Source organism: Coenobita brevimanus, chromosome 101 (genome assembly GCF_032717465.1).
Source record: "Coenobita brevimanus isolate Jiangsu-jjx chromosome 101, ASM3271746v2, whole genome shotgun sequence".
Taxonomy (NCBI): domain Eukaryota; kingdom Metazoa; phylum Arthropoda; class Malacostraca; order Decapoda; family Coenobitidae; genus Coenobita; species Coenobita brevimanus.
This window is the reverse complement of record NC_137054.1, coordinates 62,862,808-63,151,165: the sequence shown is the minus strand read 5'-3', so window position 1 is coordinate 63,151,165 and position 288,358 is coordinate 62,862,808. Positions and strand designations below refer to the sequence as shown.

At 42.5% G+C, this 288,358-nt stretch overlaps 1 protein-coding gene and 1 pseudogene across 1 annotated transcript; both read left to right on the top strand.

Moving 5' to 3' along the window:
- Positions 1 to 53,868: 53,868 nt before the first annotated feature.
- LOC145414877 (beta-sarcoglycan-like) lies at positions 53,869 to 198,383 on the top strand. The gene is made up of 6 exons (XM_080284295.1): positions 53,869 to 53,966; positions 55,312 to 55,494; positions 96,575 to 96,683; positions 134,547 to 134,636; positions 170,513 to 170,668; positions 197,844 to 198,383. The coding sequence occupies exons 1-6, from the start codon at positions 53,869 to 53,871 to the stop codon at positions 198,156 to 198,158; spliced, it is 951 nt and encodes a 316-aa protein (XP_080140421.1). The 3' UTR covers positions 198,159 to 198,383.
- LOC145415206 (5S ribosomal RNA) lies at positions 84,583 to 84,701 on the top strand (annotated as a pseudogene).
- Positions 198,384 to 288,358: the final 89,975 nt, after the last annotated feature.

Below are 288,358 nucleotides of genomic sequence, written 5' to 3'. Positions count from 1 at the left end.
TGTCCATAAGCTGGGGCCCAATATCCGGACAAAAACCAATAACCGGACCTACCTATGGCTCTATTACGTCGGATATTGGAGTGATTACTTAAATATATATATATATATATATATATATATATATATATATATATATACTATACATATAAATATATATATATATATATATATATATATATATATATATATATATATATAGCACCCTCGCGTCCAACACGGTAATATTGTCATGCATGGGTCACGTGTTGGACAAACAATAGAGCTTATGGGGAAAAATGAATTATGTCAGCAACCCTAGGAAAAGTCACCCTAAATACCTACCATATACCTATACATATATTGGTATTATTGTAATTATAATAAATGGTACTGTGCTATGAATGATAACTAACCTTTTAGGATAGTGTTGGTGGGCTTGCTGGGAATGGAAGGTGGTATCCAAGGCTGTAGATAGTCCTACTGGGTCCCCGGAGGATGGCTGCTGGCGTCACTAGCGGGTAATGGCTGCTGCTCCTCCTCAACCTCCCTCATAAATCCTTTGAAATCACACTCAGAATCACTATCTTCGTCCACAGCCATGGAAGGTCCTGCTTCTGCCTGTCCTAGCACTCTGTAAGGTATCACACGGTACCTCGTATCAGGAACGGCCAAGGAAGATTTAAGTGGAACAAAACTTGGACGTTATCACACACGTTCCTCATATCCTCGGCAAAGGGCATGCTTCTCACACTGTTGCCAGAGCCCCGTCTCGTGACTGTGGAAAGTGATCGCTGTCGCTGACTCGGTAGAGAATGAGGAGAAGCAACTTTGTTTATAAACTGGTACACATGCCGATGAGAAGGGTTTCAAAACGACTGATATTGATTCTAAAATATTAATATGTATTCAGTGTCAGGCTAAATGTTCAGTGCTGTAGTACGATACATTCTCTGTCGAGTCGCCTGGGTTTTGGTCACACTGTTTTGCCCGTCGTATCTTCGGCAGGAATCCATCCAGATGAATTCCAAATGCCCGTGGTATCGTCGGCAATTTTACCACGTTACCGTTCCGATTTACCATCGTATCCTCGGCAAACCTGGTATGAAGTGCCGTGTGATAGCCTTCGGCTGCCGGGATCTTGTCTTGGTTTTTTATTATGGTCCTCACGTTGGCTTCATTCATGTCGTGGGCCTTGGCAATGTCAATTTTCCTCTCCCCTTTCTTCTTCCTCTCAATGCTTTCTAGCTTGGTGGCCTGAGGGAGGTGCCGATGCTTGTTGGGGTTCTCGGAAGGCTTCCTAGGCATCGTGAGCAGGGTAAAATGCAGTAACAAGGGCAGAAAATGCAGCAAGAAAAAAGCACCTTCCAATGTGAATTATGCAACTGAGTGGCGCTATGGCGGGAGAAATTTAAACAAAACATCACGTGACAGCAGAAGCGTTTTTAATTGGGCAGCATCACGATCACGTCACAATAGCGGGCGGGGAAGGCTACTTGATCAGAAGTTTTCATTGGCTATCATCATCATGGGAATGTCCAGTATGACCATTTTGGACCGGGGGTGATCGTGCTAGAGGTGAACTCTGCGGATTTTGCCCACTTCTCGGAGCTCTGTGCATGTTACGCTAACACACGTGTTGCAGTAATTAAATCATATTAAATAATATTAATTATTTGCTCTCCGTGCTGGACGTGAATCGTGCTGGACTAATGCGTGTTGGACGCGAGGGTACTGTATATAAATTAGTGAACATATACAAGTGTAATGACACAGTAGGCCTACAAGTCAGATAACACTTCCTAGATGGCCGAAATGATACGGAATATTACCTCCCAGCTCAGTACATCACTTGTATTGGTGAACACCATCAACACTACTTATATTATTACAATTATGTTTGGAATGAGTACTATATACAATTTCCAAACACAAAATTAAATAAGTGGAAAATTACATAAAGTGGAGGAATATGAATTGGTAAGGACTTTCTGATGAAAGTTAAACGTACATTTAGCACTCATTCTTTTGTTCGTTTTTTTGTTTACACATGAAAAGGAGAGTATTGATATAAACAGTAATGTACAGTACTGTAATTCATTAACCCCTTAATAACCTCCGGCATTGAATAACCCTTTACAGTATCGATGTCAGTGATGTCGAATTAGTGTGAGCTATGAAAAACTGTGAACAATTATGGGAGGGGGACGAAGGTCACTGGTACGTTTACATGACTCTGCGCTACAATTCCAAGCAGTCAGGCGGTCGGTTAGTCTCAGATGTTTTCGTCCATTTGGCAAATGCACCGTAACTTTATAATTTCTCCCGTGAATCATAGCGAATCATAGTATGGGTTTAGAAAGCTAAATAACACATTTCTAAGTGCGCCAGACGATTATCTTCACATCTTTAAGAAAATGGAAGAAAATTAATCCCTCTCTGAGTACGCAGAGTAAGTGTCTTCCATTCTTCTGAAATCAATTTATTTTTCTTAAAGACATGAAGATAATCATCTGGTGCACCTAGCAATGTGTTATTTATCTTCCTAAACCCATGCTATGATTTGCTATGAGTCACGGAAGAATTGTTAAAGTTACGGTGCATTTACCAAATGGGTGAAAACAACTGAGATTAACCGACCGCCTGACTCCTTGGAATCATAGTGTAGAGTCGTGTAAACATACCAGTGACCTTCGTTCCCTCCTCATAATTGTTCAGTTTTCTGTATAGCTCACACTAACCTGACATCACTGTCATCAGTACTGTAAAGGGTTGTTCAATGCCGGAGGTCATTAAAGGGTTAATGGGATATATTATTGTTTGCATCAATACTCTCTTTTACATATAAACACGAAAACGAACAGAAGAATGAGCCACTAAATGTACGTTTAACTTTCATCAGGAAGACCTTAGCAAGTCATATTCCTCCAGTTTATGTATTTTTCCAACTTCAGGTTAGGTTAGGTTTGGTTAAATTATTAGATACAGTTAAACTCGGTTAGGTTAGGTTTAGTTAAACACTTAAGACAGTCCCTTCCACCATTATGCTGAGGAATCAAAATGGAAGAGCTGTCACAGCCGTACAGCTAAAAACAACGGGGAAATTGATTTAACAGGCAACATTTATTTATGGGTAATGCATTGCAGTATCAGTGGTTCATGGGCTACGGAATTACCAGTAAATGTCATTTTCAGGAAGGCGTCAAGAATGAACGAATTTCAAGAATTAGCGAGGGAGCCTGGAACGTAACCCTCGCTAATTTGGTAGGGGTGGTTACTGTACTGTATGATAATGTGCAATATTGTAATCAATACAGTACTATACCTGAATCTGAAAAATATAAACAAGTGAACATACAGAAGTGTAATGAAACACTAGGCCAACAAGTCACAGATAACACTTCCTGGACTGCCGAGATGACTCCGGACATCTGCCGAACAATCAAAGATTTTCGTAAATGGGACTACCGTATTTCTCAAAACTGCCAAAACGTTGGATCTACCGAATAATCAGCTGCCGAATAATAGGTCTTTTACTGTACATTGACACACAACGGCAAAATAGTTTACCTAGGCAGGGTGTAAACACAGAAACATAGTTCTTAAGGACAACAGGAGGAAACCCATCAGGTCCATGTTCCACTTTATTACAAACGCAGTAAACTCCCAATTATCTGTCATCGCAACATCCGGGCCAATGCAATATCCAATGCTGCTGGCTCAGCTCTGTTAAAGTAATATCCAGTGAAATTATGCAATATCCGGCACCAAAATGGGACATAACCAACAGTTTTATGCAATACCTGGCACTGACATGTGTCAACTGGCACGTAGTTGGTAGCCAACTGGCACTGTATTATTGTACTGTCTTTCTGTACTGTATCATTATTTCATTGTATTCTATGGTTAGCTTTCATCTTTTACTCATGGGAAAGTTTTTAGGATAGAGGGTTGAGATGGTCAGTAACACAAAATCCGGCTTGACAACAAATGTTGAGCCAATGGGGGGTATAATGCAATATCCAGTATCACATTATTCGGTGCAGGGCTTGGATGAATTACATCAAATAACTGAGAGTTTACCGTAATACTGTACTTTAAATATGATTACGTCATGCTCTAGTGGAATATTTATTCACAGTTAGATACAGATGTAATAATCAGGGCACTGGAGCGCTCGGTAATCCTTATGGAGACAGGACAACTTTATTTTGCAGTTTTCTTCTCTTTTTCCTTACATTGGCTCCTCACAAGATTCATCATATACTGTATTTTCTTATTTCATTTTCAAGTTTCAATGTTTTTTTATTTCTTTTAAAGAAATCTGTGCAGCATGCAAGGTGGTGTGTGGGGTAAAGAGAAGATGAAAGGGAGTGCAAGGAACAGCATGGTAGAATGAAGAGGTGAGACAGGCTGTGGTGCAAAAGAAGAAAGCATATACGGTAGTGAGTGGATGAGAAACAGACATGCGGAGGAAGTTTAGAGACAGAAGAGAGTTACAGTATATGCAGAGAGGAACAGAGAGGTGAAAAGATTAGTATGAGAGAGTAGGAAGAGAGTGGATGAGGAATTTGGAAAGAATCTGAGTGTAAAGTTGAGAAAATGTATGGAAATGTTCTGGAAAGAGGTAGAGAGAGTTGGACAGGGTGATAAAGAAGTATGCTGGGGGGTGAAAGATAAAAATGGTATACTACTTGCAGAGAAGGGAGAACACTTTAAGGAATTGTTGAACACAGAGAATCAATGTAATGCGAGTATAAATGGCTGGGGAATGGCTGGGATGAGGGAGGTGAAAAAAGACAAAGAAATCAGTAGGATGGAAGTACTGGAAGCAATGAGGAAAGTCAAAATGGGGAAAGCCCCAGGAATTGATGGAGTGTGTGGTGAAATGCTGAAGCATGGGGGAGAGATAATAGTAGAATAGATATGGAAGATGTGCAGATTGACCTGGGAGGAGGGTAGAGTCCCGGAGGATTAGAAGTCAGGTACTGTATAATTATTCCTCTGTACAAAGGAAAAGGTGAAAAAGATAGGTGTGGTAATCGTGGAAGCATTTGTCTTCTTAGTGTAATAGGAAAAGTATATGGTAGGATACTTACTGACACAGTTAAGGAAATAACAGACATTTGATGGAGATGAACGGAGAGGGTTTAGGAAGGGAAGAGGTTGTGCAGAACAAATATTCTTCTTAGGTCTTTAGTGGAAAAATTTCTAGAGCAGGAAAAAAAGTTGTATGCAGCCTTCATGGATCTGGAGAAAGCACATGACAAGGTGGATAAACAAGGAATGTGGAACGTATTAAGAATACATGGAGTAAATGGGAAGTAGTTAAATGCCGTGAAGGGTATGTACAAGGAGGTTAAGGCTGCAGTGTGTGTGGATAATGACCTGAGTGAATTTTTCTATTTGAATGCTGGATTGAAACAGGGATGTGTCATGTCCCCATGGCTGTTCAGTCTGTATATGGATGCGGTTATAAATGAGATATATACAAGGTAGGGTAGTGGATGTTGAAGCAACCCTAAAGAGAGAGGGCAGTATTTGGAAACTCCCCGTACTGTTGTCTGCAGATGATACTGTATTGTTAAGCGAAGACAAAGGAGAACTGCAAGACTTGGTGAATGAATTAGGTACTGCAGTGTGTGTAAGAAATGGAATCTAACAGTGAATGTAGGGAAGAGTAAAGTTATGGTCTCTGAGAGAAATAAGTCACTGAATGTGGCTACAGTGAGGCTGGATGAGGAGGAAATGGAAAATGAGAGTGTGTTTAAGTACTTTGGTAGTGTGATGAGTAAGGATGAAAGTTTGGATGGTGAAGTGCTAAAAAGGGTACAACAAGGAAGAAAGGTTGCTGGTTCTTTGAAAGAAGTGATAAGGAACAAGTGAGTATGGAAGTAAAAGTCGCTCCATGACAGTATTGTGATACCAACTCTAACGTATGGAAGTGAAGCCTGGGCCTTGTTGGAAAGACACAAGTCAAGAGTGAGAGCAGTGGAAATGAGTTATTTGAGAGGACCATGTGGAGTTACGTGGAAAAACGCTGTGACAAGATGAGGAAGTAAAAGAGCGTTGTGGTGCGGAGGTGGATGTGATACAGATCGTTAGAAGAAATACACTGAGGTGGTTTGGCCATGTGGAGAGGATGGAGAGGGAGAGAGAGACTAAAGTGGAGAGTGTATGCGAGTGAGGTGGAGGGGAGCAAAGGGAGGGGGAGGCTGAGGATGAGATGGAGGGATGGAGTGGAGAGGTATACGAGAGAGGGTGAGTGAGCTGGGAGCAAGACAGTGAAATGGTGTTGGACAGGGTGACATGGAGGCAATTTGTTTGTGGCCACCACTCATGGGATTGAGGTGTCTGGCAATAGAGAGATAGAAAAGCATTTTAAACAGCAGTGTTTGTTTACTGACATATGCCAGCTTGTGCTGCATGAAGAAAGATAGACACCATCTTGGAACGACATTTTTGAATGAAATTACCCTTATCAATGCCTATTTATCTAAACCTAACCTAAATTTTCAAAACTTAACCCAACCTACTTTATCCTAGCCTTACCTAACCTATTTTATGCTAACCTAACCAATTTTTATAGTACTGTAAGTAAAGTTTGAGAGGAACGAGAGAGTGCTGTTGATTGGAGACATGAATGGTAAAGTTGGGAATGTACAAGTGGATGGAGTGGTTAGTCAGTGGGGTGTGCCAGCTGATGTAGATGGGAATGGTAGTGCTTTCGTGGACATCTGTGTTTTTAAGGGGTTGGCAATAGCCAACACCTACTTTCGTCATAAGACGATCCACCAGTATACATGGAGAGTAATGAGCAGGATGGATGGTGAACCTGTTGAACAAAAGGCAATGCTAGACTACGTGTGTGTGGATGAACGAATGAGAAGACAAGTGTTGGATGCAAGAGTGTGGAGAGGGTGGGGGAATGGAGTCTCGGACCATCACTTAGTGATGGCCAAGGTAGAGCTGCAAAGAAAGTGGCTGAGGAGACGAAGGGGAAGACAGGAGGAAGCAGCTCCTGTGAGAAAGTGGAGAAATTGCAAGATAGTGAGAAAATGACAGAGTATAAGAGTATAGTGGAAGAAAGATTGGGAAGGTATGAGCTAGAGCAGATGGAAGGGGTGGAAGACGTATGTAAGATATTCTCGGAAGAGATAGGCGCAGCGTGTGAGGCAGTTTGTGGAGTGAGGAGGAGATGCAAGGGTGTGCAAGGGATAGCATGGTGGAATGATGAGGTGAAACGAGCTGTGGAACAAAAGAAGAAGGCATATAGTGAATGGTTAGCGAGTAGAGGTAGGGGAGAAGATGAGAGAGAGAAGAGAGAGGTATATGTGAGCAGGAGAAGGGAGGTTAAGAGACTGGTGAAAGAGAGTAAGACGAAAGTGGATGAAGAGTTTGGGAGGAATCTGAGTGTGAAATGGAGGGAGAGTAAAAAACTGTTTTGGAAGGAGGTAAAGAAAGTAAGGCAGTGTGAAAGGGGAAATAGTAGGGGAGTGAAAGACAGGAATAATAGATTGTTGGTGGAAAAGAGAGAGAAATTGAGGAGATGGAAGGAGCACTTTGAGGATTTGTTGAATGTTAGAGAGTGAAAGCAGTGCAAGTATTAGTGGTTGGGGAATGGCTGGGAGAAGAAGAGATGAGAGGAGGGAGGAAGAGATCAGTAGGGCAGAAGTAGTGGAAGCGATGAAGAAGATTAAGTTGGGAAAGGCCCCAGGAATTGATGGAGTGTGTGGTGAAATGCTTAGGTATGGGGGCGAGATTGTTGTGGAGTGGATATGGAAGTTGTGTAGATTGGCTTGGGAAGAGGGAAGGGTTCCAGAGGACTGGAAATCAGGTATAATTGTTCCTTTATACAAAGGAAGAGGGGAGAGAGAAGTATGTGGTAACCATAGGGGTATTTGCCTTCTTAGTGTGACTGGTAAAATATATGGTAGAATATTCATTGATAGGGTTAGGCATATGACAGAGGAGTTAGTTGGAGAAGAACAAGGGGGATTTAGGAAGGGAAAACAGTGTGTAGATCAGATATTTGTTCTAAGATGTTTAGTGGAGAAGTATCTAGAGAAGGGAAAGAAAGTGTATGCTGCCTTCATGGACTTGGAGAAAGCTTATGACAGAATAGATAGGCAAGGTATGTGGAAGGTACTAAGAATATATGGAGCGGAGGGAAAATTGTTGAGAGCTGTGAAGAGTATGTACGAGGGAGCTAGGGCTATGGTGCAAGTGGATGGTGAGCTGAGTGAGTTCTTTGATCTCAGTGTGGGACTGAAACAGGGATATGTGATGTCTCCATGGCTGTTTAATGTATACATGAATGGGGTTGTAAAGGAGGTGCAAGGTAGGGCAGTGGATGTGGGGGTGGCTCTAATGAATGAGGGTGAGATTTGGAATATTCCGGTGTTGCTGTTTGCTGATGATACAGTATTGTTGAGTGAAGGTGAATGGGAGTTGCAAGGTTTGGTGAATGAATTTGGGACAGTGTGTGGGAGGAGGAATCTGAAAGTTAATGTAAACAAAAGTAAAGTTATGGTGTTTGAGAGGAATGAAGTCACAGAGTGTGCAGTGAGCTTGGATGGTGAGGGTATGGAGAAAGTGAGTGCATTCAAGTACTTGAGTAGTGTGATGAGTAAGGATGGAACTTTGGGGGATGAAGTGCGTGAAAGGGTACAGCAGGGAAGGAAGGTTGTTGGTACACTGAAAGCAGTGATGAGAAATAGGGATTACACAGGATTACACAGGATTACACAGGAAAGCAAACAGCAACAGACCTTATGGTCCTTTCGAGGCTGCTTGTTAGAGAAAACTATGACTACAAGATCTAACTCTACATGTTGAAGGATAAGGATAGGAAAGCAAGAAGGCTCCCCCCACCAACAAACCCTCCAGGAAAAAGTGAGAAAAACCACCATGCAGCATGGAAAAACTGACATGGAAATTTTATAGGAAACACTGGAAAGGAAAAGTCACATTCTATAATACTTTATCTATAAGCTACCCGATAGAGTAACCTGAAAGAGAAAGTAAACTAATAAAATAATAGTTACGGCATGACATTATAAACCAGTTACATTGAGTTAATGGGAAGTCTGTGGACATAACGTGGAAGCTACACACTGCACAGTGTGGATGTTTAGGGGTGGTGCAGCAGCCTTGCCTGGCGCTTTTAAGGTAGGCAGCAGTCAATCAGGCCCTAGCTCCATTTGCTCCACTGGGACAAGGAACTCTCCCATGTGGGACAAGTACACAAGTTTCATCCTGAAGCATTGACCCCTGGTACATTAAAAAAATCCCGATGGTGGTCACTTGACTAACAGGGACCCTCAGTGATCCACAGCCCATCACAGGTCGAAAGTAAGAGTAGTGACCGTTAACTCAGGGTTATCTGTGCAGCTCCTAATCTGTGCTTATATTGCTTTCTTTGCGCTGGGGAGACTGAAAAGTATATAGGACGGGTGTCTTAGATAAAAGGGGACTGCACAGTGCACAGTGTGGATGTGCAATGCACAGAGTGGATGTTTAGGGGTGGTGCGGCAACCTTCCCTGGCGCTTTTTAGGTAGGCAGCAGTCAATCAGGCAATAGCTCCATTCACTCCACTGAGACAAGGAACTCTCCAATGTGGGACAGTACACAAGTTTCATCCTGAAGCAGTGACCCCTGGTACATTAAAAAAATCCCGATGGTGGTCACTTGACTAACAGGGACCCTCAGTGATCCACAGCCCATCACAGGTCGAAAGTAAGAGTAGTGACCGTTAACTCAGGGTTATCTGTGCAGCTCCTAATCTGTGCTTATATTGCTTTCTTTGCGCTGGGGAGACTGAAAAGTATATAGGACGGGTGTCTTAGATAAAAGGGGACTGCACAGTGCACAGTGTGGATGTGCAATGCACAGAGTGGATGTTTAGGGGTGGTGCAGCAACCTTCCCTGGCGCTTTTTAGGTAGGCAGCAGTCAATCAGGCAATAGCTCCGTTCACTCCACTGAGACAAGGAACTCTCCCATGTGGGACAGTACACAAGTTTCATCCTGAAGCAGTGACCCCTGGTACATTAAAAAAATCCCGATGGTGGTCACTTGACTAACAGGGACCCTCAGTGATCCACAGCCCATCACAGGTCGAAAGTAAGAGTAGTGACCGTTAACTCAGGGAAGTCACTGCATGATAGTATTGTGATCCCTACCCTGACGTATGGAGGCGTGGACCTTGCAAGAAGGGAACAAGTCAAGAGTGAGAGCAGTGGAAATGAGTTACTTGAGAGAAGCATGTGGAGTGACGTGGAGGGACAAGTTGACGAATGAAGAAATGAAGGAATGTTGTGGGGTGGATGTGGTTGAGAAGATTAGGAGAAATATACTGAGGTGGTTTGGACATGTGAAGAGAATGGAGAATGAAAGACTGACTAAGAGGGTGAATGTACGTGAGGTGGAGGGAGGGAGAGGGAGGGGTAGACCGAGGATGAGGTTGAGGGATGGAGTTGAGAGGTATATGAGGGAGTGGGGGGTGAGTCGGGGGGAGGGTAGTCAAATGGTGGGTGACAGAGCAACTTGGAGGCATTTTGTCTGTGGCCACCCTTTGTGGGATTAGGGCGTCGGGCTATAGATAGATAGACAGACAGAAGTAAACTTATCTTAACCAACCCCTTATATAACCACAATTTCTTTTTTTATTGATGGATCCTCTTCATACTCTAAAATGCTCTTCTGTATACGTTTGCAAAGTCACTGAATCATCTGAAGTTATGTTAAAAAAATTTAATTTTTAAAATGTGGTCCTACATCTTACAGATTACCATAACGAGATAACAGCGATGCCAAGTCAACTGTAAACATCATTTACGCCCATAATATTATAAAAAATAGTAAAATGATGCAGAAAAAGAGAATAAAAGTGATTCTTTGCCAAACAGGCACAGTCTTTCCAGAGGTTCTATTGAAGTGAATCTTTCACAGGTTACTTATTATTCCTGGATTACCACAGCTACTGTACTGGACATTTTTATAAACTTAACTCTTAAAGCTATAAATGAGGATTTAGAATGCATAAATATTCTGCCAACATCTACCAGTTGCTCGCCATATTTAATGTTCCTAATGCCCATTTCTTAAAATTTGAAATCTGGCTGTGAAATGCAAGTTAGGTTTGGTTGGTTTAGGTTTGGTTAAATCATTAAGTTTCCCAGAGCTTTGAAACGGGATACACTGACTCGTCAAGTCAGAACGATGATTTGTAAATAATGCGGCCAGTTGGAGAGATCACTGGTAAACACTGCTGCGGGCAATCTGGCCGCTTTCTTAAATAACCAAAAATATATATATATTTTTTTTCCCAATCACTTCTTGCAGTCATAATTCAGCAATTACCCATATGTAGTGCATATGTACCAAAATTATTTACCCTGAGATGGTGAGTTTGTTAAAATACAGAAATTACTGTGCCCATTTGGTAAAGAATTAGCTACCTAAAAAACTAATGAATCTGGGAATATTTAAGTAAGTCTTCCACTATGCCTAAGCCGAACAAATGTTGGTGATGCGTCTGAAACATGATAACACAGGGAAAAAGATCAACAGCAAACAACTGTTTACCACCATGAAAATAGAAAATACAGAAAACAAAGTGGAGGAACAGAAATGGAATTGGTAAGTTCTGCTGCTTTAGGTAAAGTCATACATTTATCAAATATCAAGCCATATTGGATATTCCTCAATCATTTGCACAAGCATTCAATTACACCCATAGGAAATGACTATGCCTGTGTAATTACCATGCTTACATAATCATGACTGACCATATATGGGGCCTTTAAGACTAGAGAAAAATAAAAAATAAATTTTAGCTCAGACTGTCAAGTTATTTGTTCTCATCTTTTTTATAAACTTAGCCTGATATTTCAGTTTTAAAGTTTTCTTCACTCATTCACTTGTCATCTACCGTAGCTATCGTACCTGAAGTTTTCATCTTTTAAAGACATCACACTTTTGGTGAAATTTTGAGGATTTGAAGTCCTGTTGTCTTTCTCCCACCTTGAAGATAAACATCAATAACTAGTCACCATTAACAATCTGAAAGGAATTCAAATATAGGGTGCCAACCTCATCTATGAATTACCAATGGCCTATGCGAAACATAATGGACCTGCAAGAAAAAATGGCTGTCATCTCTAACTCTTCTCTGTATCTCAGTAAACAAAATATCTACAAATTTTAGTAAATGTTACCTAGAGTCAGGGGCCAGTAGAAAGTGATGATTTACGTCACATGCCCTTGACTTGTTCACAAACGCATTAAAGACAATGAATATTTGGCAGTCATCACTTCAGGAAGTTTGGAGAGAAAACATCAACAGTGTGAACAGCCGAGTGGATTTCGGCAGAAATAATACAATTTCAATCATGTACAATCAGTAACTTGTTAAAAAGCGCCAAAAAAAAAAAAAATTTGTGTGTAAATGTGTTTCCTATAGGTATTTCTTTTGCATTAGCGGAAACAATTATACCAAATATATTTAGAAACTATTGTTCATTGCAAGCAACGTATAAAAAAGAAATCAGTAACTGAAGAAATCAGTAATGAAAAAAATTATAAATATAATTTTAAATTTGGAATTGCAATCATTGCACCATTACTTTGATAATGGAATTGTTGTCGCAGACATCTAGCAGACGACAAAGTTTCGTCCCCATGCATTGTTGAGTGTTTAATAATAGTTACACTAACCTTTGATATAGAAGTTAAAAACTTTCATTGTTCGATTTCTTTATCAAAGGTGTTTTAAAATAATTTAAAATAGTACTTCTGAGAATAATTATATCATATAAAAACATATTACCTTGCAAATAAACCTATCACAAGGAGAATCGGACAAATATCCCCGACTTTAACTTACAATACAACGACTAAAGCTGCTTCAAACATATCTGAGTGACATTCAGCTAATCTCGGCCGTGTTTCTTTGTACTCTGCAGAAGACAGCCAGTGGAGGGATATAGAGGTGTGATTGGTTGTCACTGAATGTGCAAAAACTTGGTTAGAAAAACAAATTTTTGTGAGGCAATTTCTATGTTCTGGGGCTTTAATACTTTAATGTAAGTTAATGTGTAAAGGGGCGTCTTGTCTTCCTTTAAAGCAGCTCGCGGTGATGCCTAGGCTTTTTTTTTTTTTTTTTTTTTTTCGGCTGCAATGCGGCCTTTAATTAACTCTACGGAAATGCAACCCTATGTTCAGGGTTGGAAGGAGGCATATACTGTACTGTGAATAAAACGCATTGTAAATCTGTTTGTTCATATATATATATATATATATATATATATATATATATATATATATATAGCCAGACACCTTAACCCTCCTTAGGTACGGGCAATTTTTTGATGGTATAGTTCAGTAACGTAGAGATGCTTCCAACCTTGTCCTTGTCAATAGCTTCCTAACTTTTTGTGCCCATGCAGGGTGTAGGGGGATTACTTTTGTGTGCATGTTTTTGCAATATATCACTCAGAATTGCATGTCGGGTATATAACACCCAGGTGTAGCCTACCTGAGGAGTGGGGAGAATTTTTCACTATGAATTTGGAAGTTAATTTGATGTTGTGTGGGATCCATTATGCCCATAATGAAGGTCCTCCATCCCTCAAGTTGTGACATAGATGCTTGGTTCATAGTGTTCTTTGTTTTCGTGTATGGTGAAAAAAAAAAAAAAATTAATTTGGCATTTTTTTCATAATTTTTAAAAAAATATGTGGAGTTCAATCAATAAAAACTTATTTACATAATTTTGTAACTGATAAGACCTAATACATTGTAGGATATTCAGGAATTCATTATATAAAATATGTGTGACACTACAGCATTTTTTAAAAGCTGGGTCTGACAGACCCAGATGTACCTAAGTTGTAAGCAGAACTCTAGGTCTACCTGAGAAGGGTCAGTCCCATAAGAGGTGGCCATAGTCAAAATGGCATGTCGCCCTGCCCTCACCATTTCACTACCCTACCTCCAGCTCAGCCCCCCCTCTCTCTTATACCCCTCCGCTCCATCCCCCCATCTCATCCTTGGCCTTCCCCCCCCTCTCCCCCCTCCACCTCACTCACAAACACTCTCCTCATTGGTTTCTTGCTCTCCAACCTCTCCACATGGCCAAACCACTTCAGTGTATTTCTCCTAAAGCTTTCTATCACATCCACATCCGCACCACTATGCTCCTTCACTTCCTCAATTGTCAATCTGTCTCTCCACATTCTTCTCTCAGATAACTAATTTCCACTGCTCTCATTCTTCTGTAGTTCGAACAAGGTCCAGACTTTACATCCATACATTAGGGTAGGTATCACAGTACAATCATGCAGCAACTTTTTTGCTTCTGTGCTCACTTCCTTGTTTCTTATCACTGCTTTTAAAGAGTCAGCTGCCTTTCTTCTTTACTGTACACTTTCAAGCACTTCATCCTCCAAGCTTCCACCCTTACTCATCACACTACCCGAGTACTTAAATGCACTTACATTTTTGAATTCCTCATCATCGTACATCACTGTACATCCGGTGACTTCATTTCTCTCAAAGACAGTAACTTTACTCTTCCCTACATTCACCTTTAGGTTCTGTTTCTTACACACTCTTCCAGACTCATTCACCAAGCCCTGCAGTTCCCCTTCGTCTTCACATAATGCAGTATCATGTGCAAACAACGGTACTGGGAGTTTCCAACCATTGCTCTCTCTCTTTAAAGCTGTTCCAACATCCACTGCCCTTCCTTGTACAGTATGGTATCTCTTTTATAACCCCATCCATATACAGATTTTACAACCATGGAGGCATGACACATTCCAGTTTCAATCCAACATTCAGATAGAAAAATTTACTCAAATCACTATCCACACGCACTTCAGTCTTAGCACCCTCATACATCCTCTTCACAGCATTCAACAACTTCCCATTTACTTTATATAGCCATTCTTGATACTTGCCACATTCCTTGTCTATTCTTCCTGTCATATCTATCTATCTATCTATAGCCCGACGCCCTAGTCCCGCAAAGGGTGGCCGCAGACAAAACGCCTCCAAGTCACTCTGTCACCCACCATTCGACTACCCTCCCCCCAACTCACCCCCCCCCTCCCTCATATACCTCTCAACTCCATCCCTCCACCTCATCCTCCATCTACCCCTCCCTCTCCCTCCCTCCACCTCACCTACATACACCCTCTTAGTCAGTCTTTCATTCTCCATTCTCTTCACATGTCCAAACCACCTCAGTGTATTTCTCCTAATCTTTACAACCACATCCACATCTACCCCACAACGTTCCTTTACTTCTTCATTCGTCAACCTGTCCCTCCACGTCACTCCACATGCTCCTCTCAAGTAACTCATTTCCACTGCTCTCACTCTTGACTTGTTCCCCTCTTGCAAGGTCCACGCCTCGCTTCCATACGTCAGGGTAGGGATCACAATACCATCATGCAGTGACTTCTTAACTTCCATACTCACCTCCCTATTTCTCATCACTGCTTTCAGTGTACCAACAACCTTTCTTCCCTGCTGTACCCTTTCACGTACATCATCCCCCAAAGTTCCATCCTTACTCATCACACTACCCAAGTACTTGAATGCACTCACATTCTCCATATCCTCACCATCCAACCTCACTGCACACTCTGTGACTTCATTCCTCTCAAACACCATAACTTTACTTTTGTTTACATTAACTTTCAGCTTCCTCCTCCTATACACTGTCCCAAATTCATTCACCAAACCTTGCAACTCCCATTCATCTTCACTCAACAATACTGTATCATCGGCAAACAGCAACACCGGAAGCTTCCAAATCTCACCCTCATTCATTAGGGCCACCCCCACATCCACTGCCCTACCTTGCACCTCCTTTACAACCCCATCCATATATATATTAAACAGCCATGGAGACATCACACACCCCTGTTTCAGTCCCACATTGAGATCAAAGAACTCACTCAGCTCACCATCCACTTGCACCGTAGCCCTAGCTCCCTCGTACTTACTCTTCACAGCACTCAAAAATTTCCCCTCCACTCCATATATTCTTAATACCTTCCACATACCTTGCCTATCTATTCTGTCATAAGCTTTCTCCAAGTCCATGAAGGCAGCATACACTTTCCTTCCCTTCTCTAGATACTTCTACACTAAACATCTTAGAACAAATATCTGATCTACACATCCTTTTCCCTTCCTAACTCCCCCTTGTTCTTCTCCAACTAGCTCCTCTGTCATATGCCTAACCCTATCAATGAGTATTCTACCATATATTTTACCAGTCACACTAAGAAGGCAAATACCCCTATGGTTACCACATACTTCTCTCTTCTCTTTTCCTTTGTACAGAGGAACAATTATACCTGATTTCCAGTCCTCTGGGACCCCTCTTCCCAAGCCAATCTACACAACTTCCATAACCACTCCACAACAATCTCACCCCCATACCTAAGCATTTCACCACACACTCCATCAATTCCTGGGGCCTTTCCCAACTTAATCTTCTTCATCGCTTCCACTACTTCCGACCTACTGATCTCTTCCTCCCTCCTCTCATCTCTTCTTCTCCCAGCCATTCCCCAACCACTTATACTCACACTGCTCTCACTCTCTACATTCAACAAATCCTCAAAGTGCTCCTTCCATCTCCTCAATTTCTCTCTGTTCTCCACCAACAATCTATTATTCCTATCTTTCACTCCCCCACTATTTCCCCTTTCACACTGCCTTACTTTCTTTACCTCCTTCCAAAACAATTTCTTACTCTCCCTCCATTTCACACTCAGATTCCTCCCAAACTCTTCATCCACTTTCTTCTTACTCTCCTTCACCAGTCTCTTAACCTCCCTTCTCCTGCTCACATATACCTCTCTCTTCTCTCTCTCATCTTCTCCCCTACCTCTACTCGCCAACCATTCACCATATGCCTTCTTCTTTTGTTCCACAGCTCGTTTCACCTCATCATTCCACCATGCTGTCCCTTGCACACCCTTGCATCTCCTCCTCACTCCACAAACCGCCTCACACGCTGCGCTTATCTCTTCCGTGAATATCTTACATATGTCTTCCACCCCTTCCATCTGCTCTAGCTCATACCTTCCCAATCTTTCTTCCACTATGCTCTTATACTCTGTCATTTTCTCACTATCTTGCAATTTCTCCACTCTTCTCACAGGAGCTGCTTCCTCTTGTCTTCCCCTTCGTCTCCTCAACCATTTTCTTTGCAGCTCTACCTTGGCCATCACCAAGTGATGGTCCGAGACTTCATTCCCCCACCCTCTCCACACTCTTGCATCCAACACTTGTCTTCTCATTCGCTCATCCACACACACGTAGTCTATCATTGCCTTTCATTCAACAAGTTCACCATCCATCCTCCTCATTACTCTCCATGTATACTGGTGGATCATCTTATGACGAAAGTAGGTGTTGGCTATTGCCAACCCCTTACCAGCACAGATGTCCACCAAAGCACTACCATTCCCATCTACTTCAGCTGGCACACCCCACTGACCAACCACTCCATCCACTCGTACATTCCCAACTTTGCCATTCATGTCTCCAATCAACAGCACTCTCTCGCTCCTCTCAAACTTGTCCATACATGCTTCTACTCTCGCCCAAAACTCATCTTTCACTCTTGCCACTCGATCCTCTGTTGGAGCATACACACATACAATCGCCCATGCTTGTATACCTACTTTCATCCTCACCCATACAATCCTTGCACCCACTGTTCCATACTCTCTTATATTCTCCTTCCACTTCTTGCTTATCATCAGACATACTCCCTCTCTTGCCCTCTCATTCTCACTGACTCCCGCACATATACCTACACCATATTCCCATTCTCTCATCCTTTCATCTTACCATTTAGTTTCAGTCAATCCACATATATCCACTTTTGCATCCTCAAGCACATGGACAATCTCTCTCTCTTTCACTTCATCATTCACTCCTCTCACATTCCATGTTCCCATCCTCAGAATGTCCTTTGTCCGTTTCTTAGTCGTCAACGTATGGTCCGTCCGGGTCCGAGGCGCTTTATTCGCTTTTTTTAGTTAGTTCTTTTTACGGGGTGGGGCACTAACCCACCACCAACCCTTTTAGTCGCCTCGTACGACAAGCAGGGATACTGGGGGAGTATTCTTGAAACCCCCCTACCCCCAGGGGTTCCCTTCCTAAAACCCTGCCCTGTTCTTCACCAACTAATTCTTCTGATATTTCCCTAACTGTCAATAAGTATCCAACCATACACTTATCCTATTACACCTGTGACTACCACACACTTCATTTTCCTCTTTTTCTTTGTATAGGGGAATAGTTATACAGGTATACCCTGGTTTAACAATGCAATTAGTTAAGTAAAAACCTATCATTAGGTGGCGTATCGTATCTCGGGGTGGATTTTACTTGTAGTGTATAGGGATCCATTTTTGAGCCTTGGGTTTTCCCACCAGCCAAGTCCTAAACCCACTGAAATGAGTCCGAAAACAAGTTTAAAGTCAATCTAAATGGCTTAATAGCTGTAAGAGAAGCTAACTTATGCCTAACTTCAGTAAATAATTCATGAAAACTAACAAATAAAATCTTCAAATCGTCAAATATAAGTCTGGAAAAAATCAAGCTTCGTAAACTGTACCCCAAAATTTACAAAGTTCACCTCACCTATGGCTCAAACACATTAATCTAAGTCTAAAAACAGTTTATAAATCAACCTAAACAAACAGTTTTAGTCTAAAATATCATCAAAATAAATCAACCTAAACAGTTTTAGTCTAAAATATCAAAATCAGTAAAAAAAAGTTGAAACCTATCATTAAACTGGGGTTTGGCCATCGTTAGGCAGGTTATGGTGGTATTCCTACCCCCATTGTTAAGCCGGGGTATTGCATCTGAGGGTATCATATATCGAGGTATACTGTTACCTGACTTCCAATCCTCCGGGATTCTACCTTCCTCCCAAGCCAATCTGCATATCTTCCACATCCATTCTACTACTGTCTCTCCCCCATGCTTCAGCATTTCACTGCTCACTCCATCAATTCCTGTGGCTTTCTCCATTTTGACTTTCTTCATTGCTTCCACAATGTCCATTCTACTGATTTCTTCCTGTTGTCTCCATCTCCCAGCCATCCCCCTGCCACTTAAACTCGCATTACTTTCATTCTTTATGTTTAACAATTCCTTAAAGTATTCTCTCCATCTGTTCACTTTTTCTCCCTTCTGCACAGGTAATCTACCATTTTAAGCTTTCACTCCCCATTTAACTTCTTTGGCACCCTGTCTAACTCTCTTTACCTCTTTCCAGAACATTTTCTTACATTCTTTCCTTTTTACACTCAAATTCCTTCCAAATTCTTCATCCACTCTCTTCTTACTCTCTCTTACTAATCTCTTCATCTCTCTCCATCTCTGCATATAACTCTCTCTTCCATCCCTCCACTTCTTTCACGCCCCTGTTTCTCATCCACTCACTGTATGCTTTCTTCTTTTTTTTCCACAGCCTCTCTCACTTCTTCATTCCACCATGGTGTTCCTTGCACTCCCGTTTGTCTTCTCTTCACTGCTTATGCCACCTCACATGCTGCACGGATTTCTTCTGTGAATATCTTGCACACCTTCCACGTTCCCCTGTGCTTCAGTCCATATTTTCCCAATCGCTCCTCCATTCCCTCTTATGTTCTGTCTTTTTTCCACCCTCTTGTAACCTTTCCACTCTCCTTGTATGAACTGCTTCCTCCTGTCCTTCTGTTCTTCTATTTCTCCCTTTCATTTGGACCTTGATTCTGACCACCACCAGAAAGTTAACTCCTCCAACCTCTATATACTCTTGCATCCAATACACACGTTCTCATCCTGTCATCCACACACACATAATCAATCATTGCATTCCTTTCTTTCAGTTCACCACCCACCCTTCTCATCACTCGTCATGTACTGTATACCTATGGATCATTTTGTGCCTGAAGGGGGTATTGGCTATCACCAACCCCCTCCCGGCAGAAATGTCCACTAAATCTCTGCCATTGTCAGCCATTATTTAGGATAATCATATGTATGTTTTGATGTCAAAACATAGCTGAATGACTGGAAAACGCTGCTACAATAAGGAGCAGTACTGTACATACAGTAGTGTTTAGGTACGGTGTTTTTTGGTTTTCATTGCTTTTTTTGCATGGTTTTCTTGGTGTTCCAAATTATTTTGGATAATCCTATGTATGTTTTGATGTCAAAATATGGCAGAATGACCAAGAAAGACTGACAATATGGAGGGGTACTGCACATATGGTAGTGTATAGGTACGATGTTTTTTTATATTCAGTGGTATTCTGCATGGTTTTCTTGGTGTTTAGCATTACTTTGGATATTCCTATGTGTGTTTTGATGTCTAAAAATGGCTGAATGACAGGAAAACTCTTCCATATTAAGTATAGGTACTGTACAAATAGGTTAGGTATAGATTGGAGGTGGGTATAAGTGGGGTCTGGGTATGGAGGGGAATAGTTTTCATTTTCCGGATGTTGCCACTACCCAGACATGCCTTTGACTGTATTATGTCTGGATAAGTGAGGAATTACTGTAGATATAATTGTCTTAATTAGAAGCAGAGGATTTAACTGAAAATGGTGGTTCTAAAAGGTTGTTAAAGTCAAGAGTTGGTTGCTTTGCTGGATAATATTCCCTTATGAATACTGTACCATAATTAACCCCTAGGCGATGGGCATGAGTTTACCTATCGACTTCCCAGAACCGGGTTATTTTCATGATAATCGATTTTCCCAAAAATATTTTTTTTCATTACAAATCAATCACAAATGACAAAAAACACATAAAAAGCACGTGCTTATTCTCTGTTGGCAATTTGGAGGTGGTGGTGTGGTGTGAGGGAGCTGGTGTGTGGCAGCTGGGCTAAGCATGTTCAAGGTGGTGTGTTGGCGGTATTAGTGGAGGAAAGAGGGATGGATTACCTCATGCCAAAATAAGTGTTGAGTGTGTACAGTACCAGTATTTGTTTCTCTCACTAATTCACAATGCCATATGAGCACTATTACAACTAAACTAGCAAAAAAAAAAACCACAAGAAAGTAACTAATAAAGATTGGCATATATTATGTTTTCCATGATACAGTACTTATTTTCTAACAGATTTATGTCTTCATTTATTCACTATTATTTACACACTATTTATACATTATTTCACTCTGTTTAGTAACTCTTGACAGTATGATACTCTCCATACACTCTCCCCCACACCTGTCAGGACCCCCTAGTAGCCCTCCCCACCACCCCACCCCACCCCATCCCTCCCGACCCCTACCCCAACCCTGAACCAGTATCAGCTGGTTCCAAGGGCACATTCTTCTTACACCGGCCTCCCACCACTCTCCACCACCCTCCACCACAGCCCTCCTCACTTCTAGGCTGCCCTCCCACCCCCCAGCCAGCCAGCATTACCCCACGCACCAGCCATGCCGGGACGATATTCTGAGTCCATATGGCGCGCTACTGAGTTCAAACATGCCTGTGAAAAATTAAAACATCATATGACGTGGTCCAGCGCCTAGGGGTTAAATGGTACTGCACCTAATGTCATTGGTACTGCATCTAACGTCATTGACAGTTGTATTGCAAATAAAATGTATACAGTATACAGTAATCCCTCCACTATCTGACGTAATAGAGCCATAGGCATGTCCGGAAAGTGGTCCTGTCCGGATAGTGGGCACCAGCCTCCTGGACTTGTACTTATGGACCCTAACTCAGAAAAACACCTATACAACTCCCTCTGGACATGCATAGCACCTATTTAAGACCCAAATCACACCAATAAGGGGCATAAAAGACTGAAATAAATGCAAAAGAAGCATAAAATGAGGTTTTTGAGGTAGGTTCATACAATATTAAACATTCTGGGTACTTACAAGTCCCTGGCTCCTGGACTGGTAGTTATGGACTCTAACCTAGCCTAACTCAGAAAAACACCTCCCTACTGCACATGCATAGCACCTAAGACACTGCATATTCACACCAATAAGGGACATAAATGAGTGAAATAAGGTGTTTGAGGTAAGTATACTATGGAAAATACAGTACAGTACAGTATGAAACATTCTGCCTACTTACAGCAAGTCCATGGCCATCTCGATGAATAACCGCCTCCTCTCAGACTCTGACAGTATGAAGGATTTCCTGAAGCACGTGCAGTACACTGTTCATGAAGTCTTGCACTTAGTCATTCGCACTCAGAAGTCCATTCTCTTCACACTGCGCACTCTTGTCTTACTTATGCTCTATTGTAACTTAATAAGTGTTGCACTCTGCACTTTAAGTCTTTCCACTCATAAAACCAGTTTCAACAAATCACAAGTTCATTTACGTTAAATTTAGTCCAAAAATTTTGTCTTTTCACTCAAATTTCTACTTTCTTTACAATACTGTATGCACTGTTTTTCTTTCACTGCACAACACTAAATTCCCGTGTGGTCTGGTGGTGAAGTTCTTGCCGTTTAATCACTGTTAGAGTCTGAGAGTATCGCTGGCAGGTGACATAGGGGTGTGTCGCTTGGTCGTGGTGATGGCGTACCCACTGCAGATGACTCGAAAGATAGACGCAAACTCACGTCGAGTGGTGACTCCACCGTGGCTGATATGCTGGGCTGTGGGTTGGAGTATGAGGGCCTGTCTTGGGGAGGCAACGGAGTGGAGCCAGGGCTGGACACAGCGGGGTCACGGGCCTGAAAAAGCTGTCAGTCGTTGACTGACACAAGGAACGATGATTCTGATGATTTATGATACGCTGCCTGAAAGCATGCACTTCCTTCACAAGTCCCAAGGGCCCCATCTCCCTGTCGCAGTCCGGGTGTTCCAGGTAGTCCAGAACGAACTCTAGGTGTTCCCGGAGTGCGCTCAGCTTGGGGATGGCTGGAATTGTGTCATGCTGAGAGGAGTCCGTATCATCGTCGCCGTCCTCGTCAGAATCTTCAAGCTGGGTGCAACTGAAGACGTGATCTCGATATCAGACAGAGTCTGATACCCAGGATCACCCTCATCGTCATCCAACCACTCACGCACTTCGTCCACATCAACATCGTCGCCGTGCGCATGTAGACGTGCATGGAAGTCATCCTTGTCGAAACCTAGGAAATCGTACTCTGCATCCATTCCGAGAAGCAGATGAGACCAACCATTGTCTAGAGTCTTGACAGGGATTTCCTTCCATGCACTGGCCCAGTTGTAGGTGGCACACTTGATGTTGTAGCGGCGAAGGTTTTCCAAAGTCCACTGGCCTCACGTGTCCCGTCCCTCCCTGCGCTTGTCCTCGTCCTCGAGAACAACCATCACCTCGTCCAGGAACTTCCGTCGGTATAGTCGCTTCGTTGCCACGATCACTCCTTGGTCCATTGGTTGGATGAGAGCAGTAGTATTAGGTGGCAGAAACATTCACCTAATGCGCCCATTCTCAGCCACCAAGTCCTTGTCGCACGGGTGGGCAGGTGCATTGTCGAGGAGAAGGAGGGCCTTTACCTGGTCGTGTGGGATTCCCAGTTTCTCCGTCAGGTAATGTATGACCTCCTTGACGAAATGGCGGTGGAACCAGTCTTTGAAGATGTGGGCTGTGAACCATGCCTTCAAGGAATGGTACCAGACAACAGGAAGGACGTCCATCACCCCATGAAGAGACTGAGGCTACTTTGCATGGCCAACAATAATGGGCTGAAGCCGGTGCATGCCATTAGCATTGGCACAACACAAAGCAGATAGCCGTTGCTTGGAGAGCTTGCGGCCAAGTACACGCTTCTCCGTCTCCTCGGCTAGAGTGTTAGTAGGCAAAGAGCTATAGAATAAACCAGTTTCGTCAGTGTTGTAGACTTGACCGAAAGTGAGGCCCTCCCTGTCGATGAAGCCCTTCACCTTGTGCCGAAACTCCTCTACTCCATCCTCGTTAGCGTCCAAAGCTTCGCCATGAGACTTACGGTTGGTAAGGCCATGTCGTAACTTAAACGGAAAAGAGCTAACCCTCGGATGCCTTGAAGTCTAGGGCGTTGTGCAGCCTTGCGAACTTCTCAGCAGCAGCCTTCAGCTCCGTACCATGTACCATCACACCAGGAGCATGTTGCTGTCGATACCAAATCAACGTGGAGTGGTCGACTTCAGCAAACTTGGGAGTAAACATCATCTTCCTCTCCATATTGCGTTTGCTTTTCGACGAGAAGTCAGCCGTGTACTGCATGAGTTTGTCTCGGGATCTCTTAATATCAAACAAAGTAGATTGGGCCAGGTTGAACTCATGGAGGATGCATGAAGAAGACCATCCTGCATCTGCTTTCTCCAATATCTCCCGCTTCTTCTCCAGAGTCAATACCACTCTCTTCCTCTTCTCAGGCGGCGGGGCCATCATCACACACACGAAGGAGAGGCACGAGAGCAGCAGGAGTGCCTGCAGCAGGTAAGGCACCACCACAAAAGCGAGCACGTGGGCAGCCATGACGACGAGTGTTCACTCACAACGAGACAGGCAGAAAGTGGGGAGGATGCAGGGCACTCTAGCAGACGTCGGAGGAATGACGTGCCACAACAAAGCTGTCCCGTGCCACGTGCGCCAAGTTCAAATTACGGGCGGGATTTTTTTTTTTTTTTTTTTTTTTTTTTTTTTTTGGAATATTGGATCCCGGGACGATTGTGTCTGGTAAGTGAAGATGTCCGGAAAGTGGGCGTCCAGAAAGTAGAGGGATTACTGTGTATATATATATACCATCCTCTCCAGATGTCCAAACCATCTCAATCTACCTCTCCTCATCACAACACCAATACACTCCAGTCCCATCCTACCTCTCAACTCTTTCATCGTGAACCCAGCCCCCCCAGACCTTGGACGCAGGGACGCACTACTCATCCACCTAATCATTGTCATTTCTGTACGTCTGAGCCGGCGATTATCTTCCTTCTTCACTGCCCAGGTCTCACTACCATACAGCATTACACTCCTAACACATGCTGCATACAAAGACCCCTTAGCACGTAGGGAGAGTCCTCTCAATGTCAGGAGAGGCAAGAGCTGCCTGAACTTCTTCCAACCACTTCTCACCCAGCCTCACCTCCAGCACACATGTCTCCCAAATAACAAAACTCTTCCACACACTCAAGAGATTCACCAGCAAGTTCAATTCTTTCACGTCTGACAATCTCCACCTGCTCTCCCCGACATGCCGTACACATAAACTCAGCATTATTTCGCAGTCTACCTCTGATACCACTACATCTCTTATGCACCCATTTATCACAAACACCGCACAAGATGGAATTACTTCTCACGCCCTTGTGGCAAACTGCACATGGCCACTCTCCCTCTTCTTTGACAGTACCGCCACCAACCCTAGATATCATCACTTTTGTTTTATCTGCATTTACCCTTAAGCCCTTGTGCCCCATACCATCTCTCCACTACCTAAACCTTTCCACTGCCTCCCTTTCGTTCTCTGCAATCAACTTCAAATCATCAGCATACAACAACTCCCACAGGAGTCCGTTTCTAAAGACATGTGAAAGGGCTTCAAGTACCATGATAAACAACATGGGACTCAAAACTGACCTTTGATGCACACCAACATTCACGGAAAACCCATCACTCAAATCTCCATTCACTCTTACCTGGGTGTGAGCACCCACATACAGAGCCATAACCACCCTAACCAGCCACTCCTCCAAGCTAAGCTTTCTCATTGCCCACTTCACCACTTCTCTAGGGACTATCAAAGGCCTTTTCCAAATCAACAAAAACAAAATAAAGATCCCTTCTCCTACCAATATATTTTTCCTGAAGCTGTTGAACAATGAATATGGCATCAGTGGTCCCCCTACCTGGCATAAACCCAAACTGCATCTCATCAATATTCATTTTTTCTCTAATCATACCTTCTAAAACTCTCTCCATTACCTTCATTATCTCATCTAAAAGCTTTATACCTCTATAATTTACTCTTTCAAGGGCATCACCCTTCCCTTTATACGCATTTACAGTTACACTCTTCAGCCAATCATCTGGGACAACACACTCATAAATGATCCTATTTATCAGGTCAGTGACTAACTTCACCCCTATATCGCCTGAGGCCTTCAACATTTCGTCAGTCAACCCAGACACACCTGCTGCCTTCTCCACCTTCATCCTGCCTATTGTCTCACTCACAGTAGCAGCATCAATCAAAGGCCAAGGGCCAGACACTGGATCTGCTGGCTCCAAACCTTCTCTGTCCCAGTCAAACTCCTCATTCAAGAACCGGTTATAATGCTCTATCCATGCATCTTTAATATCATCACTGTTCACCACTACCCTTCCTTCATCATTCTTCACACACTGCTCACCTATAATATCCCGATTATCCCTCTTCATCTGACCTTCCACCCTAAATATCATATTTTTCCTTTCCCCATGATTTAGGTTATCAAGTAAAAGTCTCTGTGACTCAGACCTTGCCCTGTATACCTCTCTTCTAGCCCTAGCTTGGCAGCCAAATATTCCTCTTTGCTACCACCCTTCTTCCATTCCCGGAAAAGAATTCTTTTCTCCTTAACTGCAGCTTCTACACCCTCATCCCAGCACCAAGTTACTTTATGTCTTGGTGGTCCTCTTGTCCAACCACATGTTACATCAGTAACTCTCAAGAGCTTGTTGTTGAGGGCTTTGTACTGTTCATTAACACCTCTGTCTACAGCTCCCTGTTCAGCCACCACTCTCCTCGACTCACTATAGAAGGCATCTCTTACTACTTGGTTTTTCAGCTTCCATATTTTCCTCCTAGGTACATAAGTCCTCATTTTCATCACTCGTTCTTTATGCACCCCATCACAAATCAGTAGTTTGTGCTGCTGCACACACTCCTCACTTCCTATAACTTTAACATCCCTCACTAACCTCTTATCGGCCTTCCTAACCAGAAAATAATCTATCTGACTGCTAATTCCCCCAGACACATACGTAATTAACCTACTGTCTCTTTTCCTAAAATATGTGTTGCATACAATCATGTCCGTTGCCTCCCCAAACTTGAGTATCCTTTCCCCTTCTGCATTCCTTATACCATACGCACATCCCCCATGCACTCCTTCATAACCTTTGCTGCTTCTCCTACATGACCATTTAAGTTCCCGCCCAAAATCACTATCTCATCATCCCGCATACCACCCACTATATGTATTAAATCATCCCAAAATCTATCTTTCTCTGCTTCATCCAATCCTGCCTGTGGAGCATATGCCAATATAATCACAGCTATCCTTCTGCCTAACAGAATTTTCACTACCAATATCCTGTCGCTTACGCTCATAACATTCATAACATATTCCACCCATTTCTCCGCAACCATCACACCAACACCTCCATATCCGTCTGCCCCCCCTTGCCAAAACAACTTATAGCAACAGTCCTTCCCAACAATCTTTCTGGCTGATCCACCACTGTACCGGACTTCCTGCAAACACGCCACATCCACCCACCTCCTGCTGAATGCCTCAGCGACTTCCCCCGCTCTTCCCCTCAAACTTCCCACATTCCATGAACCCACCCTAATCCCCCTGGGTGATTTACTGTCCTCATGCTTGCTTTGAAACTTCTTCTTGTGTTTTGTCATATTTGGTATTAATAAAGGAGGGACACGTACCACAGGCCCCACTCACTGCACAGTCCCAGGTCCAGGCAATGGATCTGGGACCCCTAGCCCACCAGCTTACCAGTGGCTGTGGTAGTGGCCTTGGGGCACCCTGCCAGGACAGCTGCAGGGACACCCTCCAAGCACACCTTGGCACTGCAACTATCCTGCCATTATACACCCACTGATAGGGTAGCCTCCTGGGGCGCTACTCCCAGGTTCGGGCCCCTCTCTATTGGGCGGAAGCGGCAGCCTGGGAACCGCAATGTCCTGTACCCTCTAGCACAGGCCTGAGCCCCATCTCGCCCTGGACCCACGATCTATGCCGAGCGGAATCCCCGTCACGCCTCCCCCGAGAAGTCCGCCACTAGGTAACGGGAGTAAAGTTTTCTGGCCGCATGCCCTTGCTGGCGCCAACCCCTGTAACATAGTGGGATACGTTGTGTGAAATGTAAAGTGCATGTGGTGTAGTTCACAGGATAGTGAGAGGAAATGTTTGGGAGAGTATGCTGGTCTACTCTCCATGTTACTGTCACACTGAAAAGGTCAGCATAGGGGGATGGTTAGATAGCTAGTGAAACAGGAGCTCCAGCTCTCCCTGTCACCAGCATTCCCATTCCCCTCGGGAGTAATCTTATAAAATGTGGTGAAATGGTGATTATAATGTGTGGAAGTGAAATTTTTCTGTCTGTCTGTAGCCAGACTCCATAAACGTGAAAGGGGTGGCAGTTTGACTTTGAGTGTAGTTGTTATATGAGGAGGGACACTAACCCTCTGCCATCCCACTTGCAGACATGTATGGAACACAATTGGGTTGGTTATATGGTTACCACCCAGCATTGTAGCCAAATGATTTCCTAGCTTACAGGAAACCATTAGGCTTGGCACTCGATGTAAAGTCACCTGAAAAGGAAAGCACAGTACTAAAAAGTGACAGGAAAGATGGGAGAAATAGGAAGGGAGGAGGGCAGACACAGAAAAGAATGATAAAGGTGAAGGAAGAAGTAGGCAGCACTACATCAAGGAGTGGATAATGGTCGCCACCACGTAAGCCATGCATTAAAATTCATGTATGAGCATGTGTGAACTTGGAACTTTTCAATAAGAAAATGGGAAGAGCTCGAATGACCAGTATCATTAATATTGAAATGGCTAGTTGTTTTTATATAAAAGTAGAGTACGTTCATGAAGTTATGTTTATACTCTTCATTTCATGAAGTAATAAAGTGTAGTTTTGAACTGGTAAATGATTAAAGTACTAAGTGGCAACTGCGACAACTCAGATCTGTTGCCATTTATTTCATTCTGCACTGTTTGTACAGAGAGCAAGCAGAACACAACCCTGGACACTTAACCCATGCGATTCCACAAGCCACAAGTGCTCCCTCAGGTCATCCGTCATTGTCTAGGGATCAACTCCACTAAGCACTACTCTGTTCTAGAGCTGAATCATTTCTTGATTTATTGGCCAATAAATAGGAGAGAATTAAAAGAGGTAGGATTTTTGCCAACTAAAGGTTATAACAGATTTTTGGTGACATGGATTGAGGGAAGGTTACCAGTATTAAATTTTGGTGCCTCTCAGAGTTAGGAAAAAGTTATTACAGTAGGCCTCTCACTGTAGTTCGATAGGTAGACAGTAAAACCAAATTTGTTACTAAGCAAAATTGTTTAATGTTTCCTTTTGGTTTTGCTTATTTTTTTATACAATGCTAATTATGTGATTTTTCCAGGTGGGAAGGCATGATGGGAGACTCTGCAGCAGCTTCCCTCCTGGCAGAGTCCACATCCCTGGCCCCCAGCACACTAGAACGTGCCACCCTTACAGGGCGCTCCACCACTCATACCACTAGGTACATTCCTTGCAAAAGAATATACTGAACATTATTTCCCACAGGATGAGTGGAGTAGTACCATACCAGTGCGTTGAAAGAAGGCCGTGACTGTGCCTTTCTATAGAAGTAAAATGTCATAGTGAGTGCAAGCATTATCATGGTATAAGTCTGTTTAGTGTTGTAAGAAAGATATATGGATGAATAATTATCAGGGAGGTGGAGAATACAGTATATCAGAATGTCTGGTGAGTAATGAACAGGATGATTTTAGAAGTGGTAAGGGATGTGTTAATCAGATAGCTATTTGCTGCAGGGCAGATAAATTAGTGGTGAAAGCTTGTAAGATTTACTGTAAGATATTTACACGATACATGGATCTGGAAAAAGTGCGACACAGCGAATAGGGATGGAATGTGGAAGGTATTATTGTACAGTTGCCACAGCTTCTAAGTACTACAGGGGGTGGTGTGTTAGGGTTCTTATGTGGCACCAGTATGTTTACTTATGTGTTGCCACAACTTCCAAGTACTACAAGGGGTGGTGTGTTGGGGATCTAATGTGGCACCAGTGTGTTTACTTATGTCTTACTTCTGCTGTGGTCTGAGTACTATAACTGTTTTGTTCCAACACTGTAAACATCTCATTCACTCATCATCTAATCCAGTGTTGTCCCATGAGGAGTGTAGCAGCCTGGGGCTAGGCAAGTTGGTCCTGACATTTATGATGAGAGTAACCAGCCTCACTTATCCCTGAGTGGCATTGCATGAGCAGTAAACCCCAACCACCCCATGGATATAAATCTGCTCCGGCTCAATCCAATTGGAGTTCCTTAATTGCCCGCCAAACCAGCAGGTGCCGTAATTTGGTTATATGGTTACCACCCAGCGTAGTAAATGGTTTCCTGTCACAGGAAACCATTTGGCTTGTCACTTAGTGTAGAGTCACCTGTAGACAGAAGGAAGAGGAAAGAATGAAGGAAAGAAAGACAGAAGAGGAAGGAAGGAAAGAAGGAAGAGAGGAAAAGGCAGCACTATATCGAGTGAGTGGATTGTGATCATAGTAAACAAGAGATGTAAACAAATACAGTACACTGGTCTCACAAATGACCTCTGATGTACCACCCCTTTTAGTACTATACAGTACTTTGAAGTAGAGGTGGTTGTACATATGTATGATGTAGATGTGAAGTTGGTGAATGTGGCAAAAAAAAATTTACAGGGGTAGTGAAGCATGTGTAAGAGTAGTTAGATGTTATAATGAGTGGTTCAGTATCAGTGTTAAAGTAAGACAAGGGTTTGTGATGTCCCAGTCTGATGTAGTTCACCTGCCCAGAGTGCACAAATTGCCTAGTGCATGAAGGGGAGGGGGATCAACAATCTGTTCCTGATAATACTTCATACTCCTTATGTTGCAAAATGGGGGGCAAAGGTGGGCCAAATCCAGTGTTATCGCCATGCCACAAACCCCACTCATACACAGTGCTGTTACAATATCCATTCTCATTACCTCCCTTCGAGTATATTCATTATATACCAAGTGAATCCTGCATGCCCTTATTTTACAGTGAGGGTGTGTTAGAATATAAAATCCATTGCATAATGATTTAATGCATATCAAGTCACTAATAACATGGGTTCAGTGAGGATACATTTTTGGCCAAAGGTCACCGACCCAGCAGTCTAAAAGCAAGTTTCCAGCTCACTTAAACTGGTAGTTATTTCATTCATGGCACTTAATTTGCTGCTTGCTGCCAAACTTTAGTCTGAAAATTAGTTTCTAACTAATTACAAGTGATATTTATTGCACTTTGCTGCACTTCCCTTGCAACTTGAACTGCAGCACCACACTATTATTCCATCACAGACACTAACACACCCAATAGTGACTAAGTTCAAAGACCATCTTGGAACAAACATATGACTGTAATCTTCCATGTCAGTTATTGTATAAGTGAAACTAGCAAACAGACATTGACCTTTGATGCTTCATATGGGATTGTGATGATCATCTATCGGTCTAACTTGTGCCAGATACCTTAATCCCATAAGGAGTGTCCACAAACAAATCACTCCCATGTTACTCTGTCCCCTTCCATTTTGCTGCCTTCCTCCCAGCTCACAACGCCCCCTCTCTCATATACCTCTCCACTCCATCCCTTCACCTCATTCTCGGTCTCCCCCTCCCTCTCTTCCCCTCTGCCTCACTCACATATGCTCTCCTCATTAGTCTCTCATTCTTCATCGCATCCACATGCCCAAACCACCTCAGTGTATTTCACCTAATGCTTTCTATCACATCCAACTCCACAACACTCCTTCACTTCCTCATTTTTCAGTCTGTCTCTCCATGTACGAGTAACTCCACGTGCTCCTCTCAGATAGCTCATTTCCATTGCACTCACTCCTGACTTGTGTCCTTCCAACAAGGTCCAAGCTTCGCATCCACACGTTTGAGTTGGTATGACAGTACTGTCATGCAGTGGCCTTCTTACTTCCATGCTCACTTCCCTATTTCATGTTACTCCATTCACAGAGCCAGCAGTCTTTCTTCCCTGTTGTACCTCTTCATGCCTTTCATCCTCCAAACTTCCATCCTTACTCATCACACTATCCAAGTACTTAAATGCTCTCACATTTTCCATTTCCTCATCATCCTACCTCACTGTGCATTCATTGACTTCATTTCTCTCAAAGACCATAATTTTACTCTTCCCTATATTTACTTTTAGACTCCATTTTTTACACACTCTCCCAAACTCATTCACCAAACCTTACAGGCCCCTCTTTGTCTTCACTTAATAATACAACATCACGTGCAAAGAACAATACAGGAAGTTTCCAAATGCAGCCCTCTCTCATTAGGATTGCTCCAACATCCACTGCCCTACCTTGTGTCTCTTTTATAGCCCCATCCATATACAGATTGAACATGCTTGGAGACATGACACATCCCTGTTTCAGTCCAACATTCCAATGGACAAGTTCACTCAGTTCAGCATCCACACACACTACAGCCTTCGCCCCCTTATACATACTCATCACGGCATTCAGTAGCATCCCATATACTACATGTATTCTTAATGCTTTCCACATTCCTTGTCTATCCACTCTGTCATATGCTTTTTCCAAATCCATGAAGGCTGCATCTAGAAACTTTTCCACTAAAGACCTAAGGGTGAAATATCTGATCTACAGAACCTCTTCCCTTCTTAAAATTTCCTTGTTCTTCTCTAACCAATTCCATTGTTATTTTTCTTTGTCAGTGAGTATCCTACCATATACTTTTCGTATTACACTAAGATGACAAATGCCTCTGTGATTACCACACACTGCTTTTTCCCCATTTCCTTTGAACATAGGAATAATTATACCTGACTTCCTCTCTTCCAGGAGTCTACCTTTCTTCCAGGCCAATCTGCACATCTTTTATATCCATTCTACTACCATTTCTCCCCCATCCCTAAGCATTTCTTCACACACTTCAGCAATTCCTGGGGCTTTCACCATTTTGACTTTCTTCATTGCTTCTATTACTTCCACCCTACTGATCTTTTCTCCCCTTCTCACCTCCCTCCTCCTAGCTGTTTCCTAGCCACTTATTCTCTCATTACATTCATTCTTCATGTTCAGCAATTCCTTAAAGTGTTCTTTCCATCTGCTCACTTTTTCTCCCTTCTCCACTAGTAATCTGCCATTTTTATCTTTCACTTCCCAGTTAACTTCTTTGGTACCCTGTCTAGCTCTCTTCACCTCTTTCCAGAACATTTTCTTACATTCCCTCCATTATCAGTCCACCATTTTCATCTTTCACTCCCCTACTAACTTCTTTATCATCCTGTCTAACTCTTTTTACCCCCTTCCACAACATTTTCATACATTCCCACCACCTTACACTCTCATTCCTTCCAAGTTCCTCGTGCACTCTCTTCTTACTTTCTAATGCTAATCTTTTCACCTCTCATCCTCCATGCATATAACTCTCTTTTTTGTCACTCAGCTTCCTCTGTGTCTCTTCTTCCCATCCACTCACTATATGCTTTCTTTTGCGCCACAGCTTGTCACACCTCTTCATTCCACCATGCTATTCCTTGCTCCTCCTTTTGGCTTCTCTTCATCCCACATATCACCTCACATGCTGCCAGATTTCTTTTGTGAATATCATGCACACATTTTCCACCTCTCCCATCTGCTCCAAATCATATATACCCAGTCCCTCTTCCACTTCTGTCTTATATTCTGCCTTTTTTTTCATCCTCTTGCAACCTTTCTACCCTCCTTGCATGGACTACATCCTCTTGTCCTTCTCTCCCGCTATTCATCCATCGCATTTGTACAGTTGCCCCAAGAATTGATGGAGGAGTTTCAAATTGCTTTGGTCATTCTGCACTGCCATATGTTCAATGAAAACATAGCGAATATGAAGTAAAAATGCTGTGCCTTCATCACGTTATATCAAATAAAATATATAACATGCTAAGAATCATGTAAAATTAATAACATGGGGCAATGATATATTAGAAGTTAACACTATGATACGTTTCCCGATTTGAATGAATGAGTATTGTATTACTCCACATGTGGTGTGAAGTACAGTATAGCTCAGTGTTCCTAATGTATTTGCTCCCCAGGATTTCAAATACAGATGTTCTCGTTTTGAAGACCAGTTATGGAAAATTTTGTGGCTGCAATATAGTACCCTATTTTCAGATGCTATTGTGATGATATAACAACATGGATGCCACAACAGCTAAATTATTCATAGTAATGATACCCATATACTATCCTATTTTCAGATGCTATTGTGATGATATAGCAACATGGATGCCACAACAACTAAATTATTCATAGTAATGATACCCTACCTGCAGTAGCAACAAGACCATTCTGCCTTTTATTCCCTGTCTTCCTCTTGCTTATAATAATTACACAGCTACCTTATCCCCAACTAATACTAAATTATTTTCAGTTGTAAGAAGGTATGACAGATTTTACCCTTTTCTCTTACACTAAGCAATAAATAGGATCAAAACATGAGTTTATAAACTCTTCCCATGCAAAAGGACGTATTTTTGCTTTATCTTTTAAACTGTGATATCTTTCTTTTCAAATAAACTGCTGTCCTGCTTAATTGAAAATTCCGATTCGGAAGTTTTGAACTCAGTGAATTGTTTATGAGCCTCTGCATTTTTTTTTTTTTTTAAATCTTGCCCATTGTTTAAGCTCTGAGGATATTAGGCTGTGACAAGTCAGCATTCTCCAAGTAGCTACGACTCTCGTCGAATTTTCGAGGTTCTCTCTTTATATTTCATTCGCTGATAGTCCTTTGGCTTATGTTAAATCTTCCTAAGATTTTTCTTAAAGGAAAACTGGCCAAATACAGTGTAATAACTGCATGTCTAAGTAAAATTTGTCTCCTTTCGTGCTTCTTGATTGGACCATTTAAAATAGCCTACTAACCTACTCCGCTTTCCTGCTTTCTGTCGTCATCCATGGAGAAAACAGAAACGGAAATAAATGACTTCAAAAAGATCCCCTGGTGTTGTAACGGAAATTATACAGTATATACAGTCAGCTCTCACTTAATGCGCAATCAGAGTACGAGAACCTCACATAACACGGAAGGCTTTTTGAAGCTAGGAAATGGTCAAAACTCGAAATGACAGATGTAATGAGGGTGAAAAAAAATCTGACCATTGTTTCAAAAACTGTACTACGCTGCAATGATAGGGATTACATGGCTTGAGGCCACAAATTATGGTTTAAATAGTCATTATGCGAAAAAATTGGTCATAACACAGTGGGAACAGACATAACGCGGGAGGTGATAGTCATAGCGCGGGTTACATCAGCCAATGACTGTCACATGTCTGCGCGGGATGTTGTCACAGTCCACTGAGCATTCCTGCCCCACGTGAGCTCACCCTCTTCCTGTGCTTTGGCTCCACACATGCTCTGTGTTATATTTGCTCTTATTTTTTTTGGCCGCCTGGGGACCAATAGGAGTCCTGCCCTGCCTCAGAACCCCACTCCCCCGTCTCCCAGCAAACCCACTACCTCTTCAATTCAAGATGAGGAATCCTCCAGTGTTTATATGTAATGAAGTCATTACTGTATTAGGTAGGTAAATGCCCTGGGAAATATCCCAGAAAATTGCCCCAAAACGTGAACTTGGGGCTGGCTTTGGTACCATGAAACCCTTTACCATGTAAACATATGACCCTATAATGTGAAAATCTCATAAAGTGGGGTCTTCCGGGGACAATATTCGCATGTTATGTGAGATCTCACCATATTATAAATGTTAATGACATTCGCCGGCTCAGACGTACAGAAATGACAATGATTAGGTGGATGTGCAGTGCATCCCTGCGTCCAAGGCCTGGAGGGGCTGGGTTTACAATGGAAGAGTTGAGAGGTAGGATGGGACTGGAGTGTATTGGTGTTGTGATGAGGAGAGGTAGATTGAGGTGGTTTGGACATGTGGAGAGGATGGGGGATGATAATTGGGTGAGGAAGGTGAGAAGTGTTAATATTGGGGGTGGGGTTGTGAGGGGTAGACCGAGAAAGACATGGGACGAGGTCATTAAGTGTGACCTTAGGGTTAAGGGACTGAACAGGGAGGCTGCAATGGATCGTGCAGCGTGGAGAGCCGCCATTAGGTGACCAAGGCCGACACATGCAAGCATGTTGGAGCCTTTAAAAACGAAACGAATAATCGTTAAAAACGAAACGATTATTAAAGCTCTTCTTTTTAGTCTTACACTATTAAAAAATTACTGCTTGTTACCATACTATATTTAAACTCCGCAAATTAATCCTGACTGTCCCAGAGCGATATTCCTGAAATTTCAGTTAGTTTCATTTTGGAGTTCCTATTATCTTAACTAAGGAACTCCTTTCTTCAATTTTGAAATATACCATGACTCTAGCATTTACTCATTGTTTTCTGTAACAATTTTACATAATAGGTTTCAGCTTGTAGAGACATAAGAAAGAGAGTGTGCATTATCTCTTACTGAAATCATCTGGATATTCTGCCATCACTTCTTTGGCCGATTGTACCTTGACTTTCACCACAACCAAGTGGTGGTTAGAAAATCCACTCCCCCAACCTCTGTATGCTCTTGCATCCATTACATACTTCTCAGTCTCTCATCCACACACACATAATCAATCATTGCCTTCCGTTCATTTGGTTCACCAGCCACCCTTGTCGTCACTTGAAAGAGGATATTGGCTTTCACCAACCCTTTCCGTACAGAAATGTCTACTAGAGCACTGCCATCCTCATCCACACGTGCAGGCACACCCCACTCACCAACTACCCCATCCAAGTACCACATCTCACAACACAACACACACAACAACACTGTTTTTTCTGCACCGAGAAATGACTCTCCGGTGGTCATTTCTCGAAGACTTCTTTCTAGCCAGTGACATTGAGAGCAATCCAGGATCCATCAACAAATATGTATGTCCAACAAGCTCAGAACACATCACTTCAAGTGGACATACAAAAGGTTCAATTCAGTGCAATTTTTGCATGAACTGGACCCATTTTACCTGCACAGCACTTGCATCCAGAGAACATACACAGACACCTGGACCTGCTTCTTATGTTCCTTCCCCCACCCTCAAACTCCCCCACCAGCCCATCTCCTACTTCCTCCACACCTCCTCAGTCTAACCTACCAATCCTTCCAGCACCATCCAATCCCCCAACCTCTCCCATTCTTCCCCAGTCAATCCACGCCAGCCCTTATCCCTATCACAACCTTCTCCTACCCCTTCTCCTCACCCACACCCCCACCTCCCCCCCGTGCTGCGACACTCAACACACATCTTACACACAACATAAACATTCGTTAAATAAACATAGATGGCATAAACACCAAAAAACAAGAACTCACACAATTCATCAAACAACAAAACATACACATTGCCATCTTACAAGAAACAAAACTACACAGAACACAAAACACACCTACTCTTCATAATTGCACCACCATCAGACAAGACCGGGCTGACAGCGGTGGCGGTGGACTCATCACCCTGGTACACCAATCCATCAACGTTTCAGATACTAGTGCACACACAAAATCAATTCTCCCCCCACACAACACCACAACAGAAATACTGTACAGTCAGTTAAAATACACACTGGCAGCAAATCACACATAACAATTGCCAATACATACATCCCCACCCCCCCCCGGTCATCCCCGCAGTACTCTTCTCAAATGCAACACTTCACTAACATACCCGACATCATTCTTGCTGAATACAAGGACTCCTTATCACAGAGGGAGAAGCCTCTTAGTGTCAGGAGTGGCAACAGGTCCCTGAACTTCTTCCAACCACTCCTTATCCTAGCCACAGAGCTAGCTCCACCCCTACCTCCATCACATAACATGTCTCCCAGATAACAAAACTCTTTCACACACTCAAGTGACTCACCAGCAAGATCAATCCATTCATGCCTGACAATCCCTACATGCTCTCCCTTTCACACCATATACACAAAATCAGCAGTATCATGCAGTTTAGCTCTAATACCATTGCACATCTGATGCATCCACTTATCACAAATACTGCACAAGATGAAGTTATTTCCCACACCTTTGTGACAAACCGCACATGGCCACTCTCCCTCTGCTTTAACAGTACAGGCACTGCCACCAGCTTTCGATATCATCACTTTCGTTTTATCCACATTTACTGTCAAACCCTAGTGCTCCATTCTGTCTCCCCACTTTCTAAATCATTCCTCCACCTCCCTTATATTCCCTGCAGTCACTGCCAAGTCATCAGCCTGCAACCTCTCCCGTGGGATCCATTTCTGAAGCCATGTGAGAGAGTTTCTATGTCTGACAGATTGTCTGGGTGCCTTTGTAGCGTCTGTTTAATCTGATATCTGGTCTATTGAGGTCCATTAAAGTGATGATCTGCTGTACTAACAAGGCCTCATGGGGTCCCTCCTGTTGTCTTCAGGAACTGTGCTTCTGTGCTTAAACCTAACCCAGGTAAACTCTTTTGTCTTTGTTAGCTTTTATCTTTCCTTCTTGCTGGAGGTTTGGTCTCATTCAGCCTGTTCCAGAGAAGGGTGACCATACCTAACTTTCTAACTATCATCCAATTGCTTTAATCTTCTGTAACTCTAAAGTTTTTGAATCTGTCCTGAACAAAAATAATTAAGAAGCACCTATCGTATGACAACTTTCTTTCCACTTCACAGGTGATGTCACTTTCCTTTCAGACTCCTGGTCATCCTCTTTCCAGGACTTTCATGAAAGCTTTACCATTGCACTTGATATCTCAAAGGCTCTCAGTCAAATCTGGCATAAATTTTTAATTTCCAAACTGCCCTCTTACAGTGTTTATCCCAGTATCTGTACCTTCATCTCCAGCTTCCTTTCTGGTCATTCGCTACCTGCTAGTGTAGATGGCCGCCGTTCTTCTCCTAGAGTTATCAGTGGTGATGTTCCTCTGGGTCCTGTCCTATCGCCAACTCTTTTCCTTCTATTCACCAGTGACCTTCTAAACTGTACATCTAACTCTGTCCACTCATATGCAGATGACCCCACCCTCCCCATTTCCCTCTCGCAATGTCCATATCAGTCATTACTTCAACAATCAGGGGACGAGGGTATGGCACACCTAATGTAGGAGGAGGCTGTATCACGGGCCGAACAGGGTGGTACTCCCGAGGGGAGTGGAAATGCTGGTGATAGGGAGAGCTGGAGCTCCTGTTTCACTAGCTATGTAACCATCCCCCTTTGCTGACCTTTTCAGTGTGACAGTAACATGGGGAGTAGACCAGCATACTCTACCAAACATTTCCTTTAACTATCTTATGCACTACACCACATGCACTTTACATTTCACACAACATATCCCACTATGTTACAGGGGCTGGTGCCAGCAAGGGCATGCGGCCAGAAAACTTTGCCCTCGCTACCTAGCGGCAGACGTCTGTGGGAAAGCGTGACAGGGGTTCCGCCGGCATAGACCATGGGTCCAGGGCGAGATGGGGCTCGAGCCTATGCTAGAGGGTATAGGGCATTGCGGTTCCCAGGCTGCCACTTCCGCCTGATAGAGAGGGGCCCAAACCTGGGAGTAGCGCCCCAGGAGGCTGCCCTATTTGTGGATGTATAATGGCGGGACAGTTGCAGTGCCAAGGCGCGCTTGGAGGGTGTCCCTGCAGCTGTCCTGGCAGGGTGCCCCGAGGCCACTACCACAGCCGCTGGTAAGCAGGTGGGCTAGGGGTCCCAGATCCATTGCTTAGACCTGGGACTGTGAAGTGAGTGGGGCCTGTGGTATGTCTATCCCCCTTTATTAATACTGACTATGACAAAATACAAGAATAAGTTTCAAAGCAAGCCTGAGGACAGTAAATCACCCAGGGGGATGAGGGTGGGTTAATGGAATGTGGGAAGTTTGAGGGGAAGAGCAGGGGAAGTCATTGAGGCATTTAGTGGGAGGTGGGTGGATGTGGCGTGTTTGCAGGAAGTCCAGTACAGGGGTGGATCAGCCAGAAAGATTGTTGGGAAGGACTGTTGCTATAAGTTGTTTTGGCAGGGGGGGACAGATGTATATGGGGGTGTTGGTGTGATGGTTGCGGAGAAATGGGTGGAATATGTTATGAATGTTATGAGAGTAAGCGATAGGATATTGGTAGTGAAAATTCTGTTCGGTAGAAAGATAACTGCAATTATATCGGCATATGCTCCAATGGCAGGATTGGATGAAGTAGAGAAAGATAGATTTTGGGATGATTTAATACGTGTAGTAGGTGGTGTGTGGGTTGATGAGATAGTGGTTTTGAGAGGGGACTTAAATGGTCATGTAGGTGATGCAGCACAAGGGTATGAAGGAGTACATGGGGGATGTGCATCTGGTATAAGGAATGCAGAAGGGGAAAGGATACTCAAGTTTAGGGAGGCAATGGACATGATTGTGTGTAACACATATTTTAGGAAAAGAGAGAGTAGGTTAATTACGTATGATTCTGGGGGAAATAGTAGTCAGATAGATTATTTTCTGGTTAGGAGGGCTGATAGGAGGTTAGTGAGGGATGTTAAAGTTATAGGAAGTGAGGAATGTGTGCAGCAGCACAAACTATTGATTTGTGATATGGTGCTTAAAGAACGAGTGGTGAAAAAGAGGACTTATGTACCTAGGAGGAAAATATGGAAGCTGGAAAACCAAGTAGTAAGGGATGCCTTCTATAGCGAGATGAGGAGAGTGGTGACTGAACAGGGAGCTGTAGACAGAGGCATTACTGAACAGTACAGAGCCCTCAAGAACAATCACTTGAGAGTTACTGATGTAATATGCGATTGGACAAAAGGACCACCAAGACATAAAGTAAGTTGGTGATGGGATGAGGGTGTAGAAGCTGCAGTTAAGGAGAAAAGAATTCTTTTCCGGGAATGGAAGAAGGGTGGTAGCAAGGAAGAATACTTGGCTGCTAAGCGTACGGCTAGAAGAAAGGTATACAGGGCGAAGTCTGAGTCACAGAGACTTACTTGATAACCTAAATCATGGAGAAAGGAAAAATATGATATTTAAGGTGGCAAATCAGATGAAGAGGGATAATCAAAATATTATAGGTGAGCAGTGTGTGAAGAATGATGAAGGAAGGGTAGTGGTGAACAGTGAGGATATTAAAGATGCATGGAGAGAGCATTATAGCCGGTTGTTGAATGAGGAGTTTGACTGGGACAGAGAAGGTTTGGAGCCAGCGGATCCAGTGTTTGGCCCTTGGTCTTTGATTGATGCTGCTACAGTGAGTGAGGCAATAGGCAGAATGAAGGTGGGGAAGGCAGCAGGTATGTCAGGGTTGACTGCCAAAATGTTGAAGGCCTCAGGAGATATAGGGGTGAAGTTAGTCACTGAACTGATAAATATGATTATTTATGAGTGTGTTGTCCCAGATAATTGGCTGAAGAGTGTTATTGTAAATGTGTATAAAGGGAAGGGTGATTCCCCGGAAAGAGGAAATTATAGAGGTATAAAGCTTTTAGATGAGATAATAAAGGTAATGGAGAGAGTTTTAGAAGGTATGATTAGAGAAAGAATGAATATTGATGAGATGCAGTTTGGGTTTATGCCAGGTAAGGGACCACCGATGCCATATTCATTGTTCGACAGCTTCAGGGAAAATATATTGGTAAGAAAAGGGATCTGTATTTTGTTTTTGTTGATTTGGAAAAGGCCTTTGACTGAGTCCCTAGAGAGGTGGTGAAGTGGGCAATGAGAAAGCTTAGTTTGGAGGAGTGGCTGGTTAGAGTGGTTATGGCTATGTATGTGGGTGCACGCACCCAGGTAAGAGTGAATGGAGATTTGAGTGATGAATTTTCCATGAACGTTGTTGTGCATCAAGGGTCAGTTTTGAGTCCCATGTTGTTTATCATGGTACTTGAAGCCCTCTCACGTGACTTCAGAAATGGACTCCCGTGGGAGATGTTGTATGCTGATGATTTGGTGTTGATTGCAGAGAATGAAAGGGAGGTGGAGGAAAGGTTTAGGAAGTGGAGAGATGGTATGGGGCACAAGGGCTTAAGGGTAAATGCAGATAAAACAAAAGTGATGATATCTAGGGTTGATGGTGGTACTGTCAAAGAAGAGGGAGAGTGGCCATGTGCAGTTTGCCACAAGGGCATGGGAAGTAGTTCCATCTTGTGCGGTGTTTGTGATAAATGGGTGCATAAGAGATGTAGTGGTATCAGAGGTAGACTGCGAGATAATGCTGATATTATGTGACAGCGTGTCAGGGAGGGAAGGTGGAGATTGTCAGGCGTGAAAGGATTGAACTTGCTGGTGAATCTCTTGAGTGTGTGGAAGAGTTTTGTTATATGGGAGACATGTTGTGTGCTGGAGGTGGGGCTGGAGCTAGCTCTGTGGCTAGGGTGAGGAGTGGTTGGAAGAAGTTCAGGCAGCTCTTGGCTCTCCTGACGTTGAGAGGACTCTTCCTACGTGCTATGGGGTCTTTGTATGCAGCATGTATTATGAGTGTAATGCTGTATGGTAGTGAGACCTGGGCAGTAAAGGAGGAGGATATTTGCTGTCTCAGATGTACAGAAATGACAATGATTTGGTGGATGTGTAGTGCGTCCCTGCAGGCAAGGTCTGGGGGGGCTGGGTTTACGATGGAAGAGTTGAGAGGTAGGATGGGACTGGAATGTATTGGTGTTGTGATGAGGAGAGGTAGATTGAGATGGTTTGGGCATGTGGAGAGGATGGGGGATGATAACTGGGTGCGGAAGGTGAGAAGTGTTAATATTGGTGGTGGGGTAGTGAGGGGTAGACCGAGAAAGATATGAGACGAGGTCTTTAAGTGTGACCTCAGAGTTAAGGGACTGAACAGGGAGGCTGCAACAGATCGTGCAGCATGGAAAGTTGGCATTAGGTGACCAAGACTAACGCATGCAAGCATGTTGGAGCCTTTAAAAACGAAACAAAACAAATGTCTGATGCTCATGTTTCTGATTGAGGTAAAAGTAATCATATTGTTTATAATGCATCAAAAACTCAGTTCTTACATCTTTCAACTCATCAGAATCTTCTGCAGGAGTGTCCTTTAATTTTTAACAATAGCCAGCTCTATCTGGCATCATCTTTGAACATGCTAGGGGTTTTGTTCTCTTGGGATTTATCTTGGGAAACATTGTATTGCCTTTCTCGTAAAATCTGCTTCCAATAGATTAGGTTTACTAAGCAAATGCTGTGTGTCCTTTACCTCCACACTTTTGTTGGCTTTATACAGGGGTTTTATTCACCTCTGTGTAGAATACAACTCTCATATGTGGGGAGGCTCCCCACATCCAGCTCTTTTCAACAAGATGAAGTCAGATGCTTTTTGCCTCATTAACCCTAGAATGCTTACGTCGGGTTAATTTCCCTGTTCGGTGATTTATTTATTTGCTATTTTGTTATGATAAGAGCTTTGGAGCTGTCCTTCCCTATACCTTCAATCCACCCTACCCCCTACCTACATAGGTAGTGGTGTGGTTTCATCTCGCATTTATCACCAGGATATTTGGGTTTAAAGTGTTTTTTACCCGACAAAAGCATTTGTGTTACATTTTTTTTATTTTTGTGTTTGCCTTTTTTTCCAGGTGTATAATTAGTTTCTGATTAAATCAAAGAGACTAAAGGGTGAAAACAATCTAAAAGAGTCTAAATTGATAAAAAAGGTTATTTCACAGGTATAATGTGGATTAAGTGTTTTTTACCTGACAAAAGCATTTGTGTTACATTTTTTTTTTTTTTCCAGGTCTATAATTAGTGTATGATTATATCAAAGAGACTAAAGTGTACAGAGACTAAAATAGACTAAACTGAAAGAAAATGTAAAAAAAAAAAAAATTTCTCCCGTCAAAAGCAGTACTGTGAGGATAATAACGTAAGCATTCTAGGGTTAATTCTCCTCCTTTTATTGGCTTTCCTCAATCTCTGTCTCTTCAGTACATAGTTGCTTCTTAGCTCTTTACTATTGTTACTTCTATGGCCGCTGCTTCAGTGAACTGTGTTCGTACATCCTTCCACCACTACAGTGGGGATGTAGCACCTGTCTAGAAGCAAACTCTCATCCTTTTTCTGTTCAGCTTTCTAATGCAAGAGTTAATTGTTACTCCCAGTCCTTCATGTATGAAGCGATCAACTCTGGAACTGTCTTCCTCTATCTGTTTTTCCTACTTCCTATGACCTTCAGTCTTTTAACCCTTAGGCTGATGAGGCATTGTTGTAACACACATTGTGGTGCATCAGATATGGGAAAAATAGGATGGTTTCACCAGCAGTTTTGACCCACTTATATCTAAACAACTCTATTAAAATTTTAATCACACAAAGTTGAATCTTTCCACTAATCTTTGGAATAACCTGGAGGTTTGTGGGTGGTCCAGGGACAGTGGGAGAGTAGTTTAAAAGATGTTTTTTGTGGTTCGCGATTGCAAGGCACCCCGGTGGGCTTGAGGCAGTGTTGCATGTGACTACTACACCATCTGAGGGAAAGAAATTTGAGAGATAGCATCTGTGCATGTTAACACTGAAAATCAAGTTATTCACTAATTTTCAGTGAAAAAGAAACTTGATGCACTGCACCGTGGCTATGGATGTAACCTACAAAAGGCAATATCACAAGTGCTACATTTACCGCTAAACATGCCACACAAGTGTAATGATCAAGTTGACAGCACATCTATCTATCTATCTATCTATTGCCAGACGCCTCAATCCCGTTTGGGGTGGCCACAAACAAATTGCCTCCAAGTCGCCCTGTCCCCCGCCATTTCACTGCCCTGCTCCCAACTCACACCTCCCTCTCTCATATACCTCTCCACCCCATCCCTCCATCTCATCCTCGGCCTCCCCCTCCCTCTTCCCCCTTCCACCTCACTCACATACACTCTCTTCGTCAATCTTTCACCCTCCATCCTCTCCACATGGCCAAACCACCTCGGTGTGTTCCTCATAACGCTTCCTATCACATCCACATTCACACCACAACGCTCCTTTATATACTCATTCATCAGCCTGTCTCTCCATGTGACTCCACAGGCTTCTCTTAAATAACTCATTTCCACTGCTCTCACTCTTGACTTGTGTCCTTCCAACAACGTCCAAGCTTCACTTCCGTACGTTAGAGTTGGTATCACAATACTGTCATGTAGTAACTTTTTCACTTCCATGCTCACTTCCCTGTTTCTTATCACTGCTTTCAAAGAACCAGCAACCTTTCTTCCCTGCTGTACCCTTTCAAGCACTTCACCCTCCAAACCTCCATCCTTACTCATCACACTACCCAAGTACAGTACTTAAATGTACTCACATTTCCAATTCCTCACCATCCAACCTCGCTGTACATTCACTGATTTCACCTCTCTCAAAGACCATCACTTTACTCTTCCTTACATTCACCTTTAGATTCCGTTTCTTACACATTCTTCCAAACTCATACACCAAGCCTTGCAGCTCTCCTTCGTCTTCACTCAACAACACAGTATCATCTGCAAACAACAGTACAGGGAGTTTCCAAACACTATCCTCTCTCACCAAGGTCACTCCAACATCCACAACCCTACCTTGTACCTCTTTTATTACCCCATCCATGTACAGATCGAACAACCATGGAGACATGACACATCCCTGTTTCAACCCAACTTTCAAAGAGAAAAATTCACTTAGTTCACCATCCACACGCACTGCAGCCTTCACACCATCGTACATACTCTTCACAGCTTTCAACAACTTCCCATCTACTCCATATATTCTTAACACTTTCCACAATCTTGTCTATCCACCCTGTCATATGCTTTCTCCAAATCCATGAAAGCCACATACAACTTCTTTCCCTTCTCTAGAAACTTTTCCACTAAAGATCTAAGAATGAATATCTGATCTACACAACCTCTTCCCTTCCTAAAGCCTCCCTGTTTTTCTCCAACTAATTTCTCTGTTCTTTCTCTAACTCTGTCAATAAGTATCCTACCATACACTTTTCCTATTATACTACGAAGACAAATGCCCCTATGATTACCACACACTTCTTTTTCCCCTTTTCCTTGATTACCACACACTTCTTTTTCCCCTTTTCCTTGATTACCACACACTTCTTTTTCCCCTTTTCCTTGATTACCACACACTTCTTTTTCCCCTTTTCCTTGATTACCACACACTTCTTTTTCCCCTTTTCCTTGACTACCACACACTTCTTTTTCCCCTTTTCCTTTGTACAAGGGATTAATTATACCTGACTTCCAATCCTCCGGGACTCTACCTTCCTCCCAGGCCAATCTGCACATCTTCCACATCCATTCTACTACTATCTCTCCCCGATGCTTCAGCATTTCACCACACACTCCATCAATTCCTGGGGCTTTCCCCGATTTAACTTTCATCATTGCTTCCACAACTTCAATCCTACTGATTTCTTCCTGTCTTCTCACCTCCCTCCTTCTCCCAGCCATTCCCCAGCCACTTATACCCACATTACTTCCATCCTTTATGTTCAGCAATTCCTTAAAGTGTTCTCTCCATCTGCTCACTTTTTCTCCCTTCTCCACTAGTAATCTACCATTTTTATCTTTCACTCCCCTGCTAACTTCACTTCCACCCTGTCTTACTCTTTTCACCTCTTTCCAGAACATTTTCTTACAGTCCCTCCACTTTACACTCAAATTCCTTCCAAATTCCTCATCCACTCTCTTCTTACTCTCTCTTACTAATCTTTTTACCTCTCTCTTTCTTTCTACATATAACTCTCTCTTCCGCCTCTCAACTTCTTCCACGCCCCTATTTCTCATCTATTCAATGTATGCATTCTTCTTTTGTGCCACAGCCTGTTTCACCTCTTCAGTCCACCACGCTGTTCCTTGCACCCCCCTCCGTCTTCTCATCCTTCCACACACCACATCACATGCTGCACATATTTCTTCTGTAAATATCCTACACACACCTTCCACATCTCCCATCTGCTCCAATTCATATTTGCCCAATCGTTCCTCCACTTCTCTCTTATACTCTGCCTTTTTCTCATCCTCTTGTAACCTTTCCACTCTCCTTGCAACTACTCCTTCCTCTCGTCTTTCCCTTCTTCTATTCCTCCATCTTACTTGAATTCTAATTCTGGCCACCACCAAGTAGTGGTCAGAAAGTCTACTCCCCCAACCTCTATAATCTCTTGCATCCATTACACATCTTCGCATCCTTTCATCCACACACACATAACCAGTCATTGCCTTCCTTTCATTCAGTTCACCACCCACCCTTCTCATCACTCGCCATGTATACCTGTGGATCATTTTATGCCTGAAGAGGGTATTGGCTATCACCAACCCCCTCCCAGCACAAATGTCCACTAACGCAGTCCCATTCTCATCTATCTCAGCAGGCACACCCCACTCACCAACTATTCCATCCACCTTCACATTCCCAACTTTACCATTCATATCACCAATCAAAAACACTCTCTCATTCCTTCCAAACTTTTCCATGCACACTTCTACATTTGTCCAGAACTCTTCTCTCACTCTTCTAGCATGATCTTGCGTTGGTGCATACACACACACAATCGCCCACATTCGTATTCCATCTTTCAACTTTACCCACACAATCCTTGACCTAACTGATCCATACTGTCTTATGCTCCTCTTCCATCTTTTACTCACAACTATACATACTCCTTCCTTTGCCCTCTCATTCTCACCTACTCCTGCACATATACCCCATCCATACTCCCATTCTCTCACAGTTTCTCCTCTCCATTTTGTTTCAGTTATTCCACATACATCCACTTTCGCACCCTGAAGCACATGGACTATCTCTCTCTCTTTCACCTCATCATTCGCTCCCCTTACATTCCACGTTCCATTACCATGTCCTTTGTCCGGTCCTTGGTCGTCATCGTTTGGTCAGTCCTTGTCCGAGGCTTATTGTTTGTTTTTTTAGTTAGTTGTTTTCCGGGGAGGGGCAGTAACCCTCCGCCAACCCTTTTAGTCGCCTTTTACGACAAGCACATCATATGTGCTTATTTTTCTAACTTTTATTTGTAGTTCAGCACCCCTGACGTTGTTATGGGTAGGGTAGGACAGGGATAGGCAAAGTATGGTAGGGGAAGGCAGGGTATGGTAAGAGGCAAAGAATGGTAGCACTGTACTTACTGCTAAACACGTCACATGGACGTAATTGTAATTGAGGTGATAACACGTAGTATGTGCTTATTTTTATAACATTCATTACAAGTTTGGCACCCTAAGGTTATAATTGGTAGGGAAAGGCAAAGCCTGGCAGGGGAAGGCAGGGTAGGGTAAAAGGCAAGGAATGGCAGCACTACACCTGCTGCTAAACATGACATATGAGCAAATTGTAATCAAGGTGACAGTACATTGTATGTGCATATTTTTATAACATTCATTACTAGCTTGGCACCCCATGGTTATTATTGGTAGGGAAAGGCAAAGCATTGCAGGGGAAGGCAGATTAGGGTAAGATGCAAGGAATGGCAGCATACACCTTCCGCTAAACATGCTGTGTGAGTGATTGTAATCGAGGTGACAACACACCATTTCCTTTTTTTTTTTTTTTTTTTTTCTCCCACTACAGTACATTTCTTTGGTCATATAATTAGCTAGCCAGAATAGCAATGTGGTGAGCATAATTTTCACTTTTGCTAGTGTGCAGCACACTGCTAAGTCACTCGCCGTTGTCTCCAACAGAGTCGTTACACATATTTGCATAACCTCACAAAGCATTCACGTTTCCACTGTGCAAGGAAAGGCAGGGTAGGGTGGGGAAATTCAAGACATGGCATGGAAGGGCATGTTAGGGTAGGGAAAGACAAAGCTAGGCAGGGAAAGGCAGGGTAGGGTAGGGAATGGCAGGTTAGAGGAGGGAGATGCAGGGTAGGGTAGGGAAAGGCAGGGTTGAATAGGGAGATGGAGGGTTGGGTAAGGAGATCCAGGTAGGGAAAGGTAAAGCATGGCAGGGAATGGCAAGATAAGTTAAGGAAAGGTAGGGTAGGGTAGGGTAGGGAGATGAATGGTAGAGTAGGGAGCTGCAGGATTGGGGAGGAAAAACCAAAGTATGGCAGGGAAAGCAAAAGCAGGGTAGGGCAGGGAAAGGCAGGGTAGAGTATGGACATACAGGGAAGGCCAGGAAGAGGTGGGGTTGGGTAGAGAAAAGCGAGACAGGGTACAAAGAGGTTGGGTTATGTGCTCCAGTTATGGCAATTTTCTCCTCACTTTCACCTTCTCCCATTTGGCAGGGCTGTCATAGTTGTGACTACAGTAGGTTCCCAAATTGTGGATGATAAAATTCAGACAACTTGAATTTTGACGGCACATCAAATATCTACGTTACCTATCTATCTGTCTATTGCCAGACATCTCAGTCCCTTATGGGATGGTCATAAACAAATTGCCTCCATGTAGCCCTGTCCCCTGCCATTTCACTGCCCTGCTTCTGGCTCACACACCCCTCTCTCATATACCTCTCCATCCCGTCATCTCATCCTTGCATTACCAAGTCGCAATTTTCAACCACAAACTTGTGATTTTTGATGGGTCAGGGCTAGAGTTTGGGATTCAAAATGCTTCTAAGGCTGCTTAGTTTTTGTTTGCAAACAGTATGACTATGTAGAACTAAAAAAATTACTGCCACCAATCAGAACATAAACACAGGTCGTAATAAGAGGTTACTGGTATCTGATGAAAAGATAGTCATTATTTGTGCTGAACTGGCTATATAAAGTAAACCCTCAAGGTTTGCTGGCTCATTTTGTTAAGAACTGATTCAAATTACTGTACAGTCTGATGGTATTTGTGTTTACGTCAGTATTTCACAATTCAAAATTATTTAAGTAAAGATAAAAATAGAACATGAGCTGTATCATTCTGTCTACAGTGGGGTCTCCCAGTATGCAGGATCTCGGTACGAGAAACACCTAATATGCAAACTCGACTCAGGAAAAAAATTAAAAAAATTTAATATGTGAAGTGTATTCTGAAATCGAGTTTGTCACCTGAAAGCAAGGGAAAAATGGTGTTCCCACTCAAAGTGATAGTGTCTGAAGCCACTACCAGAAGGCTGATCAGTTTCCTGCCCTTTCCCTCCCTCACGGCATCTCTCAAATCAAGTCTCAAGACTCTCAGTCTGTGTCTGCCCTCGCCATGGTCTCATATTGTGGTGTTTTTAGCATTGCACAAGATCTGCTCTTGCACAGCTGTTACATCATGGTCCCACTGCTTCATTCAAGGAATAAGAGGATCACTTTGGAGCTGAAAATGAAGGTTATAGAGTTGAATATACCAGGTAAAAGGAACTCAGACATTGGATGTGAACAAGGCTTAGGTGAATCTTAGGTAAACCAACAGTGGGGAGCATTCTCAAGAACAAGGAGCCGATTTTATGGACCGTCAAGACTAATCTAAATGATAGTCAGTAATGGGGAGGTAATGTAAATGACAAAGGTAGTAGGAGGTGTTGCCCATATTCATTTATTTCGATTGATTCAGTGATTTCCAATATGCAAAATTACCAATATGTGGCACAGTTTGTCGACTATATTCTCACATATTGGGAAACCCCACTGTACTGTATCTGTCTGTCTATAGCCAGACAGCTTAACCTGTTAACTGCTCTATACAGCCTGGGCTGTTCCGAGTGCGACTGCTCAATACAGCCCTGGCTGCGCAGGTGAATTTCGAATATAATGCCATAGTGACCAAGGCTGATCCATGCAAGCATGTTTGAGCCTTCAAAACCGAAACCGAAAAAGAAAACGAAAACCATACATTCCAATAGGGAATCAGACACTTTGATGTTCATCCATGGCGTTACCAAGGTAAATATTGAGCTAATATTTTGTTACCATATACTTTGGCATGTGTTCTCTCAATTCCTAAGACAAAATTTGGCCTTTGGGAAATTTCATTTTTACCCCCTATGTCTGCGCACCACTGATACCTCCAAAAAAACGCCATGCACTGTTAATAGGTTAATCCCATAAGGGGTGGCTATAAACAAATCATCTCCATGTCTCCCTGTCCCCAGCCATTGCACTGCCCCCTTCTCCTCTTAAACTCACATCCCCCCACTGTCATATACCTCTCCACTCTATCCCTCCATCTCATCCTTAGCCTCCACCTCATTCACATACACTCCCCTCATTAGTCTCTCACTCTCCATACTCTCCACGTGGCCAAATCACCTGATTATATTTCTCCTAATGCTTTCTGTCACATCCACAGTCACACCACAGTGCTCCTTCTTTTCCTCATTTGTCAGTCTGTCTTTCCCTGTAACACCACATGCTCCTCTCAAATAACTCATTTCCACTGCTCTCATTCTTGACTTGTGTCCTTACAAGAAGGTCCAGTCTTTGCTTCCATACATTAGAGTTGGTATCATAATAATATCATGCAGCAACTTTTTTACTTCTATGCGCTCTTCCCTATTTCTTATCACTGCTTCCAGAGAACCAGCAACCTTTCCTCCTTGTTGCACCCTTTCAGGCACTTCATCCTCTAAACTTCCATCCTTACTCATCACACTACCCAAGTATGTAACTGCGCTCACATTTTCCATTTCCTCACCATCCAGCCTTACTGTGCATTCAGCAACTTTATTTTTTTCGAAGACCACAACTTTACTCTCTCTATATCCACCCCTATATTCCGTTTCATACACACTCTCCCAAACTCATTCACCAAGTCTTGCAGTTCCCCTTTGTCTTCACTTAACAATACAATATCATCTGCAAACAACAGCCACTCCAATATCCACTGCCCTACCTTGTATCTCTTTTATAACTCTGTTCACATACAGATTGAACAACCAAGGAGACAAGACACATCCTTGTTTCAGTCCAGCATTCAGACAGAAAAATTCACTCAATTTACCTTCCATATGCACCGCAGCCCTAGTGCCCTCATTCACACTCTTCATGGCATTCAACTCCTTCCTATTTACACTTTATATACTTAATGTCTTCTACATCCCTTATCTATCCACTGTGTCAGATGCTTTCTCCAAATCACAAAGGCTGCATATGAATTCTTTCCCTTCTTTAGAAACTTTTCCACTAAACACTTACGATTAATATCTAATCCACACAACGTCTTCCTTTCTTAAAACCTCCCTGTTCTTCTCCATTATTAAATGGCCTGTATTGTGCCAGCTGTTCATATGGTCAAGGTAGCGGTCTCCCTTGGTCAAGGATGCAAGGTGTGACACTCTAGCTCTGCCGAAACACATGAATAGCAGCATTGTATGTCACATATTGTACAGTATACAGAAACATTACAAATAAGTGAAAGTAAGACATTGAATGAATAGTTGTGTAGGTACCAGCGTGTACATTCTGTGTATCCATTCAGTTAGAAATTAAGATGCCTCAGTCCTATCTAGTCCTTTGCCAAAACAACACACAAATAGGAACAACATATATCGGACGTTGCATTATTTGTGAGCAAAATAACATTGAAAATGAGTGTAATAAAGACACTGAGTGAAAAGTTGTGTTGGTACCAGCTATGTGCATTCATACTTTTACGACAGAATTTATCTATGTTCCATCAGACACAAACCAGGACAGACGATCCTAACCTAGTGGATAATGACTGCATTCGAGAGGGGATGAATAAAAAAAGTAACTGAATTACGTAGCTCATGTTTTGCTGAAAAAACTATGCATGGTGACAAGAGCCGAAATAGAAGATACAGCATGATAATTAAAATTTATGAGAGGCAAAGATGAGGCCTCATGAATCGTTGATCAGACATTGATGAAAGCGTCATCTGTGAGATGCCTGCATGCTTCAGCTGATGAACTCATTTCAGCTATAATATTTTATATTTGTTAACATTTCCTCACCAGGATTTCTTGATTATGTTGTTGTTAAGAATCCAGTGGCAAGTAATAATTCATTTGGCCTTGCTTTTATATTAAAAGGGAGGTAGTGGAAATGGTAAACTATAATTTTGTTCATATTGTTTTCATGTTCAAGGGATGGAGTAAAACGAGAAAATTGAAAGAAAAAGCCATTATTTTATTTGTATTGTCACCAATTACCCATAGTACCAACTTTTGCCCTTGAAGAAGACCATTTAAATTTGGATGACTTAAATTTTGCAAAGTTTTTACGGTACCAAATGGAGTCTAAGTTTAAAAATCTACTGTAGGTGATATGTGGTGCCACTCAGGTGGCTGGGGTAGCTTTCTGCCCAGTTAGGCACTGGTGGATATTTTTTTTTTTTTTTTTTTTTTTTAAATAAAGAAGTAGGGCAGTATCCTCACTCTGTGAAGGCTATTGGCAAACTGACAGATGGAATACCTCCTGCAACCTGGGTGGAATCTATGTGATCCACTCAGCAGGCATAATCTACAGTGAGGCGAGAATAGTAGAGCACGAAAAATGAGAAAATTCCAGCCATCTTAAGCAAGTTCCATTGCAGCCCTACACACAGACCTTCTGGGATGTCCATTGCAGTCTTAGAGTTAAACATAATATGTTGAGGCACCTTAAAATTAGTAGATCTTGAATTTGGCTCTATATTAATTAGTTTTTCTTGAAGGAAATAACTTTGCAAGCTTCTAGCCTGTGGTTCCTTCTTCCTTGCTTAAAAAGAAAATACTACATACAATTATAAATACATAATGAACTGTACATAACAATATAAGATATTAAAGAAAGCTAATCATAACATTAAATTCCATGTAAAAATATGAAGGACACACCATAAACTTTGTATGAAACAACTAAAGTTAACAGTTAAGCAAAAAACAACTTGAGTTGACTGAGGAAGCAGGCTTCCTCAGCAAACGAGAAGATGGCTCCTCCCATCATATGTGCCCCCTCTCCAAGGACTGAGGAAAGAAGGTGAGACCAGTCTTATGCCCAAGATCTGGGAAGGTATTGACAGTGAGCATCTCCTAGACTGGGACACAAGCAAGAAGTGCTGGACAATCATTGTGACCAGAAAGTCATCTCAGTAAGGAGGGGGTCTTCCCTCAGGCATTTACAACCAATCTATGGCCCGGTCATGGCAACTACCTAGTGATGGGGCATAACTGTATAGGCTCATGGGCTAATAGCTGCCATCATCTCCCAGAATCTGTTGGTAACGGGATGTCTATCCTAAGCACACTTTCAAGAGCAGCCTTTATCACAGGAAAGTATTCCCTTTAGAGAAGAATTCTTATTCTGGCAGCTAAGGAAGCTGCTATCCTTGCTGCATTGCCTTGCAGCTCAACATAGGCTGGCACCCACCAGAACAAAATCCTCTGGCCATGATGGCCCAGGAGGAGGAGCTTTTGTACAGTTTTCCATATCAATGGATGGGGAGAGTTAAATTGTATAAGGGCAAACAAGGCTGCCCTGGTGTTGCCAAAAATAGTAAAACTAATGACCTCTTGGGTAAGGATAAGTTAGAAGACATCAGAATTGTTGACAGCCCAGCAGTAATGATTGAGACAGAGGACAGACAGCTGCCACCCTGACTAAAATCGGAACTAAATCTGATTCTGCTGTCAGACTTTGAGTCAACAATAAAAACAGAGATAGACCTAGCATAGTGGGCAGCATTTGCTGAAAACTGGTTGCAAATCACCACATCTAATGCCACAGCCATAGAGGCTATGACCTGACAGTAAAATCTGAGCTCAGGTAACATCCAGGATGGAATAACAGATGTCCCTGTGCATAGGACTGGAGTATGCAGAAGACTGAGGTCAGACATGAATTCCTTTGTCCTGTAACTGAGGAGGTAGGGAAACTGTGGATGGAGGTCATGAAGTGGGCGATGAGCAAAACTAAAATGACAGTCAAGTATTGAAGTCTCAGTAAGCCTTTGGACTCTACTCCATCACCTCACTATGTGGAACTGACATCATGGTTCTGGCCTCATTGCCTTTACATTGCATCCTCAAGCAAGCATGGGACAGAAGAAGCGCAAAATACTCCAGTAGCCAAACAAAGGCCTGTGTGATGTACAGATTTCAAGGTGCATGGGCACAACCATACTCAGCAACTTAAGTTGTGTATTAGCTTGCTTGTTTATTCTCCATGGTCATACATGTAAAACATTGCACAACTATACTTAAGTAATAATATATTGAGGTGAAAAGTGTAACACAAAATTATTTTTGATAATAGTTTACTGCTATAGAGACTTTTTTTCATCCTAGAAATTGATGAAGATCCTTGTTTAATACAGACCCAGATTCCATTTCATGCATAGTGTTTTTGAAAATGTTCGTAATATCTTTGCACACAGTTAGTCGTGAACCTTTTTCTAAGCATAAAAAGCTTGTACTAATACTAACATTTTCTTGCAGTGTTGAGCGAGAGAGCCCTGGAAAGCATGTGGAAAGCCAGGCTGGGGAGAGCACTTTCTTTTGGGGACTGGTGATTGTGCTACTTCTGCTTGCACTTGGCAACCTCCTCCTAACCTTCTTTGCCATGGGAGTCTTGCGTCTCGGCTATGGCATGGAGAGCATCGAACTTATACCTGGAAAACAGTGAGCGTAAACTGTGATTTTTGGGAAGTGGGAGGTGCATGCAGTTAAAATGAAGTTCCTGCATGGTAGCAGTACTACTGGGTACACAGTTAGCTAGTAAAGATGCACTGAGTATAAAAAAATGCTAGATAATATAAGTATTGTACTTGGATGCCTGGTCTTTATGGGAAATCTTTAATTGTCTGAGCACTGCCTTGCCTAAAACCAATATTGTATTTCCGGTAGGTTGTTATCGTTGCTTAACCCCGGTTCGCTTGATCGAGCAGACCTGTTAACCTCAGATAAACAACTTCCGGTATAGGGATGTCCCATAGGTTCCTTATACCATTGGTGTTGTGTCTGTATTTCAGTGCAGCATTTGCTGTGCAGTTCTCCATTATGTGTGTTATGTTGTGTGGGCCCTTTCCACATTTTTTTTTTTTTTTTTTTTTTCACAGAAGATGAATGGAGGAAAAAAATTAAATAAAAAATTCCATACACCAGATTACAGGTGTGTAACAATTGGACTTGAACTCCTGTAGGTTTAAGTCTGAGGAACTGAGTTCCAAAGAGAAGCAGGTCAGGGAATAAAGGAATTCTGATTGGCAGATGCTCATGTTGCAGGGGGAAGGCATGGAGAGGTGGCACAATAGATTCAGCCTCATCTGAGCATTTGCCATATAAGTATCTGTAAAATAATGCAAGGGGGGTAACATTTTGCCTTATTTGTAGGGGAGGCAGTTCAGATGTAATTGCTATTGAAATTTTCCACTTGTTTTAGTGCAACCTCTCTGTATCCACTCTACAAGGGTGAGCAGTATTCAAGCTGAGAGCACACATGACTCTTGTAAATCACAGGTAGCTGCTCGTCAGTGAAGAAGTTATGGATTCTGTGCAATAATCCACGTTTCTTTGGGGCAGTTTTAGTAAGTGATCTATCATGAGAAGTCCAACTGAGAGTATTGTTAAGCGAAACACCAAGAATTTCAGTACATTTAGAGATAGGAATATTGGTTGCATTGAAGGAATTGGGCAGACTCTGTCTGTTAGTAAACTGGATATACAGTAATCCCTCCAATATCCGACGTAATAGAGCCATAGGCAGGTCCGGATAGTGGTCCTGTCCGGATATTGGGCCCCAGATAATGGTCTTGTACTTATGGACCCTAACTCAGAGAAACACTTATACAACTCCCTCTGGACATGCATTGCACCTATTTAAGACCCAAATCACACCAATAAGGGACATAAAAGACTGAAATAAATGCAAAAGAACCATAAAATGAGGTTTTAGAGGTGAGTTTATACAATATTAAACATTCTGGGTACTTACAAGTCCCTGGCTTCTGGACTGGTTTGAACTGCCAGTTTGCAGTCCACAGTTAATCCTCTGCACTCTAAATTCTAATTTCTTAACACTGCACAACACTGTAAATTCCTGTGTGTTCTAGTGGTGAGATATTGCAGTTTATTCACTGTTTATTCACAGAAAACAAGCACCTGTGGCTTGCACTGCTATGAGCATCTGCTCTCGATCAGAGTTAGGCTGTGTCTGTTGATGATGGCGGGGTAACAGAGTTGCCAGATCGCAACAACCATATTACCAATCTCCTCAACTTTCATTACCAAATTTAACTTTCATTACCAAATTCATAAAGCTAGCATTTATTCTTCACTAATTATATATACAAGTGGAAATACATGTAATCACTCTCCTTGTAATTAACACCATGTTGATTATTTTCACGCCATGTAGGGTAGCAGATTAATCAGAGAGAGCAAACAATCCACCATCTCCATCCTGTGTATCCTCATACATGTGAAAAATCCATTTGGTAATGGACCAGACAAAGGACTTGGTAATGAGTACATGGAATGTAAGAGGAGCGAATGATGAGGTGAAAGAGAGAGAGATTGTCCAGGTGCTTGAGGGTGCGAAAGTGGATGTATGTGGAATAACTGAAAGAAAATGGAGAGGAGAAAGTGTGAGAGAATGGGAGTATGAATGGGGTATATGTGCAGGAGTAGGTGAGAATGAGAGGGCAAAGGAAGGAGTATGTATAGTTGTGAGTAAAAGATGGATGAGGAGCATAAGACAGTATGGATCAGTTGGGTCAAGGATTGTGTGGGTAAAGTTGAAAGTTGGAATACAAATGTGGGTGATTGTGTGTGTGTATGCTCCAACGCAAGATCGTGCTAGAAGAGTGAGAGAAGAGTTCTGGACAAATGTGGAAGTGTGCATGGAAAAGTTTGGAAGGAATGAGAGAGTGTTTTTGATTGGTGATATGAATGGTAAAGTAGGGAATGTGAAGGTGGATGGAATAGTTGGTGAGTGGGGTGTGCCTGCTGAGATAGATGAGAATGGGAGTGCGTTAGTGGACATTTGTGCTGGGAGGGGGTTGGTGATAGCCAATACCCTCTTCAGGCATAAAATGATCCACAGGTATACATGGCGAGTGATGAGAAGGGTGGGTGGTGAACTGAATGAAAGGAAGGCAATGATTGATTATGTGTGTGTGGATGAAAGGATGCGAAGATATGTAAAGGATGCAAGAGTGTATAGAGGTTGGGGGAGTGGACTTTCTGACCACTACTTGGTGGTGGCCAGAATTAGAATGCAAGTAAGATGGAAGAATAGAAGAAGGAAAAGACGAGAGGAAGGAGTAGTTGCAAGGAGAGTGGAAAGGTTACAAGAGGATGAGAAAAAGGCAGAGTATAAGAGAGAAGTGGAGGAACGATTGGGCAAATATGAATTGGAGCAGATGGGAGACGTGGAAGGTGTGTGTAAGATATTTACAGAAGAAATATGTGCAGCATGTGATGTGGTGTGTGGAAGGATGAGAAGACGGAGGGGGGTGCAAGGAATAGTGTGGTGGACTGAAGAGGTGAAACAGGCTGTGGCACAAAAGAAGAAAGCATACAATGAATGGATGAGAAATAGGGGCGTGGAAGAAGTTGAGAGGCGGAAGAGAGAGTTATATGTGGAAAGAAAGAGAGAGGTGAAAAGATTAGTAAAAGAGAGTAAGAAGAGAGTGGATGAGGAATTTGGAAGGAATTTGAGTGTAAAGTGGAGGGACTGTAAGAAAATGTTCTGGAGAGAAGTGAAAAGAGTAAGACAGGGTGGAAGTGAAGTTAGCAGGGGAGTGAAAGATAAAAATGGTAGATTACTCGTGGAGAAGGGAGAAAAAGTGAGCAGATGGAGAGAACACTTTAAGGAATTGTTGAACATAGAGGATGGAAGTAATGCGAGTATAAGTGGCTGGGGAATGGCTGGGAGAAGGAGGGAGGTGAGAAGACAGGAAGAAATCAGTAGGATAGAAGTTGTGGAAGCAATGAAGAGAGTTAAATTGGGGAAAGCCCCAGGAATTGATGGAGTGTGTGGTGAAATGCTGAAGCATGGGGGAGAGATAGTAGTAGAATGGATGTGGAAGATGTGCAGATTGGCCTGGGAGGAAGGTAGAGTCCCTGAGGATTGGAAGTCAGGTATAATTATTCCCTTGTACAAAGGAAAAGGGGAAAAAGAAGTGTGTGGTAATCATAGGGGCATTTGTCTTCTTAGTATAATAGGAAAAGTGTATGGTAGGATACTTATAGACAGAGTTAGAGAAAGAACAGAGAAATTAGTTGGGGAAGAACAGGGAGGCTTTAGGAAGGGAAGAGGTTGTGTAGATCAGATATTCATTCTTAGATCTTTAGTGGAAAAGTTTCTAGAGAAGGGAAAGAAGTTGTATGCGGCTTTCATGGATTTGGAGAAAGCATATGACAGGGTGGATAGACAAGGATTGTGGAAAGTGTTAAGAATATATGGAGTAGATGGGAAGTTGTTGAATGCTGTGAAGAGTATGTACGCTGGTGCGAAGGCTGAAGTGCGTGTGGATGGTGAACTAAGTGAATTTTTCTCTTTGAAAGTTGGTTTGAAACAGGGATGTGTCATGTCTCCATGGTTGTTCAATCTGTACATGGATGGGGTAATAAAAGAGGTACAAGGTAGGGTAGTGGATGTTGGAGTGGCGCTGGTGAGAGAGGATGGTGTTTGGAAACTCCCTGTACTGTTGTTTGCAGATGATACTGTGTTGTTGAGTGAAGACGAAGGGGAGCTGCAAGGCTTGGTGGATGAGTTTGAGAGAGTGTGTAGGAAACGGAATCTAAGGTGAATGTAGGGAAGAGTAAAGTGATGGTCTTTGAGAGAGGTGAAGTTAGTGAATATGCAGCGAGGTTGGATGGTGAGGAATTGGAAAATGTGAATACGTTTAAGTACTTCGGTAGTGTGATGAGTAAGGATGGAGGTTTGGAGGGTGAAGTGCTTGAAAGGGTACAGCAGGGAAGAAAGGTTGCTGGTTCTTTGAAAGCAGTGATAAGAAACAGGGAAGTGAGCATGGAAGTGAAAAAGTTACTACATGACAGTATTGTGATACCAACTCTAACGTACAGAAGTGAAGCTTGGACATTGTTGGAAGGACACAAGTCAAGAGTGAGAGCAGTGGAAATGAGTTATTTAAGAGGAGCCTATGGAGTCACGTGGAGAAACAGGCTGACGAATGATGATATAAAAGAGCGTTGTGGTGTGGATGTGGATGTGATAGGAAGCGTTATGAGGAACACACTGAGGTGGTTTGGCCATGTGGAGAGGATGGAGGGTGAGAGACTGACGAAGAGAGTGTATGGGAGTGAGGTGGAGGGGGGAAGAGGGAGGGGGAGGCCAAGGATGAGATGGAGGGATGGGGTGGAGAGGTATATGAGAGAGGGGGGTGTGAGTTGGGAGCAGGGCAGTGAAATGGCGGGGGACAGGGCGACTTGGAGGCGATTTGTTTGTGGCCACCCCAAATGGGATTGAGGCGTCTGGCAATAGATAGATAGATAGATTATTCTGATTCATTACCAAACGAATTTTTCATTACCAAATTGGCCCACACTTGGTAATGAAAAATACCAAATGGCAACCCTGACAGGGGAGGGGGGGAGGGGAGAGGAAGGAAGGGGTGAAGGGACCATGGTGTAACAGCTGTTCGGTGCCAGGTGGCAATTTCAAATTACGGGTGGGAAAAAAGTCAGATTTTTTTCGATTTTTTTGCGGTTTTTGGCCCATTTTGGGAATATTGGATCCCAGGACAATTATGTCCGGTTAGTGGGGATGTTCGGATATTGGGCGTTCGGATATTGGATGGATTACTGTATTTGGTTTTCCTAGCATTGAAATAATGTTATTTTGTCTCCATTCAGTGATCTTTGAAAAGTCTTAATTTATGGAGATTGCTGTGCTAAGTTGTAAGTTGGAGATATCAGACATAGTGAATGAGTGTTTATGTGTAAAGAAAGTGTGAAGCATTGAGTCATCCACATATGAGTGAATGGAATTGTGGGTGACAGACAAAAGGTCAGTAGTATGAATGAGGTACAGGGTTGGAGCCAGGACTGATCCTTGTGGCACACCAGTATTAATGGAGTGGAATTTGGAACATACATCATCTGCCTTTTCTCATATCTTTCTGTTGCTGAGATATGAGGAAATGAGGGGGACAAAAGATGATAGGCCGTAGCAAGGGAGTTTGGATAACAGGGAACTGTGCCGTACTCTGTCAAAAGCATTAGAAATATCAAGGGCTACTGCGTGGGTTTCTATATGTTGGTCAGGTGAGTGATAGATGATATGAGTAATGAGGTTGAGTATATCAACAGTGGATCTTCTGTGGCAAAAATCATCCTGTCCATCACCAATTAAGTTGTTGGATTCAAGATGTTTAACAATGTGCTTATTATTACTGGGGCACATGTCATCTGTGATTACACCTAACCCAAATCTAAGCAGATAACTTAGGAGGGCTGAGTGATATTGCGATCTAAGCTTAGATAGGTGAATTCAGCTTTGTTTAAGAATGCCTCTGATGAAGGGACATCAGGAAGAGGGGCTCGTAGTGTAGTGATCTGGTTGAGGTGTTGTATTGCCTTGCCTATGAAGTGGGTATGTAGGCATTTCTTCATTTTTAGTGTAGGAATGTCTGAAGGTGGGATGTTGTTGAAGAGGGTCTAATCATTTGTTTAGTGATGGTTTTATTTGATTGCTTATGTTGTGCAACTCTGTCATATAGTGATGGGTGTTGTGTGCTAGCACAGGCTGCCACACAAACTTGTATGCCTATCTTATTGAGATATTCTCTAACAGGGATGACTTTAATTTCAGAGTGTAAGTGAGCTTTGAGAGTACAATTGATGCAGCAAGTGATGACACATACAGCATTGTCCGATGTGGTCTGCAAGGTGTTAAAGTATGTGAATAGAAGGGTGGGAGCCCATTCCAGGAAAGCATAGTACAGTGCACCCCCATACAGTGCAAACTCACACAGTGCAAATCACCTACAATGCGAGGTCAACCCAGAGAATGCTTATTTTTATTGTATGTGAAATCTGGTAATCGAACTTCCCAACATGCGAATTGGCTGTATGATTCCAAGGCAAAAATGAACTCCAGCCATTACTATGAGTGTCGGGCTGGACAATGTGAATCAGTCACATGAGGCAGGTGGCTGGCAACAAGCCAGGTTCAAAATGGCGGGCAGCTGGCCAGCTATCTGCAGGCCAGCTACCGACTTTCCTGGGTAAACAGACACTTCTCTTCCATATTGCCGCAAGAGCACATGTTGTACCTCGCATCCTGTGGTCTATTTTAACATCCTAACAGTTCACCATGGTCTGTTGACTTTGAAGGCTTTATGGCACCTCCAGGAGACCTCAGTAGTGGCAGTGAGTGACAACGGGGTGCCCCACCCCACGGGGCAAGAGTAGATGCCCCGAGATACCCACCCACCTCCCTTCTTAACAAGCCCAGAAGTCACTTAAATAATGGTACATGGTGTTCTGTTTGTTGTTTTATTTGTTGGTCCAATTAGAAGTACTATTAGACAAAGTATTAGCAGGGTAGAGTAGGCTGGAAGGGGACCCGAAGACCAAGCCCTGGGTGGGCTGTCCACTACATACAATTTTTCCCATAAATTCTTTGGTTCACGCAATGCGAAATCAGAATGGGAGGGTTTCTGCCACCCATAAACTCGCATTACGTGAGGGTGCACTGTACTGATCTGACAGTTATATTGCTTGTACAGTAGGGAGAGTGTTTCTTCTTGTTGCCCAGAGTCTGTCCCTGTAAATACCCTAATTAAGTGCATTTAGTCTCAGTGTACTTAGTGGTAGGTGGGGGTGCTCACCATCCACTCACTCGATGTAGTGCTGCTTTGGGTGTCTGCCCTTTCCTCTCGTTTTTCCTTTCTCTACTGTCTTTCTTTCCTTCATTCTTTCCTCTTTCTTCTGCCCGCTGGTGACTACACTCCCTCTTCTGTCTTTCTTTCTTTCTTTCTTTTCTCTTCCTTCTGCCTGTGGGTAACTCTACACTGAGTGACATGCTAAATGGTTTCCTATACACCAGGAAACCATTTTCTACACTGGGTGGTAACCATACAATCAGATTGTGGTGCCTGGTGGGTTAGTGGGTAATTAAGGTGCTCCAATCAAATTGAGCCTGTGTAGGTTTATATCCAAGGGATGGTTGGGGTTTATTGCTCACATAATGCCACTCAGGGATGAATGAGGGTGGTCACTCTCATCTTAAATGCCAGGACCAACTTGCCTAGCCCCAGGTTCCTTTGGTCCTCTTAGGGTGACATAAGGTTGGATGATGGATGGATGGTAAATATGGTGTTAAATTTCTTAATGTTTTTGTCATTGTTGGTGATAGGTGTTTTTTTTAGTGCGTTAAGGTGGTGTGCAGTGTCTTCAGTGAATGTTGTCCAGTCTGATTTCTTGTATTTTGTGTAAGTAATGTGTGATCACTTTGGTTTAGAACACATTCTTGTGGTGGTAATGAGTGGGAGGTGATCTGAAGAGTTTGGTACCATTCACCTGGTGTTGGTAAGTGAAAGTGCAGGCAAACAAAGTGATGTCAAGGGATGAGGGAAGGTTGTATGCTTGGAATGGGATGTTGGTGCATTGTGATGTGTCATTGAGAATATACATGTTGAACTGTGATGCCATGTCAAGACCTTATACGATGTATATTTTGTACCAGTTCATGGCTTTATCATTTCATTCCCGTACTATGATCGACTTCGGCATCTTTGTTTGGAAAAGAAGCTGATGTTTCTACAGTTCTGCACTGCTATGGCATGGGAGGTGTTGGAGGGAATGTAAATGTTAAAAATGTTGTTTTATGACTGGATTTGGCACCAGATACTGTATCTAATGTAGTGTCATTCTAAAAACGATTGTGTTGTCTGTGATGTGTCTTCGTAGAGGACAAACAAATGTCCTAAAATAGGTGACAGGACCTCCTCCATGTTGATCTGTTCTGTCTATGCGAATATGTGAGTAGTTATCGGTGTTTGGAGTCATCAGTTTGCATGTGAGCTTTCTTTCTTGTAGGAGTACAATGTCTATTTTGTGGCAGGTGAGAAAGTTTTTAAATTATTTTTTTGAAATTGAGGCCACTGACATTTAGTTTAATATCTTTAAGCTGCAGGTTTAAGGCAATGTATGTCCAGTGCAGGTCTGTGTTATAGGTGTTGTTTTTGGGCTTGGCTTGAGTTGTGATAGTGGTTGTGTGAGTAGGGGGTGTTGGGAGGAGAGGTATCTTTGGTGTGATAGAAGCAAATGTGGATGTGTTGCATTTATCACATACCCATGTGCTGAGGTGTTGTTTGGCATTTGTAAGTATTGAATTGAATAACAAAACTCTAGCACTGGGCAGCAGAGTCCATATGATGCTAATTCAAATTTAGGGACAGGCAAAGAAAAGAAATGTAACTATTAAGAATAAAGAAAGGAAAAAGCATAGAGAAAAGTGGAAGGAGTCAGCTCTCAGAAAGAATACGTAGGCAGGTAAAAGACATAAGATGGTCACAAGGCAAAACTGAGGGGGTTCACACAGATTATTGCTAAGGGAAGGTGGACAACTGAGTTGAGACAAAAAAGAAGGACAAGTTGATGCAGAATGATACAGGGTAGTCAGCCAGGTTAAATATGAAACGACAAATGAGACTGACAGTGAAAACGGAGAAGGGAAGACCCCCCCAAGCATAAAAAAGGAATTGGTAAGCCTACAATGGCCAGTCTGAAGATTAGCCAGTGCAATTTCCCACCATCAGTTACAATGACCTGGAGTGGACCATAGAGCAACAAAAGGTTTGATGGACTTCAGTTTATTGGCACCAGTCAGAGATAACAAGATTGCCAATGATCCCTTAGAAAAGATAACAGGGAAGTCAGATGAAGGTAACGAAGCAGTGGAAACAGGCAGTGAACCAACAGACTGAGCTAGGTCATCCACTCATCCATTACCAAAAATACTGAAGTGGTTTGGAATCCAACAGAGCCGTACTGTTTTCTTTCAGATGAACATGTGAAACAACCACTCTAAAATCCAAAGAATGATGGGATGCTAATTGGAGACAGAACAGAGCATAGAAGGGAACTGAGAGAATCTGTAAAAACAACAAAGGAAAGAGAGGTATAAGATTATATACAGTACAGCAGACAATATAATAGGCCATATAACTATGCCCTTAAGATACTGGCATACCTATATCAAGGAAGACAGTACCAATTAAAGCAATCAGGAGGCACTACACCAAACCCAGTAACACCTTCTGACTTCAAGCCATCTATATTGCAACAGTTGACAGTGCTTGAGGAAGTACTCAGCTATTGGGGGTGAAGAAGATATGGGAGGGAGGTGCATGACTTAGAACATGGCAGGATTGAGGAACGGACTGAGGATCGCAGAAGATGCCAAAGATGATAGAGACAAGTGCAGACGGAGAACATGAGAAAGAGATAAGCCAGAACAGGCAAGAAGGGGTGGAACTCAAAGAGAAAAGGGGAAGGGGGGATTCGAGAGTAAGAAGATATCTCGAAAAAGAGCTGGGTTAGGGGAAAAGAAGCAGAAGGAATAGAGTAAAATCAAGAATAAGTACTGTATTGTCGTATTGTTTATAAAGGTTCCAGCATGCATGTATGCATCACCCTTGGTCATCTAATGGCGGCTCTCCACGCTGCTCGATCTCTGGCAGCCTCCCCATTTAGTCTCTTATTTGTGAGGTCACACTTTATGACCTCTTTGTGACCTTGTACCAGGTCTTTTGGGGGGCTGGATACTCAAAATGAGCCTCTAGCCAAGGCACCAGTTGATGAAAGGTGTCTTTTTGTACAGCAGGTCAAAGGTGCCTTTGATGGCGCTCCCGATTCCCTACTAAAACAACTTTAAAGGCGCCTTTGGTGTGCCTTTCTATGGAAAGGCAACTTTCCCTCAGAAGGCACCCTATGATACCCCTGCCAGTCACAGCAGCTTTATGAAAATACACCTTGGAACTGTTTGCCAATCACAAAGCAGCATTTCGTATCAACTGACAGAAATAAACAAAACATGAGGTGAGGGTGCACCACAGAATTCCTGACATATTTCCATTTTTGTAGTGATATTTTGTGGGAATGGAGAAAAAACCTAAGCTGATTCAATCCCACTGTCTTCAAAGCTATATGTGGGACCTATAACTCTATCTATCAATCTATTGCCAGATGCCTCAATCCCGTTTGGGGTGGCCACAAACAAATCGCCTCCACGTCACCCTGTCCCCCGCCATTTCACTGCCCTGCTCCCAACTCACACCCCCCTCTCTCATATACCTCTCCACCCCATCCCTCTGTCTCATCCTCGGCCTCCCCCTTCCTCTTCCCCTCTCCACCTCACTCACATACACTCTCTTCGTCAGTCTTTCACCCTCCATCCTCTCCACATGACCAAACCACCTCAGTGTATTCCTCCTAATGCTTCCTATCACATCCACATCCACACCACAACACTCCTTTATATCATCATTTGTCAGCCTGTCTCTCCATGTGACTCCACAGGCTCCTCTTAAATAACTCATTTCCACTGCTCTCACTCTTGACTTGTGTCCTTCCAGCAACATCCAAGCTTCACTTCCATTGTCACGAGTTGGCTCGTGACATTAAATTTATTGGGAAACCGTGAACTCTAGTAGAATCCCAGTGTTTATCGTTCAGTTAACCGTTTACCCGGTCGGGAGTGTTTTCAGAACAATTCTTCACTGTCATAAGTGATCGTCTCTGTGCGAGACATTAGCGCTTCCGCTGAGCGATTTGTTGTGGGTGTGTTTCGCTCATTCTAGCCATTGGTAATGAGGCCACAACACTTCCCTCTTTCCCACGATTTAGTCAGTCAAGGTTTGAGCGCCGTGAAAGCAGGTTGGGCCCAGAGCATATTCCTGTTGTCCAGTTCCTGAATTCTACCTAGACGGTGAATCGGCGAGAGACAGTGAGTGCAGTGTCCTTCCAGTAACGACGCCCAGTCATCCGCTTTGTCCACTTTTCTGACCAGTATTTTCTTTTCGTATTTTTCCTAGGTTTAAGAGTTTAGCTTTTGAGTGAGCGAATGAGTGTGATCTCCTTATTTGAATTCACTTTGATGTGTAACGTAAATTTATTCCTTTGTAATAAATGAATTTAACAGATCTTTTTCTCGAGTTTAATGTAATGTAAACTCGTGTTTTATTTTCCATAATTAAGCTTATTTCCCTTACAGCTCCTAGCTTGCATAAACACTTTGCTATTCATAACTGGTACTTAGGCCAGTCTTGTTGTATTAAGCTTAAAATCCGTTGTGCCATCTAGGAGTTAATGCATCAGCAAGAACCTGATATCAATAATAGCATTAGTTATTGATTGTCAGGGGTGAAGTCACTTTCTCCAGAGGCTAACAGTACTAATAAACAGCAATTGTGAGGAATTAGTTTTTGCTGTGTACTGTTGAGAAAGTTTATAAATTCTCATTCTTAGAGAATCGGCGAAGCAAGCCAGAATAAAGTAATCATTGCTTGATTTTTAGCAAGACAATTCATTGTTCCTGCTACCAGTATTATTGAAAATTATCCTTTAATATTGAATATCCTTAAAAACCCCGTGACATCCATATGTTAGAGTTGGTGTCACAATACTGTCATGTAGTAACTTTTTCAATTCCATGCTCACTTCCCTGCTTCTTATCACTGCTTTCAAAGAACCAGCAACCTTTCTTCTGTGCTATATCCTTTCAAGCACTTCACCCTCCAAACCTCCATCCTTACTCATCACACTACCCAAGTACTTAAACGTACTCACATTTTCCAATTCCTCACCATCCAACCTCGCTGTACATTCACTGACTTCACCTCTCTCAAAGACCATCACTTTACTCTTCCCTACATTCACCTTTAGATTCCGTTTCATACACACTCTCCCAAACTCATCCTCCAAGCCTTGCAGCTCTCCTTCGTCTTCACTCAACAACACAGTATCATCTGCAAACAACAGTACAGGAAGTTTCCCAACACTACCCTCTCTCGCCAGGGCCACTCCAACATCCACTACCCTGCCTTGTACCTCTTTTATTACCCCATCCATGTACAGGTTGAACAACCATGGAGACATGACACATCCCTGTTTCAACCCAACCTTCAAAGAGAAAAATTCACTCAGTTCACCACTCACACGCACTGCAGCCTTAGCACCATCATACATACTCTTCACAGCATTCAACAACTTCCCATCTACTCCATATATTCTTAATACTTTCCACAATCCTTGTCTATCCACCCTGTCATATGCTTTCTTCACATCCATGAAAGCCGCATACAACTTCTTTTCCTCCTTTAGAAACTTTTCCACTAAAGATCTAAGAATGAATATCTGATCTACATGACCTCTTCCCTTCCTAACGCCTTCCTGTTCTTCACCAAGTAATTCCTCTGTTCTTTCTCCAACTCTGTCAATAAGTATCCTACCATACACTTTTCCTATTATACTAAGAAGACAAATGCCCCTATGATTACCACACACTTCTTTTTCCCCTTTTTCCTTTGTACAAGGGAATAATTATACCTGACTTCCAATCCTCAGGGACTCTACCATCCTCCCAGGCCAATCTGCACATTTTCCACATCCATTCTACTACTATCTCTCCCCCATGCTTCAGCATTTCACCACACACTCCATCAATTCCTGGGGTTTTCCCCAATTTAACTTTCTTCATTGCTTCCACAACTTCTATCCTACTGATTTCTTCCTGTCTTCTCACCTCCCTCCTTCTCCCAGTCATTCCCCAGCCACTTATACTCGCATTACTTCCATCCTCTATGTTCAACAATTCCTTAAAGTGTTCTCTCCATCTGCTCACTTTTTCTCCCTTCTCCACTAGTAATCTACCATTTTTATCTTTCACTCCCCTGCTAACTTCACTTCCACCCTGTCTTACTCTTTTCACCTCTTTCCAGAACATTTTCTTAGTCCCTCCACTTTACACTCAAATTCCTTCCAAATTCCTCATCCACTCTCTTCTTACTCTCTTTTACTAATCTTTTCACCTCTGTTTCCTTCTACATATAACTCTCTCTGTTCCGCCTCTCAACTTCTTCCACACCCCTACTTCTCATCCATTCATTGTATGCTTTCTGCTTTTGTGCCACAGCCTGTTTCACCTCTTCATTCCACCATGCTGTTCCATGCACCCCCCTCCATCTTCTCTTCATCCCACACACCACATCACATGCAGCATATATTTCTTCTGTGAATATCCTGCACATACCCTCCACGTCCCCCATCTGCTCCAATTCATATTTGCCCAATCGTTCCTCCACTTCTCTCTTATACTCTGCCTTTTTCTCATCCTCTTGTAACCTTTCCACTCTCCTTACAAATATTCCTTCTTCCCGTCCTTCCCTTCTTCTATTTCTCCATCTTATTTGGATCTTGATTCTGGCCACCACCAAGTAGTGGTCAGAAAGTCCACTCCCCCAACCTCTATAAGCTCTTGCATCCATTACACATTTTTGCATCCTTTCATCCACACACACATAATCAGTCATTGCCTTCCTTTCATTCAGTTCACCACCCACCCTTCTTATCACTCGCCATGTATACCTGTGGATCATTTTGTGCCTGGAGAGGGTATTGGCTATCACCAATCCCCTCCCAGCACAAATGTCCACTAATGCACTGCCATTCTCATCTATCTCAGCAGGCACACCCCACTCACCAACTATTCCATCCACCTTCACATTCCCTACTTTACCATTTATATCACTGATCAAAAACACCCTCTCATTCCTTCCAAACTTTTCCATGCACACTTCCACATTTGTCCAGAACTCTTCAATCACTCAGCTTGCACGATCTTGCATTGGTGCATACATGCAACACAATCGCCCACGTTTGTATTCCAACTTTCAATCTTACCCACACAATCCTTGACCCAAGTGATCCATACTCTCTTATGCTCTTCTTCCATCTTTTACTCACAACTATGCATACTCCTTCTTTTGCCCTCTCATTCTCACCTACTCCTGCACATATACCCCATCCATACTCCCATTCTCTCACACTCTCACCTCTCCATTTAGTTTCAGTTATTCTGCATACATCAACTTTCGCACCCTCAAGCACCTCGACAATCTCTCTCTCTTTCACCTCATCATTCACTCCCATTACATTCCATGATCCTATAACTCACTGCTTAAAAATATGATATCTTCATGTGTGTACCTTCCTTAAATATAATTTTAATACAGACAGGCAAACACATTGATCTCTCTCTCTCTCTCTATCTCTCTATGTATATATACTGTCTATCTATCTATTGCCAGACGCCTCAATCCCGTTTGGGGTGGCCACAAACAAATCGCCTCCACGTCACCCTGTCCCCCGCCATTTCACTGCCCTGCTCCCAAATCACACCCCCCTCTCTCATATATCTCTCCACCCCATCCCTCCATCTCATCCTCGGCCTCCCCCTCCCTCTTCCCCCCTCCACCTCACTCACATACACTCCCTTCGTCAGTTTGTCACCCTCGATCCTCTCCACATGGCCAAACCACCTCAGTGTGTTCCTCATAACGCTTCCTATCACATCCACATCCACACCACAACGCTCCTTTATATCCTCATTTGTCAGCCTGTCTCTCCATATGACTCCACAGGCTCCTCTTAAATAACTCATTTCCACTGCTCTCACTCTTGACTTGTGTCCTTCCAACAACGTCCAAGCTTCACTTCCATATGTTAAAGTTGGTATCACAATACTGTCATGTAGAATGTTTTCATTTCCATGCTCACTCCCCTGTTTCTTATCACTGCCTTCAAGGAACCAGCAACCTTTCTTCCCTGCTGTACCCTTTCAAGCACTTCACCCTCCAAACCTCCATCCTTACTCATCACACTACCCAAGTACAGTACTTAAACGTACTCACATTTTCCAATTCCTCACCATCCAACCTCGTTGTACATTCACTAACTTCACCTCTCTCAAAGACCATCACTTTACTCTTCCCTACATTCACCTTTAGATTCCGTTTCTTACACACTCTCCCAAACTCATCCACCAAGCCTTGCAGCTCCCCTTCGTCTTCACTCAACAACACAGTATCATCTGCAAACAAGAGTACAGGGAGTTTCCCAACACTATCCTCTCTCACCAGGGCCACTCCAACATCCACTACCCTACCTTGTACCTCTTTTATTACCCCATCCATGTACAGATTGAACAACCATGGAGACATGACACATCCCTGTTTCAACCCAACCTTCAAAGAGAAAAATTCACTCAGTTCACCAACCACACGCACTGTAGCCTTAGCACCATCATACATACTCTTCACAGCATTCAACAACTTCCCATCTACTCCATATATTCTTAATACTTTCCACAATCCTTGTCTATCCATCCTGTCATATGCTTTCTCCAAATCCATGAAAGGCGCATACAACTTCTTTCCCTTCTCTAGAAACTTTTCCACTAAAGATCTAAGAATGAATATCTGATCTACACAACCTCTTCCCTTCCTAAAGCCTCCCTGTTCTTCTCCAACTAATTCCTCTGTTCTTTCTCTGACTCTGTCAATAAGTATCCTACCATACACTTCTCCTATTATACTAAGGAGACAAATGCCCCTATGATTACCACACACTTCTTTTTCCCCTTTTCCTTTGTACAAGGGAATAATTATACCTGACTTCCAATTCTCCGGGACTCTACCTTCCTCCCAGGCCAATCTGCACATCTTCCACATCCATTCTACTATTATCTGTTCCCCATGCTTCAGCATTTCACCACACACTCCATCAATTCCTGGGGCTTTCCCCAATTTAACTTTCTTCATTGCTTCCACAACTTCTATCCTACTGATTTCTTCCTGTCTTCTCACCTCCCTCCTTCTCCTAGCCATTCCCTAGCCACTTATACTCGCATTACTTCCATCCTCTATGTTCAACAATTCCTTAAAGTGTTGTCTCCATCTGCTCACTTTTTCTCCCTTCTCCACGAGTAATCTACCATTTTTATCTTTCATTCCCCTGCTAACCTCACTTCCACCCTGTCTTACTCTCTTCACCTCTTGCCAGAACAATTTCTTACAGTCCCTCCACCTTACACTCAAATTCCTTCCAAATTCCTCATCCACTCTCTTCTTACTCTCTCTTACTAATCTTTTCACCTCTCTGTTTCTTTCTACATATAACTCTCGCTTCCACCTCTCAACTTCTTCCACGCCCCTATTTCTCATCCATTCATTATATGCTTTCTTCTTTTGTGCCACAGCCTGTCTCACCTCTTCATTCCACCACGCTGTTCCTTGCACCCCCTTCCGTCTTCTCTTTCTCCCACACACCACATCACATGCTTCACATATTTCTTCTGAAAATATCCTGCACACACCTTCCACGTCCCCTATCTGCTCCAGTTCATGTTTGCCCAATCGTTCCTCCACTTCTCTCTTATACTCTGCCTTTTTCTCATCCTCTTTTAACCTTTCCACGTTCCTTGCAACTACTCCTTCCTCTCGTGTTTCCCTTCTTCTATTTCTCCATCTAACTTGGATCCTAATTCTGGCCACCACCAGGTAGTGGTCAGAAAGTCCACTCCCCCAACCTCTATAAGCTCTTGCATCCATTACACATCTTTGCATCCTTTCATCCACACACACATAATCAATCAGCAGGCTCACCCCACTCACCAACTATTCCATCCACCTTCACATTCCCTACTTTACCATTCATATCACCGATCAAAAACACTCTCTCATTCCTTCCAAACTTTTCCATGCACACTTCCACATTTGTCCAGAACTCTTCTCTCACTCTGCTAGCATGATCTTGCGTTGGCACATACTCACACACTATCACCCACATTTGTATTCCAACTTTCAACCTTACACACACAATCCTTGACCCAAGTGATCCATACTGTCTTATGCTCTTCTTCCATCTTTTACTCACAACTATACATACTCCCTCTGCCCTCTCATTCTCACCTACTCCTGCACATGTACCCCATCCATTCTCCCATTCTCTCACACTTTCTCCTCTCCATTTTGTTTCAGTTATTCCACATACATCCACTTTCGCACCCTCAGGCACCTGGACAATCTCTCTCTCTCTTTCACCTCATCATTCGCTCCTCTTACATTCCATTACCAAGTCCTTTGTCCGGTCCTGGGTCGTCATCGTTTGGTCAGTCCTTGTTCGAGGCTTCTTGTCTGTCTTTTTAGTTGTTTTCCGGGGAGGGGCACTAACCCTCCGCCAACCCTTTTAGTCGCCTTTTGCGACAAGCTAGGATACTGGGGGAGTATTCTTGAAAAAAAACCCTACCCCCAGGGGGGTTATATACAGTATATATGTATATATATATATATATATGTACACTCAAACCACGAGTACCGCGGGCAATAAGGACTGGACAAGGACCTTGGTACCCAAATCCGCGTCACTCAGACAATATGTTTATGTGTATAATGGTACAGTGTGTTCTGGCGACTTTTCATAACTCTCACTTCTAACCCTTTTACAACCTAACCCTATGTAAATTACCCCCACTTGCACCCACCATCAGAAAAAACAATGAGATATCCATCCATCTATCATCCAATCCTACATTGCCCCATGAGGAGCGTAGGAGCCCGGGGCTAAGCCATTGGTCCTGACATTTAAGATGAGAGTGAAAACTATTGTAATTTTAAAAATCAGTGGTATTAAAAATAGCATTAACAAAAACAGAAGTTGGGCTGGGTACCCTTTTGTTGATACGTAGCTCCATGGTATTTTCCTCCCGCCTCACAACCCCAATGTTGTTGTCAAAGTTTCGCCATCTCTCGCATCATGTGGCCTTCAGGAGAGACCTTAGGCCATATGGTTAGACGAAAATTTATGGGTTTGACGGTTTTAGGGGACGAAACAGAACGAAAATTTGTGCCAACCAGAAAAAATTACATTCATCCTGATGTTCCCGTGAGTTATCGTTCCGTTTCACATTCTTCATTTGATATCACGCTTCCCCCACACATTTCAGACAGACTAAGCATATAGCTAAACTGCTCAGTCAGTCCGAAATGTGTTGGGAAAAGTGATATCGAACGAATAATGTGAAACGGAGTGCTAACTCACAAGAACACATGGATGAAAGAATACTGTACTTTTTTTTGGTTTGCAAACATTTTCGTTCCATTTCATCCCTTAAAACTGCCAGACCCATAAATTTTAGTCTAACCATACGGCCTAACGTCTCTCCCGAAGGCCACATGATACGAGAAGGTGAAACTTTGACAACATTATCAGTGGGGGGTGGGAGATGAGTGCCGGGAAGCTACGTATCAACACAAAGGTATCTAGCCCGACTTTTTTGTTAATGTTATTTCTAATACCACTGATGCTCTTAATTACAATAATTATATCTCACTGTTTTACCTGATGGTGCGTATAAGTGGGGGTAAGTTACACGGGGTAAGGTGGTAAGGAGGAATAAAAATGAGAATTTCTCTGACACTCCACATAACACCCTATAGGCCTAAGCTTCTCAGTCAGCTTCAGGACAAAATTTATAAACTTTCAGAGCTACAAGGTTCGCATCACTTCTGTCGCACGATCTTTATCTTCTCCTGGTCCTTCCAAATCGTTATGATGGTGCTTTCATGTACGCCACACTCTTTTGCCATTTTGGTAAACGTACGCTTTACTTAAAGCAGTAGAAGGACCTTACCAATTCAATTCGTATTCCTCCAGTTTGTTTTCAGTGTTTTTCTGACTATTTTAAGGGTGATGAATAAAAAACTTCCAACTTTTTATCATCACGTTCCTTAAACTGTACCTATGATTGTCTTGACGTACTCAAAGGTGATTGTCTTGACGTACTCAAAGGTGATTTTCGTCTCCTAATTTCCCAACTGGTTGCTAAGTTAGAATAGGTTAAATTATTAGGTATAGTTAAGCTAGGTTAGGTCGTGTAGTTAAACACTTATGACAGACCCTTTCACTGTAACCCTGATGAGTCAAACGAATTGACACAGTGGAACACAGCTAAAAACAACGGGGAAACAGATTTAGCGTGAAACGTTTATTTACTTCCCATATGTAATCTGAAAAATATAAGACTATCAAGAAGAAGAGTGAAGAATGTGGAATTGAACGCTAACTTATGAGAGAACATGGATGGAAGTAATTTTTTTTTTTTTTCTGGTTAGCAAACATTTTCGTTCAGTTTCGTCCCCTAAAACTGTGAAACCCATATGACTGTGAAGTAAATAGATGCTAGAAAGGACTTTATGGCCGTATGCTCAGTCAGTCCGAAACGTGTTGGGAAGCACGAATTCGAACGAAAATGTGGAACTGAACACTAACTTACGAGAACACATGGATGAAAGTATTTTTTTTTTTTAAATTAGGAAACATTTTTGTTTCATTTCATCCCTTAAAACTGTGAAACCCATTTTGAGTGTGGGGTAGAATTAGGCGAGGTGCGAGAAAGGACTGATAACCGTATGCTCAGTTAGTTGGAAATGTGTTGGGAAGCACTAAATCGAACGAAGAATGTAGAACTGAACGCTAACTTACGAGAAAACATGGATAAGAGTAACTTTTTGTCTAATTAGCAAACATTTTCATTCCATTTTGTCCCTTAAAACTGCAAAACCCATTATGAGTGGGTAAGAACTAGATGAGGCATGAGAAAGGACCGATAACCATATGCCCAGTTGGTCCAAAATGTGTTGGGAAGCATGAAATCGAATGAAGAATGTGGAACTGAACTCTGACTTATGAGAACACATGTTTTTTTTTTTTTTTCTGATTAGCATACATTTTCGTTCCATTTCACCCCTTGAAATTCCGAAACCCATAAATTTCATCAAATCATTTGGCCTTGAGTGTGCCCATGAAGCATATTTCCATTCTGTATGTGTTTTCATCTCACCACCGGGAACCCTCAGCCAGGAACGATGCTCCCCCAGTCGTTTCAAAACTAACCATAGGTTTTTCTCGAAAATATGCTCAGTGTGTTTCCCAGGCAAAATTCTCTCAATCTTAATACCTAACCTATCCCACTAGGGCTGCTTGGCTGAGGTGGCTGGGTGTGGTATTGAGATATATACCCATACAGAATGGAAATATGTGCCCAGGAAAGGTACCCGGAGTTTAGAAGGTGACGTCATCGCGCGCGACTTTCAAATTTAGTCGCCAGGCCAGCTGACTTCCTGCGTGAGCTCGAGTTTTTCCGCGTGTTGACATGACATGTCTCATTATGCTGACCGCGTTAAAACAAAAACGTGTTACTCAACCACGTGTTACTCATGGATTGAGTGTGTGTATATATATATATATATATATATATATATATATATATATATATAGTATATATATGTACAGTATATATATACTGTATATATTTCTGGTAGGTGGGGGCACTCACCATGCACTCACTCAATGTAGTGCTGCTCTCGGGTGTCTGCCCTGTCCCCTCCTCCATCCTTCTTTCCTTCCATCTTCTTCTATCTTTCTTTCCTTCATTCTTTCCTCGTCCTTCTGCCTACAGGTGACTTTACACTCCCTCTTCTGTCTTTCATTCCTTCATTCTTTCCTCTTCCTTCTGCCTGTGGGTGACTACACTGAGTGACAAGCCAAATGGTTTCCTGCACACCAGGAAACCATTTACTACGCTGGGCGGTATTCATATAACCATATTTTGGCACCTGGTGGTTTAGTGGGTAATTATTGCACTCCAGTTGGATTGAGCCGAAAGGTTTATATCCAAGGGATGGTTGGGGTTTATTGCTCACGTAATGCCACTCAGGGATGAGTGAGGTTGGTCACTCTCATCTTAAATGTCAGGTCCAACTGCCTAGCCCCGGGCTTCTATGCTCCTCATTGGGCAACGTAGGATTGGATGATGGATGGATGAATATATATATATATATATATATATATATTCTCCCTACGTGTCAAGTGGGGTTGGTGGAGGATTAGTGCCCCTCCCTGTAAAACAATTAACTCTAAGCCCTTGGCCACCCCGTTTGGGATACATGGCGTCTGGCAATGAATGAATGAATGAATATATATATATATATATATATATATATATATATATATATATATATATATGTGTGTGCAGTAATCCCTGTACTTTCCGGACGCCCACTTTCTGGACACCCCACTTACCGGACATTGTGGGCCCGTATCTTCGGAACCCAAAAGTGGCCAAAAAAAGAAAAAAATCCTCCCAAAATCCAATTTTTTTCCCACCCATGATTTGAAATTCCTGCGTGGCACCAAATGGCTGTTACACCATGGACCCTTCACCCCTTTCTTCCTCTCCCCTCCTCCCCTCCCCTGTCAGGGTGGCCATTTGGTATTTTTCATTACCAAATGTGGGGCAATTTGGTAATGAAAAATTCGTTTGGTAATGAATCAGAATAATGCAATACCAAATGGATTTTTCACGTGTGATGATACACAGGATGGAGATGGTGGATTGTTTGCTCTCTCTGATTAATCTGCTAGCCTATATAGCATGAAAATAATCAACTTGCTGTTAATTATAAGAAGAGTGATTACATGAATTTCCACTTGTATATATAATTCGTGAAGAATAAATGCTAGCTTTACGAATTTGGTAATGAAAAGTTAAATTTGGTAATGAAAGTTGAGGAGTTTGGTAATGTGGCCGTTGTGATCTGGCAACTCCGTTACCCCATCATCAACAGTCACAGCCTAACTCCGATCGAGAGCAGATGCTAATCGTAATGGAAGCCACATGTGCTCGTTTTTTGTGAATAAACTGCAATATCTCGTCACTAGACCACACGGGAATTTACTGTGTTTTGCAGTGTTAAGAAATTAGAATTTAGAGTGCAAAGGATTAACTGTGGTGTGCAAACTGGTAGTTGAAACCAGTCCAGGAGCCAGGGACTTGTTGTAAGTATCCAGAATGATTAATATTGTGTAAACTCACCTCTAAAACCTCATTCTCTAGTTCTTTTGCATTTATTTCAGTCTTTTATGTCCCTTATTGGTTTGATTTGGGTCTTACATAGGTGCTATGCATGTCCAGTAGGGAGTTGTATAGGTGTTTTTCTGAGTAAGGGTAGGTTAGGGTCCATAAGTACAAGTCCAGGAGGCTGGGGCCCACTTTCCAGACAGGACCACTTTCCAGACATGCTTTTGGCTCTGTTACATCAGAAAGTGGAGGGATTACTGTATATATATATAGTGTATGATATGTGTGAGTGCTTACCATCCACTCACTTGATGTAGTGCTGCTTTGGGTGTCTGCCCTTTCCTCTCTTCTTTCTTTCCTCTTCTGTCGTTCTTTCCTTCATTCTTTCCACTTTCTTCTGCGTATGGGTGAGTTTACACTCCCTTTTCTGTCTTTCTTTCCTTCATTCTTTCCTCTTCCTTCTGCCTATGGGTGACTCTACATTGAGTGACAAGCCAAATGGTTTCCTGGACACCAGGAAACCATTTACTACTCTGGGTGATAACCGTATAACCAAATTATGGCGCCTGGTGGTTTAGAGGGTAATTAAGGTGCTCCAATCGGATTGAGCTGGTGCAGGTTTATATTGAGGGTGGTTGGGGTTTATTGCTCATATAATGCCACTCAGGGATTAGTGAGGCCACTCACATTTTAAATGTCAGGACCAATTTGCCTAGACCGGGGTTCCTACACTGCTCATTGGGCTACATAGGATTGGATGATGGATATATATATACAGTATATAGATAGATAGATAGTTAGATTGGGGGGCAGAGGACGTCGCATACTAGGAATTTGCGTATTCTGAATACATAAACTTATGGGAAAAATTACATATGGGCAGCACCCCCCTTCATCGGTAACCCTTGAATCTCCTTTCAGATCTAAGTATTGTACTGTACAGGGAAACTATCTAAGACATATTACCTAAGATAAAGTAAGCCAACGAGATATGGCTTTACTAAGTGAACAAGGATATGGCATAACTAAAACATATAAAATATGGCTGCTTATCGTAACCCAAGAGGACAACAGGCTTAATAATGAGGGTTTCGTGCGAATTTGCCGTCAAGTCAATTTGCCATCACAACAATAACAAGACAATTTGCTGTCATTAATGAAAACAGCAATGGGTGGCGCTAGAATATGTATTCAAAGGCGACTACAGCGAGGAAGAAACAAGTTAATTATTGTCTTGTTGGCAAATTTTCTCGGAACCCTATCGTGCCCCTCCTGCACCACCTGCCACACCACCCGACACACTACTCTCGTCAACAGCACTTTTGACACTTTCACTAGCTAATGCACTCTTTTCGTTCTTAAACCCTTCAAAGTGAAGTCATCACTTCCTCCACTCACAACTGACAGTGTTTGATTTTCTTGAATTCTTCCTTGAATTTATCTACGGCACACAGTACCCGGATGAGCTCCCTCATCGACAGGTCTCCACTCTCCATCACTGGTGGTTTGCGCTTCTTGGGGTGGCAGTGTCGCATGCTTGGGGTAAATCCCGGATTTGGGCCACTCTTTGCTGCCGTCTCGCCCACAACAAGTTCAGTTCGTGTACTATTAAAAAATACTCTAAAATTTGGAAAAAAATAGATCCTCGCGTACAATGAGGATCAGGTACTGTACTCTGAACTGGCGTACTGTGGGTACCACTCTCCATCACTGGTGGTTGGCGCTCCTTGGGGTGGCAGTGTTGCATGCTTAGGGTAAACTCCGGATTTGGGTCACACTTTGCTGTCGTCTTGCTTACAACGATTTCAGTTTGTGTACTATTAAAAAATACACTAAAATTCGGAAAAAATAGGTCCTCACGTACAATGAGGATCGCGTACCCTGAACTCACGTACTGTGGGTACCTACTATATAAATACTGTATATATATATAGGTTGATAGATGGGTAAATAGACAGATATAGATATAAAGATATATATATACATGTAGATATAGATATACAGTATACAGTATATATATATATATATATATATATATATATATAATCCCTCTAATATCCGAACGCCCAATATCCGAACATCCCCACTAACCGGACATAATCATCCTGGGATCCAGTATTCCCAAAATGGGCCAAAAACCACAAAAAATTAAAAAAAAAATCTGACTTTTTTCCCACCCATAATTTGAAATTGCCGCCTGGCGCCGAACAGCTGTTACACCATGGTCCCTTCACCCTTTCCCTCCTCCCCCCTCCCCTGTCAGGGTTGCCATTTGGTATTTTTCATTACCAAGTGTGGGCCAATTTGGTAATGAAAAATTCGTTTGGTAATGAATCAGAATAATGCATTACCAAATGGATTTTTCACATGTATGAGGATACACAGGCTGGAGATGGTGGATTGTTTGCTCTCTCTGATTAATCTGCTACCCTACATAGCGTGAAAATAATCAACATGGTGTTAATTATAAGGAGAGTGATTACATGTATTTCCACTTATATATATACAGTAATTAGTGAAGAATAAATGCTAGCTTTATGAATTTGGTAATGAAAAGTTAAATTTGGTAATGAAAGTTGAGGAGATTGGTAATGTGGCCGTTGCGATCAGGCAACTCTGTTACCCAGCCATCATCAACAGTCACAGCTTAACTCTGATCGAGAGCAGATGCTCATAGCAGTGCAAGCCACAGGTGCTTGTTTTTGTGAATAAACAGTGAATAAACTGCAATACCTCGCCACTAGAACACACAGGAATTTACAGTGTTGTGCAGTGTTAAGAAATTAGAATTTAGAGTGCAGAGGATTAACTGTGGACTGCAAACTGGCGGTTCAAACCAGTCCAGGAGCCAGGGACTTGTAAGTACCCAGAATGTTTAATATTGTATAAACTCACCTCTAAAACCATATTTTATGATTCTTTTGCATTTATTTCAGTCTTTGATGTCCCTTATTGGTGTGATTTGGGTCTGAAATAGGTGCTATGCATGTCCAGAGGGAGTTGTATAGGTGTTTCTCTGAGTTAGGGTCCATAAGTACAAGTCCATAAGCTGGGGCCCAATATCCGGACAGGACCACTATCCGGACCTGCCTATGGCCCTATTACGTCGGATATTGGAGGGATTACTTATATATATATATATATATATATATATATATATATATATATATATTTAGGAAAAGAGACAGTAGGTTAATTACGTATGAGTCTGGGGGAAATAGCAGTCAGATAGATTATTTTCTGGTTAGGAGGGCCGATAGGAGGTTAGTGAGGGATGTTAAAGTTATAGGAAGTGAGGAGTGTGTGCAGCAGCACAAACTATTGATATGTGATATGGTGCTTAAAGAACAAGTGATGAAAAAGAGGACTTATGTACCTAGGAGGAAAATATGGAAGCTGAAAAACCAAGTAGTAAAGGATGCCTTTCTATAGCGAGTTGAGGAGAGTGGTGGCTGAACAGGGAGCTGTAGACAGAGGCGTTAATGAACAGTACAGAGCCCTCAAGAACAATTTCTTGAGGGTTACTGATGTAACATGCGGCTGGACAAGAGGACCACCAAGACATAAAGTAACTTGGTGGTGGGATGAGGGTGTAGAAGCTGCAATTAAGGAGAAAAGAAGGCTTTGCCGGGAATGGAAGAAGGGTGGTAGCAAAGAGGAATATTTGGCTGCTAAGCGTAGGGCTAGAAGAGAGGTATGCAGGGTAGTCTGAGTCACAGAGACAATTACTTGATAACCTAAATCATGGGGAAGGGCAAAATATATTTAGGGTGACAGGTCAGGTGAAGAGGGATAATCGGGATATCATAGGTAAGCAGTGTGTGAAGAATGATGAAGGAAGGGTAGTGGTGAACAGTGAGGATATTAAAGATGCATGGAGAGAGCATTATAACCGGTTGTTGAATGAGGAGTTTGACTGGGACAGGGAAGGTTTGGAGCCAGCAAATCCAGTGTCTGGCCCTTGGCCTTTGATTGAAACTGCTACTGTGAGTGAGGCAATAGGCAGGATGAGGGTGGGGCAGGCAGCAGGTGTGTCTGGGTTGACTGCCGAAATGTTGAAGGCCTCAGGCGATATAGGGGTGAGTTTAGTCACTGACCTGATAAATAGGATTATTTATGAGTGTGCTGTCCCAGATGATTGGCTGAAGAGTGTAATTGTAAATGTGTATAAAGGGAAGGGTGATGCCCTGGAAAGAGGAAATTATAGAGGTATAAAGCTTTTAGATCAGATAATGAAGGTAATGGAGAGAGTTTTAGAAGGTATGATTAGAGAAAGAGTGGATATTGATGAGATGCAATTTGGGTTTATGCCAGGTAGGGGGACCTCTGATGCCATATTCATTGTTCGACAGCTTCAGGAAAAATATATTGGCAGGAGAAGGGATCTTTATTTTGTTTTTGTTGATTTGGAAAAGGCCTTTGACAGAGTCCTTAGAGAGGTGATGAAGTGGGCAATGAGAAAGCTTGGGATGGAGGAGTGGCTGGTTAGGGTGGTTATGGCCATGTATGTGGGTGCTCACACCCAGGTGAGAGTGAATGGAGATTTGAGTGATGAGTTTTCCGTGAATGTTGGTGTGCATCAGGGGTCAGTCTTCAGTCCCATGTTGTTTATCATGGTACTTGAAGCCCTTTCACGTGACTTTAGAAACGGACTTCCGTGGGAGTTGTTGTATGCTGATGATTTGGTGTTGATTGCAGAGAATGAAAGGGAGGCGGAGGAAAGGTTTAGGAAGTGGAGAGATGGTATGGGGCAAAAGGGTTTAAGGGTAAATGCAGATAAAACAAAAGTGATGATATCTAGGGTTGGTGGCGGTACTGTCAAAGACGAGGGAGAGTGGCCATGTGCTGTTTGCCACAAGGGCATGGGAAGTAATTCCATCTTGTGCAGTGTGTGTGATAAATGGGTGCATAAGAGATGTAGTGTTATCAGAGGTAGACTGCGAGATAATGCTGATTTTATGTGTACGGCGTGCCGGGGTGAGCAGGTGGAGATTGTCAGGCGTGAAAGGATTGAACTTGCTGGTGAATCTCTTGAGTGTGTGGAAGAGTTTTGTTATCTGGGAGACATGTTGTGTGCTGGAGGTGGGGCTGGAGCTAGCTCTGTGGCTAGGGTGAGAAGTGGTTGGAAGAAGTTCAGGGAGCTCTTGCCTCGCCTGGCATTGAGAGGGCTCTCCCTACGTGCTAAGGGGTCTTTGTATGTAGCATGTGTTAGGAGTGTAATGCTGTATGGCAGTGAGACTTGGGCAGTGAAGGAGGAAGATATTCGCCAGCTCAGACGTACAGAAATGACAATGATTAGGTGGATGTGCAGTGCGTCCCTGCGTCCAAGGCCTAGAGGGGCTGGGTTTACAATGGAAGAGTTGAGAGGTAGGATGGGACTGGAGTGTATTGGTGTTGTGATGAGGAGAGGTAGATTGAGGTGGTTTGGACATGTGGAGAGTATGGGGGATGATAATTGGGTGAGGAAGGTGAGAAGTGTTAATATTGGGGGTGGGGTTATGAGGGGTAGACCGAGCAAGACATGGGATGAGGTCATTAACTGTGACCTTAGGGTTAAGGAACTGAACAGGGAGGCTGCAATGGATCGTGCAGCGTGGAGAGCCGCCATTAGGTGACCAAGGCCGACACATGCAAGCATGTTGGAGCCTTTAAAAACGAAAACGAAAACGAAAACGATATATGTATATATATATTTATATATATATATATATATATATACTGTACATATACAGTATAAATATATAATATATATATATATATATATATATATATATATATATATATATATACACAGTAAGCTCGCCCCGAACACATTCTCGCTGAATGTGCTCGCAATTACACGTGGTTAGTGCTGGGATACATATAAGACAACGTAAAATTAAAGAACCATTACGAAAACTATAAATTTACACAAGAGAGGCGGCCTTTGAAAGGCCAAATCCTCGAACCTCAGCACAGCATCACGCACGGTTTGTTTTGATCACGTGATCATGTCCTGCTTTTCCACAGTACTGTATTTGTAAGTTCAGTATTTACATTTCTCTTCTGGTAAGTTTATGTACAAGTTAAAGTACTTTTTAATAACGTTCAAGCAAGAAATAAAGTCTTATAATTAGTTTACCTGATAGGCGTCGGAATATTGCCTTTTCTATTTGTTCGTTAAATATTTGTTGCACTGATTTTCCACGGTACTGTATTTGTAAGTTAAATATTTACTGTTCTGGTATGTAAGTTAAAGCACTTAAATAAAGTTAAAGCATTCAATAAAGCCTTGTAACTAGTTAACCTGATTTATATGATTACCCATGATTAGCGGGTTCCGAGTCAATTCTCTGTCAAGTCAATTTGCCGTCAGACAGTTCCCTGCCAAAACATGGACGATTCCCTGTCAGGACAATTAGCACCCTGAACGATTCCCCGTCATTATATAAGTATACTTATTTCGCCTTTGAATTATATTTTAGCATCACCCACAGCTGTCTTCATTAATGACAGCGAATTGTCTTGTTATTGTTGTGATGGCGAACTGACTTGATGACGAATTGTCCCGAAACCAATCGGCATCTGAATGTTGCCTTGTGTTTATGTATTTGTATGTTGAAGTTTAGCTGTGCAGTACTGTATTTGTAAGTTATAACATTAAATAAAACCTTCTAACCACTTAAAGTCCTTCATATTGATTACCAATGGTAGATAACAGCAAAATACCACATTTGGGGGGTCTAGGGAGCCAAATAGGGAGTAGTTAAAACTTAAGCGGTTTCGCGCCGAACGCACTCTGGTTAGAACCAAACCCTCGCATTAGGGACGAGCTTGCTGTATATATATATACCACGTTGAGTACACCGCTTCCCGTTCGATCAGCGAAGTTAAGCAACGTTGGGTCTGGTTAGTACTTGGATGGGTGACCGCCTAGGAACACCAGATGCTGTTGGCATCCCTACGTCAAGTGGGGTTGGTGGAGGATTAGTGCCCCTCCCTGTAAAACAATGAACTCTAAGCCCTTGGCCACCCCGTCTGGGATACATGGTGTCTGGCAATGAATGAATGAAATATATATATATATATATATAATTTACATATATATATATATATATATATATATATATTCATTCATTCATTGCCAGACGCCATGTATCCCAGACGGGATGGCCAATGGCTTAGAGTTCATTGTTTTACAGGGAGGGGCACTAATCCTCCACCAACCCCACTTGACACGTACATATATATATATATATATATATATATATATTGCCATATACAGTATATATATTTATACATATATATATGTCTATATATACAATCTATCTATCTGTCTATTGCCAGACGCCATAATTCCATAAGGGGTGGCCACTTGACTTTGAGTTAGTTGTTTTACAGGGAGGGGCACTAACCCTCCACCAACCCACTTATTGACATGTAGGGAGCACGTATGGTTTGGTTATATGGTTACCACCCAGCGCTGTAAAGGTTATCTCTAGCTACAGGTAGAAATTAAAGCTAGTCAATCTGAAAACGCTACACAAGATTGATATATACGATCTGAAGGAAAAATTTATGGCACTACTCCTGGTACACTTCGTGTATAGTAGTACAGTTTTAGGATGTCCATCTGAAAAGAATAATTTGTACTAATATTTGTACAACTCTCATAATATACATGAACAGCATTTGTCTGTGTTGCACTCAACAATACCTATATTGCACATACAGTGCTCCCTTAACATTCACGGGGGTTAGGTAGCAGAGACACCCACTAATGTTAAAAATCCGCGGATATCTGCTGCCCCCCTGAACCCTTTGGCCGCAGCGGCTGTGACAATAACGTACTGACTGTACTCATTGCGGAGAAATAGGAAAAAAATTGTGTATTTTCAATTTGTGTTTTAACGCACTTGAGAGCTAAAATTTTTGTCAGACAAACATCAATCTTTCTACTATCATTGACACCAAACTGCATGTCCGTAGGCACTCCAAGCACAGAGAACGATTTGAGAGAATACAAGGTGTGTTTTGACTGATGCAAGAAATAGCCCAGGAAGGCGGAAATTTCCACCAAACCACAAGATTTTTTCCATACAAAATAGGGTTACAGCCACATTACCTCATTACAGTAATTGCAGTAATAATAAAACTAAAACATTTCTAGCCAGTTTCCTATGATTCTGTTACGATATTCCAGTGTTTACGTCAGACTTTAGTAAAACAGTAACGATGTGAGGAAAATCATTACAAACTTTATCAAACTTCATGAATGACTTTTATTACCACTTATTTTTATAAAGCTTATTGATATAATGTCATGAGTCATTTCATAGCACTGCTGTACAGTTTGCCACTGCAAAAATGTTTGTTAGCTAATGCGCTTAGCAACATGACTTCTCTGATTATCGCAAAAATATCACTAAATCACTTATATTTTATCACAGCAATTCACAATATAATATAAAATAACTATCAGCCACTCTTGTATGATTTCAATGCGATTTGAGTGCGCATTGCTTCGTATTACTTACAAGAGAGAGAGAGAGAGAGGGGGGAGGGCAGCAAACCGGTTTAGACCAGCTCATCGAGGGGTATGAGAGAGAGAGAGAGAGAGAGAGAGAGAGAGAGAGGGCAGCAAACCGGTTCTGTCCAGCTCATCGAGGGTACATGGATGAAAAGAAATACTCCCACCCTGTCCTAACTTTTCCCCCGATGAAGTAATGGCATAAATAAATGAAGTGGCCAAAAGGAAGAGTTATATTTGATTCACTGAATAATGCCATCACTAAAATAGCTATGAACTGTTCCTGGGATAATATTATATTTGCAGTGAACAGTGTCAGCAGAGTTCAACGAGATAAATATATACAGTGAGTCCTCGAAATACGAAAACTCAGTGTACGAATTTCAGATGGTACGAAAGCGATGAATGTAGGACAAATTCCACAATACGAAAGTATCTGTCTCAATGGTACGAAAATGATACAAGAGGAAATACAAAAAATTCAAAATGGGCGCGCTGCACAGTGCCGCACTTGCTTGCGGCAAGAAAACAAACTAACCCCTCTCTGGTAAACACATTTTCGTGCGCTTCTCAGTCAAGTCATGTCCATCTTCTCTCAGCTTTGCTGTACGTTACGCTGTTTTTCACTGTTCTTCCTCGTTTTGTATTTTCGCCATGCCTCCCAAGTGCCCTGCATCATCTCCAGCATCCGGGGAACCAGCTGCCAAGAAGAAACAGCACCATACTCTGACTCTGGAGAGGAAATTGGACCATCAACAGCTTCAGAAACACCTGCACCAGTCGAGGAAGTACCAGAGGAGCAATAGGGTCCCACCATGTGACTTAGCATCATATCAACGACACGAATCTCCAGCCGCAGCACAGGTCTATATTTAACTGAACAATGTACTAGTACTTTGTGGTAGGTGGGGGCGCTCACCATCCACTCACTCGATGTATTGCTGCTTTCGGGTGTCTGCCCTTTCCTCTCCATCCTTCTTTCCTTCCATTCTCTTCTGTCTTTCTTTCCTTCATTCTTTCCTTGTCCTTCTGCCTATGAGTGACTTTACACTCCCTCTTCTGTCTTTCTTTCCTTCATTCTTTCCACTTCCTTCAGCCTGTGGGTGACTCTACACTGAATGACAAATCAAATGGTTTCCTGTGCACCAGGAAACCATTTACTACGCTGGGTGGTAACCATATAACCAAATTTTGGCGCCTGGTGGTTTAGTGGGTAATTATTGTGCTCCAATTGGATTGAGCTGGTGAAGGTTTATATCCAAGGGGTGGTTGGGGTTGATTCCTCATGTAATGCCACTCAGGGATGAGTGAGGCTGATCACTCTCATCTTAAATGTCGGGACCAACTGCCTAGCCCCGGGCTCCTAGGCTCCTCATGGGGCAATGCAGGATTGGATGTTGGATGGATGGATGTACTAGTACTACAGTAATTAGTTCTATGTTTTATTTTTTTATGTCAGTACAATAGTATAATACAGTATACGTGTATTGCATACTTCTAAATAGGAGGGGTGAAGTTTAAGTGGGGGGTCCAATGGGGTCCTGGAATGCATCTCCCCTTTTATATGTATATTTCAATGGGGAAAATTGTTCCGATATACGAAATTTCCGATTACGAAAGTTTTTTTTGGTCCCTATCCCATTCGTATTTTGAGGACTCACTGTATATACTGTATATATATATATATATATATATATATACAGAAAAATCTCAAATTTCGATGGACACACATACCGAAAAACTGCATCTAAATTCAAAACATCGAAATTTAAACTGAACTTCTTATGGGAAAAATCAGTTTGGGTCCAGGGCTTCCCAACTTCACTATGTAAAATCATGATTTTTTTGCCCATACTCCCTGTAAACTTTATGAACTATAAATGTGGTTAAGTAACTGTAGTTCTGCACTATATTGCCATACCCCCCCTGGGGGTAGGGAGGTTTTTCAAGAATACTCCCCCAGTATCCCTGCTTGTCGTAAAAGGCGACCAGAAGGGTTGGCGGAGGGTTAGTGCCCCTCCCTGGAAAACAACTAACTAAAAAAACAAACAATAAGCCTCGGACAAGGACTGACCAAACGATGACGACCAAGGACCGGACAAAGGACATGGTTATCGGAACGTGGAATGTAAGGGGAGAGAATGATGAGGTCAAAGAGAGAGAGATTGTCCAGGTGCTTGAGAGTGCGAAAGTGGATGTATGTGGAATAACTGAAACTAAATGGAGAGGTGAGAGTGTGAGAGAATGGGAGTATGGATGGGGTATATGTGCAGGAGTAGGAGAGAATGAGAGGGCAAAGGAAGGAGTATGTATAGTTGTGAGTAAAAGATGGAAGAGGAGCATAAGACTGTATGGATCAGTTGGGTCAAGGTTTCTGTGGGTAAAGTTGAAAGTTGGAATACAAATGTGGGCGATTGTGTGTTTGTATGCGCCAACGCAAGATCGTGCTAGAAGAGTGAGAGAAGAGTTCTGGACAAATGTAGAAGTGTGCATGGAAAAGTTTGGAAGGAATGAGAGAGTGTTTTTGATTGGTGATATGAATGGTAAAGTTGGGAATGTGAAGGTGGATGGAATAGTTGGTGAGTGGGGTGTGCCTGCTGAGATGGATGAGAATGGCAGTGCGTTAGTGGACATTTGTGCTGGGAGGGGGTTGGTGATAGCCAATACCCTCTTCAGACACAAAATGATCCACAGGTATACATGGCGAGTGATGAGAAGGGTGGGTGGTGAACTGAATGAAAGGAAGGCAGTGATTGATTATGTGTGTGTGGATGAAAGGATATGAAGATGTGTAATGGATGCAAGAGCCTATAGAGGTTTGAGGAGTGGACTTTCTGACCACTACTTGGTGGTGGCCAGAATCAAGATATAAATAAGATGGAGTAATAGAAGAAGGGAAGGACGGGAAGAAGGAGTATTTGCAAGGAGAGTGGAAAGGTTACAAGAGGATGAGAAAAAGGCAGAATATAAGAGAGAAGTGGAGGAACGATTGGACAAATATGAATTGGTGCCTGGAACCACTGTTTGACTCACTTCTTCTTCATTTCTGCAACATTCGCGGCCTTTCCTCTAACTTTCGCTCTGTTGAGCACGACCTCTCTTCCTCTAAACCTCACCTTCTTTTTCTAACGGAGACTCAGCTGTCTGAGGCAACTGACAGCAAACCCTTTTCTGTATCCTCCTACTTTGTCTATACTTATTTCAAAGACAAAGGTGGCTGTTGTGTATATATACGCAACGACTTATCATGCTCTCGTGTTCCTGAACTTGATTCTTCTGAATTCTCTACACTCTGGCTTCGGCTGTCCTGTCATTCTCTGACTAAATATATCTGTGCTGTTTACTTATCCCCTAATTTTACTGACTATCAAAAATTCTTCGACTATCTTACTTCTACGATGGAACACATTCTATCCATTTCTCCTTTCTCAGAAATCTCCATTCTAGGAGATTTCAATGTTCACCACCACCTTTGGCTCTCCTCTCCTTTCACTGATCCACCTGGTGAACAAGCCTACATCGTTTCTATCCTTAATGACTTAGAGCAGCTTGTACAGCACCCTGCCCTATCCCTGACTGCCTTGGAGAGAGCTCCAACATACTTGACCTCTTCCTCACAACTAATCCTTCTGCTTACTCTGTTAATCTTTTCTCTCCATTGGGCTCCTCCGATCACAACCTTATCACCTTAACCTATCCTATCACTCCGGTACGGCCTGTGGACCCTCCAGGGAAACGTCGTCTGTGGCATTTTGGAGCCGCGGACTGGGAGGCCCTAAGGCAGTACTTCTTTGATTTTCCCTGGAATGATTATTGCTTCCATGGCCGTGAGCCATCTGAATGTGCCTTGCACATTACGGAGGTTATTCTCTCGGGCATGGAAGCATACATTCCTTTCTCATATCCTCTGACTAATGCAAGAAAGCCTTGGTTTAATCACGCTTGTTCCAATGCTGTCCGCAACAAGGAGAGGGCCTAAAAAAGGTACCGGAGCCAACCCACTCCTGAATCACATCATCTTTACGTTTCTGGCCGGAATCGTGCTAAGTCTGTTCTTCGCTCTGCTAAAAATAATTTCATCTGTACTAAATGCTCTCAACTCTCCAACTCGAATTCTTCCCGCTCCTTCTGGCACCTTGCCAAAAACCTTTCTAATAACTTTACCTGATCATCCTTCCCTCCTCTTTTCTACTCTGATGGTTCTGTAGCTATTTCTTCTACTGATAAAGCAGATCTCTTCGCACAGACTTTCTCCTCCAATTCCACCTTAGATGATTCCGGTGCTGTTCCTCCATCACTTCCCCCCTCTGACTTCCTCATGGCTGACATTAAAATTTCTTCAGCTGATGTATTTTCTGCCATCACTGGCCTCAGTACTAACAAGGCATATGGGCCTGATGGGGTCCCTCCTGTTCTTCTCAAGAACTGTGCTTCTGTGCTTACACCCTGCCTGGGCAAACTCTTTCGCCTTTGTCTGTCAACGTGTACCTTTCCTTCTTGCTGGAAGTTTGCTCTCATTCAGCCAGTCCCAAAGAAGGGCGACCACTCCCAACCCTCCAACTATCGTCCAATTGCTTTAACGTCCTGTATTTCAAAAGTTTTCGAGTCAATTCTCAATAGAAAAATTTTAAGGCATCTTTCCTATCACAACCTTCTTTCCGATCGTCAGTACTGGTTTCGTCAGGGACGCTCCACTGGCGATCTTCTCACCTACCTTTCAGACTCCTGGTCATCCTCCTTCCGGGACTTTGGCGAAAGCTTTGCCATTGCACTTGACATCTCAAAGGCTTTCGATCGAGTCTGGCATAAATCTTTAATTTCCAAACTGCCCTCCTACGGTTTCTATCCTTCTATCTGTGCCTTCATCACTAGCTTCCTTTCTGGTCGTTCTATAGCCACTGTTGTAGACGGTCATGTTCCTCTCCTAGGTCTATCAACAGTGGTGTTCCTCAGGGCTCTGTTCTATCACCAACTCTCTTCCTTTTATTCATCAATGATCTTCTAAGCTGTACATCTAACCCTATCCACTCATACCTGATGACTCCACCCTTCACCTTTCCATTCGGTTCCCGCAGCGCCCATCTCAACAGTTACTTCAACAAACAAGGGATGAGGCTATGGCACACCTAATGTCTGACTTGGCTCGTATCTCTGACTAGGGTAAAAATAATATGGTTGTTTTTAATGCATCTAAGACTCAGTTCTTACACCCATCAACCCGACAAAATCTTCCACAGGTATACCCACTAATGTTTAATAATATTCAACTTGATCCTGCATCATCCTTGAACATGCTTGGGGTTTCATTTACTCGGGACTTATCTTGGAAAGATCATATTACATCTCTTGTAAAATCTGCTTCCAAGAGATTGGGTGTGCTAAGCTGACTCCGCTCTTTCTTTACCCCTGCACAATTGTTGACTCTATACAGGGGTTTTATTCGCCCCTGTGTGGAGTACAACTCTCATGTGTGGGGAGGCTTCCCACATACAGCTCTTCTCAATAGGCTGGAGTTAAAGGCTTTTCGTCTCATTAACTCTCCTCCTCTTACTGATTCCCTTCAACCTCTGTCTCTTCGCCGCACTGTTGCATCTTTACCTCTTTTCTATTGCTACACTAATGGTTACCTCTTTTCTATTGCTACACTAATGGTCACTGCTCCTCTGAACTGTCTGCTTGCATTCCTCCACCTCTACGACGGGCGCGAAGCACCCGTCTGGCAGCAAACTCTCATCCCTTTTCTGTCCAACTCTCTAATGCAAGAGTTAACCGTTACTCCCAGTCTTTCATTTATGCAACAGGTCAACTCTGGAACTGTCTCCCTCTGTCTGTATTTCCTGCTGCCTATGATCTCCATTCTTTCAAACACAATGTGTCCAGGCATCTCGAAATGATCGGATCTTGAATTTGGCTCTCTATTGTATTTTGTTTTTCTCTTGGAGGGAACTGTTACTGCGGGCTCATGGCCTTTGGTTCCTTCTTCCTCGCATTAAAAAAAAAAAAAAAAAAAAAAAAAAAAAAAGATGGGAGATGTGGAAGGTGTGTGCAGGATATTCACAGAAGAAATATGTGCAGCATGTGATGTGGTGTGTGGGATGAAGAGAAGACGGAAGGGGGTGCAAGGAACAGCATGGTGGAATGAAGAGGTGAGACAGGCTGTGAATGGATGAGAAACAGGGGCATGGAAGAAGTTGAGAGGCGGAAGCGAGAGTTATATGTAGAAAGAAAGAGAGAGGTAAAAAGATTAGTAAGAGAGAGTAAGAAGAGAGTGGATGAGGAATTTGGAAGGAATTTGAGTGTAAAGTGGAGGGACTGTAAGAAAATGTTCTGGAAAGAGGTGAAGAGAGTAAGACAGGGTGGAAGTGAAGTTAGCAGGGGAGTGAAAGATAAAAATGGTAGATTACTAGTGGAGAAGGGAGAAAAAGTGAGCAGATGGTGAGAACACATTAAGGAATTGTTGAACATACAGGATGGAAGTGATGCGAGTATAAGTGGCTGGGGAATGGCTGGGAGAAGGAGGGAGGTGAGAAGACAGGAAGAAATCAGTAGGATAGAAGTTGTGGAAGCAATGAAGAAAGTTAAATTGGGGAAAGCCCCAGGAATTGATGGAGTGTGGTGAAATGCTGAAGCATGGGGGAGAGATAGTAGTAGAATGGATGTGGAAGATGTGCAGATTGGCCTGGGAGGAAGGTAGAGTTCCAGAGGATAGGAAATCAGGTTTAATTATTCCATTGTGCAAAGGAAAAGGGGAAAAAGAAGTGTGTGGTAATCATAGGGGCATTTGTCTTCTTAATATAATAGGAAAAGTGTATGGTAGGATACTTATTGACAGAGTTGTGGAAATAACAGAGGAATTAGTTGGAGAAGAACAAGGAGGCTTTAGGAAGGGAAGAGGTAGATTAGATATTCATTCTTAGATCTTTAGTGGAAAAGTTTCTAGAGAAGGGAAAGAAGTTGTATGGGGCTTTCATGGGTTTGGAGAAAGCATACGACAGGGTGGATAGACAAGGATTGTGGAAAGTATTAAGAATATATGGAGTAGGTGGGAAGTTGTTGAATGCTGTGAAGAGTATATATGATGGTGCTAAGGCTGCAGTGCATGTGGATGGTGAACTGAGTGAATTTTTCTCTTTGAAGGTTGGGTTGAAACAGGGATGTGTCATGTCTGCATGGTTGTTCAATCTGTACATGGATGGGGTAATAAAAGAGGTACAAGGTAGGGTAGTGGATGTTGGAGTGGCCCTGGTGAGAGAGGGTAGTGTTTAGAAACCCCCTATACTGTTGTTTGCAGATGATACTGTGTTGTCGAGTGAAGACGGAGGGGAGCTGCAAGGCTTGGTGGATGAGTTTGGGAGAGTGACTAAGAAACGGAATCTAAAGGTGAATGTAGGGAAGAGTAAAGTGATGGTCTTTGAGAGAGGTGAAGTTAGTGAATGTACAACGAGGTTGGATGGTGAGGAATTGGAAAATGTGAGTATGTTTAAGTACTTGGGTAGTGTGATGAGTAAGGATGCAGGTTTGGAGATTGAAGTGCTTGAAAGGGTACAGCAGGGAAGAAAGGTTGCTGGTTCCTTGAGAGCAGTGATAAGAAACAGGGAAGTGAGCATGGAAGTGAAAAAGTTACTACATGACAGTACAATATTGTGATACCAACTGAAATGTATGGAAGTGAAGCTTGGACGTTGTTGGAAGGTCACAAGTCGAGTGAGAGAAGTGGAAATGAGTTATTTTAGAAGAGCCTGTGGAGTCACATGGAGAGACAGACTGACAAATGGGGATATAAAGGCACGTTGTGGTGTGGATGTGGATGTGATTAAGCTTTAGGAGGAATACACTGGGGTGGTTTGGCCATGTGGAGAGGAAGGAGGATGAAAGACTGACAAAGAGTGTGTATGTGAGTGTGTTGGAGGGGGGGAGAGGGAGGGGGAGGCCGAGGATGAGATGGAGGGATGGGGTGGAGAGGTATATGAGAGAGGGGGGTGTGAGTTGGGAGCAGGGCAATGAAATGGCAGGGGACAGGGTGACGTGTATGCGATTTGTTTGTGGCCATCCCGAACTGGATTGAGGCGTCTGGCAATGGATAGATAGATAGACAGTGTAAGAGAAATCTTAAAGTTAACATAAACAAGTGTAAAGTTATCGTGTTTGAGAGGAATGAAGTCACAGAATGCACAGTGAGGTTGGATGGTGAGGATATGGAGAATGTGAGTGTATTCAAGTACTTGGGTAGTGTGATGAGTAAAGATGGAAGTTTTGGGGATGAAGTGCTTGAAAGGGTATAGCAGGGAAGGAAGGTTGTTGGTTCACTGAAAGCAGTGATGAGAAATAGGGAGGTAAGTATGGAATTTAAGAAGTCATTGCATATAGTATCATGATCCCTACCCTGACATATGGAAGCGAAGCATGGACCGTCCTAGAGGGAAACAATCCATGAGTGAGAGCAGTGGAAATGAGTTACTTGAGAGGAACATGTGGAGTGACACGGAGGGATAGGATTGACAAATGAAGTGAAGGAACGTTGTTGGGTGGAAGTGGATGTGGTTGAGAATATTAGGAGAAGAACACTGAGGTGGTTTGGATTTCTGAAGAGAATGAAGAATGAAAGACTAAGAGGGTGTATGTAGGTAAAGTGGAGGGAGGGAGAGGGAGGGGAAAACTGAGGATGAGGTGGTGGGATGGAGTTAAGAGGTATATGAAGGATGGGGGAGTAAATTGAGGGGAGGGCAGTCAAATGGTAGGTGACAGAGCAAATTGGAGGCGTTTTGTCTGCAGCCATCCTTTGCGAGATTAAGGCGTTGGGCTATAGATAAATAGATAGATAGAACTTTCCTCCTCTTACTGCCTCTCTTCAACCTCAGTCTCTTTATCCCACAGTTGCATCTTTATCTCTTTTCTGTCGATGCTTCAGTGGTCACTGCTTCTCTGAACTGTCCGTGTGCACCACTATGGCGGGCGTGTAGCACCCATCTAGCAACAAATTCTCATCCCTTTTCTGTCCAACTGTCTAATGCAAGAATTACCATTACTCCCAGTCCATCATGTATGCGACAGGTCATCTCTGGAACTGTCTCCCTCTGTCTGTATGATCTCCAGTCTTTCACATGCAGTGTGACCAAGCATCTCGAAATGAACAGATCTTGTATTTGGCTCTCAGTTATCTTGTTTTTGCTTTTCCGTGGAGGGAACAGTCTTGAGGGCTCCTGGTCTTTGGTTTCTTCTTTCTTGCATAAAAAAAAAAAAAGAATTACACAGCCAAAGGATTTAGAAAACTTAGGGACCAACTGCCTAGCCCCGGGCTCCTGTGCTCCTCATGGGGCAATGTAGGATTGGATGATGGATGGATGGATAGAAGATGTAAGTGGTAACTTAGTAACTACAACCTCAAATGTTTGTCCAAAAATGTAATGTGTCGTCCTGGTAAATATTATTCTAAATTTGACTGTGTTAAGAAGTCCCCCATAAATCTTCTTATTCTCTTCTACTAGGAGAGTAGGTTTTTGCCCCTGTTTTTTTGTTTGTTAGTTTGTTTGTCTGTTAGCAGGATTACTCAAAACTAAAAGAGAAATTTGGCCCAAATTTGGTGGGTAGATAGCCCCTGTCCCAGTGAACAGTCGATTAACTTGTTGGGACTGATCTGGATCGTATTACGGATTCTGGATCTGGAAAACATTTTTTGTGAAACCCTAATCAATCATGAGAAAACCTAACCCATTATGAAGAATGGTTTGGAAAGTACGTTGTACAAGTCAAAGTGATGTGCTCCACTGAGTGCCTCGCTAGTTTTATTGTTCATTAGCATTTTCACTGCAGTGATTCCAGTGACGAAAACTGCCTTTGAAGATGCTTTTCTTATACTGACCTGCCTTACATACCTTAGCACCTAGCATGTATGTGGCAGCACATACTCATCCCTTTTCTTTCTAATTCAGAAACAAAAGTTAATGTATGTTGTAGTTCTTCATGTATGCAACTGGTCAGCTTTGGAACTGTGTACATTAATCAGTAATATTTCTCTGTGATCTCCAGTCATTTAAACATAATGTGTCCAAGCATCTTGAAGTGAGTGGATTGTGAATTTGCTATCTAATACCCTATATAGTTTTTTGTGGAAAGAAAAACTTACAGACATCTAACCTTTGGTTCTTCATTATTTAAAAATAAAAAATAAAAATCCTTTAATTGTAGGAAATTTAAAAAATTAAGGTAACCAAGTTGATAGAGAGAACACACAAATGATCAGTACCATATTCTAACATGGCCTCTAACATAAGGCTGAAATTGTAATATCTTCCCTTCTGTAGGATGACCAAATTTTATGGGCGAGCTGACCTGGGAAACATCTATAAGCGTGATGGCATCATCTACAGCTATGCTGACACTCCATTCTCTATCAAGGGTGACAACAGCAAGGTACAGTATGTTACTGAGTTACCCCATAGATGCAATTTACTCTGAAAATGGGAAATTATTTGGGAAATAGGTGCAGAAATGTAGAAGTGACAGTGGAAAGAAATGTGAAAATGTGAAGGATGATTATTAACCCATAGGGATGAAGTCAGGACCAGATGGAAGGAATATTTTGAAAGTCTGATGAATGGGAATAGAGAGAGCAGAGCCACCGTAAACATGATTGGTTTTGGGGGTGTGCAGAGAAGGAATGCAGTGCCAACAAACTTGACACTCACACAGGTGAAGAATGCTATGAAGCAGCTGAAAATGGGAAAGCAGCTGGGGTTGATGAGATGTATGCAGAGATAATTAATTGTAGTAGAGTGAATGGAATGAAGTGCTTCTTGGAGATATGTAAGAAGGCATGGATAAATGAAACTTTGTCAGCAGAGTGGAAACAGGCTGTGATTGTACCCCTGCACAAAAATAAAGGTGAGCTGAATGCAAGAATTATCAAGGCAGTAGTTTACTGAATGTGGTAAGGAAGACACATAGAATAATTATTATAGAGAAGGTAAGAGAAACATTAAAAATCCTAGTGAGTGATGAACAGGGTTGCTTTAGGAGTGGCAGAGGATGTTTTGCATTATGACATATAGTGGAGAAGGCTTGTGAAAAGAACTATAAGGTGTTTATGGCATTCATGGATGTGGAAAAAACATACAACAAAGTAGGCAGAGAAGGATAGTGGAAAGTTTTGCACACTTATATTGTAGATGGTAAGCTGCTAGGTGCTGTCAAGAGTTTTAATGATGGTAGTGAAGCATGTGTAAGGGTAATTGGGCATCTAAGTGAATGGTTCATGATTGGTGTGGGCGTGCGACAAGGTTGTGTGATGTCCCCATGGTTGTTCAATATATATACCTGTACAGTGAATTCTCACATTTGGCGAGTTTTTAATTGGCGAATTCGTTTTTGGCGATGGGATGGGATTGTACACAACACTCTAATTTGGCGACAGAAATCTCACATTTGGCGAGTTGTTTATAATAAAAATATATTGTAACTGTATTCTGTAGTTTTATGTCAATTAATTTCAGCAGCTTTTTTTATTAATCTGAATTAATTCAAACAAAATTTAGTTTGTATTGTGAAATTCATGTCTCGTCTTCCCGAACCTCTTCACACTTCTCTGCCAGCCACCATCACATGTGGTACACTTCTCTGCCAACCACCATCACGTGTGCAGCATTTTATCTGTGTTTTATTGTGATTCCTAGCTTTGCTGAGGACTTGAGAACACATAATGGCTGATGAAACACAGAAAGATGGAATGGGTGACTGTGGCAGACCATAATTGACCAGATGTGAAGAAAGGGCCAAAACGTGAGTACAGAGTTGGATAGGAATTCAAAAAGTACACTTTGCAGGACAAAGAGAAAGTTATCAAGATATTAGATCAGGGCCAGAAAACGTGTCAAATTGTGAAAGAGACTGACGTACCCGAGAGCACCATAAGAGCCATTAAAAAGAAAAAGGAAGAGGTGAAAAAGTCCATAGCAGTGGCAAAGAGATACTTTACAGACAACACTTACGCATGTATGGTCATCCTTCACTCGAGTACAGACAAGCGCCGACTACTTGCAATAACTGAATATTTTGTGGTGAAGTGGGTTAACAGACGCATGAAGGAACAAGGCAGTGTTGATGGGCCTCATATGCGTGAACAGGCATGTATTTTCTACCAGACTGTATGCAGAAAAAAAGCAGTCCAAAATCCCCCAGTCTTCACAGCATCCGAGGGTTGGCTGTCAAAGTTCAAGAAGCAATGTTGCATTAGATTTGCTGAGTATCAAGGTGAATTAGCTTCCGCTGATTACGAGGCAGCTGTCTTACCCAAGCATAGCGGAAGAAATTATTAAAGAAGGGGGATACAGCCTGCATCAAATGTATAATGCAGATGAAACCAGTCTGTTTTGGAAAAAGTCTCCAAAATCTACCTACATTGCAAAACAAGAAAAACATGCAAGAGGTGTGAAAATGAGCAAGGACAGACTTACTCTCTTACTTGCAACCAACGCCACAGGTTCCCACAAGATAAAACCAGTAGTGATTTATAGGTCCAAGAAACCAAGAGCTTACAAGAACTACGACATGAACAGGTTAAATGCAGTGTGGTATGCTAACGCAAAAGGATATATGACAATGAACATTTCTACTGACTGGTTTGACAGTCATTTTGTCCTTGGAACTCATGAAAAGTGTAAACAGCTCAATCTTCCCTTTAAAGTGGTCCTGTTTTTGGACAGTGCCCCAGGACATGCCAAGATTTTGGTAGACAGACATCCCAGTGTTAAAGTGTGCTTTCTTCCCCCAAACACGACATGTAAAATTCAACCCTTAGATCAAGAGATCATTGCAAATGTCAAACTTCTTTTTTACAAAGCAGTCCATGATAAAATACAACAGGAAACAGACAGTCAAGAGGAGGTCACTGAAATAATGCAAGGAAGTGACAAAGAAATTCCTTCAGCCTCAACACCACACACTGGAACTCCACCCGCTGCGACGGAGGTGCCAGAAGTCACAAAAGTGGCATCCACATCAGCTTCATCACCTGATAAGGCCTTACCTTTCAACATACCAAGGGAGATAGTTATCGTCAAAATATCCTGGAAATGTTTTGATATCAGACAGGCTGTCATCTTCATGGTATAAAATTAATAATGCTACCATTAAGCACGGGTGGGCACCACTTCTCCCTCACCTCATCACGGATGGTGCCGACAATGACACAGACACACAGATACAGCGTCAGCAGAAGGAACAGCTCATGAAAGAAGTGGTAGAAGCAGCAAGAAGTGTTCCAGGATTTCATGAAGTTAATGAAGAACAGTTGGGTGAGATGATATCTGAAAACACTGAACAGAACATTGAAGAAATGCTGGATGATGATGATGATGAAACAGAAGACAATGACCAAGAAGATAAACCCACGCAGACTTCCAAGCAACTGACAACGACGAAACCCTCTCACATAGTGAGTGACTGTTCCCTTCTCCAAGAAGAAAGAGAGACTGTTGTAGCCAGTGAGAGTGATTGTGTTCATCTTGTACAGAAAATGAATGAAATATCATCTTTCTTCTTGAAGGAATACAATAAGAAAAGAAATGAACAAAAACAAGTGCTCATCACTCGTTACCAGGGCCGACGGCAAAGTGAAATTACTGCACCAGCTGAAGCTTCCCTCTCCAATGATCCTGGCCCAGTTGATGACAACATACTGTAGACATTTCCTAGCATTCCAGATGACTTCGATTTTCAAGGATTTGGCTCAGATGAAGATCCACAGGAGGAAGGGACAACAGAAACTACAGGGAGTGAGTCTTCAGGCGCTAACTAAGACATCCATGCACCATACTGTACCGAAGCCCATTATTTTCTTTTCTTACGTAAGTTTTTTGCTTTGTATTGTTTCTTGGCTAAAATAAATTTAATTGAATCATGTTATGTGTGTTTATCACATGATTTACACCCAGTAATGTTGTAATATGTGGAAAATCAGTCCAGTCATGCATGCCCAGAACCAATTTATTTTTTTCCCATTAGTTATTCAGTTTATATTTGGCGAATTCCAATTTTGCGTTTTTTTTTTTTTTTTCACCTATTACTTGCCAAATGTGAGAGTTCACTGTACAGTATATATATATATATATATATATATATATGTGCTGTTTACTTATCCCCTAATTCTACTGACTATCAAAAATTCTTCGACTATCTTACTTCTACGATGGAACACATTCTGGCCATTTCTCCTTTCTCTGAAATCTCCATTCTTGGAGATTTCAGTGTTCACCACCACCTTTGGCTCTCCTCTCCTATCACGGATCCACCTGGTGAACAAGCCTACACCTTTTCTATCCTTAATGACCTAGAGCAGCTTGTACAGCACCCTACCCGTATCCCTGACCGCCTTGGAGAGAGCTCCAACATACTTGACCTCTTCCTCACAACTAATCCTTCTGCTTACTCTGTTAATCTTTTCTCTCCGTAGGGCTCCTCCAATCACAACCTTATTACCATAACCTGTCCTATCACTCCGGTACGGCCTGTGGACCCTCCAGGGAAACGTCGTCTGTGGCATTTTGGAGCCGCGGACTGGGAGGCCCTCAGGCAGTACTTCTTTGATTTTCCCTGGAATGATTATTGCTTCCATGGCCGTGAGCCATCTGAATGTGCCTTGCGCATTACGGAGGTTATTCTCTCGGGCGTGGAAGCATACATTCCTTTCTCATATCCTTTTACTAACGCAAGAAAGCCTTGGTTTAATCACGCTTGTTTTAATGCTGTCCACAACAAGGAGAAGGCCTACAAAAGGTACCAGAGCCAACCCACCCGTGAATCACATCATCTTTACGTTTCTGCCCGGAATCGTGCTAAGTCTGTTCTTCGCCCTACTAAAAATAATTTCATCCATACTAAATGCTCTCAACTCTCCAACTCGAATTCTTCCCGCTCCTTCTGGCACCTTGCGAAAAATCTTTCTAACAACTTTACCTCGTCATCCTTCCCTCCTCTTTTCTACTCTGATGGTTCTGTAGCTATTTCTTCTACTGATAAAGCAGATCTCTTCGCACAGACTTTCTCCTCCAATTTCACCTTAGACGATTCAGGTGCTGTTCCTCCATCACTTTCCCCCTCTGACTTCCTCGTGGCTGACATTAAAATTTCTTCAGCTGATGTATTTTCTGCCATCACTGGCCTCAGTACTAACAAGGCATATGGGCCTGATGGGGTCCCTCCTGTTGTTCTCAAGAACTGTGCTTCTGTGCTTACACCCTGCCTAGGCAAACTCTTTCGCCTTTGTCTGTCAACTTCTACCTTTCCTTCTTGCTGGAAGTTTGCTCTCATTCAGCCAGTCCCAAAGAAGGGTGACCACTCCCAACCCTCCAACTATCGTCCAATTGCTTTAACGTCTTGTATTTCAAAAGTTTTCGAGTCAATTCTTAATAGAAAAATTTTAAGGCATCTTTCCTATCACAACCTTCTTTCCGATCGTCAGTATGGGTTCCATCAGGGACGCTCCACTGGCGATCTTCTCACCTACCTTTCAGACTCCTGGTCATCCTCCTTTCGGGACTTTGGCGAAAGCTTTGCCATTGCACTTGACATCTCAAAGGCCTTCGATCGAGTCTGGCATAAATCTTTAATTTCTAAACTGCCCTCCTAGGTTTCTATCCTTCTATCTGTGCCTTCATCGCTAGCTTCCTTTCTGGTCGTTCTATAGCCGCAGTTGTAGACGGCCATCGTTCTTCTCCTAGATCTATCAACAGTGGTGTTCCTCAGGGCTCTGTCCTATCACCAACTCTCTTCCTTTTATTCATCAATGATCTTCTAAGCTGTACATCTAACCCTATCCACTCATGCGCTGATGACTCCACCCTTCACCTTTCCATTCGGTTCCCGCAACGCCCATCTCAACAGTTACTTCAACAAACAAGGGATGAGGCTATTGCACACCTAATGTCTGACTTGGCTCGTATCTCTGACTGGGGTAAAAATAATATGGTTGTCTTTATTGCGTCTAAGACTCAGTTCTTACACCTATCAACCCGACAAAATCTTCCACAGGTATACCCACTAATGTTTAATAATATTCAGCTTAATCCTGCATCATCCTTGAACATGCTTGGGGTTTCATTTACTCGGGACTTATCTTGGAAAGATCATATTACATCTCTTGTAAAATCTGCTTCCAAGAGATTGGGTGTGCTAAGCCGACTCCGCTCTTTCTTTACCCCTGCACAATTGTTGACTCTATACAGGGGTTTTATCCGCCCCTGTGTGGAGTACAACTCTCATGTGTGGGGAGGCTCCCCACATACAGCTCTTCTCAATAGGGTGGAGTCAAAGGCTTTTCGTCTCATTAACTCTCCTCCTCTTACTGACTCCCTTCAACCTCTGTCTCTTCGCCGCACTGTTGCATCTTTATCTCTTTTCTATCGCTACTTTAATGGTCACTGCTCCTCTGAACTGTCTGCTTGCATTCCTCCACCTCTACGACGGGCGCGCAGCACCCGTCTGGCAGCAAACTCTCATCCCTTTTCTGTCCAACTCTCTAATGCAAGAGTTAACCGTTACTCCCAGTCTTTCATTTATGCAACAGGTCAGCTCTGGAACTGTCTCCCTCTGTCTGTATTTCCTGCTGCCTATGATCTCCAGTCTTTCAAACGCGGTGTGTCCAGGTATCTCAAAATGATCGGATCTTGAATTTGGCTCTCTATTGTATTTTGTTTTTCTCTTGGAGGGAACTGTTACTGCGGGCTCATGGCCTTTGGTTCCTTCTTCCTCGCATAAAAAAATATATATATATATATATATATATATATATATATATATATAAATATATACAGTTCTTGTCTGGTATTTGCGAGTAATACTGGATCATAGCATACTATGAATCTGAGATATGCCATCCATCACCATTCATTACCAATGCCATCCCTCTCTCCATTACTTGTGTTTTTACTTTTCTCATCACCCCATCCATATATAACTAACTACTATAGTTATGTGTTTTTACTTTTCTCATCACCCTATCCATATGTAACTAGCTACTATAGTTATATATGGATAGGGTGATGAGAAAAGTAAAAACACAAGTAATGGAGAGAGGGATGGCATTGGTAATGAATGGTGATGGATGGAATATCTCGGATTCATAGTATGCTATGAAGCAGTACTACTCAAAAATACCGGACAAGAACTGGTAGACTAGTGAAGAGTTTTGTTGATGTCTGTGAGTGTCGTGCCTTGAGAGTAAATGTAGAAAAGAGTAAAGTGATTGTTATTGAGAGAGAAGGTGACTCCCAGTGTGATGTCACAGTAAATGGAGAGGACTGGAATTGGTGAGAGAGTTCAAATACCAGGGTACAGCGATAGAAAAGAGAGGAAAATGTGCAAAAGAAGAGGAAAGTAGAGTGACACAAGGTTGGAAAGTAGCTGGTGTAATGAAGGCCTTGATAAGAATCGGAAGCTTGAGTGTTGCAGCTGCATGAGGCTTACATGAAGGAGTGTTAGTGCCAACTTTAACCTATGGATGTGAGACTATGGTGTGGCATGAAAATGAAAAGCCAAGAGTGAGAGCAGTGGAGATGGAACTGCTGAGGAATGTATGTGGAGTACTACATAATAATGTGATTCATGCAAGATGTGGAGTGAGGAAGTCTGTGGACACCAGAATCAGAGAAAGTGTACTGAGATGGTATGGTCATGTGGAGAGAATGGATAACAAAAGAGTGGTGAATAAGGTATATCTGAGTGAATTTGAAGGAGGGAAGGGGCGTGGTAGGCCAAGGAGAAGGTGGAGGGATGTGGTGGATGAGTGTTTGAGGAATATAGGTATGGAAGTCGGTGAGGCTAGGGGACTGGCAAGGGATTGAACTGGTTGGATATATGTTGTGAGAAGTGCATGATCAGGGATTTGGCACCCCTTTTCAGCATGACAGCATCCAGATTGATTCTGTTGGATACGTTTATATGAAACTAGAGAATGTGGTGAATGTTTTTGGCATATCCGATAGAGCCAGGATTCCAAGGACTTGAATGATGAGTGAATGGAAGCATGGCTAATTGGATTGGACAGATTTGGGTTGTCTGGACATTGCTACTCCTAACCCTGCCCTAGGATGGGAAAGGAGGTCTGGATGATAATGATGATCATATTTTATTTTTTCCATATCTGGGCTTATAGGCCTGTGAAATACAGTATACCCTCTCTATACTGGATCGGCTGGGGGAGGCTCGGCCCCATAAAGCCGATAATCTCATAATTTCCTATGGTCCCCCTCCCTGAAGTGGGATTTCAAACCTAGAATGGAAATTAAATGAGTAAATTAGCATATTCTAGTACTATACTGTAATTGAAAACTATACCCATTTTACAATAACTTGGTCCATGATTTCACACCATTGTCATAGCTCTTCTTCATGACTAGCCCAGGTGGGTGGGAAAATCATTGCCGGTGATGGTACCAGTAACTGCTTCTGATTCACCCCGTGCATGGGAAGCGATCCGGTAGGCCTGCATAATGCTCCCTGAATGATGGACAGTATACATTAAACTCTGAATTGTCCATCGTCCCAATATCCAGCCCAACGCAATATCTGGCACTGTTGGCTTGGCTCTGTTAAAGCAATATCCACTAAAATTATCCAACATCTGATGCTGAAACAGGAATTAACCTACAGTTGTATGCAATGTCGGGATGCGAGGCACATCAACCGCACAGATGCAGTAGCCAACTGGTGCCTGGGAAAACCCAGCAACACTCCTGCCAATGAGAATGCCTGCAACGTGCTAGCCAGTCAGAATTCGGTGTGGGAATGGCCCCCGGCCCGCCAAGCTTACATTCTCTTTCTCTTATGTACTGTATCTTGTTCAGTGAAGAAGTATCTATGCATTCTGCTCGTGTGACCATGTGCTGACAAGACCTTGGTGCTAAGACTTACTCTGTGGCTTCCCATGCCTTGCTTCTTGTTTTTGCAAAGCTTGTGGCCTCTCAATGCTTCATGTCCTAGTGGTCTATTGTGAATCCAAAATTTCTGCACAGAGGTCCCTCGCATTTAGTGATTTAATTAGTCTGGCAAAACCATTGCTAAATGCAAAATCACTAAATATGAAGTGTACTTTATATGGGAAAAATATCTGTTAGTCTGCCTTCATCTTTCAAGTCACCCTTTTGACCCCCGATTTCCCACTTTAAGTGCTGAAAATGAAACAATGTATTAGTAATACATTATACAGATACAGTACTGTATGGTTATACATCTTCTCACCAGAAAGGAGTGTGACTGTTGCTTGTTGCGATGCTCACAATAGTGATACCCACGTGAGTGACGTGACCTATGTCCTATATCACCTGCCACAGCCTGCCTCAGTGTTGTGTGAGCAGTCACTGTGATGAGAAGTTTATTTGCATATTTCCTTGTTGCTCATTTCCTCTCAGAACTCTGAGCATGTGGTTCCAAACTAACTTCAGTTATGCCTAAGCACCCTGAAAGTGCTGTGAACACAAGAAAAGCATTTATTCAAAATGAAAATGCAAAATTGTTGGATGAAGTGGCATGTGGTGTGGGAGCTTAAATGCAAATGATCAGACAGATAAAATGAGTTGGGTTTGTTTACGATGTGGATAGTTTTGTTGGAAAAAAAGTTAATGATGAAGAAGCAGTAAAATTCATGTTTTCGCCTTTAGTGCAACGAGTGTGAAGAAAAAAAAAGGCTTCGTGTCCTATCTTTGTTATGAACTGATGGTCTTTGGTCGAGAAAATTTGGATCTTACAATATGTGAAGACAGTACGTGTTGACATAAATAGTTAGGTAAGATAATTATGTGAGTTTAGTTCATGTGAATTGTACTGTCATACAAATTATACTGCTTGGCTGACTTGTTTATTATTCACGATTACTGCATTCATGTGAATATGAGAAGCAAGAAATACGCAATCACTCCCTGCTGATGGCTTCTTTATAGCTTTTTTTTTTCCCTTTGTTGTTGATATCTAATGGCTTTTTTTTTTAATGAGCGCCAGAAGTGATTCCTGGGGAAATATGCGTGATGCTGGGGGGCCATTATTCACGTGTTGTTTAGGTCAAAAGTTTTTGCTTAATTGGTAACGTGAGGTGGTGTGTGGGGTGAAGAGAAGATAAAAGGGGGTGCAGGGAACAGCATGGTGGAATGAAGAGATGAGAGAGGCTATGGCACAAAAGAAGAAAGCATATAATGAGTGGATGAGAAACAGGGGCTTGGAAGAAGTTGAGAGATGGAAGAGAGAGTTGTATACAGAGAGGAAGAGAGAGGTGAAAAGATTAGTAAGAGAGAGCAAGAAGAGAGCAGATGAGGAATTTGGAAGGAATTTGAGTGTAAAGTGGAGGGAATGTAAGAAAATGTTCTGGAAAGAGGTATAGAGAGTTAAACAGGGTGCCAAAGAAGTTAGTTGGGGAGTGAAAAATAAAAATGGTAGATTATTAGTGGAGAAGGGAGAAAAAGTGAGCAGATCAAGAGAACACTGTAACGAATTGTTGAACATAGAGAATGAAAGTAATGCGAGTATAAGTGGTTGGGGAATGGCTGGGAGACGGAGGGATGTGAGAAGAGAGGAAGACATCAGTAGGATGGAAGTTGTGGAGGCGATGAAGAAAATTAAAATGGGGAAAGTCCCAGGAATTGATGGAGTGTGTGGTGAAATGCTGAAGCATGGGGGAGAGATAGTAGTAGAATGGATGTGGAAGATATGCAGATTGGCCTGGGAGGAAGGTAGAGTCCTGGATGATTGGAAGTCAGGTATAATTATTCCCCTGTACAAAGGAAAAGGGGAAATAGAAGTTTGTGGTAGTCATAGGGTCATTTGTCTTCTTAATGTTATAGGAAAAGTATATGGTAGGATACTTATTGACAGAGTTAGGGAAACAGAGGAATTAGTTGGAGAAGAACAGGGGGGTTTTAGGAAGAGAAGAGTTTGTGTAGATCAGATATTCATTCTTAGATCTTTATTGGAAAAGTTTCTAGAGAAGGGAAAGAAGTTGTATGCAGCCTTCATGGATTTGGAGGAAGCATATGACAGGGTGGATAGACAAGGATTGTGGAAAGTATTAAGAATATGTGGAGTAGATGGGAAGATGTTGAATGCCATGAAGAGTATGTATGAGGGTGTTAAGGCTGCAGTGCATGTGGATAGTGAACTGAGTGAACTTTTTTGTTTGAAGGTTGGATTGAAACAGGGATGTGTCATGTCTCCATGATTGTTCAGTCTGTATGTAGATGGGGTTATTAAATAGATACAAGGTAGGGCAGTGGATGTTGGAGTGGCCCTAATGAGAGAGGGCATTGTTTGGAAACTCCCTGTACTGTTGTTTGCAGATGATACTGTGTTGTTAAATGAAGACGAAGGGGAGCTGCAAGGCTTAGTGGATGAGTTTGGGAGAGTATGTAAGAAATGGACTTTTAAGGTGAATGTAGGGAAGAATAAAGGTATGGTCTTCGAGAGAGGTGAAGTCAGTGAATGTACAGTGAGGTTGGATGAGGAGGAAATGGAAAATGTGATTGCATTTAAGTACTTGTGTAGTGTGATGAGTTAGGATGGAAGTTTGGAGGATGAAGTGCTTGAAAGGGTACAACAGGGATGGAAAGTTGCTGGTTCCTTGAAAGCAGTGATAAGAAACAGGGAAGTGAGCATGGAAGTGAAATTGGTACTACATGACAGTATTGTGATACCAGCTCTAACATTATGGAAGTGAAGCTCGGACCTTTTTGGAGGGACAGAAGTCAAGAGTGAGAGCTGTGGAAATGAGTTATTTGAGAGGAGCATGTGTAGTCACATGGAGAGACAAATTGACAAATGAGGAAGTGAAGGATTGTTGTGGTGTGGATGTGGATGTGATAAGATGTGTCAGGAAAACCACATTGATGTGGTTTGGCCATGTGGAGAGGATGGAGAGTGAGAGACTAATGAGGAGAGTGTATGTGAGTGAGGTGGAAGGGGAAAGAGGGAGGGGGAGGCCAAGGATGAGATGGAGGGATGGAGTGGAGAAGTATATGAGAGAGGAGGGTGTGAGCTGGAAGCAAGGCAGTGAAATGGAGGAGGATAGGGCGACATGGAAGCGATTTGTTTGTGGAAACTCCTTACGGGATTTGGGCATCTGGCAATAGATAGATAGATAGATAGTTATGAGGACTTTCGGGAGGCTTAGTGGCAATCCTTGGTGATTAAAATTTTTATGGGGATTATTAGGGGGCAAAATTAATTGACTAGGTTAGGTTAGAAGGTGACTTTACATTGAGTGACAAGCCAAATGGTTTCCTGTAAGCCAAAAAACCATTTACAATGCCGGGTGGTAATCATATAACCAAACCATATGTGCTCCGTACGTGTCAACTAGTGGGTTGGTGGAGGGTTAGTGGCCCTCCCTGTAAAACAAATAACTCAGAGTCAAATGGCCACCCCTTACGGGATTATGGCGTCTGGCAATAGATAGATAGGTTAGAATGCAGTATGCACTGATGTTTCCAGTCAGTGAGATCATATGTAAACACACTATCTTGGGTGTCTTAAGGCAGACATATTTCTAATAATCTATGTTTAAATATATTTTTAACGAAAAATATGAGGCTTCTAGACCCTAACCCCCTATTTTACTGTACATGTAAGTATATATCACGTTTTAGCGCGAAATTGATTTTGCACGAGGTTCTGCATAACCTACCGTATCTTGTGTTGTATGAAGACTCTACTGTAACAATGGCAGTCTGGTGGCAGACAGGCAAGGCATTATGGGACTGCGTCACGGGCATGGCGTGACATCACGCCTCACATTGCCAAATGTGTAAGACAGTCACTAAATGCGCAGGATTAGTACCTTTTCTAACCTATTGCTAAGGGCGAATATGGCTAACTTGAAACATGTAAATGCGAGGGACCACTTTACGAATAATGGTTTCAGACAGCCAGCTCACAGTGTCCAGGTAATGGGTTATTTGCATAAGATCGTACTAGCAGAGTGAGAGAAGAGTTCTGGACAAATGTGGAAGTGTGCATGGAAAAGTTTGGAAGGAATGAGAGAGTGCTTTTGATCGTTGATATGAATGGTAAAGTAGGGAATGTGAAGGTGGATGGAATAGTTGGTGAGTGGGGTGTGCCTGCTGCGATAGATGAGAATGGCAGTGCGTTAGTGGACATTTGTGCTGGGAGGGGGTTGGTGATAGCCAATACCCTCTTCAGGCATAAAATGATCCACAGGTATACATGGCGAGTGATGAGAAGGGTGGGTGGTGAACTGAATGAAAGGAAGGCAATGATTGATTATGTGTGTGTGGATGAAAGGATGCGAAGATGTGTAATGGATGCAAGAGCTTATAGAGGTTGGGGGAGTGGACTTTCTGACCATTACTTGATGGTGGCCAGAATTAGGATACAAGTAAGATGGAAGAATGAAAGAAGGGAAAGACGAGAGGAAGGAGTAGTTGCAAGGAGAGTGGAAAGGTTACAAGAGGATGAGAAAAAGGCAGAGTATAAGAGAGAAGTGGAGGAACGATTGGGCAATTATGAATTGGAGCAGATGGGGGACGTGGAAGGTGTGTGCAGGATAATTACAGAGGAAATATGTGCAGCATGTGATGTGGTGCGTGGAGGAAGAGAAGACGGAGGGGGGTGCAAGGACCAGCATGGTGGACTGAAGAGGTGAAACAGGCTGTGGCACAAAAGAAGAAAGCATACAGTGAATGGATGAGAAATAGGGGCGTGGAAGAAGTTGAGAGGTGGAAGAGAGAGTTATATGTAGAAAGAAAGAGAGAGGTGAAAAGATTAGTAAGAGAGAGTAAGAAGAGAGTGGATGAGGAATTTGGAAGGAATTTGAGTGTAAAGTGGAGGGACTGTAAGAAGATGTTCTGGAAAGAGGTGAAGAGAGTAAGACAGGGTGGAAGTGAGGTTAGCAGGGGAGTGAAAGATAAAAATGGTAGATTACTAGTGGAGAAGGGAGAAAAATTGAGCAGATGGAGAGAACACTTTCAGGAATTGTTGAACATACAGGATGGAAGTAATGCGAGTATAAGTGGCTGGGGAATGGCTGGGAGAAGGAGGGAGGTGAGAAGACAGGAAGAAATCAGTAGGATAGAAGTTGTGGAAGCATTGAAGAAAGTTAAATTGGGGAAAGTCCCAGGAATTGATGGAGTGTGTGGTGAAATGCTGAAGCATGGGGGAGAGATAGTAGTACAATGGATATGGAAGATGTGCAGATTGGCCTGGGAGGAAGGTAAAGTCCCGGAGGATTGGAAGTCAGGTATAATTATTCCCTTGTACAAAGGAAAAGGGGAAAAAGAAGTGTGTGGTAATCATAGGGGCATTTGTCTTCTTAGTATAATAGGAAAAGTGTATGGTAGGATGCTTATTGACAGAGTTAGAGAAAGAACAGAGGAAGTAGTTGGAGAAGAACAGGGAGGCTTTAGGAATTGAAGAGGTTGTGTAGATCAGATATTCATTCTTAGATCTTTATTGGAAAAGTTTCTAGAGAAGAGAAAGAAGTTGTATGCGGCTTTCATGGATTTGGAGAAAGCATATGACAGGGTGGATAGACAAGGATTGCGGAAAGTATTAAGAATATATGGAGTAAATGGAAAGTTGTTGAATGCTGTGAAGAGTATGTATGATGGTGCTAAGGCTGCAGTGCGTGTGGATGGTGAACTAAGTGAATATTTCTCTTTGAAAGTTGGGTTGAAACAGGGAAGTGTCATGTCTCCATGATTGTTCAGTCTGTTCATGGATGGGGTAATAAAAGTGGTACAAGGTAGGCCTACGTAGTGGATGTTCGAGTGGCCCTGGTGAGAGAGGATGTGTTTGGAAACTCCCTGTACTGTTGTTTGCAGATGATACTGTGTTGTTGAGTGAAGACGAAGGGGAGCTGCAAGGCTTGGTGGATTTTTTTTTTTTTTTTTTTTTATGCGAGGAAGAAGGAACCAAAGGCACATGAGCCTGCAGTAACAGTTCCCTCCAAGAGAAAAACAAAATACAATATAGAGCCAAATTCAAGATCCGATCATTTTGAGATGCCTGGACACACTGCGTTTGAATGACTGGAGCTCATAGGCAGCAGGAAATACAGACAGAGGGAGACAGTTCCAGAGCTGACCTGTTGCATAAATGAAAGACTGGGAGTAACGGTTAACTCTTGCATTAGAGAGTTGGATAGAAAAAGGATGAGAGTTTGCTGCCAGACGGGTGCTACGCGCCCGTCGTAGAGGTGGAGGAATGCAAGCAGACAGTTCAGAGGAGCAGTGACCATTAAAGTAGCGATAGAAAAGAGATAAAGATGCGACAGTGTGGCGAAGAGACAGAGGTTGAAGGGAGTCAGTAAGAGGAGGAGAGTTAATGAGACGAAAAGCCTTTGACTCCACCCTATTGAGAAGAGCTGTATGTGGGGAGCCTCCCCACACATGAGAGTTGTACTCCACACAGGGGCGGATAAAACCCCTGTATAGAGTCAACAATTGCACAGGGGTAAAGAAAGAGCGGAGTCGGCTTAGCACACCCAATCTCTTGGAAGCAGATTTTACAAGAGATGTAATATGATCTTTCCAAGATAAGTCCCGAGTAAATGAAACCCCAAGCATGTTCAAGGATGATGCTGGATTAAGATGAATATTATTAAACATTAGTGGGTATACCTGTGGAAGATTTTGTCGGGTTGATAGGTGTAAGAACTGAGTCTTAGATGCATTAAAGAAAACCATATTATTTTTACCCCAGTCAGAGATACGAGCCAAATCAGACATTAGGTGTGCCACAGCCTCATCCCTTGCTTGTTGAAGTAACTGCTGAGATGGGCGTTGCGGGAACCGAATGGAAAGGTGAAGGGTGGAGTCATCAGCGCATGAGTGGATAGGGTTAGATGTACAGCTTAGAAGATCATTGATGAATAAAAGGAAGAGAGTTGGTGATAGGACAGAGCCCTGAGGAACACCACTGTTGATAGATCTAGGAGAAGAACAATGGCCGTCTACAACAGCGGCTATAGAACGACCGGAAAGGAAGCTAGCGATGAAGACACAGATAGAAGGATAGAAACCGTAGGAGGGCAGTTTGGAAATTAAAGATTTAAGCCAGACTCGATCGAAAGCCTTTGAGATGTCAAGTGCAATGGCAAAGCTTTCGCCAAAGTCCCGAAAGGAGGATGACCAGGAATCTGAAAGGTAGGTGAGAAGATCGCCAGTGGAGCGTCCCTGACGGAACCCATACTGACGATTGGAAAGAAGGTTGTGATAGGAAAGATGCCTTAAAATTTTTCTATTAAGAATTGACTCGAAAACTTTTGAAATACACGACGTTAAAGCAATTGGACGATAGTTGGAGGGTTGGGAGTGGTCACCCTTCTTTGGGACTGGCTGAATGAGAGCAAACTTCCAGCAAGAAGGAAAGGTAGAAGTTGACAGACAAAGGCGAAAGAGTTTGCCTAGACAGGGTGTAAGCACAGAAGCACAGTTCTTGAGAACAACAGGAGGGACCCCATCAGGCCCATATGCCTTGTTAGTACTGAGGCCAGTGATGGCAGAAAATACATCAACTGAAGAAATTTTAATGTCAGCCATGAGGAAGTCAGAGGGGGGAAGTGATGGAGGAACAGCACCGGAATCGTCTAAGGTAGAATTGGAGGAGAAAGTCTGTGCGAAGAGATCTGCTTTATCAGTAGAAGAAATAGCTACAGAACCATCAGAGTAGAAAAGAGGAGGGAAGGATGATGAGGTAAAGTTGTTAGAAAGATTTTTGGCAAGATGCCAGAAGGAGCGGGAAGAATTCGAGTCGGAGAGTTGAGAGCATTTAGTATGGATGAAATTATTTTTAGTAGAGCGAAGAACAGACTTAGCACGATTCCGGGCAGAAACGTAAAGATGATGTGATTCAGGGGTGGGTTGGCTCCGGTACCTTTTGTAGGCCCTCTCCTTGTTGCGGACAGCATTAGAACAAGCGTGATTAAACCAAGGCTTTCTTGCATTAGTCAAAGGATATGAGAAAGGAATGTATTCTTCCATGCCCGAGAGAATAACCTCCGTAATGCGCAAGGCACACTCAGATGGCTCACGGCCATGGAAGCAATAATCATTCTAGGGAAAATCAAAGAAGTACTGCCTGAGGGCCTCCCAGTCCGCGGCTCCAAAATGCCACAGACGACGTTTCCCTGGAGGGCCCACAGGCCGTACCGGAGTGATAGGACAGGTTAAGGTAATAAGGTTGTGATCGGAGGAGCCCAACGGAGAGAAAAGATTAACAGAGTAAGCAGAAGGATTAGTTGTGAGGAAGAGGTCAAGTATGTTGGAGCTCTCTCAAGGCGGTCAGGGATACGGGTAGGGTGCTGTACAAGCTGCTCTAGGTCATTAAGGATAGAAAAGATATAGGCTTGTTCACCAGGTGGATCCGTGAAAGGAGAGGAGAGCCAAAGGTGGTGGTGAACATTGAAATCTCCAAGAATGGAGATTTCAGAGAAAGGAGAAATGGATAGAATGTGTTCCATCGTAGAAGTAAGATAGTCAAAGAATTTTTGATAGTCAGTAGAATTAGGGGATAAGTAAACAGCACAGATATATTTAGTCAGAGAATGACAGGAAAGCCGAAGCCAGAGTGTGGAGAATTCAGAAGAATCAAGTTCAGGAACACGAGAGCAAGATAAGTCGTTGCGTATATATACACAACAGCCACCTTTGGCTTTGAAATGAGTATAGAGAAAGTAGGAGGATACAGAAAAGGGTTTGCTGTCAGTTGCCTCAGACAGCTGAGTCTCCGTTAGAAAAAGAAGGTGAGGTTTAGAGGAGGAGAGGTGGTGCTCAACAGAGCGAAAGTTAGAGGAAAGGCCGCGAATGTTGCAGAAATGAAGAAGAGAGTCAGACTGTGGTTCCAGGCACCTTGAGTCGTCACCGGAGACGGGCAGATGGCGGGGGCATTTATGGTCCCCCCCCCCTGGGGACTCCGAGGCTTGATAAGACGACGCCATTTTTGGTAAATTTTGAATAGGAAGTGTAGTGTGTACTGTGCATGTAGTTTGGTGAAGATAGTTAGAGAAATTTGTAATGGAGTTTGGGAGAGTGTGCAAGAAACGGAGTCTAAAGGTGAATGTAGGGAAGAGTAAAATGATGATCTTTGAGAGAGGTGAAGTCAGTGAATGTACAGCAAGGTTGGATGGTGAGGAATTGGAAAATGTGAGTACGTTTAAGTACTTGGGTAGCGTGATGAGTAAGGATGGAGGTTTGGAGGGTGAAGTGCTTGAAAGGGTACAGCAGGGAAGAAAGATTGCTGTTTCTTTGAAAGCAGTGATAAGAAGCAGGGAAGTGAGCATGGAAGTAAAAAAGTTATGACATGACAGTATAGTGATACCAACTCTAAAGTATGGAAGTGAAGCTTGGACAATGTTGGAAGGACACAAGTCAAGAGTGAGAGCAGTGGAAATGAGTTATTTAAGAGGAGCCTGTGGAGTCACATGGAGAGACAGGCTGACGAATGAGGATATAAAGGAGCGTTGTGGTGTTGATGTGGATGTGATAGGAAGCGTTATGAGGAACACACTGAGGTGGTTTGGCCATGTGGAGAGGATGGAGGGTGAAAGACTGACAAAGAGAGTGTATATGAGTGAGCTGGAGGGGGGAAGAGGGAGAGGGAGGCCGAGGATGAGATGGAGGGATGGGGTGGAGAGGTATATGAGAAAGGGGGGTGCGAGTTGGGAGCAGGGCAGTGAAATGGCGGGGGACAGGACGACGTGGAGGCAATTTTTTTGTGGCCACCCCAAACGGGATTTAGGCGTCTGGCAATGGATGGATGGATGTCTGGATAATTGAGGGATTACTGTACTCAATTGTATCAGTGCTGTATTGTACTGTACAGTATTTGGTTTAAAATTCATCTTTTACTCATGGGAAAGTTTTTAGGATAGAGGGTCGAGAAAAGCAAGATCTATCTATCTATCTATCTATTGCCAGACGCCTCAATCCCATTTGGGGTGGCCACAAACAAATCGCCTCCAAGTCGCCCTGTCCCCTGCCATTTCACTGCCCTGCTCCCAACTCACACCCCCCTCTCTCATATACCTCTCCATCCCATCCCTCCATCTCATCCTCGGCCTCCCTCTCCCTCTTCCCCCCTCCAGCTCACTCATATACACTCTCTTTGTCAGTCTTTCACCCTCCATCCTCTCCACATGGCCAAACCACCTCAGTGTGTTCCTCATAACGCTTCCTATCACATCCACATCAACACCACAACGCTCCTTTATATCCTCATTCGTCAGCCTGTCTCTCCATGTGACTCCACAGGCTCCTCTTAAATAATACAGTAAATCCACTGAAAAAAATGCATGCTCTTCATTGGCAGAGTGTGTGGCACCTGTACAGTTTTCTACCTAACGAACCAACTCTTAACTACCAGTGAGCTTGCTACATCTTACAGTATCTCGGCAAATCCATTCAGTTAAGTGTTACTTATAGAAACATGGAAAAATAGTGTAATGAAACAAATCTTGAGTATTTATTGGTGAACTAGTGGTTTGGAAAGTAGTGTTGTACAGTAGAATTATCATGACTCCCTTGCTCACAATTATGCAGATGACCGCGATCCACCAATTTATTCCTTACCTGACTGCCGTCATTCTGCCCATCATGCGCCACTCAGCTGTTTTGCAGATACAGTAATCCCTCATTTATCCAGACATAATAGAGCCAAAGGCATGTCTGGGTAGTGGCTACATCCAGATAATGAACACTACTCCCCTACCATACCCAGACCCTACCTATACTCACCTCCAACCTATACCTAATCTATTTATGCAGTACCTGTGCTTCATTTGGCAGTGTTTCCTGGTCATTCAGGCATATTTAGACATCAAAACACACAAAGGAATATCTAAAGTAATGCTAAACACCAAGAACCAATTAAAAAAAAAACTGAAAACCAAAAACCACCCGACCTATACACGACTGCATGTACAGTACCCCTCCTACTTTTGGCACTGTTTTTTGGTCAGTCTGCCATAGTTAGACATCAAAACACACATAGGAATATCCAAAGTAATGCTAAACACCAAGAAAACCATGAAAAAAAAACATTGAAAAACAAAAAACACTCTACCTATACACTATTGTATGTGCAGTACCCCTCCTAATTTTGGCACTGTTTTCAGGTCAACCTGTCTTATTTAGACATCAAAACATGCATAGGAATATCCAAAGTAATGCTAAGCATCAAGAAAACCATGAAAGAAAAAAATGAAGACCAAAAAACACCTGACTCATATACTATTGTATGTACAGTACCCCTTCCAATTTTGGCACTGTTTTGGGGTCATTCAGCCATATTGAGACATAAATACACACATAGGATTATTCATATTAATGCAAAACATCAAGAAAACAATGCATAAAGAACAAAAAATCTGAATACTGGTTGAAAATGAGTTATCAGTGACGAGTGATTGCTCCTGGGGCTCAAAAACAATTCCACAGCCAAATATGCCACTGGAAATTGGTTATATTGGTATAAATGTATACCATCATCTTCATTGGTGTTTATACTATATGATAAGCTAATAAAAACACATAAAACTCATAAGAAAAAGTACAGAAATGCAGCAATAATAAAGTGTTCAGGAATAAACCATACCTTCATACAACTTTCCACCTTCCTAGTTCAAAATTTTGCCAGCACCTTCCAAGAGTTAAGCATATCTCTAGATGCAGAATTTCATGAGCTTTCTCGTGATCACTTCAGAATCTCGATACAACAAATAGTAGTTAATAAATCCCAAAAAATTCTTTGAAAACTCACGAGTCAGTGGTATCACTACGGAGAAGGGTAGGGACTGAGGGAGTAAGGGGGGAGCTGGGAGGGTATGGAGGAGGGTTGGGAGTGGGGGGGAAAGGGAGGCTGTGGGCAGGATTCTCCCCCTTCTGTCAAAAGGCGATGGGTGCTTTTACCATACATTTACTCGTGGCTTGCGGTCTGTTACACACTGAGTGGCCATGCGGAAACAACTCACTGTGACCGGGGGCTTCCGATGTTCGGTAGAGAGGCGGACTGCTGCTAACGCCGAACATGTACTCATGGCTTGTGGCCTGTGTTCGATGGTGGTGGCGGTCAGGAAAGTCTTAGTCCGATGACCGCGCAACATTGAACTGGTCAGGATGCGTATGGACGTTTTGACACTTTTTTTTTTTTATACGAGGAAGAAGGAACCAGAGGCTGAGCCCACTAAACAGTTCTTTCCAAGAAAAGAACAAAAACGATACAAAAGAGAGCCAAATTCAAGATCTGTTCATTTTGAGATGCCTCGACACACTGCATTGGAAAGACTGGAGATCATAGGAAGTAGGAAATACTGTACAGACAGAGGGAGACAGTTCCAGAGTTGACCTGTTGCATAAATGAAGGACTGGGAGTAATGGTTAACTCTTGTATTAGAGAGCTGGACAGAAAAGGCATGAGGGTTTGTTGCTAGATGGGTGCTTCCACTCATCGTAGAGGTGGAGGGATGCAAGCAGACAGTTCAGAGGAGCAGTGACCATTGAAGTAACAATAGAAAAGAGATAAAGAGGCTACAGTGTGGTGAAGAGATAGAGGTTGAAGGGAGCCAGTAAGAGGAGGAGAGTTGATGATACTCCACCCTAATGAGAAGAGTTGTATGTGGGGAGCCTTCTCCTACATGAGAGTTGTACTCTAAACAAGGGTGAATAAAACCCATGCATAAAGTCAACAACTGTGCGGGGGTAAAGAAGGCACGGAGTCAGCTTAGCACACCTAATCTCTTAGAAGCAGATTTTACAAGAGTTGCGATATGATATTTACAAGATAAGTCCCGAGTGAATGAAACCCCAAGCATGTTCAAGGATGATGCAGGATTGAGCTGGATATTATTAAACATTAGTGGGTACTCCTATGGAAGATTTTGATGGGTTGATAGGTGTAAAAACTGAGTCTTTGATGCATTAAAAACAACAAGATTATTTTTACCCCAGTCAGAGATACAAACCAAGTCAGACATTAGGTGTGCCATATCCTCATCCCTCGTTTTTAGAAGTAACTGCTGAGATGGACATTGTGGAAACTGAATGGAAAAGTGAAGGGTGGAATCATCAGCATATGAGTGGATAGGGTTAGATGTACACCTTAGAGGATCATTGATGAATAAAAGAAAGAGTTGGTGATAGGACAGAGCCCTGAGGAACACCACTGTTGATAGATCTAGGAGAAGAATGATAGCTGTCTACAACAGCAGCAGTAGAATGACCAGAACGGAAGCTATAGCTGAAGGCACAGATAGAAGGATAGAAACCATAAGAGGGCAGTTTGGAAATTAAAGCTTTATATCAGAGTCAATCAAAAGCCTTTGAGATGTCAAGTGCAATGGCAAAGCTTTTGCTAAAGTCCCGAAAGGAGGATGACCAGGAGTCTGAAAGGTAGGTGAGAAGATCACCAGTGGAGCATCCCTGATGGAACCCATACTAACAATCAGAAAGAAGGTTGTGATAGGAAAGATGCTTTAAAATTTTTCTGTTAAAAATAGACTCAAAAGTTTGAGACACAGGATGTTAAAGCAATTGGATGGTAGTTAGAGGGTTGGGAATGGTCACCCTTCTTTGGACTGGCTGAATGAGAGCAAACTAACAGGAAGAAGGAAAGGTACAAGTTGAAAGACAAAGGCATAAGAGTTTACCTAGGCAGGGTGTAAGCACAGAAGCACAGTTCTAGAGGACAACAGGAGGGACTCCATCAGGCTCATATGCCTTGTTAGTACTGAGGCCAGTGGTGGCAGAAAGTACATCAGCTGAAGAAATTTTAATGTCAGCCATGAGGAAGTCAGAGGGGGGAAGTGATGGAGGAAAAGCACTGGAATCGTTTAAGGTGGAATTGGAGGAGAATGTCTGAGTGAAGAGATCTGCTTTGTCATTAGAAGAAATAGCTACAGAGCCATCAGAGTAGAACAGAGGAGGGAAGGATGATGAGGTAAAGTTGTTAGGAAGGTTTTTGGCAAGGTGCTAGAGGAGCAGGAAGAATTCGTGTTGGAGATTTGAGAGCATTTACACCCACCACAAACTGACTTAGGACCTACTTTCAAAATTGCTATGGGAGAGTTGTCTGTCTTTGCTTAGTGTTTCCACCTCTACCAAGTGAATTTTTTGGGCAGGAAGTAACTGGCTACTCCTCTGGTGTTGGTGGGAGGTGGTGAAACACTCAGCACGTCAGTGCTTGCCCAGAAGCGAGAGTGGGAGTGTATGTTCCCGTCGCTCCGAGCTTGCACCTCCTTCTTTTTTTCGTATGCATTACTGTTTGCCCTGTTATTTTCCTAGAGTCGAGTTGTCATGCCTGGAAAGTATTGCTCAAAGGATGAGAGGGTCCGTATTATTGCATGGAGGCAGGATAATGTCCCTATCAACATGATTTGTGAACGTACTGGACGCGCAAATTCGACTGTCATGAAGATTCTTGCAGCAGTGCACGGCCTGCCACCTGATGTCCTACCAGAGTACAAGCATGGCGGTGGAAGAAGAGGACGACTTCTGGAGGTTCAGATACTCTTCTGAAGAGGGAAGTAATCAAGAATCCTTGACTGACAGCAGCAAAATTGAAGAGAATGCATCCCCAGTTGTTACAAGATGTCTTAATTTGAACTATCCAGCTCTGCTTGCAGAAGGAGCTGGGTTTGCCAAGCCACACCGCAGCCAAGAAACCACTCCTCATTGACCACATGAAGACACAACGGATTCAGTTTGTCAAGAAGTATGCACACTGGACATCAAATGAGTGGAGAAAAGTTATGTTTTCTGATGAAAGCTCATTTCAAGTGTTCCAGATGCATTCTGCCAAGGTTCATCGCCCTGCCTCCTGTAGTCGATATGACCTTGCTTACATGATGCTGACTGTTAAACACCCACAATCAGTAATGGTATGGGGGTGTTTTTCTCAGGTGAAATGGGAAGGGAAGTTCTCTACTTTCTTCCTAAGAACTTGATGAGGAAAGGTGGCCGGTACGTTCAAGTTCTGAAAGTTCATTTGTTAAACTTTTTTGCTATTCATGGGTGCGACTTTTTCATGCACGATTCAGCTCCATGGCACAAGTCAAGAAAGGTGACAAAAATGGCTTCAGAATAATCGGATTGAGGTCCTCAACTGGCCTGGCAACAGTCCGGATCTAAATCCAATAGAAAACTGCTGGGCAAAGATGAAGAAAATCATGGCAGAGAAGGAGACAACAAATCTGGACAACCCCAAGACTGACCTGACAAATGTTTCGTGCAGAGAAATGTCATTAGATTACTTTAGAGATCTAAGTGATTCCATGCCAAAATGCATCCAACTGGTCCTGAAAAACAAGGGAAACATTATTTCATATTAATGAATGGCATTTCATGAACAAACATTGTGATATACTATGATTTCTGGGTTTTTTAATACCTTGTGGGGGGAGGTCCTAAGTCAATTTGCTGTACCTGTAATACGGATGAAATTATTTTTAGCAGAGCAAAGAACAGACTTAGTATGATCCTGGGCAGAAACATAAAAAAAGATGTGATTCAAGGGTGGGTTGTCTCTGGTACCTTTTATAGGCCCTGTCCTTGTTGCGGACAGCATTAGAACAAGCGTGATTAAACCAAGGCTTTCTTGCATTAGTCAAAGGATATGAGAAAGAAATGTATGCTTCCATACCTAAGAGAATAGCCTCCTTAATGCACAAGGCACAGTCAGATGGCTCTCGGCCATGGAAGCAATAATCATTCCAGAGAAAAGCAAAGAAGTACTGCCTGAGGACCTCCCAATCTGCAGCTCCAAAGTGCCACAGATGACATTTTTTTGAAGGGTCCACAGGCCGTACCAGAGCAATAGGACAGGTTAAGGTAATAAGGTTATGATTGTAGGAGCCCAACAGAGAGAAAAGATTAACAGTGTAAGCAGAAGGATTAGTTGTAAGGAAGAGGTTACAGTCGTATTACTCGGGTGCTGGAGGTTCGTTGGGAGTGATAGGACGAGCACGCGACTCTGACCGTCTAGTACAGGGGAGGACAGACATTTTAGCTTTAGCTTTGGTTGTGGGTTAAGGACTACTTCCCGCTCACGGCTTGAGCCCAGCGGCCACGATACTGAATGTTTGAACGTGTTGGCTGGCCGACTTAAGTTCTCGGTGACTTTTATATCTGGATAATAGCAAGTAAATTCGGATAATGGTTTAATAGAGCCAAGGTCCAGCATCTGGATAACGATACATGTCTGGATACTGAGCGTCCAGATAAATGAGGGACTGCTGCAGTACAGTACTGAAAATACATATGAATTGCATGGAAAAGTAAACTAAAGAAATAAATCTTGAGCATCTACTGGTGAACTGATGATTAGGAAAGAAGTGTTGTACAGTAGAATTATCATTACTCCTTTGCTCACAGTTATGTATTGGGCCACAGCCTGCCACTTTGTTCCTTGCCTGACTGTTGTAGTCCACCCTCGCTCACCACTCAGCTGGTTTGCAGATAATGCAGTAAATATGTACAGATTGCAAGCACAGTAATTTTATCCAACAAAGCAAACCTTCATTTCTGTCAGCTACATTTGATCATCTAAGCAAATGCATTCCAAGATGATGTATAAATTCATCTCAGAACGGGTTTGAGGAACAAATTGGTGGGCTGTGGCCATACACAACTGAGGAAGGGATTCTTGATAATTCTACTGTACAACACTTCTTTCGTAATCATTAGTTCACCAATAAATACTGAAGATTTATTGCTTTATTTTTTTTTTCCATGTTTCATTAATAACAAATAATGTTTAACAAAATGAACTTATTGTGTGCATTGTGCACACTGCAGTCATGTGTGTTACGTCTATGGGGTTTGTTTAAAAGGTTATGTTTCAAATGGAATTATTTTTGTGGTCCTGGATACAAGTGGTATTGTACAGTAAAAGACCTCCCATCCAACCACCAATAATCTGAAAATCCCAATACTGTACTCCAAATTTGCCAAGGCAATATTTTTTGAATTTTTATGGTCTGTTTTTTTTTTTTTTTTTTTTTTTTTTTCTGGGCTTTATCTAAGGATTTATCTGGCTTGGACTTGCCCTTGGTCTTGGATGTACCTGACTGAAACTATTCATCTATACTTCTTTGCATTTCCGGTGAGTAAAACAATAACTCATATCATTTTAAGTGTTTAAGTAATGATCATGTACATACAATATTTTTAATGTTTTCAAAGGGCCCTCCCAATAGTCTGAAAGACCCTTGGTCCCCTGCGATTCGGATTACAGGACTTTTACTGTATATACCACTGTGTATCAGATGTCTGGGAAAAATAAATAACTGGAATATTCCCAGGCTTCCCGGTTAACTGGGATTGCACAGTACAGTATTACAATACTGTATTAATACTGTTTTGTATTTTATGTTTAGCTTTCATCTTTTACTAATGGGATAGCAATTAGGATAGAGAGTTGAGACAGACATTAACACAATATCCAGCACACTGCTGATTGTTGAGCCAGTGAAGGGGGTACTGTGCAATAGCTGACATTTTGCTTTAACTGACTTAAGGCTTGGCTGAATTACAATGGATAATTGAGAGTTTATAGTATGTTAAATGCAAAAAAGTGTTTGGTGGGCTAGGAGTTGCCTGGTAGGTCCAAGTGGTTTTTTCCATTTACCAGTGTGTATCCAGTATGTATGACAGTTTGACCGTGGGCCCTCAAAGTGATCAGTATATCCAGTATCTGGTCTAGTGGGGTATGGTAGACCAAGATGGCACATCATCACATCTCATTCTTGTGTTTTCATTTAAGTTCTGTACCAGTAAGTTATCTGTTAATAGTTCATGTAATTTATAACTCCATATGTTTGTATTATTACCTGAATCATTCTTCTCCCAGTTTACCTCTTTGCAGTTAAACTCTCTTGTAAAGTCTAGTCCATTTCTTCTTAGTGCAAGTTTTTCCAGTTACATCAACATATCTCTAGTGATATCCTCATAGCTTTCATCATTCCATGTTCTTGTTTTGGGAGGCCTATAAGCCAATCCTTCATCCATCTTTCTCTCTTTGTCAGTTTGTATTCCTACTGTTAAGGCATCTGCCTTGTTGCTGCCCATTTCCACATTTCTTGACATTGATATCTGGAATTATTAAAACCTCATCAGACCTACCTGCCTTTGTCTTTTTTCTGTATACTTTATCCACTCCAGTTCAGCACCACTGGTTTTATCTTTAATTATCTTTGTTTCACTTAAACATATATGCCAGTTTTTCCCTGGTCATATAATGTACTGTAATATGTTAACTCAAATTTTTTTAGATTAATCCATCTGCATAACACCACATAAGCTGCTCTCTGTTACTTTTACTGTGCGTCTGTCTCCTCTACTTTCTCCATTGTGATTCCTGTTTACTTTCTGTTTTCTCCCTGGTATACTATTTTACTATTTTCATTTTTATCACTAAAAAAAAAAGTACTTCTTTGTTTTCTCATCTTTTTCTTCATTGCATCTGCTTTTAATCCTTGTATTATCTCTCCCTCTCTCTCTTCCTGGTTTACGTCCTTTCTTACGCCGGTCCCACTGAATCTTGAACTGTCTTTCAGTCTTTATATGGATCTCAATATCTCTTTGGCAGCACTGGTTGAGTTGAACTGTATCTTAAGTGGCCCCTTCTCACTCTTTCGATACCATCCTAATTTCCATACTCCCTCGATCTCTTTCTCCCAACCAATATTACTTGTATCTGTTTCCTGGATCAATTCGCAGGCTGTGTTTTCCTCTGACTCTTTCATTTCAGTTTTGTTCCTAATTTAATCGTCAATATCTCCTAACAATCAAATATTTTTTTCTATCAGATACTATTCTCTTTTATTTTTTCTCTCTTCCTTGTAATGTTCAGCACACATCCTTCAAAATGTACTTTTTCTTCATTTCTTCTGTCTCCAATTTCTCCTTTGTTCTTTTCTGTTCTATTTTTCTGCTTATTACCTGCCATACATTCTGCATATTATTCAATTATGTTTCTGCTGCCTTTGTTGTCAGTCATTTTCTCTTATGCATCTCTGTAATACTTCATTTTCTAATTTCATTTTGTGGCATCTGGCTGTAGGTATTTTTTACACCTCTGCCTCTACTGACTTTTTACTTTTTACCCACCTCATTTTTTTTTTTTTTCCCCTCTCTCTCTCTCAAATTATTTTCTGTCAGTTACTCTTCTCATTATGTCAAAATTGTTCTCCCCTATATCACAAAGTTCATTAATTTTTCCTCCCAATATCTCAATTCTTGTCAAAATTATTTGTGCTGCACTACTTTGTAACTGCCATTCCAAACCATTTTTCATCACCATTGTTCATTTGGGTTTCAAAACTTTTGAATCCTTTAGATGATGGGCTTCTGCTCTTATTTAATCTTATTTTTGCCCTAATGTCGTCATATGTAGGGGTCAGAGCCAAATGCGTAACCTTTCACATGGAAATGATGGTCCCAGTGGTCTAATAACTAACAACGTCCATCTTATAAGCCCAACAGTTTTTTTTTCTTTTTCCCAGCTAATATTGACTCTACACTTAAATTTTACTTGGAGACAGGACCGACATAAATTTGAGTTGAACTCCATGTTCACAAAATAGGTGAAAGTTTGGCAACATGAATTTGTCTCCATCTAGACGCATGCTGTCATGTGTGTATTTACGTATTTGTAGTTTACAGGAATTAAGCTAAGCCCATGTTGTCTCCATATCTATAATTATCTACTCTGATTTTAAACACATGAATGTTTTTTGCTTGCACCACCTCTTCGTTTAAGTCATTCCAAATACTTATGGTTCTGTTTGGGAAACTGAACCTTTTAAGATCATTAAGACATCTACTTTTCCTCAGTTTGAAGTCATGACCTCTTGTTCTTCCATCATCCAACACAAAAAGACCCTCTTGATCCACCCTTTCCAATTCTCTCACATTTAAGTATTGTGATCAGGTCACCTCTTTCCCTTCTCTTGCGCAGTGTTGGTAACTTCGGTTTTCCCAATATCTCTTCGCATATGAGTTCCCTTAAGCACAGTATCATCCTTGTTGCCATCCGTTGAACCCTCTCTAGTTTATCAATATGCTTCTTCAAATGAGGTGACCATACCACAGCCGCATACTCAAGTCTTGGTCTTATCATGGTTACTATCAACTCCTTCAGCATTTCCTCGTCCATATAATTAAAAGCCACTCTCCTGGTAGTCAGTAATCCATAAGTTCCTCCAATAATTTTGTTTATATGCTTTTCTGGTAACAAGTCATTGTGAGAAATAACTCATAAGTCTTTCTCATCTTTTCTTTTACTAATTATCTTATTGCCCATTTGATATGTCCAGTGCGGTCTTCTTTCACTCATTCCCATTTCTAATACATGACTTCTTGGCATCAAAAATCCATTTTCCAAGTCTGACTCCAGCTGTGGAGTTTGTCCAAGTTCTCTTGCAGTATTTTACAACTATCAGTACATTTAATATGTTTCATGATTTTAGCAGCATCATCTGCAAACATACTCAAGTAACTATTCAAACCCTCTGGCAAAACTTTTACATTTATCAGAAACATTATTGGGGTTAAGACAGAGCCCTGGGGTACTCCACTAGTCACGTTTCTCCAATGTGAAACCTTCTCACCATCCACTCACTCAGTGTAGTGCTGCTTTCGGGTGTCTGCCCTGTCCTCTCCTCCATCCTTCTTTCCTTCCATCTCCTTCTGTCTTTCCTTCCTTCGTTCTTTCCTTGTCTTTCTGCCTATGGGTGACTTTACACTTCCTCTTCTGTCTTTCATTCCTTCATTCTTTCCTCTTCCTTCTGCCCGTGGGTGACTCTACACTGAGTGACAAGCCAAATGGTTTCCTGTACACCAGGAAACCATTTACTGTGCTGGGTGGTAACCATGTAACCAAATTTTGGCGCCTGGTGGTTTAGTGGGTAATTATTGTGCTCCAGTTGGATTGAGCCGGTGAAGGTTTATATCCAAGGGATAGTTGGGGTTTATTGCTCATGTAATTCCACTCAGGGATGAGTGAGGCTTGTCACTCTCATCTTAAATGTCGGGACCAACTGCCTAGCCCCGGGCTCCTACGCTCCTCATGGGGCAACGTAGGATTGGATGATGGATGGATGGATGAAATCTTGTCTCTTACAACTGTTCTCATCTGCCTTCCTATCAAATAATCTCCCATCCACTTTAATAGTTTCCCATGTGCCCCTCCAAAGGTCGTCAACTTTACAGCAGTCTCCTGTAGGGCACCCTGTCAAATGCTTTCTTCAGATCAAGATAGACACAATCCACCCATCCCTCTCTATCTCTCGTATGACATCTATTACCCTGCTGTAGAAGCTTAATAGGTTAATAACACATGATCTTCCTTCCCTAAAACCAAATTGTCTTGGTGTTATCACTTCATTTTCTTCTAAATGCTTTATCCATCTTTTTCTAATAATTTTCTCACGGATTTTACAAACAATACTAGTAAGTGATACAGGTCTGTATTGGCGTGGATCTTCCCTATCTCCTTCCTTGAAGATTGGCACAATATTTGCTCTTTTCTACTCTTTAGGTAGCTGTCCATTTCCCAACGAGGTCTTGATGATGATATAAACAGGGCTTACTAACTGGTCTGCACATTCCTTCAGGATCCATCCAGCCGCACCATCTGGTCCCATTGCTTTTCTCACATCCAAACCCCATGCCGGCTGTAGCATCCTATTTATGTCAACTGTAATTTCTGCCATTCCCATCATGCTGGGTTCCATTTCAGGTTCCCTAATTCCTCCTGCAACACATAGAATGACTGCAGCTTGTTGTTCATTATTTCACACAATTCTTCTTCTCTTTCGTAAGTTTCATCTCCATCCCTCGATCGTATTATACTGTCTTTAACTTTCATTTTACCATTTACAAACCTATGAAATAGTTTCAGCTCTTTTTTACATTTAGTTACAATATCCTTTTCATATTTCCTTTCTTCTTCTCTCTCCACCCTTACATATTCATTTCTTACCTGCTTGTACTCCTCCCAAGCCCTTTCACTATACCTTCTTCTCACATTATTCCATGCCCTTTTTCTTACCTCATATGCCATTCTACATCTGTTGTTAAACTGATCTTTCTTCCTTTCCATAGCTGCAGAAAATTTTGGGACATATTTACTAACTCCTGTTTTATATATTTCTATAAAAAACTTGTATTTCTCATCAACATATGTGATCGTATTTATTTTACTCCAGTCTACATATTGGAAATAGTTTCTCAGGGAAGCAAAGTCTGCCTTCCCATAATTGTTTCTATTTTCTCTGTGTTTTTCATCCCTTTCTCCTTCCTTTACTCCTGCCACTACTGTCTCAATAACCAGATGATCACTTTTCCCAGAGGGGCATTGGTAGGTAATGTTCCTCACATCATTGGGCCCCTTTGTGTGTGTGTGTGTGTGTGTGTGTGTGTGTGTGTGTGTGCACACCAACCTAGTTGTAGTACTGTCTACAGGAATTGAGTGAAGCTCGTGTTGTCGTGTCTCCATAGCTTGTATTATCCAATCTGCTTTTAAACACATGGATGTACTTTCCTTGCACTGCCCCCTCTTCCAGACTGTCCCAAATGTCTATATTTCTATATGGGACACTAAATTTTTTCACATTGTTTAAGGATCTATTCTTCTTCAGTTTCTGTTCATGTCCTCTTTCCCTGCCATCATCATCCACAAACAGGTCTTCTTTGTCTACATTTTCCGGTTTTCTAACACATTTAAACCTTATAATAAAATATCTTCTCTCTTTTCTCTCAGTGATCATTAGCAACTTCAGTTACTTCAGTCTCTTTTTACAAAACAATTCTCTCAAAATTGGTAACATCCTACTCACCACCCTCTGTATGTTTTCCAATTTTTTAACATGCCTCTTTAAGTGAGGTGATGATAGCACTGCTGCATATTTTAATTTTAGTCTTACTGTGGATACATTTTTTCATCCAGATAGCTGAAAGCCACTCTAATATTGGCCATCAATTTGTATGCACCTCCATAGATCTTATGCCTTTCTGGTGATAGATTATTCTGTATGGTCACTCCTAAATCTTTCTCTTCCCTTGCATTGCTGATCCTCTGTCTTCCCATTTTATTCTCATAATTAGCTCTTTTGCCACTTACTCCTATTTCTAGGACATGGCTTTTTTTTTTCTTTCTTTCTTTTTTTTTTTTTTTTCAATAAACTACATTTTCCACATCTGTTTATAAATGTACAATTTGTCTAAATCATTTTGCAACTCCTCACAAATGTCCCTGTTCTTGATTTGCTTCATAATTTTTGCATCATCTGCAATTTTCATTGTTTCAGTAATGCAGAGAGTAGGCCAGCATGCTTTCCAATACAAGTTTCTCTAACTCTCAGCACCTAACTACATGCCTATTACACACTACACTTCCCATTCAAAATTTTACCCCCCCCCCCCCCAAAAAAAAAAAAAAAAAAAAAAATGGCATCAACAAACCAAGCCTCGTAGTCCCTCCATCATCCACTCTTCTCCCAGTGATGACCCAGCAAGATGCCTGGAGCCACTGTCTGACTCACTTCTTCATTTCTGCAACATTCATGGCCTTTCCTCTAACTTTCTCTCTGCTCAGCACTACTTCTCTTCCTCTAAACCTCACCTTCTTTTCCTAACTGAGATGCAGCTGTCTGAGACAACTGATAGTAAACCCTTCTTTGTATCCTCCTACTTTCTCTATACTCATTTCAAAGTCAGAGGTGGCTGTTGTGTATATGTGCACAATGACATATCTTGCTCACTTGTCTTGAACTTAAATACTCAGAATACTCCACTCTCTGGCTATGGCTTTCCGATCATTCTCAGACTAAATGTGTCTGTGCTGTTTACTTATCCCAAATTCTACTATGAAAAATTCTTTAACTATCTTACTTCTAAGATAGAATGCATCATATTCATTTCTCCTTTCTCTGAAATCTCCACTGTAGGAGATTTCAGTGTTCACCACCACCTTTGGCTCTCTTCTTCTTTCACTGATCCACCTGGTAAACAAGCGTACATCTTTGCTATCCATAATAACTTAGAGCAGCTTGGACAGCACCCTACCCATATCCCTTACCACCTTGGAGAGAGTTCCAACATACTTGACCACTTCCTTACAACTAATCCTTCTGCCTACATTGTTAATGATTCCTCTCCATTAGGCTCCTCCAATCACAACCTTATCACCTTAACCTGTCCTATTGCTCCAGTAAGGCCTGTGGACCCTCCAAAAAACCATCGGTTGTGGCACTTTGGAGCTGCTGACTGGGAGACCCTCAGGCAGTTATTCTTTTATTTTCCCAGAATTATTATTGCTTCCATGGCCGAGAGCCATCTGAGTGTGCTTTGCGCATTATGGAGGTTATTCTCTCGTGCATGGAAGCATACATTCCATTTTCACATCCTTTGACTAATGCAAAAAATCCTTGGTTTAAAATACAGACTAAATACATAAAATCCATCCTAGACAGTTTACCAACCAATAAAGCTCCAGGCCCAGGTGGAATTCCTCCAGTTGTTTTGAAAAAGAGCTCCCCATAACTTGCCTCTGTTCTAGCTAAATTATTCAGAATATGTACTTCTTCATTCCCTAGTTCTTAGAAAGAAGCCAGTGTCCACCCAGTTCTGAAGAAAGGAAGTTTCTTTGACCCCTCTGACCACAGACCAATAGCTATCATGTCTTCTCTTGGTAAAATATTTGAAATTGTAATGAATAAGCACATAGTTAAACATCTTGAATCCAACAACTTAATTAGTGATAGACAGTATGGATTTTGCCACAAAAGATCCACCATTGATATACTTATCTCCTGATACACATTATCCATTAACCAATTGACCAACATGGAGAAACTCATACAGAAGCCCTTGGTATTTTTAAAGCTTTTGACAGAGTGTGGCACCGTTCCCCGCTATCCAAACTCCTTTGCTATAGACTAACGTCTTTTGTTTCTCTGATTTCCTTATATCCCAGTGACAGAAAGATAAAAGTAGATGATGTATATTCCTACTTCCATTCAGTTAACCTGTGGAGAGCGACCATGCTTCCGTAGTTACCGGGCGCCAAGCGACGATTTGGCTGAAATTTCGAGTCTTACAGAATTGAATGATACATACATCATCGTATTGGACATGTTCGCATCCATCCGGCAATATATATATATATATATGTATATATATATATATATATATATATATATATATATATATATATATGTATATATATATATATATATATATATATATATATATATTTACAGTTCCCTCGCGTCCAACACGTGTTTGTCCAGCACAATTCGCGTCCAGCACGGAGAACAAAATATTAGTACGATTTAATACAATTTAAGTACTGTAAAATGGGTGCGTAAGCATAACACTGACGGAGCTCCGAGAAGTGGGCGAAATCTGCAGAGTTTGCCTCTAGCACGATCACCCCTGGTCCAACATGGTCATACTGGACATTCCTGTGACGCTGACAGCCAATCAAAACTTCCGATCAAGTAGAATCCCCCACCCGCTATCATGACGTGATCGTGATGTCGCCCAATGAAAAACACTTCTGCTCTCACGTGATGTTTTGTTTAAATTTCTCCCGCCACAGTGCCACTCAGTTGCATAATTTGCATTGGACGGTGTTTTTTTCTCGCTGTATTTTCTGCCCTTGCTACTGCATTTTACCCTGCTCACGATGCCTAGGAAGCCTTCTGAGAACCCCAAGAAGTGGTGGCACCTCCCTCAGGCCACCAAGCTAGAATTCATCGAGAGGCAGAAGAAAGGGGAGAGGAATTTCAAAGGATTTATGAGGGAGGTTGAGGAGGAGCAGCAGCCATTATCCGTTAGTGACGCCAGCAGCCATCCTCCAGGGACCTAGTAGGACTACCTACAGCCTCGGATATCACCTTCCATTCCCAGCAAGCCCACCATCAATATCCTCAAAGGTTAGTTATCATTCATAGTACAGTACCATTTATTATAATTACAGTAGTACCAATATATGTATAGGTATATGGTAGGTATTTAGGGTGACTTTTCCTAGGGTTGCCGACATAATTCATTTTTCCCCATAAGCTCTGTTGTTTGTCCAACATGTTTTTGGTCCAACACAGGACCTGTGCCTGACAATATTACCGTGTTGGACGCGAGGGTACTGTATATATATACTGTAAATATATACAGTACCCTCGCGTCCAACACGGTAATATTGTCAAGCATGGGTCCCGTGTTGGACCAAAAACGTGTTGGACAAACAACAGAGCTTATGGGGAAAAATGAATTATGTCAGCAACCTAGGAAAAGTCACCCTAAATACCTACCATATACCTATACATATATTGGTACTACTGTAATTATAATAAATGGTACTGTGCTATGAATGATAACTAACCTTTTAGGATAGTGTTGGTGAGCTTGCTGGGAATGGAAGGTGGTATCCAAGGTTGTAGGTAGTCCTACTGGGACCCCCGAGGATGGCTGCTGGCATCACTAGCGGGTAATGGCTGCTGCTCCTCCTCAACCTCCCTCATAAATCCTTCAAAATCACACTCAGAATCACTATCTTCGTCCACAGCCATGGAAGGTCCTGGTTCTGCCTATCCTAGCACTCTGTAAGCCTTCACTGCTGCCAGGATCTTGTCTTGGTTTTTTATTATGGTCCTCATGTTGGCTTCATTCATGTTGTAGGCCTTGGCAATGTCAACTTTCCTCTCCCCTTTCTTCTTCCTCTCGATGCTTTCTAGTTTGGTGGCCCGAGGGAGGTGCCGACGCTTCTTGGGGTTCTCAGAAGGCTTCCTAGGCATCGTGAGCAGGGTAAAATGCAGTAACAAGGGCAGAAAATGCAGCAAGAAAAAAGCACCTTCCAATGCGAATTATGTGACTGAGTGGCGCTGTGGCGGGAGAAATTTAAACAAAACATCACGTGACAGCAGAAGCGTTTTTGATTGGGCGGCATCACGATCACGTCACGATAGCGGGCGGGGAAGGCTACTTGATCAGAAGTTTTCATTGGCTATCATCATCATGGGAATGTCCAGTATGACCGTGTTGGACTGGGGGTGATCGTGCTAGAGGCGAACTTTGCGGATTTCGCCCACTTCTCGGGGCTCTGTGCGTGTTATGCTAACACACTCATGTTGCAGTAATTAAATCGTATTAAATAATACTAATTATTTGCTCTCCGTGCTGGACGTGAATCGTGCTGGACTAACGCGTGTTGGACGCGAGGGTACTGTATATATATATATATATATATATATGACCACATTAAGTCACATGGTAGTGAGATAAAATGGCTAGAAGATGAACAGCTGGTGGCGCGAGCAACCCACCCACCACCCGCGGTGATTGAGGTAGGTTATTGTCCGGGAAAAACAGCCTATATTTACCAAGGCATTGGCAAAGATGACATGATTACTGTATCATCAACTCTCTCTCTCTCTCTCTCTCAGAGAGAAGGAATAGAATGGAGAATAAGAGAGAAGAGGAGGAAGGGAACTGAGAATAAGAGAGAGAAGAGGGACAAAGTTTATGCCTTATCTCCTCGCCCAGTGAGACGCTTCTTTGCCATTCCTGTATTTATTCTCTCTCTCCCTCTCTCTCTCTCTCTCTCTCTCTCTCTCACAGAGAAATGCCCTTTATCTCTCTCTCTCTCTCTCTCTCTCTCTCTCTCAGAGAAATGTCCTTTATCTCTCTCTCTCTCAAGTGTGTGTGTGTGTGTGTGTGTGTGTGTGTGTGTGTGTGTGCACAGATCCCGTTTATCTCTCTCTCTCTCTTTCTCTATCTCTCGTGTGTGTGTGTGTGTGTGTGTGTGTGTAGATCCCCTAGTGCCTGGTGCGGAGTTGGCGATGTCATGGGAGGAAAATTAGTTCACACTCCATGGTGTCCGTGCACGTGCGCGCGTATTCTGATCGTATATGGGATAGTGCATGGGTGGTATCGAAAGTTGCCACTTGCCCCTTTTTCCCGTACAAATTTCAACCACCTACCCCTTGTGGCGCAGTTTTGGTACGCCTTTGAGAATCGCACTCATTTGAGGCTTATCGCTTTCGACTCTGATAAGTCCCAAATGAGGCCTATCGCTCTCAACAGGTTAACACCAGCATGCCACAAGGATCAGTTCTGGCTCCAACCATACTCTTAATTCACATTAATGATCTCTTATCTGTCACCTATAATCCCATTCATTCATATGCAGATGACTCAACACTTCACATTTCATTCACACTTAAACACCCATTTACAAAGTTTAATATCTCTAACTCACAACTCAGTACAGCCATTTCCATAAATCAAGACTTGTCTAGGATCACTTAAGGTGGACAAAATAACCCTGTCTCATTTAATGCCAGTAGAGCCAGATATTGCCAGATTCCCATATTTCCTTCAGTGCAACTAACATTGCTGTCTCTTAAAGTGTTGAAACTCTTGGAGTTTCACTCAATATTGCCCTCAGCTGGACCTTTCATGCCAGATCACTTGCTAAAACCACCTCAATTAAACTTGGATTATTGTACAGAATTCGTAGCTTCTTCACTGACGAGCAGTTTGCTGTAGTTTATGGGAGTCATGTGTGCTTTCAGCTGGAATATTGCTCAGCCTTTTGGAATGGATGTGGAGAAGTTGCAGTAGAACAGCTAGACAAAATTCAGAACAAAGCTGTTAGAATTTTAATAACCCTGCTATTACAAGTAAACTACCTCCCCTACAGGCAGGAAGGAATGTTACTTCCCTTATATTATTTTATAGATACTTTTATGGCAAATGCTCAGATGAAGTTGCACCCATTGTGCCATCTCTCCATGCCTTCCCCTGTGTTACACAGGTATCTGGTAGTGCTCATGACTGGAATGTCACACTGCCATATCGCAGAAGTTCCACCTAACAGAAATCTTTTATTCCCCGAACTGCATCTCTTTGGAACTCACTTCCACAGAGTTGTTTCCCCCTAAACGTCAGCCTACAGCTGTTCTAGTCCAATTGTTATAGAAATTTTATGAATGGAGGACACCAGTAATCTTGTTTATGGATTATTATTTTTTTTTATTAATTTTGTTTTCCTTCCTCGTTAAAAAAAAAAAAAAAAAAAAAAATATTGTGTCCCATTCCTCAATACCTTTAGTGCAAGCAGCTTTGTATCATCTGTGGCACAGAGGAAGGAGGCTTTTGTTTTACTAATTCATGTTCCATTTAAGATTATTGAGTAGTGCTATGAATCTCCTCATGTCTTGTGTCATAGATTAGATTGGTATGCATGTGAAGGTATAATGTTCATATCGATTCACCTCTGCTGCAGGTGTCGCTGAGTCTACGAACCTCCAACAACCCACCAGTGCTGGAAGTGGGACCAGAGAAGACAGAAATACGCAGTGTTGATAACTTTCAGGCAAGTTAAGGATATCCAGTCAGTGGTACAAGAGTTCCTGTGATATAGTACAGGCATTCCCTGCTATACGATACCCCGCCCTTAGCGATGTGAAAAAATTAATACCCTTCTCTGCCTGTCAATGGTCACTTCCTGGTTATCCGATGGGTTTTGTATTTTTGAACCGATTTTTATGATGTTTTAGGCCTAATTTTTTTGTTTATGTTGATTTATAAACGGTTTTTAGACTTAGATTAATATATTTTAGTCATAGGTGGGGTGAACACTGTCATTTTTGGGTATAGTTTACTAAATTTGATGTTTTCCAGACTTATTTTTGATGGTTTTCAGATTTTATTTTTGGATAAGGTGTGTTATAAACTGCATTTAGGCTTAGTTTAGCTTGTTTTAAAGCTCTCTGGGGGATTGGGTGAGCTAGAAACTTGTTTTTGGACTCATTTGGGAGGTTTTGGACTTGGTTGGGGGGTAATCCCAAGGCTCCCAAATGCATCCCTATACTTTCCATGTTATAACGTCCCCATTTAACGATACCCTGGCTGAATGATGAGTTTTCCAAAATGCATCTCATTGTTATAGCAGGGACTAACTGTACTTTATTAACCCCTTAACCGCGGGGCGTCACTTTCGTGATGCATGGGAGCAAGGGATCATACCGCAGGGCGTCGCTTTAGTGATTCTGTGTTATTTTGAATTCACCCGGGCTTCCAAGTGGGGGCTTGTATCATCTATCAGTACTGCCAATGTCCAACACTAGTCAGCACTCCTAATCTCATCTGTACTCCCATCCATTGTTGACAATTTAGCCATTTCTCCCCGTTCTTGACTCGCCTCCCTACCCCCCCTCCATTAACCTATCCTCTCGCCTGCCCAGCCGTGCTACGCTAAGTAAATCTTCCCTGGAATTTTTCACTGATTTCATCCATTGAAATAAGCCCTATGTCCTATTCTTATACCAAATAATTTATCCAAGAAAGAAATAAGGTAAGTGAGAGTGCCATACACCTGGAATTGGCTAATTATCACCTGACAACACCTCACGTGCACTCGTTCGCTAATTTTCGCTGTTTTTTTCCCTTGAAATATGCCATATAATCTATTTTCGTAATAAATATACATGTAAGGAGGGCAGGGAGAAGCCTAAGTGATATTTACATTCACCTGGAACTACCTAATTTATAAAGTATTGTCTAGATTTCCTGCCAATCATTTCAGTGCTATACATAGCTGTTTCAAGAGCTAACATTGGTAGCACTGAATATCCCCTAAGTAGGCCTCTACCCCGGCCCTCCCTTATCAGTTTACTCTCATCTTCCAAAGTGGAGGTACGTCTGTTTCTTCTTGCTGACTTCAGGGACTTTTTCACCCCCATGCAAAGGGCCCTGTGACCTTTACCCCCTACTAAACCTCGTGTGGAAAGAGGTAAAGGGCTGACAATTGATAAAAGAGTGACTACGATCTTTCTGTTGAGTAAAACAGTGCAAGTGGAATTGTAAATAATGTGTAAACAGCAAGTGAAAGTAATGAATGTAAATATATGTGAACAATGGAAAATAGTTTTATAAGTTACTTCAAGTGACAGTGCATAACACAGTGTAAATAAAATAGAAATGTAAATAACGTAAATAAAGTAGAGAACGTAAATAGAAATGTAAATGAGTAGTATTATAAGAATACAAGTATATACCCTAGGAGTAATGAAAGTGAAAGTTTCACTCTAGCATGTCTGAATACTATGAGTTATGAGAGTGAAGATGAAAGTGACATTCACTCTCAATGCTAGTATACAGGATGAGAAAGTGAATGCTACGTATTTTACTGAAAGAAATTGAATCCCTACAGTGACAATAAACTAATACTACTGAAGGAAACTTATGGATAAAGACTGTAGATATATATAAGTGTTATATAGTAATAGAAATATAAAGTGTGAGGGGTTTTATGAATAATAAATGACAGAGTACCAAGAGCGAACTAGTGCCAGTGCGACGGTCAGACGCGCTCGTAATTTTCATTGCTTTCACAGTGGGTTTTTGTTTAGAGTATGGATCCCAAACTACTTGAAAATCATAGAGTAGTGTTTATAGTGTATATATCTGGCTGTGGTAATCATATTACGGGTTGTCGGGAAGTGTAAAGTGGAGACTTCGTTACCCAACTTCAGAGGTCTCCACAAGTCCTACGGTAACTGACGAAGGCTCAACAAACATTCCAGGAGAAAGCTGAAGGTATGTGCCATAAGCATATTTAATTTTAATATTCTAGGACTAATAACTGATTTTTGGCAAATATTTTTTGAGAGTCTGTCGGAGCCCAAATAACCCCGCGGCACACGCAAAACATCGGTAAACATGCCCGCGGTGTAGGGGTTAATAATCTATAACGTTCATTTGGGCATATGGAGAGAATGGATGATGAGCAATTGGTGAAAAAGATAACTGGATCGGATGTGAGTGGTGTAAGGCTGAGAGGAAGACCACGAATAAGATGGATGGACAGTGTGAAGAGAGTGTTAGATGCGAGAGGGATGTCTGTTGAGCAAGGAAGAGTGGCTGTGCATGATAGGAATGATTGGAGAGAAATTGTGAATGAATAATTGGTGACCTGGCCCCGAGGGGATATTCTCCTGCATTTGGTCTGATCAGCTGATCAGATCAGGTGCGGGTAAGGGGATGGATCCATTGTGATGTGGTAGGGGTAAACCAGCTCTTCTGTTGGGCCCTGCTGCAGATGTCACTGATTGCACTGTGCAGTTGACCCTTGTGCAGTGTGGTACAGTGAGGATCTGTCCCTTCTCCCCTTGGGGCTAAAATACGAATAAATGTGTGTGTTTGGAGGAGTAAATTGGGAGTGTGTCGTCCTGTCTCAGTTACCTCCCTTTGTTTGGGGGGAAGCAGCCTAGTAGATATAAAGATAGATAGTTAGATAATGTTCATTTTTCAACAATTTGCCTTAATATTTTAAAATGTTCATATTTGAAACATAATGCTTTCCCTCTACAGTACTTTATAATTTCTTGCATCATCACAACCACACCTCCTTCTTCCCTTCTACTGCCACCAGGTTTTTCCCACCACCATCCTCATATTACCCTTAAGGTATTCATATACAGTTACTGTTTGCCATTTACTGTTTTTGTATATATTCTGGTACTCCAAAGGTATACTCATCATTTGTGTTCTGTGCCTCACGTCTACTATGTCACCTTGCAGACCACACAGAACAAAACCCTGTGCAATCATTGGTTGCATCACTCCCACAGCTCACTTTGAAACTAGTCTGCCTTGCTAGCGAATATCTGAACGTGTGTGGCACACATTGCTATTTGGCACCCTATGCTAACACACTGCACCTGTGTTGTTATATAACAAAGCCACACAACACAAGTATACACAAAACAGTCACCACACAGACATTATCAGACAATCTTCATCAGTTTCCCACCTCCAGACATTCCTACACTAATAATGAAGAAACACCTACATACCCACTTCACACACATGGTAATACAATTATCGGACTCTCATCAACAATTTCCCACCTCCAGACATTCCTACACTAATGATGAAGAAACACCTACATACCCACTTCACACACATGGTAATACAATTATCAGACTCTCATCAACAATTTCCCACCTCCAGACATTCCTACACTAATGATGAAGAAACACCTACATACCCACTTCACACACATGATAATATAATACCTCAGTTAGAACACTATGCTACAAACCCCCCTTCCTGATGTCCCTCTGTCAGACAGATGGATCTGCTGGGCCAGGCATGAGCAGCAACACCAACTGATACTTCAGGAAGTGTGATTACAGGAAAACAGTTTTATGCAGACACTTCAGAAACAGGAAAACATTCACCACTTGTAATAAGGCTTAATTGGGACAGTTCACATAAAACATAGAACAAGCACAAGAAAATTTTTACCTGGCCATTTTCCAAAAATTGACAAAGCAATATCCACCTGCACTGGAATCATTACAACAGCCAGCAAGCCTTATATTCCTAGTGGCAACATCGAATACTTCAAAACAAAAATCTCCTCTCAGATTACAACTCATCAAGGACAGAAACAGATTAAAGGGAAAACTCATTTCACTGTAATGGAAGCAGAAACCTTGCACAACCCAAACAGCACCATTAATGAATAGGTTAAAACAGGCAAGGAAGAGAGTGTGAAAAGCATATAGACACCTTGAACATAAAACAAACAGCTGCTAATTCTGGAAAACTTTAAGAAATATTCACACATCTGAAAACTCACCCCCTCATCAACTTATGAAGCCATAGTGGACAGTGATGGAACTATACCCATGGAAAAATGAACAAGCAAACAACCTAATAAACTATTACACGTCAGTAACACATAAAAATGCAAAACAATAAATCCAGCAAATGGCCAAAAGCACAAAAAAGTTCATACCAGTAGGACCAGGCCAAATTTCAAGCATCCATTTAAAACATCTTGTCCCCATAGCAAGAAATGCCTTCATGGAAGTCTTCAACTTCTAGACTCGTAATTAACTCCCCAGTATCTCGAAGAAAGAAGTCATCATCCCCCATACTCAAACCAGGAAAACCTGCCAATAGTTCTGCATCATTTAGGGTAACATCACTGCTGTGTATACCATTCATAATCATGAAGAGGCTAATCATAAAGAACATCACCCTCCACATTGTTTGATGTGACTCTCAGTATGGGTTCTGACCTAAACATTGAACCATCACACACTTTTTCATGCTGACCCATCTCATCATAGAAGGCTTCAAGAAGGAACCACCAATAGGGACCATCCTATGGGCAAAGTAAACAAAGCTTTTGACAGTATCAAACAATATTTTAATGAAACAGTAGCATTCTGGGGTTGCATGCTAATCACCCGCCAAAATATGTTGGTTAAGGTACAACCACGGAAAAATGTTGTGTCTGGTCTTGGTTCCACCGAGAAAACTTCAGACTCACGAGGCACAGAATCCAAGACACAAAGATGCAACTTTGGGAAAGCAAACTTTACAGGACTGAGAAAATTTTTGAAGCCGCAGATCGGCGAGAATTATGGGAAACAAGAGAGGTGCAGGAGAAATGGAATATCTTTCTAGACTTCTATAATACAGGTGTGGAGAAGTATGTGTGAGAAGTTAGTGGGAAAGAGAACTGGAGAAATGATTGGTTCAGCAAAGGTGTGTGATAGCAGAAATAGAAAAGGATAAGGCATGGAACACATGAAGAAGGAGAGGTAATTACAGAACAAAGGAAGAATATAAAAGAGCTAGAAATGAATATACAAGAATACATAGAGAGGAAGAAAGAAACTTCAAAAAAGGTATAGTTGACAAATGTAAGGGAGAACCTAAATTATTTTACAGATTTGTTAATGGCAAATTCAAACAAAAGGAAGGATTCAATAAGCTGAAAGTAGAAGGAAGTGTCTATAAAGATGCCGTTATGCAAGCTGAAATAATGAATGAATCCTTCCAATCAGTCTTCACCAGAGAAAGTGATTTTGTGGAGGAGGGGGTGACTAGAAATGTAGTGTTAAAAGATGTAAAAGTTGAAGTGCCAGAAGCATACAGATTACTGGAATTACTGGAAACTCAAGATGTGAGGAAGGCCCCAGGACCAGATGGGATCTCTAATTGGATACTGAAGGAATGCAGAGAACAACTGGCAGATAAGATTCTTGGTTTAATTGTGTATTTTCTGGAAGAAGGGAAAGTGCGTTGGGAATGGAAGAGGGCCAATATGGTTCCAAATTATAAGGAAGGGATCAAGGAAGAACCTCAGAATTATAGACCAGTGTCACTGACCAGATGGTTGCAAAACTGTGCAAGAGAATCCAGAAAGACAGATGGATTAAATATCTGGAGGAGATGGACATTTTGGCAGAAATTCAGTTTGGATTCTGAAGTGGAAGGTCGTGTGTTTCCAACTTGTTGAGCGTCTACTCAAGGGCGATATGTGTGCTACAGGAGAGAGATAGTTGGGTGGATAATGTGTATTTAGATTTGGAGAAAGCCTTTGACAAGGTACCTCACAAGCTACTAACATGGAAATTGGAACATAGGAGGACCGAAGGGGAACCTCTTGGAGTGGATGAGAAACTTATTGAGAGACAAACAAATGAGGACAGTACTAAAAGACAGGATGTCTGGATGGAGGGAAGTGATAAGTGGAGTCCCATAGGGCTCAGTGTTAGCACCCGTAATGTTCCTGATTTACGTAAACGATATGGTAGATGGAATGAACAGTTATGCAAGTCTGTTTGCTGATGATGCAGAGATCATGAGGAGAGTAGAAGTTGAAGAAGACTGTGAAATGCTGCAGGAGGACCTGGATAGGATTCGTGAGTGGAGGCGGATGTGGGAAATGAAATGCAACGCAAAAGAATGTACAATATTGGAAATGGTTAAAAGTACCAAGAGATCATCACTGAATTATTTGCTGGGTAGTGAACCAATCACAAAAGCAAGAGAAGAGAAGGACTTGGGAGTGCTGGTCCAGGATAATTTGTCACCTGAAGAACACATTAACAAGATAGAGAGACATATAATCTCTTGACTAACATAAGAGTTGCATTTCATTACATGGATGAGGAAATGATGAAAAACCTGACAGGGGCCATGATGTGCCCCAGGTTAGAATATGTGGCAGAAGTCTGGCCCCCACATAAAAAGAAAGATATAAACAAGATCGAGAGAATACAAAGAGCAGCAACCAAGATGGTCCCTAGCATGGCAGATCTGTCATCAGGGAAAGGCTGGAAATTAGACCTGCCTTCCTTAGAAGAGAGGGAGGGACAACATGATTGCAGTGTTCAGGGCAGTGATGGGAGTAGAAAAAACTGACAGAGAAGATCTGTTTGTATGGAATGGGAGAGTAACAAGAGGACACAGAATGAAACTGAAAAAAACAAGTTGTTTGAAGGACATCAAGGAATAGTTTTCCAAATAGATGCATAGACCTGTGGAATAGCCTGGACAAAGAGATCATCCACTCTAAAAACTTAAACTAGTTCAAAGCAAAATTTGACTTATCAAGAAACAGAGACAGGACCCCATGAACATAGCTCATTTCCTGTATACAGTCAAGTCGCCTAAGGTGCGCCTAATTGGTTCCAGACCGTGCCCGTGCCGTAGAAGACTGTGCCATACGAATAACTAAACCTAAGGGAAAAATGGAATTTGGTTCTGGACGTTCGCTCGAAGTCCCTTTTTCACCCCACTTTTCCCCATTTTTCCCCACTTTACACATGCACACAATCAAGCAATCAGTCAATGCATGTATTACACGTAAGAATAGGCACAAAAAACGAAGGGGTGATCAGATAACAAACGGTCTGGCCACACACTGAGAGGGGTTTGAACAGTGGATGGGGGCTGAGGTTCACTCTCTGGCCACCAGGGGAATTTGCCTGCGTGTTTCAAACCTTGCCATGACTGCGCCATAGGTATAGTTTATGCGCGTGGTTCGTTTTTTGGGGTCTGGCACCTTGCTGTGTCATAGAAAACCATGCCATAGAAGCACGCGCCATAGGCGACTTGACTGTATTACAACTAGGTAAATACATGCACACACACACACACACACACACACATACACACACACACACACACAAAATATTATAATAAGAAAAGATCTGAATGAAGAAGAAAGAGACGTTTTAAAATCATTAAAGGAAGAAGTAAAAGAAAAAAATGATAAGAGGACAGAGGAAGAATGTAATACTTTTTTTTGGAGAGTATTGGATATGAAAGTAAGGAAATGGTATTTAACCCCTACACCGCGGGCTTGTTTACCAATGACTTGCGTGTCCCGTGGGGTTATTCGGGCTCCGACAGACTCTCAAAAAATATTTGCCAAAAATCAGTTATTAGTCCTAGAATAATAAAATTACATATGCTTATGGCACATACCTTCAGCTTTCTCCTGGAATGATTGTTGAGCCTTCGTCAGTTACCGTAGGACTTGTGGAGACCTCTGAAGTAGGGTAACGAAGTCTCCACTATACACTTCCCGACAACCCGTAATATGATTACCACAGCCAGATACAAACACTATAAACACTATTCTACAATTTTCAAGTAGTTTGGGATCCATACTAAAAAAAAAAACACTGTGAAAGCAATGGAAATTACGAGCGCGTCTGATCGTCGCACTGGCACTAGTTCGCTCTTGGTACTCTGTCATTTATTATTCATAAAACCCCTCACACTTTATATTTCTATTACTATATAACACTTATATATATCTACAGTCTTTATCCATAAGTTTCTTTCAGTAGTATTAGTTTATTGTCACTGTAGGGATTCAATTTCTTTCAATAAAATACGTAGCATTCACTTTCTCGTCCTGTATACTGGCATTGAGAGTGAATGTCACTTTCATCTTCACTCTCATAACTCATAGCATTCAGACATGCTAGAGTGAAACTTTCACTTTCATTACTCCTAGGGTATATACTCGTATTCTTATAATACTACTCATTTACATTTCTATTTACGTTCTCTATTTTATTTACGTTATTTACATTTCTATTTTATTTACACTGTGTTATGCACTGTCACTTGAAGTAACTTATAAAACTATTTTCCATTGTTCACGTATATTTACATTCATTACTTTCACTTGCTGTTTACACATTATTTACACATTATTTACAATTCCACTTGCACTGTTTTACTCAATAGAAAGATCGTAGTCACTCTTTTATCAATTGTCAGCCCTTTACCTCTCTCCACACGAGGTTTAGTAGGGGGTAAAGGTCACAGGGCCCTTTGCATGGGGGTGAAAAAAGGCCTTGAAGTCAGCAAGAAGAAACATATGTACCCTCGCTTCGGAAGATGAGAGTAAACTGATAAGGGAGGGCCGGGGTGGAGGCCTGCTTAGGGGTTATTCAGAGCTACCAATGTTAGGTCTTGAAACAGCTATGTCTAGCACTGAAATGACTGGCAGGAAATCTAGACAATACATTATAAATTAGGTAGTTCCAGGTGAATGTAAATATCACTTAGGCTTCTCCCTTCCCTCCTTACATGTATATTTATTACGAAAATAGATTAGAGGCCTACTTAGGAGATATATATTCAGAGCTACCAATGTTAGATCTTGAAACAGCTTTGTCTAGCACTGAAATGATTGGCAGGAAATCTAGACAATACATTATAAATTAGGTAGTTCCAGGTGAATGTAAATATCACTTAGGCTTCTCCCTTCCCTCCTTACATGTATATTTATTACGAAAATAGATTATACGGCATATTTCAAGGGGAAAAAAACAGCGAAAATTAGCGAACGAGTGCACGTGAGGTGTTGTCAGGTGATAATTAGCCAATGCCAGGTGTATGGCACTCTCACTTACCTTATTTCTTTCTTGTCTATATTATTTGGTATAAGAATAGGACATAGGGCTTATTTCAATGGATGAAATCAGTGAAAAATTCCAGGGAAGATTTACTTAGCGTAGCACAGCTGGGCAGGCGAGAGGATAGGGTAATGGAGGGGGGGTAGGGAGGGGAGTCAAGAACGGGGAGAAATGGCTAAATTGTCAACAATGGATGGGAGTACAGATGAGATTAGGAGTGCTGACTAGTGTTGGACATTGGCAGTACTGATAGATGATACAAGCCCCCACTTGGAAGCCCGGGTGAATTCAAAATAACACAGAATCACAAAAGCGACGCCACGCGGTATGATCCCTTGCTCCCAAGCGTCACGAAAGTGACGCCCCGCGGTTAAGGGGTTAAGGAAATAGAAGTGAAGGAAACTAAGGGGGATGGTTGTGAAAGATCAGAAGTTGAGGAAGTGGTACTGACGGAGAGTAGGAGAGAAGAGGGTATTAAAAACATCAAAAATAATTTGAAGGTGATATATACTAATGTTGATGGTATCATATCGACAAGGATCAAAATTAACAATTTCTTGAGAGAACATGAACCTGATGTCATGTGCTTTGTAGAGACCAAATTAAGAGAAGATATTGATGTTCATTTGGGAGATGGTAAATACAAACTGTGGAGAAAAGACAGAAAAGAAAAAAAGGGAGGAGGAGTGATGATAGCAGTGAAGAACAACATAAATGTAGATACTGTGGAAATGGGAGAAGGCAGGGCTGAAGTGATATATATGAAATTAGAAACTGGAGAGAATGTTAAGAGAGATATGGCGGTAGTGTATGTTCCCCCAAAGACGAGAGCATGGAAGGATGACGAATACCATGAGATGTTGTCAGATATGGCTAGCTATTTGCAAAAAATAATTTAGAAAAGCAATAATATAATTTTGGTGGGTGACTTTAATTGTAAAGAGGTGAACTGGGAGGAATGGTACTCGGGAGGCGGCGAGGATTCGTGGGGCACTATGTTATTAAATATAATAATGAATAATGTGATGACGCAATGGGTCAAAGAAGAGACACAGTTTCGAGGTGAGGACACACCAGCAAGGTTAGATTTACTGTTCACCAAAGAACCCGATGTAATAGAATCATTGGAATATCTCTGTCCTTTGGGAAAAAGTGATCACGTGGTCATTGAGTTCCAGATGTTAATAGGAAACGTCGAGCCAAGAGACGAGCTTCATAGACAGGGAAGATACAACTTTGGGAAAGCAAATTTTACAGGATTGAGAAACTTTTTTGAAAATGCGGATTGGAGAAAATTCAGAGAAACAAGAGAGATATAGAGGAAGTGGGATATCTTTCTAGACCTCTATAATTTGGGAGTGGAAAAATTTGTACCAAGAGTAAGAGGGAAAGAAAACAGGAAAAAGGAGTGGTTTAATAAAAGGTGTATGATAGCAAAAAAAGAGAGAGATAAGGCATGGAACAATTGGAGAAAGAGAGGTAACAACAGAACAAAGGAAGAATATAAAAGAACAAGAAATGAATACACAAGAATACATAGAGAAGAAGAAAGGAATTTTGAAAAAGGTATAATTGACAAATGCAAGGATGAACCCAAACTGTTTCATAGATTTGTTAATGGCAAACTGAAACAAAAGGAAGGAATCACCAAACTGAAAGTAGAAGGAGAGGTCTTTAAGGATGCGGCAATGCAAGCAGAAATAATGAACAAACGTTTCCAGTCAGTTTTCACTAAAGAAAAGGAGCTTGTGGAAGGGGAGGGAGTGATTAGAAATGTTCCGGTGATGAAAGATATAAAAGTGGAGGTACAGGAAGTGTATAAATTACTGGAAACTCAAGATGTAAGGAAAGCCCCAGGACCTGATGGAATTTCTAATTGGGTACTGAAGGAATGCAGAGAACAACTGGCGGATAAAATTCACAGCTTAATCGTATGCTCACTGGAAGAGGGGAAAGTGCCACAAGAATGGAAGAGGGCAAATGTGGTACCAATTTACAAGGGAGGAAACAGGGAAGAACCCCTGAATTATAGACCAGTGTCTCTAACCAGCATGGTCGCAAAATTGTGTGAGAGAATCCTGAAAGACAGATGGGTAAAATATCTGGAAGAGATGAATGTTTTGGCTGAATGTCAGTTTGGATTCAGAAGTGGAAGGTCATGTGTTTCTAACTTGTTGAGCTTTTACTCAAGAGCTATCGATGTGGTACAGGAGAGAGATGGTTGGGTGGATTGTGTGTACTTAGACTTTGAGAAGGCCTTTGACAAGGTACCTCATAAGAGACTAATGTGGAAACTAGAATATATAGGAGGACTAAAGGGGAAACTTCTGGAATGGATGAGAGAATTTTTGAGAGACAGACAAATGAGGACAGTAATAAAGGAAAAGATGTCTGGATGGAGGGAAGTAACAAGTGGAGTCCCTCAAGGCTCAGTGTTGGCGCCAGTAATGTTCCTGATTTACGTAAATGATATGGTAGATGGAGTGAACAGTTATGCAAGTCTGTTTGCTGATGATGTAAAGAGCTTGAGGAAGATAGAGGTTGAGGAGGATTGTAAAATACTACAGGAGGATTTGGATAGGATACACAATTGGAGCCGGACGTGGGAAATGAAATTTAATGTAAAGAAATGTAAAGTATTGGAAATGGGTAAAAGTACCAGGAGGCCATCACTAAATTATTTGTTGGGTAATGAATTAATCACAAAAAGGAGAGAAGAGAAAGATTTGGGAGTGCTGGTCCAAGATAGTTTGTCACCAGAAAAGCACATTAACAAGATAGTTGGAGAGACTTATAATCTCTTGACTAACATATGAGTGGCATTCCATTACATGGATGAGAAAATAATGAAAAAATTGGTAGTGGCCATAGTCCGCCCCAGGTTGGAATATGCGGCAGTAGTGTGGACCCCTCACAAGAAGAAAGATATAAACAAGATTGAGAGAATACAAAGAACAGCAACCAAGATGGTCCCCAGCCTGGCAGATCTGTCTTACAGAGAGAGGCTGGAAAAGCTGGACCTGCTTTGTCTAGAAGAAAGAAGAGAGAGAGGGGCAGCATGATTGCAGTGTTCAGGGCCATGATGGGACTAGATAAAATTAATAAAAATGATCTGTTTGTATGGAATAGGAGAGTAACAAGAGGACATGGAATGAAACTGAAAAAGCCAAGTTGTGTGAAGGATATCAAGAAATATAGCTTTCCATATAGATGCACAGACCTGTGGAACAGCCTGGACAAAGAGATCGTCCAGTCTAAAAACTTAAATGAGTTCAAAGCAAAATTTGACTTAACGAGAAAAAGTGATAGGACCCCACGAGCATAGCTCATTTCCTGTATATCACAACTAGGTAAATACACACACACACACACACAGAGGGATTCAAGCTAGGTGGACGTGTGACACGGGCGCTCCATACCAATCACGGCCAGTGGCATTACCTAAATAGTATCTTTGTATGAGTCAAGCTCAGTACCAGGTTAGACTAAATGATTGTTCATTATAAAAAGGAAAAAAATAATAAGTTTCAACAAGACTTGTAAAAACAGGAAATAGAACCAAGACGAAAGAATACGCTGAGTCATCTCTGAGGTTTGTTTACAAGAAGACGGAGATTGTAAGTATATGCTTTGCACTTTAAGTATTGCAAAATGGATACACACTTCAGTAAAACAAATTTGGAAAAGAAAAGGGATAAAGATAAAAAGCAAAATGATGATTTCTACCAAGAACTGGTTGAAGTAGAGACCCACAAAAGACTGGTTGAATGTTTAAACAAACTAGAAATGGCTTTCAAAAATGAAATTGATGAAATAAAGAAGCAGATGCACTTGCAAAAGGAAGAAATAGAAAAACTTGGAAGGGAGGCCAATAAGAAAGACACAACCATCAGTGAACTAACCGTGGAATTGAGTACACTTAGGAAGAAAATTAGTGAAATGGCAAGTACAGTAGTCAATCACGAGAGTGTTATGGAAGAGTTCAAAAATGACACAGAGACAATTAGGCAAGTTAGCAGTCTTATTGACCAGAGCAGTGATATTGAGGAGAAGATAACACAAGTAAATGAAGCTGTGCAAAGCTACAAAAATGATGTAGAAACCACGTGTGCAGAAATGGTGAAAGTAAAGAAAGACTTAGAAACAAGGGTGGAGGAAAAAAGCATTAAAAAGGAGGTGAAAAGAATAATCCAAAACAATCCAAAGTTAGTCAGAGAGTCAGTAGAGATAAATAAATCAATAGTAATCACTGGTATAGAAGAGGATGAAGTTAAAAACAAGATCACAAGAGACAAAAAGAAGATGGCAAATGTAATGAGCTTACTGAAAGAAGTATCAGAGGAAATCTGTAGTAAAGACATAGAGGAACACAAAAGGTTAGGGAAATACGAGAAAAGCAAGACAAGACCTCTAAAGGTGACTTTCCAGAGTGTAAACACTGTGGAAGAGATACTAAAAAATGCAAAGAATCTTAAGGAAAAAGAGGAGTTCAAAAATGTATGGATAAAAAGATGTCTAACACAAGAGGAACTGGAATTACTGAAAGAGAAAAGGGAGGAAGCAAAAACAAAAAATGAGGGAAGATCAGAAGAGGACAAGAAGAAATTTTTTTACAAAGTAATAGGATTGCAGGTACGAAAGTGGTACACAAACAGGATGGAAGAAAAAGGAGGAAGGTAGTAGAACCATGTCATGACAAGTATATAAACAAGATGATAAAGTTGATGTACTCAAATGTGGGTGGAATGGTATCTAAATTACTAGAGATGAATGATTATGTCAGAGAAAATGAACCACAAATAATATGCCTAACTGAAACAAAATTAATACCAAGGATATCAAATGACATACTAAACTTAGAGGAATACAATATACGGAGAAGAGACAGATATTTAAAAAAAGGAGGAGGAATTATAATATTAACTAAGAAAAATCTAAAAGTCAAGGAAATAAAACTAGATATACCATCACAAGTAGAACTGATTGCAGTAGAGATCGACACATCTGAAGGTAAAGTAATTGTAGCCAATTTGTACATGCCACCCAGATCAAACACATGGGAAAGAGACGAATATGAGGACCTGGCAGAGAGTACAATTCAGAGTGTAAGATCATTGCTACATAAAATGGAAGAGAAATCGGAAAGAATTATACTAACTGGGGACTTCAATACAAATATAAATTGGAATACCCTAGATATAAATAGCCAAGAAAGCTGTTGGGACCAAAAGCTCCTGGATCTTGTACAAGAGTTTTTCTTAACGCAACATGTGAGGGAAACCACCAGAAAAAGAGGACTTGATGTACCTTCAGTGCTAGATCTAATATTTACAAGGCAAGAAAATGATATTGACAGTTTAATATATCACCCTCCACTCGGCAAAAGCGATCATGCAGTACTAAACTATAACTTACAGGATAGCATATGACATAGTAAACAGCAATGATAGTTACAAAAAGATCCTAAACTATAAAAAGGGAAAATATCAAGACCTAAAGAAGTATTTCTTAGAAGTTGATTGGGAAAATGAGCTTAGAGGACAAGATTTAAATGCTGTATATAAAAAATTTTGTGAATTTTATGAAATAGGAGTCCAGAAGTACATCCCACAGCACAAAGAAGCAGAGAAGAAAATACAGAAATGGTTCAATACAGAATGTAAAAAATCAAAAGAAAGAAGAGATTTGTTGTGGAATAGATACAGAAGACACAATAGTAAAAGGGCGTACAATAATTACAAACAGGCAAGAAACGACTATACAAGAATAAGGAGAGAAGCCCAAAAACAGTTTGAGGAGGATATAATAAATAAAAGTAGTGATCAACCAAAGCTGTTTTACAGCTATATCAGAAGCAAAACTAAAGTAAAAGATATAATACAATCCATTACGGACGAGGGAATCACTTATACACAAGAGAAAGATATTTGTGAAGCACTAAATAAGAATTTCCAATTAGTTTTAACAAAAGAAAAAAAATTTGAGAGGGACTATGTGGAACATGCATGTCCATACATACTACCAGATATACAAATAGCAGAAAAAGTAATACAGGAGGAGTTAAGTAGATTAGACAGAGGAAAAGCAAGTGGTCCTGATGAAATTTCATGTCGGGTATTACGAGAATGTGCAAAGGAGTTATGTAAACCATTATTTTTAATTTTCAAGAAATCCTTGAGTCAAGGGAAACTACCTGATATTTGGAAAAAAGCAAATATTGTCCCCTTATTCAAGAAAGGAAATAGACAAAATCCACTCAACTACCGACCAGTATCACTGACCAGTGTTGTAAGCAAGGTATTAGAAAAACTTATAAGAAAAGCTTGGGTAAATCATCTACAAGAACACAGTATGATAACAGAAAGACAGTTTGGTTTCAGAAAAGGAAAATCATGTGTTACTAATCTGTTAAGCTACTATGACAGAGTAACAAACACAATACAGGAAAGGGAAGGATGGGTGGACAGTATCTATTTAGATTTCAAGAAAGCTTTTGACACAGTACCACACCAAAGACTTTTATGGAAACTGTACCATCAAGGAGGAATTCGAGGCAAATTGTTTTGTTGGATGCAAGACTTTCTCATAAAAAGAGAAATGAGGACAGTACTAAGAGGAAACTACTCATCATGGAAAGAAGTGACTAGTGGAGTACCACAGGGTTCAGTGCTGGCACCAATCATGTTTTTAGTGTATATAAATGATATAAACAGTTAACACTGGAAATGAAAGCTATCTGAATATGTTTGCAGATGATGCAAAAATACAAAGGAGAATTACTAACACAGACTCTTGTAAAGAGCTACAAGAAGAATTAAATAAACTTCATGAATGGAGTAGTACATGGCAAATGGAATTCAATGTGGACAAGTGTCATGTAATCAAGTTTGGTAAAAGTGGAAAAAGACCTGATTGGGATTATAAGTTAGGAAATAAAACCCTATATACATCAGAAAGAGAGAAAGACCTAGGTGTGATTATCAATAACAGACTATCTCCGGCTGACCACTTCAGCGAGAAGGTACGGAACATGTATACACTGCTTGCAAATATGAGAATAGCATTCACATACATAAATGAAGACATGCTAAGAAGGATAATAACATCATTCATTAGACCAACCCTGGAATATGCATCAGTAGTCTGGAGTCCTCATCTCAAAAAGCACATAGACAAGATTGAAAAAGTTCAAAGGGCCGCTACAAGATGGATACCAAGCTTAAGGGACCTAAGCTACGAAGAAAGGCTAAATAAACTGAATCTACCAACACTACAGGAGAGAAGGAAAAGAGGTGACATGATAATGCTATATAAATGCATATCAGGAAAGGAGAAAATAGACATAAATGATTACTTAACATATGGAGAAGCATCAGCAAGAGGACACTGCAAAAAACTGCATAAGAAGAGAGGTGATAAAGACGTAAGGAAATTCAGTTTCCCAAACAGAGCAATTGATCAATGGAATGCACTACCGAATGAAATAGTGTGTGCCAAAACAATTCACAACTTTAAGGATATGTACAATAAATATGGTTTAAGACACGGGTCAGTACGAGCTTGACTCATTCCTGTAAAGATACAATTAGGTAAGAACACACACACACACACACACACACACACACACACACAGACACACACACACACAGACACACACACACACACACACACACACACACACACACACCCACACACAAACACACACACAACCATAGATGAGCTGACAGTAGAATTGGGTTCACTCAGGAGAAAAATTAGTGAAATTGCAAGTACAGTAGTAAACCACGAGAGTATGGAAGAGTTCAAAAATGATACAGAGACAATTAGGCAAGTAAGCAGTTTGTTAGATCAGAGCAGTGATATTGAGAAGATAACACAGGTGAATGAAGCTGTGCAAAGCGACAAAAATGATGTGGAAACCACGTATGCTGAATTGGTGAAAGTAAAGAAAGACTTAGAAACAAGGGTGGAAGAAAAAAAGCATCAAAAAGGAAGTGAAAAGAATAATCCAAAACAATCCTAAATTAGTCAGAGATTCAGCAGATATCAACAAATCTATGGTAATCACTGGTGTAGAAGAGGAAGAAGTAAGAAACAAGATCTCAAGAGACAAAAAGGAGATGACAAATGTAATGAGCATATTGAAAGAAGTGTCAGAGGAAATCTGTAGGAAAGTTATAGAGGAACACAAAAGGTTAGGGAAATACGAGAGAAACAAGGCATGACCCCTAAAGGTAACCTTCCAGAGTGTAAACACAATGAAGGAGATACTAAAAAATGCAAAGAATCTTATGGAAAAAGAGGAGTTAAAAAATGTATGGATAAAAAGATGCCTAACACAAGAGGAACTGAAATTACTGAAAGAGAAGAGGGAGGAATCAAAAACAAAAAATGAGGGAAGATCAGAGGAGGAGGAGAATACATTTTTTTTACAAACTAATTGGATTCCAGGTACGAAAATGGTACATAAACAGGAGGGAATAACAGGAGGAAGGTAGTAGAACCAAGTCATGACAAGTATATAAACAAGATGATTAAGTTGATGTACTCAAATGTGGATAGAATGGTATCTAAATTATTAGAGATGAATGATTATATCAGAGAAAATGAACCACATATAATATCCCTAACTGAAAGAAAATTAACACCAAGGATATCAAATGACATCCTAAACTTAGAGGAATATAATATGGAGAAGAGATAGGAACTTAAAAAAAGGAGGAGGAATTATAATATTAACTAAGAAAAATCTAAAAGTCAAAGAAATAGAACTAGATATACCCCCACAAGTAGAACTGATTGAAGTAGAGATCAATATATCTGAAGGGAAAGTAATTGTAGCCAGTTTGTACATGCCACCCAGATCAAACATGGGAAAGAGACGAATATGAGGACCTGGCAGAGAGTACAGTTCAGAGTTGAAGAGCATTACTACATAAAATGGAAGAGAAATCGGAAAGAATTATACTAATTGGAGATTTTAATGCAAATGTAAATTGGAATACTCTAGATATAATAAGCTAAGAAAGCTGTTGGGACCAAAAGCTCCTGGATCTCGTGCAAGAGTTTTTCCTAACGCAACATGTAAGGGAAAGCACCAGAAAAAGAGGACTCAATGTATCCTCAATGATAGATCTCATATTTACTAGGCAAGAAAACGATATTGACAATTTAGTATATCACCCTCCATTTGGCAAAAGCGACCATGCAGTACTAAATTGCAACTTCAGGATTGCATATGACATAGTTAACAGCAATGAAAGTCACAAAAAGATCCTAAACTATAAAAATGGAAAGTATCATGACCTAAAGAAGTACTTCTTAGAAACTGATTGGGAAAAGGAGCTTAGAGGACAAGATTTAAATGCTATACAGTATATAAAAAATTCTGTGAACTTTATGATATAGGAGTCCAGAAGTACATCCCACAGCACAAAGAAGCGGAAAATAAAATAAAAAAATGGTTCAATATAGAATGTAAAAAATCAAAAGAAAAAAGAGATTTGTTTTGGAATAGATACAGAAGACACAATAGTGAAAGGGCATATAATAATTACAAACAGGCAAGAAACGATTGTACAAGAATAAGGAGGGACGCCCAAAAACAGTTTAAGGGGGATATCATAAATAAAAGTAGTGATCAACCAAAACTGTTTTACAGCTACATCAGAAGCAAAACCAAAGTAAAAGATATAATACAATCCATTACGGACGAGGGAATCACCTATACACAAGAGAAGGATATTTGTGAAGCACTAAACAAGAATTTTCAATCATTTTTTACTGAAGAAAAAAATTTTGAGAGGGAGTATGTGGAACACACATGCCCACATAAATTTACTAGATATACAAATATTAGAAAAAGTAATACAGGAGGAACTAAGTATATTAGATAAAGGAAAAGCAAATAGTCCTGATGAAATTTCGTGTTGGGTGCTACATGAATGTGGAAAGGAGTTAAGTAAACCATTATTTTTAATTTTCAAGAAATCCTTGAGACAAGGTAAACTACCTGATATTTGGAAGAAAGCAAACGTTGTTCCCTTATTCAAGAAAGGGAATAGACAAAATCCACTCAACTACCGACCAGTATAACTAACCAGTGTTGTAAGCACAGTATTAGAAAAGCTTATAAGAAAAGCTTGGGTAAATCATCTAGAAGGACACAATATGATAACAGAAAGACAGTTTGGTTTCAGAAAAGGAAAGTCATGTGTTATTAATCTGTTGAGCTACCATGACCAGAGTAACAGACACATTACAGGAAAGAGAAGGATGGGTGGACAGTATCTATTTAGATTTCAAGAAAGAATTTGACACAGTACGACACCAAAGACTTTTATGGAAACTGTACCATCAAGGAGGAATTCGAAGCAAACTGTTTTGTTGGATGCAAGATTTTCTCATAAAAAGAGAAATGAGATCAGTACTAAGGGGAAATTACTCATCATGGAGAGAAGTGACTAGTGGAGTACCACAGAGCTCAATGCTGGCACGAATCATGTTTTTAGTGTATATAAATGATATAAACAGTAACACTGGAAATGAAAGCTATCTAAATATGTTTGCAGATGATGCAAAAATACAAAGGAGAATTACTAACACAGACTCTCGTAAAGAGCTACAAGAAGAATTAAATAAACTTCATGAATGGAATAATACATGGCAAGTGGAATTCAGTGTGGACAAGTGTCATGTAATCAAGTTTGGTAAAAGTGGAAAAAGACCTGATTGGGATTATAAGTTAGGTAATAAAACCCTACACACATCAGAAAGAGAGAAGGACCTAGGTGTGATTATCAATAACGGACTATCTCTGGCTGACCACATCAGTGAGAAGGTACAGAACATGTATACACTGCTTGCAGATATGAGAATAGTGTTCACATAAATAAATGAAGACATGCTAAGAAAGACAATAACATCATTCATCAGACCAACCTTGGAGTATGCATCAGTAGTCTGGAGTCCTCATCTCAAAAAAGACATAGACAAGATTGAAAAAGTTCAAAGGGCAGCTACAAGATGGGTAATAACCTTGTGGGATCTAAGCTATGAAAAAAGACTAAATAAACTTAATCTACTAACACTACAGGAGAGAAGGAAAAGAGGTGACATGATTATGTTATATAAATGCATATCAGGAAATGAAAAAATAGACATAAATTTTTACTTAACTTATGGGGAAGCATCAGCAAGAGGACACTGCAAAAAACTGCATAAGAAGAGAGATGATAAAGATGTAAGGAAATTTAGTTTCCCAAATAGAGCAATTGATCAGTGGAATGCACTGCCGAATAAAATAGTGTATGCCAAAACAATTCACAAATTTAAGGATATGTACGCTAAATATGGTTTAAGACATGGGACAGTACGAGCTTGACTCATTCCTGTAAAGATACAATTAGGTAAGAACACACACACACTTGGATTTACATTGTTGGGGCAGGTTTATAGATAGCGCTGTGGATAGTGCAAGTTTGGGGTGTGTGATGTGGGGGTGAGGGGGCAGAGGGGTTGCATCTGTGAGTTGACAAAGAAATTACATAACTATACCACAGTCCAATCTATGAGCAGACTCCAGCAATGTAAATGGAAGTGTGTGTGTATGTGTGTGTGTGTGTGTGTGTGTGAACTTGTGTCTAGTATTCATTGGCTCGTGAGTGTGAAGCTTTCTTGGAGGAACCGAGACCAGATACAACACTTCTTCGTGGCTATACAAGCTGCCTAGAAACCAAATGTGAATAAAATTTGCAAAACACTGTGGAATACAGTCACAGCTACCTACAAAGCAAATGTGAGGAAAATTTGCAAAAGACTACGGAACTGTCATTATATTTCACAGAAAGCCAATCCACATTAAAAAATATATATGGTGGCTGGCATTTGGTCATCTTTGATCAAATCTTCACCAAAATTAATAGACTTCTGCATATCCACGTACAGTAGTTGCTATTTCTTGTAGGTCTGGTGAAAATACATCCAAAACTTTTCTATATTATATATTTTAGCCACACACACACACACACACACACACACACACACACACACACACATTGAAAATCACTCTAATATCCGGACACCCAATAACCGAACATCCCCACTAACCGAACCTTATCGTCCTGGGATCAAACATTCCCAAAATGGTCCGAAAATCCAAAAAAATTGGGAAAAAAATCGATTGTTTGCCGTCCGTAATTTGAACTTGCCGCGCGCGCCGCGTGAGAGCATTGTTTTGGTTCGTCATTCCTCCGACGTCCGATAGAGCGCCGCTGCATCCTCCCCACTTCCCGCCTGTCTCTCACCGCGACAAGACCTGCGCTGTTCGCCATGGCTGCCCACGTGCTCGCTTTTGTGGTGGTGCCGTACTTGCTGCAAGGCCTCCTGCTGCTCTTTGCCTGCCCTACTCTTAGTGTGTGTGATGATGGCCCCGCCTCCTGAGAAAAGGAAGAGAGTGGTGTTGACTCTGGAGAAGAAACGGGAGATATTGGAGAAGGTTGATGCGGGTTGGTCTTCCTCTCGCATTCTCCGCGAGTTCAACCTGGCCCGGTCGACTTTGTTCGATATCAAGCGTTCCCGAGACAAGCTCATGCAGTACACGGCTGACTTCTCGTTGAGAAGCAAACGCAACGTGGAGAGGAAGGTTATGTTTACCCCCAAGTATGCAGAGATCGACTGCTCCACGTTGATTTGGTATCGACAGCAACGTGCTGCTGGTGTGATGGTACGTGGAACGGAGCTGAAGGCTGCTGCTGAGAAGTTTGCAAACGACGCCCTTGACTTCAAGGCATCCGAGGGTTGGCTCTTCGCGTTCAAGTTACGACATGGCCTTACTAACCGTAAAGCACATGGCGAAGCATTGGACGCTAACGAGGATGGAGTGGACGAGTTTCGGCACAAGGTGAAAGGCTTGATCGACAGGGAGGGCCTCACTCTCGGTCAAGTCTATAACGCTGATGAAACTGGCCTATTCTATCGTTCGGTGCCAACGAACACTCTGGCTGATGAGACGGAGAAGCGTGTACCTGGCCGCAAGCTTTCTAAGGAACGGATATCTGCTTTGTGTTGTGCCAGTGCTAACGGCATGCACCGGCTTAAGCCCGTTATTGTTGGCCGTGCAAAGCAGCCTCGGTGCCTTCGTGGGGTTATGGATGTCCTTCCTGTCGTATGGTACCATTCTTTGAAAGCATGGTTCACAGCTGTGATTTTCAAAGACTGGTTTCACCATCACTTCGTCAAGGAGGTCATACATTACCAGACGAAGACACTGGGAATTCCTCGCGACCAGGTAAAGGCTCTCCTTCTCCTCGACAATGCACCTGCCCACCCGTGCGACAAGGACTTGGTTGCTGAGAATGGCCGTATTAGGTGCATGTTTCTGCCACCTAATACGACTGCTCTCATTCAACCAATGGACCAAGGAGTGATCGTGGCAACAAAGCGCCTGTACCGTCGGAAGTTCCTGGACGAGGTGATGGTGGTTCTTGAGGACGAGGACGAGCGCAGGGAAGGACGTGACACTCGAGGCAAGCGGACTTTGGAAAACCTTCGCCGCTACAACATCAAGTCTGCGCTGTACAACTGGGCTAGTGCATGGAAGGAAGTCCCTGTGAAAACTCTTGAAAATGGTTGGTCTCGTCTGCTTCTCGGAACAGATGTGGAGTACGATTTCCTAGGGTTTGACGTGGATGACTTCCATGCACGGCCTACGTACGCACGGCGACGATGTTGATGTGGACAATGTTCGTGAGTGGTTGGACGACGACGAGGCGATCCTGGGTATCAGACGTTGTCTGATATCGAGATCGCGTCTTCGGTTGCTGGTGTCAGTCCCGAACTTGAAGATTCCGACGACGAAGGCGATGATGATGCAGACTCCGCCCAGCAGGACACTACTCCAGCCATCCCCAAGCTGAGCGCACTCCGGGAACATCTAGAGTTCGTCCTAGACTACCTGGAACACCCGGACTGCGACAGGGAGATGGGGCCCTTGGGACTCGTGGAGGAAGTGCGTGCTTTCTGGCAGCGCATCATCAATCGCCAGAATCGTCGGTCCTTGCGTCAGTCCAACGATTGACAGTTTTTCAGGCCCGTGACCCCCGCTGTGCCAAGCCCTGGTTCCACTCTGTTGCCTCCCCAAGACAGGCCCTCATGCTCCGAGCCACAGCCCAGCACATCAGCTACAGTGGAGTCACCGCTCGACGTGAGTTTGCGGCTGTCTTCAGAGTCTTCTGTAGTCGGTACGCCATCACCACTACCCACCGATGCACCCCTTGGACGCCTGCCAGTGATGCTCTCGGGCTCTGACAGTGAATAAACAGCAAGAACTTCTCCACTAGACCACACGGGAATTTTGAGTGTTGTGCAGTGAAAAAAACTGTGTGTTGTGTTAAGGTTTTCAAGTTGGGAGAAAAGACTAAGTAGAAAAGAAATTTAACGTAACTAACCTTCTTTGTTTTGGCTTTGGAAACTTAAAAAAACTTGGGAAAAGTTAATGTGCAACACTTAAATTTAATGGAACATTATTTGGACTAAAGTGAACACTGTGAAAAGAACGGACTTCTGTGTGTTAGTGACTAAGTTCAGTGCAAGACTTCAGGAAGAGTGTAGTGCAAGTGCTTCAGGAAATCGTTCTTACTGTCAGAGTCCGAGAGGAGGCGGTTATTCATCGAGGTGGCCAGGGACTTGCTGTAAGTAGCCAGAATGTTTCATGTTGTACTATTTTCCATACTATATTTACCAGAATGTTTCATATTGTATTTTTTCCCATACTATACTTACCAGAAAGTGTCATACTGTACTTCTTTCCATACTAAACTTACCTCATGCATGTGCAGTAGGAATGTGTTTTTCAGAGTTCGGTTAGGTTCGGTTAGGTTAGGTTCGGTTAGAGTCCATAAGTACCAGAATGTTTATTAATGTATGAACATACTTCTAAACCCACATTTTATGTTTCTATTGCATTTATTTCAGTCATTTATGTGCCTTATTGGTGTGATTTGGGTGTTAAATAGGTGCTATGCATGTCCGGAGGGAGTTGTATAGGTGTTTCTCTGTGTTAGGGTCCGTAAGTACAAGTCCATAAGCTGGGGCCCAATATCCGGACGAAACCAATATCCGAACCTACCGATGGCTCTATTGATCCGGATATTGGAGGGGTTACTGTATTTCTGTCCTATAGGAGAAAGTGATCATGTGGTCATTGAGTTCCAGATGATAAAAGAGAATGTCGAGCCAAGAGATGATCTTCATAGGCAGGGAAGGTACAACTTTGGGAAAGCAAATTTTACAGGATTGAGAAAATTTTTCGAAAATGTGGATTGGAGAAAATTCAGAGAAACAAGAGAGATACAGAGGAAGTGGGATATCTTTGTAGACCTCTATATTTTGGGAGTGGAAAAATTTGTACCAAGAGTAAGAGGGAAAGAAAACAGGAAAAAGGAGTGGTTTAATCGAAGGTGTATGATAGCAAAAAAAGAGAGAGATAAGGCGTGGAACAACTGGAGAAAGAGAGGTAAGGACAGAATAAAGGAAGAATATAAAAGAACTAGAAATGAATACACAAGGATACGTAGAGAAGAAGAAAGGAATTTTGAAAAAGGTATAATAGACAAATGCAAGGATGAACCCAAACTGTTTTATAGATTTGTTAATGGCAAACTGAAACAAAAGGAAGGAATCACCAAACTGAAAGTAAAAGGAGAGGTCTATAAAGATGTAGCAGTGCAAGCTGAAATAATGAACAAATGTTTCCAATCAGTTTTCACTGATGAAAAAGAGTTTGTGGAAGGGGAGGGAGTGATTAGAAATGTACCGGTGATAAAAGATATAAAAGTGGAGGTACAGGATGTGTATAAATTACTGGAAACTCAAGATGTAAGGAAAGCCCCAGGACCTGATGGAATTTCTATTTGGGTACTGAAGGAATGCAGAGAACAACTGGAGGATAAAATTCACAGTTTAATAGTGTGTTCTCTGGAAGAGGGGAAAGTGCCACAAGAATGAAAGAGGGCGAATGTGGTACCAATTTATAAGGGAGGAAACAGGGAAGAACCCCTGAATTATAGACCAGTGTCTCTAACCAGCATGGTCACAAAATTGTGCGAGAGAATCCTGAAAGACAGATGGATAAAATATCTGGAAGAGATGAATATTTTGGCTGAATGTCAGTTTGGATTTAGAAGTGGAAAGTCATGTGTTTTCAACTTGTTGAGCTTTTACTCAAGAGCAATTGACATGGTACAGGAAAGAGATGGTTGGGTGGACTGTGTGTACTTAGAGAAGGCCTTCGACAAGGTACAGTACCTCATAAGAGACTAATGTGGAAACTAGAATATATAGGAGGACTGAAGGGGAAACTCCTGGAATGGATGAGAGACTTTTTGAGAGACAGACAAATGAGGACAGTAATAAAGGACAGAATGTCTGGATGGAGAGAAGTAACAAGTGGAGTCCCTCAAGGCTCGGTGTTGACGCCAGTAATGTTGCTGATTTGCGTAAATGATATGGTAGATGGAGTGAACAGTTATGCAAGTCTGTTTACTGATGATGTAAAGATCTTGAGGAAGGTAGAGGTTGAGGAGGATTGTAAAATGCTGCAGGAGGATCTGGATAGGATATATGATTGGAGCCGGATGTGGGAAATGAAATTTAATGTAAAGAAATGTAAAATATTGGAAATGGGTAAAAGTACCAGGAGGCCATCACTGAATTATTTGTTGGGTAATGAATTAATCACAAAAATGAGAGAAGAGAAAGATTTGGGACTGCTGGTCCAAGATAGTTTGTCACCTGAAAAACACATTAACAAGATAGAAAGAGAGACATATAAACTCTTTACTAACATAAGAGTAGCATTTCATTGTATGGATGAGGAGATGATGAAAATATTGATAGTGGCCATGATCCGCCCCAGGTTAGAATATGCAGCGGTAGTATGGTCCCCACACAAAAAGAAAGATATACGGTAAACAAGATTGAGAGAATACAAAGAGCAGCAACCAAGATGGTCCCCAGTCTGGCAGATCTGTCATACAGAGAGAGGCTCGAAAAGCTGGATTTGCCTTCCTTAGATGAAAGGAGAAAGAGGGGAGACATGATTGCAGTGTTCAGGACCATGGTGGGAGTAGGTAAAATTGACTGAGAAGATCTGTTTGTGTGGGATAAGAGAGCAACAAGAGGACACGGAATGAAATTGAAGAAGTCAAGCTGCTTGAAGAATATCAAGAAATATAGCTTTCCTTACAGAAGTATAGACTTATGGAATAGCCTGGACAGAGATCGTCCAGTCTAAAAACTTAAACGAGTTTAAAGGTAAATTTGACTTCTTGAGAAACAGCGACAGAAACCCACGAGCATAGCACATTCCGTGTATATCACAATTAGGTACATTAGGTAAATACATAGATATTTGGAACGACTTAGATGAAGAGGTGGTGCACGAGAAAAACATTCATGCGTGTAAAAGTAGACTAGATAAATGTGGATATGGAGACAGGACAACACGAGCATTGCTCAATTCCTATATACTATGTACATATGGGTAAACACACACACACACACAATGACAACAAAAACAAAATTGCCTCACCTTGCTAAAATTAGGCAGTAATGAAAAAAATCTTGAACACAAACATGGAAGATAATAATTAAAATGACTGGCAGACTTCCATTCAAGAAGGCAAGCCCAAGAACTTTACTGAAACCAAAGTTCTAAATGCAGAATACTATGCACTGGTGTTGCATAAAGCTCAGTCCTTTTCACCTCTCACTTTTTTCAACTTTTTCCTCCATTACCTACCAACCCCTCCTCCCGAGGTAACAGTGCTCTCCTCTGCCAATGACTTGGCAATAGCTTCACAACACCAAGACTCAGCAGACAGTGACCCACTTCCAACTGTACTACATTGACAAGACCACTGTTGCAGATGAAACAGAATGACTGTCTCAGTAACCAAATCAGCCATCTGTCTCTTCACTCCAGACAAACATGACACTTGAACATACCTTCATCTCTCACTCTTTAACCCGTTCTGTGCCGTGTCCTTTGTATAGAGACAAACCAATAGTGTCAAAATTGCTGAGTCCGTATATATATATACAGTCTAACTCATAGTACCCTAAATTGGTGAGTCCATATGTATATGGACACGGTTTTTCTCACATTTGCGAGAAACTGTTTTAGTCTTCCCTTAGTGTGTGACAGAAAATAATGGACACCCCTTCCCCCCTCCCATTCCTTATACCAATATAATGTAGAAAAAAAAGTGAATATGAAAATATGTGAAACTAGCCATGAACCTCAACTTCCCATCATCATAGTTTTGACTGTGGCCACATTACACACACACACCAGGTTGTGTTTTCATACTACAAATACTCCATGCATCCACCTGCTCTACACAAGAATGGACTATCTATCCACATCAGCCGCTGGCGGTATCTGAAAGTAGCCGTCTGATGCAAATCTGGATCATGCTGTGCTGCCAAAGACATTGTGCTTACTCCCGACTTCCAGTCTAAGTTGGAGAACTTCCAGGTGAAGAATTAACTGATAGTGATGCGTAAATAGTGTATATAATGGAAGTTATATAAGTAAATGTAGTAAATAGAATTAAGTCATAAAGTAAAGTACAGTAATGTAAAGAAAATAAGAAATATGTAATTTACCATAATTAATGTGACTGTGTGCAGCATGTGTGTTTACAGTGCCTTATACCAATATAATAAAAAAAAAAAAAAAGTGAATGTGAAAATACGTACTTGTAGCATGGAACCCCAACTTCCCATCATCATAGTTACGACTGTGGTCGCATTACGTAAACCAGGTTGCGTTTCCATGTTACAAATACTCCATGCATCGTCCCACTCCACACTTTAGTGGACTATCTATCCACATCAACCACTGGCAGTAGCTGAAAGTAGCCATCTGACACAAAGCTGTGCGTGCTGAACCAAAACACCTGTTTTGGGGCTGAAAATAGCTGAAGCGAATACTTTTATTTTGACCACTTTTCAGGTATATTCATGGAAAAAAAAAAAAAATTGAAAATGGCTGGCATTCTAGGTAACTTTGCCTCCAGACCCTCAGCAATCTAGGCACAAAAGTTGACAACGGCCCTGGCACTGAACGGGTTAACAAATTTCATTCACTGGACAGTCATTGCCAAATTCTATGACTTAGTTTGCACATACACCTGATCTTTTCTCAACATACAAGTACAGTAAAACCTCGATGTAACTGACATCAGTAGACCAGAATTCGCTTTTATCAGAATTGAGGAGCTACCCGAACTAAACTACAGCTACTTACACAACATAATCCCAACATCTGGAAGCATGGTACTATCATTACTATCCCCAAACCCAAAAAGATACCACATTGCCTTCCTCACACCTCCCCATCACACTCCTCTGCACCCCCTCCAAAGTCACTGTACGACTAGTACAGGCATACCCCAGGTTAACGATCAAATTGGTTAGGTAAAACTCCATCGTTAGGTGACGTATCGTATATCGGGGTACTATTAAGATGTATTTCAATGTAGACCGTTTACCAGCCTTGGGTTTCCCCCCAAACCAAGTCCAGCACCCACCCAGATGAGCCCCAAAACAGGCTTAAAGTCAATCTAAATGGCCTAATTGCTGTCAAGGAAGCTAACCCAAGCCTAACACCTGTAAATAACTCATGAAAGCAACAAATAAAGCCTGAAAATCATAAGGAATAGGTTAGAGAATATCAAACACCTCTCATCACTTACTTCTTGTAGGTCCATGTCCAGTCTTGGTAATCATCCTTGCTATCCTCCCCAAGGCTAGGGGACATGTGGTGCTCCCCAACAATCAATCGTCCTCCTCAAAGCCCTCAAACCCTATCTCCAGGAGAGGGTCAGAGAGGGGTGGCAATGGAGTGCGATGCGATGACTCAGGCGGAGGCAATGGAGTGCAATGCGGTGACTCAGGCAGAGGCGATGGGGTGTGATGCATTGGCTCAGGCGGTAGCGATGAGCTGCGATGCGATGGCTCTGGGGGTGGCGATGGAGTGTGATGTGATGATAGAGGAGGTGTTGTGGGAGACAGCTGTGATGTCCAGTGAGGTGGCAAGGGAGACCGCTGCGATGAATGATGAGGTAGTGATGGAGTCGGTTGTGGTGGCTCTCATCATGGCGAAGGAGACAGAGACAGTGGCTGAAGTGGTGTGGGAGATGGAGGGTGGGACAAGGAAGGCAGCGATGGAGTGTCAGAGTGCCTTAGTGGAGACACAGATGACACGTGAGACGGTGATCGACTGGAGGTTAGATCCAGCACAACGGGCCGAGCATGTCCTTGGCGGGAGGTGTCCCTCGGCGTTTCTCTGCTGGTTGAAGGCTGGGGAGCTCGTCGAGGGCTGGGGAGATCCTATGCGACTTGCTGGCATGATGGAGGCCTGCTTAAAGAAGGCTGTGATCATTGTCTGTCTGGCCACCCTCTTCTTCTCCTCCAGCATCGTCCTGTAGACTTTCATACCCTCCTTGAGCCGATTAGCTGTGTCCCTGCTTTGTCCTGGGAGGGGGTTGTGTGTTGTCATGAGGTCTATAATCTCGTCTAGTTTCGTCAGCATCTCCCTTAGAATCATAATATTGAGAGCTTGGACCTCAGGCACAACCTCCTTCTCCTCTGCCTCCTGGTGCACCCGCTGGATCTCCATATTGAGGAGCTCCTCCCTGTGGCTCTCGAGAACTTCCTTCACGTCATGCTCATCGACCTCCCCAAAGCCTGCCTCGTGTGACAACTCGACAATGTCCTGCCGCACACACTCAAGAGGCGGAGGTTGCACGTCCTCGGAGAAACTGGTTAAGGAGTGAACACACTCTGGCCACAGCTTCCGCCACACACCGTTCATTGTCACATGGCTCACCTCATCCCATGCTGCAGTTATATTCTCCAGGGCATGGCATATGTTGTACCCTCTTCAGAACTGCTGTACTGTTGTCCTGTCGTCACTGTCACAGCCCTTACCAACTGCTTCATTGTGCGGCGGAGGTAGTAGGCCTTAAAGGCAGCTATCACCCCTTAGTCCATTGGCTGCAACAAAGACATGGTGTTGGGGGGTAGGAACACCACCTCGATATTGCTGGCCCATGCCTTCATTGCGGACGGGTGGCTAGGCACGTTATCCACCACCAGGAGAAATCTGTTCGCCAGATTCTCACAAGATGCATACCTCTTCAGCACACGAGAGAGGTATGAGTGAAAATACGACAAACAGATATCTAAAGTCAACCAAGCCTTTTTGTTCGACTTCCAGATAACCCCAAGGTTCTCCCTAACATACCCCACCAGAGCCCTGGCATACTTCGAGTGGTAGACTAGGAGCGGCTTCAACTTGAGGTTGCCCTGGGCGTTGCACCCCAGCAGCAGTGTCAGCCGGTACTTTGAGGGCCTCAGTCCTGGCGTAGACCTTTCCTCCATTGCAAGATATGTCTTGGAGGACATTCTCTTCCAAAAGAGCCCAGTCTCATCAAAATTCAACACCTGCTTCGCACTATAGCCACCCTCCGCGATGATGCATTTCAGCTCATCAGAAAACGCCGCTGCCGCCGGCACTGTATCTGCACTCACCGCCTCACCGTACATATTCACATGGTGGAGATTTTGCCCGCCTCTTAAGCCGGTCAAACTACCCATGGCTAGCCTTAAAGGTCTCGTTTTCATCAAGCTCATGCCTGACCTGTAGCTCGTCCCAGAGTGAGAGAGCCTTAGTGCAAATAATTGCCTGGCTCATGGGTGCCTTGCGCTGGTTCTGATCCACCACCCACGTGTGCAGCAACTACTCCAACTCCTCCATCACAGGCTGTCGCTGGCGGGTAATACAGGAGGTGGATAAGGTTGCAACCTCCCCAGCAGCAGCCTTAATGGCCTCCTTCGTCTCCGTGATGGTGGAGACAGTCAACTGAGCCAGGTGGAGAACCGAGGCGATAGAACATGCACCTTCGCCTTTCTCGTGCCGTTTAACCCTTACACCGCGGTCATGTTTCCCAATGTTTTGCGTCTCCAGCGGGGTTATTCGGGCTCCGACAGACTCTCAAAAAATATTTACCAAAAATCAGTTATTAGTCCTAGAATATTAAAATTACATATGCATATGGCACATACATTCAGCTTTCTCCTGGGATGTGTGTTGAGCCTTCGTCGATTACCGTAGGACTTGTGGAGACCTCTGAAGTTGGGTAACGAAGTCTCCACTTTACACTTCCCGACAACCCGTAATATGATTACCACAGCCAGATATTAACACTGTAAACACTACTCTATGATTATCAGGTAGTTTGGGATCCATACTCCAAATAAAAACCACTGTGAAAGCAATGAAAATTACGAGCGCGTATGACCTTCCCACTTGCGCTAGTTCGCTCTTGGTACTCTGTCATTTATTATTCATAAAACCCCTCACACTTTATATTTCTATTACTATATAACACTTACATATATCTACAGTCTTTATCCATAAGTTTCCTTCAGTAGTATTAGTTTATTGTCACTGTAGAGATTCAATTTCTTTCAGTAAAATACGTAGCATTCACTTTCTCGTCCTGTATACAGTACTAGGATTGAGAGTGAATGTCACTTTCACCTTCACTCTCATAACTCATAGTATTCAGACATGCTAGAGTGAAACTTTCACTTTCATTACTCCTAGGGTATATACTTGTATTCTTATAATACTACTCATTTACATTTCTATTTACATTCTCTATTTTATTTACGTTATTTACATTTCTATTTTATTTACACTGTGTTATGCACTGTCACTTGAAGTAACTTATAAAGCTATTTTCCACTGTTCACATATATTTACATTCATTACTTTCACTTGCTGTTTACACATTATTTACAGTTCCGCTTGCACTCTTTTACTCAATATAAAAGATCGTAGTCATTCTTTTATCAATTGTCAGCCCTTTACCTCTTTCCACACGAGGTTTAGTAGGGGGTAAAGGTCACAGGGCCCTTTGCATGGGGGTGAAAAGTCCCTGAAGCTAGCAAGAGCAAACAGACGTACCTCCACATTGGAAGATGAGAGTGAACTGATAAGGGTGGGCCGGGGTGGTGGCCTACCTAGGGAAATGACAATACATTATAAATTAGGTAGTTCCAGGTGAATGTAAATATCACTTAGGCTTCTCTCTTCCCTCCTTATATGTATATTTATTACGAAAATAGATTATACGGCATATTTCAAGGGGAAATAAACAGCGAAAATTAGCAAACGAGTGCACGTGAGGTGTTGTCAGGTGATAATTAGCCAATTCCAGGTGTATGGCACTCTCACTTACCTTATTTCTTTCTTGTATATATTATTTGGTATAAGAATAGGGCATAGGGCTTATTTCAATGAATGAAATCAGTGAAAAATTCCAGGGATGATTTACTTAGCGTAGCACAGCCGGGCAGGCGAGAGGATAGGGTAATGGAGGGGGGGTAGGGAGGGGAGTCAAGAATGGGGAAATGGCTAAATTGTCAACAATGGATGGGAGTACAGATGAGATTAGGAGTGCTGACTAGTGTTGGACATTGGCAGTACTGATAGATGATACAAGCCCCCACTTGGAAGCCCGGGTGAATTCAAAATAACACAGAATCACAAAATCGACGCCCCGCGGTATGATCCCTTGCTCCCAAGCGTCACAAAAGTGACGCCCCGCGGTTAAGGGGTTAAGGATGTCCACTTTCACCTCCAGTGACACAGTCTTATGTACACGCTTCGGGGGAACATCACCAGCACCACCACTAGCAGGCTGCTTACCACCACGACTAGGGCCTCCACCCTGCACCACCACTAACCCCACCACATGCAGCACCCATACCAGACATTATCTCATTTATTTGGGCCCAAAGTCACACAATATTTCACTCCACAGATGGTTAGTATCACTGCTCTACTCACGGCACTGCTCGAACTCAGTTACGAAGCACTATGATAACAACTTGTGTAATGTTGGTGGTGCAATACGATGCATGGCGGGCGAGTGTAAGGGAGATCCTCAGAGATGGCCGGTGTGAGAAGAGTGATATCGGTGAGTGCGGGGTGAACGATGTGTATGGGGCCTATGTGAGCATTTCTGTGCATCCTGGGAGGCGGGTGGGCTCAGCTGGCTGCGGGAACGCGCGCGATTCAAAATTTCGGCACGACATCGAAGGGCCCATCATTAAACTGGGGCTTGCCCATCGGGTATTGGGGCCTGGTGCAATATGTACCCCCATCGCTAAGCCGAGGTATCACATCTAGGGGTGTCGTATATCGGGGCATTACTGTATTACAATTTGTAACCTCACATCCCCCAAGCCCCATCACATGGTTTTAGGCTGCTACACTCCACAAACACTCTTCTTACAGACCTTACACAAAGAGTTTTTGATGGCATCAATTCAGCTAGGCCACCACACAGAACACTTATAGTCAAACTAGACTAGTAAAGCTTTTGATGCCATCTCCCACCATAACCTCTCAAGCAAAATATTCAGCAGGAACATGCACAATAACATAAAAAGATGGCTAGCAAACTACTGTATTTAGCAGGCAGATGTGCACATGTAACAATTGCCAGTTAGTCATCGAACATCAGAAACTTCACAAACAGCATCCCCCAAGGATCTGTTTTATCTCCTACACTCTTTAACCTATACATGCATGACGTACCCACACCCCACACACCACGAATACACATAGCTTCCTATGCAGACGACATAACACTTGCATGTACAGTACACGCCAAAACACAAACACAGCCGTGCACATCCTCCAACTTTACCTCAGCAGACTACATGAATGGCTCACCACAAACACTCACAATAGCCCCAGCCAAATTTACAGTGAACCTTCTCACAAACTGGATAGCAGAACATAGTCACACACACACACACACACACACACACACACACACACACACACACACACACACACACACAATCCTTGGTGTAACATACAGTACATCAGGGTCATTTAAACAACATTACACAAACACATAAAATAAATTAACACCAAGACTCAGTGCCGTACAGTCAGTTGCCCATGCAGCATTTGGACACAACAAAGAAACCACCACCACAGTACACAAACAATATAAATGTTCAGTGATGAATTATGCAAGCCCTGCATGGGCTTCTAACCTCACAAAAACACTCTCCAACACTCTACAGACCATATGGAACAAGGCCCTAAAAATAATTACAGGCTGCACTGCTACTACACGTACAGACCACCTACACCAAGAAACCAAAGTCCTCAAAGTCAAGGATCATCTAGACATGGGAGGCACACAAATTCTTGCCGCAGCCTCCACAAAACCGCACCATCCACTACACTACGTGGCAGCACATCCACACACACTAAACATCAAAACAACACCCAGCACATGATATCATACACAAATACTGTCATCTCTGCCCCCTTGCCTGCCTCAAACCAGCTTCCAGAAGTATATCCATGCTCTTATCGCATGCAGCTCCATTCATTCACTCAAAGACAACACACAGCTGCATGCACAGCCTCCTGATATCCACCCTTGTGAATCCTACCTCCCTCGTGAGGATAGGGTCCACCTGGCCAGGCTGAGATATTGGCATCATCCAGCCCTCTTAAGTTATCAGAAGAGGCTGGATGGCTCTGTTGCTGATGCCTGTCCAGGATGCAACACAACACCCCATATTATTAAGCACAGTATGGATGACTGCATTACACACAATCGCCTGTGCCAACAACACAACATGCACTCCTTGAGAGCACTGTGGGAAAGCCCGGTCTATACCGTGTCCTTCCTTATGGACTCAGGGCTGTTTGGCCAGACTGCTTGGATAGCTACTACTACTACTGCTACTACAACAGCTTAAAACTCTGATCATTCTGTGTTGCACCACTGCCCTAAAAAAAATAAATAAATTAAAGGTGGCTCGATGACATTGTTCCTCCACTCAGTGCTTCACCAACATTTATGTTGACACAAAGCCTCCACAGTTATCTGTAACCTTCAGCCATGTATTATCCTTCATGAACAGCCACCAGATTTTAACCCCTCAGAGACTGCCCTACCCAGAAAGACACAAATGCACTTAGCTGGACTGCAATGCAGCTGTCACTTTTCCCTAGTACATTACTGACAGAAAATACAGGTTACAGAGAATCCATTATACCCACACTGCAGTGCAACCCCACACACCATAACACACTTACTGACCTCATTCACTACACCAGCACAACACAGACAGTCCTTCAATACAACCTTGATAAAAAATCTCTGGGAGTGAGCAGTTACAGTGGCCACTCTCTGCATCCCATTGATCTTGATTTTGTAACAGTAACATCAGGAGGAACAGCAGCTAATGTTCCCTTGCTCTGTTTAATCTGCCACTGTTCATTAAAACATAGCACTTCTAATCTTTCAATCTTTACTGTAGCATCATCTTTATCATAAGGTGTGCTATCACTGTCATCAACAGTGACTACAGCCTTCCTTTCTTCCCTTAGGTTGTGGAGCCAGACAGTGGTGAAACAGTTTTTTCTACAGACTACCCTAACTTTGGACTACCTCAGGGGGTAAAGAATCTGTACGTGAAGAGCAGCAGAACTGCCCGTATAACCAGTCCAACTGTTTCTGATCTCAGGATTCATGCTGACACTATGGTTTGTAATGAATAATCTTATTAGCTTTAACTAGCATTTTTTTGAGTACACAATAGGTACAGGCTGTTTGCTGAGGGAACTGAGCAAAAGGTGGAGGAGCCATTAATGGCCATTAATTGAGAATACCTGGACTTAGGAGGATAATGGCTAATAGGGGACGAACAGCATGATGAAATATGAAAAGAGAGAGAAGTGGAGACCAAAACAAATAGTTTATTTTTTAAGGCATTGTGAGAGATGAAATAGAAATTTAGTGTTGGCCTTGGCAAACTGGACCAAAAAAGCAGTCTTTTTATTAATACGGTGGAATCTCCTAAATCGCGGCTTTATAGTACTGAACACACGCCGCTACTCGAGAATTTCGTGAATTAGAAATACAGTACAGTAATCCCAGTAACAAACGGATGCCCAATTCACGGACATCCCAATTTCGGACATTCTGGGCCTGGGCCTTCAGAACTCAAAAATGGCCAAAAGAAAACATTCAAAAACAATCTGAATTTTATCCTACCTGTAATTTGAAATTGGCACGCAGCACCGAACAGCTGTGTTTACACATGGCCCCTTCACCCCCTCCTTCCTCCCCCTTCCCCAGTTACCGCCTAAGTACCATCCTGAGTAGACGCTCATCGCAGTGGATGCCGCACGTGCTCGTTTTTGTGAATAAACAGTGAATAAACTGCAATACCTTGCCACTAGACCACATGGGAATTTACAGTGTTGTGTAGTGTTAAGAAATTAGAATTTAGAGTGCAAAGGATTAAATGTGGAGTGCAAACTGGAGGTTGAAACTGGCAGTTGAAAATGGCATGGCGCAATTAAGAACAGAATGTGCAGTGTTAAACAATTATAATTTACAGTGCAAAGAATTAAGTGCAGCACAACACTGGATTACTGTATGTGTTTCAAGAACATTTTCACCACTGCCAGAGCCTTAAAGGAGGCGGCAACAGACGTGCTGTAAGTACCTAGTACACTGCTAAATATTTTCCATACTCACTTCTAATTCCTCATTCTTTGGTTCCTTTTCATTTATTTCATGCTTTATGTCCATTATTGGTTTGAGTCGGGTCTTAAATAGGTGCTATGCATGTCTGGTAGGGAGTTATTTAGGTGGCTTTCAAAGTTAGGCTGGGTTAGGGTCCATAAGTACTAGTTCAGGAGGCAGGGGCCCAATATCCAGATGGGCCCAATTTCCGGACATGCCTTTGGCTGTATATCATCTGATATTAGGAAGATTACTGTAATCTTATGGAGAAAATTACTTATTGGTCTGTCATCTCAGAAAAGTTGCCCTCCTTACCCCTTAACCTACATCAAATTGGTCACAAACAAACACTGACAACCTGGAAAAGAAATTAGTAAGGCATATTTAATGGGAATGAGCAGTATTGTGGGAATCTAAGATGTTCTGGAAAGAGGTAAAGAGAGTTAGACAGGGAAATAAAAAAGTTAGTAGTGGAGTGAAAGATAAAAATAATAGATTGGTGATGGAGAAGGATAAAAAGTGAGCAAATGGAGAGAACACTTTAAGGAGCTGTTAAAAATAAGGAATGAAAGTAATGTGAGTTTGGGCAACGGGAATGGTTGGGAGAGGGAGGGAGGTGAGAAGGGAGGAAGAGGTCAGTAGGATGGAAGTAGTGGAAGCAATGAAGAAAGTCAAAATGTGGAATGCCCCAGGAATTGATGGAATGTGTGGTGAAATGCTGCTGAAACATAGGGGAAAGATTGCAGTAGAATGGGTATGGAAGATGTACAGATTGGCCTGGGGGGAAGGTAGAGTCCTGGATGATTGGAAATAAGGTATAATTATTTCCATGTACAAAGGAAAAGGGGAAAAAAGAGGTTGTGGTAATCATATGGGCATTTGTCTTCTGAGTGTAATTGGAAAGGTATATGGTAGAATACTTATTGACAAAGTTAGGGGCAATAACAGAGGAATTAGTTGGAGAGGGATAGGGAGGTTATAGGAAGGGAAAAAATTGTTTAGATCAGATATTTATTCATAGGTCTTCAGTGGAAAAATTTCTAGAGAAGGGAAAGAAGTTTTATGCGGCTTTCATGGATTTGGAGAAAGCATATAACAGAGTTGATAGACATGGAATGTGGAAAATATTAAGAATACTGTACATGGAGTAAATGTGAAGTTGTTGAATGCCTTGCAGTGTGTGTATGAGGGCGCTAAGGCTGCAGTGCATGTGGATAGTGAACTGGGTGAATTTCTCTGTCTGAATGTTGGATTGAAACAAGGATGTGCCATGTCTCTATGGCTGTTCAATCTGTATATGGATGGAGTTATAAAAGAGATACAAGGTAGGGCAGTGGATGCTGGAGTGGTCCTAATGAGAAAGGGCAGCTTTTGGAAACTTCCTGAACTGCTGTCTGAAGATGGTTTGCAGATTGTAAAGTGAAGACGAAGGTGAACTGCAAGGCTTGGTGATTGAGTTTGGGAGAGTGTGTAAGAAAAGGAATCTAAAGGTGAGTGTAGGAAAGAGTAAAGTTATGGTCTTCAAGAGAAGTGAAGTAACTGAATTTACAATGAAGTTGGATGATGAGGAAATGGAAAATGTGAGTGCATACAAGTTCTTGGGTAGTGTGATGAATAAGGATGGAAGTTTTGATGATGGAATGCCTGAAAGGGTACAACAAAGAAGAAAAGTTGCTGGTTCTTTGAAAGCAGTGATTAGAAATAGGGAAGTGAGCATAGAAATAGTAAAGTCGCTGCATGATAGTATTGTGATACCAACTCTAATTGTCACGGGGTTTTTAAGAATCTGCAATATTAAAGAATATTTATTCAGTGATACTGAGAACAGGACAATGAATTGTCTTGTGAAAATCGAGCAATGATTACTTTATGCGGCTTACTTCACCGATTCTCTAAGGATGAGAATTTATAAACTTTCTCAACAGTACGCAGCAGAGACTAATTATTCACACATGCTGTTTATTAGTACTGTTGGCCTCTGGAGAAAGTGACTCCACCCCTGACAATCAATAACTAATGCTATTAATGATAAGTTCTTGCTGATGCATTAACTCCTGGTTGCACAACGGATTTTAGCTTAATACAAAAGGACTGGCCTAAGTACCAGTTATGAATAGCAAAGCGTTAATGCAAACTAGGAGCTATAAGTGAAATAAGCTCATGGAGAAATAAAACACGAATTTACATTACATTAATCTGAAGAAAAAGAACTGTAAATTTATTGACTACAATAAAATAAATTAACATTACATGAGTCTTAAGATGAATTCAAATTAGGAGATCGCACTCACTCGTTCACTCAAAAGCTAACTCTTAAACCTAGGAAAAAACGAAAAGAAATACTGGTCAGAAAAGTGGACAAAGCGGATGACTGGGCGTCGTTACTGAGGAAGGACACTGCACATGCTGAGCCTCTCGCCAATCACGCTAGGTGGGAATCCAACGGCGGTGGTGGGAACTAGGCATCGTTGCTGAGGAAGGATGCTGCCACACACACTACCTGCTTCCGTGGCGCTCAAACCTTGACTGAGTTCAAATCGTGAGAAAGAGGCAAGTGTCGAGCCACACTTGCTAACGGCTAGAATGAGTGAAACACGCCCATAATAAATTGCTCAGCGGAGGTGCTAATGTCTCGCACAAAGACAATCACTTATGAAATGGTAAAAATTGTCCTGAAAACATTCCCGATTGGGTGCATACGTGGCGGTTAAACTGAGCGATAAATACTGGAATTCCACTAGAATTCGCAGTTTCCCACCAAAGTTAATGTCACGAGTTTATTCAAATACTTAATCGTGCTGACTCGTGACATTACGCCCCATCAAAAATGAAATTTTTTTCTCAGGAAAAAAATTTCAATATACATACAGTACATATAAATCCTAACTCAATCATACAAGATTCACACTGTGGTGTGTGTGTGCTATCCTGCTACAGGAGAAAGTCACAGTCGCCAGTGAGCGAAAAAAACCTCGTATTTACGTTAACAGAAGCAAGCTTGAGGGAAAAACTCCGTGACGACGGTGAAAAATCCCGTACTCAGGTCAAACTGAGCGAAAAATTCGCTACATTTACATTAACAACTAATTGTTATGTAGCGTGATGTATGTAATACACGGTGTAGGTGTGTCAGTTGTGGTGTAACTGTGCCTACGTGTAAAATCATGTAATACAAATTTATATTAAATAATGACGACGAAGCAGAAGAGAAGGGGCGGCAGCATGCGACAGGGAAACCAGCTGATCTGCAAGACAATGCTGCACCCGCCACCTGCACCTGCGAAAGGAATCAAGGTGGAGCATCAAAAGTGTCATTTCTCTCTCTCTGCCTACCAATCAGTACTTATGTCATTATTAACCAGGAAAATGTAGTCTTAGGATTCACAAATCTCTCAGGACCCTTATAGTTTACTGGTTAACGCTTATTAACTAGGAAATGTGCCAGTTCTTGAATTGCTCAAATCTCTTAGAACGGGCAGTTTACTGGTTAACCTAACATTATTAACCAGGAAATGTGTCAGTTCTTGAATTGCTCAAATCTCTTAGAACGGGCAGTTTACTGGTTAACCTAACGCTACAGGACAGGAAGCTGAGAAGCTGAGAATTGCTATGCAATCTCGGGCAGGTCACGTTTTAACACCCACCGTGGGTGTGAACACTCGTGTGGATATTGTGCATTCTCCGGGAATCCTCAGAGAGGCCCACAGCTCAAGACGTTCCACAAGGTAATTCATACACAGCCTCGTACTGTCTCTGCAGGGTTCTCAAACTTCCCCCTTAATTTATGGTACACATGTATATACAAGTCCTGGATGTAACGTGTCCTGTGGGACCAACGGGCAAGATGTCAGCAATTACTGGTACACTTTTAACTGGGAACCAGGCTGGTCCTTGGATTACTCAAATCTCTGAGAACGCCTTACGGAACCCAGCATACAACAGTTGCCCGTGTTAGTCAGCAGTTAGCAGGCGAGACATCAGGTCTGCACGTACTTCACCAGTACCTTGTCTCTCAACTGACTCAGAGATTACGGGTGTGATTTCCAACGGCGCAGGAAGGACATGTCTCTGATTAGTGGTACGTGGACACACATTGCAGGAACGCACAAAACTATCTATTTCTTGTCCCATCCCTGGCCAGAAAAAGTCAGCTCAGATATGGCCCTGGGTTTTCCTTTTGCCCATGTGACCTCCTGAAACTGAACAATGACCCCATTCTAACACTGCTTGGCGGTACTTGGCGGGAACGACAAACTGCAGTCGAACCTTGCCCTGGGGTGTTCGTGACTCACGGTACAGCCGTCCTTGTTTGCGAAGGAACTTGGCTTGACCTCCCCGTGAATACTTTATCACTCTACCCTTTTGTTTCTTTCGCACGACAGCAAGTGTCGGGTCAGAATGTTGTTCTTGGACAACAGCTTGGCTACACATCAGATCTTGCAGCGATTCAATGGTCACCAGGGTGACACAGTCTGGAGCCTCAGCCATGGCTCGTGTTACTGCAGCCGAAGTCTGAATAGCGTCATCTTCGGTGCAACTATACTTGGCACAGGGAATATTGCCTATGATCAGGTCAAGTAAAGGTTCTGGCATGACAACCGCGAGTGTCGTACCAGTGTAAAATGGAGATGCCACCTGGATACGTGCCTCAGGGAACAATCTCACTGATCCATCAATAAGGTTAGCTTGGATCTGTCGACCTGTGTACTCCTCAGGCCGAACAAGACTCTGCCTGACAGAGCAACCTGAGGAACCATTGTCTCTCAGGACCTTCACAGGAATGTCTCCCACAAACCCTGGCTGAACAAGGAAGGCACTGTCACCTGTGGGAGGGCCTGTGGAGGAAGCAGCTAGCCACTGATTAGGCTGCTGAATAAATGATGCGGCAAACATGGTGCCCTGAGAACTTGATACTTGAGGGGTTGTACTCACTGCCTGGGGAGATGGAGCATTGGCCATCTGTGGAGGGGGGTTCACTGTCGCCGTGGGACTAGTGAACTGTGGGGAAGTACCCGTACTGGTAGGGACGACACCACCGTGCTGCTGCTGAGGAATGAAGGCTGCGTTTGCCTCCTGCCTCCTATTCACTTGAGCTGGTGATGAAAAGGACAGTCCCGACGGTCGGTTGCGTGGCTGATACTGCTGCTGGTTAGGGTACCTGTTGTACTGCTTCCAGTCAGGTTTCTGAGTGTTTTGCCCCTGGTCCTTCCTCTGCGGTTTTGGACCTTGGTCATTATTCTGAGAACGGCCTTGTTGCTGGGGTTCAGTCTGAGATGGTTTCCCAGATTTATCAGTGTTTGATTGTGTATAACCTAAAAACATGAAAAGTAAATTTTTAGGTATAGTAAATTTTTTCTAAATTCTCTGTTGTTATACGTATACATCAAATTAAAACTTAAACACATAATTATACAAACACTCCAGGTAAACACAAAAGGCACACCTACACACTTCTTTTCCCCAGACAGTCACAACACCACAGTTCATTCCGAGCAAACTTCAGGTCCCTAACACAATATATGAGGAGTCCTACCTTGATCTTATAAGCCACTGACTCATGCGGCCATATCCTTGATGGAACGGGGTTCGGCTTCGCTTAGGAGACCCTTCCCTCATGTGCTAAAGCATCCATTCCTACAGGGCTCCAAGAGCCTCACCTCAAGATCCCCCTCATAATTTTTATTCTAAAATGGGTCTAATGCCACTCGTTAACTCTATATATTCAGGAGGTCTGAGTCAAGTCTCTCTCATGAATATATAGTGGCCCTTTATTGAACAGATTAGGGTATTGGAAAGCCTAGCTTGGTCTTACTTGATTTTGCTTTTTAGTTAAAATAAAGCGTTGTATTACTATAATTTTTTATAGTATGTTTAATCAGGAAGGAAAGCAAATTTAAAAATTTTTCTAAAAAGATTGTTCCTGCACGGAACGGGGTTGGAACAAAAAAATAATAAAATGTTTTGTGGAGCTCAAAATTTCTTCTAGATTGGAATTGCTGTTAAGTTTTTGCTGTTAGTTTGACTACAATTTAAAAAAGAGATTATACTCGGTAGAGTAAAATTTAATTTTCCAATACCCTAATCTGTTCAATAAAGGGCCACTATATATTCATGAGAGAGACTTGACTCAGACCTCCTGGATGTACAGAGTTAACGAGTGGCATTAGACCCATTTTAGAATAAAAATTATGGGGCCGATCTTGAGGTGATGGCTACATGAGGACCCTGGGAACACTGCCGTTGAGAGCGTGTGTGAAAGGGTCCTCATGTAGCCATCACCTCAAGATCGGCCCTGTTCCAGGTATGCTGCTTGCGAGTTTGATACCCGTATGCAGTGAAAAATGCTTCAGCCTTCTTCGCCATTTGGCTGGTATCTCTTACCTGGCAGATCTTAAGCTGAGCCATAAGTTCAGTAGGCCACGACTTTTCTAGCTGCGTGCGCAGCATAAGGTCAATTATCCCCTCACGCGTGGAAGGAGTTTCATCTTTCTCCATCCACTCATCTAAGTAAGCAGTAAGCCGGTCAGGAAACTGAACAGCAGTCTTTTTCCTGTAAACGCGCCCTCATGAACTGGCTCTTGGCGTTGTCAACTGTGAGACCGGACGCTTTGACGAGTGCGGTCTTCATCATCTCATACATGAGATTGTCTCCACGAATTCTGTGGAGAATATTGAGGGCAGGGCCCTCAAACAGGCTAAGAAACTGAAGCCGCTTAGCTGCATCATCCAGCTGGTAAAGTTGAGCCATGTCTTCAAAATGAGCCATGTATGGCTCGATTCGCTCACCTTCCTTGTATGGGGGAAGCTTGATGTGTGGGGTCGCCATAATATGTGCAGGGAGAGCGCTCATGGAGCTGGGGCCAGCTGCACCAGATGTGTCTGAAGCCAAGGAATCTTGCTTGAGCTTCAACATTTCAAATTCATGTTTTTCGCGTGCTTCTCGCTCCGCATGTTCGTGTTCTCATTCTCTCTCTCGTTCCTCACGTTGTTCTTGCTCATGTTGTAACTCGAGTTCGCGTTGTTTTCGCTCGTGTTCTAACGCGAGTTCACATTGTTTTCGCTCGTGTTCTAACTCGAGTTCGTGTTGTTTCCGCTCGTGTTCGCGCTGTTCTCGCTCGTATTGACGCTCCTTTTCGCGTTCCTCACGCTGAATTCGACGCTTTTCACGAGCATCATTTTCGCGTTGCTGTTCGTAATTAAACCGAGAGAGGACAAAGTCTTTTATTTACTCCAGATCCGTAAGCCCCATATCTTTGGCTTCCTGTACATAGACGCTGGTAGACATGATGCTAACTCAATCTAAGTAAATTAGTGACTCAGTACTGACTGCAATTTTGCAAAGATGCCAATAATCAAGAATAAAGAATATAGGCACAGGTTAGTGGTGACCAGTTTTTTCTAATTAAACTGATAAAGAAAGAATATTAAACAAACAACTGACTGAAAACTATTATGTAAATTAATAGAACTAAATGAATTATCACCAGTAAGACAATGCCTATAGACTTTAATGATAAACACCCAAGTATGAGTGAGTGAGTATTATCTCGTGAATAACTTTACTGGTAGGAGTTAATATCCTGGCGAGGTCGTCAATTCCCGATGTCACTAACCAAGCAAAAACTGCCACTCCACCAGATTATTTAATTTTCGACATCAAAGTCGGTCTACTAAACTCCGTTCATTTTATGTGCCCTCTGTGTCACTAAAAGGAAGGAAGAAATTATAACAACATTATTTTAGTCCCTGCTACAAGGAAGAGAGGCTGTATTATAGTCAAAGAAAATAAAGAAATGGTGGGCTGAGTCTACCATCTCGGTTTGGGGACAGTTATTATTCTTTCCTTCCTTAATATCGATAAGCTTTATTTTACATCCATTTCATGTATTTGTCAATCAAAACAAAATAAACAGTGTTATGAGAAACATGTAACGATTCTTCGTTAAGAAATATTAGAACGACACGGCTAAAGATCATACGTTAGGATTATAAAGAATAACAAACTCACATGTGTCTACTGCCCTGCTGGACCTACTGTATAAAGATCATGGAAAACCGTTGCAGAGAAAAATGGACAGTGCCTAGACTGAAGTATTTCTTGAAGTCTAGAGGAATACCATGTTCAGGGTACACCACTGGCGTGTTGTTTTGACTTTTTGTAAGGTATTTTGGAGCCCTCGGCATCGTCGGATTTCGGCCAGCGGTCTCGTCTCTGGACGATTTCGGCTTTAAGCATTGTACAATTTTCATATGAAAAACTTTGTAGATTTTCTTCATCATTTTGGAGATGAAGCATTATTCTTTTAGAAAGCTAAATTATATGGGTTTCAAACAAAATGTGCACCTAGAGACTTGTAAATATGTGATGAATGCTGTCACGGTTCTTATAGTGACGTTTTCCTGCATTAACCGCATTAAAGCATAACTAGGAAATTAGTATAACTACTAACCCTTTAAGTCTGGGTCGGGTCTTAAGACGGGTTCTCTTGATGGATTCCGGGTCGGGACTTTTGAGTAAAAGAGCCTCAGGCAACGGGTGGCATCGTTTGATACCCCCCACCTTCCACGTTGCACTCAGAGGGGTCTGGGCTCTGACGTCATATGTAAACAAACCCTGGTACAAATGTACCGGGTTTTAGGGTGGATTTTTTTTTTTTTTTTTCGCATTTTATGCTCAAATAATTACCTAAAAATGACTCATAAATCATAAGATAATTTTCTACAAACAAATATATGCCTAAAATCCTTCAAAAATATGCTGTAATAACAGTACATGTGACCGATTTTTTTTTCACGTCTGCAACGCGCGGAGGTTAGGCAGCGCGATTGTGCGTAGCGTGGAGTTAGAGGGAAGTCTTCACTTTTCGCCCTCAGCACAGTCTTCAGATGAGATGGCAGAACCGGACAGCAATTTGCAGAACTCTGAAGTGACTAGTAGACTTGATGAAGAGAGGGAAGTGCATGACATCACCGATTTTGAAGGATTTTCCGACAGTGATACACAAACTCCTTCAACCTCAGGGGTATCAGTGAGTAGTGCTGGCGTGAAACGTAAGTTATCGCCAGGTTTGGAGTACGATAGTGATGACCAGGAGAGTGGTAGTGACAGTGAGGGGATGGCACAGGAGAGTGGTAGTGACAGTGAGGGGATGGCAGACAGTGACAGTGATGGATTTATTCCCGTGAGTGACGAGAGTGATGATGATTCAGACCTAAGTGATGATGATGATGATGATCCCAGGGTGTGTGACCCTCCCCGTAGGCCTGGTGGTACTGGTAGTGCTGGTGGATCTGGGTTTATCTGGGCAAATGGTGATAGATTCATACCAAATTGCTATAGATTTGATGCAACTCACAGTGGAGTGACAAGGGCTGCTGGAGTAGACAAAAACAGTTCTGAAATGGAGTATTTTCTCCTGTTTTTTGATGGTGAAATTCTTGATTATTTGGTACAAGAAACCAATAGATATTATCAGTTCATGAAGGACAAACATCCTTTTTCTCCACACAATAAAATGAAACGTTGGTATGATACCAGTGTACCTGAAATGTACACATTTCTTGCACTCACTCTTCTGATGCCACAAGTAAAGAAGCAAAATGTTCGTGACTACTGGAACCGAGATCCACTGATTCATACCCCAATATTTCCCAAGTACATGCCCAGGGACAGGTACCAGCTACTCATGCGATTTATTCATTTCACAGACAACAACCATCCCAGTACTGATGACCGCCTTTGGAAGGTTCGTCCAGTAATTGAAAAGATAAGGGAGCGTATTCGCTCCTTCTTTGCACCCTATCAGAAACTTGTTATTGATGAAAGTCTCATTCTGTTCCGTGGCAGACTTATATTCAAGCAATACATTCCCTCCAAAAGACACAGATTTGGAATAAAAATTTTTGTTATTTGTGACTGCCTAACTGGCATAGTGTTAGACATTATAGTGTACACTGGCACTGATATTGATGTACCTGCAAGAGATCCCCTAGGATTTTCTGGCTCTGTGGTAAAAAAATTGATGGCACCATTTCTGAACAAGGGACATGTTTTGTATACTGATAATTGGTATACTTCCCCATCCCTGTGTAGTTTCCTTCATGATCATAACACTGGTAGTTGTGGGACAGTCCGGAAGAACAGGAAATATCTTCCAAAGTTTGGAGGACGTAGTGCTCGAGGAACCTGTGAGCTCTACAGAAGTGATCCTTTGCTGTGTGTCAGATGGACAGATAAACGGGAGGTTTGTATGCTGAGCACCTTCCATCGTGGCAACTTGATTCCATCAGGAAAAGTGGACTATAGAACAAAAGAACCAGTCCTCAAACCGGACATAGTAACTGATTACACAAAAAATATGAGACTTGTTGACAAGTCGGATGCCCAAATAGGTACTGTGGAGTGTATCAGACGTACCGTAAAATGGTACAAGAAGTTATTTTTTCATATGGTTGATTTGTCAATGCTGAATGCCTACCATATGTACAAGGCAGAAACCCAAAAGAAGAAGTCACTGAGGCACTTTGTTCTGGAAGTGGTGAGACAACTGCTCACCAAGTATGGAACACTGAACAAAGACCGTCCTGGACGCCACTCTGAACTAGCTGCTGACAGACTTGTAGCAACGGGATTCGCCAATAGGCACTATCTACAAAAGCTGCCTTCAACACATACCCGAAAGACTGGACAGCGATCATGTCATGTCTGCCTTCATTCTGTGAGAAAGCCGCGGAAGAACAACCGAGTGAGCACATGGTGTAAAGAATGTGGTGTCGCACTATGTTTTGAGTGTTGGCGTGACTACCACACACTTGCAAAGTTCTAGCCAAACAGAAGTAATGGATAACAAGAAGAAAAGTTTTGTTGAATGAGAGGAAATAAGTACTGTTCTGATTAGTGGAAGCACAGGTAAAAGTTCAGAAGTTGAAATTAGTTTTTTGAATATGGAAACAAGTTCTGTTTTGAAAATAATTGTACACAGAAGCAAGAAATAAGTTTTTCTAATAAGAAAAGAATGTTCTGTTCAAACTATAAGAAGAAGAAAAGTTTTGTTGAATGAGAGGAAATAAGTTCTGTTGTAATTACTGGTAGCATAAGTAAAGTTCAGAAGTTGAAATTACAATTTTTTGAATATGGAAACAAGTTCTGTTTTGAAAATAATTGTACACAGAAGCAAGAAATAAGTTTTTCTAATAAGGAAAGAATGTTCTGTTCAAGCTATAAGTGAAAACACCAGATAGAAAAAAGTTGTTTGTTTACTTTCTGCGGCATCCTCATGGATTACCCATACTGCATTCATCAGCTTCATCAGCTGTAATTTCAGTAATGGGTAGGTAAAATATATTTATTTTATTATTTTTATTGATATTTCATCATTATCCATCATCCCAAACACATAAATCATAAAAATATGACATGTCAAATTTCCCGAAACTTTTGCCTCCCGGAGCATGTCTGCGGATTCTGAATTGCCTCACAGAGGGGCTAAAGAATAATATCATGAAGAACTTACATACGGTATATCATTAAATATCACTGGAGAGATTTTTTAAAGATATGCGATGTCTGTGGTCTCTGCATGAGTAGCCCGACTTCCATATTGAACTAGCTGGCGATCAATGGCAATTCTTGAGTTAGTGACGGTCGGAATTGTCACGGAGTTTTTAAGAATATGCAATATTAAAGAATATTTATTCACTGATACTGAGAACAGGACAATGAACTGTCTTGTGAAAATCAAGCAATGATTACTTTATGCCGGCTTACTTCGCCGATGCTCTAAGGACGAGAATTTGTAAACTTTCTCAACAGTACACAGCAGAGACTAATTATTCACACATGCTGTTTATTAGTACTGTTGGCCTCTGGAGAAAGTGACTCCACCCCTGACAATCAATAACTAATGCTATTAATGATAAGTTCTTGCTGATGCATTAACTCCTGGTTGCACAACAGATTTTAGCTAAATACAAAAGGACTGGCCTAAGTTCCAGTTATGAATAGCAAAGCGTTTATGCAAACTAGGAGTTATAAGTGAAATAAGCTCGTGGAGAAATAAAACATGAATTTACATTACATTAAGCTCAAGAAAAAGAACTGTAAATTTATTGACTACAATAAAATAAATTAACGTTACATGAGTCTTAAGATGAATTCAAATAAGGAGATCGCACTCACTCGTTCACTCAAAAGCTAACTCTTAAACCTAGGAAAAAATGAAAAGAAATACTGGTCAGAAAAGTGGACAAAGTGGATGACTGGGCGTCGTTACTGAGGAAGGACACTGCACATGCTAAGCCTCTCGCCAATCACGCTAGGTGGGAATCCAACGGCGGCGGTGGGAACTAGGCATCGTTGCTGAGGAAGGATGCTGCCACACACACTACCTGCTTCCGCGGCGCTCAAACCTTGACTGAGTTCAAATCGTGAGAAAGAGGCGAGTGTCGAGCCACACTTGCCAACGGCTAGAATGAGCGAAACACGCCCATAATAAATCGCTCAGCGGAGGTGCTAATGTCTCGCACAAAGACAGTCACTTAAGAAATAGTGAAAATTGTCCTGAAAACATTCCCGATCAGGTGAATATGTGGCGGTTAAACTGAGCAATAAATACTGGGATTCCACTAGAATTCGCGGTTTCCCAACAAGGTTAATGTCACGAGTTTATTCAAATACTTAATCGCGCCAACTCGTGACACTAATGTATGGAAGTGAAGCTTGGACTGTGTTGGAGGGACAAGTCAAGAGTGAGAGCAGTGCAAATGAGTTATTTGAGAGGAGCATTTGGAGTTATATAAATATATATATATATATTTTTTTTATGCGAGGAAGAAGGAACCAAAGGCCATGAGCCCGCAATAGCAGTTCCCGCCAAGAGGAAAACAAAATACAATAGAGAGCCAAATTCAAGATCCGATCATTTTGAGATGCCTGGACACACTGCGTTTGAAAGACTGGAGAACATAGGCAGCAGGAAATACAGACAGAGGGAGACAGTTCCAGAGTTGACCTGTTGCATAAATGAAAGACTGGGAGTAACGGTTAACTCTTGCATTAGAGAGTTGGACAGAAAAGGGATGAGAGTTTGCTGCCAGACGGGTGCTACGTGCCCGTCATAGAGGTGGAGGAATGCAAGCAGACAGTTCAGAGGAGCAGTGACCATTAAAGTAGCGACAGAAAAGAGATAAAGATGCAACAGTGCGGCGAAGAGACAGAGGTTGAAGGGAGTCAGTAAGAGGAGGAGAGTTAATGAGATGAAAAGCCTTTGACTCCACCCTATTGAGAAGGGCTGTATGTGGGGAGCCTCCCCACACATGAGAGTTGTATTCCACACAGGGGCGGATAAAACCCCTGTATAGAGTCAACAATTGTGCAGGAGAGACAGACAGACAAATGAGGAAGTGAAGGAGCATTGTGGTGTGGATGTGATAGAAAGCATAAGGAGAAATACATTGAGGTAGTTTGGCCATTTGGAGAGGATGGAGAGCGGGAGACTGATGAGGAGAGTGTATGTGAGTGAGGCTGAGGGGGGGGAGAGGGAAGGGGAGGCTGAGGATGAGATGGAGGAAAGGAGTGAAGAGGTATATGAGAGAGGGGTTTGTGAGCTGGGAAGAGGGCAGTGGAATGGCGGGGGACAGTGCAACATGGAGGCGACTTATTTGTGGCCATCGCATGTGGGATTGAAGAGTCTGGCAATGGATAGATATACAGGTACCGTGAACCGGGGTGAATTCGGACACGGGGTGGCTTCGGACGAAATTTGCATAAAAAGATTAAATGCTACGCAGCTGCTAAACGAAGAAAGATATCGCATATCTTTAAACTGGATAATGTTCCATAGGTTTTGTAAAATGTTATGTATAATTATCTTTTTAAAATATTATTTTCCACTGGTGAATATAATGTAATAAAGACAATGCTATTTTTTGGTGAAAAAAATGAAAACGGGAAAACTTGGTCTGGTGTGAACGAATCATAACAAACCGCACGCTTATACACATTTAGAGGTTTACTTTAACGTCTAACTTGAAGATTGGAACAGAGAAAGGGTTAAAATCTGCAATTTAAATGTATGTAAACATGACATGAGTGAATGTGTACGCATTTTTGGGATTTAAAGGGGTGACTTCGGACAATGGATATTTAAAGGGTTGAGGTCAGACAGCATATCTAATTTGCTTTTTTTATATGTAATAAAACATATTTTGTACAATGTACATAGTCTGCATGCTTATCTTTGTTTTTGCATTTATATAACAGATGATGTGTGAGATGAACTAAGCCACAATGCCTCGAAATTACAAGAGAGTGAGTGTATCTACCAGTGATGGTAGAAGACACTATACGGTGGAACGCCGTGGCAGCCTTTTAGAGTGTGCTAGTGCAGACGTACGTGATGGAAAGTTAAGTGTCAGACAGGCTGCTAAGAAATATGATGTTTCTAAAAGTACTTTACATGACTATATGACAAAGAAACATGTAAAAAAACCAGGTGGACAAACTGTCTTTACTCCAGAAGAAGAACTACATATTGTGAACCGAGTCATTACACTGGGAGAATGGGGTCTGCCTACTGACACTTTTGAACTGCGAATGTTAATAAAGTGCTACTTAGACGAACGTGGGATTACTGTGAAACGCTTCAAGAACAATCTTCCTGGAACTGATTGGAGTTCGTGTTTTCTGTTGCGCCACAAAAACAAACTGGCTCAGAGGGTATCTCAGAATATTAAAGTTGCACGTGCTAAAGTCGGTCCAATTGAAATCAATCAATATTTTGATAATCTTGAAAAAACACTGAAAGATGTGCCTCCTAGTAACATCATTAACTATGATGAAACCAATCTCTCTGATGACCCAGGAAACAAGAAAATCTTAGTTCGCCGAGGTACCAGATATCCAGAGAGGGTAATGAACCACACAAAATCCAACATCTCCATCATGTTCTCTTGTTCCGGATCTGGAAAGATGCTTCCACCATATGTGGTGTACAAGGCAGTAAACTTGTACAACACTTGGACAGAAGGTGGCCCTTCAAATGTGCGATACAACAGGACAGAGAGCGGGTGGTTCGACAGTAATACGTTTGAGGACTGGTTCTTTAAAGTTGGATTACCTCATGCAAAACGTCAGGACGGCAAAGTAGTGTTCATAGGGGATAATTTAGCTAGCCACCTTTCTCTGTCTGTTGTGGAAGCTTGTGAGGAGCACAACATTGATTTTGTTTTATTGCCCCCCAATTCTACACATCTCACCCAACCCTTAGATGTTGCTGTCTTCCGTGCAGTGAAAACTCATTGGCGTAAAATTCTAAGTGAATTCAAAACATCAAGTATTGGAAGAAGAAGTGTATCCCTTCCAAAATCAGAGTTCCCAAAGCTTCTAGGACAACTGCTCAATAGAATAAGTGATAATATTATGAAGAATATCATGAATGGCTTTCGCAAGTGTGGGATAACGCCACTTAACCGACAGGAGGTACTAGCTCGTCTACCACAACACACTGATTCCAGTACTGATACCGGTACCACTGTTACTTCAGAGATTAACACTGATACCGGTACCAGTACCAATGCCTCATCTCAAGCATCTACCTCGGGTTATGCAACAACCCCACATGTACCTGCAAGAAATTCAAGTGCCAGTAGTACCACCGGTAGTGATTTTGCATCACATTTTGATGAGTCATTGGTCAGTGTTCTATCGGAAATGCGATATGGAAAGAAGCAATCATGCCAGAGGAAGAGGAAACTAAAAGTGCCTGCAGGCAAGAGTGTAACAGCTAAACGACTAAGGAAAATGAAAGAAGAGGGAACTGTAAGCACAGATTCTGAGTCATCCAATACTGGTACCGGTACTGCTGCAATACTTAGTGAAGTAGAGCTCCCTATCATAGATATGGATGGTGAGGACCTGCAAATACAGCCAGTGAATCAAGCAGAAGAAGATTCTCCTGAAGCAGCAGGGGCAAGTAATGATGGGACACTTGAGACACAAGAATTAGAGGCAAGTACCAGCACTGATGGGACAGCTATGACGCAAGCAACAGTAACAAGTACTGGTACCAGAACTACAACTGAGACAGCAGAGACAGATGTAGGGCCAACACGTAATCCTAAGCTACATGACTGGGTGATTGTACAACTTTCAGATGAGACAGGAAAGAGGAGGAAGTATTTTGTTGCTATTGTCATTGATGTACAAACATTGAAAGTTAGGTTCTTAAAACATGTAAGAGGTACAAAGAATGTGTTTGTAACTTCTAATGTTCCAGGTGATGAAATGTGTGCCATAGACGAGTCAGACATAGTAATGTACTTACAGGAGCCAATCCTGGACAAACGAGAACGTATGATTTTTGATCTAGATGTTACCTCATGGCCACAGTAAGTCATTGTGTGATCTCTTAGAATTCCAGTTGTTCACTTTGTTGTAATATTTCTAGTTATTGTGCCTTATTCTTGTCATATTTCTAGTCTGTTCTTGAAAAAGGAGAAGATATGATTTTCAATCTTTATGTTAATTCATGGCCACAGTAAGTCACTGTGATCTCATAGAATGGCATTCGTTCTGTACCGGTATTTATGTCACATTTCTAGTATGAGAAGAGATATTATTTAGTTTAATTGGTTTTGTGCAATGTGAGAACACATATTATTTAAGTTACCATATGGTACCGGTATGATATCCTTATAGTTTGTCCCCACTCCCTCCTCTTGTTCCTCATCTACTCCCCCCTTCCATTCCTAACTCCTCCTGTTTCTCCTTCCCAAGCTCCTTCTCTCATTCCTTCCCAAGCTCCTTCACTCTTTAGCTCTTTCCTTCCCTATCTTCTGTTCCTCCATTCCAAGTTCCCTTTAATTAGGCATTTAAATAGCGGGCACGCTTTAAACCGTCCGGTCAGTCAGTCACAATCGTGCCTTTAAACCTGCGCATAGCGTGGGAATGTACCGTATTTATGTCACATTTCTAGTCTGAGAAGAGATATTATTTAGTTTAATTGGTTTTGTGCAATGTGAGAACACACATTATTTAAGTTACCATATGGTACGGTACCGGTATGATATCCTTATAGTTCGTCTCCACTCCCTCCTCTTATTCCTCATCTACTCCCCCCTTCCATTCCTAACTCCTCCTGTTTCTCCTTCCCAAGCTCCTTCACTCTTTAGCTCTTTCCTTCCCTATCTTATGTTCCTCCATTCCAAGTTCCCTTTAATTAGGCATTTAAATAGCCGGCACACTTTAAACCGTCCGGTCAGTCAGTCACAATCGTGCCTTTAACCTGCGCATAGCGTGGGAATGTACTCCCTATAATGTATATGTATAATCAACTAAACTGGGGTTGTAAGTCAATGGAATATTTATTTTTTCGTCTATTTTTGCTATATATCACTACTATTTACTTGTAATTTTTCTGTATTTTTTTGTATTTTTTTCAGCAATTTTTTTAAAAGTCGCGCAGTGTCCGAAGACTCCCCAGAACTGTCCAAACATTCAGCTGAGCTACTAGGGGCCCATTTCAGTGCATTTCTAATGAGTGTCCGGGGTCACCCCAAGGCAGTCCGAAGTCTCCCCAGTCCGGGGTGACCTCGGACACCTATAAAATATTTTACTACGTCTAGATGGAGATTCTGAGATTATCTAGCTGTTAGATGCTTACAGGTTATTGGCTCACATACGTATGTAATACTTAACATCAGTATTTTGGCCAAAATAAATTGTGTCAGGATGAAAAAACCTTCAAAATCGTACGAAGTCACCCCGGTTCACGGTATATAGATTGAACAATATCGTATGATTCTTACTGACTCCGACTGATGACATTGCTTGAATGGATGGGGGAGGGGGGAGGGATTCCAAGGCTTGAGACGGACTATGGCCTCTCAACAGGAGACAAGTGTGTCTGCCTTGATTCATCAATTCATTGAGTCCACAAAGGTGGGCAATTTTGGCTTTCTTCTGACTGCCGGCAGTCATCCTTATTACATATAACTTTTGGGCATAAGTTGACTTTGGCTTCTTCTTCTTCACCTTCCTTGAAGAAGTTGTAGGCTTAGGAGGGTTACAGTCGGCCATGGGGGTGAAAAATGGAAAATCCTCGTAAACTGCACTGGAACCACGCGCTAACAGCAGAGAGGAGACAATGCTCTGAGCCAGGTGCTGGGGTATCATGCGCACGTGTCCTTCATGCTTAGCATGGGAGGGAAGCACTGTGATTGGCTTACAGTAAGTGCTGTGCTTGAATATGGGTAAATATGAAGGACAGTGATGCAAGGGATTTGAGCTGTTTTCATATACTGTAGAAGTTTTCAAGAAAAATTTTAGGAATAGATACATTTCAGGTGATTAACATTTGAATTTCAATAAAAAAATACTGGAGAACAAAGAAATATAGCTACTTAGGCATATTCCAGAAAGCCGCCTGAATGCCCCCGAAAGCATGTTTACTGCTGATCCCGCTGACTGGATATGACATCAGCAGATCAAAACATACTCATATGTATACAGTTTAAAACCGTAAATGGCAGTGAAAGCCTAACTCTGAAATCTAACCGAGGGGCTTCACCCTCCAGACCCCCCACTGATTGTAACATGCCTAACAGCTTGCAACTAAAATGTGCATTTAATAAAACTTGCACTAAAACAGTATTGTGCATTAAGAGCGTTTGTTAATCTTGGCACATTTGTCACATGACTTTGTGATGGCGAAGGCAGGCGCAGTCATAAAGCAAATCTTTATATAAATCACACAGGAGACATCTGTTAAAATATGATACAGGTTAGTAAAACAGTGCTTGGCAATTAAATCACTTCATATTCCATAATATATATGATACGTGCAGTATTACGTGCAATAATGGAATCTATTTATGAACATTTTAAAAAAACGTTTTAAAAAATCCCAGTATACCAAGCCCTTGTTTTCCAACCGATCATTATTTGACAGTGCGTCGTTTCGACATTTATAAATCTATACCCTTTTTCGTCATTTGACATGGTTATCCCTGCCATTTCGACAATTCAAACCATGCGCTGCCAGACAGACTGGCTGAGCTGCCTCAGTGACATTCCCGCCCTCTGCCCTGCTGATCGGTTGCCTTTTCATCCGTCTGCATTTCTGTTTGACCATGTGGAATACTACAGCACACCATGGCTCCACCCAAGGCCCCTACTACTACCCTTTCAAGTGCAGTCATTTGCTCACCAACCTGAGTGAATGTTTACCTATGTTTATGAAGTTTACCTTTGTATAATTTGTGGTTGTGTGTGTGTGTGTGTGTGTGTGTGTGTGTATTCTGATGTAGTACACTACGTACACTCGTGGTCATAAATAATCACCTATCCTTCGGTACCCAGTGCCGCAGGCTGGCGTCTTTATGCGTGGCAAGTCACAGGGTTGAGGAAGGAGCCAGAGAGAGAAGGGAAGGTGGGTGGGGGGAGGAGCGATGGTACGGGGGTGGAGTGAGGGAGGGGAGGGAGGATAGGTAGGGAAGTGTGAATGAAATGTGAAGTGGTGGTCACATTTTTTGTCTGTTTTCATTCAGGGCACGATATAAAGGAGTTAATATTCGGTAGACAGTGCTGCATTACACCTTGTATAGTGACGTCAAATAAACTTTAAAGTGGTGATATCAAAGGCTGGCTCGTGAGAGAAATATACTGACATGTGGTGCCAAATAATCCGTTTGTGTTTAGGCCTAGCCGTGTATTTTGACTACGGATGCAGAATGGAATCTGGATGGCTTTGACTTCCGTAATGTTTGTGTAAGAAACGGGCTCTACCCTTGCATGTAACTAATTCTGGAACTAAATATATGCAACCCCTGACATGGCTGTTCTTAATACAGCCATGTCAAAGGTTGCATATGATTAAGAATATATGAGGAGTATGTGGAGTGGATGGGAATTTGTTGAGTGCTGTGAAGAGTATGTACGCAGGAGCTAGGGCTATGGTGCAAGTGGATGATGAGCTAGAGTGAGTTTTTTTATCTCAATGTTGGACTGAACAGCGATGTGTGATGTCTCCATGGCAGTTTAACATATTCATGGATGGGGCTGTAAAGGAGGTGCAAGGTAGGGCAGTGGATGTGGGGGTGGCTCTAATGAATGAGGGTGAATGTGGAAGATTCTGGTGTTGCTGTTTGCTGATGATACAGTATTGTTGAGTGAAGATGAATGGGAGTTGCAGGGTTTGGTGATTGAATTTGGGACAGTATGTAAGAAGAGGAATCTGAAAGTTAATGTAAACAAGAGTAAAGTTATGGTGTTTGAGAGGATTGAAGTCACAGATTGCAGAGTGAGGTTGGATGGTGAGGATATGGAGAATGTGAGTGCATCCAAGTACTTGGGTAGTGTGATGAGTAAGGACAGAAGTTTTGGGGATGAAGTGCTTGAAAGGGTACAGCAGAGAAGGAAGGTTGTTGGTTCACTGAAAGTGGTGATGAGAAATAGGGAGGTGAGTATGGAAGTTAAGAAGTCACCGCATGATAGTATTGTGATCCCTACCCTGACGTATGGAAGCAAGGCTTGGACCTTGCTAGAGGGGAACAAGTCAAGAGTGAGAGCAGTGGAAATGAGTTACCTGAGAGGAGCATGTGGAGTGACATGGAGGGACAGGTTGATGAATGAAGAAGTGAAAAAACGTTGTGGGGTGGATGTGACTGAGAAAATTAGGAGAAATACACTGAGGTGGTTGTGGTGGGGGGGGAGGGGGGACACAATCTGGCCGCACTATGGGGTGGTACTACTATTCTGCGGCCAGGTTGTGTTAGGAAGAATACTGCCACTGTATTCCCTGCGTGTCGTAAAAGGCGACTAAAAAGGGGGGGGGGGGTGAGAGGACTAGGGACCCGGACCCCCTCCTCTGTTTTTTAGTTCCTAAAAAGTGACAGGCCAGAGAAAGGGATGGGGGATTGAGTTATCCCCGTACCCTGAAGATTGGGTCTATGAATGTGCGTGGATGTAGTACGATTGAGGCTAAAAGGGAGGAGATTGGGAGAATGTTTGTGAGAAGAAAGTTGAATGTGTTAGTTTTGAGTGAAACGAAGATGAAAGGGAAGGGTGAGTCAATGTTTGGAAGTGTGAATGGAAGATTTTCAGGTGTTGATAGAGGAAAGGCAAGAGAAGGTGTGGCCTTGTTAGTAAGTCCGGAAGTACAGCAGTGTGTGATTGAATGGAAGGAGGTGTCATCAAGACTGATGTGGGTTAAAGCGAAATTTTGAACGTGAGTTGTGAGTGCATATGGGCCTGGTCGTGAAAGGGATGAAGTAGAGAGGGAGTCTTTCTGGAATGATGTTGATGAGTGTCTGCAGAGTTTTGGAGTGAATGTGAATGTGGTAATGATGGGAGATCTGAATGCTAGAGTGGGAAATGTAGCAGTTGATGGTGTAGTTGGTATGCATGATGTGCCTGGTAGTAAAGCGTCCAAAGGATCACCTTTAGCTTGAATGACTGCCTACACTGTGGACCTACACTAACAGAGAAGTTAGGGAATACGTTACTAAGATTTAGAGAGAAACCTTATGCTTATAAAGCAGACATTAGTAAGGCTTTTTTCAGAACAGGATTGAGAGAGGAGGATAGGAAATTTACAAAATTCCTCTGGCCTCAAGACTCTCAAAATGAGGATAATCCTTCGAAAACTTACTGTTTTTGATCAGTGCTCTTTGGCTTTTGTATTAGTCCTTTCCTACTATGCAACACTTTGAAGCATCATTTTGAAAATGCCAAATGCCCAGAAATAGGACAGGCTTTCTATTTGGATGATTTACAAGTTGTTGGTGATACAGAGATGGAAGCATTGAAGGCTTATGAAGTAGCCAGTTTCGAGTGTGGGAAGACAAATTTGCCATTACAAAGCTGGAATACAAATTCACCTCTTTTAAGGAATAGAATACAAGAGGAATTCCAAATACTGACATTCTCAAAACTCAGAATGTGTTGGGTCTTAACAGGGATACAAGGGCTGATAAGTCTAAAACCAATTAAGTTCTCTGATGTCTCTCTCACCAAGAGATCCTTGTTAAGTCAGGTCTCCATGTTATTTGACTCATTAGGATTGGTCAGTCCTATAGTTATTAGGGGCAAATGTTTAGTGCAAGAGGCTTGGTGAGAAAAATTGGACAGGGACACTGAATTAGGTGAGACATATGTGGAACAATGGGAACAGATTAGATAGGAATTTGAAAAAAAACATCAAGCATATGTATTCCCAGGCAGATGAATAGTAGTGAGAAGTCACATTTTCATATATTTTGTGATGCCTCTCAAAAAGCATATGGAGCAGTAGCTTATTGTGCAACAGGAGATGATAGTAAGATTATTATGTCTAAAGCCAGAGTTGCACCAATTAAAGGAAGAACCTTACCTCAGATGGAATTGGCTTTCATAGAAGTAGGAACTAAATTGGCCAGGTATTTGACCACTACTCTTGATACTCAGTTTGAGGATATTTTATGTATGGACTGACAGTGAGATTTGTCTTTACTGGATAGGAAAGGAAGACATTAAAATTCTTTTCGTACACAATAGAGTGAAGACAACAAAAGAAATATCTTCCAGATTTAAATTTACACATGTACCCTCCAAGCAAAACCCAGTAGATCTGCTCTTGAGAGGCTTGATAGTAAAAGAGACTGATCAAAGATGACTTGTGGTTTAAAGGTCCCAAATGGCTGCTTACTAAAGAATGGCCAGAACAGAAACAGTATACTACTGCTGAGGTTAGTGTTGTAAACTTGGATCCTGTAGTACCTGAGCCAGATGTAATAGACACCAGTAGATTTTCATCAATAAGACAACCCCTTAACACTACTAAATTAGTTGTAACCTTTTTGAATAAGAAAGTGGGGTTTGGGGAGTTTGATGCCATGGAATATTGACTGAAAAAGCTTCAAAGAAAATGTTATGGAGAGATTTTTGACCTTTTATGCCAAAGCACTGGCAGCAATAATAAGCTGATAAGAGATATAGGATTATTCTTAGATGGAAAGGGCCTAATCAGATGCTGTGGCAGAATAGTAAAGGCTGATTTGCCTCTCCAAACTATACATCCTATATTGTTACCCAAGAATGATTATTTTGTACAACTAATTGTTAAGGAAGCCCATGACTCTTCATGCAGGTGTGCCGCAGACTTTGGCCCAAATCCGAGAAAGGTATTGGACTCTTAAGGGTAGACAGGTTGTAGAGAAGTGTCTCAAGAGTTGCATTATATGTAGGAGGTATGAACAACTACCATATGACTCTCCAGGACCACCTGCTTTACCAAAGGATAGGGTAAATATAAGTCGGCCCTTCAAAGTAACTGGATTTCATTACACAGGGGCCAAAACAGTTATGGGTGAGGGAACTCCCTTTTAAGGTGTATACATGTATATGTTTGTTTACTTGCACCCACACAAAGGCAGTCCATCTAGAAATGGCAGAAGATTTAAGTTCAGAGACATTCCTGAATGTATTCAGAAGATTTGTAGCTAGAAGGTCTTGTCCTAGTAAATTAAGAAGCCACAACAGAACCAATTTTGTTGGAGCATCACCTCTACTTTTAAATATAATACTTTTAAATATAATAAGTGACCCAAAGGATAAGTCGGCGCTGGGAATCCAAATTTGTACTTGGCACTTCATAGTGGATTTACAGATTGAATCCACTTCAAAGTGGATTTACAGATTGAATGATTGGTATTGTGAAGAACTGCCTTTGGGAAACCTCTACACAGAACCAAGAGCACCAGAGAGGAGCTGAGAACAGTAATAACTGAAATTGAGGCTAGGATTAATGATAGACCTTTAACCTATCTGGATGATACTAGCATAACAACTGAGGCATTGACACCAGTTCATATGTTGTATGGAAGAAAGATCCATCCAGTGCCTTGTGTGGATATGCAGGAGGAAGTACATGATCCCATGATAGAGAATAATGAACTGGAACAACATTTGCGTGAGGGATATCGACGTTTGCAAAATGTATTGGACACCTGGAATAGACATTAGGATGAAGATTATCTTTGTAGCCTAAGAGAGAGATTATATGGGGCTCAGGCTGCCAGCAGCAAGTCATTCATAAACACAGATGTGGTCTTAGTAAAAACAGAACAACCATGATCCCAGTGGCCAATAGGTAAAACCATCTCCACACATCCGGATTCGGAGGGGGTGCTGAGACTTGTAAAAATTAAATGTAGGGGACATATCAGTATAAAAACCATTGATAAACTGGTGTCCCTTGAGTTAACAGCTACCCCAGAGTTTGCAAATGGTGGAGAACAATTGGGTCGCAGCACACGGTTCTCGAGATCTATGGAGAGAGCTCCTGGCTAGGGGTCACTTTACATGATACAGTGCATCATTTTCACCCAGCCTTCAAGACTATGAGAAATATTTTCCCTCCTGAGCGGTATTTGATCTTTCTTTTTTAATATATTTGTCCCTGTTGAGAGCAGAGGAAAACCATCGAGCGTTTTTTTAACCCAGAGATTGTGTTCTAGTTCTGTTTAATAATTCATACTATTAATAAATTAAATGCTACTGCATTTAACCTTTGTGGACAGCTATAGTGTAAATACTGTACATGTAAATACTTAGGAATTTTCCATTGACCTGACAGCATCTGCATGGTTGGATGACGTGTATCCTGACAAGAAAATGGAAGAAAGTCGAATATTATCTTGACATAGATAAAGTGAATATTTGGCTTTAGTTTTATTTACCATCATCCACTCACATGGTGTAGTGCTGCCTACTTCTTCCTTAGCCTTTATCATTCTTTTGTTGTGCCTGCCCTTCTCTCTTCCTATTTCTCCCATCTTTTCTGTCACTTCTTATTGCTTTTCTTTCCTATACAGGTGGCTTTACATTGAGTGACAAGCCAAATGGTTTCCTGTAAGCCAAGAAGCCATTTACTACGCTGGGTGGTAACCATATAACCAAACCATACGTGCTCCCTACTTGTCAACAAGAGGGTTGGTGGAGGGTTATCGCCCCTCTCCATAAAACAAATAACTCAAAGTCAAATGGCCACCCCTTACGGGATTATGGCGTCTGGCAATAGATAGATAGATTGAACTTGTTAAGCTGGATTTTCCTTATATATTTCATGAAGTGATTCTCTGTATTTGGGTAACTGTAATTAAATAATATTTGGCATCTCTGAATCCTGTAAGGAGAGAGAGATTCACTATTTTTCACACTTCCTGAAGCTCATTTGAGCCACACCGTGCATAAATCACACCTAAGGATGTTTGGAAAGGCCCAGACGAACTGACCAAGATTTCATGCCCATCGTCATCTGTTATTCCGACTCTATCTAGCTAAGTAACCTTTATGATTTGGCCAAATCGAGGGGGCTAGATAGGATATAAGACAATAATGTTATTGGTGAGTTAGAGTATTAATTATACCTTAATTTCCTAAGAGACTTCGATTATTTAAATTAGTATTTGTCGTTGTTAGACTAACACCCATCAGAGAAGAGAGTGTATAAAATTTCTGACAAAAGTTTTGTTTTGTTCTGTATGGTAGAGCCATCTGCTAGAATTTCTGTCAATGAAAGTACAGTGTGGTGTATACTGCACAGTACAGTACAGTGAAGCATGCTTCATTTTATTGATTTTTTTTTTTTAATTGTTTATTTTAGGCATTACTGTACAGTATTCTCCATTAATGTCTTTACATCACCACCACCATCAACATGAAATGTGTTTCTGTACAGAAAATTACACTGCTTTTCACTGTACATTCAGTACAGTATTTCAATATTAGGAACATCTTTTAGCTTTTTTTTTTTTTTTTGACAAATTATTGTTTACAGTGCATGTGTTTATACATTACTGCCAAGTGAAAGAAAACGGGTGTCAGCATGAAATTGCTTCTGTAAATAAAATTATAGTGTACTTAATAGTTTTTATTATTAGGAACATCTGTTAGCTGTTTTTTGACGTTTTAAAGCATTTTATAGGATTTAAACAGTGGATAAGTGTTATAGGGTTGGGGGGTTAGGGGCCCCTAGGGGGGACTTTTGCATAACTCGGCATTTTGACAGTATCCGGCAGGCCTATGGCTCTGTTATGCTGGATAATCAGGAGTTTACTGTACAGAAATTTTCCTTGTATGTAGCATTACCATCTAACATATTCTGTGGTGCTTTACTGCTGTAATACCTTCCTTCCCTGTCCTGCCCCCAGATTCAGTTGAAGGGTAATGAGGGTCTCTCCATGGATGGGGAGAAGATGACGTGGTCCGCAGATCAGGATATCTTCTTACGGAGCATCAATGGTTCTATTATGCTGGAGACTGGAGGTGGCATCATCATTGATGTAAACACCATACCTCTCGTACCCATCAGTGACCGAAATAAACCTCGGGGACAGTACAAGTTGTGTATGTGCATGCCACATGCTCAGCTTTTTAGGGTACCTGTCCCTGCTGACAACAATGAGCGTAGTCAAGCAAATCAGATTAATTGCGCCAGCTTTATCAACCCGTGTACTAATATGTAATTGGCTTTTATCTCATACTTTTTCACCTTCAGTTATTTGTGCTGTGTATGGTATTAGTACCAGAGAAGTAAATAAATAATAATAGGGTTCTTTAGTGACTATCTGTGTGGTCAGTTATATGTTGTCATTATGTAGCTCTGTGCTGGAGTTCTGTACTTGATGTATACTTTGTCCTTTATACATAATTTAAAGTGGTGTAAAAGGATTAAGCAGTTTAGGGACCCAGTACACCTGGCAGTCTATTTTCATTTTACTCCCCTCATTGTATTATTGAGAAAGTGGATCTTGATGATGATGGTGTATGGAACATCAACCCTGCTTGTGCAGCAGCATCTTTTCTGTTACATACTGAATCCAGGTTTTCACTCAGATCATCACTGATCTCACCTCACCTTGCTGTTGCATCACATTATAACTTATATTTTAATGAAAATCGTATCATTCATAAACTGTGTCATAGAATTCAGTGGTGATACTAACTTGGTATAAATTCCTCATTACGAGACAGGACTGCCATAAATCTAACCCAGATTGTCACTGATGCTTGTGACTCTCCATCCATCTGTCTATCTGTAGCCAGATGCCATAGTTCCTTAAAGGGTGGCCATATGTCTTTGAGTTAGTGGTTTTATAGGGAGGGACAGTAACCCTCCACCAACCCACTTGTTGACACATAGAGAACACTTGTGTTGGTTCTGTGGTTACTGCCCAGCATTGTAAGTGGTTTCCTAGCTTATAGGAAACTGTAAGGCTTGTCACTCAATGTAAATCCACCTGAATTTGGCCCCTATCCTTGTCAGGTAAGAAGGCTTCCTGATACCTCTTCCTTAATGATTTACTTTCCAAACTACTCAATAATATTCTCTGGTTTGCCTTTTACATCTTTTCAGTATTGGCATAGGTTGCATGAATAACAACAATATTGTAATGGAGCAGAGTCAGAAAATAAGGCATTAGGAAGAGGTTTTAGGAAGCTTCCTAACCATACTAAAATACCGCCCATTGTCTTCAAACAAATTTTGGTTTTACCTGTACTGTAAGACGCCAGATATACAAACCATCATCCTCACACAGACCAGTCCACTGTCCACATATTCACAAGGTGCAATAACTTTGCCATGCCCTACCATATAGCAGCATCCTTGCCCACTCTTTTTCACAGCCCCATCCTTTTATTACCCTTACATCACAGCTGTCTTTGTGCTGTTAACATCACAGTGCATACAGCACCCATCTTCAGAGGTGTACATTCCTATCCTGCCTCACTGTTTGACAATCTTGGCTCATCCCACCCACCCCGCTCATTTCTTGTTCATGTACTATGACACCTTACCAGCCTACGAATAGTATTCAACTAAACAACATGTACCCACCACCCACTACCATCCCAGCCCATTTCACCTACCAGTACTCATCTCCAGCCACCCAGCCCATTTCTGCCCTGATGTGATGAATATCTTTATGATTGCCTCAGCAACCAGCCAGCATGTAGTTCCCATATTCACAGGGTATACTTCCTCCATCATGCCCCATGACCCACTGTCATTCTAACCCATCTCATCCACTTAACACTGCCCACCTCACCTGCTCCTGAAAGACCTGAATTCATTACACTGTACATCTCAAAAACCAGTGCACCAATGATGCAGATTTTTGGCCCACAGTGGACTTGATGGACCTACAGTGTCCTAAAATGTTTGCAACTGTCCTCTGGGCATAGGCTTTAAAGCCTCATCCCAAAGCCCAGTTCTCCTCCTACATACCATACACCATCATATGTCACCATTTCAGTTCTAACAACACCCACTATCCATATTGAAAACATGTTAAGGCTGTCTCATACAAGACTGGCATATTGGTATAGTGGTGATATTTTTACGACATGTTGGCGGGTCTTCTGGTAGATCAGTACAGTCTCCATGAAATTCAAATCGTTAAACTGCTCCCTGCCCCAGTAGAGATTCAGACCTGGGTCCATTAAGACTGCAGGCCACCTCTCTACCTACACAGTCACCACCTCTCCCCCTGGATTGGCCTTCTTAGGATAGGAACTTGACTGAAATAAACAACAGTAGTAGGACTAGAATGGATTTCATGTTAACCTGAATGGATGTTACTACTGCTGACCTGAACTGACCTGATTAGGCTCAACTGGTGGTAGCTGAATAAGTAGAGAGATGGCCTGCAGTCCTAATGGACCCAGGTTCAAATCCCTGCTGGGGCAGGGAAAAGTTTAAGGATTTAAATTTCATACTGTCTTTCTTTCCTTCATTCTTTCCTTGTTATTCTGCCTATGGGTGACTTTACACTCCCCCTTCTGTCTTTCTGTCCTTCATTCTTTCCTCTTCCTTCTGCCTGTGGGTGACTCTACACTGAGTGACAAGCCAAATGGATTCCTGAACACCAGGAAACCATTTACTACACTGGTTGGTAACCATATAACCAAATTTTGGCACCTGGTGGTTTAGTGGGTAATTATTGCACTCCAATCAGATTGAGCCAGTGAAGGTTTATATCCAAGGGGTGATTGGGGTTGATTGCTCATGTAATGCCACTCAGGGATGAGTGAGGCTGGTCACTCTCATCTTAAATGTCGGGACCAACTGCCTAGCTCCAGGCTCCTACGCTTCTCATGGGGCAATGTAGGATTGGATGATGGATGGATGGATGGACTATACTGATCTACCAGAAGACCTGCTGATGTGTAAAAATACCCCTGCTAATACCAATACACAGTTCCTCTGTGAGACAAACCTAGCATGTATTCAATATGGACAGTGGGTGTTAGTGCCAAAGAGGTGATATGTGGAGGTGTATGGTATATAGGGGGACTACTGGGTCCTGGGAACAGGCTGTGAAGGCTGTGCCCAGAGTTGGACACATTATTAAAAAAATAAATAAATAAATAAAAAATAAAATAAATGAATAAATAAAATGAAGGCACTGAATGAGTGCAGTTGGCCCTGAGTGGGCCTAAAATCATCAGACAGCCTGAGTGAATGTAAATGACATTACTGTAGTACCCTGAATGGGTCAGACTAGACCTGAGTGGACCTAACTGGACCTGATTTGCTCCAAAACTAACTTTGAATAACCTAACAGAGCTGAAATGTTTGTGATGGGACTGTTTAGCACTACTAAACCTATATGGACCTAATTGGACCTGAATGATCCAAAATGAACCTGCATTGATCTAAGCTGGATTGAATGTGAAGTATATGAATGGATCTAACTGGAATGGAACTGGACCAGTTTGGACCCAAATTGCCTTTAACTAACCTGAAATGGCCTGACTAGGACCTCTTAAATTCTGCACTGGAGGATTAAAGAAAAACTGCTGGCTGTGGCCCTGTTTGCAGTTGTGGTGTCAGGTAGTGACAGGAGAGGTAAAGAATAGTATGGGACTATTTTTATTTGTCTTGGAAATATTAACAAGTCTCTCACACGGACGAGTATAAGTCCCGGGTAGCTACCTCCCTGTCTCGCTATCTGTCTCTCTCTCTCAAATTGCCAAGCCCTTCTCCCGTCACCTGTCTCCTCTGAGGCCTGTCTACTTCTCTCTTGCCTCTTCTGTGGCTAATCTCCATCTGAGCTCTCTTTCCTAAATTCTGGTGTAGCATGGGTGTGTCACGTGTGTTCCTCGTGGATGGAAAGTTCCCGCAGCCTGTGTGTCAGCATGTGTGTATGTGTGTATATGGCCACTAGACGCTGTCGTGTGCCTATCAAGCATTCTTCGCGTCAGAGTGTGTAAGCGTGTTTAGCACTGCTCGATTCTCGCAGACACAACACCTCTCATCATCTGACTCCCTGCTTCTATCTATCTATTTATCTATCTATCTATTATGATTTGTAAATATATTATGTAGTCCTACATCTGCTCGGCCGCGCGAAAATGGCGTACCATCGACAGTTAATAGTTCTAATATATTAATACAAACTACATACACATTACAATGAACTTACAAGCTAATTAAGTGAAATATACAATATTGTAAAGTAACATAATTGTATGAATATTGTATACATATATTATTCATAGTAAATAGTGATTATTCAGTAATATTACATTTTAAATAAGTTGTATACATATTTGAATAAATGCATTAAAGTAAATTATTTAACTGTAATACAGTATGTACTTGGGTTATTATAGTGAAATGCATACATGCAAGAATAAAAATAGTTTAAAATTAAGATTATTGTAAGAGTTATTAATATTTCATTTAAAGATAATGGTACTGGTCTGCCATATATGGGTCATTCTTCTTTGTATTATTATTATTTTTATTTTTTATTTTTATTTTTTTTTTTTATATATATAATTAATACTATATACAAAATATATACACTTCATTCAGGGTGGTTAACTGTGATGTTAACTCTCCCCCCACTAAATAATGACTCCAAATTAGCAATTCTTGCATGCATTCTGTGCATTGCGAACAGCAGTACTGCAACTACAATGCAGACGATTATAAAGACAGTAGGTGCTGGGCTATACACATAATATGGGTTGAACATACTCAAACTCAGATCTTCCCAGGGCTTCATTGTTTCATTGATCAGCTGCATAGTTTCAAACTTAGGTGAAGTCAGCTTAATACTTGTGCTCATGTTTACAGTGGATTCCATTTGGCTTCTCTCATTCTTCACTTCTGGTGCTCCTTATAGAAAGTAAATCAACCCTTGGATGCATAGAATCTTTATAGTACAATGAGTCACATATTTCTAGTGACCCTGATGTACAAGCATTGGCTGTCTCTATTAAGTGTTAAGTTCAGAGTCAATACATTATCACAACAACTTTCTCATGTTTTAACTAAGACAACAGTCCTAAGTCTTAATGCAATAGTTTGCATGGATTGCGTCAGTCCTTGGTGCAAGATGAAAATTCTCATGGCACTTCTTACAACAGTGATTCTAATGAGTGACAGTCACTTTATAATGTCAAGCCAAGCCACACATAAGCCATGATCCAAATGATCAAGCTCTTCACTTTTCACTTCATATGACTTGCTTTGCATTGGTTTGCATTGTGTTAAGGTCATGCTGCATCATAATTAAGCATTACTGAGTACTCAGTATGAAAAACTTAGAAAATGAGAAGTTCAGAGTTAGAAATGCTGGTAAAACAAACAAACAAACAAATAAAGCCATTGTAGGCCTTCTTCCATTGTTTGCAGAGCTGAGCAGAAGCATTGGGTAATACTGGCTCATGTTAGGTAACGACAATTTTCCTGTCCTATGCTTCTGGCTGGAACGAGTGCAAGGATTTGAATGTGTTGTTCAAAAGCATGATGCTGCACATTGCATTTTTCAAGGGCTTGCAGTACTGTCTTAATTTACTTTTCTTTTACTGTGCAGTACTGTAAACATATGTAAAGTAAAAAACCTTAATAGGATTTTACAAAGAGCCCTGTAAGTGACTGATTTCTTATTCAGCTTTGCCTTTTCTTATGGTTAACTTGTAATGGGTGACCATGCAGTACTGGATTTTAATAACAGTGTATAAAATCCTGGGGGTAGGGGGGTTTTCAAGAATACTCCCCCAGTATCCCTGCTTGTCGTAAAAGGCGACTAAAAGGGTTGGCGGAGGGTTAGTGCCCCTCCCCGGAAAACAACTAACTAAAAAAACAAACAAGAAGCCTCGGACAAGGACTGACCAAACGTTGACGACCCAGGACCGGACAAAGGACTTGGTAATGTGTACATGGAATGTAAGAGGAGCGAATGATGAGGTGAAAGAGAGAGAGATTGTCCAGGTGCTTGAGGATGCGAAAGTGGATGTATGTGGAATAACTGAAACAAAATGGAGAGGAGAAAGTGTGAGAGAATGGGAGTATGGATGGGGTATATGTGCAGGAGTAGATGAGAATGAGAGGGCAAAGGAAGGAGTGTGTATAGTTGTGAGTAAAAGATGGAAGAAGAGCATAAGACAGTATGGATCAGTTGGGTCAAGGATTGTGTGGGTAAAGTTGAAAGTTGGAATACAAATGTGGGCGATTGTGTGTGTGTATGCGCCAACGCAAGATCGTGCTAGAAGAGTGAGAGAAGAGTTCTGGACAAATGTGGAAGTGTGCATGGAAAAGTTTGGAAGGAATGAGAGAGTGTTTTTGATCGGTGATATGAATGGTAAAGTTGGTAATGTGAAGGTGGATGGAATAGTTGGTGAGTGGGGTGTGCCTGCTGAGATAGATGAGAATGGGAGTGCGTTAGTGGACATCTGTGCTGGGAGGGGTTGGTAATAGCCAATACCCTCTTCAGGCATAAAATGATCCACAGGTATACATGGCGAGTGATGAGAAGGGTGGGTGGTGAACTGAATGAAAGGAAGGCAATGATTGATTATGTGTGTGTGGATGAAAGGATGCGAAGATGTATATTGGATGCAAGAGTTTATAGAGGTTGGGGGAGTGGCCTTTCTGACCACTACTTGGTGGTGGCCAGAATTAGGATGCAAGTAAGATGGAGGAATAGAAGAAGGGAAAGACGAGAGGAAGGAGTAGTTGCAAGGAGAGTGGAAAGGTTACAAGAGGATGAGAAAAAGGCAGAGTATAAGAGAGAAGTGGAGGAACGATTGGGCAAATATGAATTGGAGCAGATGGGAGACGTGGAAGGTGTGTGTAAGATATTTACAGAAGAAATATGTGCAGCATGTGATGTGGTGTGTGGAAGGAAGAGAAGACGGAGGGGGTGCAAGGAACAGCGTGGTGGACTGAAGAGGTGAAACAGGCTGTGGCACAAAAGAAGAAAGCATACAATGAATGGATGAGAAATAGGGACGTGGAAGAAGTTGAGAGGCAGAAGAGAGAGTTATATGTGGAAAGGAAGAGAGAGGTGAAGAGATTAGTAAGAGAGAGTAAGAAGAGAGTGGATGAGGAATTTGGAAGGAATTTGAGTGTAAAGTGGAGGGACTGTAAGAAAATGTTCTGGAGAGAAGTGAAAAGAGTAAGACAGGGTGGAAGTGAAGTTAGCAGGGGAGTGAAAGATAAACATGGTAGATTACTAGTGGAGAAGGGAGAAAAAGTGAGCAGATGGAGAGAACACTTTAAGGAATTGTTGAACGTAGAGGATGGAAGTAATGCGAGTATAAGTGGCTGGGGAATGGCTGGGAGAAGGAGGGAGGTGAGAAGACAGGTAGAAATCAGTAGGATAGAGGTTGTGGAAGCAATGAAGAAAGTTAAATCGGGGAAAGCCCCAGGAATTGATGGAGTGTGTGGTGAGATGCTGAAGCATGGGGGAGAGATAGTAGTAGAATGGATGTGGAAGATGTGCAGATTGGCCTGGGAGGAAGGTAGAGTCCCGGAGGATTGGAAGTCGGGTATAATTATTCCCTTGTACAAAGGAAAAGGGGAAAAAGAAGTGTGTGGTAATCATAGGGGCATTTGTCTTCTTAGTATAATAGGAAAAGTGTATGGTAGGATACTTATAGACAGAGTTAGAGAAAGAACAGAGAAATTAGTTGGAGAAGAACAGGGAGGCTTTAGGAAGGGAAGAGGTTGTGTAGATCAGATATTCATTCTTAGATCTTTAGTGGAAAAGTTTCTAGAGAAGGGAAAGAAGTTGTATGCGGCTTTCATGGATTTGGAGAAAGCATATGACAGGGTGGATAGACAAGGATTGTGGAAAGTGTTAAGAATATATGGAGTAGATGGGAAGTTGTTGAATGCTGTGAAGAGTATGTATGATGGTGCTAAGGCTGCAGTGCGTGTGGATGGTGAACTAAGTGAATTTTTCTCTTTGAAAGTTGGTTTGAAACAGGGATGTGTCATGTCTCCATGGTTGTTCAATCTGTACATGGATGGGGTAATAAAAGAGGTACAAGGTAGGGTAGTGGATGTTGGAGTGGCCCTGGTGAGAGAGGATAGTGTTTGGAAACTCCCTGTACTGTTGTTTGCAGATGATACTGTGTTGTTGAGTGAAGATGAAGGGGAGCTGCAAGGCTTGGTGGATGAGTTTGAGAGAGTGTGTAAGAAACGGAACCTAAAGGTGAATGTAGGGAAGAGTAAAGTGATGGTCTTTGAGAGAGGTGAAGTCAGTGAATGTATAGCGAGGTTGGATGGTGAGGAATTGGAAAATGTGAGTACGTTTAAGTATTTGGGTAGTGTGATGAGTAAGGATGGAGGTTTGAGGGTGAAGTGCTTGAAAGGGTACAGCAGGGAAGAAAGGTTGCTGGTTCCTTGAAAGCAGTGATAAGAAACAGGGAAGTGAGCATGGAAGTAAAAAAGTTACTACATGACAGTATTGTGATACCAACTCTAACGTACGGAAGTGAAGCTTGGACGTTGTTGGAAGGACACAAGTCAAGAGTGAGAGCAGTGGAAATGAGTTATTTAAGAGGAGCTTGTGGAGTCACGTGGAGAGACAGGCTGACGAATGAGGATATAAAGGAGCGTTGTGGTGTTGATGTGGATGTGATAGGAAGCGTTGTGAGGAACACACTGAGGTGGTTTGGCCATGTGGAGAGGATGGAGGGTGAAAGACTGACGAAGAGAGTGTATGTGAGTGAGGTGGAGGGTGGAAGAGGGAGGGGGAGACCGAGGATGAGATGGAGGGATGGGGTGGAGAGGTATATGAGAGAGGGGGGTGTGAGTTGGGAGCAGGGTAGTGAAATGGCGGGGGACAGGGCGACTTGGAGGCGGTTTGTTTGTGGCCACCCCAAACGGGATTGAGGCGTCTGGCAATAGATAGATAGATAGATAGTATAAAATCCATTAATTGCCTGTACATTTTGGAAACATAGTACTGTAATACAGTAGGTTATAGTCATTAGAGGTCTGTTCACTTTCTTGAACTGTATACAATATAAATGATTCATATTATAGCTGTTCTTGTGTATGGTTAAGCAAAAATAAAGGTAATGACTTTTTTTTTTTTCTTTTTTTTTTTTCTGTAAGTAATCAAAATTAAATTTTAAGTGCATTTACAAAAGTGGGTTTTTGCCAGACCGAACACACACACGCACACCCCCCCACCCCCACACACCAGGCACCGAGGGGAGCAGATGCACGTTGCCACCACTCCATACCTGACCAACTTGGCTTGTAGCATTACCTAAATTAGTATCTTTATATGAGTCAAGCTTTGTACCAGGTTAGACTAAATGGTGTTCTAATATAAAAAAGAAGTTTTAAGTAAGACTTGTGCAAACAGTAAAGAAAACAAAGTAACGCAAGAATGCGCTAAATCAGCTGATCGTTTGTTTAGTCTACGACTGCACCAGGGAATGTAAGTACAGTACTATATGTGTTTTTAGTACTGCATAATGACCACATATTTTAGTAAAGCAAATATGGAAAAGAAAAGGGATAAAGGTAGAAAGCAGGATGATGATTTCTACCAAGAACTGGTTGAAATGGAGACTCACAATAAACTGGTGGAATGAGTACACAGACTAGAGATGGCTTTTCAGAATGAGATTCATGAAATTAAGGAACAGATGCACTTTCAAAAGGAAAAACTAGAAAAATTAGGAAAGGAAGTCAACAAGAAAGACACAACCATAGATGAGCTGACAGCAGAATTGGGTTCACTTAGGAGAAAAATTAGTGAAATGGCAAGTACAGTAGTAAACCACGAGAGTATGGAAGAGTTCAAAAATGATACAGAGACAATTAGGCAAGTAAGCAGTTTGTTAGATCAGAGCAGTGATATTGAGAAGATAACACAGGTGAATGAAGCTGTGCAAAGCTACAAAAATGATGTGGAAACCACATATGCTGAATTGGTGAAAGTAAAGAAAGACTTAGAAACAATGGTGGAAGAAAAAAGCATTAAAAAGGAAGTGAAAAGAATAATCCAAAACAATCCTAAATTAGTCAGAGATTCAGCAGATATCAACAAATCTATAGTAATCACTGGTATAGAAGAGGAAGAAGTAAGAAACAAGATCTCAAGAGACAAAAAGGAGATGGCAAATGTAATGAGCATATTGAAAGAAGTATCAGAGGAAATCTGTAGTAAAGACATAGAGGAACACAAAAGGTTAGGGAAATACGAGAGAAACAAGTCAAGACCCCTAAAGGTAACCTTCCAGAGTGTAAACACTGTGGAGGAGATACTAAAAAATGCAAAGAATCTTATGGAAAATGAGGAGTTAAAAAATGTATGGATAAAAAGATGCCTAACACAAGAGAAACTGGAATTACTGAAAGAGAAGAGGGAGGAATCAAAAACAAAAAATGAGGGAAGATCACAGGAGGAGAAGAATACATTTTTTTTTACAAAGTAATTGGATTGGATGAGGAGGATGGATGGTGAACTTGTTGAATGAAAGGCAATGACAGAATATGTGTGTGTGGATGAGCGAATGAGAAGACAAGTGTTGGATGCAAGAGTGTGGAGAGGGTGGGGGAATGGAGTCTCAGACCATCACTTAGTGATGGCCAAGGTAAAACTGCAAAGAAAATGGTTGAGGAGACGTAGGGGAAGACAGGAGGAAACAGCTCCTGTGAGAAGAGTGGAGAATTAGCAAGATAGTGAGAAAACGGCAGAGTATAAGAGCATAGTGGAAGAAAGATTGGGAAGGTATGAGCTGGAGCAGATGGAAGGGGTGGAAAAGATAGGTGCAGCGTGTGAGGTGGTTTGTGGAGTGAGGAGATGCAAGGGACAGCATGGTGGAATGATGAGGTGAAACGAGCTGTGGAACAAAAGAAGAAGGCATTTAGTGACTGGTTAGCGAGTAGAGGTAGGGGAGAAGATGAGAGAGAGAAGAGAGGGGTATATGTGAGTAGGAGAAGGGAGGTGACGAGACTGGTGAAGGAGAGTAACAAGAAAGTGGATGAAGAGTTTGGGAGGAAACTGAGTGTGAAATGGAGGGAGAGTAAGAAATTGTTTTGGAAGGAGGTAAAGAAAGTAAGGCAGTGTGAAAGGGGAAATAGTAGGGGAGTGAAAGATAGGAATAATAAATTGTTGGTGGAAAAGAGAGAGAAATTGAGGAGATGGAAGGAGCACTTTGAGGATTTGTTGAATGAAGAGTGACAGCAGTGCGAGTATAAGTGGTTGGGGAATGGCTGGGAGAAAAAGAGATGAGAGGAGGGAGGAAGAGATCAGTAGGGCAGAAGTAGTGGAAGCAATGAAGAAGATCAAGTTGGTAAAGGCCCCAGGAATTGATGGAGTGTGTGGTGAAATGCTGAGGTATGGGGGTGAGATTGTTGTGGAGTGGATATGGAAGCTGTGTAGATTGGCTTGGGAAGAGGGAAGGGTTCCAGAGGACTGGAAATCAGGTATAATTGTTCCTTTATAAAAAGGAAAAGAGGAGAGAGAAGTATGTGGTAACCATAGGGGTATTTGCCTTCTAAGTGTGACTGGTAAAATATATGGTAGAATACTCATTGACAGGGTTAGGCATATGACAGAGGAGCTAGTTGGAGAAGAACAAAGGGGATTTAGGAAGGGAAAAGGGTGTGGAGATCAGATATTTGTTCTAAGATATTTAGTGGAGAAGTATCTAGAGAAGGGAAAGAAAGTGTATGCTACCTTCATGGACTTGGAGAAAGCTTATGACAGAATAGATAGGCAAGGTATGTGGAAGGTATTCAGAATATATGGAGTGGATGGGAAATTGTTGAATGCTAAGAAGAGTATGTACGAAGGAGCTAGGGCTACGGTGCGAGTGGATGGTGAGCTGAGTGAGTTCTTTGATCTCAGTGTGGGACTGAAACAGGGTTGTGTGATGTCTTCATGGCTGTTTAATATATACATGGATGGGGTTGTAAAGGAGGTGCAGGGTAGGGCAGTGGATGTGGGGGTGGCTCTAATGAATGAGGGTGAGATTTGGAAGCTTCCGGTGTTGCTGTTTGCTGATGATAAAGTATTGTTGAGTGAAGATGAATGGGAGTTGCAAGGTTTGGTGAATGAATTTGGGACAGTGTGTAGGAGGAGGAATCTGAAAGTTAATTTAAACAAAAGTAAAGTTATGGTGTTTGAGAGGAATGATGTTACAGAGTGTGCAGTGAGGTTGGATGGTGAGGATATGGAGAGTGTGAGTGCATTCAAGTACTTGGGTAGTGTGATGAGTAAGGATGGAACTTTGGGGGATGAAGTGCGTGAAAGGGTACAGCAGGGAAGGAAGGTTGTTGGTTCACTGAAAGCAGTGATGAGAAATAGGGAGGTGAGTACGGAAATTAAGAAGTCACTGCATGATAGTATTGTGATCCTTACCCTGACGTATGGAAGCGAGGCGTGGACCTTGCAAGAGGGGAACAAGTCAAGAGTGAGAGCAGTGGAAATGAGTTACTTGAGAGGAGCATGTGGAGTGACATGGAGGGACAGGTTGACAAGATTAGGAGAAATACACTGAGGTGGTTTGTACATGTGGAGAGAATGGAGAATGAAAGACTGACTAAGAGGGTGTATGTAGGTGAGGTGGAGGGAGGGAGAGGGAGGGGTAGACTGAGGATGAGGTGGAGGGATGGAGTTGAGAGGTATATGAGGGAGGGGGGGGGTGATTTGGGGGGAGGGTAGTCAAATGGTGGGTGACAGAGCGACTTGGAGGCATTTTGTCCGCGGCCACCCTTTGCAGGATTAGGGCGTCAGGCTATAGTTAGATAGATAGATAGAATTGGATTGCGGGTACGAAAATGGTACATAAACAGGAGGGAATAAAAAGGGGGAAGGTAGTAAAGCCAAGTCATGATAAGTATATAAACAAGATGATTAATTTGATGTACCGTATTTCGCGGCATATAAGACGCACTTTTTTGTCTCAAAGTTACCTTAAAATATCCCCATGCGTCCTGCACGTTAGACTAAGGCAGGTTAGTTAGGCTTCACTGAGAAGAAACTCTTATAAAGATGATCATCTCAATGCTTAGCAACCACAGGTGTTTTCTACAGTATGCAGACTTGATTTTATTTTTAAAAATAATATACACTAGTGTGTATATGCAGCAGATTTAAGAAACACCCGAGATCAGAAACACATAAAACTTTCGCGGGTTTGTTTACAGCTCAACTGGCTAACATCGTGATGATCGTGAAGATATTTAGCGGTTTAGCAATTTAACAGTTTAGCATCCGCACTATTCCAGCAAGCTAACGTACATGATCACTGGTGAACTGTCTGCTAACCTTCTGAAAGGCAATCATGACCACTTTGCTTGCCATCCATTCACTAACGAGCAAAGCAATCATGCTGGAGAGATGCTGGCTAGTGAAACTGCCAAGTCATCAAAACAGACTCGTCACGTATGGAAATTCAGTAACCCTAATTAGGTCAGTTACTTTTGTGATATTTTGTGAGTGTATATATGCAGCAGATATTAAAACATGCAAGTTCAAGAACACAAAGCATTCACGGTTTGTTTTCAGCTCAACTCCAATACCGTCAAGGGGTTTAGCGATTTAGCAACTTAACAGTTTAGTGTCTAGCGTACACCCTACTCTAGCAAGCTAACGAAGTTACAGCTTCACTTTTTCAGCTAAGTGAAGTACTTTAGCAATGTCTATGCAACTCAAGGCACACCCAATTATAGTATTTTGTTATGAAAATAGGATAAAATTCACTGAGTAGCATAACTGATGCAATATCTGAAATAGCAGTGCCTGACGGGCATTCATATCAGCGTCCGCCATTTCTGCTGTATTCTTAGCAGACGAAGCGATCAGAATGATTGACAACGTTCACTCTCTGCATCTCTGCTGCCTAAGCAAAGCTCTCATGATCGGCAATATGGATCATTTAGGCCGTAACGTCCAAATTTGTTAGGTTAGGTTAGGTTAGGTTGTAAAATCGTTTGCCATTTTGGACGTTACGGCCGAAACGACCAGAATCCTAAGGTGTAGGTGAGAGTTTGGTGTGGGTGTAGTTAAGGAAGTAGAAGTGGGAAGAGTCAGGCTAGGGAACTGATAATCCGCTTATTATAATCCCTTCAGCCCAGCAATGTATTTTATAGGGTAGTTTATTCATGCTCGCCATATGATTTTATTCAGTTCAGGAAACATGTACTGAGGAGGTTAATGTGGGCTGTATCAAATGCCCCAAGTCTGAATATCGCCTGTGCTCAGTTAAAACGATTGCCAAGTTAAAATCGTATGAAGTGTGGTATAAGCAATTCAATGGATGGTACTGAGGACCATTTACTGTATGAAAGTGACAGTGAAACAGTGATGATGACTGAGGTGATGACTTCCAGTGATGCTTCAGGACTCGGGGGAAGTAGTGATGAATTCTCAGGATTTGAAGACGAGTGAAATTTTCACCATGTCAGTAATATGAAGTGAATATAGGTTTTAGGTGATCATGACAGATGCAACCATGGAAAATTTAGGATCAATGGTGTTGTACACCTTTAGTCTTGCACTGACGATGTTTGGATGAATAAATTGTTTGAGATGTTTCATGTCCTTAAGTGATGATATTTATATTGAACAACCAAATACATTTTGATGTTTTTGGCATATAATAAAGCCACTGGGTACTCCAAAACGGACTGATGTAAATGTTTCAGAGATGAGCGAATGTTGCATGTGGTGTGTACATGTGTGCGTGTGTGTGTGTGTACCATAGCGACTAGGAGGCAGCAGTGTTAAGACCAAAAATGGATGTTTTCACAGTACTCGAATGTTTTGAGATGGATGTCTGTTTTTAGCAAATTCTGGTAAGAGAAATATGCATTTTTAATTGTTGATGCTGCAAGGAAAACAGCTGACAGTAAGGGAGTGATACTGGGAGAAGAGGGTTGAGCCAGTTGTCTAGCGTTTTGGATGAAGCAGTGTTGCTAAGAGATAGTTTCACCATTCTCGACATGTTTTGAGATGAATGTCTGTTTTTAGTAAATTGTGATCAGTGAAGAACGTATTTTTAACTGTTGATGCTGCAAGGGAAACATCGCTGACAGTGAGGAAGTGATACTGAGAGGAAGGGGTAGAGACTGCTGTCTAGCGACTGGGAGGCAGCAGTGTTACTAAGGTGTAACAATGGATGTTTTCACCATAGTATGTTTTGAAATCAATGTTTATAGTAAATTATGATCAGTGAAGCATACATTTTTAATTGTTGATGCTGCAAGGCAAACATAGCTGACAGTGAAGGAGTGATACTGAGAGAAGAGAGTAAAAACAGCTGTCTATCCTGTTCCCAAGCAGCCTTGCTATATTGAACTTTGGTTGTAAAACATTGTAATTTGTGTATTTACAAGTGCTACCTTTTTATATTATTTGTGGAGATAATTACAGGTTAGTTAGAGTGCATGATTAATGATGGTAGTAGTCTGATATTGTGCTTGAGTCAAGGCAATGTGAGGAAATTCCGTAACAGGTGTGGAATATGACGGGGTTCTTTTAGGATAAATGAATTGATGTGAACATTCATTGTATTTTATGTTTTCGTCAGTGAATGAAAGAATAGAGTTTATTGACTTCATTTGTGGTTTTAAATTCATAAAATATTAAAAACAGTGTTTAGATCAGTTTACTGATACATTTTTATCAACAAAGTTGAGATGGCCTCGTGGTTTGAAGTCACGTTTTGTTAAGATGGGGTTTTGTTTTCTCTTTTCCTGTATCATTCTTTGTACATAAAAGAAGAAACTAAAGGATGATGAGCACTGAATAGATTCTGAAAGGTGAGTGTTGTATCTAAGTGATAGTGGCTCATATCAGTCACGTTTTGTCAAGAAGGGGCATTGTTTTCTTATTCCTGTACCATTCTTTGTATATCAAAAAAGAAACCAAAGGCTGATGATCAGTAATGAATAGATTCTGAAAGGTGAGTGTGTATCTGTGTGGTAATGGCTCTTATCAAGAAACCTTACTGCAGTCTTGGTTGGGGCAAACTTTTTTTTCACAGAACTGCCCTGCCAGAATTAGGGTGCGTCTTTCACAATGCTGCGTCTTACATGCCGCGAAATACGGTACTCAAATGTGGATGGAATAGTATCTAAATTATTAGAGATGAATGATTATATCAGAGAAAATGAACCACATATAATATGCCTAACTGAAACAAAATTAACACCAAGGATATCAAATGACATCCTAAACTTAGGGGTATACAGTATATGGAGAAGAGATAGGAACTTAAAAAAAGGAGGAGGAATTATAATATTAACTAAGAAAAATCTAAAAGTCAAAGAAATAGAACTAGATATACCCTCAGAAGTAGAACTGATTGCAGTAGAGATCAATACATCTGAAGGGAAAGTAATTGTAGCTAATTTGTACATGCCACCTAGATCAAACACATAGGATAGAGGCGAATATGAGGACCTGGTGGGGAGTACAATTCAGAGTTTAAAAGCATTACTACATAGAATGGAAGAGAAATCGGAAAGAATTATACTAACTGGAGATTTTAATACAAATGTCAATTGGAATGCTCTAGATACAATAAGCCAAGAAAGTTGCTGGGACCAAAAGCTCCTGGATCTCGTGCAGGAGTTTTTCCTAACGCAACATGTAAGGGAAAGCACCAGAAAATGAGGACTCGATGTACCCTCAATGCTAAATCTTAAATTTACTAGGGAAGAAAATGATATTGACAATTTAATTTATCACCCTCCAGTTGGCAAAAGTGACCATGAAGTATTAAATTGCAACTTTAGGATTGCATATGACATAGTTAACAGCAATGAAAGTTACAAAACGAGCCAAAACTATAAAAGGGGAAACTATCATGACCTAAAGAAGTCTATCTATCTATCTATCTATCTATAGCCCGACACCCTAATCCCGCAAAGGGTGGCCGCAGACAAAACGCCTCCAAGTCACTCTGTCACCCACCATTTGACTACCCTCCCCCCAGCTCACCCCCCCCTCCCTCATATACCTCTCAACTCCATCCCTCCACCTCATCCTCGGTCTACCCCTTCCTCTCCCTCCCTCCACCTCACCTACATACACCCTCTTAGTCAGTCTTTCATTCTCCATTCTCTCCACATGTCCAAACCACCTCAGTGTATTTCTCCTAATCTTTTCAACCACATCCACATCTACCCCACAACGTTCCTTCACTTCTTCATTCGTCAACCTGTCCCTCCACGTCACTCCACATGCTCCTCTCAAGTAACTCATTTCCACTGCTCTCACTCTTGACTTGTTCCCCTCTTGCAAGGTCCATGCCTCGCTTCCATACGTCAGGGTAGGGATCACAATACCATCATGCAGTGACTTCTTAACTTCCATACTCACCTCCCTATTTCTCATCACTGCTTTCAGTGTACCAACAACCTTTCTTCCCTGCTGTACCCTTTCACGTACTTCATCCCCCAAAGTTCCATCCTTACTCATCACACTACCCAAGTACTTGAAAGCACTCACATTCTCCATATCCTCACCATCCAACCTCACTGCACACTCTGTGACTTCATTCCTCTCAAACACCATAACTTTACTTTTGTTTACATTAACTTTCAGCTTCCTCCTCCTACACACTGTCCCAAATTCATTCACCAAACCTTGCAACTCCCATTCATCTTCACTCAACAATACTGTATCATCAGCAAACAGCAACACAGGAAGCTTCCAAATCTCACCCTTATTCATTAGGGCCACCCCCACATCCACTGCCCTACCTTGCACCTCCTTTACAACCCCATCCATATATATATTAAACAGCCATGGAGACATGGAGACCCACCACCACCTTCCTCCGATTCTGATCCTTCACCAACCACCCCACCTCCTCCAACCCGCCACTCTCAATCACCGCCCGCTACGCCCGCCACCAACACACAACCAGAAACAAAAATTGAGAGAGTGCTATGGCGCCGCCACGACCGCCCACCTGTCAGAATCCGAGGGACCCACCACCTTCTCCGACTCCTACGCCGGACCAACCATCCATCCTCCCTCCGGCTCACTCTCAATCCCCATCAGGAGCCTAACACCTTCACCACCCACTGGGTCAGCCTCGCCCAACACCTCACCCCGGCCTACCAGACTTCCACCTCCACCACCTACCACCTCCAGTCACGGGGCCGTGACTTCAACAACGCGGAAGGTGGTAAAATGCCCGCCGCAGGACCTCCCACCTCACCACCCCCCACACCACCACCGAGCCGCCACTCCACCACCACCCCAGGAGGACACACCGGTGAGGTTAGTGACCTCGGGCAAGAGGGTCATCGGGGCATCCTGACCCTGAGCCCCTATTCCCAGCAAGTGCCCCAACCCCAGGCGTTCAGGCAAACTGAACTACTGTGCGGGCGGGGTAGTGACCGTCAGACCAGGGGTGGGACTGAAAAGAGGTCAGTCCCAAGTAACACCGTCTTGACGGTCTTGCTACACCCTCTAGGGCAGGAAGAGGCCCAAGGGCAGGAAGAGGCCCAAGGCTACAGCCTTAAAAGAGAAATAGACACAGGCTACGGCCTGACAAAGTGTGTAAAGGGGAAGGTGACCCCAGGCTCCGGCCTTAACACGCTGAGAGAGAGTTGCCTGTGTGCATCCCTCTCCAGTTGTACTTTGGCTACGGCCAGAATACGGTCCAGGGTAGAGAGACCCTGCTACCGTACGTGTAGCGCTACCCAATTACGGAAGCGGCGACTCGGGGCCGGCCTCTCGCCGGAGCAGACGGGTGATCCCGTTTCTCCGTTAGTCGATTCCCGTACGGGCAGACACTCAGTTACGACTGGGGCACGTACCAGGGTGGAGAATTCCCTGACGGTAGGATCTGTCCGTATTGGAGAGAGTGCGGCCCTCGTGCCCCTCACTCCGGCTTGTTCCCTACTGCGGGAGGAACACCACGCTGACGGCCGCTTGCCTCGGCGAAAGGGCGACCCCGATCACCCTACTGGTGTCCCTCGCACGCCGGACAAGTTCACGGCACCAGCCAAAGTCCATACTAGGGGAAGTGGAGCCCCACCTCAGCCCAATGAACACACTCAGGGAACCACGAAGAGCGTGAGTCTCCCTCAAGCCTCTTTCCCTCCGGGGAGCCCTTTGTCGCCATCCAGGCTTCTTGGCCAAGCGGAGGCGTTAGAGTGGTGGCAAGGCTCGATTGCGGAGTTACCGCCCACACCCGGACGCTCCTTAGCACTGTTGGAGCCCTATAGGAGTCGCTGCCGCAGCCCAACCCTGACGGCGCCTCTCCCCCTGAGCACCTGCAGACCCCGGACGCCCAGGCCTCCCACCACGGTCCCCGACGACGGCGACCTAGGCTCTCTCACGCCCCGGCAGAAGAAGAAGCAGGCCCGAATCCTCCGCCTGTTCGGTCCTAGTCCCGAGGGCCCCCGATCAGGTTGAGGCCCCCAGACTACGAGGCCTCCCTGCACCCCACCAGCGCGGCCCTAGGAAGGAGCCGCCCCTCAGGTCGAGGCCCTAAACTAGGGAGCCTCCCTGACAGTAAGTACTAGTGACCCAACTACCCAAGAAACACGGGTAGAACAGTGATAGTGACAGTGACCCCTAATACAGTGACAGTGATCCAATGCACAGTGGCAGTGACTAATAAAAGTTATGTTAAACAGTGATATCGTAGTAAGTCGTGCTTGAACATTAAACAGTTCAGTTCCCCCTCTCAGAAAGGAAGCGGGGAGTTTTTCTGTGGAGTCGAAGGTAGGTGTGTGAGTGAGCCGAAAGGCTAGTGAAGTGCTCCCCGGCGACTAGGTGACAGTGTCGGATGTCGCCACACGCACCCTACCTTTATTATAGTATCATATCCCCCACAGACTCCCGATCACAGTGAATATAAGTGAAACTCCCCCGTTTATTATTATCCACCAGTGACACGACAAATGTTCTCGATTGACCATCGCAGTGAAGTGATATCTCTCTTCAATAACAGTAACCCATATCCCTGACTGCCCTGTGCCCTGTGCAAAAGTAGAATGGATCCAGTTATAAGTGTATTATTGTATCTCTGTGTTATTGTGTATCAAATATTGTGTATGTAGCACTGTAAGGGAGAGAATTTAAGCAATAGATGTGATTCGGTGCACTGTCTCTTTTTATGCCCTGTTCCTTTGTTAGTGCATTACATCCGGTCTAGCCAAAGGACCCCGTCCCAGTGCTCGTGTTTTTACGACGAGAAGTCGCCTTAAAAACACAGCATTACAGACAGTAACACTGGAAATGAAAGCTATCTAAATATGTTTGCAGATGATGCAAAAATACAAAGGAGAATTACTAACACAGACTCTTGTAAAGAGCTACAAGAAGAATTAAATAAACTTCATGAATGGAGTAATACATGGCAAATGGAATGCAATATGGACAAGTGTCATGTAATCAAGTTTGGTAAAAGTGGAAAAAGACCTGATTGGGATTATACGTTAGGAAATAAAACCCTACACACATCAGAAAGAGAGAAGGACCTAGGTGTGATTATCAATAACAGACTATCTCCGGCTGACCACATCAGTGAGAAGGTACAGAACATGTATACACTGCTTGCAAATATGAGAATAGCGTTTACATACATAAATGAAGCCATGCTAAGAAGGATACTAACATCATTCATCAGATCAACCCTGGAATATGCATCAGTAATCTGGAGTCCTTATCTCAAAAAACACATAGACAAGATTGAAAAAGTTCAAAGGGCCACTACAACATGGTTACCAAGCTTAAAGGACCTAAGCTACGAAGAAAGAGTAAAGAAACTGAATCTACCAACACTACAAGAGAGAAGGAAAAGAGGTGACATGATAATGCTATATACTGTAAATGCATATCAGGGAAGGAGAAAATAGACATAAATACTTAACGTATGAGGAAGCATCAGCAAGAGGACACTGCAAAAAATTGCATAAAAAGGGAGGTGATAAAGACGGAAGGAAATTTAGTTTCCCAAATAGAGCAATTGATCAGTGGAATGCACTACCGAATGAAATAGTGTATGCCAAAACAATTCACAAATTTAAGGATATGTACGATAAATACGGTTTAACCCTATTCGGTGCAACCCGTATCATTTTTGATACGCCCTAACTAATTTTTACCAATAAACTCTAGTTTGTAAGCAATGCATGGTCTCACGATTGTTTTCTTATTAAATTACTGGAAACACAACAAATGGTCATTCTGAGCGAAAAAAAACTGGATTGAAACAAGCGTTTTCTCTAAAATTAACGATTTTTCCCCGAGGGGGAGGCGTGGCTGAATCGGTAGAGAGGCGGCCTGCGGTCCAAATGGACCCAGGATCGAATCCCGGCTGGGGCAGGGAACAGTTTGAGGATTTGAATTTCCTAAAAAGGCAGACATTCCTGATTTACCAGATGACCCGCCGACATGTAAAAATACCCCCGCTAATACCAATACACCAATCCTGTATGAGACAGCCCTAGCATGTATTTAATATGGATGGTGGGTGTTAGTAAAATGCCCGCGACCGGACCTTCCGCCCCGCCACCCCCCACACCACCACCGGGCCACCACCACCCCACCACCCGAGGAGGAGATAACGGTCAGGTTAGTGACCCGGGACAAAAGGGTCATCCAACCACCACTGACCTGTGCCCCTTCTTCCCGCAACAACCTCAACACCAGGTGAGCCTAGACCCGCAACAAATTACAAGGCGGGTTAACCATCGACAGCAGTGGGGTGGGACCGATACGTCAGTCCCTCGTAGTCTTGTGGTGACGACCACAACTTCACCCCAACGGGACAGGAGGTCCCTAGGTGAGCCACGGGGTGTTTCCACCTACTGCCACCGCGAGCCACGAGGAAGTCCCTTCCTCTGCCGCAGTAACCCACGTGAGCCACGAGGGGCTTGTCTCCTCTGCCACAGTGAGCCACGAGGGCGTAATACCCTCTGCCACTATCAGGACAGGAGGTCCTTTGACGAGGGAAGAGAGCCCTCTATAACAAATAGGGCAGGAGGCCCAATAGTGGATTGTACGGGGCTCACGCCCCTAGCCACTCTAAGGGTAAGAGACCCTCACACACCGCCACAAGTGGGTCCCAGTACCGATCAACCTGGTGCCACGGCAATTATAAAGACAAGAGAGAGAGTCGCCTCTGTGCTACCCTCCATAAGTGTAAGACAGACCACGGCCTCCGTGTGTCCTCTAGAGCCAGCTAACTCCTGCAGGAGTAGCCGGACACCACCCGGGGGAGTTACCCCTAAAGTGTCACCTGAATAGAGGCCTGGTCCCAGTCGGGACCTACCTCCTACCCCCGGGAAATTCTTGTCTTCCCCAGGTACCAGCGGGAGACGAGGCCGCAGCCGACACCTGACGGCGCGTTCCCCGGTAGACTTCCGCAGTCCTCGGACCCCTAGGCGAGCCCGGCAACCCGTCAACGCCGACCTCCCCCTGCCGCAGACCCTACGACGTCAGGCCCGTCTGCTACACCTGTTTGGCCCCAGTCCCTAGGGCCAACACAGACAGGCCTCCCTTCACAGTGACCAGAGGAGGGCCTATAACAGGTCGAGACCCCAGGCAAGAGGGTCTCCCTGCACCGTGACCAGAGGAGGACCTACAACAGGTCGAGACCCCAGGCAAGAGGGTCTCCCTGCACCGTGACCAGAGTGGGGACCTACACCTTACAGTGACAAAGTGATATCGCCCCAGAAACTCGGGCAAGAATAGTGACTTCCCCTTCCCTGTACCGATCCAGTGACAGAGTGAACCAGCGGGAATACACCAAAAAGTGTCCGTAAATACCTTCCCCTAACAAAGACTATAAGTTCTGGGTTCATCCGAACAGTGCTATCCCAAAGTCCAATCTAGAGTAGTCCCCCCCCCATTGTCAGTGTACGCACGGGCGAGAGTTGCCGCGCCGAGCCTAAACAGTGAACTCTAGTGCTCTACCTCCCTTGCTAACGTATAGTAATAATCCCTGCTCGGCTCATCAAGCCCAGACATCTCCATTGCCCCGACACGCTAAGACCTTTTGGACTTTGATACAAGTGAATCCCATCCACTTACGGACTCTTAACCTATTATAAAGCATAATTAAGGAGTGTGTGAATATCCCATATTACATTAACGTAACTCTGTATGTCTGTATCCTCTGTTTATAATACCATCCTATGTGATATTGTTAAGGTGTTGTAATTAAGGTAATAGATGTGTTAAAGGTGGACTGCCTAGTTTTTATGTCCTGTTCCCTTGTTAGTGCATTACTTCCGGTCCGGAAAAAGGACCCCGTTCAGTAGCTAGTGTCTTTAGTACGAGGAGTCGGCCTAAAAACACTCAGCATAACAGTTAGCGCCGAAGTGGTGACATGTGGAGGTGTAGGAGGACTACTGGGCCTTGGGATAGGTCAGTGCCCCCACGTAATAGGCTCTGAAGCCTTTGCCCAGAGTCGGACACACACACACAAAACGCTCGAAGATGAGTGGAATATCTGGGACCTTAGCCTACGCAAGCCTAACGGGCATCAACACAGCTTCCAGACGTACGATACGTTTCCTATTTTCATTAAAACTACTTTATTTTCTATGTATCATTCATTGTTCATACCTAGTGAAATAGTTATTTCATTCACTAATTTTATAATCTATAATGACTCCTCATACCTAATGAAATGGTTGTTCGTACACATACACACAGATATACACATGTGCATTGTATTGTGCACACAGATACACACACGTGTATTGTAATGTGCACATACACACACACACACACACACACACACACACACACACACACCGCTAGCTGGTGCAGTGGTAACGCTCTCGCTTGCCAACTGGTGGACGGGAGTTCGCGCCTCGCTCAGGTTGCGAAAAGTTTCACTGACGAAGTGGGTGGTTAATGTCCCCCTGGAGCAAGGGGACGGGTGTGTGCGTGTGTGAAGGTCACAGCCTTGCCCATAGATCGGACTATATGAGCTCTCAGCTCCCTTCCGGGAGGGTAAAAGCTGACGATCACGACCATCAAGTGATCCTGACCGACCCGGTGAATTACACACACGCACGCACGAACCTCGCGTATCTCGTGTAGGCGTGCCGAACGACGGTTAGTTAGGCATTAATTAGGGGACAGGGTGGATGTGCTCACGGACGTAGTCATGGCTTTTACTTTCGACCAAGATCGAATAAACACCAGGTCAACGCATACGCACATTTCCGTTAGATCAAGCGGAGGATTTTTCTCTATCTCGCTCTCTCTGGTTTTCTGTTTATAATTCAGCGGGAACTATACTATTTGTGATGTAGGATTCAACTATGTGTATATATATATATATATATATATATATATATATATATATATATATATATAATACCCTAACTCCATCTCCCAATCTCCTTGATTATCTTCCTTTGTTCTTTTCAGTTACTAAGTAAGCATAAGAGATTACACTTTACTCGATTTGCCATACCCTGATTTGACGGATTTCTGATTTGCCTGTCACTTGGAGAGAGAAAAAGAGGCTGTATGACTCCTCCACTGAAGGACCATAAAGATGTGTATGTCTCTTTAATCATCCTCCTTCTCACCCTCTTGGCCACCCTCCGTGAAGGGAGAAGGGACGCATGTTTGATAGTTCTCAGCATATTTATCCAATTTTTCTTATAATTCTTTCACTCACACACACACACACAAGGTAGGGAAGGAGGGATGGGGAGGTAAGAAGGTATGAGAGAGAGAGAGAGTTGATGATTCTACACACACACACACACACACACACACACACACACACACACACACACACACAAGGGGGATGCAAGTACATTAGGGCAAAAGTTGGAGGAGCCTTGTGTCTGTTGGGGGGGGGGGCACATTTGCAGTTGTCGGACCGGCCTTCCCCCCATTTAATACTTATACTTATCTTCCCTACTCAAATTTGTATTACAATGGGAAATTACCTGTAGAACATCATTTTTTGATGGGAAGGGGGTAGAATGACTTTTTTTTTTTTTTTTTATCCTCTGGCATTTCCAAGATATTGCCTTTTGACACACACACACACACACACACACACACACACACACACACACACACACACACACACATGGTTATCATCGACTATTCATATTTTAGTAAGGCAAAATTAGGTAGGCTATATGGTAGGTACACTGTAATAGTAATACCATAACAAGGGCATAGGCTAGCCAGGAAAATGAATGGGGGGGGGGGTGGCAAGAAGTATACCCGCGGCGGAGGACGCACCGCCCGCCAGCCCATACGGTTTCCTATGACTAACTGATTATATATGTTGCTTGCCTCCGCGTCTTTTATACTGGTGCAAAATTTTTACTTTTCCCATGGTGAGAATGAACAAGGGAGGACTTAAAGGTAGTCAATCATACCAATTACTTGGCTTCAGGTCACCAGTCCCCTCTGGACAACTCAACCAAACTTAAACTCCTCGAGTTAGTTGCTCCCTTCAACATAAAGATCAATGCTCTTCACTCTTCCAAGGAAGCCATTATTGTGTCTACATCCTCTGATTTTGACCCTGATGAACTGCTTTCAGATAAACTGCAGACGCCTCTAGAGCAGCATGGTTTTTCAACAGTTCTTCCCCCTGAAGTCAAGGCCAACAGACGCATCGTCTGCTCCAAAATCGATGACATCATCTACTGCCATTCTGAAGACGAAATAGCCACGGAAATCATGAGAAACAACACCTGGGCAAAGGTCATAAATGTTTCCAAATTTGGCAAGTCCAACCTCCTGAAAATACAATTTCTAGACATAAAAATGGCTCAGAAGGCTCTGGAGGGCATCAAATTATTTCACCTATGTAAAAGCAATCAACAAATTGAGGCAGAAAAGTTCGTTAACATCTCCACCTGTTTTAAATGTTATGCTTTGGAATCTCACAGCACCATGAACTGCCCCAAACCTAAAGACTTCAAAATATGCTCAGAGTGCTCATCCACAGACCATACCTGGAAAAACTGTTCTTCTCTAACCAAAAAATGCATAAATTGTGGAGATCATCACCGCACTTTGGCCATGAAATGTCAGAAGAGGAAGGAAATAGTTAAAAACAAATTGATCGCCCCCCAGAACTCTACAACCCGCCTGGGCGTCACCTATGCTCAAGCTACGCAACAACCTAATCCTAACAGCCCCCCCCAAAACCAAAATTGCAGTTTCTCTACTATTCTACATCAGAACATCAAATCAATGCTCATCTGAATGAACTTGCCAATCCAGGCAGCTTTAATTCAACCTTTGAAGAAAGCTGCAAACTCAACAACCTCCCCATCATACATTTGCCCTCTAACCCTCCCTCAGATAAAATCTTGCAAGCACTCCTACCAACAATAACTAATAACCACCTTATTCTCCCTTCTGCAAACCCTCCTGGCAGTAACCCACCTTCACCTCCCCCTCAACAACAAGCACCACTCATAGAATCAGATACCATCTCTACAGCAAACAAAGAACACACTAAAGTCACCACATCCACTCTACACCCTGCAGAACCTCCATCACTCCACACAACAGAATTCCTTACCTCAAACACCAACATCTTCGAAGGTGCTACCGCTGTAGACATCCAGGAAAACGACTCATCGGATGAAGATCTTGACTTCCTAGAAAAAGAAAAAAGAAACAGACAAACAGAGGTGATACTACTGCCATCTATATGGAAACCCAACAAAATATACAACATCAGAGAAATAACTAGAGCTTGCAAAGAGAACAAAGCCATGGTTAAAAAGCAACATAAAACACTTCAACAAGATGCAGCACTAGATGAGATCAGAGCCATCTCTGAAAAATACAACAACATCCAAGACTCCATCAGAATGGCCGATAACGAGGAAGAGAAATTCCTACTGCACAGCCTAGAAAACCGTAACAAATCCACTCTACTCCATAACAATAGATCACAAAGATCCAGAAATGAAAATCCTGCAACATAATGTATTAAACTGGTCAGGCAGAAACCTAGGTCTTATAAACATCTATAGAACCATTGATCCTGACATTATACTATTAAACAGCCATGGTATATCATCACATTCTACACTAAAAATCCCAGGATATACCTCCCACAAAAGAAACTCATATAACCGACCAATGGATGGCTCAGCTATAGCCATAAAGAACAACTTAACTTATAAATTACTAGACCATTTCATTTCAGACATGATTGGCGTAGAAATTTCAACACACACCGGTAACGTCATAATAGCCACTGTTTATCTTCCACCCAGCCGCCCTTACCTCCCAACCCCCGATTTTATTAACTTATTCAGAAGAACCATCCCTGTCTACCTTATTGGTGATCTTAATGCTAAACACCGCCTCCTGGGCAACAGAAATTCAAATGTCGTAGGAAGACAACTCGCTAGTCTCATCCAAGACACCACAGTAAGACATATTGGCCCCAACTTTCCTACATTCCTCTCACACAACTCCATCTCCACCCCAGACATAGCCCTTTGCAACCTAATAGCTTACCACAACACCCATTTCTCTTCAGGCCCTCTCACCACTAGTGATCACACCCCCATAATTGCCACTATCTCCACCGCCCCAATAACCGTCCCCATTCCTCCTCGACCTAACTTTGCCATGGCCAATTGGAATAATTTTAAACAAGATTTAATCACAACATTTACTAACTTTCATATCCCCGATGATGGTACACTAGAGGAAATCGATCGATCTCTTGAAAGATGGTACTCCAACATAAATATTGCAATCAACAATAACATCCCTACAACCACACATAGAACAATCACTACTCCTAAACACAGCAGAGACACACACATACTCATCAATCAATACAACGCATTAAGAACTCACTCCCAAAGACATGGTTGGACACGAGATCACTATAGACGATACAAACTACTTCAAACTCAACTACACACATCCCTCCTAACAGAACACAACACTCATTGGGCAAACACTATTACAAACACTGCCAATCTTTACAATGATCCCTCCACATTTTGGCGTAAAATAAAAACCCTCTCAGGAACTTCAACCCCTGAGCCTCATTACATATTAGATCATCTGGGAAACAGACAACACTCAGCCTCTGAAAAAGAAAGAACACATAGGCGACACTGGGAGTCCATCTTTCAAGAGATCGAAGAAGAACAGAACAACAACAGACACGACAATTTAGTAAAAGAATTCCTTACCATCAACGCAGATAGATTAACACCGTACCATTCAGCTAACCCCGATAGATTAGACTCAGACACAATATTTACCACTCCTATTGCGACAGATGAAATTACCTCTATTATTAAGAACTTAAAAAAGACTTGCCCGGGAGAAAGTGGATATAATAAAACTATACTATCCAATCTCCCCAATATAGCCATTGAAAATTTAAAAAACATATTTAATGCAACCATCTCTGCAGGATATTTCCCCGACAAATTTAAAGAAGCCATTATAAAACTAATCCCAAAAAAGAACAAGAACCCACATCTCGTAGAGAATTACAGACCCATCTCTCTCTTAGAAGTCCCTGGAAAGGTACTAGAGAGAATTATTAATAAAAGGCTCAGATTACACCTTGAATCTGAGAATCTATATAATCAGAATCAATACGGTTTTCGACTACTAAGGGGCACCACTCAAGCAATTGCAATAGCATCAGAACATATAGCAATAAGTAAATCTAACAAAGGACAATGCCACATCATCCTTAGAGACGTAACAAAAGCCTTTGACAAGGTGTGGCATTTAGGACTTAAATATAAATTACTTAATCTAAACCTCCCAACTATAACTGGCAAAATTATCTGTGATTTTCTTGACGACAGAAAGGCTAAAATCAAAATAAATAATTACACAGGGGCTAGCTTTGCTCTGGAAAGCGGGGTTCCTCAAGGGAGCGTACTCTCACCAACTCTTTACTCTATTTTCACCAGTGACTCCCCACAAGCAATCCATGGCATCAATATAAGTTACGCTGACGATATTTCCCAAATTATTAACTATCCTGGACCTTCTAGAAGGATCATGAACTCAAGAACTCAAAGCGAAGTCGAGAAAATTAACGAATATGAATCAAAATGAAAATACAAACTAACATAAATAAATTTTCCGTCATCCAACTTGCCAACACCAAAAAAGAACCTTTAATAATTAACGAAGAAATAACAGACTTCAAAGAAGAGGGTAAAATACTTGGGTTTAAACTTAACTCTAGAGGCTATCTTCCCAGTGTACAGGATAGAAAACAAAAAGCTACTGGAGCATTATCCCGCTTACTCAGATTCAAGGACATGCCTATAAAAGTCAAATCCCACCTTGTCAAAGCACTGATCCTCCCCATACTAGAATACCCACCCATTCCCACACACACCTTCAGCTATACCCAACTTAAAAAACTACAAGGCTAACAAAACAAAGCCCTCAGATTTGCAACTAATCAGCAGTACCCTTACACACTTAACACGGAACAAATTCACGCCATAACTAAAACCAAACCGTTAAACATAAGATTACATAACCAAGCGAAAAAAATCTGGAGTAAAATCGAGGAAATAAACCCTGAAACATACAACGCATTAACTTACAATATCAACGATGAGAATCGCTCCTTCCACAAATGGTTCCCTAGTAGTTTAAAAACCATAATAAACAACCAAGACCCTATACCAATTTACTAAACTCAACCAAAACGATAAGTGACGCATTAACGAATACTGAAACCCCACCTATTTGCGACATAACCTAATTACGACATAAACCCAAACAACCCAACCTAACCCTCAAAAGCTAGCTAGCTAGCTCAACCCAAACATACAAAACATATTATGAACGCACACCCACGCACACGCGCTCACATCCACGCGCACAAGCGTACACGCACGCACACACACAAACACATCACGCGTACATACGTGCACGCACGCACACACACAAACATACACAGCCATAACCACTACATATACTTACCAAACTAACACAATATACAAAACAAAGCACTTACCTAACTAACTCAATAAACAAAACTAAAGCAGTTATCTAACAAATACTATAAACAAAACAAAGCATGGTGGCCAGCCCACCAACTGTCTACTCCCTCTTCCTTCCTCTTTCTTACTATCCCTTCCCCTATTCTCTCTTCTTTCCCCACCTTCCTATAAAAAAAAAAAAAAAAAAAGTCTTTTATACGTCCTCCGCTACCCGTCACCTGCGCACAACAAGCCAAAATGAGTCGAGAAATGCGTTGACCTGGTGTTATTTCGATCTTGCTTTCGACTATGTTGACGACCCAGTCAAAGAATACTTGGAAGAGGTAGTTGGAGATGATGATGATGACCTTGCCTTGGATAGAGTAGCTGAGAGCGACGATGAAGATGAGGATCAGAATGATGACAAAATGAAGAAGAGTGGGTACCACTCAGAAACAGAAAGCCACTGGTGAAAAACAGATTAATCAGTACTTTGGACCAATGCTTGAACAAACAAAATTATGACGAATTTGTCCTGCCACACGAGCTCAGGGAATATACCTGCACTTTAGAGAAACCCCAGAGAAAATTAGATATCGGTAAGTCAATAACATGGACCAATCATACAGAAGGTAGGCCTGTTGAGGTATTGCCTATAGTAGGACTCGCGCACGTTTGCGGCTGTGTGGCCCGCACCTGTGTACAGTGTTGCCACGTTTTCTATACCGTTATCTCTCTCTCTCTCTCTCTCCTGGCGGGAAATGTGAGCCACCCTGAGTACTTTTGATTCTTTTATAAGTTATTTATAATTGTGCTTTCATTTGTTAATTTGGTTTTGTTATATTTAGTAGATGGAGTGTCAAAGTTACTGTCTACTGAGAGGTTTGTTACGTTACTGATTCATACACCCCGACGTAGTGGGGTGCGGGTGTAGGTGTGGGTGGGAGTGTGGATGTGGGTTTGTTGGGGTGGTGGTCCAGGGGGGAGGGGAAGTGTGAAGGGGGATTTGACCTGAGACACCCAGGAGGGATTAAGAAGGGAGGGAAGGGGAAGGGGGGGCTGGATTCACCTACCACGTGGTCAGTATTAGAAGAGAGAGAGAGAGAGAGAGAGAGAGAGAGAGAGAGAGAGAGAGAGAGAAATTACGTGTATAGATATATGTGCATCAATAGGAACAATGTATATCAGTGTGTGCAGTATGTACAAAGGAACAAATGAATACAAATAAGGCAGTGACAGACCCCTCTCTCTCTCTCTCTCTCTCTCTCTCTCTCTCTCTCTCATGGGTGTGTAAGTATTGCCACTCACAAGAATTACATGAATTATTTCTTTTACTTTGGATATTGGCATATTTCTTCTTTTTTCAGGCTCATTATCTTATATCCATAACTGTGATATTATTACCCACCCTAAAACTACGCTAAAAACCATTAAAAGTGACTACAATATCTTTTAGCAACACTGTACAATATGTATGCCATGTTTCTGTGTTACTGTATAAATATTTTATGCATAATAAGATTACTGTTGATTCATCCATCAAAATACACAAGTGTAAGTTTTATTCATCTGAATTTATCGAATTTGTGATGCCTTGTACATAAATAGCTTCCGTTTCACATCGCAAGTTGGGGAAACGTGGCACCATTGTACACAGGTGCGGGCCACACCTCAGCCGCAAACGGGCGGGATTCCGACTATAGTGAAGGATGTTTGTTAGGAGAGGCAAGGTCAGCTAATACAGAAATAATAGCATGGGAGTTGTTTATAACATCTAATATGATTGATGGTATTGTAACCCATGCTAACACAAGGCATAATTACCGAAATTTCTAATACTGACAGTGCTGAAATACCAACACACGTCAAGATGACTGATGCCATTCAATTGAAAAGCTTTTTTGGCCTGCTCTATCCAAGAGGCTTGTTGGGACAAAATAAATATTGCTATAATCGTCTCTTCATGGAAGGGTTTGGTCACCCAGTATTTGGAGCCGACATGTCTGTAAAACGATTTGGTTTCTTACATGCCAACATAACTTTTAACAACATTGATACCAGACACCAGAGATGGGTACACGATCAACAGTGATACCAGACACCAGAGATGGGTACACGATCGGTTTGCAGCAATCAGGGAGCTTTTTGAACAGTTCAGTAATTGTTGTTGCTCAGTGTTAGAGCCAGGTGACTTCTTGACCACTGATGAAACGTTGTATGGGTGCAGAACACAAATAGGGTTCAGACTACAATAAGAGCAAACCCGTACTCTACGGCCTCCAATATAAATCTATTAATGCTGTTAGATATCCATTTACCTTTAGGACAGCTGTATATTCAGGTAAACCTGGAGAGCCAGGACCACACTACATACGCGGTACAGTCCCAACAGTGAAAGCTCTGGTAAGTCAATTACAAGCCTCAGTCGACCTTAGAGGTAGGATTATTAGCCTGGATAGATTGTACACCAGTATAGAGTTACTGGAGTGGCTTCAAACACAAGATATCTCAGCCTTAGGTACCATGGATTCTACCAGGAAAGGCATACCACCAGAGATAAAGACAGTCACAGAAAGGGAAGATAGGTCATACCAAATTTACTGGAAGAAACACGGAGAGGAAATGACACTGAATCCTATGTAACACCCACCAAAAGCAAAGGTAAGAAAAATGTGTTACTTCTGAGCACAGTTTCCCCTATATTAGGCATTACCAAGGATGATTTAAAAATATATATATATATATATATATATATATATATATATATATATATATATATATATATATATATATATATATATATTTAAACTGTATGATTTCACTAAACGAGGCACTGACATTATGGATCTGAGAATAAGTTTTCATACAGTACACACTAAATCTAGAAGATGGACAGTGAATGCCCTTGGCTACATTGTCGACACTGCCAGAGTAAATTCACAGACAATTTATTCGTTATATAATAATCAGGACCCAAGAAAAATTGCTTCAATCTCCTATGGCTGGTAGTTAGTGAAGGCATTGTGTAATCTGCAAACTGAAAGAAGAAAAGTTCAGGCTTGTGGTCTGACCAGGAATACAATAGCTAAGATGAATCTGATGCTCGGACAGGGAGATGTAGAGGAGGCCGTCCCAAAAGTAACACGTGAGAATAGGTCAGGCAAGCGGCACAAGTGTCATTCATGCCTGGAGTCTCTTTATGGTCCAGGATACACTCAGAATCGCCCTAAAGTAAAATCGTCCACGAAACAATGTCAAGTATATCACAAGCACACCTGTGATCAGCATTGAAATAAAGTATGTATGAAATGCTATAGTAACATGCCCAATCAGTGAAAGTCTTGTTTTGGAAATTAAGAATGAATATGCATGTCTGCGAATATGTATAGATTATGACTGAGTTTACGTTATATACGGATTATATTAATGTTAAATTTCCTTATATGATAGATGTAAATAGAGATACGGAAGGTGAGGATCTTGCAGCATAAGAATCCTCCAGCTTACTTATATTAGTTGTAAGTGTAGAGTAAAAGGATGTTCGAGTGCGTAGGATCAAATACCGCCGGAAAATACATAGATTAGGAGCATAGGCATGGATAGCCCCGAGTTAACGGTTACTACTCTTTCGACCTGTGACGGGCTGTGGGTCACTGAGGGGCCCTGTTAGTAAATTGGCACCCGTCGGGATCTTTTTAACTTACCAGGGGTCGATGCTGCAGGGGGTGGATCAGCTGAAATGAAGCATGGTCTCGCAGTGGAGAGAAGGAGCTGGGGCCTGATTGACTGCTGTCTCCCTTGAAAGCGCCAGACAAGGCTCTGGACCTAACCCCTCATATCCACACTGTGCCTGTGCATTAACCAGGGAACAGCTTGTTCTCCGGTTAATAGAGATATAGGGTTTAACCAGGAAGCTACAGGCTGCTCTAAGCGATTCAGTAATCTAAAGACTGGCACGTTTCCTGGTTAATAGTCTACTCGTAAGAATTTAATGGTGACCCCGCATGTACGGAGCTTTGGCTGGCAGCTGCATTTTCTCGTGGTGACTACTAACAGAGGATCAAGGGACTGACTTCTGGAGAGACTGACTGGCTGACCGACAAAGGTCTCAGTGATAGGCTAGTGATTGACCAGTGGGAAATTACTAATAAACTGACATCAGAAGGACAGTCTACTGACTAATTTGTCGGTATTTTGGGATTGACTGCCCCACTGAATAACTATTGATTTATACTGTATATTGATGATGTTTTGAGTATAACTATTCATAATTGAATATTTGTTATTGCATTGCTCTGAATACTCCTTGGGGCGTAGCATGAGCAGATAGAGCTACCGTGCCCTTTGAATAATTGGTTATAACTAAATATTTCTCTGTGCCCTTCAATTTTAATTTGCAGTACTCAGATTTAGTAATACCTATATAATATATTGGTGACAACAGACTCAGCCTTCTCAAGGACCTCCCTCAGCTGTAAGGAGTGAGAAGCAGGTAGACCTTTATTATACAACAGAGGGGCAGGCAGAATAGGAGGTAGGTAAGGCACAAGGCTGTTGATGTGGAATTTTGCATTTATTATGCAATATGTATGCCTTTTCAAGCATTTATCTCCCGTACATCTACCGCCTTCTGTCTTATCTACCTCCTGTTCTCCCCGGTCCTTTCTCACTCGCCATCCATTTGTATGATAAAGGTCTACCTGTTTCTCACTCCTTAGTTATACCTGAAGTGGGTCCATGAGAAGGTCGAGTCTGTTTTGTTCTCACGAATAGATTATATTTCACACACCAACACAATCCTCACAAACCACCACAGACCTCACACACGAGCACAATCCTCACACACCACCACAGTCCTCACACACCACCACAGTCCTCACTTACCAACACAGTCCTCACACACCAACCCAACGTCACACACCACCACAGTCCTCACACACCAACACAGTCCTCACACACCACCAGTCCTTACACCACCACTGTCCTCACTCAACACAATCCTCACACACCACCACAGTACTCACACACCAACACAGTCCTCACACCACACGTGTAAAATTAATTAATAAGAATAATCTTTTACTTCTATAAATTCATTATTATATAGTGGTAATGACATTTGAAAAATAAATAACTACTTTCTAAAGGGAGGAGGTTGGGGAAAGTGGTTGGTGGGATACATGGCGAGTTGGGTCCTCGTCCCGTATCCTGGTTACACACTTTTTTTTGAGTGTGGCTGAAACTCGCTTAGCTAAATATTATATTCAGTCATTAGAAAGAAATATATGGTAGTATTCTCATCATCATCATTATGTACTTTCCATTTTTAGTCCACAGCAGGACTGAACTCTTCACTTAGGGAGGTTTTAGTCAGGAAGCCCTAACCCACGGCCCTGCACAGTTGTTGACTTAATACACGGGTTTTATTCGCCCCTGTGTAGAGCACAGCTGTCATGTGTGGGGAGGCTCCCCACACAGTTCTTCTCAACAGGATGAAGTCGGAGACTTTTCGTCTCATTAACTTTCCTCTTACTGGCTCCCTTGAACCTGTCTCTTCGCGGCACTGTTGCATCATTGTCTCTTCTCTATCGCCACTTCAATGGTCACTGCTCCTCTGAACTGTCTGCTTGCATCCCTCCACCACCACGGCAGGCACGCAGCACCCGTCTTAGCAACAAACTCAGCCCTTTTCTGTCCAACTCTTTAATGTAAGAGTTAACCGTTGCTCCCAGTCATTCATGTATACAACAGGTCAACTCTGGAATTGTCTCCATCTCTGTTTTTCTTACTGCCTACGGTCTCCAGTCTTTCATACACAGTGTGTCCAGGCATCTCGAAATGACCTGATCTTGAATTTGGCTCTGCTGTCGTTTTTTTTCTTGGAGGGAGCAATTTGTAGGTCCTGCCCTTTGGTTCCTTCTTTCTTGCATAAAAAAAATACTTGCATGTATAACCAGAAATTATTTACATGCTTACATTATTAGATTTCCTCGACTAATAGCTACCTCTCCAACTAGTCTACCTAGTAGTAAATCCACTGAAAGTGGGTTTAGGAGTTATGATAGGAAGAAAGGGAGAGTATTAGTGGTGGCGAGTGAGTGAGATGGTGGTGAGAAAAAAGCGGTGGTAGTGAGACAGGGAGAGTAGGGTAGAAGGGAATATAGTGGTGAGTGTGAGGGTGATGGAGGGAGGGAAGGTGGTGGTGAGAAAGATGGGAGGTGGTGAGTGTGAGGGAGGAAGGGTGGTGATGTTGATGATGAGGAAGATGTGTAAGCTATCAACTTCCATGTTATGGACGGTGTGTGTGTGTGTGTGTGTGTGTGTGTGTGTGAGACAACAGTAAACGGTTTATTGATACTGCAGCCCTCAGACTGATATAGCCTACAGCTTTGATATATGGCAAACATGATAAGCGTTGGTGAACGGTAAAATATATGGTCATTTGATATTTACATTAATTTTAAATTTGATAATAGTTAAGAATGCGCGGCCATGAACAGTCGACCCCCCCCCCCGGGTGGCGGGGTTGTATCGCGGTCTGAGTACCTGTAGGAAAATATTAGCCAAAAATCAGAGATTAACCCTAGAACATTATACTTGGTAAGGCAAATAGTACTTACATTCAGCTTTCTCCAGAGACAGGTGTTGAGCCTTCGTGGACTACCCAAGGACTTGTGGAGACTTGCAAAGTTGGGTAACCAAATCTTCACTTTCACACCTCCAGCAACCCGGTTTCCCCTCTACCACAGCCTCATTCTGTCACAGTAAACTTTATTCTACAATGTACAGGTAGTTTGGAATCCGTATTTGTACAATAAGCACTGAAAATAAGGCTAAAATCAACGAAGCGTATGGCCGACATGCAGCGCGGCGGCGGTCTTCCCGTCACTCAACATACATTTCCATTTTCACAGCTAAAAACATGTATACTACATTATTTTCAATCATATTACTTCCCAAAAGATCACCGCGGCGCGCTGTTTATTCTGCCTTACGCCCGTCACTTTATTCTCGTTCCTGTCGGCCGCTCGCACTGACTCGGAAGAGCTAGAACTCGCCATAATGTCACTTTGAAAGCCTGCGGTAAACTGACGCTAAACAGGGGCAAACCGTGCGAAAAAAAGCTAGTGTTACAACTGAGGAAACAAGCGTTTCCTATTAGCATAAACTGCTTGTGAGAGGAGAGCGCAGATTTACAGTTCTGAGCAGTCAGAGCGCTGCCATGTATCACAGCCAGGCTGGCCGGGCCGTGGTGGGGGGGGGAGGGGGGGAAAACGCGATACTTGGCAACAACGGAGGTCAGTAGTACAAAGGTAAAGTATGCTAATTGTAGCTAAAGGGTGGTGGTACTGATAGACAATACCAGCTGGAACATCCTTGCCTGCGTTTATTCAAAATTAACTTGAATCGCAAACGCGACGCTCTGCCATTATGTCCTTTTTGGCGAGCGTCGCAAACGCGACGATCCGCGTTTAAGGGGTAAACGTGTGTGTGTGTGTGTGTGTGTGTGTGTGTGTGTTTCAGTGCGCGCGGGTGCAGTACGATACGTTTGGCGGCGCTTGCCTTACAACAGCGCCGACGTGTCCGAATGCGTTCCTTTCACTTCGTCAAACCAATAATATTACTCAAGATTCTTTTCACGATACTAGGGTCGTAAGTGTGGGAAATCGCCAAGGGTTGCACCAAACAGGGTTAAGACACGGGATAGTACGAGCTTGACTCATTCCTATAATTAGACGAGTTTCCGGTTAAATTTTTTTTGAAGTTAGATACTTGTATGGGTAAAAGATACTCAGAAAATAACTGTCAACCATTATTTCCAATAAAAATGTGCAGAAACATGAAAAAATAATAGAGAAAGTAGCCGAAAAATCACGTGACACTGAAACGGCCTGTGATTGGTCGTGACGTCACGACTCACACTGAGGCAGCTTAGTCTGCTTTGTTTACGTTTAGCCAGGATACAGTGAGCTTATTTCTGACCTCTAAGAATGTCCAGTGACAAGAGGAATAATTGCTAATGTTTCGTTCCAATGTGTAAGTGCACTGACAAAAGCACAGTAGGGAAATTATTCCTCTATGTACCAGCCAATAACAATAAACGAAAACAGTGGTGGCTGGCTGCTCGTCGGTGCAGTCTTTACTGTTGTGAAAATATTATATTCTTCACCATATAGGTTCATACACACCTAATTATCTGACATTCAGTAAAAAAAACTATGCTTTATTTAATTATTAATAGAATATTAGAAGTCAGAGCGAAAACGTGCTAAGGTTAGTGGGTATTTCTACTTAAGACGCCAACATGCCTTGACAGACTTCTGTTTTGTACAGATACTGATTTAAAGTGCAAATAAATGCATTTGTATGTTAAATTAATAATTATACAAAGCAGAAGTCTGCCAAGGCAAGCTGTTCAGCTAAAGGGGAAACACTTCCGCAAATTTTAGCCCGTTTTCGCTGTGAATCCGGATTTTTTAAAAGGTAAAATTAAATACAAAAATTTGACCAGATTTCGAATAATTAGGGGAGTATGAACCTCTATGGTGATAAAATCTATAACGCTTACCAATTAAAGAGTGCCAATTCGGTGTTGATTCGGTAAATGACCGCTGATTCGGTATTTCGTCACACACCCCTGAAGTAGGCTTACTGTAGTTGAGTCACTGAAACTTTTTTTTTTCTTCAGAAAACTAATAATGAAGAGGTCAAATATTAAATATGAGCATAATACCATCATAAACTCATACAACTGATACTGTACGGCATACATTTAACACTTCCCACCTCATGAGGTACAAGCACCGCTCGGGAATGGTGTAGCTGTAAGCTACTTCTGGTCGATTTCACCACAATTTACTTACCTAACAGGTACCATCCATTTACACCATGAAAAATATTCCTTCACAACATACCTGAAGGGGGTAGTTTGGATCTACGGTGGCCATATAGGTACAAATATCATCTCTGTTACTGGTAAAGTATTGTGTTATGGATTGGAGCGTCGTCTGCGGTGAATGCTGACGTCATCGCCAACATGGTGGCTCCTTCCCTCCAGCCGCAAAGAATTAAAGTTATCACGTCTTGTTCAGTGCACATGATAAATTAAATTAAAAGATACATATACCGTAAGTTTTTAAGCACATGGCAGAGTGCACTGGCCATGTTTACCCAGAACCTACAACTCGTCTAAGGTAAGAACACACCAACACACATCTAACCACACAACTATTTTTATTGGACTGGAGTGTGAACACTTGCTGTTGCTCAATGGAAGTAAATATCACTCGATCAAGTAGCATCTTTTCAACCAGGTGATCGTTGGTTATACAATGAGAGTTGATGGCATTAGCATTTTTTCCAAAGGAAAATAGTTCTGGAGTGTATTTTATATCCTATTGAATTTCTTCCTGTGCTGTTATTTTTTAAAGAAATATAAGGCAAGGACATTCGTGAAAAGTTGCCGGATATTATTTTCAAAAACATTGTCCAATGTTTCAAAATGTGAAGACGGTAGTGTCATTATACTCTACTTCTTTGATAGACTTGACGTCATGTAAATTTTCTTTATTTCATTAACACCCTCAGTGTTAAAACAGCGTGCAGAATATGTAAAATATATACACAACCCGTGAAACCTGGGTTATATAAATTCTAAAAAATAACCTGCGGTGGGAACATGAGTCGCTGCACAGCGCATGCCCAACAGATCAAGAGCACCAATGTTTCGGATGGTCTAATAAATCAAGAATGAGTATTGTTTCCATTGTACTCCAGCAGATTAGTCGCTTAGGCGTGAAGAAATTATATAACTATGTTATTAACCCTAGTGTGTAGTAATTAACTAGCACGAGGCATGACTGATTTATATACGCTTAGAAAGTTACGGTATGGTTTTTGACGCCCTGGCACGGGATGGTTGTCACCCCTGCTTTTCCCATCTTCGGCAGCATATCACGCTGCCACGCAACGGCAGCCAACCTCCAGTGGACCAGTCCTTGTACTGGTTCAGTGATATGAGAAGTGAAGGCGAGGGGAGTAAAATGCCCGCCGTGCCCGCCGCAGGACCTCCCACCTCACCACCCCCCACACCACCACCGAGCCGCCACCCCACCACCACCCCAGGAGGACACACTGGTGAGGTTAGTGATCCCGGGCAAGAGGGTCATCAGGGCATCATGGCCCTGAGCCCCTATTCCCTGCAAGTGCCCCAACCCCAGGTGATCAGGGGAACCGAACTACTGTGCGTGCGGGGTAGTGATCGTCAGAACAGGGGTGGGACTGAAGCCAAATCAGTCCCAGGTAACACCGTATTGACGGTCTTGTTACACCCTCTAGGGCAGGAGGCCCAAGGCTATGGCCTAAATAAAGAGAGATTGACAGACCTAGGCTACGGCCTAACAGAGTGTGCAAAGGGGAAGGTGACCCCAGGCTCCGGCCTTAACACACTAAGGAGAGAGAGTTGCCCTCGTGCATCCCTCTCCAGCTGCTCTTTGGCTATGGCCAGAATACGGTCCAGGGTAAAGAGCCCCTGCTACCGTACGTGTAGCACTACCCAATTACGGAAGCGGCGTCCCGGGGTCGGTACCCTGCCGCAACGGACGGGCGAACCACTTCGCCCGTTAGTCGTCTTCCGTACGGGCAGACACTCGGCTCCGGCCGGGGCACATACCAGGGTAGAGAATTCCCTGCAGGTAGGATCTGTCCGTATTGGAGAGAGTGTGGCCTCTGTGCCCTTCACTCCGGCTTGTCTCCTACTATGGGAGGAACACCACGCCGGCGGTACCTTGCCACGGCGAAAGGGCGACATCGATCACCCTATAGGTGTACCCCGTACGCCAGGCAAGTTCACGGCCACAGCCAAGGTGTGCAATAGGGGAAGGAGATGCCCGGCTCAGGCCTCCAGACACACTCGAGAGACCATGGGTAGCGTGAGTCCTCCTCTAGCCTCTTTCCCTTTGGGGAGCCCTTCGTCGCCATCCGGGAATATAGTCCCGGATGAGACACTAGAGTGGTGGCAAGGCCCGATATCGGACCTACCGCCCACTCCTGGGAGTTCCTTGTCCATGCCGGAGCCCCGCAGGAGACGCTGCCGCAGTCCAGTCCTGACGGCACCTCTCCCCCTGGGCACCCGCAGTCCCAGGACGCCCAGGCCTGCCTCCGCAGTCCACGACGAAGGCGATCCAGGCTCCCTCACTCCCCGGAGTCGGAGGAAACAGGCCCGACTGCTCCGGTTGTTCGGCCCCAGTCCTGAGGGCCACCGATCAGGTCGAGGCCCCCAGACCACAGAGCCTCCCTGCACCCCACCGGCGCGGCCCTAGTACAAGGGCCGCCTCTCAGGTCGAGGCCCCCAGACAGGTGAGCCTCCCTGATCCTAAGTGCAACAGTGAACTACTAAACCCAGGAAACAAGGGGAAAAACAGTGACAGTGACCAAGAGAACAGTGGTAGTGCTTACACAGAAAATATATTAAACAGTGGCCTACTAGAAACTTGTGCTATCGGGGCAGGAAGTGTATTTTGTCAATTGATTTAGTCCCTCCCCACATCAAGGAACCAGGGAGTTTTCTGTGAGTCCAGAGGTAGGTGCGCGGGCGAGTTGAGAGATAAGTGTATGTGTCTCCGTGACCAGGTGACAGTGTCGAGTGTCGCTATCCGCACCCTACCTCTATTATAGTAATATCCTCGAAACAGACTCTCAATCTCGGTATTCTTAAAGTGAACAACCCCATTTTTATATTACCCTTCAGTGACATAAGAATCCCACTCAATAACATAAAGTGAACAACCCCATTTGCATATTACCTTCCAAGTGACTGGAGAACCCTATTAAAGAATACCCGCGATCTCCCTGTGTAATAGTGATAATATATATGATCATTCTGTGAAGCCAAGTGTAATTCTGTATCTCTGTTTCTCTATATACTAAATATCATTGTATGTACACTGTTATGAGTAGGACCTAGGTAATAGATGTGATACGGTATACTGTCTGGTTTTTATGTCCTGTTCCTTTGTTAGTGCTTTACATCCAGTCTAGAAAGAGGACCCCGCTTCAGTAGCTAGTATTTTTACGATGAGAAGTCGCCTTAAAAACACAGCATTACACTGGTGGCAAGCGGTGGTTCTGGATCCGAGTAAAGCACGGAGGAACGAAGAAAGGAAACTTACACAATGGCAGCCAAACCACACATCCAATTGCCGAGGTTCAACCCGGACCAGTGCGACATAGATGTATATTTAGACATGGTCAAACCCCTCCTAGACATAGGGTTCGACTCAGACAGAGAAAAGATCGCAGTCACACTACCTAACCTGGGTAAAATAATCACTAGTGTCACACCAAAAATCGTCCCAGAACTGTCATGGGACCAATTCTCACAAATAGTGAGACAGGCTTTTACGCCATCAATAGGCCGAGTTGTCGCTCTCTCTCAACTCGACGCCCTTACCTACGATGGAAACCTGGATGACACATTCACCCAGGCTCGGCGCCTCGTCAGCACTGCCTATCCCGAGGCACCTCCAAATGCCCGGGATATACATACATTCAATGCTCTATTGAGGATCCTCCCCAGCATAGTCAGGGAGCATTTCTCAATCTATGACCCCTCAGGGGACATGGAAAATGACCTACAACTCGTCCGACGTCTGCTCGCCGCCCGCCCCACACCACAGCCACTCCACGCGGTGACACGTTTTCCAACAAAGCAACACCCCCCATCCAAACCGAAGCTGCCGCCTCACCAGCCAACTACTGAGCCATCTCCCACAGTCCCTAGAGCCTACCCGCAGAAGAAACGCCCAAACCCCAGGGAGCAAGGAAACCTCATCACAATTAATCCCTGGGAATTCACGGCTTGCAGTTGCACCTGCCCTCTACACATTAGGGAACAGCTTAAAGCTAGCAGGTGCAGAACCTTTCACCAAGGGTGCAAGAAAGTCTCCTCCTTAGACGACGACGCCCCGGAAGACGACGCACCGCCACAACATTACTCGGGAACGGACGATGACGACCAAGATGACACCACTCCACAACAGATGGATTTTTAGGCCTGCCCCCGCACCTCCCCACAGTGGCGGGGGCCACCTCACAGAACTACATACCCCCAGTTTACGACAAGATTTGGCTAAACGGGGTCAAGGCACGTCTACTAGTGGATACGGGAGCAGCCAGATCGTGCCTCTACTCCCACTTCTACTCCCGCCACATTGGTGCATTCGGCCCTCTTTTCCCCACCTCAGCCAACCTCGTCGACGCGGGGGATGGCCCCCTGCCTATCCGTGGGGAAACTCGGGCCCTTCAAACCCACACCCACCAACAAATATCCACTAGCCACCCATTCATCATATTCGACTCGACATGCAATCAATATGATGGATATTTAGGGCTGGACCTCCTCCAGAAACTACACGCCACCATTGACTGCCATCAACGCCGCCTCCACTTCAGTCCAGCCCATCCCAACCAACCAGCAGTCAACAAGAAAGAAGAAAAAAAAAAAACGAAGAAACAACAGGGACACCCCCCCTCACACACTACCATCAAACACTCACCTGTCCCAAATCACACACACCTAACCTCAACCCAACCCCTCACACTACTCTACCCCCGTCACAACCACCCACCACACATCATCTGCATCCCTCCCCATCTTTTCCTGCCACTGTCGCCTCCTCAATCACTATTCCACCCCACCATGAAGCTTGGGTAAAACTAAACAAACCTTCTCATACCTCCGTCCTCTTCTCACCATCCATCCCCACCGGACCACTCTCTTCCTGTTTAGTAAGCCCCACCTTCCTCCCCCAACATGCCCATGAAATCCGTATCACCAACCTCGCTAATACCCCACTAACCCTACCAAGAGGACTCATCATTGGCGACACAGAAGAAGCCGAACCATGCCAAACACCACCCCCAGACCATCCCACTCTCCCCGCCCTACCATCACACCTATCCCTTGCCCAAACCAACAGCCTACGACAACTCCTCCTGGATTTTCAAGACCTATTCTCCTCCGGCCCAACCGACCTTGGCCATACCACCTATCTCAGCCATGAGATACACACGACCGGACCTCCAATTCGCCAACCATCATGACGAAAGAATCCAAAGCAATGGGCAGAAGAAGACCGGCAGGTCCAGGACATGCTAGATGCCGGCGTAATCTCCAACTCTACTAGCCCATGGTTCTCTCCGGTGGTACTCGTAAGGAAAGAAGATGGGACAACGCGTTTTTGTGTTGACTACCGCCGAGTCAATGACGTCACAATCAAAGACGCAACTCCCCTACCCCGCATCGACGACTCACTAGACTCATTACATGGCTCGACATGGTTCTCCACCCTAGACCTGCAGTCGGGCTATTGGCAAATCCCTGTGCACCCCGACGACAAACACAAAACCGCCTTCTCCACATCGAATGGCAAACACTATGAATTCAACGTCCTCCCTTTCGGACTCTGCAACGCCCCTGCCACATTCTCCCGTTTGATGGAGTCTGTCCTTAGTGGACTAACCTGGGAGACTTGCTTGGCGTATCTCGACGACGTCATCGTTTTTAGTCGTACCTGGACCGACCACCTTCATCGCCTCAAGCAAGTGTTTCACCGCATACGCCAAGCAGGGCTAAAACTGAAACCAACAAAATGCGTCTTGGCAGAGAGATCAGTGTCTTTCCTGGGACATCTAATTAACACCGAAGGCATCTCACCAGACCCAGATAAACTTCGAGCCATCGCAGACATCCCCCTGCCCTGCGACGTACATGAGACCAGAGCCTTCCTGGGGTTAACATCATACTATAGGCGGTTCGTCAAAGGGTTCGCTGACATCGCAAAACCCCTTCACGATCTAACAAAAAAGGGTGAGCCTTTCGTGTGGACCGAGACAAGGAAAACAGCATTTACCACCCTCAAATCAAAGTTAACCACCACCCCAGTAGTCGCGTTCCCAGACTACAACCTCCCATTCCGCCTGTATACTGATGTGTCCCTCATCGCCATAGGGGCTGTCCTTGCACAAGTACAAAATGGGAGAGAACACATCATCACCTGTGCCAGTCGCACCCTGAATGCGGCAGAACGAAACTACGCGGCCACAAAACGTGAGTGCCTAGGGATCATCTGGTCCCTAGAATATTTTAAGTCCTACATCTCAGGCACCCATGTAATAGTCATTACAGATCACCAATCCCTACAATGGCTACGGCAATCAAACACCAACAATGCCCAACTGATACGCTGGCGAGAGACCCTCGAAGAGTATGACTTCGAAATCGCATACCGACCAGGCAAACTCCACACCAACGCCGATGCCCTATCCCGTCTCCCAGTCAACGCCATCAAGACAGAACCAGACCTGGTCCAAATGTGGAACAATAAACAACGCCCCACCTGGATTCCACAGACCACGTTCACCAAACTCCATCCACACGGTGAACATCTCTTAGACCCGAACGGACACATTGTCCTTAGCCCAGCCACTGCCCACGACACCATGCTCCACCTCCATGCCCACAACGGCATCCACCTGGGAACGAAGAAGCTGCTACAAGTCTTTAACGATATGTACTGGACCCCAAACCCATCCACCATCGCAAAGAAGATCATACAATCATGCCGAGCGTGCGCCCTTGGAAATGACATCACCCGAACACCAGGCCCTACAGGAAAGTTAACAGCACAAAAACCGTGGCAACTACTCTCCTTAGACGTCGTCGGCCCTCTCACACCAAAAGCAGGCTACAAGTACATAATTACCTTCGTGGATGTATATTCTAAGTTTATCATCGCCTGCCCCGCCAAGGATCACACCGCACTCTCAGTCGCCGATACCCTCACCCGACATGTATTCCCTTATTTTGGGATCCCACAGGCTCTTCATTCGGATAATGCTCCAGAATTTACGGGAAAAATCTGGGAAGAACTAGCCAGCATATTCGGATACAACATCTCTCACTCATCCCCCTACTGGCCCCAGGGCAACAGGATCTGCGAGAGAAGCCATCGCTCCCTTATGAATCAGGTCCGCACACGCATTATGCAAACGGGGAACGAAGACTGGCCTGCACACGTCAAGATCATACAATGGGGATTAAATACGTGCCCAAGAGAAGATGGAATAACTCGCACGAAAGAGTCTTCGGAGAAGCGTCCCTACTCCTACCACTCCGCCACCACCTACAACCGCCTACTCCACCCTCCACCACCGACCCTCTCCACCACCTCAAACGCCGCCTCCACCATCTGCACTCAAAACAAGACTTAGCACCTGACGCAACCCACTCCAACCCATACACACCTGGCCAGTCTGTTGTTGTAGCAAACCTCCCTACCCCACCCAAGACCTCCCCCCGATTCAACGGACCTTACAAAATTGTGCGAGTACTCAACCCATACCAAGTCACTGTGGATCAACAAGGACAACACCGCACATACAGAAATCGCCACGTGTGTCCCTTCCACCCACCCGACACCACCCACCCCCGCACTAAGCCTACCTGCACCCCGACCTTTCTCAGAATCACCCCCCAGACTCCTACTCCTACTCCTCACCCCCCTCCTCAAACTCTCCAGCAACCAGCCCACCCCCTGACACACCACCACCACAGCCTGAAACCACCACTACTTCACAACCAGAAATTCACCCACCAAACACCCATCCACCCACCACCTCCCAACCCACTTCACACATGCCGCCCTCATCACCACAACCGCCCACCCACCCTGAAAACCACACCACGCGCCACCCCACCACCCCCACACCCACCACCGCCCTTCCTCATGACCACTCCCATTATACGCGCCACACCACACCCCCAACCATCCCCCCCCCTCACCACCGCACACCCTCACCACCACCACGCACACAACCAGCCTCACCACCCACACCCACCATAACCACTACCACCACCAGATCAGGACGACTCTCACGCCCACCCGCAAGATACACCCCGACACCTCCACCCATCACACACCCACCCCAAAACCCACCCTCCCCACATACCCCCCCAAACACCTCCCCCATAACCCTACCCCTCCACCAAGCACGTTGGAACTTTCCCAATTCCCAATTCCCCAAAGGACGACGCTCCTTCCACCAAATTAGCCCCAATAAAACCACCAACCTCCCATCACTCTCCAGCATTCAAATTTCATCTCCCCACCAGGCACCATTCCCCGAGATGAAGGTGACGAAAGTCCGCTGGCAACCATACAGCCACCCACCAACCAGAGTCAAAGGCACCGACCACCTGCTACGCCTCCTACGCCGGACCAACCATCCGTCCTTCCTCCACTTCACGCTCAACCCCCATCAGGAGCCCAACCAGTTCACCACTTACTGGGTCAGTCTCACCCAACACCTTACCCCGGCCTACCAGACAGCCACCTCTACCACCTGCCACCTCCAGTCACTGGGCCGTGACTTCAACGACGCGGAGGGTGGTAAAATGCCCGCCGTGCCCGCCGCAGGACCTCCCACCTCACCACCTCCCACACCACCACCGAGCTGCCACCCCACCACCACCCCAGGAGGACACACTGGTGAGGTTAGTGATCCCGGGCAAGAGGGTCATCAGGGCATCACGGCCCTGAGCCCCTATTCCCTGCAAGTGCCCCAACCCCAGGTGATCAGGGGAACCGAACTACTGTGCGTGCGGGGTAGTGATCGTCAGAACAGGGGTGGGACTGAAGCCAAATCAGTCCCAGGTAACACCGTATTGACGGTCTTGTTACACCCTCTAGGGCAGGAGGCCCAAGGCTACGGCCTAAATAAAGAGAGATTGACAGACCTAGGCTACGGCCTAACAGAGTGTGCAAAGGGGAAGGTGACCCCAGGCTCCGGCCTTAACACACTAAGGAGAGAGAGTTGCCCTTGTGCATCCCTCTCCAGCTGCTCTTTGGCTACGGCCAGAATACGGTCCAGGGTAAAGAGCCCTTGCTACCGTACGTGTAGCACTACCCAATTATGGAAGCGGCGTCCCGGGGTCGGTACCCTGCCGCAACGGACGGGCGAACCAGTTTGCCCGTTAGTCGTCTTCCGTACGGGCAGACACTCGGCTCCGGCCGGGGCACATACCAGGGTAGAGAATTCCCTGCAGGTAGGATCTGTCCATATTGGAGAGAGTGTGGCCTCTGTGCCCCTCACTCCGGCTTGTCTCCTACTATGGGAGGAACACCACGCCGGCGGTACCTTGCCACGGCGAAAGGGCGACATCGATCACCCTATAGGTGTACCCCGTACGCCAGGCAAGTTCACGGCCACAGCCAAGGTGTGCAATAGGGGAAGGAGATGCCCGGCTCAGGCCTCCAGACACACTCGAGAGACCATGGGTAGCGTGAGTCCTCCTCTAGCCTCTTTCCCTTTGGGGAGCCCTTCGTCGCCATCCGGGAATATAGTCCCGGATGAGACACTAGAGTGGTGGCAAGGCCCGATATCGGACCTACCGCCCACTCCTGGGAGTTCCTTGTCCATGCCGGAGCCCCGCAGGAGACGCTGCCGCAGTCCAGTCCTGACGGCACCTCTCCCCCTGGGCACCCGCAGTCCCAGGACGCCCAGGCCTGCCTCCGCAGTCCACGACGAAGGCGATCCAGGCTCCCTCACTCCCCGGAGTCGGAGGAAACAGGCCCGACTGCTCCGGTTGTTCGGCCCCAGTCCTGAGGGCCACCGATCAGGTCGAGGCCCCCAGACCACAGAGCCTCCCTGCACCCCACCGGCGCGGCCCTAGTACAAGGGCCGCCTCTCAGGTCGAGGCCCCCAGACAGGTGAGCCTCCCTGATCCTAAGTGCAACAGTGAACTACTAAACCCAGGAAACAAGGGGAAAAACAGTGACAGTGACCAAGAGAACAGTGGTAGTGCTTACACAGAAAATATATTAAACAGTGGCCTACTAGAAACTTGTGCTATCGGGGCAGGAAGTGTATTTTGTCAATTGATTTAGTCCCTCCCCACATCAAGGAACCAGGGAGTTTTCTGTGAGTCCAGAGGTAGGTGCGCGGGCGAGTTGAGAGATAAGTGTATGTGTCTCCGTGACCAGGTGACAGTGTCGAGTGTCGCTATCCGCACCCTACCTCTATTATAGTAATATCCTCGAAACAGACTCTCAATCTCGGTATTCTTAAAGTGAACAACCCCATTTTTATATTACCCTTCAGTGACATAAGAATCCCACTCAATAACATAAAGTGAACAACCCCATTTGCATATTACCTTCCAAGTGACTGGAGAACCCTATTAAAGAATACCCGCGATCTCCCTGTGTAATAGTGATAATATATATGATCATTCTGTGAAGCCAAGTGTAATTCTGTATCTCTGTTTCTCTATATACTAAATATCATTGTATGTACACTGTTATGAGTAGGACCTAGGTAATAGATGTGATACGGTATACTGTCTGGTTTTTATGTCCTGTTCCTTTGTTAGTGCTTTACATCCAGTCTAGAAAGAGGACCCCGCTTCAGTAGCTAGTGTTTTTACGACGAGAAGTCGCCTTAAAAACACAGCATTACAGGGAGTATGGTATTGTGCTTCTTTTTTTTTCTTTCTTTCTTTCGTGTAGGTTCCCGTGATCTTCAAAACTACGAGTGAGTGTATGTTGGTGGACTGGTGGTGTTGTCCGTGTCGAGGTGTACAGACAGGTTGAGGCTGAGTCAACCGAAGGGCCAGGTGGTAGACTGATCGGCTTCCCCCTTCGCTATCTGCAAGGAAGGTCAGCCATTTTTATCATTCGTCCATGTTCTGGGTGGCATTGGAGACGTTGCAGCACTTGTTCATTGATGATTCATTTTGCGTATTTCACGTAAGCGTCTTTTTTATGCCATTTATGTAGTTTGAATATCGTTATGCTTTACATCGTTTTCATACAGGAGGAAATTGATATGTAGTGTGCAAAATAAATAATATAGGAAGTTAGGAGATTTGCGTTCACATGGGCGACCGATTATCCAGGTACTGAGAGCGTCTTGTGCGATAATGGTAAATGTACAGTTTAGTTTACTCAGACAGACCTTAACAGTTCACTTCTTATTGTTAGTCTGACATTTTTGTATTTATGGTGGTAAATGGTTACTTGGTGATTTTGTTTCCCGCTTGTTTTTACTGTCCATGTTTTGCTTCCTCGACGCGTGGTGTTTCCTGGGCGTTATGGCGGACACACTAAACGCTAAACGACTACCGAAATTAATTTGGTTTTCCCTTTCGGTGCGTCTGGTTATTACTGTTGGATAGTTTAGGCTAGATTGGGTTTGGTTTGGTTAAGTAAGGTTATATTAGAGATTGGATTAGGTTAGGTTAGGATTTTTGCTAGGTGAGGTTAGTAAAGTGTAGATTAAGAATAAGCAGTGAATATAGGCTATAAGGTCAGGCTGCAATAGCTGTGAAAATAAGTTTCGGTTGATTAGAGTACGGTTTAGAAAGTCTGCCATAATGCCTGAGAAACCAACACGAGTGAATCGGAATGAGCATTGACAAAAACAACAGGGAAACAAAATCAGCAGTAGATCATAGTCATCAGAAAAATATTGAAAATAACCTGGGAGAGGAGGAAGTGAATCGGTGAGGTATTTCTGGGCCTAAACTAAACCGTATGTTTCGTGATAAGCACTTTAAATTTAATTCCTGTCAAGCATTATTTTGTAGCTAATCTTTTAGGAGACATAGGATCACGTTTTAAAAAACTTTATTTTTTTTACCTCTGAACTGAGTCACTGACATGGTAACGATGTACAAAAGTGCCTTTTTGAGTACGAAGGGGGTCCATCAATAAACAAAAAGTATGATTACATAAGGGATAGGTTAGGTTAGTGTAGGACACGGAAGACTTTTTTTTTTTTTTACGAAAATTTAGGTAAAGTTTGGATAAATTGGCACCGAGAAGGATAATTTCGTTCAAAAATAAGATGGCGTCCGTCTGTTCTTGCCTCACGAGATGGCGTCCATCTCTTCTCACCCCACAAGATGGTATCCGTCTGGCTTTGCATCGTTAGGGATTGTAAACAAACCGCTTTAAAAACTCTTCCACATTTAAAAGAATTTAAAAGATATATGAACTTGAAAACGCAGTCCTAAAATACCCAAAGAATCCCATGGAATACTATGGTAAAGAAAAAACAAAACTGCAGGATAAAGTGGCCGTTTGTACCCCTAAGGATTACGATATTGTAGACGTGGTAAGTAGCTGGATGTTAAGTGCAGTGGTTGGAGAGGTTGCACTAAAACACCTGGACAAAATTCAGGACAAAGCTGGAAGATGTTATTAATAACCCTGTAATTACAAATGAACTACCTCCTCTACAAGAAAGAAGGAATGTTGCCTACCTTGCATTATTTTTACAGATACTTTTATGGCAAATGCTTAGGCGAGGTTGCATCCTCTATGCCACCTCTCCACGCCTTACCCCGTGCTACACGGACATCTGGTAGCTCTCTTGACTGTCACATTGCCATATTGCACAACTTCTGCTTGTCAAAATCCTTTTATTCCTCGAACTGCATGCCTTTGGAATTCTTTCCCCAGAATAGTTTAGTTTCCCCGTAAACTTCAACCTACAGCAGTTGAAGTCCAACTGTTATGGTTTATGGATGGAGGACACCTGCAAAATGGTGTAGCCATGGATCTTTATTTTATTAAATGTTTTTTCTTCCTCGATCTAAAAAAAAACAAAAAAGTACGCCAATCATTATCTGTGTCCAGTCACTGGTGACTCGCATAATGAGAGATGTTTTGATTCTCTCTCTCTCTCTCTCTCTCTCTCTCTCTCTCCATGCCTCAGTTCTGTGTACTTCTTTTTACACCGCCTTTTTCTACAGCAAACATTATAACACCTTTTCCCACACTTTTATCACTCAGCCTTTACACATATACACCAAAACCTCCTCACACCAAGGCTTATTTTTTCACACCTTATACATCTTCCTTCCCACGCCTGATTTTTCCATACATATTCTTTTCTACACCTCATACACCTACACCTCCCCACACCTACATTTTATTTTTACACATCTTACACATCGCCCCTTCCCACACCCTGTTGTTTTCATACTACTGCATTTTACACATCATTTCTACACGCAGTTTTATGCTTATTATTTACATAGCTTTTACACCCATCTTTTTTTCTCTCTCTCTCCACCTTATGCATCTCCCTTCCACACACCCTTTTTTCCCACACCATTTTTATACACTTATCAGTCATCTTTTTTCTCTTTTTTGTCCCACATGCTAGTTCTTTTCTGCTACACCTTCCCTTTTTCTGCACCTCAAACACTTATGCCTTCACATTTAACATCGATTTTTTTCCCTACACCCATCGGTCATACATTTCCATCTTTCATCTCTTCCCGCATCTTTCAGTTCCTCCTGTTTTAACACCTTCTGCTTTTACACCTTTTCTTCCTACCTCTTTTTTTGTTTCCACACCTTACATCTAACTTGTAGCTCTTCCCACACTGTTTATACACTACACCTACGCACCTCCTCTGTGAAAGCCTTTTGTTTTCCATACATCTAACTCCCATCCCTTCCAACATTTTTTATCCCACTCCCCTCACATTCATACGTCTCCTAACTTTTTTTTTTTCCCTTCAACCCATGTCCTTAACATGGCTCTCCCCACACTTCCGTTTTCCACTCATTGTCACCTACTCATCACACCACCTCTTCTCACAAACTGGACACCTTACAGTTTTACTCCTCTTCCTCACGCTTTACACCTTAACACCACCACACACCCCTTCCCACACCATACTCGTCAACACTCCACCACACCCATACATCTGCTCTCTTCACGGCTAAACCCTTTTTCATTTTCCACTATCACCTCCAAACCACCCTTAATTGTCTACAGCCTAGCCATCGTACTTACGTACTTTCTGTCTGTCTGTCTGTCTGTCTCTCTCAGTTAACTCTGTTCACTTTCTAAGATATTTGAAACCCCTTCAGTCCGATCAACCCTAGGAAATTACATCAAAATTGATGAGGAATAGTAAAAATGTAATGTAACGACAACCATCTACTAGAAATAGTTTCTTATCTCGTATAACCCTGAACTTTGACCTAATGACTACTACTGGAACTTGACCTAGATGGGGTCAGTGGATACAAGCCTGCAAAAGATGGGTTAGTCGATCAAGGCTTTCCATAGTTAATAGTACAACAGACAGACACACATCACGTATCTGGATAGGCTACGACTTAAGTAATTACCTGCCCTTTATGCCGGTGGTAAAAAGGTGCTGTTATGATGCACGACCTAAAGGGTTTAACACTAAAGCAAGTGTTCTTAAAGTAGTGCCTCGACACCCCCAGGGGGTATCGAAATGGCCTCTTAGGGGTATCCAGAAAGGTATCCTGGAAAAAAACAAAAAAAAATCGTGTATGGTAACTACGACTAACTAATCTATGTATGAACGTTATTTTCTTGAAATTATAAGTAAAGGAATCTATAGAATTAAACTGTTCATAGCCATTCTCTCTCTCTCTCTCTCTCTTTCTCTCTCTCTCTCTCTGTCTTTGAGGAAACTGAAAGTGGAAGGAGTAACAGTATTAGAGAGGGGGTATCGGGTTGACTCGCAATTGAATCTGGGGGTATCGGGTCTGAAAATTTTAAGGACCACTGCACTAAAGGATTACACTACCTTCCCCTCCACACCACACCACACCTAACACTAAAGGATTACACTACCTTCCCCTCCACACCACACCACACCACACCATACCACACCACACCAAAGGATTACACTACCTTCCCCTCCACACCACATCACACCACACCATACCACACCACACGAAAGGATTACACTACCTTCCCCTCCACACTACACCACACCACACCTAACACCAAATGATTACACTACCTTCCCCACCACACCACACCTAACACCAAAGGATTACACTACCTTCCCCTCCACACCACACCACACCTAACACCAAATGATTACACTACCTTCCCCACCACACCACACCTAACACCAAAGGATTACACTACCTTCCCCTCCACACCACACCACACCACACCTAACACCAAATGATTACACTGCCTTCCCCACCACACCACACCTAACACCAAAGGATCCCCTCCACACGACACCTAACACCAAAGAATTACACTACCTTCCCCTCCACACCACACCACACCGAACACTAAAGAATTACACTACCTTCCCCTCCACACCACACTACACCACACCTAACACCAAAGGATTACACTACCTTCCCCTCCACACCACACCACACCACACCTAACACCAAAGGATTACACTACCTTCCCCACCACACCACACCTAACACTAAAGGATTACACTACCTTCCCCTCCACACCACACCACACCACACCTAACACCACACCACACCACACCACACCATACCGAACACTAAAGGATTACACTACCTTCCCCACCACACCACACCTAACACTAAAGGATTACACTACCTTCCCCTCCACACCACACCACACCACACCTAACACCACACCACACCACACCACACCACACCTAACACTAAAGGATTACACTACCTTCCCCTCCACACCACACCTAACACCAAAGGATTACACTACCTTCCTCACCACACCACACCTAACACTAAAGGATTACACTACCTTCCCCTTCACACCACACCACACCACACCACACCATACCGAACACTAAAGGATTACACTACCTTCCCCTCCACACCACACCACACCACACCACACCGAACACTAAAGAATTACACTACCTTCCCCTCCACACCACACCACACCACACCACACCATACGGAACACTAAAGGATTACACTACCTTCCTCTCCACACCACACCACACCACACCATACCGAACACTAAAGGATTACACTACCTTCCCCTCCACACCACACCTAACACTAAAGGATTACACTACCTTCCCCTCCACACCACACCTAACACCAAAGGATTACACTACCTTCCCCTCCATACCACACCACGCCTAACACTAAAGGATTACACTACCTTCCCCTCCACACCACACCACAGTACATCTAACACTAAAGGATTACACTACCTTCCCCTCTACACCACACCACAGTACACCTAACACCAAAGGATTACACTACCTTCCCCTCCACACCACACCTAACACTAAAGGATTACACTACCTTCCCCTTCACACCACACCTAACACCAAAGGATTACACTACCTTCCCCTCCATACCACACCACGCGTAACACTAAAGGATTACGCTACCTTCCCCTCCACACCACACCACACCACACCACGCCTAACACTGTAGGATTACACTTCCTTTCCCTCCACACCACACTACGCTGCACCGCACCACACCACGCCCAACACTATAGGATTACACTACCTTCCCCTCCACGCTGCTCGCCTTTACACAACTCCAAACCACACTGACCCACACCACATCATACCACATAAAATAAAACTGGCCCCACCAGACCACAACCCAGCACAACACCACGTTTTAGACCACACCACTCCTTATAGCAGCCTCATATACCCCCATTCTTTATAATAGTACATCTCACAACGCATCGCAGCACGGCACACCACATAACACCACATACCACACGACATCCCATCACACCACACATCTCAACCAGCCCAGCACATAACACCACACCATACCAGATTTCATCAATATACCCCACCCCGCCAGACCTCACTCCACCACATCTCTCCAGCCTCCAGTCCAAATCCCAGCAGCCACACCTCTCCGCATTCAACAACGGCCAAATTCCACACCAACCACGCCCAGATCCCCCCAAACCCCCGTCCATCTTAGATCCCACGCCTTAATCCCATTCCCAAACACGCCCAAATCCCACTCAGCCCTACCTGAATCCTGTCTAGTCCTCATCCAACCTCCCGACCACGCCCAGATCCCAAGCACAACCATGGCCAAATCCCATACCCCGCCCCACCCAAATCCCTTGCTCTGCCTCATTCAAATCCCCCTCCCCGCCCCACCCAGATGTCACGCCCAGCCACAAGCTCAGCCACATTCAACTCTCACGCCCAGCCAGTGCCAAATCCTACACTAGACCCGCCCAATCCCATCAAGTTCTAGCCACGCCCATATCCCACGTCCAGCCACACTCAAATCCCATCCAGTTCTAGCGATACCAGTATCCCACGTCCAGCCATGCCTAATCCCAACTAGTCCTAGCCACACCCATATCCCACGTCTGATGTCGCCCAAATCCCAACCATTCCTAGCCACACCCATATCCCACGTCCAACCACGCCCAAATTCCAACCAGTCCTCCAGACCCGTCGGACCCCGGCCGGCTGCGTGTTTATATCTGCAGATGTAAAGTGGAATTAGCTTTGAGATAATTAGCCACTGGGAAATGTAACAGTGCAGTGCTGATGACAGCATTGCATACCGGGTACTCTGGAATAAATGAGTTGCCACAAATGTTATTCCTGTGTGCACACACATACAATGTATTTTCTGAGTAAATGAGTGAGTTAGGGAGTGAATGAATGATGTGAGGTACATGTGTACAGTAAGGCAAGTTTTTTGATACAGGTAATTAATTTGAACATTCTTCCTTTACTACCATCACTACCAATAAATGTGTTATCATTACCTATATCAAACATAGACGTATTTTCACAGAATAGCTTAAATTTGTATTACAAAGAACATATAGGTTGTGCCCATCTGTGTTAAAGCTGCGATCATTTCCGTGAAGAATATTACTTTATTAGCGCAGACTTGTTCCAACAGCTGTCCCCATTCCACCAGTAATAGTTATGTGTTGCACTCCCTAATAGAATATTTACTTGTCTGAATGATATTTATAGCATTCTTAAATTGTGTATTTGTACAGAGAATGGATAACATCAATACATGGTTTATACAAAATATAAATAAAGTAGTAAAGTGACCTCTTCCGTAAGTCATATTTGCATGTCAGACAGTACCATTAATGTTATGATGTTTGTCAATAATTATGTATTGCCATCCAGTTAGTGGATCAACAAGTTGTATTGTCATACCACTGTACCCAACCAATGGATTTCTCAACCCCAGACCCCAGTCTGTATAATGTGATGAGCGTGATATTGTCCCACATAAAGACCTGGCTTAATTTCAGCTTACCCAGACGTGACCGATTAATACATGTTACTTCAACTAGGAAATTGTAGGTGATGCTGATAACTTGGGCTGCTTGAGCTGTCCCACTCTTCCCTCCCACCCCACCCCACCCCCCAAAAATAGGTGAAAATTATAGTTGACATGCTTTTACTGTAATATATATGATAAAGTGGAGATTTTTTATTAACCTGCGTATCAGTTGCAGACAGAACAAAGCTACATTGCCAAACATTTATGTACTGTACTTCATGTATGGATAAATGTTGCACATATTACCTGCTATTCCCCTTATGTATTAGGACTAACGGTATAGTTTGTATTAATTGGCTCCACCTCCACAGGGGATATGTCAATCGAGGATCCACCAGTACATCCCGCTACAAGTGCTGAAGATTGTCCTTCCATCAACGTCCATCCAGATGCTGTTGTACATCATCAGTTGACACCAGCAGACTATGGTAGATATTCACCCATTCCTCCTCCAGGATTGTATAATGATTATATGTAACACATGCAACTTGATGGCAGTGATTAATTTTGTAAAAGGGGCACAAATGGTTGACAGACGTTTCCTCTGGTAAGATGTGTGGATGTCCATGTTATATTACAGAACACATAATGGGATATAGTCATAATATACAAGTGTCATATAGTCTTATATACAAAATATGATAGCATAGCCAATTTGTGATGAGGACATTACAGAGTAGCTGCACTATGAGTTAGGCAGTCTCCCCTGTCCCAGTGATTATGGTGAAGATAATGCTTGTAAACTGTCTCAATGCACTCTCCTTATACTGATGGTGCCCATATTGCACACACAGCAACACTATTGGTTAGGTATGTCACAATGATGCCAAACTATTTATGACATTACACAGATGGCAGCATCCATTCCTTCCACCCTGATGGTCAGACTCCCGTGGAAGAGGACAGAGATAGAGTACCACAGCTGGAGAAGACACTGCATGGTCAAACTCTCCTGGAAGTGAACAGAGATGGACTACCACAGCTGCAGATAGCATTGCATGGTATGTTGAATGGCTAGTCGTAATGCATATTACACAGTTTAATCACATAAGAGTGGTGTATACCAGTTTACTGTACAGTTACTGTAAAAGAATATACTGTAGGCATTACAACAATAACATTCACCCACGGTGTTATGTAAGTATAATTGTCAGACATTTATAAAATGATCTTGTTCTACACTAAATTCCAATATATATGAATGTTTGCGAAGAATAGGTATAGGTTAATCGTGCACTCTCTGAAGTAGAAAAGTATGTATATGAGATTATCCACGTAGACGAATATCTTGTGGTATTTTAACATGCTGTTGGGATAGTTGGTATGTAATATATTTGATGTCACCAGATTTTAACCATAGTATTCTTTACACGTAGCATTAGTCACATACATAGTCCAGGGTACAATACAGACACTCTTTGGTTGGGTGAGGTAGGCATAAGTCGTGCTAGGGAGTGGTACAGACACTCTTGGGTAGGGTGAGGTGGGTATAAACGTACAAGGGGATGGTACAGACGCTCTTGGGTAGGGTGAGGTGGGCATAAGCCGTGCTAGGGAGAGGTACAGACGCTCTTGGGTACGGTGAGGCAGGCATAAGCCGTACAAGGGGGGGTGGTACAGACGCTCTCATTTCCTCCCTATTGGGCCTAGAATAGTAACCGCTTAAGAAGAAGAAAACGCGGGGCGACAGCTGGGGCGCCTGGCAGCGCCATGTTTACATCTGGAGAGTTAGATGTGGGAGGTGAGTTTTCAGTTTTTTGGATATCTGGTATAACATTTAGTACTGCTGATACAACGTATATCAACAATGAATACTGGTAGATTCTGATGGTAGGGCATTCTGTCGTAATTAGAGTCTGTCTACTTAGCTACTATAATATATGAAGAAATTGATGACCATCAAAACCTGAGGCGTGTGTCGAATTTATAAATATTTTGGCATGTATAGTGGACACATCATACAAAGTAAATACCTAGAAGGTACCTGGATACTCACAGAACATTACTGCTAGCAATCCAGCATGAAATTATGTACATGTGTTTGGTGCAACATGATTTTCAGTCATATACGGTACGATTTTGTTGCAGGTATATGTGTATAATTTTGTTAATATGGGATATGCAGTTGAGCCTTGCTGATTAAATTATTTGGCCTATAACCCAGTAAAGATATTGTGTCATTTTATTTTTACCGATTGTTGTAGGGCGTACAATACCAATTCATTTGTCTACGGTCCACCACAAATTGCAAAATACAGTATTAGTAAGGTGATTTGTGTGTGAAGAACTCACGTAATATGTCTTTCACAGGTTTATCAACATGCCTTGCAAATGGGGGGGAGGTAAAACAAAGGCTTGCCAGAATAATTAAATTCAGTGTGGCTCTAACTCAGTACAGTATGAAGTAGACTTGTAACATATCAGGTTAACATGCTGGCATAACACCCGAGGTAGATTAAAGAGTGCAGTGTGTACCTTCACCTTTATTTATGTAGTGTTATAGCATATATCTTTTTTAAATAATAACAGTCCTACGTCTTACTCTGGCCTGTTTCTCTTCATTCATGGCATATACTCGTATACCGGTATTTCTGTAACATGTGGCCAACATTTTTGTACTGGGACAGCATATGTCCTTTACTTGTACAATAATTTAGCACCACATTTCAGTATTCAGCCAGGTTAAACATTTGAGAATGGAATATTAAATTTTTGTGTTGCTTGTAAGGCAATATGAAAGTCATGGAGTAGATAAATGTCTCTGCTCTGAATTCTTACATTGCCTACTTCTTATATAAACTTAGATTTACTTTGGGAACACATTAAAATGTTGTCAAATAGGATGTAGGCATCACACCAACCATGTATACACATGGCTACCTTTCTGAAAATACACTTATTTTTTCCTAAAGAAGTGATAACCATCCCAAAGATAGCCCTTTTCCTGAAGCTTCTTTTGATATTTACATTGTATAATAAAACCTTTATCTGAATGTTTGGTGAATATTTTGCCACTAATAGTACGGTTGACCCCCACCTCACCCTAATTGTAACTGAAGGTAGTTCACAGCATCCATAAATTGTTTGATTTTGTTATTAAAAGCACATTAATAGCTACAGAATCTGGTGCTTGAATGTTTTTCCCTTATACTGTAATTATCACCAATCCAGCTGATCAAAGTAAGGCCTTTAGGAGAAGTTAGAGGAAAGTATAATAGTGACGATACTAAACTCTGTTTACTTTAACTTGCCGTAAAATTGCCATCTAACCATCTTCAGTGTTGTGATGTAATAAGAGATTAGCACTAACAGACTGTGGTGATAGTCACGAAGAGGTGCTATGGAAAGGATATGGAGTTACAGGCCAGTAGGTTAGTATTGTGGTAGGTGTCATAACTGTGCATGATATTTTCCAAGGAGGTTGGAGAAGTCTTTGTGAAAAGTTATTTATTTCTGTCTTCTTTGAAGAAACAATAGTTAGGAAATGAAAAACGAAGCAATGAATATTCACAATACAATATGGCTAGTGTATGTTGCCTTTGCTGTGGTGCATTCAAAAATACAAACGCAGATTTGAATGTAAGTTTATACGACCGAAAAAAAGGCAGTCTCGAAAATATGTACTTGACGTTTCTTAATATGCGATTTTAACACTAAATCAATTTTAGTTTACTAGAATTAGGAATAAGCATTTTGTCTTTTCTTAAAATGTGTAAGTTTAAAGAGTTTATTTGGCACTGAGGTAATTATGGAAGGAAAATAAGGAAATATTCGCAGTGCGAAGTATTCATAATATCCACTTCCGGCGTCTTGGGGCTATAAAAGATGAGCACCTGCGTGAGCGACTCACCACAAAGCCCGCCAGGAGACAGGACGTGTGTGCTAGGCAATCCCTAGGTCCTGTCCTCCCCACTTACTAATTTTTAACCAGCCCATACCCCACTGACCGGGCTAATGTATGGCCCGGCCTGCAATAAAGTTGCAGGAAATCTTTGAACGAACGAACGAACGTGAGTGACTCTAGTGGACGAGTTAGCCAGAGGCTGTGTTGTCCACGCTCTCGCATTTTCATTGTGACCTGTAATTTTATAACGGTTAGTAAGGTTAAAATTAATCGTACTCTGTAGTACGATATTGGATTGTGATATAGCTTACGATTAAGTTTTGCTAAGCTCCTCCCAAAATGTGGCACACAGTTGTACACATGGACAACGGGGTCTACCGCCCCACCACTATCCCCGTCAACAATAACGGGATTCGGCCCCTCCTCAAAAAGATATTGTTCGTACTCATAACTTGTTGCTTCGTAATTTTGTCACTTACTGATTTAGGTTTCACCATTTTTGTCAAAACATGTGTTCCCTATTTCCGTAAAGATATTTCAGATATTGCTGACAAATTTGTTGAGAATGGTGTTCCTCTTAACACAATTTTGCGACATAATATTGAGCCATCAAGGCTTAACTGGGCAATTAAGTCATTAGGAGAACAATATAGTCACTATCCCGGTAGGCTAATGTTGTCTGAATTGACCGGGTTGGTAATTTCTTCACAATTGCGGTATGAGCTCAACGCGGGTCTAACTTGGCTTATTGTTTATCACTGTTGGTTCCTCACCACTTGGCTTGGCTTTTGGTTTGTCAAAAATGACGTGTTTCAGGTTGTCCTGTTGGTGCTGAGTGTAATCCTGGGTCTCAGTATGCTGAGTTGGCAGCTGGCACTGAGTGCCATCTATTGTGCCCAGCTGCTTCACCCCCTGGAGGCCATAGTTGGGGTGATACAGGTGTGGGAGGTGTGGAATGGGGCTTTGGTGGGGGTGGTGGCGTGGTTTGTGGTCAAACTGTTGGTCAGTGTCTCGGCATTGTACCTGAACCATCACTACCACCACCCCACACAGCGGCAGGCCCCACCCCCACACCTGGTGTGATTTACCACCACCCCACACAGTGGCAGGCCCCTCCCCCACACCTGGTGTGATTTACCACCACCCCACACAGTGGCAGGCCCCACCCTCACACCTAGTGTGATTTACCACCACCCCACACAGCGGCAGGCCCCACCCCCACACCTAGTGTGATTTGATTCATCTTATAAGTTTTTGTTTTACTTTAATGGAATATACATTTTGTTTTGTCTTTTTGCTTAGTGCTGAGAATTTTCTCTGTGGACAGACATTACTCTCTGATGTTATTTGTTACTCTCAGTTTACTCTGTCTTATTGGAGGCACATTAACTTTGATGTTATTTGTTACTCACTTTTTTACCCACTTTGGTACTTTTTTTAATGGTGGCGTGGAGGTAGAGCCCTCGGGTCAAAATGTGCTGTGGTTCAAGTTCCACAGGTAGTCAGAGGGAGTATACTTTCTGTGCTGAGTTATTTGTTACCACTTTTGTTACCTTTTTAGTGGTGGTGTGGTAGTAGAGCATAAGTGAAAAGGGTCTGAATGGCACTGGGGTAATTATGGGAGGAAAATAACGGAATATTCGCAGCGCGAAGTATTCATAATATCCACTTCCGGCATCTTGTGGCTTATGAGCACCAGCGTGAGCGAGTCACTCTCCTTAGCGTTGTAAAAGTGGTAAGTTGTATACATTTATCACTGTGTTATTAACAGCTAAGGTGTAGTTTTATCGGATTTTTTGAGACATCAAAATGTCTTCCTCTGACGTGGAGAATGGCGGTGGTGACCGCGGTGAAGAGCGGTTTTCTGTTGGAAAATGTTGGATTCCCAAACCCTTTTGGCAATTGGTAATTGAACTAGTCTATTTGTCAGTATTTGTGTGTAATGTTGTTTGTATTTTTATCCTGGAGTTTAATATTCTTGCCAGGAATCCCGATGAAGTGATTGGATCCCCGCCTGAACTTCACAAACAGGATTGGCTGGGTGGACCTGTCCTGCCTAGACTTGGGATGGAAATCTGGTGTTACTTTATCATTGAAATATTGATTGTAATGTTGGGATGTGTGATGAAGTGTTTTTGGAATGTGCTTTATCTGTTGCCGGTGATGGTAGTTGGTGTGTTGCTGAAAATCCTTCCGTATTTTGCCTTGCAGTGGGCAACAAGCTCCCTTTTTTATGTTGAAGTGTTGCTTCCCCACCAGAATGAAGTGGGTGAATTTGACACGCTATGGAATGTTAAGGTAACGTATGTGGGTTGGGTGTTTGTGTGGTCTTTTGTTCAGTATGGTGTTTGTATTTTGGTGTTCTGGTCCGTATATCGTTGGCAGCGGGATGTTGAACGCCTGACAGTGTGCTACGAGATCAGAATGAGGCAGGCAGAAAAGCAGTTTTGGGAAGCTGTGGAGCAGATGGCCGGCACGGAAAGGTGTGTTATTGAGAAGGAAACTGAGGGAGGCGCGGCTTTAAGGCAAGTAGAACCGGTAGTGGTAACAGGTAACCCATTCCTGACCGTTACCTATGGCAAAAATGACCATCTCTTTTATGATCACTATCCCTGAGCGGTTGGTTTTGATTTGAATTGTTTTCTGTCTTACCTTAGTTTTTGACAAGAAATAACTCTTCATTTTATCGTATACGTTTTGCAGTATTTTTTGCTGTTGCTTTTCTTGCTTGAAGTTCTTGGCCAAGGAATTGGGTTGTAAGGAATTGGAGACTGAGGAAGAGGCCCATCCCTGGCTAAACAAAACCCTCAGATTGATGATAATTCCTTACGCGAACCCCGAGGGGTGATGGATTGTGCAGTACTGTAGTAAGGCAGTACAATCCAGCCAAAGGCCTACCACTTTTAGGTTTAGTTTGTGGAAAATTTTTGGATTTTGTGTGTGTGTGTGTGTGTGTGTGTGTGTGTGTGTGTGTGTGTTCGACTCTGGACATAGGCTTCACAGCCTGTTCCCAAGGCCCAGTAGTCCTCCTACATACCATACACCTCTACATGTCACCACTTGGGCGCTAACACCTGCCGTCCATATTAAATACATGCTAGGGCTGCCTCATACAGGACTGGTGTATCGGTATTAGCGGGGGTATTTTTATGACCTCCCTTTCCTTGGGGGAAGCAGCCTAGGTATATAGATAGATAGATTTTTATGACATGGAATTACACCCAACTGACGGCTACTGAGAATAATAGGCTCATTACTGAAGTTAATCAGTTGTAAACACCTTTTCTTGTATAACCATCCGTCTCAAATGTTTTGTACGTAATTAAGGAGGGGAGTCCTGCTCTTGTCTCTGTCTTTTATTGCATCTGCATTAAGATAAACCAACCTAACCTAATTTATCCTAACAAACTAATATAAGCCAACCTAACAACCTAACCAAACCAAATTTTGACGGAGATGCGATAAATGTTTATAGAGAAATTGATAAAAACACACCATATAGTGAACATAATGCCAGTCTCCGCTAGTTGGGTGTAATTCCAATATAATACCAGTTTGGTAGGTGATTGTTATATGCTGTGGCGCCCTCTAAGTTACATGGTATAATGTTGCCACCTATATAGTTCTTCAAGCTACTAAAAGTAACAAGGGCATGATATTAAACTCAGATGACGGGTGTTTCTGAAGCGTTTATAGTGTTCCTATTATGTTACAAAGAGTATGGCACGCAGAGTAAATCTTCCTGATCTAAAATATTAGTTCTAATTACAAATACACGGAGACAGGTTTCCCTTAATAACAGAAATGATATTGCTTCTCTTAGTAAGTTTTACGAAAGAATGTTCATTATCATTATCATCTGGACTTCCTTTCCCACCCTAGGGCAGGGTGAGGACTAGCAGTGTCCATATAGCCAAAGTTTGCCCAGTTCAATGGGCCACGCTTCCATTCACTCACCATTCAAGCCCACGGAATCCTGGCTCCATCTGATAGGCCAAGAAATTTCACCACGTTCTGTAGCTTCATATATACTTATCCGATAGAGCCAATCCGAACGTTGTCACGTTAAAAAGGGGTGTCAAATCCCTGGTCCTGCGCTGCGCACAAAATTCATCCAGCCAGCTCGATCTCTAATCAGTCCTTTAGCCTCATCAACTTCCTTACCTCTCCTCCTCACACACGCATCCACCATATCTTTCCACATTCTTGGTCTACCTCGCCTCCTTCTTCCTTCAGATTCGCTCAGTTTTCACCACTCTATTGTCATCCATTCTCTCCACATGACCATACCATCTCTGTACACTGTCTTTGATTCTGGTATTCACAGACTTTCTCACTCCGCATCTCTCACAAATCACATTATTCCGTATCCTATCCGCTCTCTGTACTCCACATACAATTCTCAGCAGTCCCATCGCCACTGCTCTTACTCCAGACTTTTCATTTTCATGCCACACCATAGTCTCACACCCGTATGTTAAAGTTGGCACTAACACTCCTTCATGTAAGCCTCGCACACCTGCAACATTTAAGCCTGTGTTTCTTAACGAGGCCTTCATAACACCAACTACTTTCCTTCCTTGTGTCACTGTACTTTCCACTTCTTTGGCACATTTTCCTCTCTTTACTAACACTGTACTCAGGTATTTGAACTCTCACCAATTCTAGGCCCTCCATTCGCTGAAACATTGCACTGGGAGTCACATTCTCTCTCAGTAACCATCACTTTACTCTTTTCTACATTTGCTTTAAAGGCACGACGCCCACGGACATCTACAAAACTCTACACTAGTCTACCAAGCTCATGTCCGGTATTTGCAAGTAGCACTGCATATACAACAAATTTGAGATATTCCATCCATCACCATTCATTACCAATGACATCCCTCACTCCCTTACTCTTGTCTTTACATCTCTCATCATCCCATTCACATATATTTCAAATAACCATGGGGATATCACACGACCCAATCGCACACCCACATTGATTGTGAACCATTCACTTAGATGCCCATGTACCTTTCCACATGCCTCATTACCATCATAAAAACTCATTACACCTAGCAGCTTACCATCTACACCGTACATGTGCAAAACCTTCCAAACTCTTCTCTGTTCACTTTGTCGTATGCTTTTTCCTGATCCATAAGTGACATAAATACCTTATAGTCTTTCTCGCAAGCCTTCTCCACTGTGTCTCACTGCAGATATTTGATCCACATATCCTCTGCCACACCTAAAGCCACCCTGCATCTTGTGCCCAGTCGTCATGCCTCACAAAACATCGAGGTGGTTGGAGCAGCAAGGATTAGACCTGTGCCCTAGGCCTTCTGGCATCTCTCTTACTTTCTCAGTAATGTATCTTCCATACACCTTCCTACAACACTCAACAGACTTATGCCACAATAATTCATGCACTCACTTCGCTTATCTTTATTTTTGTACAGGGGTACAATCACAGCCATTTTCAAGTCTACTGGCAGTTTCACTCATCCATGCCTCACATATCTCCAACAAGCACTTCATTCCGCTCTCAGCACTACACGTAATCATCTCTGCTTACACCTCATGAACCCCAGCTGCTTTCCCATTTTTCAGCCGCTTCACAGCACTCTTCACCTCTGCGAGTGTCACGTTTCCTGGCACTGCATTCCTTCTCTGTACACCCCCAAAACCAGTCATGTTTACAGCCGCTCTGCTCTCTCCATTCCCATGCAACAGACTTTCAAAATATTCTTTCCATCTTGTCCTTACCTCATCCTCATGGGTTAATAATCTACCACCTACATCCTTCACACTTATACATTTCTTTCCAGTGTCAATTCTACATTTCCGCACCTCTTTCCAGAAAAACTTCCTATTTTCAGAGTAATTTGATTTATTTTTCTTCCTAGATCATCATTTACCTCCTTCTTTTTCCTCATCACTGTTTTTTTTACGTGTTTCATGCTCTCAGTATATTCAGGTCTTATTTCAGCTGAACCCCTGTCCTGGGACCACTCTAGCCACTTCTTCCTCTTTTCCTCCACTGCTCTCTTACCCTCTTCATCCCACCAGGCCGTACCTTTCTTCTTTGTTGATACTCTTGCCACACCACACACCACTTTAGCATTCCTAACCAAGCAATCCCTATATGTATTCCACAAGTTGTCCAGCTCCATAAATTGCAATTCTCTGATTCCAACTCCTCCCCTACATTGACCCTGTATTCATCTGCCATGTCTTTGACCTTCATCTTCTCGACTTTCAGTCTCTCCCTGACTGCTCCACTCTCTCCTGGTCCACCTCTCACCTTTCAGCTTGATCTTGCGTACCACAGTCATATGATCTGACAAACCTCCACAACGTCCTCTCACGGCCCTCGTATCAGCAACCATTCCCATTATCGATTTTTCTACGAGCATGTAATCAGTCAGGCTCCTTTCAACATGGTCTCCGTTCCCTCTATACCATATATATTTATGGGCATCTTTGTGTTTGCAATAACATGTCCTTCAGTCACATCCCATTATCATTCTCTCCTGGTACTCCATTACAACCCATTATATCACTCACAGGACCAGTGCCTACTCTTCCATTCATATCACCCATTACAATCACCATATAACTCCTGGGCATCTCCCACTGCTTCATCCAGCTCATCCCAAAACCTGTCTCATTCCTGTCATTACACGGTGCGGACTGTACAATCACTGCCACTTTCACCTTCTCAGACTTGAAATGCATACATCTCGCGCTGACACATTTTTAGTCTCTCATTCCGCTCTGCCACACCTCATTCATCAACAAAGCAATTCCTTCCTCGCATCTTCCTCAACCATTCATGCCCGACCCCTCACATTTCACACCCTCCCACTCCTCCACTTTACACCCTTTCATCGTTATTTCACACAATGCCATCACGGCATATCTCGCACTCTTGAACACATTCACCACTTCCACCCTTTTGCTGTCCTCATTCACAGCTCTCACTTTACTCTCAAGGCACAACGCTTACAGACATCTACAAAACTCTGCACTAGGGTACCAAGCTCTTGTCCGGTATTTGCAAGTAGTACTGCATCATTAGCATACAACAAATGAGATATTCCATCCATCACCATTCATTATCAGTGCCATCCTTCTCTCCATTAATTGTGATTTTACGTCTCTTTTCATCCCATCCATATATATAAAGAACAACCATAGGGACATCATCCAACCTTGTCTCACGCCCACAGATCTGTTCATTCAGAGGCCCATTTACACATGCCTCACTACCATCATAAAAACTCTTAACGGCACCTTGCAGCTTTCCATATACACTGCACATAAGCATGACCTTCCACAATACATCTCTGTCTACCTTGTCGTATGCTTTTTCCAGATCCATAAATGCCATAAACACCTTATAGTCCTTCTCACAAGCCTTCTCCACTATCTGTCACACAGCAAAAATATATTTCATCTACACATCCTCTGCCACTCCTAAAGCCGCCCTGTTCATCATTCACAATGCCTCCTGATATCTCTCTTACTTTATAATAATTCTTCCATATACCTTCCCTACAAAACTCAGTATACTTATGCCACAATGATTCTTGCACTCACTTCGCTCACCCTTATTTCTGTACGGGGTACAATCACAGTCTTTTTCCACTCTACTGGAACAGTTTCATTCATCCATGCCTTCTTACATTATCTCCAACAAGCACTTCATTCTGCTCTCTCCACTACACTTAATCATCTCTACGTACACCTCATCATCACCAGCTGCTTTCCCATTCTTCAGTCGTTTCACAGTGTTCTTCACTTCAGCCAATGTCACGTTTCCTGGCACTGCATTCCTTCTCTGCACACCCCCAAAACCAATCATGTTCACAGTGGCTCTGCTTTCTCTATTCCCAATCATCATACTTTCAAAATACTCTTTCCATCTGGACCTTACTTCATCCCCATGGGTTCATAATCTACCACTTACATCCTTCACACTTTGACACGTCCTTCCACTGTTACTTCTACATTTCCGCACCTCTTTCCAGAATAGCTTCATATTTTCAGAGTAATTTGCATTCATTTTTCTTCCTAGATCATCATTTACCTCTTCACTAATCTCTTTACGTGCTTCTTGCCCTCAATATATTCAGTTCTATCCATCCATTTATCATCCAGTCCTATGTCGCCCCATGAGAAGCGTAAATAAGCCCTGTCCACACGAGCGGGCATTGCCCGCTCGTGTGGACAGGGCTTTAGAACCCGGGGTTTGGCAAGTTGGTCCTAACATTTAAGGTGAGACCAGCCTCACTCATCCGTGAGTGGCATTACTTGAGCATTAAACCCCAACCATCCCCTGGATATAAACCTACACAGGCTCAATCCGATTGGAGCACCTTAATCACCCACTAACCACCGGTCGCCATAATTTGGTTATATGGTTACCACCCAGCGTAGTAAATGGTTTCCTAGTGTACAGGAAACCATATGGTTTGTCACTCAGTGTAGAGTTACCCATAGGCAGAAGGAAGAGGAAAGAATGAAGGAAAGGACGACAGAAGAGGGTGTTCTTTCAATTAAGCCCCTGTCCTGTATCCACTCTAGCCACTGCTTCCTCTTTTCCTCCACTGCTCTCATAACCTCTTCATCCCACCAGGCCGTACCTTTCTTCTTCGTTGTTACTCTTGCCACACCACACACTGCTTTAACATTCCTAACTAAGCAATCCCTATATGCATTCCACAGGCTGTCCAGATCCATTTCACTGATTCAGCTCCTCCCCTACTTTGGCCCTGTATTCATCGGTCATTTCATTAATCCTCAGCTTCTCAACTTTCAGCCTCTCTCGCTAACTGCTCCTCTCTCTCTCTCTTAGTCCACCTCACTCCTCTCCGCTACCACAATCATGGTCTGACAAACCTCCACATCTTCCTCTCACTGCCCTCATATCAGCAGCCATTCCCAGCATCAGTTTCTCTATGAGCATGTAATCAATCCAGCTTCTTTCAACACGATTTCCATTCCCTCTGTACCATGTACATTTATGTGCATCATTATGCCTGTTGTAGGAATTACAAACGCACAACCTCCTTTCCTGACGTCCTTCAGTCGCTTTCCATTATCATTCACTCCTGGTACTTCATTACTACCCATTACATCATCCACAGGACCAGTGCCTTCTCTACCATTCATATCACCCGTTACAACCACTTTATAACTCCTGGGCATTTCTCCTACTACTTCATTCAGCTCATCCCAAAACCTGTCTTTCTCTGTCTCACTCGTGTCACCTCATGGTGCATATGCTACAATCAATAACACTTTCATCTTCTCAAACATGAACTTGACATACATACATCTCGTGCTGACACATTTGAAATCTCTCATTCCACTCTGCCACATCTCATTCATGCGTCTTCCTCGCCCATTCATGCCCGACCTTACACATTTTACACCCTCCCACTCCTCCACTTCACACCCTTGCATATTTGTTTCAAACAAAAATTATTATTAATGTTGTTATTATTATAATCATCATCATCATTATTGTAATCATTATTTCACTCTCATCTTTAATGTCAGGACCAACTTGCCTAGCACCAGGTTCCTACGCTCCTCATGGGGCATCATAGGATTTAATGTGAATGGATGGATTATTCTTCTTATGAAGGACGCATACAACTTCTTTCCCTTCTCGAGAAACTTTTCCACAAAATATCTAAATGAATATCTGATCTACACAACCTCTTCCCTTCCTAAAACCTCCCTGTTCTTCTCCAGCTAATTCCTCTGTTATTCCCCTAACTCTGTCAGTAAGTATCCTACCATATACAGTACTTTTCCTATTACACTAATAGTACAAAAGCAGTAGGGTTTGGGGTGAAAAAAAAATGTAGAAAGCTGAATTTTTCAGGAAACATTCCTGAAACATCCCTGATCACATATCTGATGAGTCCCCAAAAATCCTCTTTAGGCATTTTGCATAATTAACCTAATTTGCATATTAATGAGCAAATGCCTCAAAAGCCACAGAATGGACCAAACAGTTTATAGTATCATCAACCATTACCTTGAACTGATTAAAAACATTCGAGTTTAATAATATTTTATTAAAATTTTTTCTATTTCTGGGCCTTACAGACGAATGAGAACAGTGCAAAAACTTCCTAATTTGGATTATTTGCATGCAAAATGGCCGAAATCAGACAAATTGTATATTATTGCTATTGAAGCATGTAAAATTTTTAACTATGGTATGTAATAAGGTTTTTATTTAGCAAACACTGCCATAAACAAACCAGATAGTGGGCATATATAACTATTAAATAATTAGACTGACTTGCATAATATTGAAGTTACTGACCCAAATCATCAGCTGTGTCAAACTACACAATGAAGATAACAGATTTTCAGGGAAATGTGGGGGGACAGTTTGCCTCTGAGCTTTTGCAGGGGGGGCGGTAGCACAGTGGTAGCGTGCTGGATTCGTAATCGGGTGATTGCGAGTTCGAGCCTCGCCCGGGCTGCCGTGCCGGGAGTGGTAGCTCGCTCCTGTAACTCTAGCGGGGCTATATAGTCCAATACAGGGCTTAGCTCGGGGGAACTCCATTTCTCCCATTTTTTTTCTGAGCTTCTGCACTGCAATGTGTGCAGGAATGTGCATATTCAAGAATATGATCAGATTAGCTTATTTGTGCCATTCAAAAATAAATAAAGGATAATGTGAGATGATGATCCACGCCACAAAATAAAGTAAATTAACTTGATCATCAAAACCTTTGATATCTTTTCTGGGAACTTAGATATGACTGATTAAAGTTAAATCCTGATAGTGATTGTGAATCTTGATGTACTGTCATCATGATTGACTGGGGATGAATTTTCACATGTTTGGCCACAACACGATGAACACATTGCAGTGCAGAAGAGTCCAGCTTTCCGACATTTGCATTTTTTCCTGCATGTTGCCTTGCAGCCGCAGCTAACAATCTTCGGCACCCTATCTGGAGCAGCAGCACGATCTGTTGAAATAGGAGACAACACTCCATCAATAAGCTCCCATCTCCATTCTGGGTCTGAAATGTCCAAATTGCCTAGCCAGCCCTGAACAGTGAGGTACGTTCGATACGAGTGGAACTTGGCTGCTACAGAAGATAGAGGTAGCAATTTTAGCTGAAAGATATCAGAGGTTACCGACTTCAGGCTTACTCTATGCATGTAACTCAGGTGTCTCTGTTGGTCCAGTGTGGTACCCTTCTTTGCACCACACAGTCTGAGCAGCAACTTTTCCCCAGCTGCAGCAATCTCATCATGGCTAGCATCTTTCTCCTTGAAAACATTTAATATGGTCCGGTCTCCTTGTGTATCTTGAAGTACAGAAATTACTTCCTGCTTTCCTATAAGGTGCTGACACGGTGTCGCAACTGGTGATGGCATGTGCCAGAAGGATATGTGACTTCACATTAAGAGAGAGGGCATCCTGGATGTCGGATATCGAGTAAACAGTATATATCTGGTTTGGTGGTGGTCTGCATGCTGATGTTCAATTCTTTTGTCACTGAATGAGTAAGGATAACCATCAAGTCTGTATCACTGCCAACAAGAACAACCGGCTGCCTAGTTTGTGCATTTGTCACAGCGGCTTGACAGATCATGTAATCAGCATCACCATCACTTTGGTAACACGTGACATGTTTCTGCTCAAAAGCATTCTTAAGGAAAGGGATAAGTTGAGCCTTGTTCGTCCGGTTGTTCAGAAGAGCCGGTTGTTTGACAGTCACTGGTGCATCAAGACTGACAGCAATGTCTGGTGATGTAATACGGCTAGCTCGACGATCTTGCTCACATGTTTTGGTGTTGGCACTAGTGTCAGTGTTAGGTCAGTGATGAGCTCTCTGCCACAATACAGGCAATTGGCTGTGATGTCAAATGTCTGAGACCGACGAACAGACTGATCTCACCACGATCTTGAGAGTCATCTTGCCTTTTTCGTTTACTGCGTACTGTTGAAGGCTTGGTATAATGTCATCTGCATGTGGCATGAACAGGAATTGGTAATGGTATATTGGGAAGTCGATCTCCTACACCATCGTCGAGCTCTTCACTGACCGCAAGCAGTGTTTTTAGCCCCTTCTCATGGATTTCACCACGATCACAGGAAATTGTTTTTTCATAAAAGGGACAGGATTCCATCACAGTTTACCTGAAAGAAAGAAAAGATACATAATTATTAGCAATCTGTAGTGATTTTAATGCTGATATTGACGAGTCTCATCCACTTTCCTCACAAGTCATTCATTCCAAGCGATGTTCAATGACATTATGGCCGATTTCCGCCAACTGCCTGCAAATTATGCAAATTATCTGTAATGTACAACAATCTGATTGGTCCAAAAAAACAAAATAAAACTAATTGAAACGGATGTATGCATAAATCTTCACTTATTAGTAAAACTTCAAAACATGGTTAGAAATAATAGTCCTATGAAGGCTGAAAGTGCAATTTACAATTTTTCGTGAATTTCCCTAATATGCAAATCAGGTTAATTATGCAAAATGCACAAAGAGGATTTTGAGGGGACTCATCAGATATGTAGTTGGGGATGAGTCAGGAATGTTTCCTGAAAAAAATCATCTTTCTATATTTTTTTCCACTCCCATATAGGTAAACTGGCTAATGCTCTTGTACTATAAGAAGACAAATGCCCCTTTGATTACCACACACTTCTTTTTCCCCTTTCCCTTTGTACAGGGGAATAATTATACCTGACTTCCAATCCTCCGGGACTCAGCCTTCCTCCCAGGCTTTCATGGATTTGGAGAAAGCATATGGCAGGGTGGATAGACAAGGATTGTGGAAAGTATTAAGAATATATGGAGTAGATGGGAAGTTGCTGAGTGCCGTGAAGAGTATGTACGAGGGTGCTAAGGCTGCAGTGCGTGTGGATAGTGAACTGAGTGAATTTTTCTATTGGAAGGTTGGGTTGAAACAGGGATGTGTCATGTCTCCATGGTTGTTTAATCTGTATACTGATGGGGTTATAAAAGGGATACGAGGTAGGGCATTGGATGTGGGAGTGGCCCTAGTGAGAGAGGGCAGTGTTTGGAGACACCCTGAACTTTTGTTTGCAAATGATATTGTGTTGTTAAGTGAAGACGAAGGGGAGCTGCAAGGCTTGGTGGAGGAGTTTGGGAGAGTGTAAAAGAAACGGAATCTAAAGGTGAATGCAGGGAAGAGTAAAGTTATGATCTTCGAGAGAAGTGAAGTCAATGAATGTACAGTGAGGTTGGATGAGGAGGAAATGGAAAATGTAAGTGCGTTTAAGTACTTGGGTAGTGTGATGAGTAAGGATGGAAGTTTGGAGGGTGAAGTGCTTGAAAGGGTACAACAAGGAAGAAAGGTTGCTGGTTCCTTGAAAGCAGTGATAAGAAACAGGGAACTGAGCACGGAAGTGAAAAAGTTACTTCATGACAGTATTGTCATACCAACTATAACGTATGGAAGTGAAGCTTGGACCTTGTTGAAGGGGCACAAGTCAAGAGTGACAGCAGTGGAAATGAGTTATTTAAGAGAAGCATGTGAAGTCACATGGAGAGACAGACTGACAAATGAGTAAGTGAAGGAGCGTTGTGGTGTGGATGTGATAGGAAGCATTAGGAGAAACACACTGAGGTGGTTTGGCCATGTGGAGAGGATGGAGAGTGAGAGACTGACGAGGAGAGTGTATGTAAGTGAGGTGGAGGGGAGGAGAAGGAGAGGAAAGCCAAGGATGAGATGGAGGGATGGGGTGGAGAAGTATATGAGGAAGGGGGATGTGAGCTGGAAGCAGGGCAGTGAAATGGCGGGGGACAGGGCGACATGGAGGCGATTTGTCTGTGGCCACCCCTTACGGGATTGAGGCTTCTAGCAATAGACAGACATTATTATTATTAATATGGGTGGGAATGATGTATGGGCTGGTGTAATAACAGGTGGAGTCAGGATTCCAAGGGCTTGAATGGTGAATAAATGAGTGTGTGCCACATTTCACTGGTCATGAGGTGGATTAGTTCTCCCACTATCATATTCTACCTTTTCCTGCCTTTCTGAATGATGCTGATGATAACGATGATGATGATGATGATGATGTACACGGCATGTCTTTGTTATTACAGTGTGTTTAATCTATTAATCTAACCTAACAAATATCCCTAACCCATTGGCAGCTCAGATGATGGCCAAGTGTAGTCAGATTGGAGAGATGATTTGATTAGTAACCAAGGAGACCCATTACTACTTCATAAGCATTTCATGGACCCTTGACTTGGTATTCAAATTTTGAGTTGTGTCAGGTGATAATAAACCAGGTACAATCACCTATAGCAATATGTTTGGGGATGCCTTCATGTGGTGGCACCAGGCAGCAATTATATACATGTTCCTCAACTTCCTCCCTACCCTTGAAAAGGAGGACTGTGGAGTGCAGGAGAAGGACAACTTAAGCCTGCAGTCCACTGGGTTGAAAAGGAGGACTGTGGAGTGCAGGAGAAGGACAACTTAAGCCTGCAGTCCACTGGGTTGAAAAGGAGGACTGTGGAGTGCAGGAGAAGGACAACTTAAGCCTGCAGTCCACTGGGTTCACATTCACATGTTGCCTACACAGGGCCACACCAACAAAAACAATGACTATAACAGCAATAGCAACATCAATACTATTTTAAATCCAGGGTAAATTACAGAAAAAAAAAATTGTCATAACATTATACAGTACTTTACTTTTGCCAACACACTCCTGTTACTGTACCGTGGCATAAAATTGCCATGTTTCCTTCTTGTATGCTAAGCTGACAATATATTTACCCAGGACATGATGCTAGTCACAAAGAAGTGCCACTGGAAGATGTGCTGCAGCACTGTTCTTCCCTGACACTGATCTATGTGAAGTAAGCTGCAAAATAAAAAAAAATCTGGGCCAAGTTAAGATGAACGGACTATACGAGACATTTTACTAAGCCTCTGAAGTGAAGGGGATAATGAAGGCTGTATCTAACACTTCTTGTTGGAAAATCTCTCCTAACCTGTATACAATTATCTGGAGGTTGCTGGGTGATGCCTTCATGTGGTGGCACCAATATGGCTAAGGGTTTCACTGCTGGGTGATGCCTTCATGTGGTGGCACCAATATGGCTAAGGGTTTCACTGCTGGGTGATGCCTTCATGTGGTGGCACCAATATGGCTAAGGGTTTCACTGCTGGGTGATGCCTTCATGTGGTGGCACCAATATGGCTATAGTAGCCGCAGCGAGAAATGAACGCTGTGGTGGGGCAGCCGGTCATCCGGGGATTCCCCCACTGTAGCCATATCTACATGTCACCGACCATCGGCCACCGCTGCAGCCCCGCTCCATGATCCTTACCCTGTGTCTCTGGCTTTCTCTTTCTCTCTCGGTTTTTATATAAACTGGTGTATTTCCGAAACTAATTATGAAATTATTATGACTTTTGTTCCACACCACCTTTGAGGTAAAAATCAAGGAGAGTTTTCTGTATAAAGGTTTCCCCCCCCTCCTAAATGTGGCATATGAGCGGGGGAGTGCGGCCTTGCCGATACCTCCGCCTGACCTATAATTATACACTCGCCAGAACTGACCTGCCCTCAGACAAGGGGGGGGAAACCTTTATACAGAAAACTCTCCTTGATTTTTACCTCAGTGGTGGTGTGGAACAAAAGTCATAATAATTTCATAATTAGTTTCGGAAATACAGCAGTTTATATAGAAACTGAGAGAGAAAGAGAAAGCCAGAGACACAGGGTAAGGATCATGGAACGGGGCTGCAGCGGTGGCCGATGGTCGGTGACATCCTACCTCTATGGTCGGTGACATGTAGATATGGCTACAGTGGGGGAATCCCCGGATGACCGGCTGCCCCACCACAGCGTTCATTTCTCGCTGCGGCTACTATAAGGGTTTCACTGCTGGGTGATGCCTTCATGTGGTGGCACCAATATGGCTAAGGGTTTCACTGCCTAGTTGTACATTTTTTATCTTAACTTGGCACAGATTTTTGTCCTTTCACAACATTCAATATAGCTCAGTGGCAGGAGAAGACAGTGCTATGGCTCTATATCCTCTCCATAGCACTTTTTCATCACTAGAATCATATTATAATGTCAATCTATTTTTACAGCTCAGCATTAAAGACAAAGAGATGGCAGTTTTGGGCCAAGTTAGAGTAAAAAGGGTATAATACAGAAATTAACGTGTCTCACCTTCCAACTGTGCATGTAAGGTTGAGGTAAACTTGTAACAACTGTGGCTTTTATTACAGCTTCCACTCTTGCCTGTTAGCCGTGCTGCACTACTCCTGTGCCTGGTGACTATCTCTTGCTTGTAGTCCTTACCACCACACACACTCCTGCAAAGCATAAAGCAGCATTTAATAGTCTGCTCTGAATTGCTGTTTACCATCATTACCATTGTCATCATCATCATCTTTGTCATCATCATCATCATCATCTTTGTCATCATCCTATCATCATCATCACTGTCATCTGTGCCATTATCATCATCATCACTGTTATCATCATCACCACCATCACCACCACCATCCAGACCTATGGATGGGCTGGGGTGGGGTCCAGAAAAGAAAAAAAGGACAAACTAACCAAAAGTCTGCCCAGTGAATTATGAGGTTGGAATGAGTCTCCTTGGTTACCAGTCAAATTTATCCTTCAGCCAGTGAGCTTTGAGGCTGGAATAGTCTCCTTGGTTACTAGTCAGTCTGTCACCCAGGGTTGGCATTTTTTTTTTTTTTTTTTTTTTTTTAACCCAACCCACCTGGGTTTTTTCGTTTCCCCCCCCCACAAAATACCCCAAAACCCGGGCAAAAGCAGTTTTTTTCAAAGTTTACCTTAAATTTAAATAAAATAATGTTGCCACTATACATAATTATGAATAGCCCAATAAAATCTTATTTTTCACACAGTTATTTGAGTGAGGGAAATGAACACAATTATGTTTTGACCTGTTTGGCTGTTATCCTTGGGCTGCTGCTACACAGCAAAACAGGCTTCAACATGAGAGGCTTGACAGCACTGCATAACTCATGAGCTGGCAAAGATCAGTCCACACTACACAATAGTAGGAGAAGGAGTCATTAGCCTTGCTACTCTCCTTTCTTTGGTAATTATAACCTTGCATTTCTCAATCTTCTAAACAATTATTATTGAAAATTCTGTTGCATATGTGATTTCACACATTATCTTAACAGTAATAATAGCTTTTGGTAACCAAATATCTAAGCCTATATAATACATCTATTTTGAACAGAAAGCAATGTTTATATTTCTGTAGAATTATTGATATTTGGTAATGATATGACACAGCATATAAGTTAACTCCAGTAATGATTAGTTATATAACGAATTTACCCCACTCCTTAATAAAACTAAAAACCATATCTATCAAAAACAATTTTACTCTTAATTTTAAAACTTTCAAAATTAGAGACAGGTAGAGCTGGCTGTAAAGTTTGTATTCACCACATTACATGTGGACGTAATAAAAACTGAATCTGCTGAGAAGGAAACCAATGTAAAAATATTCTTAAGATAAAGAAAACTTTGACCTATTTTTTGAAACTGCGGTAAGGAATAATGTTTTTATTTTTCCGGAAATATTTTTATTTCATGTTGGTAAGTCATTTAGCAGTGGTGTCATTTTTATTTTATCAGAGGCAAAGAATTGCAGTCTTATTTGGAAAAAAAAAAAAAAAAAGGGTCTTTTGTTATATTGGTTGGGTAACAAGACCCATAATTTACTGTGACACAAAAATATTATCATTTCAAAAGAAAAGGATATTGGTTATAAAAGCTATTAGAAAAACAGAAGTATTATGAACAGGTTTTAAAAAATCAATGAACAACATTCATATTTACTTATGTTGGTGATGAGAAATGTAGCCTAATAATTTTTTTTTTTTTTTTAATCACTAAGATTATGCTTCCAAGATATTATATTATAAATACAGTACTTGGCGATGTTGTTTTTTTTTTTTTTTTTTACCAATGAAACAGAATATGATTAGAGCTATTATTTACTTCTGATACTGTGTGCAAAAATATAACCATTTAATCCAATAAAACTGAATTTGTTATTAAATACATTATTTAAAAAAAAAAAAAAAAAACTGCGAAGTGGGTATAATAGTGGTTTTTTTCAAGTGGGTTTTACTGAAAAAACCCGTGTGGGTAAAACCGGGTTACCCACTTTGGTGCCAGCCCTGCTGTCACCTGAGGGAGAAACGTAAGGGGTAAAAGATTCCCAAGCTTTTTCAGCTCTGTTTATGGTCACGTGTAGTTAGATTGGAGGGTTGACTTGACTAATAACCAAGGAGACTCATTCCTACCTTATACCCTCACCAAATTTCATGCAACCACAACTATCGTAAGTACAGCATTCTAGCTATGGCAGTGGCCCAGTCCCCTCACATGAAAACAAATAGATTATACTTATTAATGATCAGTAAGAGCAACAAATAAGATAAATGTTTAATCTTTGAGGGAGTTGTTTCCTTATCACTTATTAAAAATGGTGAAATATATCAATATCTATCAATCTGTTAACCATCTACCAATATCTATCTACTTACCTATTTACCCATTAATTTAATTATCCATCTGTTTACCCATCTATCTATCTATTTACCCATCAATCTAATTATGTATTTCCCATCTATCTATCTATTTAACTCTCTATTTACCCATCAATCTAATTATCCATCTTTTTCCCATCTATCTATTTACCGTACCTGTCTACATATCTATCCATCAACCTACCAACCTATTTACCCATCTATCTACTTATCTATCTATTTACCCATCTGTCTAACTATCCATCTGTCCATTTACCTATCTATCTATCGATTTACCATCCATGTACTTATCTACCTAGTTTCCCATTTTTCTCTCATCTATCTATTTCCCTATCTATCTATTTATCTATCTATCCATATAGTCAGGGACTTTTATCCAGAAGGGGTAACCACAAACTGCACAAAGAAACACCGATGTGGGGCTTAGTGTGTATTGACGTTTTCCTCATGGCTTCCTCATTGTATTCAGAGGAAGTCATGAGGCGAAACGTCAATACACACCAAGTCCAACACTGGCGATTCTTTCTGCAATTTGTCTATGCACAGTGAGTCCCCCACAAAGTACCTCTATGTCACCCTGCCCTGTGCCATCAGGGTGCCCTCTCTCCAGCTCCATGACTGTACTGTCCTAAAAATTCATCACTACAGCACTCACCTTGCCAGTACCTTAATGCCAAGTCCTGTCCACCATCAGGCTGCCCACAAATGTTCTCAATTAATCTCGACTGCAACAATTTCAGCAGCTATCATCACCACCCTGAAAAAGTACGTACATCAGACTACATAACATAATTTGGAGGTCAGTTTGGTGTTACTTGTGATGGAAAATAATTGTATCGTACTGTATTGTTTATAAATGCTCCAACATGCCTGAAAGCATCAGCCTTGGTCACCCAGTGGCGGCCCTCTACACTGCCCAATCTCAGGCAGCCTTCCTATTCTGATCCTTATCGCTGGGGGCTCTCCACGCAGCTCTATCTCTGGCAGCCTCCTTATTCAGATCCTTATCCCAGGAGACTCTCCATGCAGCTCGATCACTGGAAGCCTCCCGAATCAGTGCCTTCTTCCTGAGGTCACACTCTATAACCTCATCCCAGGTCTTTTTCGGTGTGCCTCTCACAGCCCTACCAAAGACATTCACACCTACCTTCTGCACCAACCTGCCATCCTCAATGCTCTCAACATGCCCCAACCATTTTACGTTAACTTGACCTAAAATTTGGCCCTTTTTTCAGCTTATTTCACGTCTTTGCCACTGCACTTCTTCATGACTAGTACAGTATTACTATAATCTGTTACTTAAATGAGTACAATGGCATTTTCTAGCACTAAAAATGTAAACTATACCCATTTTACACTAACTTGGCCCATAATTTCACCCTTTTGCAACTTACTTCACATCTGTTATAGCACTTTTTCATGACTAATGCAGCGTTACTATAGTCTCCTGTTACAAATTAACAAACGTGATGGAGAGAGGGCAATTTCAGACCAAGCTGGAGTAAAACGGGTAGGAAACATGTATTGTAACCCACTGTACCCCATTTAACGGACATTGTTATCGCTGATGGAAGTCTGGTGCCCTTCGTAGTGATTGTTAAATCCGATATCCGGTCTACTGATCTATCTGTCTATCTACAGCCAGACGCAATAATCCGGTAAAGCAGGACCATTTGTCTCTGAGTTGTTTGTTTTACGCCGGAGGGGAACGAACCCTCCGCCAACACATTTGCTGACATGCAGGGAACACGTATGGATGGATTGGTTATATGGTTATCACCCAGCATTACAGGAAACCATTAGGCTTGTTACTCAGTGCAAAGCTACCTGATAAGGAATGAAGAGGACTAAAAAGTGAAAGGAAAGATGGGAGAAATAGGAAGAGAAGAGCACAGACACAGAAAAAGAATGATAAATGTGAAGGAAGAAGTACCTTAGGCAGCAGTACATCAAGTGAGTGGACGATGGTGAGTAATAGGAAGAGAGGAGGAAAGACACAGAGAAACCATGATAAAGGCGAAGGAAGAGGTAGGCAGAACAACATTAAGTGAGTGGATGATGGTGAAAAACAGGAAGAGTGGAGGACAGACACCGAAAAAGAACGATAAAGGGGAAAGAAGTAAGCAACACTACATCAAGTGAGTGGATAAGGGTATAGGAAGATAGGACAGACACAGAAAAAGAATGATAAAGGTTAAAGATGAAGTAGGCAGAACTTCATCAAGTAAGTGGATGATGGTGAGAAATAGGAAGAGGATAAGCATAGAAACAGAATGATAAAGGTGAAGGATGAAGTAGCTATCACTACATCAAGTGAATGGATGATGGTGAGAAATAGGAAGAGAGGAGGACAGACACAGAAGAAGAATTATTTAGGTGATGGAATAAGTAGGCAGCACTACATCAAGTGAGTGGACGATGATAAGAAATATGAAGAGAGGAGGCTAGGCACAGAAAAAATTATAAAGGCGAAGGTAGGCATCACTGCATAAAGTGAGTGGATGATGGTGAGAAGAAGGGAGGAGGACACAGAAAAAGAACGATAAAAGTGAAGGCAGAAGTACCGGTAGGCAGCATTACACTGAGTGGATGATGATGAGAAATAGTAAGAAAGGAGACAGACACAGAAAGAGAACGATAAAGGTGAAAGAAGAAGTAGGCAGCACTACATCAAGTGAGTGGATGCTGGTAAGAAATGGGAAGTGAGGACAAACAGAAAAAGAATGATAAAGGTGAAGGAAGAAGTAGGCAGCATTACATCAGATGAGTGGATGAAGGTGAGAAATTGGGAGAGGAGGACAGACATGGAACAAGAATTATAAAGGTGAAAAAATAAGTAAGCAGAACCACAACAGGTGAGTGAATGGCGTTGAGAACTAGGAAGAGAGGACAGACACAAAAAATGAATGATAAAGATGAAGAAGAAGCAGGAAGCACTACATGAAGTGAGTGGATGATGGTGAGAAATGGGAAGAGAGGAGAACAGACATAGGAAAAGAATGATAAAGGTGAAGGAAGTAATCGGCACTACATCAAGTGAGTTGATGATGATGAGAAATAGTAAGAAAGGAGGACAGACACAAAAGAATGATAAAGGTGAAAGAAGTAGGCAGCACTACATCATGTGAGTGGATGCTAGTCAGAAATAGGAAGTGAGGACAGACACAGAAAAAGAATGATAAAGGTGAAGGAAGAAGTAGGCAGCACTACATCAGGTGAGTGGATGAAGGTGAGAAATAGAGAGAGGAGGACAGACACGGAACAAGAATTATAAAGGTGAAGAAATAAGTAAGCAGAACTACAACAGGTGAGTGAATGGCGCTGAGAACTAGGAAGAGAGGACAGACAAAAAATGAATAATAAAGGTGAAGGAAGAAGTAGGCAGCACTACATTATGTGAGTGGATGATGGTGAGAAATAGGAAGAGAGGAGAACAGACACAGGAAAAGAATGATAAAGGTGAAGGAAGTAATCGGCACTACGTCAAGTCAGTTGAGGATGATGAGAAATAGTAAGAAAGGGGGACAGACACAGAAAAGAATGATAAAGGTGAAGGAAGAAGTAGGCAGCACTACATTATGTGAGTGGATGCTAGTCAGAAATAGGAAGTGAGGACAGACACAGAAAAAGCATGATAAAGGTGAAGGAAGAAGTAGGCAGCACTACACCAAGTGAGTAGATGATGGTGAGAAACAGGAAGAGAACAGACACAGGAAAAGAATGATAAAGGTGAAGGAAGTAATCGTCACTACATCAAGTGAGTTGATGAGAAATAGTAAGAAAGGAGGACAGACAGACAAAGAATGATGAAGGTAAAGGAAGAAGTAGGCAGCACTACACCAAGTGTGGAACGTTAAATCAAGGTTTTACTTTAAATATTAATGTCGTGGAACTTAAAAGCGCAATTTGCTTTGTTTTACTGCCTCACATTACAGGTACTGTATATGAGAGAGGGGGGTGTAAGTTGGGGGGAGGGCAGCAAAATGGCAGGGGACAGGGTGACATGGAAGTGATTTGTTTGTGGCCACCCCTAACGGGATTAAGGCATCTGGCTATGGATAGATAGATAGACAGGTAGACAGACAGACTGAACCTTACATACAGTATATACTCTACTCCTTTCACCTTAGCTTGGCCCAGATTTGTGCCTTTTGAGCTGATTTTGAGTCAGAGAGAGAGAGAAAAAAAAAAAAAAGCAACAACTCCAAATACATTCTAGAAAACAACGATCTTAAAAATAATGTCTGATTAAAAAAAGGTTAAATAAAACCCCCGAAAACAGCCTAACTCAAAAAAAAAATAAAATAAAATAAAATAAAAAATAACCCCCCCAAAATTGCCTAACTCAATATACATTCCGGAAAACCATGATTTATACTCCAAGTAAAAATATATTACAATAAATCGTACCTAACCTAGTCTAAAACCACAATAATCATATACAGTACAAGCTTTTATCTGACGAGTCTTAAGGTAAGAATGAGTCTCCTTGGTTACTAGTCAAACATCCTAAAATCTAACTATGCCTGGCCATCATCTGAGCTACAAGACTAATAATATAAGGTAGGAATGAGTCTCACTGGTTACTAGTCAAAGTTATCCTAAAATCTACTATGCTTGGCTATCAAACTGAGTTACAAGACTAATACCGGTAGTTATAAGGTAGGAATGAGTCTCCTTGGTTACTAGTCAAACTTGTCCTAAAATCTAACTATGCTTTGCCATCAACTGAGCTACAAGACTATTATTTACAAGGAATGAGTCTCCTTGGTTGCTTGCCAAACTAATCCTAGAATCTGTGCCTGGCCATCAACTGAGCTGAGGCTAATATTTAAAAGGTAGGAATGAGTCTCCATGGTTTCTAGTCAAGCTTCCAAGAATCTAACTATGTTTGGCCATCAGCTGAGCTAAATGGGGTTATGGTTCCCGTTCAAAGATATCACAAATACATAAATAAGGAAGAAATAACGCCCCATGACAAACAAGAAAAAAAATCATAATCGCTCAGTTTTTTACCTTACCGTGTGTATTTCCTCAGTTTAACACTACCAATAAAACCACGACCGTATACGTACTCAAAATTCCAACAGATGACACTCAAAACACCAAAATATATATATAGAAGAAATGTCACAGAAAGGATTTCTTGGTTTGGTCGCCATTTTAACGTATGAATAACTCGAAGCGTAAACAAACATTTTCTACTTGATTTTAAGGATATACCAGTATGAGTTTTTCAATTACCAAGAAATTAATTTATATAAAAAAGGGATTACATTAGACTCAATATTTAGCCTTCCTTACTGGTAAATTATTTGAATAACTGCAGGAGATATAACTCGAATAAAATTACCTAAGTGCACGCTGCGCCATTTAAACTTCTATTTTCTCTGACAAAACTTAAAACAGGAATTACAGAATAAACTCATCTATATATTTTTTAAATTTTATCTTGGCTGAGATTTTGGTCATCCTTAGTCCCTATCTCGCACCTCAGTGACAGAAGACAATATGATGGCTCTACATCCTTTCAATTGTATTTCTTCGTGACTAGCAGGATATTCCAGGCTTAATATCCTGCCACAGCTCACATAATGCCACTTGGGGATGTGTGAGCTGGGACATCCTAGAGACCCTATAGTCCATCCATCCTTTTATCTATCTATCCATCCATCTATCACATCTATCCATCAATCGTTTATGTCTCTCCATCCATCCACCAGGCATCAACCCATTCACAAATCCATCCAACAATCCTCTCTCTGGCAAGTGTATTATTACATAACAAAATAAAAATGAACCATTCAATGCTTGTACAGGCTCTCTATCAATTCATCTATCTGTGTATTTACGAGAGAGAGAGAGAGAGAGAGAGAGAGAGAGAGGGAGGGGCCAGATCTGTTATTACTGTTACTGAAACTTGTTATTTCTATAATCCTTACAACAACTACTGCTACTAGTACTGCAGCTGCTACTATTATTATTATTACAACTACAACTCTTACTGCTACTACTAGGCTACTACTATACTACTAAAATAATATTAATAAGTAATAATATTAATAACAATAATAATCATATTTACAATTTAAATCTCACACACAGCTGCCATCTTTCTGAGCAGAGAGATGTTACTCAAACCTACGCAGATGATTCATTCATCATCTAACCCAGTGTTGCCCCATGAGAAACGTAGGAGCCCGGAGCTAGGTAGGTTGGTCCTGCCATTTAAGATGAGTGACCAGCCTCTCTTATCCCTGAGTGGCATTACATAAAAAATAAACCCCAACCACCCCTTGGCTGGGAAGTGCTGTAATTACCCACTAAACCACCAGTCGCCATAATTTGGTTCTATGGTTGCCACCCAGCGTAGTAACTGGTTTCCTGGCGTACAGGAAACCATTTGGCTTCTCACTCAGTGTAGTGTCACCCGTAGTCAGAAGGAAGTGGAATGAAGGAAAGAAAGAAGAGGAAGGAAAGAAAGAAGAGGAAGGAAAGAAGGCAGGCTCCTGAGAGCAGCACTATATACATCGAGTGGGTGGATGGTTAGCGCCGCCACCTACCAAATTAATCAACTTTTGTATTTACTGCATTTTTATTCTAACAATTTTGGGGGACGTAAATGATGTTTATAATGTTGACTTTGTTTCTGTTATCTTACGTTTTATTTCACGGGCGTAATGGCGGATTAACTAAAAATATCTATAATATTGGTTAAGTAAGGTTTGGTTAAATTGCTTGGTAAGGCTGGGCTAAGTTTAGTTTGGGTAGTTTACATTAAAACGTAAATTAGGAAGATATAATAACAGGCGACCCGGCCGCCAACAACAAATTTTGCTGGATTTCTGTACGGTATGTTGTAAGCGTTCGCCATTACACTCGAGAAACAGTTTATACAGCGGAAGGAACATGGCTAAAAACAATAGGGAGAAAAATTTAACCTGAAACGCTCATATACCACACCTGAAATGGCCAGGAAAATAGTGAAGACTACTATCAGGCGGAAGAACTGATTTGGTAAGGTGCTTCTGCTGCCTCAAGTAAAACGTATGTTTACCCCAAAGCATTAACTTGTAAACAAGGCAAGGAAAAGGCTTAAAGTCTTTGATAGTTTTATTTGAAATACTTCACATACTGACCTGTCAGTTTTAATGAAATATGGAGTAACGAAATTCAAAGGAAATCCTGCCTGTCAAATAATTCCAAACGGCTGAGTGAAATGTTTATTGTTGGTGTAAATAACTTAGCGGCAGTGGTCCAATACCAACCAGTGAGAATAACTATCAATTCACAGGTTGAAGTGATATCAATACATCACCGGTTGGTGAAAATAACTAATGCATATAAAGGGAGGCTTCCCACCTGCTGACTCAGTTTAGTCCCAGCGATCAGTGAAACAAGTTCGTTGATCAGTAATCCACTAAAAATGGAAAGTTTTCTAGCAAGACTATCGGACCCTGTGTCCCCCGTGGGATCGCTTGGTTATTATTTTACTTGTATATCCTTAGTGTCAAAATTCGTGGTTATAATGTGTATCAAAATTTACTTCAGTATTATCAGTGATTTACACTGTGTAGATCTGTCAAAAGGAAAACCAATAAGCGAACATTTAAAATATGTTTGCAGAATTAACCAATATTCGTCTGGTTTCGAGGACGACGACGATGTGATTTCCGTTGTGTACCGTTATTTTGATTTTTACATTCTTATTTCACTGTGTTTTTTGTTCATCCTCCTTGTCCCAGAGGTAATTTGGGGGGTGGATTCCAGGTTGAAAAAGAAATATTTGAAAAATACATATGGATCAGAGAACACTCGAGAAGCACAGATAGGCAATAGTTTACAAGATAATTTGGGAAATTTCACCGGTTACTTTAGCAGTATTATTCTTCATATTATTGCAATAATCTTGGGGATTACTGAGTTGGTTTTATTGTATGCCATTTCCTCACGAACACTGTTTAAAATCATTCCAAATATCTACGAGCGAGACTTGGATAATTTAAATGATGAAATAACGAAAGCATTTCCTCCATTTGTACGGTGTAAAATAGATCAAGATGACCACATCTTGGGTCTTACGACGGTGGTCTACGGCTGTTACAACATGGCCACGCCTATATATGAAAAGGCCGCAATCTTTTTCACTGTTCTAACTTTGATGTCCCTCATTTTGAATGTAGGAACGGTGATATGGCTAGTGGCGGTATTACCGTTAGAGTCAACTCGGCTAGGATATATCAGGGCTGGCCTGCCCGCAAACGTACACAAAAAGCTACTTGATCGCCTCACATTTGGAGATTATCTAGTGTTACACTGGTGCTGCACCAGGGTTAGGGGCCGTCATTACATGAATGCTTTAATCAATGTTTACAACCAAGAGTGAGAGCCTAGCCCCGGGCCCCTACGCTCCTGATACATTGGGCTTGAATTGTAAGTATTCACAACTTCTAACTGAACGATCTTTTTACTCACTTTTGTTCTTATTTATTTTGTAAGGAGTTGTTTTCTTTTAATCTTACTGCACAATGGCCTTTTTTGAAGGAATTAATATTTTGTTTCCACTGCACTGCTTGGATTTTACTGTTCACTGGTTGACTGAACGATCTTTTTACTCACTCTTGTTGTTATTTTGTAAGGAGTTTTTTCTTTGCATTTTACTGCACAATGGCGTGATGTTTTGAAGGAATTATTATTTTGTTTCCACTGCACTGCTTGGATTTTACTGTTCACTGGTTGACTGAACGATCTTTTTACTTGCTGTTGTTCTTATTTTGTTATTTTGTATGCACAATGGCGTGATGTTTTAAAGGAATTAAATATTTACACTGCACTGCTTGGATTTTACTGTTCACTGGTTGACTGAACGATCTTTTTACTCACTGTTTTTGTTATTTAGTTATTTTGTAAGGAGTTTTTTCTTTGCATTTTACTGCACAATGGCGTGATGTTTTGAAGGAATTAATATTTTGCTTACACTGCACTGATTGGATTTTACTGTTCACTGGTTGACTGAACGATCTTTTTACTGTTGTTGTTATTTTGTAAGGAGTTTTTTTCTTTGCATTTTACTCCACAATGGCGTGATGTTTTGAAGGAATCAATATTTTGTTTACACTGCACTGATTGGATTTTACTGTTCACTGGTTGCTGGAAGGACGCCTTCACGTGGTGGCATCCATAAAATGGATCGGCTCCTTTGCCCAGTTAGACAAACGCCCCTCCACTCGCTCCCTGTCCCCTGAGAGGAGGATGGTGGGCTGCGGGATAAGGGCAACTTCAACACAGTCCGCTGGGGTTACCTTCCAAATGAATCCAGCCAAGACAGCCACTACTAACCATTGTCTGGTGGTGTTTTTTAAAGGAATTCATATTTTCTTGACATCATACTCTCCTCGATGTTCTCTGATACCACAAGTTGATTACAAAGAAGCTTTTTACTTTGTTTTGATCACATTGTTCTCTGACGGTGGGTGTTTGTGCAAGTATGCTAGTGCTTAGTTTCTTATATTTACTCTTGTCGGTGGTGTGTGGCTGGCTGTGCACCGTGGTGTGTGGCTGGCTGTGCACCGTGGTGTCTTTGGTGCACACAAGTCCCTTCAGCCAAGATAATTGTGCACTGGTTGGTGCACGGGAATTCGAGTGGCTCCATCATCCTTCCCGGGGATAGGGAAGATGAGGAACATTAGCATAACAGAACAGCGGAGCAACCACGTGAAGGTGACCTTCCTGTCCAGCACCACAACAGCACCCATAGATAGTCCTGTCCAGCAGGACAACAGCACCTATAGATAGTCCTGTCCAGCAGCACAACAGCACCTATAGATAGTCCTGTCCAGCACAACAGCACCTACATATAGTCCTGTCCAGCACCACAACAGCACCTACATATAGTCCTGTCCAGCACCACAACAGCACCTATAGACAGTCCTGTCCAGCACCACAACAGCACCTATAGATAGTCCTGTCCAGCACCACAACAGCACCTATTGATAGTCCTGTCCAGCACCTATAGATAGTCCTGTCCAGCACCACACCAGCACCTATAGACAGTCCTGTCCAGCACCACAACAGCACCTATAGACAGTCTTGTCCAGCACCACAACAGCACCTATAGACAGTCCTGTCCAGCACCACAACAGCACCTATAGATAGTCCTGTCCAGCACCACAACAGCACCTATAGAGAGTCATGCCCAGCACCACAACAGCACCTATAGAGAGTCATGCCCAGCACCACAACAGCACCTATAAACAGTTGTCCAGCACCACAACAGCACCTACAGCTAGTCCTGTTCAGCACCACAACAGCACCTATAGACAGTCCTGTCCAGCACCACAACAACACCTATAGACAGTAGCACCACAACAGCACCTACAGCTAGTCCTGTCCAGCACCACAACAGCACCTATAGATAGTCCTGTTCAGCACCACAACAGCAACTATAGACAGTCCTGTCCAGCACCACAACAACACCTATAGACAGTAGCACCTACAGCTAGTCCTGTCCAGCACCACAACAGCACCTATAGACAGTCCTGTCCAGCACCACAACAGCACCTATAGACAGTCCTGTCCAGCACCACAACAGCACCTATAGACAGTCCTGTCCAGCACAACAGCACCTATAGACAGTCCTGTCCAGCACCACAACAGCAACTATAGACAGTCCTGTCCACCACATCTGTATTACTTTTTTTGCGATAAAAATAAAGGCAATAGATCGTCACAATAAACACCAGACAAAAAAAAAAAAAAATCATTCTAACGGGGGGCCTCACCCCCCAGACCCCCCAACATTAACCATATCTTGTTCAACCCTAACCTTCAAAACGCTGCAATCGTACCTTCTTATTTCCAATATACCAGTCCTGTATGTGACAGCCCTAGCTTGTATTCAAGATGGA

What these genes read in the sequence shown, in the direction of transcription:
- LOC145414877 (XM_080284295.1), top strand. Translation starts at nt 53,869, where the DNA reads ATGCCCAAGATCTGGGAAGGTATTGACAGTGAGCATCTCCTAGACTGG. An exon ending in GAACTTATACCTGGAAAACA is followed by an intron (nt 55,495 to 96,574) that starts GTGAGCGTAAAC and finishes TCCCTTCTGTAG; the next exon opens with GATGACCAAATTTTATGGGC. An exon ending in GCAGTGTTGATAACTTTCAG is followed by an intron (nt 134,637 to 170,512) that starts GCAAGTTAAGGA and finishes TTCTTCCCTTAG; the next exon opens with GTTGTGGAGCCAGACAGTGG.